This window comes from Populus alba, chromosome 15, assembly GCF_005239225.2.
Source record: "Populus alba chromosome 15, ASM523922v2, whole genome shotgun sequence".
NCBI classification, from domain to species: Eukaryota; Viridiplantae; Streptophyta; class Magnoliopsida; order Malpighiales; family Salicaceae; genus Populus; species Populus alba.
In genome coordinates, this window is record NC_133298.1 from 4,590,498 (window position 1) to 4,864,271 (window position 273,774).

The 273,774-nt window shown below is 35.2% G+C and overlaps 42 protein-coding genes, 3 non-coding genes and 1 pseudogene across 83 annotated transcripts; 22 read left to right on the forward strand and 24 right to left on the reverse strand.

Annotated features, from left to right (window-relative positions):
- Positions 1-2,571: 2,571 nt before the first annotated feature.
- LOC118056243 (DNA mismatch repair protein MSH3) lies at positions 2,572-9,271 on the reverse strand. 2 transcript variants are annotated; one of them, XM_035068396.2, is made up of 12 exons: positions 7,805-9,271; positions 7,325-7,516; positions 7,063-7,227; positions 6,401-6,499; positions 6,066-6,317; positions 5,542-5,796; positions 5,299-5,430; positions 4,714-4,974; positions 4,566-4,637; positions 4,262-4,411; positions 3,461-3,934; positions 2,572-3,244 (listed from the first exon to the last, which is right to left on the reverse strand). In XM_035068396.2, exons 1-12 carry the CDS (start codon positions 8,717-8,719, stop codon positions 2,948-2,950), a joined length of 3,264 nt encoding a protein of 1,087 aa, XP_034924287.1. In that variant the 5' UTR covers positions 8,720-9,271; the 3' UTR covers positions 2,572-2,947. The 2 variants fall into 2 exon arrangements, with proteins under 2 accessions (XP_034924287.1, XP_034924286.1); XM_035068395.2 differs by having other exon boundaries at positions 6,401-6,541.
- A 147-nt stretch (positions 9,272-9,418) lies between these two features.
- LOC118056245 (snRNA-activating protein complex subunit) lies at positions 9,419-16,363 on the reverse strand. Of its 5 annotated transcripts, none has more exons than XM_073404784.1 (12): positions 16,215-16,363; positions 13,620-14,000; positions 13,456-13,514; positions 13,269-13,335; positions 13,093-13,148; positions 12,094-12,286; positions 11,489-11,577; positions 11,286-11,370; positions 11,052-11,147; positions 10,710-10,835; positions 10,366-10,626; positions 9,419-10,110 (listed from the first exon to the last, which is right to left on the reverse strand). In XM_073404784.1, the coding sequence occupies exons 2-12, from the start codon at positions 13,743-13,745 to the stop codon at positions 9,826-9,828; spliced, it is 1,443 nt and encodes a 480-aa protein (XP_073260885.1). In that variant the 5' UTR covers positions 13,746-14,000; positions 16,215-16,363; the 3' UTR covers positions 9,419-9,825. The 5 variants fall into 5 exon arrangements, with proteins under 5 accessions (XP_073260885.1, XP_034924289.1, XP_073260886.1 ...); XM_035068398.2 differs by having other exon boundaries at positions 13,620-13,977; positions 14,307-16,359; XM_073404785.1 differs by having other exon boundaries at positions 13,620-13,783; positions 16,215-16,351.
- A 3,566-nt stretch (positions 16,364-19,929) lies between these two features.
- LOC118056246 (WD repeat-containing protein RUP2) lies at positions 19,930-21,956 on the forward strand. 3 transcript variants are annotated; one of them, XM_035068400.2, is made up of 2 exons: positions 19,930-21,307; positions 21,678-21,956. In XM_035068400.2, the coding sequence occupies exon 1, from the start codon at positions 20,021-20,023 to the stop codon at positions 21,284-21,286; it is 1,266 nt and encodes a 421-aa protein (XP_034924291.1). In that variant the 5' UTR covers positions 19,930-20,020; the 3' UTR covers positions 21,287-21,307; positions 21,678-21,956. The 3 variants fall into 3 exon arrangements, with proteins under 3 accessions (XP_034924291.1, XP_034924290.1, XP_034924293.1); XM_035068399.2 differs by having other exon boundaries at positions 21,684-21,956; XM_035068402.2 differs by lacking the exon at positions 21,678-21,956 and adding an exon at positions 21,439-21,640.
- A 1,113-nt stretch (positions 21,957-23,069) lies between these two features.
- On the forward strand, positions 23,070-26,138 carry LOC118056248 (pre-mRNA cleavage factor Im 25 kDa subunit 2). The gene is made up of 7 exons (XM_035068403.2): positions 23,070-23,397; positions 23,557-23,602; positions 24,212-24,305; positions 24,445-24,518; positions 24,874-24,960; positions 25,073-25,183; positions 25,650-26,138. Exons 1-7 carry the CDS (start codon positions 23,273-23,275, stop codon positions 25,722-25,724), a joined length of 612 nt encoding a protein of 203 aa, XP_034924294.1. The 5' UTR covers positions 23,070-23,272; the 3' UTR covers positions 25,725-26,138.
- A 13,584-nt stretch (positions 26,139-39,722) lies between these two features.
- LOC118056250 (transcription factor LAF1) lies at positions 39,723-42,444 on the forward strand. Its single transcript, XM_035068405.2, has 3 exons — positions 39,723-40,068; positions 40,812-40,941; positions 41,572-42,444. The coding sequence occupies exons 1-3, from the start codon at positions 39,921-39,923 to the stop codon at positions 42,179-42,181; spliced, it is 888 nt and encodes a 295-aa protein (XP_034924296.1). The 5' UTR covers positions 39,723-39,920; the 3' UTR covers positions 42,182-42,444.
- Positions 42,445-45,781: 3,337 nt separating this feature from the next.
- Positions 45,782-48,633, forward strand: LOC118056249 (transcription factor MYB17). The gene is made up of 3 exons (XM_035068404.2): positions 45,782-46,200; positions 46,892-47,021; positions 47,562-48,633. The coding sequence occupies exons 1-3, from the start codon at positions 46,068-46,070 to the stop codon at positions 48,184-48,186; spliced, it is 888 nt and encodes a 295-aa protein (XP_034924295.1). The 5' UTR covers positions 45,782-46,067; the 3' UTR covers positions 48,187-48,633.
- A 593-nt stretch (positions 48,634-49,226) lies between these two features.
- Positions 49,227-51,137, reverse strand: LOC118056251 (remorin). Its single transcript, XM_035068406.2, has 5 exons — positions 50,696-51,137; positions 50,402-50,446; positions 50,231-50,318; positions 49,854-49,935; positions 49,227-49,638 (listed from the first exon to the last, which is right to left on the reverse strand). Exons 1-5 carry the CDS (start codon positions 50,886-50,888, stop codon positions 49,444-49,446), a joined length of 603 nt encoding a protein of 200 aa, XP_034924297.1. The 5' UTR covers positions 50,889-51,137; the 3' UTR covers positions 49,227-49,443.
- Positions 51,138-57,170: 6,033 nt separating this feature from the next.
- Positions 57,171-61,037, reverse strand: LOC118056252 (transmembrane ascorbate ferrireductase 1). Its single transcript, XM_035068407.2, has 4 exons — positions 60,645-61,037; positions 58,039-58,087; positions 57,714-57,913; positions 57,171-57,626 (listed from the first exon to the last, which is right to left on the reverse strand). Exons 1-4 carry the CDS (start codon positions 60,786-60,788, stop codon positions 57,327-57,329), a joined length of 693 nt encoding a protein of 230 aa, XP_034924298.1. The 5' UTR covers positions 60,789-61,037; the 3' UTR covers positions 57,171-57,326.
- A 4,778-nt stretch (positions 61,038-65,815) lies between these two features.
- LOC118056253 (uncharacterized) lies at positions 65,816-70,298 on the forward strand. Its single transcript, XM_035068408.2, has 7 exons — positions 65,816-66,234; positions 66,420-66,620; positions 66,721-66,843; positions 67,018-67,055; positions 67,182-67,284; positions 67,433-69,504; positions 69,693-70,298. The coding sequence occupies exons 1-7, from the start codon at positions 66,163-66,165 to the stop codon at positions 69,937-69,939; spliced, it is 2,856 nt and encodes a 951-aa protein (XP_034924299.1). The 5' UTR covers positions 65,816-66,162; the 3' UTR covers positions 69,940-70,298.
- A 1,448-nt stretch (positions 70,299-71,746) lies between these two features.
- Positions 71,747-71,818, forward strand: TRNAD-GUC (transfer RNA aspartic acid (anticodon GUC)). Its single transcript has one exon. It is a non-coding gene; the product is annotated as a tRNA-Asp (tRNA).
- Positions 71,819-71,946: 128 nt separating this feature from the next.
- On the forward strand, positions 71,947-75,555 carry LOC118056255 (low-temperature-induced 65 kDa protein). Of its 5 annotated transcripts, XR_012168043.1 has the most exons (7): positions 71,947-72,266; positions 72,410-72,479; positions 72,572-72,785; positions 72,931-73,347; positions 73,448-74,374; positions 74,465-75,075; positions 75,257-75,553. XR_012168043.1 is itself a non-coding variant. In XM_073404844.1 (6 exons), the coding sequence occupies exons 1-6, from the start codon at positions 72,196-72,198 to the stop codon at positions 74,510-74,512; spliced, it is 1,713 nt and encodes a 570-aa protein (XP_073260945.1). In that variant the 5' UTR covers positions 71,947-72,195; the 3' UTR covers positions 74,513-75,555. The 5 variants fall into 5 exon arrangements, 4 of the variants coding, with proteins under 4 accessions (XP_073260945.1, XP_073260944.1, XP_073260943.1 ...); XM_073404844.1 differs by having other exon boundaries at positions 74,499-75,555; XM_073404843.1 differs by having other exon boundaries at positions 71,948-72,266; positions 72,570-72,785; positions 74,465-75,554.
- Positions 75,556-76,671: 1,116 nt separating this feature from the next.
- On the forward strand, positions 76,672-82,397 carry LOC118056256 (pentatricopeptide repeat-containing protein At1g55630). 3 transcript variants are annotated; one of them, XM_035068411.2, is made up of 2 exons: positions 76,672-78,586; positions 80,184-82,397. In XM_035068411.2, the coding sequence occupies exon 1, from the start codon at positions 77,137-77,139 to the stop codon at positions 78,577-78,579; it is 1,443 nt and encodes a 480-aa protein (XP_034924302.1). In that variant the 5' UTR covers positions 76,672-77,136; the 3' UTR covers positions 78,580-78,586; positions 80,184-82,397. The 3 variants fall into 3 exon arrangements, 1 of the variants encoding a protein (XP_034924302.1); XR_004688784.2 differs by having other exon boundaries at positions 76,673-79,931; XR_004688785.2 differs by having other exon boundaries at positions 76,673-78,704.
- LOC118056257 (heavy metal-associated isoprenylated plant protein 39) lies at positions 81,923-82,822 on the reverse strand. Of its 2 annotated transcripts, none has more exons than XM_035068413.2 (3): positions 82,694-82,822; positions 82,519-82,600; positions 81,923-82,396 (listed from the first exon to the last, which is right to left on the reverse strand). In XM_035068413.2, exons 1-3 carry the CDS (start codon positions 82,700-82,702, stop codon positions 82,152-82,154), a joined length of 336 nt encoding a protein of 111 aa, XP_034924304.1. In that variant the 5' UTR covers positions 82,703-82,822; the 3' UTR covers positions 81,923-82,151. The 2 variants fall into 2 exon arrangements, with proteins under 2 accessions (XP_034924304.1, XP_034924305.1); XM_035068414.2 differs by having other exon boundaries at positions 82,519-82,597; positions 82,694-82,806.
- A 2,695-nt stretch (positions 82,823-85,517) lies between these two features.
- LOC118056258 (heavy metal-associated isoprenylated plant protein 31) lies at positions 85,518-86,762 on the reverse strand. Its single transcript, XM_035068415.2, has 3 exons — positions 86,609-86,762; positions 86,426-86,507; positions 85,518-86,038 (listed from the first exon to the last, which is right to left on the reverse strand). The coding sequence occupies exons 1-3, from the start codon at positions 86,612-86,614 to the stop codon at positions 85,707-85,709; spliced, it is 420 nt and encodes a 139-aa protein (XP_034924306.1). The 5' UTR covers positions 86,615-86,762; the 3' UTR covers positions 85,518-85,706.
- A 2,216-nt stretch (positions 86,763-88,978) lies between these two features.
- LOC118056259 (uncharacterized) lies at positions 88,979-93,504 on the forward strand. Its single transcript, XM_035068416.2, has 6 exons — positions 88,979-90,205; positions 91,460-92,013; positions 92,112-92,304; positions 92,506-92,570; positions 92,677-92,887; positions 92,980-93,504. The coding sequence occupies exons 1-6, from the start codon at positions 90,071-90,073 to the stop codon at positions 93,340-93,342; spliced, it is 1,521 nt and encodes a 506-aa protein (XP_034924307.1). The 5' UTR covers positions 88,979-90,070; the 3' UTR covers positions 93,343-93,504.
- A 3,315-nt stretch (positions 93,505-96,819) lies between these two features.
- LOC140954629 (actin-depolymerizing factor 7) lies at positions 96,820-98,934 on the reverse strand. Its single transcript, XM_073404892.1, has 3 exons — positions 98,477-98,934; positions 97,618-97,877; positions 96,820-97,426 (listed from the first exon to the last, which is right to left on the reverse strand). Exons 1-3 carry the CDS (start codon positions 98,477-98,479, stop codon positions 97,276-97,278), a joined length of 414 nt encoding a protein of 137 aa, XP_073260993.1. The 5' UTR covers positions 98,480-98,934; the 3' UTR covers positions 96,820-97,275.
- A 139-nt stretch (positions 98,935-99,073) lies between these two features.
- On the reverse strand, positions 99,074-102,277 carry LOC118056309 (uncharacterized). Its single transcript, XM_035068483.2, has 5 exons — positions 101,828-102,277; positions 101,301-101,442; positions 100,567-100,658; positions 100,288-100,381; positions 99,074-99,490 (listed from the first exon to the last, which is right to left on the reverse strand). Exons 1-5 carry the CDS (start codon positions 102,125-102,127, stop codon positions 99,285-99,287), a joined length of 834 nt encoding a protein of 277 aa, XP_034924374.2. The 5' UTR covers positions 102,128-102,277; the 3' UTR covers positions 99,074-99,284.
- A 1,005-nt stretch (positions 102,278-103,282) lies between these two features.
- LOC118056260 (oxalate--CoA ligase) lies at positions 103,283-106,267 on the reverse strand. The gene is made up of 4 exons (XM_035068417.2): positions 105,866-106,267; positions 104,647-105,697; positions 104,192-104,295; positions 103,283-103,783 (listed from the first exon to the last, which is right to left on the reverse strand). The coding sequence occupies exons 1-4, from the start codon at positions 106,064-106,066 to the stop codon at positions 103,565-103,567; spliced, it is 1,575 nt and encodes a 524-aa protein (XP_034924308.1). The 5' UTR covers positions 106,067-106,267; the 3' UTR covers positions 103,283-103,564.
- Positions 106,268-109,172: 2,905 nt separating this feature from the next.
- Positions 109,173-110,489, reverse strand: LOC118056261 (uncharacterized). The gene is made up of 3 exons (XM_035068418.2): positions 110,297-110,489; positions 109,846-110,172; positions 109,173-109,734 (listed from the first exon to the last, which is right to left on the reverse strand). Exons 1-3 carry the CDS (start codon positions 110,364-110,366, stop codon positions 109,550-109,552), a joined length of 582 nt encoding a protein of 193 aa, XP_034924309.1. The 5' UTR covers positions 110,367-110,489; the 3' UTR covers positions 109,173-109,549.
- An 8,856-nt stretch (positions 110,490-119,345) lies between these two features.
- LOC118056262 (uncharacterized) lies at positions 119,346-125,212 on the forward strand. The gene is given in 15 exon segments (XM_073404934.1): positions 119,346-119,504; positions 119,603-119,750; positions 119,822-119,940; positions 120,020-120,108; positions 120,210-120,363; positions 120,835-120,984; positions 121,057-121,119; positions 121,121-121,165; positions 121,791-121,902; positions 122,618-122,764; positions 122,878-122,915; positions 123,004-123,096; positions 124,039-124,122; positions 124,635-124,775; positions 124,922-125,212. Coding segments are annotated over 15 exon segments (1,578 nt in total). The 5' UTR covers positions 119,346-119,435; the 3' UTR covers positions 125,048-125,212.
- Positions 125,213-125,348: 136 nt separating this feature from the next.
- LOC118056264 (uncharacterized) lies at positions 125,349-127,338 on the reverse strand. 5 transcript variants are annotated; one of them, XM_073404935.1, is made up of 5 exons: positions 127,104-127,327; positions 126,683-126,897; positions 126,350-126,421; positions 126,153-126,207; positions 125,349-126,020 (listed from the first exon to the last, which is right to left on the reverse strand). In XM_073404935.1, the coding sequence occupies exons 3-5, from the start codon at positions 126,353-126,355 to the stop codon at positions 125,698-125,700; spliced, it is 384 nt and encodes a 127-aa protein (XP_073261036.1). In that variant the 5' UTR covers positions 126,356-126,421; positions 126,683-126,897; positions 127,104-127,327; the 3' UTR covers positions 125,349-125,697. The 5 variants fall into 5 exon arrangements, 2 of the variants coding, with proteins under 2 accessions (XP_073261036.1, XP_073261037.1); XR_012168074.1 differs by lacking the exon at positions 126,350-126,421 and having other exon boundaries at positions 127,104-127,338; XR_012168073.1 differs by having other exon boundaries at positions 126,305-126,897; positions 127,104-127,338.
- An 8,831-nt stretch (positions 127,339-136,169) lies between these two features.
- Positions 136,170-140,910, forward strand: LOC118056265 (cytokinin hydroxylase). The gene is made up of 4 exons (XM_035068421.2): positions 136,170-136,571; positions 136,788-137,017; positions 137,680-138,288; positions 139,740-140,910. The coding sequence occupies exons 1-4, from the start codon at positions 136,259-136,261 to the stop codon at positions 140,163-140,165; spliced, it is 1,578 nt and encodes a 525-aa protein (XP_034924312.1). The 5' UTR covers positions 136,170-136,258; the 3' UTR covers positions 140,166-140,910.
- A 2,429-nt stretch (positions 140,911-143,339) lies between these two features.
- On the reverse strand, positions 143,340-155,420 carry LOC118056266 (tripeptidyl-peptidase 2). 2 transcript variants are annotated; one of them, XM_035068423.2, is made up of 34 exons: positions 155,084-155,419; positions 154,813-154,891; positions 154,620-154,693; positions 154,344-154,453; positions 154,163-154,243; positions 153,735-153,821; positions 153,507-153,649; positions 152,796-152,946; positions 152,586-152,708; positions 152,171-152,254; positions 151,874-152,061; positions 151,586-151,760; positions 151,352-151,473; positions 151,195-151,274; positions 150,751-150,809; positions 149,815-149,969; positions 149,198-149,376; positions 148,934-149,046; positions 148,694-148,864; positions 148,258-148,386; positions 148,020-148,120; positions 147,820-147,937; positions 147,430-147,509; positions 147,125-147,197; positions 146,706-146,791; positions 146,559-146,610; positions 146,343-146,477; positions 146,142-146,210; positions 145,737-145,829; positions 145,120-145,215; positions 144,907-145,005; positions 144,505-144,597; positions 143,834-143,983; positions 143,340-143,652 (listed from the first exon to the last, which is right to left on the reverse strand). In XM_035068423.2, exons 1-34 carry the CDS (start codon positions 155,274-155,276, stop codon positions 143,494-143,496), a joined length of 3,900 nt encoding a protein of 1,299 aa, XP_034924314.1. In that variant the 5' UTR covers positions 155,277-155,419; the 3' UTR covers positions 143,340-143,493. The 2 variants fall into 2 exon arrangements, with proteins under 2 accessions (XP_034924314.1, XP_073260941.1); XM_073404840.1 differs by lacking the exon at positions 145,120-145,215 and having other exon boundaries at positions 155,084-155,420.
- An 868-nt stretch (positions 155,421-156,288) lies between these two features.
- On the reverse strand, positions 156,289-161,834 carry LOC118056267 (pectin acetylesterase 9). 3 transcript variants are annotated; one of them, XR_012168042.1, is made up of 13 exons: positions 161,098-161,834; positions 160,878-160,960; positions 159,418-159,547; positions 158,673-158,752; positions 158,363-158,449; positions 158,087-158,211; positions 157,935-157,995; positions 157,797-157,853; positions 157,631-157,708; positions 157,420-157,525; positions 157,074-157,336; positions 156,855-156,971; positions 156,289-156,766 (listed from the first exon to the last, which is right to left on the reverse strand). XR_012168042.1 is itself a non-coding variant. In XM_035068426.2 (13 exons), exons 1-12 carry the CDS (start codon positions 161,216-161,218, stop codon positions 156,867-156,869), a joined length of 1,182 nt encoding a protein of 393 aa, XP_034924317.1. In that variant the 5' UTR covers positions 161,219-161,831; the 3' UTR covers positions 156,289-156,766; positions 156,855-156,866. The 3 variants fall into 3 exon arrangements, 2 of the variants coding, with proteins under 2 accessions (XP_034924317.1, XP_073260942.1); XM_035068426.2 differs by having other exon boundaries at positions 157,188-157,336; positions 161,098-161,831; XM_073404841.1 differs by lacking the exon at positions 158,363-158,449 and having other exon boundaries at positions 157,188-157,336; positions 161,098-161,832.
- Positions 161,835-163,414: 1,580 nt separating this feature from the next.
- LOC118056268 (signal peptide peptidase-like 1) lies at positions 163,415-167,018 on the forward strand. Of its 3 annotated transcripts, none has more exons than XM_035068427.2 (5): positions 163,415-163,513; positions 163,610-163,698; positions 164,293-165,238; positions 166,238-166,438; positions 166,716-167,018. In XM_035068427.2, exons 3-5 carry the CDS (start codon positions 164,441-164,443, stop codon positions 166,830-166,832), a joined length of 1,116 nt encoding a protein of 371 aa, XP_034924318.1. In that variant the 5' UTR covers positions 163,415-163,513; positions 163,610-163,698; positions 164,293-164,440; the 3' UTR covers positions 166,833-167,018. The 3 variants fall into 3 exon arrangements, with proteins under 3 accessions (XP_034924318.1, XP_034924320.1, XP_073260836.1); XM_035068429.2 differs by having other exon boundaries at positions 164,311-165,238; XM_073404735.1 differs by having other exon boundaries at positions 163,462-163,491; positions 163,614-163,698.
- Positions 167,019-172,426: 5,408 nt separating this feature from the next.
- LOC118056269 (uncharacterized) lies at positions 172,427-177,923 on the forward strand. 2 transcript variants are annotated; one of them, XM_035068430.2, is made up of 10 exons: positions 172,427-172,870; positions 173,519-173,605; positions 173,932-174,911; positions 175,056-175,144; positions 175,272-175,375; positions 175,469-175,568; positions 175,989-176,064; positions 176,172-176,286; positions 176,388-176,919; positions 177,125-177,923. In XM_035068430.2, the coding sequence occupies exons 1-10, from the start codon at positions 172,579-172,581 to the stop codon at positions 177,684-177,686; spliced, it is 2,937 nt and encodes a 978-aa protein (XP_034924321.1). In that variant the 5' UTR covers positions 172,427-172,578; the 3' UTR covers positions 177,687-177,923. The 2 variants fall into 2 exon arrangements, with proteins under 2 accessions (XP_034924321.1, XP_034924322.1); XM_035068431.2 differs by having other exon boundaries at positions 172,852-172,870; positions 173,508-173,605.
- Positions 177,924-178,664: 741 nt separating this feature from the next.
- On the reverse strand, positions 178,665-179,978 carry LOC118056270 (large ribosomal subunit protein eL36y). The gene is made up of 4 exons (XM_035068432.2): positions 179,922-179,978; positions 179,404-179,507; positions 178,996-179,195; positions 178,665-178,865 (listed from the first exon to the last, which is right to left on the reverse strand). The coding sequence occupies exons 2-4, from the start codon at positions 179,503-179,505 to the stop codon at positions 178,835-178,837; spliced, it is 333 nt and encodes a 110-aa protein (XP_034924323.1). The 5' UTR covers positions 179,506-179,507; positions 179,922-179,978; the 3' UTR covers positions 178,665-178,834.
- Positions 179,979-181,424: 1,446 nt separating this feature from the next.
- Positions 181,425-185,871, forward strand: LOC118056274 (uncharacterized). 3 transcript variants are annotated; one of them, XM_035068442.2, is made up of 6 exons: positions 181,425-181,904; positions 182,459-183,281; positions 183,810-183,868; positions 184,238-184,366; positions 184,469-184,604; positions 185,263-185,871. In XM_035068442.2, exons 2-6 carry the CDS (start codon positions 182,577-182,579, stop codon positions 185,575-185,577), a joined length of 1,344 nt encoding a protein of 447 aa, XP_034924333.1. In that variant the 5' UTR covers positions 181,425-181,904; positions 182,459-182,576; the 3' UTR covers positions 185,578-185,871. The 3 variants fall into 3 exon arrangements, with proteins under 3 accessions (XP_034924333.1, XP_034924335.1, XP_034924334.1); XM_035068444.2 differs by having other exon boundaries at positions 181,425-181,859; XM_035068443.2 differs by having other exon boundaries at positions 181,425-181,783.
- An 860-nt stretch (positions 185,872-186,731) lies between these two features.
- LOC118056272 (kinesin-like protein KIN-10C) lies at positions 186,732-192,107 on the forward strand. 7 transcript variants are annotated; one of them, XM_035068433.2, is made up of 21 exons: positions 186,732-187,322; positions 187,465-187,645; positions 187,741-187,944; positions 188,063-188,252; positions 188,358-188,566; positions 188,654-188,898; positions 188,985-189,024; positions 189,540-189,602; positions 189,697-189,744; positions 189,838-189,885; positions 189,971-190,027; positions 190,143-190,199; positions 190,314-190,370; positions 190,457-190,510; positions 190,655-190,715; positions 190,795-191,078; positions 191,164-191,210; positions 191,507-191,528; positions 191,616-191,684; positions 191,783-191,821; positions 191,946-192,107. In XM_035068433.2, exons 1-21 carry the CDS (start codon positions 187,135-187,137, stop codon positions 191,988-191,990), a joined length of 2,208 nt encoding a protein of 735 aa, XP_034924324.1. In that variant the 5' UTR covers positions 186,732-187,134; the 3' UTR covers positions 191,991-192,107. The 7 variants fall into 7 exon arrangements, with proteins under 7 accessions (XP_034924324.1, XP_034924326.1, XP_034924327.1 ...); XM_035068435.2 differs by having other exon boundaries at positions 189,697-189,741; XM_035068436.2 differs by having other exon boundaries at positions 189,552-189,602.
- Positions 192,108-192,196: 89 nt separating this feature from the next.
- Positions 192,197-194,967, reverse strand: LOC118056273 (uncharacterized protein At3g49055). Its single transcript, XM_035068440.2, has 5 exons — positions 193,863-194,967; positions 193,568-193,644; positions 193,213-193,324; positions 192,996-193,112; positions 192,197-192,809 (listed from the first exon to the last, which is right to left on the reverse strand). Exons 1-5 carry the CDS (start codon positions 194,862-194,864, stop codon positions 192,453-192,455), a joined length of 1,665 nt encoding a protein of 554 aa, XP_034924331.1. The 5' UTR covers positions 194,865-194,967; the 3' UTR covers positions 192,197-192,452.
- Positions 194,968-197,828: 2,861 nt separating this feature from the next.
- LOC118056276 (uncharacterized) lies at positions 197,829-203,247 on the forward strand. 3 transcript variants are annotated; one of them, XM_073405052.1, is made up of 10 exons: positions 197,829-198,008; positions 198,482-198,728; positions 198,872-199,008; positions 199,243-199,287; positions 199,370-199,423; positions 200,012-200,116; positions 200,224-200,427; positions 200,610-200,695; positions 201,512-202,546; positions 202,687-202,857. In XM_073405052.1, the coding sequence occupies exons 2-10, from the start codon at positions 198,548-198,550 to the stop codon at positions 202,709-202,711; spliced, it is 1,872 nt and encodes a 623-aa protein (XP_073261153.1). In that variant the 5' UTR covers positions 197,829-198,008; positions 198,482-198,547; the 3' UTR covers positions 202,712-202,857. The 3 variants fall into 3 exon arrangements, with proteins under 3 accessions (XP_073261153.1, XP_034924337.1, XP_034924339.1); XM_035068446.2 differs by having other exon boundaries at positions 197,838-198,008; positions 201,512-202,518; positions 202,687-203,247; XM_035068448.2 differs by having other exon boundaries at positions 197,838-198,008; positions 198,574-198,728; positions 201,512-202,518; positions 202,687-203,247.
- Positions 203,248-203,762: 515 nt separating this feature from the next.
- LOC118056278 (uncharacterized) lies at positions 203,763-204,993 on the forward strand. Its single transcript, XM_035068452.2, has one exon. The coding sequence runs from the start codon at positions 204,094-204,096 to the stop codon at positions 204,838-204,840; it is 747 nt and encodes a 248-aa protein (XP_034924343.1). The 5' UTR covers positions 203,763-204,093; the 3' UTR covers positions 204,841-204,993.
- Positions 204,994-205,244: 251 nt separating this feature from the next.
- On the reverse strand, positions 205,245-209,657 carry LOC118056277 (SKP1-like protein 21). Of its 3 annotated transcripts, XM_035068450.2 has the most exons (11): positions 209,344-209,657; positions 208,605-208,705; positions 208,456-208,501; positions 207,817-208,038; positions 207,360-207,551; positions 207,171-207,281; positions 206,893-206,971; positions 206,557-206,660; positions 206,243-206,391; positions 205,898-206,025; positions 205,245-205,657 (listed from the first exon to the last, which is right to left on the reverse strand). In XM_035068450.2, exons 3-11 carry the CDS (start codon positions 208,489-208,491, stop codon positions 205,641-205,643), a joined length of 1,038 nt encoding a protein of 345 aa, XP_034924341.1. In that variant the 5' UTR covers positions 208,492-208,501; positions 208,605-208,705; positions 209,344-209,657; the 3' UTR covers positions 205,245-205,640. The 3 variants fall into 3 exon arrangements, with proteins under 3 accessions (XP_034924341.1, XP_034924342.1, XP_034924340.1); XM_035068451.2 differs by lacking the exon at positions 208,605-208,705; XM_035068449.2 differs by having other exon boundaries at positions 208,456-208,705.
- A 722-nt stretch (positions 209,658-210,379) lies between these two features.
- Positions 210,380-214,022, forward strand: LOC118056279 (short-chain dehydrogenase TIC 32, chloroplastic). The gene is made up of 8 exons (XM_035068453.2): positions 210,380-210,798; positions 211,602-211,833; positions 211,972-212,051; positions 212,151-212,304; positions 213,033-213,111; positions 213,365-213,467; positions 213,575-213,621; positions 213,770-214,022. Exons 1-8 carry the CDS (start codon positions 210,693-210,695, stop codon positions 213,929-213,931), a joined length of 963 nt encoding a protein of 320 aa, XP_034924344.1. The 5' UTR covers positions 210,380-210,692; the 3' UTR covers positions 213,932-214,022.
- Positions 214,023-216,298: 2,276 nt separating this feature from the next.
- On the reverse strand, positions 216,299-223,868 carry LOC118056280 (mitogen-activated protein kinase kinase kinase YODA). The gene is made up of 12 exons (XM_035068454.2): positions 223,587-223,868; positions 222,063-222,879; positions 221,231-221,968; positions 220,844-220,931; positions 220,640-220,702; positions 220,162-220,322; positions 219,950-220,025; positions 219,591-219,650; positions 219,394-219,501; positions 218,964-219,203; positions 217,531-217,622; positions 216,299-217,450 (listed from the first exon to the last, which is right to left on the reverse strand). Exons 2-12 carry the CDS (start codon positions 222,614-222,616, stop codon positions 216,934-216,936), a joined length of 2,697 nt encoding a protein of 898 aa, XP_034924345.1. The 5' UTR covers positions 222,617-222,879; positions 223,587-223,868; the 3' UTR covers positions 216,299-216,933.
- A 4,757-nt stretch (positions 223,869-228,625) lies between these two features.
- On the reverse strand, positions 228,626-231,353 carry LOC118056283 (silicon efflux transporter LSI3-like; annotated as a pseudogene).
- A 153-nt stretch (positions 231,354-231,506) lies between these two features.
- LOC118056281 (silicon efflux transporter LSI2) lies at positions 231,507-234,943 on the reverse strand. The gene is made up of 5 exons (XM_035068456.2): positions 234,842-234,943; positions 234,649-234,705; positions 232,951-234,301; positions 232,652-232,841; positions 231,507-231,892 (listed from the first exon to the last, which is right to left on the reverse strand). Exons 3-5 carry the CDS (start codon positions 234,133-234,135, stop codon positions 231,630-231,632), a joined length of 1,638 nt encoding a protein of 545 aa, XP_034924347.1. The 5' UTR covers positions 234,136-234,301; positions 234,649-234,705; positions 234,842-234,943; the 3' UTR covers positions 231,507-231,629.
- A 2,090-nt stretch (positions 234,944-237,033) lies between these two features.
- LOC118056282 (serine acetyltransferase 5) lies at positions 237,034-238,345 on the reverse strand. Its single transcript, XM_073404876.1, has 2 exons — positions 237,778-238,345; positions 237,034-237,692 (listed from the first exon to the last, which is right to left on the reverse strand). The coding sequence occupies exons 1-2, from the start codon at positions 238,165-238,167 to the stop codon at positions 237,201-237,203; spliced, it is 882 nt and encodes a 293-aa protein (XP_073260977.1). The 5' UTR covers positions 238,168-238,345; the 3' UTR covers positions 237,034-237,200.
- Positions 238,346-239,113: 768 nt separating this feature from the next.
- LOC118056285 (sec-independent protein translocase protein TATB, chloroplastic) lies at positions 239,114-242,112 on the forward strand. Its single transcript, XM_035068460.2, has 6 exons — positions 239,114-239,515; positions 239,637-239,758; positions 240,238-240,297; positions 240,392-240,551; positions 241,489-241,641; positions 241,738-242,112. The coding sequence occupies exons 1-6, from the start codon at positions 239,290-239,292 to the stop codon at positions 241,794-241,796; spliced, it is 780 nt and encodes a 259-aa protein (XP_034924351.1). The 5' UTR covers positions 239,114-239,289; the 3' UTR covers positions 241,797-242,112.
- LOC118056284 (N6-adenosine-methyltransferase non-catalytic subunit MTB) lies at positions 241,995-248,028 on the reverse strand. Of its 2 annotated transcripts, none has more exons than XM_035068459.2 (7): positions 247,801-248,028; positions 244,746-247,447; positions 244,377-244,460; positions 244,064-244,168; positions 243,840-243,948; positions 243,348-243,499; positions 241,995-243,119 (listed from the first exon to the last, which is right to left on the reverse strand). In XM_035068459.2, exons 2-7 carry the CDS (start codon positions 247,428-247,430, stop codon positions 242,676-242,678), a joined length of 3,579 nt encoding a protein of 1,192 aa, XP_034924350.1. In that variant the 5' UTR covers positions 247,431-247,447; positions 247,801-248,028; the 3' UTR covers positions 241,995-242,675. The 2 variants fall into 2 exon arrangements, with proteins under 2 accessions (XP_034924350.1, XP_034924349.1); XM_035068458.2 differs by having other exon boundaries at positions 244,746-247,450.
- Positions 248,029-255,612: 7,584 nt separating this feature from the next.
- On the reverse strand, positions 255,613-257,929 carry LOC118056286 (BAHD acyltransferase DCR-like). Its single transcript, XM_035068461.2, has 2 exons — positions 257,365-257,929; positions 255,613-256,877 (listed from the first exon to the last, which is right to left on the reverse strand). The coding sequence occupies exons 1-2, from the start codon at positions 257,809-257,811 to the stop codon at positions 255,990-255,992; spliced, it is 1,335 nt and encodes a 444-aa protein (XP_034924352.1). The 5' UTR covers positions 257,812-257,929; the 3' UTR covers positions 255,613-255,989.
- Positions 257,930-260,984: 3,055 nt separating this feature from the next.
- Positions 260,985-262,940, reverse strand: LOC118056289 (UPF0496 protein At3g49070). Of its 2 annotated transcripts, none has more exons than XM_035068462.2 (3): positions 262,811-262,940; positions 262,598-262,689; positions 260,985-262,139 (listed from the first exon to the last, which is right to left on the reverse strand). In XM_035068462.2, the coding sequence occupies exons 2-3, from the start codon at positions 262,644-262,646 to the stop codon at positions 261,061-261,063; spliced, it is 1,128 nt and encodes a 375-aa protein (XP_034924353.1). In that variant the 5' UTR covers positions 262,647-262,689; positions 262,811-262,940; the 3' UTR covers positions 260,985-261,060. The 2 variants fall into 2 exon arrangements, with proteins under 2 accessions (XP_034924353.1, XP_034924354.1); XM_035068463.2 differs by having other exon boundaries at positions 262,841-262,875.
- Positions 262,941-264,842: 1,902 nt separating this feature from the next.
- On the forward strand, positions 264,843-267,915 carry LOC118056292 (rRNA 2'-O-methyltransferase fibrillarin 1). Its single transcript, XM_035068468.2, has 7 exons — positions 264,843-265,001; positions 265,283-265,593; positions 265,773-265,868; positions 265,973-266,050; positions 266,136-266,312; positions 267,425-267,493; positions 267,582-267,915. The coding sequence occupies exons 1-7, from the start codon at positions 264,986-264,988 to the stop codon at positions 267,756-267,758; spliced, it is 924 nt and encodes a 307-aa protein (XP_034924359.1). The 5' UTR covers positions 264,843-264,985; the 3' UTR covers positions 267,759-267,915.
- On the forward strand, positions 266,689-266,760 carry LOC118056453 (small nucleolar RNA snoR60). Its single transcript, XR_004688807.1, has one exon. It is a non-coding gene; the product is annotated as a small nucleolar RNA snoR60 (small nucleolar RNA).
- Positions 266,872-266,942, forward strand: LOC118056454 (small nucleolar RNA snoR60). Its single transcript, XR_004688808.1, has one exon. It is a non-coding gene; the product is annotated as a small nucleolar RNA snoR60 (small nucleolar RNA).
- Positions 267,916-268,605: 690 nt separating the features above from the next.
- LOC118056290 (protein DETOXIFICATION 35) lies at positions 268,606-272,764 on the reverse strand. Its single transcript, XM_035068465.2, has 6 exons — positions 271,728-272,764; positions 271,550-271,606; positions 271,210-271,448; positions 270,987-271,105; positions 269,141-269,227; positions 268,606-269,061 (listed from the first exon to the last, which is right to left on the reverse strand). The coding sequence occupies exons 1-6, from the start codon at positions 272,651-272,653 to the stop codon at positions 268,969-268,971; spliced, it is 1,521 nt and encodes a 506-aa protein (XP_034924356.1). The 5' UTR covers positions 272,654-272,764; the 3' UTR covers positions 268,606-268,968.
- Positions 272,765-273,774: the final 1,010 nt, after the last annotated feature.

Genomic DNA, 273,774 nt, shown 5'->3' on the forward strand with positions numbered 1-273,774 from the left:
AATTTCCAAAATATCAATTTTTGCAATGGTCTTGACAATTAATTTAACAAAAATGTAGTAGAAAATGTTGAAGTGGGCAAATAATTATTGAGTTTATATCATTAATCCAGCTCTCAGAATTGTATGCCATAAGCTTCTGTGATCAGTGTTCCATACGTGTTAGCCATCTCTTTTCCATATTTTGTCCCAAGCTGGGATGATGATGAAGCAGCCTTGAGTGCAACTGAACTACATATGTGATTGACTGCTTTGTATATAATAATAACCTATTGATCACACTTTATTAAAGTTGCTATGAAAAATAAAAAAATAAAAATCAGAAGAAAAAATTAGAAAACGTTGCCTCTTTATCAAAGTTGATATGGAAAGAAGATAAACAAATAAACTAGCTCTTAATGTAAATGAAGGTTTAACAGGGCTAGCCGCCTAGCTCTCACCTTGCAAGACCGTCAAGAGAGACAAAATTTTGAAATATTGAGATTCTATCGTTAATCATCTCTCAAAACCATGGCCAAAAGCTTCACTTTAAGGTTTTTCGAGATGAAGAATACACCGAGAAGTGGTTCTTACCGCAGTCTAAAGTGTACATAGATGATGATACAAAGCATACATCAAATTTCAATACATGAAGCTTTTTCCACCCATGTGCTGTGGTGATCACTCTAATCTTTTGCTGGCTGGGGAAGTTCGGATATTTAGAGATCAACCATTTCAGCCACAAACATCCTTTGAGGTTCCGAAGAGACTTCAGTTTCATCTGTGATGGATGCTCCGGAGTTTGGGATCATAATCTTATGTATGACGTACGAGTGTGATTACAAGTCATGCGACTTCAAGCTGCGTCTATTTTGCAGAGTTGCTGTGAACGTTTCAAAATCCCTACCATCCACACCCTGTCATCTTAAGAGCAAGTCCTAGTGGTGAAGAGGAACACTTTGTAAGCATTTCCTATGGTTTAGAGCTTGGATAGGAGTTTCGCTACCACTGTGATCAATGCAATCTAAACTTTGAATATATGATGTGCTGTTCTGAAGGCCAGAGCAGAAGAAGGTTATGACTTGCTTCACCATTTTATCCACTTACATCCGTTGGTACCTTTGAAGAAGCTTCCTGGTAAGAGGGACTGTTTAATTATGTCTTATAATTAAGACAATCTGAGATGCCATGCTTTTTTTCTTTGATTGATGAGCGGACATGCCATTGTATGCATAAATCAAAAGAATAAAAGTAATAGTTAAAGACCTCAAGGGATTTTAATCTTACAGGCTATTCATCCCTTCTTCTTGTCATTCATTTCGCCTGGGTACAAGGCTTACAAGTTTTGATTCTCTTAGACGATGAGGAATTCTAACAAGTTCATACTTTCCCCTCTTCTGATCATACCATGTAAGTTTGTCCAAGAGATCCTTGTCAGTTGTCATGATCATCTTTATCCTTTGTGAACATGTTGCTAAGGACATCGGATTTATATTTATGTAGCCTTCTCAAGAAAAATACCACATGAGTGAAAACATTTTGACCCATGAATCCTCCATTCCATATGTCAAAGTTACTTTGACGAGAAGAAGCCAAGCAAAGGCATTGTCTCAAGACACCTACTCTCCAATAGGAATGACCAGGATCCCCTAAGTTCGGCCATGGCGTTGTGCAAAACTCTTCCCTTTGAATATCAAATGCTACCGTTTTTTATTCATGCTTCATGATGAACAACCAAGGAAAAGCTTCATAAACAGCACATATCTTCGGGGATTCTGGATAGGTGGAACAATTGCTCTCCATGAATTAGTCTTCAAGCTATAAACTACTTCAATGCTACAACCATGAAACATTTTAGGCAACCGTGCAATTCTCAAAACCTTGTATTCATCGTTGATTGAATCATGTCCAAATGCATGTTCACTTCAAGGATGTCATTGGATTCCCTGCAACCTTAATAGGCGCAACCCTTGGGGGTTTTTTCTCCATTTATTGACGGGTTCCTCACGGTGAAGTACCTGCCTCTGCTGCGGCCGTCAGATTTTAGAATGCAAATCAAGCCATTGCAAGAGCCCAAGATTGCGGTGCTGCGACCAGCTTCAAACGGGCCGGCGTCAAATTCTTTGGGTTGCCACTGGGAATAAGCAAAGGTACTGTTAGGAAGGACTTCCATTCCATTATGAAGAATGTGACTTCCTTTGGTATTCTTTTCATCTCTATGAAGAACAAATGGAGGAACAGAAAATGAAGGATTGGATGTTCACTCAATTTGACAAGAGTTGATAATGGAAACCTAATGAAAGGTCCTTTCAATTCTTCATTTGTAATCTTCAATCCATCTAATTTGAATAGAAAACTCTTATCATATCCCTCCTTCGTAACTTTTCATTACTCTCAAATTTGAATGAATTAACAGTCATCCGTCTCTCTTCTTTGTTAGCCATTACTTAACCCATCCATCCTTCTCCCTATTCATTCCTCTTAGCAAACACTACTTGAGAGTTAAAGCTTGTGTATTAACCAAAACCTCCGTGGTTTTCAAAATATGAGATGGACAAGACGTAGGAGATATGATCAATGTGGTTACACTTTCAATTTTCGTAAGAAAAACGTAGACTATCAAAATATACAAAATTCTTTTTACACAACGCAAGAAATTCAGTTTCAACTCTGCTGCCATCACTACATAATTGCCGCATCACATACTGTACATGCTATCTGGCTCTCAGAATCTACCATTTATCAAAAAAACCACAAGCCAAAGCTGATTGCAGCATCACGTGTACATGCATTATCTGGTTACCAATGCAACTGAACTTAACCAAAGTGAAAATTTCAAGAACAATGCTATTGCCAGCAACAGGGTACAGGGAGGAATCCCGGAATCTGGTACAAACTGGCAAATGAGGTTGTGTTCTCAAGAATGGAGAAAGGGCGAGGAAAAAAATACTGAGGTTAGCTAATTCCATCTTTACTTCGCTAAGAATTCCTTTGCGATGCTCCTTGCTTTCTCCAAAAACTGGGAGCTTCTTGCAACATCATCATCAAACATTGCAGACTTCAAGTTTGAAAAGAATTCCCTATAAGCAGCAGTTGAGTCTTCTGACTTCTCGATTCTTCCATCAGATCTCAACATGTTCTCCTGTGCCTCTTCTTGTTGCTGAACTGGCAGAGTTTCCAGCAACTGTTCATTTCCCAATCTGCTGCTTAACACAGCTTCCAGCCTTGCAGCCATGATAGTGGCCCTTCTGATACATGATGGAGGTAGCTGCATTGGAGAGAAGAGTACCCAAGTCACATTAACATCAGAATCATAAAAAGTGACTAACTGAAAAAACAAAAATCTCAAATTTCAAAGAAACTACCCTTTTTTTCATCATAGAACTTGCAGTTTATAAGTTCAACTAGAACTGCCAAGAAATTTTCCTTTCAGTTTACACCAGATTCCATGTGTGTGTGGGCATGAGTTAGAGAGAGAGAATACCTCAGCAAGTTGAGCAACCTTAAATCCAAAACTCTTCTCTGAAACACCGGGCACCAGCTTGTAAAGGTAAGTGACATCTTCAGTATCACATGTTGACTCAATGGCAACCTTGCTTTTTTCTGAGGTCAAATATGAAACATGGTATGCCCCCACAGAGCCTGGAAATTCAGTTTTAATCTCAGCAATTTTAGGGTAGTGGGTTACAAATAAGACCATGCATCTTTTCTGATCCAGTAGATGGTATAATGTAGCATAAGCAATAGCTTCACCATCATATGTGCTTGTGCCTCTACCAAGCTCATCTATGATTACCAGTGACTGTGCTGTGCATTTGCGGAGTATATGAGAAGCCTCACTCAGCTCTTCCAGAAAGGTACTTCTCCCTTGTTGAATACTGTCAGAAGCCCCCATTCGGGTGTAGATGCCATCTAACACATGCAGTTTTGCTGACAATGCTGGTACAAAGGAACCAACCTAGGGGGATCAGAGGGCACCTTTGAATGAATGGTCATGCGACTTTCATTTTGTCCAACAAAAGCAAGAAAGAGGAAAAGGTGGCTTCAACAATTTAACAATCAGAAACTTCAGGGTTTCATGAAAGATAAAGCTAGGAGACAAGGATGCATATTAATTAATTATGAAGTTCTAAAATGATGGAGTTAACTGAGGTATCCAGAAAATATGAAAGTACTAGCAAGAGTTCAGCAAAGAATACAACTGAATGTGCATAGCAATCAGGAAGCATCCAGCCACCCTAACAACTTACAGATAAGAAAAGAACGTAGGAGAGTGCAATTCTACCTGAGCCATCAAGGCAATAAGAGCAACCTGGCGAATGTAGCAACTTTTTCCTCCCATATTGGGTCCAGTAACAATCTGGCAATACTCTTTATCTGCACACAAATTTGTGTCATTCGGGACAAAATTGTCTTGTAAAATTGTCTCCAAGACCTGGTTAAGATAGGTAAGTAATCAGCAAGTAGCTCCCAATAACTTTAAAGCTATCATATAATACACACAACAGATTAAGTTCAACAAGCAAAATATTGGACCTCATAAATTCAAGACATAGAATATTAAATAGATTTTGCATGAAAATACATACAGGATGGCGACCAGAGCAAATGTTTATCTGAAGAGGTTCACTGTCATCCACAAACATGGGCCGGACATAATTCTGCCAAAAAAAACAATCACACAACTTCAAACTAATCAGAAATTGAAGCAAACTCTTTGATTCTTCAAGGATGTACCTTATTTTTCAAAAGAGTAGCAAACGAGAACAAACAATCCAAAGTGGCAAGAGCTTGAACAGCACCTCGGAACTCAGCATAATATATACCAAAACCCCTTAGAAAGCTATCCCAGGCAGCTCGAGAGACAATCATGAGCTCCTCGTTAGCGAGTAATAGCTGGTCTAAGGCAGTCAAAACTTCAGGCGGGTGATACCGAATCATTTTCTTGGTACTGTTTACCTTGACCCAATTTAATGGCACCTTGAAATCCAAGGGCAACTGCAGTTAAAACTAGATCAAATTAGCCAGCTAACAAATAATATTGTAGATAAGATAACATAAGCAGTCAAGTTGTTGACTTCTGAAAAATGCAATTCTGCAACTGGAAAAAGGGCCAGGGGTGCATGCCAAACATACAGCCCAAAACAATTATGCTCGATTTTACATAATAAGAGGTCAATTTAAGAACAGGAAGTTACTGCCAATAAAATCCAAGAGCTCCATACTAAAAGAAATCTAATTTGGCATAGATATGTAAATATTGCGTTTCTTTAACAAAATAAAATACATTTCTTTATTCCCAGAATGTATTGGCTGGGCTACCTCTATCAGATGTGTGGTTCCAGACACACTCATGAATTCCAAGTTGCGCATCTGAAGTTGTTTGCGATACAAACCAATTAAAGAATCCAATTTCTCCTTTGCAAATTGAACAGCTTCCCGAGCTCTTGCAACCTGTGGATGAAGAGTTGGATTCAGAAAGAATTTTAAATTTTATATCAGCCTAAATAAATCCCAATAGTGATGAAATTCAGAAGGTGAAGAACTTCGGAAAAAAGTACAAACCTCTGGAAATTGGTCATCAGAAATAATGATCAAGTTTGTCAGGTCACCTTGTTCAGCTGCTTCTTTGTTTAGAGTAGACAATAGTTTTGCAGCATTACCAACTACACTTGAGGATGAAGCAGCCAAAATCAGTCTTTTCAAAAGAACTGACTTCACAGTCATTGATCCCACCCCGTCATAATTATGCTCCTCTTGAATGCAAAGTCGCTTAAGTCGTTTTCCAGCAGCTAATATAGCTTGAAAAACTGCAATAAACTGTCATTCAGTCATTTAAATCTGTTAGCAGCAAAGCAGTAAGCATGAAAAATTGGTACAAACAATTGTTAGATCAAAAACTAAACTCGCATGAATATCTGAGATGCAGCTAGTGCTACTCAGTCACCCATAGCCACACAAGCACAGCAAATGGGAGATGAGAATGAAGAAAGATAAGTAAGGTACATAATTAAGAACATAAGCAGAAACTAGTCACAAATTATTGTATAAATAAGAGCATATATGACAAGTGATGTGTCAATAGTTACTTCAGATGCAGTTGCAGTCCGATGGAAAATTCTTGTTATTCCACGTTCAATATCAGGTGATCTTCCCAAAGCAGTCAAAACAACAGAAAGCAGATAATACAAGTCAGGTTGTACAATTGCTACTTCCAAATCATCCTCGTCAAGTTCGCTTACACACTGAGAATCTTTATACGATCCCATGCATTCTGCAATCTCAGAAACAGCATCAAGACGAGCGGATATCATGTTTCTATCACATAAAGGGTGAGTCACCTGCATCATGAATCAAACTCAAAAATTGCATAGTGACTATAACCATAGTTGAAATTATATATCAAGTTAAAAACAGCCCATACCCAATGTCTGAGTAGCCTTGAACCATATATTGTAAGAGTATGATTCATGATATGCAGCAAGGAACCAGACTCAGACCCATCTGAGTTATTTCTCAAAACCTGAACATGGTGATACCTCCATCTTTTTAGCACAAACAAAGTCTAAACAGAGAATAAGAAAGACTTGAATGAGCAAAAAATGAACTTAAAAAATGATCAAGGTTCCATTTATTATGATAGATTGTTTATGCATTAGTTTTACAAAAAACTGCAAACTGAATTTACAAGAATGTAGTCAAGTTCCTAAAAACTATAAGTTAGTTCCACAAATTCTTCAATTAGCTATGACTAGTCAAAAATCATTTCTCTATTTTCCACAACATTGTCCTTTTCAGACACTAAAAAGGATGGAATCGTGGAAGAAAATCACATGATAAAAATCGATCCCCAATACACTCTTTTTCAGGATCTTGATCGTGTTTCAACCTTAAGAGCACAATAGATAAAATTATTCGAAGGAGGGAGCTAGTTTTATTTCACAAACCCTCCCTGCCATATGCCATGAGTTGATAACAAAATCCTGGAAGGAGGGTTACTAGTAAGAGTGTGCCGTGGACCTTCATTGACAACCACTTGCAGTTAAGCAAACCAATACTTTCTTAGTTTCTCAGCATATCAATTACCTCTAATTGCTGGAGTGTATTGGCTGAAAGATTCATCTCCATGTTGCTTGAGAAGGGCCGAAAAGATGCTCCAAGGCATAACATTCTATCAAATCCAAATTGTTTCAGGTGGCGAACAGTTAAGGCCAATGCTTCCACAGCCAAATCAGGCATTTTTATTACTCCCTTCATGACCCAAAAAAGAAGTTCAAGAAGATAACAATGGCTAAGTATAGACAAATATATTCTTACTCCGCATTTAAAAAATTAAGAAATATCAAACCTGAATTGCTAGGTGACAAGACCCCTGTTCTTTGGCCTCTGTCATTTGCTTTTCATTATCTCCTAGATTATCTTCAATCATATTCTCATATAAAGACATCACATCAGCAAGTGCACCACCATCACTGAAACAATCTCGCGAGACACGCTCCACACGAACATTTGAGGAAGGTCCAGAATATGCCAGTAGCAACTGATAATAAACAGGCCCATGCTATCAGACTGCTTTATTTTTATTGCAATTGCTTTATGAAATTTTGATATATGGAAAAAATCTTTTCCATGTTCATTTTTAACAAACAGTTGGCCTGCGTCCTCATTATATGCAGCTAAAGCAACAGACCATGCATCACATTTAACAGCAAATTCAAGAATTGCATAATCATCTCACATTTCAAAATTGAAAGAAAACATCTTTTCTTATACTTTTCTCCAGTTGTTGCATACAACACGTTCTAATTCTAACATAACTAGAAACTACCTTCTCTGTTTGTTTCGAAAGTGGATCACCAAGAAGCAATTCAGCAGGAGCCAGGCTCAAAACAAAAGCTTCCAGCCCACTCCTCATAAACCCATCATTAAACTCTCCATAAACAACATCCCCTGTGGAAATCTCAACCGCAACAACACCAACTCTCACATCAAAAACCCCACCCTCAACCCCACAGTCCAAACCCTTCTCCACTACACAACACAAATAATTACTCTCACCACCACACCCCTCCTCTCCCCCTCCCACATTCTCCGCAGCCTCCAAGGTAGCTTTCGTATACAATGCCGATAAGCCTCTACAAAATGGCCCACTTTTATTCTCTCCATGTGCCTTAATAGCCGCAGTCTCAGTCTGTTTAACAACCCCAACTTTATAACCTTCACTGACTAACCTTCTCACATGGACATTTAATCGGAAAGTTGGAACGCTAGCGGTCATAAAGTTATGATCTTTATGTGCATAAATACCTAAAACTCTAGCAGCAATCTCGGCGTCTTCACCGAAAAATCGAAACTTGTAACCAACTTCAATCATTAAAAGAACATCGGGGTACCTTTGTTTCAAGTCAACTACTTGTTGTTCTAGAGGAGTGAACTTTTGAGTGTTTTGAGGTTGTGGGGTTTGTGGGCTTTGAGGTTCTAAGAGTTTGTCGACGAATTTTTTGTGTAAAGAGGGAAGCGGGTTTTGTGTGTGAGGTGAAAGTTTAGGTCTTTTTGGTGTGGAAGTTAAGCGAGTAGAAAGAAGATTGCGTTTTGATGGAGAGAAGGCGACTGTTGTTGTGATTTTTGGAGAGGAGGATGACGAAGGGGCTGTTTGTGGTGGTGATGGTGGTGGACTAGTGGTGGTGGGTTTTGATTTGGGAGCGAAAAAACGGGAAATTATTTGTTGTTTTTGTTTGCCCATGGTGGTGGAGGTTTGTGGTGGAGGAGGAGGAGAAGGTGAAGGTGAAGGGGTTTTTTCGTTGAATTGGCGCGCTTTTTGTTGTATCCTTTCCTAGATAATCGACGGCTAGAAACAATGAAGTTTCTCTTTATGTTTCAGACATTCTGATCTGATGGCAAAACGAAAACAGAGTTTCTCTTTGTATTGAACTTGGGCCTGCCAAGGATCACAACTGGGAAATTATCATTTGCGTTGGGTAAGAACCGGAAAACAGTTGCTTTCAGTATAACTGGACTTAATTTTCTATTTTATGACTAGATGTTGAAAAATCCGATCCAATTTTCCATTTTCCGACCACTGTTACACATAACAGTTCACGAAACAGAAAAAGGATGGACTGACCATTACTGAATCCAGTTGGATACAATGCCATACATACATGCTCATGATTGAACTACAAATCAAGATACTCCAAGTCTCCCTTTTACCCAAATCACTGTATTCATAAAAAAAAAAACAAAATTTCCTGTAATTTACTCTTAGATATGAACCTTGAATATGAGGTTGCATCAAGAATGGTATAAAATATAATATATAATTTTCTAAAGAAATGGTTTTGAAAAGCTTTCCTTCACACCTCATGTGTTAATATATGTTATAGTAATGACGGTTGAAAATATTTTTTTGCTTACAAATAAAATTATTTTTAATATCAAAACAAAAACATAAAATAATTTTTTATTTTAAGCTAAAAATAAGAAATTCAAAATTTAAATAACACCACACCCTTCATGTTTTACAAAATTTACAGTTGTGGTTTAATCTGCACAGTCTTGCTTTCTTACTTAAAGCTGAGGTTGCTACCTCCAGCAAGCTTGGGCTGCAAAAAGGCATGGAAACTTTGGAAGAGTAATGCACCCAACGCGGATATCAAGCAGCCAGCAAAACGTTCAGTTTTGTTAACGCTTTCAGTATAGAGAGCATTCCATCTTCCAAGTTAATAATGATGAACTTCAGCTTTATAAGATCATGCACTTGTCATTGCAGTTGCATGCTATCGGTGTCGCTGCCACAACTCTGCAACTTAAGGCATTCAGAAGCATAGACCTCACCTCGACCTTGAGTAATTAATCATGGACATAATCATATGCTGAGAACCCACTGTACAGTAGAGAGCCATTCTCAGAGTGGTGAAGAAGGTAATAGCAATCATTGCAGAAATAGCAGGGGTTATCTGGGGCCCACTTGTCATCAACGGTCACCTTCACAGCTCTATAAACCTTGCATACCATGCATTTCTGGGTACGAAATTTTATTTGAAAACTGACTATAGGATACGCTACACGATTTTGTAGATCATCAGGATGAATCAACCTCATGTCTCTGAATATAATTGTATGCTTGCAATCCCCCTGTCCAAGACAGACAAAAAGTTGAATATCATGATGATGTCTGCATGAAACTCTTAACATATACATGCAGTACCACCCATCAGCTCAAGCAAAATATGTAATGGAAATCACACAACCCCTAATGGAACTTGAGAATTTTAGCAAAGAGAATGATAGGTGCAAATGTTAGCATACAAAGGTAAATATACGGCATAAAAAGATAAAACTTGCATGTTCATGAACCCAGCAGAGCAACATATTGAGAAAAAAATGCACCTGGTGACAGTAAAGATATCCTGCACCAAGACGGAATCTCAAGTCACAAAACCGTGTGTTCTGCATGTCGCGACGTCTGAATTGAGGCAAACAAGGAGTGGTTGATTCGCCTAAAACTGCTTTCTGCTTTTGTTGCAAGTCACCACTTATGATACACTCCCACTTTCTAAAAGCATCAGCTTTTTTGTTTCTAAGCCAATCAATTATAGGTTCACTATAATCTATAGCAGATGTATCTCTCAAATCATTGCAAAATACATCCTACATAAATGCAGTGTATCATTAGATATAGTGAAAAACTTTCTTTGTAATAAAATCAAACTAGAATACGTAGAGGTTCATACTTCTACAAGAAAATATCCTGAAGGATCATGCTGCCCTGCCTTCTGCATCATCTGGTCTGTCAAGCAATAAATCTTGTCCCTCATTTCAGTCAAGGTTTGTCCTCCTAGAACCAAGAACTCTTGAGTCTGCAACAAAACATGACATCAACGAAGGAAATGGAAAAGGGAAGAATAAAGGCCTAGCAGAACATGAATTACGAGAATAAAAGAAGTTGTATCAAAACCAAATAAATCTAACAAAACCAGTTCATCATGCAGAACAAGAAATATATAAATGAAAATGTTAAAAGCAAATGTCAACTATGTTAGAATTTGAGGGAAAAACAAGTGCCAAAGTTATACCTTAAACCATTTACGAATGCAGTGGTAAATCTCAACGCAAATAACAACCTCTGGAAGCATCACAGCTATGTGTTCTTGAAGGTCTGAGGACTTCGGCTGTTGTGTAATTGAACGAAGTCAACTTTACCATATTGTACAATATTAAATCAAGCAGAATAGTGGCATGCACTATGAGCTGTGCATATTTAGAGAGGAAATGCAATAAAAATCAAAATAGGCGCTTCTAAAGAGAACCTTTTTTCCAAAATTTGTAGACCTGAGAGATTGCATTGTGTTGGTTCTATTTAAAGAAGTAATGCCACTGTAATTGATCTTGCAACTACAGGAGACAAAAATAAAGGTAATAAGAAGTGCAAGTTAAGAAAAGCATGATAATAATTGCAAAATCAGAAAAGCATCAATTGTTGCGGAAATAAAAAATATATCCAAAAACATACTTGAAGGAATGCAGACGAGTCATTGCTTTGTCTTGATCCTGTTTTTGTTTTATTTTAACCAGATCATCCACCTTCATCAGGTAACTCTCCTGGCCATGAAGAAAAATAAAATAAAATAATAGAATAAGAATGCATGACTAGTTCCTGTAAGATGAGGGAAATTCAAAAAATATTAAACCAAAAATTAATCTTTGTTCATACAGTTATCGAGTAAATAATTTTGTGCTTCTTTCATTAATCTAACTAAATTCACCTAATTAATTCCAAACAAGAGAGCATGTGAAAATTACTAGCATATTTTTAACATGTTTCTTTCAATCTTATGTGTGATTTTACTAAGAAAGTGTAATCTCAAAGCAACTAACAAGTATTAGAGAAACAAGATTATATATTTTTAGTAGCAGACAGAAGCATTAATAAGAACAAGTATTTAAGACGAGGAAAAGCAAAAGATTTGATTTGTCAGGGCCTGATGTATAGTTTTTTTCAAATTTCAAGGTGATATTGTGCGCCAACCTAGGTATTGTCTAAACAAATAAAAAACACATTAGCTGCAAGCGGGGATGTAAAACATAGATATGATAGAACAGGAGAGTGTGACATACATTAACATCATGCTTATTGGACTTTCTTCTCTTTCCATTCTTTGAATTGTTGCTATTAATAGTAGCTCTATTACAACTGGTGCTAGAATGAGATCCATTTGACAATTCCAGAGGAGCTGAAGTGTCCCTTCTGCTTCTAGAGCTTTGTGAGCATGAATCTTTATTGCTGCACATTCTAAGGTCGTCTTCTCTTCTGAAAACAAAAACTCAACTGATTTAATAATAAAGAAAAAAAAATCAAAGATGTTTGCTTAACAAATGGCAGGTCAATATTTCCTAACATTCCTATGATTCATACATGGAGAAGAGGAAAACAGAAGGATGCAGACAAAGAAGTTGATTAAACTCGATCAATCTTAACCCAATCCCAAACTAGAAGAGGTTGGCCATTGACAACAATCATGTTCCAACATTGCCCTAATGCAACTACTTTTGTTTGCAGCAGTGTGACTTGTCTATCACCAATAAGCACAGCAGCAATTCATCAAATACAAAGATAACATCCCATGATGTTGTGACAATATCAACTTTTCTAACATTCATCCAAGGTAAAACATGAAATATAACCAATTGCTTTTGATAGACATGTTCTTGTAAATGGACAGCAAGATTTTTTTAGCCTGGTCACACTAAATGAAAGATCACTTTTACCTTGAGAGTCCCAATTCCATATATTTTCATGAGAATTAACTCCTCATTAGCACATGGGAAAAAAACACAGCCAACCCAGATTTTTCATCCATTTCCTGTTTCCTCCCTCTTTCTCTTTGAGAGATGCGTGAAAGCAAGTACTAATTTAAGCAGTAAATGAATATAGATACATGCATGCATAACATGCGACTTAAGGGTATTTGATCTCAACAGTACCATAATAAACCTGAAAGGACATAAACATGGATAATAGGAACCTAAAGCAATGAAATTTTATATTGCACACATGTGAAAAAGGGATGTTTGATTAAGGAAACAAGAAGCAGAAGAACAAATGCCTACACTAACCTTGCATTTGAGTGTTCTACAAATGGCTCTGGGGAACTTCCAGTATTCTCACCATCCTGTTGCATTGCTCATTTTCAAATTATCAAACCAAATTAGTAGTAAATATAAGTTTGATTTTCTCATAAATTAATAGATTGATATTAGAAGGGGGGAGAAAGAGATAAAAAGCAGCATACCTTAAAAGCTTCTTTCAAGGCCATATCTACCAACTCTTCCTCACTAAAAATTTTAAGCTCATCAACCCTGCATACACCAATTCAATTTGTGCAAACAAAGTTTAGTGAAGAAAAACCAACAAAACATTAAGAAAAAAGAACATCATCAAGTTTTAATCAATAAAGTAGATGATAGAGGATAACATACGAAAGATCAATGTCATCGCAGAGTTCTGAAGAATCCAAAGACAGTTCAGACTGCAAATTCTGCAATAATTGGATGTTACAAATAACTTATTTAATTAAACAGGGAGTTGTCAATGATCCATAATGGTGCATAAAAGGAAGTGTGAAAAAATAAATAATATAAACCTGAAGCTCACTGAGAAGAGCAGCTTGGAAGTCAGGAACTGTAGTGAGAGGACCCACCAAATTGGGAACGTATATGGGTCCACCATGAGCAATTGATTCATTCTCCCCTTCGCTTGACTCTTTCATCTATTGCTTTTTTGCTCTTTGTTTTTGGTTCCTGAGTCCTAAATCAATAGGGGGGTTTTCCCACAATTGGAAGCTAGGATTTGTAATAATTTAAGTAGGATAGAGAGAAATTATGACAATTTCTTATTCAAGCTGGATAATTCATAAATCTAATGTGCCATGAACAAAGCATGGCATGCCACAATCAAGGTACACTAGCCTTTTTCGCCTGAGATTGTTGGGTGACCATCTCCTGCAAGTTGGGATTTAACAAGGCTGAATAAGTTGGGCATAAAATGGAAGAAAAGGAATCTAGGTTAGTCCAGGCAAGACAAAATCACTGCCTCCACAGAAATCCAACTCACCATCCCATTACTCAAACCACAACTTAATATAGGCAAAAATTAAATAAAAGTAAACCCAACAAACAGATTCAAACAAGTAGGAGACTTGATTAAGCTGCTGAATTTCTGTATTTTGTGTGAACCTACACAATATCTATCATGTCATTATAGCACCTCAAAGAATTTGTATCAGATTAAAACAGAATCGTTTCATAAAGAAACAAAGCCAAACCGCCACCTTTTGTCCTTATGAACCCTCTCTAGTCGATCGCCCACAATCCCATCTCTGTACAAACTCAACAATCAACAAACATATCACCGAAGAACTCATGAGTTTGCCACACTGTTCAAGTCTGCATTATTCATGCTCCAAACCCAATTTACATCTCCTGATTCCAGAAGTCAATGTTGATGAGATGTCAAGCAAATAGCTCAAATGAGAGTTAACTACAGCCTGGGACTGCCCATGCCCTTGGAAAAAAATTCTGGAACTGAAGGATGATTAAGCTTAAACCTCCAGCCACCCATATTAAGCACCCAACCTTGGTGGCCACAATCTAAGTAGCTCTCTAGGGCCAGGCCTAACCAAATTTTTCAATACTAAATGTTCTCAACCCCCACAGTAATAATAATAATTAAAAAAAAAGGGGATTACACAATATAATAAAAAATTCACACTTCACCAACCAGATTTGAGTGCAATGTTTTTGTGATCTGTTGGGCATCCAAAACAAAGAACATGACTCTATAAAAGCACTAGCAAAAGAACACACACTAACAACAGCAACAACAAAAATAAAAACTTTCAGTTAACACAAATCAAAAAACATAGTCATCTCTCAAAAAACAAAACCTTAATTTTCAGCCAATTTTAGTTGCAATCAAAATACTAACTAAGACCCAAAAAAAGACCCGAAACTTAATTAAATTACCTTTAATTTCAATTAAAAATAATCTAATTTCCTAATTTTCCACCAAAAAAAAAAAGCTAGCTTTAGCTACAACAGTAATACCAACTGACTAAAACCCAAAAGACCTAAAGTTTATCAACATGAAAACCCCTAAAATCACTAATTATGTATTATTAACAACCAATTAAGCTTAAACACAGCTTAATTACTCAAATTCAAAATCAAGAACTTACCAACTGGAACCACCTACAGCTTCTAATCACTAAAGATCAATCGTCAAAACACATGGAATACCAACAGTTTATTTTTCAGTTTCTAGCAGCCTAGTAAACAGATCAAAGGAGCCAAATAAAATGGCACCAGATTGGATGCAAGGGAAGCAGCTCAAATCAGAACACAGCCAACCTATCGAACAAATATGTGAGCCGATAAAGGTAGAACAAAACCGCATGCCAAAAAATATCATCAAGTTGTTGATGAACAGGGTGAATTTGAATCTCCAAACATTCTAAATATGATTAAAAGAATCTTATGCAACCAATAAAATGATAAAATCGCACTGTAGTAACCTTTTACTAATTAAAGAAAGGAAACACGCCAATAAAAGTCGTAAGGAAAAACAGGGTGTTTTGCCTACATTCCCAGACACCGAAGCACTTTCGTGCATTGAAAGATAGTCAGGTCTCCCACTCGACTCCATTTTTTCGTCCATTTCTCCTCCAATTACAGCTGCCAGTTTAGGCCAGGTTTACAAAGCTCACCTTACGCATTCCGGGCAGATTGTTGATGCCGAGGTGCAGCAGCGCCTTGGTACCAAAGGCATTCCTGACAGATTGTTGATATCGAGGTGCAACGCCTTGGTACCAAAGAAGCTATTGGACTTGACTTTTACCGGATTTTTCATCAACAAATATGTCGACTTTATTGCCAGTAATGTTGTTGCTCTTATTGACGAATTTTCAAGCAGAGTTTATCAAGAGCTCAACTATGTGCAGGTTGTTTCTTTCATCATTCGTGCTATTAGTATAATTGCCTTGCATCACCACTTCAGGAATTAATGCATGCATCTACAAATTATAATCTTGAATGGACTTTACTTGATGTTATTGTGACAGATGCAAGCGTGCATAAACAAACAAATCAAGGCAGTTCAAGGCAAGGAAAACTAGATCAATAAAGTGCAAAGCAACAAAAAACAAAAACAAGAGCCATGGCCATGGCCATGACTAACTTGCCTGAAATTGAGTGTAGTCTAAGCTTGGATTGAATGTCAGTCCTCTTCTGCGCGTGGATTAGGAAGAAGAAGCTTGAATAGAAGGGAGGAGGGGAAGCCGGGAATAGGAGATTTCTTTTGTCCTCCCCGTGTGGCTGCTGTTTTGTAAAATAAGGGATTTTTATACCTCATTCAAAACGGCAACGGTTTTTTAATTTTTTTTAAAAAAATCAGGGCTTACCCAGGTTTCGTTGGGTTATTCAGGTCCGGTTTGACCCATCATGTTGCACTGGTTTTTCTAGGCGAATTTATGCGGGGATAGTTGGTAGTTTGGTTGGGAGTTGAGATTGTTTTTTAAAATATTTTTTATTTTAAAAATATATTAAAATAATATAATTTTATGTTTTTAAATTATTTTTAATATCAAAATATTAAAATAATCTGAAAATATAAAATAAATTAATTTTTTAAAATATATTTTTAAAATACAAAAACAAACAATGAATTTATTCTCGTAACCAAAACACAATGAGATTTCTACTTTTCAATTGTCTCTATTTTTATTTTCCGAACAAATAACTATAAGCTATCCCAGTCAACGTAGCAAAGGGATGAATGGAGCATCGTTTTAAAAGATGTATTTTTAAATTTTAAGAAAAATATAAAACTAATGTTTTTATATTTTTATATTATTTTATTTATTAATGTTAAAAATAATTTTAAAAAAATAAATATATATATATATATATATTATTTTAATAATTTTTTAAATAAAAAATACTTTTAAAATAATTATTTATTCTTCTACTCACAAAATATATATGAGAGAGTGGGGTAGGGTAAAAATTAGATTGCAAGGGCATGCACCCTTTCCTTCTTGGCCCAGCTTCCAAGGACTTCCACTGTCATAGGCTGAAAAAATTTTAGCAATAAACATCTTGTTTTTGTATTTTTAAAAATTTTAAGAAAAAAATATTTTTTCTTTAAATTAATATTTTTTTAACATTATTAGATCATTTGAATGTCAATATTAAAATAATTTTTAAAAAATAAAAAAATATTATTTTAATATATTTCTAAATAAAAAAATATTTTAAAAAATAACATCAATTATACTTTTCAAACATATTTTTATAATCCAGTTTTAAATAACAAAAGTTATACAAAAGAGATAGAGGCAGCCCATGTTTTTTCTTTTTCCAGACATAATAATTCCTTACCAACAAACAGATTCTTTATATGATTCTTTTTCCCTTCGCATGCTCAAAGTGTGCGTTTTTGTATTTTAATAGTTTTTACCAATACAATATAAAAAAATATTTTTAATTGTGGTTATAAAAAATATGTATTTGATTAAAATAATTAAAAGATAAATTTTTGTATATAAAATAAGATTAAAAAAAATAAGAACTAATTTTTTTAAAATTTACAAAATTAAATTTAAAAAAAATTATTTATAAAGCCAGTTAAAAATACTTATTTAACCAAATATTGTTTTTCCTTACAGTTACATTAAGAACTAAAAAAAAAACTATCACAGTTGAACTTGAGGTCTTGACCTAGTGGTTGAAGGGACTCGTTCCCTTCCTCTGCATCCTAGGTTCAAACCTTACTGTGCACGCCTATCACCCCGCGGTGTCTTACATGTTCACTTTTGCAGGATGTTTAGTAAGTCGTGGGATTAGTCGTGGTACATGCAAGCTGACCCGAACACCTACATAAAAAAAAAAAAAAAAACTATCACAGTTTCAAAGTGTTGTAATGATCAACTTGAATCCTTACAGTGGATTTTGCTGTAATGGGCCACATCACTTGGGCTTATCACTCTTGGAGCCTCCTCATTAATTAGGCCTAATATTTTTAGGCCACGTCAATATATATATATATATATATATATATATATATATATATTATTTATTTGATATAGTAAAGAAAAATAATATCGTAAATTAATATCTCAAGGTAGTGGCCTGTGTAATAAATTGGCTTCTGGATTTAATAAAAAAACATGAGAAAGAATTTCCTGTAAATAAATTGGTATACCTAAAATCTGATTATAAATTTAGCCAAAAAAAAACCCTACCAAATTTAGAATTCAGTCTTTAACGTCCAAATGCATGTGAAGGCTTTAATTATAATACAAGGCAGAAAGGAGTAATTGGCAGAATTGACAAGACTGCACTGCTTATATCACCATTAATTTATATATATATGTGTGTGCTGCAGAAGCTATGAACCAGAAACATCTTTACTTTAACACGAGAGGAAATATCCGTGTGTATTTGTACTTTGTATCACTTGTCGTCTGCTCTAGCTACTTTTTTTTTTTTTTTTCATTTTTAACACTATCGATAAATAGATCCAAATTTCAATATTATTTTGTGGCGTAAATTGATTCTTAAAAGATTCGAGAACGAATTGGAGCCCTGCAAGCCATCTTCATCTTCCCTGGACCACAAAGAATCATTATTGCATCAAATATCTGATGTTAAAACAAATCAAAGACAAAAGGATAAGAACTTGCTTTTATAGGCATCGCTGGCCAAACCAGCAACCTGTTTTTCGCCATCAATTCCACAAATTGGATCTGGACCACCATTGTTCAACCTTCGTGTCAATGGTAGTTAACTATATATATACATATATATACGAGTGGTCCAATATGTATCATGCAATGCAACTCAATGCCTCTTTACTATTTATATCTCCAGGACTCCGAAAACAAAAGAAGAAGAAGAAGAAGAAGAAGAAGATGCTGCAAATGGTGTCGAGTAATCCTTTCAGTAGCATAAATTTTGTGAAAAAGCAAGCTTGACGTGTATGTTGTCGTTTCGTACCTGAGTCCCCACTTGAGGTTTTTTCAAGTCATTTTTATCAATTGGATCTCATTGATTAGTTAAAGTTAACAAGGACCATGCCGTGAGATATTTGCTATGTGGCTGAAAAAGGAAAGGAGTTGGGAGAGACAAAAGGTTTGCATGGAACCACGTAGTTGAGGGGACAGGGGAACCAGCCTGTGTCCACACACCAATTCTTCCTTAAATCTGAGGCACAGAGGCAACCACCAGTTCTCTGCTTCCCTATCTACTTGAATGACGACTAGAAAATAGGGTCTCTGTCCCCATAGAATAATGTATGGATAGAGGAGGACCTGGAAAATCCAAATTCAATTGTATTAATCTTTCCATTTTGATCTTTTCCCTTCTTCTGATACACTCTTTTCATCTGGAAATTTACACTAAAACATTTACGTGCGATGTTTGGATTAAAGGAAGAGGGGGGAGAAAATGAGGCTATTAACATCTTTAGTAGCTTTAAAAAAAAATTGCTGGGCTTAGAAATGCAAGATTTTAAAAAAGTCAGTGAGCCAGCAGGTAAGATAGCTAAGTGGTAAGGAGTTAATTAAAGAAAAAGATATTTTTAATTTGAATTCTACTATTTGTATAATTCAAAACTCAAATATAAATATACTGTCATTAAAACTTAAGTTAGACAAAGAATTAAATTATAAGATTTTAAAATTAATCTATTAAATCAAATTTGATAACACAGTTAAAAAACTATTCACGTTCTTAATATCTTTTTATATTTTAAAAACTTTACCCAACATGTTTGTTGGAACGTGAATCAATGAACTAGTAATAAACAAGACACGTAGTTCCCTAAGTGGCATTGCTTGTAGTTAATTTGTGGCGACAGTGAGCATCTTATATGAGGAAAGAGCCAAGAATTTTATAATGATAAATAAAAGAGAGGAGAGAAATGAAAAAAGCCAAATAACAACGTCTCTAGTTATCCATATACAACTATAGATCTTAGGTTGCGATCATGGAGCTAGCCTTTTATTGTTCCAAAAGCCAAAGACAAAACCTCCAAATATACATCTCCACTAGATATCCTGAATGGAAAATGAAAAACTTCTCCAGTAAATACCATCCTTATAGTCATCACCACACACAAGAATCTCAAAACCAAGACACAAGAAAACAAAAGGAAACGGCCATAGAGGAGGAGGAGGAAGAAAGAGCGAGGTGTGAATGGGATTTCAGTCTCTCCACAATAGTTTCATCAAGCAACGATAACAACAGTACTGCATCCATATCAGATGCTTTAGGGGTGATCGAATTCGACGAGACGAATAGCATCATTGCCACAGGTGGAATAGCAAGAAAGATAAGGATTTATAGTCTCGAGTCTTTGTTACCACATGAAAGTACTAGCCAAGACGTGCATGATACTATTTTTTTAGACCATGCCAGGGCTCGTGACTATTATATTTGTACCCCAGCTAAGCTTAGTAGTTTCCGATGGAAACCCAGGTCAGACGGTCGGGTTCTGGGGTCCGGAGACTACGACGGGGTGGTGATGGAATATAATCTTGAGAGGAGAATACCAATCTTTGAACGCGATGAACATGGCGGGCGAAGGGTTTGGAGTGTGGACTATTCACATTGCGATCCGACTATGGGTGCATCCGGGTCGGATGATGGAACCATGCAAATGTGGGACACGCGCAGTGAGAGTGGGGAATGTGTGGCTACGGTTCAACCTAGCGTGAGACGCAGTGCCGTCTGTTGCGTGGAGTTTAATCCATTTGGTGGACCAATAGTAGCCATCGGATGTGCTGACAGCAAGGTATACGGGTATGATCATCGAATGATGGCTGACCCAGTATTTGTTCTTGATGGGCATAGGAAGACCGTGACATACATCAAATTTCTTGATAATGCTACTTTAGTATCTGCTAGCATTGATGGGTGCTTGAAGCTATGGAATTCGGACAATTCGAACGTAATTCGGACCTACCACGGGCACGTCAACAATCGGAACTTTGTTGGATTATCAGTGTGGAGGAATGGAGGCTTGTTAGGGTGTGGATCAGAAAACAATAAGGTTTTTGTGTATGACAAGAGATGGAGTGAACCAGTATGGGTTCACGAGTCTAGCCCAATGGGCAAGGATGGGTGTGGCAGTGGCTTTGTTAGTAGTGTGTGCTGGAGGCAAGTGGGGGAAGACCAATGCACACTTGTAACAGGAGGATCCGATGGGGTCTTGCAAGTTTTTCGAGGCAAAAGGAAGACACGGGCTGGATAGCAAGGAAGTTTTTTTCCTAAGGTATATTATCATAATATTGTCTACTTATTTGTTTTTACATATGGTCAGAGAATTGTATGTTTGTGTGTGTATACATGACTAGTCACGTTTTAAACTGCGGTTGGCTGAAAAAACAACCGCAACTTGCATAGGATGGATGAGGAAACGGAGGAACAACAAGGCACATTTTGTTTTAGCTAACAGGTTATTATGAATGCAGCTGATATCTGACACATCTCAGATACATTTTCTCAAATTCTAGTGCTTTTTTTTCAAGTTTTTCAGTAATTGTTTTCTACCTGCAGAGAACTCTGTGTTTAACCTCTAATTAGGGTTTTTTTCTTCTTCTTTTGATCCATGTCTGGCCACGTCACATGATATATGAATTGAGTTTCAGGAGTCATGTGACCAAAAGAATTGAGTTGTACAATGTATCTGTCTGTCGTGTACTTCACGGATAGTTTCATCTCTCATAGCCCAAATGGTCGCCGATCGATCAATCCATATATATTGGTGAAGAGATCTAGCAAGCTTTCCTGTCGTGTGGTTGCTCTTGCTCCAGTATCCATTGTTCACGCACCAAATCACCAGAACTGATGATTGCTTAGAAAAATAACAAGCAATGAAAAGATTTTCAATGTCATCTTCTTCCGCTTCTCTTGTGCAAGCATGGCATATATATATAAACACGCTCGTTGACAAGAAGTTTGTAATTCTAGTGCTATAATGAGGAGGCGAAAAACTCCATTGGACAATTTACGAAAAGATAGTATTAAGTATTAACCCAAAGCGGTGGTGATTTTGAAAATCATTAGATCCTTTTTCTTAAAAAAAAAAAAAAAAAAAAAAAAAAAAAACCTTTTTAACGAGATTCTGGTAAACAATATCAAGTAGTTAATTATTTATTTTAATTTCTATGAAACTATATAAAAACAGGTGTCAAAGCACTAGTAATTACCAGATTAACTTGAAAAAATATACATCAAAACTTGTCCTGTTAGCTGAAAACAAAATTATAGTTTGGTGCATTAGCTTGACCAGAAACAGCAAGGTTGACTTGGCAATCCACGAGATCATCCAGCCTGCGCACATAACACCTGAAATATTTCTCAAAACTCTTATCATAACACTATCTCACTCGTCAAAATATTCATGCCGGATTAATTCGAGTTATGATCTCAATATAATTTTCTAAGTATATATAAAAATATAAAGAAGTATGCTTTTCACTATATTAACATTTACTAAAGGGTTTTGTCATTTACTGCAGTAATGAACAATAAGATATCAAGATTCTTTTCACTTTGATCCTTATAGAAATTAAGGTTTTTTCTTTTAGTTTCAAACTTACTATTTTTTTATCTCTTTTTTCAATTTTTTCTATACAAATTTATCTAAATCTTATAACTTGATTCGTTAAATTTTACATGTTAATTATACTGAATTTATATTATTTTTTTAATCTTTTATTTTTAATTAATTTATTTTTATTAACTTTATCTTTTAATATTTGAAAAATAATAATATAGTATCATGCTATTTCTTCATCCATTTCATGTTAAAAAAAGAATCAGGCTGCTAGAATTTTAGGAAAATCAGACAAATAATTGCCATTTCCTTTTCTTGGGTTGTGATTTTCATTTTTCCATTCCATCACATTGGGGGCCTAACCGGGCTGAGGTCGGAGTTATAACCTTAATCATTTGGAGTTATAATCACAGGCCCAAATCAAAGCCCGTTAGCAGAAATTAGCAAACTATTATACTAACAAACCCCAAAATTAATTTTGGTTAATTTTAAATCGCACTCTCTAATCTCAAACTACTTACTCCCCTCCCTCTGCTCTCTCTTTTTTGTTTTGCTAAGCTGAACGATCTACAAAGAGGGAAACGCAGCTTCAACTCACAGAGAAACACCAAAGCTAGAAGCTTTTGGCAATATAAAGGGAGAAGAAGTTGGGTTATAAACAGAGAGAAAGAGGTAGAGATGGTAGGGGCAGGGTCAGCGGTGGTGAACACGTACCCTTTATCGAGCTACACATTCGGTACTAAAGAACCCAAGATGGAGAAAGACACTTCTGTGGCGGATCGCCTTGCTCGCATGAAAGTCAAGTAAAAAGATAACAACCCTTTTGTTTTTTTTTTGCTTCTTTTGGAGTTTTGGTGGTTGAATTTTTGGAATTCCTTAAGAAAATCCTAGATAAACCCTAGATTTATTGGTTTAGTAAAACCCAACATGGAAAGTTTGATTCTTTGTTTTGTTATTGACAGTTATATGAAAGAGGGGATGAGGACCAGTGTTGAAGCTATTTTGCTGGTAATGTTTTTGTTTTATCTTCATTCCTTTTTAACTAGTTTTTGTGTTTGAAATGTGTTATAATTGTTAAATTTTGTAAAATGAAGCTGTTTATGATTGTGTTTTGCAATTCTACTAGCTTTGTTGTGTTTGTAGTTTGTTAGTTTGAAAGGTTTGATTGTATTTCTAGTGTTAGTGTGAGAACATAATCTTTGGTTCACTTGAAATAAAGACAAGAATTGTCCAGCCATTTTCTGTTAATGGTACTTATTCACAATGACCTCTCTATCTCTCTGATTACTGAACAATATATTTTCCCTTGTTTTCTTTGACAATTCGAGGGCCTTTAGAAGATAATTTTTGGGAATATTTCTATAGATAAATGTTAGATTCATACCATGTGGAGCAAGTCATGCTGTTATAATTTGCCTCTAGGATAGCTCAATGTCTTCATTTTAGGTGGTTGAAATATGTCTTCTATCTAATATCGATAAGAATTTCTTTGATGTAGATGCTTATGTTGTGTCATGTCTTCTTTTAAGTCTTTTATATCTGTTCTGTTTGCGATAGCAACTTGTTGTTGCCATGTCTTCTATATAACTCAATTTCTTCTCTGTGATCATCTTGCAGGTACAGGAACACAATCATCCTCACATACTTCTTCTGCAAATTGGAAACACATTCTGCAAACTTCCAGGTGGGCGTTTGAAGCCTGGAGAGAATGGTATATTTTTCCTTTTCTCTTTGTATTATCTTTCAATTTCGTAAGATATATCCCTTCATTACGTTTGTAGTGGAATGAGCTCTTTCTGTATCACTGTTTGGGATATTTCTGTTTTATTCTGCCCGGGCTTATGTAACAGAAATTGAGGGTTTGAAAAGAAAGCTGACGAGTAAGCTTGGAGCTAATTCACCTGCTCTTGTGCCAGACTGGCAGGTAACTTTTTTGGCCTATCTTCAGTTGTAAGTGGTAACTCATGAAGACAACTTTAAGGAACTGATACCTGTAGCCTGTAGGTGTAAACTTAAGGAGAATATGATTGGATTCATGGAAATTTTTTTAAAAAAATGCACTACAAAAAACAAAAACAAAATGCATCTGTGGTGCATGTTTTTGATAAGTTGCATTTTCTTCCCTGCATTTCATTGTGATAGAACTTCTGCTAGGAACTTATCCTGCAAAAAAATTGTTAATGCCTTGGAGGGCATCGTCCCCGTGATTCTGTGTGCCCATAGATGCTTCTTGAGTTTATTTTCTGATGCATATTTTGCCACATGTCATTTGCTTGCAGATTGGTGAATGTGTGGCTACCTGGTGGAGGCCAAACTTTGAAACCATTATGTATCCATATTGCCCTCCCCACATAACAAAGCCCAAGGTAACCAAGCTATGAATATTCTTAGCTTATGTGGATCATTCTTTTTTCTTTTTTCTCCATATTTTGTATATGCAATGCTCATCCATTTCTTTCTCCGGTCTTGGTAATGCAGGAGTGCAAGAAACTTTATCTTGTTCACTTATCTGAAAGGGAGTACTTTGCAGTGCCAAAAAATTTGAAACTGCTTGCTGTGCCATTGTTTGAACTCTATGATAATGTGCAGGTATGATCACATGGATTGTTCATCGACTGAGTTTAGAGTTTGATCTGATTTTGCAATTGTCTGAGATGTTTTTATGGTTTTGAATGCTATATTTTCTTTGCTTTAACTAGTTTATGTGTAAAAAATGAATTTTTTTGAATCAAGGGGTAATGGTCCAACTAATTCAGAAACTGAGGCTTCAGCTTTGATGAGTTGTATGCATATAAAGAGTAATGTACTAGTCTGGTGTATGCATCGTGAAGATTTACCTAGGCAAACTTTATCCTGTGATTATTTTTTTGTCCACCCTCCCCTTCCTCCACTTAGTAACCTCTATTCTCCTGCTTGTAAGATGGTGAAAACTGATTTCTTCATTGCATTTCCTTAGTCAGGTTTCTGAAAAAACAGTCATGATTTTCTAGTATGCCTTTTTAAATCAATGATTTTCTAGTATTTCTTCTTACAATACGCTGCTTACATGATGCAGAGATATGGACCAGTTATATCAACCATTCCTCAACAGCTCTCAAGATTCCAGTTCAACATGATTACTACTGCTTGAACTTTGCGAGGATTTGAGAACTTTACACCTTTGTGATAGTACTTGATTCGAGGAGGCTATTGGCAACATATAGCATGAGTATCAACATTAATTTAGAAGAGACTTTTAATTTGGTTTAGACTGGATGTCCAGAAGTTGTGCTGTGTGGATCTCATAACCGTTGAAGTTAAGATTTATATTGGACCCTTATTTCATGGGTTTAGGTTATTTGCTAATTAGATCTCTGTCTTATGATTTAAAAGTTAAATAGTCACGATCCAGAATGATAGGGTGCTATGTGGCTGGATGTGCTCAGCAGAATTTTCCCAGCAGCATTGAGTATACAGCCATTGTATGGGGTAGTAAGATGGGAAACGATGGTCCTACTTTGTCTTTGAAACCTTCATTTTGGTGTAACGGTTGTGATTTCTTGTACGTGGTTGTAACTTGTAAGCCCAAGATTTTTTTATTGAATCAAGAAGGGTCTTGCATTTCTCAAACCCTAAATCACCTAAATTAGAACATTGCTGACAAAACGGAAACAAAATTATAGCCATCTGGGGCCGCAACTTCTGGTTGCATTTAGACAAAAAGATCCAAACTTTCTACAAATTTCCACATTCCTCTGTGGAATGCATCTGAGGCCGCACCTTCTGGTTGCATTTAGAAGGGTCTTGAAATCATCGAATCCTGCGAATCCACATTCCCCTGTGACGGTGTCTCAAAAAACCTCCTAGCTGTTTCAAGATCATCCGTATCAGCATATGCTCCCATCATCGAAGTCAATGAAATAGCCTTCATCTCTGGCGTTCGTGACTTCTCCAAACTTGGCATAGCCTGAAATCATAGAATTGCAGGAAACAATCTCTCTTTCGGGCATTAATATCAAACAACACTCTCGCCGACTTGACATCACCTATATTTACTTAATTAATCTACCATTTGATTCTATAATTCTCCGGACATACACACAAATCATAAAAGAATCTTGCAAGCATCATCTAACTTGCAAGTATTAGCTAAAACCACATCAGAAGAAGCCGGCATTTTCAAGCACATGTTAAAAAGCGATTTAGCAACCACATAGATTGACTCAAATCTATACTTTAAAATCTAAATTAATCAATTCAAATTTCAAACATAACAATATAAAATATATAAATATAATTTAAATATTTAAATATTTTTATTTAATAACTGCTAAATTATTAGTCTGCGTTATGCCATGGGTCAGATTAATTTTTTTTTAACGTAAGTCTACATGAGGTAATTCACAAAATTCTTATTTCTAGTCTTGAGACTATGAGAATTTCATAGAAAACAAAATGAAATAGATGATAAAGTTTAATTCATAAATCAAATTTTGAAAATGTTGAATATATGAAATTGAAAAAAATAATAATTTAAAAAATAGATTAAAAAAAACTTGAGTTAAATGGATTAATTATCAAATATGTGACATGAATCATGAGATCAAAATAACTATATTAAAAAAAAAGGTAAACCATAACAAATTATAAAGTTTAATTTTCAATAAATCAAATATTTGAGGAATGAAACAAGAGAAAAAAGAACATATAATTTTTTTAAAATATAAAAAAAGAAAACACTATTCATAGAACAAAATAATAGATGAAATAGAACCGAAATGTCTTGACAAGCATTTGATCCAAAAAAATCCAGAATATCTCAATATCACGAGAGATATAAAATTTATTATGGCTTAATATATAATGGCGATTCTAGACGGATCCAAATAGAATTAACAACCTTTGTTTAAATTTAGCGGTGTGGTGGAATACTAGCCAGCCATCGAAGTCTGTTACTAATAATTGGATGATGTATTATTGCAAGTCTTTATTAATTAATTATTGTCCTTCAAGACGTGGGATTATTATTTTCTTTCCCATCACTTCATTGGCCATAATTAATGAATATTATACTATATATCTACTTAACGTCTGCCTTTAAGGATTAGAAACCAAATAAAAAATAGAAGAAGAAGAAGAAAGAGAGAAAATAATTTAAAAGGACCAAGTAGCAATGTGAATCAATTTATATTTTTTAAGTAAATTTAATCATGCAAATATGTTAGTTTTCATGTTTAAATAAGCAAGCTAACAAGATAGGAATAATAAGATACATGTGGATTAATTGAACTTGAATCATCAATCTCTACTTAACACTATGATTACGATAATTTGTAGTGATTATAACTAGTATCTAAACTAATTATAGTTTTATAACTCAAATTGCTCGAGGATCTATCAAATTTCATCCTCCAACTTGGATAACAAAATGTAATTACCATGCTAATTGTTATAATTGTGAAGTCTATATTTGCTAACTTGGTATCCACATCATGATAATTGTGTGGCTTTGGCTTATCTCATGCTATCAACCTCTCAATAGATCATTATTGATGGATGAATATATTTTTTATATTTAATTTTTAGTAATGTTAAAATCTAATTTTTAGCCTAAGTTTTTTCTAGAAAGATTAAAGATAAGGTGATAATCTAATAATAGATATGTGGGGCTTTAAATATCCTTAGATTTGACAAAATGTCCTATCCCGATGATATGGATCTAGCTCATTTCTAGGCTCAATATCCTAGGACGTGGTTAAGAGCAAAGCCAAGTGGTCATGGATCTAGCAAGCTCTCAAACCTAACATTCTTAGTTTAGTTATTTGTTGGGTTTAAATAGACATGGATTCGGTAAGCTGTCACACCCACTGTATATGGCTTTGACATCGTGTAAAGCTAAAATGGGTATGGGTTTAACAATCATTACATGGCCAATGGGCCATAAAACATTGTTTGTTTGTTTTTATGAGTTTTAACATAAAATATCAATATCAATGATATTCATCTCCACACACCCATATATATATATAAAAAGTCTATTAGAGATTTATCATATTTCCATCACCATTAATATTGTGTAAGAGATATTTACTCTTTATTAATATTTGATAAGAGATATTTGTTTCTCATTTAATGTTGTGTAAAATATATTTAAACTTTATCAATGCTATTGAGGGAAATAACTTTTCAACCCCTCTACTTCTGCAAAATGACAAGTTTCAGGGGCTATAAATACCTTCTAAACCACCTAGGATAAAGGGTTAACAACTTTTATTCTTTAAGTATTAATACTTTTAAATCCATGAGCATTTATCATATCAAAATAATAATAAACACTTTTGTTTTTAGAACTTAAATCTCATTATCTCATTATGTTAAACCTTCTACCACTAATCATTTACTTTATGAGCTCTGCTCTGGAAAATGAATATATGATTACCCACAATCCAAACACTAAAAAACCTTATTTATAAGCATATTAGATTTTAAAACGTCTATCACATGTATATTAAAGTTTAGAGGGATATCTTTGTCAATGCTATTGAATATAAATACAGGATTTTGTAAGTAAATCGTTGTGAATGAAAATGTATTTTATTTTAAAATATTATGATTGAGTAAATATATAAGGATTTGTATATAAATTTGTCTACAAATAAAATTAAAATATTAATTTTTTTAATCTATGTAATGTGTATGTATACATGAGTGTATAAATATTTGTAGTGTAAATGTGCATGTGGTAATGTGGTGTATGATATTTTCAATAGAAAATATATTAAAATAATTTTTTTTATTTTTTACATCAGTATATTAAAATCATAAAAAAAACTTATAAAAAATTTATTTAATATTTTTTTAAATAAAAAATACTTTAAAAAAGGAGTATCACATAGCAGTGGGAAAAGAAAAGGATGGTTTGCCGGTACTGTAGCTTTAGAGTATGACAATTTAAAAATGAAATATTAATTAGTGGTAGTTGATGATGTAAAGTCTTAATTAATTAATTAATTTAGATTAATTTTTTTTGTTTTGTTTTGTTGAATGGGATCAAGATTTCAGCCATTCATAGAAAGGCTACGTAAGACTAAGAAGTATTGAATTTGATCATCGAGATTGCTTCCATCTCACTTAAAAGATTTAATAATTTCTGTAATGAGAGGTTAATTGAATATCTCTTCTATTATTTTATATTTTTATATTTAACTGATAAGTAATATATTCACTAACAAAAACCAAAACATCAAATTCGAAAGAAGTTTAATTATAATAAATGATTATTATATTTCTCCACTTGAAGTGTGTGTGTGTGTATAATGATTGTTGGTTTATAATTTTATAAATGTTATAGAAGTTGACATTTTAGATTTATTCACTTAATTAAAGTACTGTATGACTCAGCTCGTACGGGCTTGCATAGTCTTAACAACATATACAATGATTTTTTTTAATGAAAATAATGTTAATTTTACCAAAAATTAGTTCCTGAAAATGTCATGGAGATGCATTGAATTATGAAAATAACATTTTTTTTTTATTTTGATCATGGTCAACAATCAATCTTACTCATGATCCAGGTTTTGCCTCGGGTTAATCATTAAATTAGATTTTAAAACTATGATAATAATTATTTTTATTTTTATGTTGACTCGAGTCAACTCGATTCTTGACCTAGATCATGACCCTGATCTAAGTTTTACCCTGAATCGACCTTAAAGTTGGATTTAAATTAATAATAATTATTATTTTTATCTTACATGTTTTAATTGAATAATTTTGGAATTAAGATTTTTTTACAAGAATAAATTCACTCTAAAATTGTTTGTGGAAACATATTCCTTCTCTATAATCTATTTTGGAAGTAGATAAATTCACTCTAAAATTTTTCCAGTGACAGATTTATTTTTATATTTGTCGATGTCTCTTTAATCAAACTCATTTCTGTCTTTAATGTTTTCGTCCCTTTTATATGAGAATAGTAACCAAATGTTACCTAAAAGACTAATTTGTATGTGGTAACTTCTTTTTTTTGCCCAGTGATCAAGAAAAGAATTATGTTTCAAATCTTGGTTTTGTAGAAGTTAAAATAACCTATTTTTTATTCATAGAGACCTAGTTTCTATTTATTTTTACATGCAAAAATCCATCTCACAATAATTTTAACAAAGCCCGTATTTTTAAAATCTATTTTTTAATAAACTGTAATTAAAAATATTTTTATTGAATCTATTTTTAAAAAAAATCACAATCATAAAAACTACCACAATACTAAATAAACATCAAGTCAACTAACCATGTGAAATCAAATTAACAGAGTTCCTTCACAAAGATGAAAGAAAGGATTGGTATATCTAAAAGTTAAAGTAAAAGAATTAATATAGACCATAGTTTTTAAACCTGACATGGTGGTCGATGCGCTATAACAACCAGGTCATAGGTCACCCAGGTCAATCCAAAAAAAAAAAAAGAATTCTAATGCAACACTTATAGAAAACACTTAACTAATTACAATGCAACACTTATATAAACCAAATTTAAATTTTAAACCAACAACATAAATTTAATTTAATATCTAAAACACTTTGTATCTTGTATGATCATTATTAATAGAGCATATTGAAAAACTCTTAGTTTCTTCGGTTGTCAAAATTGATGGTCATCTTCTACTATCTAATTTTCAATGTTACATATTATTTTAAAATTAATTTAATTATAATTTAGTCCTTTCCAATAATTTTTAAATATTAAAAATAAAGGTAAATATAACATTGCTACTAAATAAGATAAAATAATACGCTAAATCAAAACAAGGAAAAAAAAACTGATATGGCCTTGAAGTCTTTTACATGTGACTTTTATTCCTTTTGCTCTTCTTCGCAACTGATATGGTTTCTTTGCAATTGGTATGGCTGAAAAGGTACTGGGGTAGGAAGGACTATGGAGAGATTAGATTTTTTGTTTTCCTATTGCTTCGTTTGGCAGTAGGTGGATTTAATTCACTACCCTAAAACGATGATATTTTACTTCTATATATATATAAACCATGGTCTCACCCAAATCTCTCAGATCCCGATTAGACTAAGTTTTGCTAGGTTAAATACCTGACTAATTTTTTTTAACCCGACTCAGTCCCGGCTAGGATTTTAGATCGACTCGCCTAGTTAAGATAGATTTTAGAATTATAGTATAGACAAGAATTGGATTGAAGGGTTGATATAATTTTCTATCTACAAACATAATTTATTATGTGTTTAATGCTGAAAAATAATAAAAGAACAAAAAACCAAAAAAGAGGAACATAAAGGGGCAGCCGGGAAAGATTCTCACCGGCGGCAGCCTAGGAAACCCGAGATAAGCTAAGGTTAACAGGGGTACAAGGTGAGAGAGAGAGCAGTCAGGGGGGGCTTGAATTTGATAAACAATACTACAAGGGTGTGTTTGGTATTGTGGTAGCTGTTGTGGTTGTGATTTTTAAAAAAATTGTTTTATAAAAAATACCTTTAGTTGAGGTTGGTTTAGAAAAATATATGTTTGGTTAAAACTGTGGTTGAAATTGAGGTTGAACAAAAAATAGTTTAATGTGTTTGGTTAAAAAAATACTTTTCAAATTAAGGTTATAAAATAATTTAAAAATATTTTTAATTTAAATATTGTAGATTTAACTACTATTATTACATCATGAAATAAATAATATTGATATCAAATATTTTTTATTATTCAATTGAACTATATGCAATGTTATCACATACGAAATCTATCCAACAATAACTATATTTTTCATGGTTTCTTAAGGATGCAACAACAAAAACTGAATTTTTTGTAACATCATTAAGCGACATCCTTCTAATTTTTTGAATAAAACACAATTAAAAAAAATAAAAACTGAATTTTTTTTAATTGGGTCAGACCCGGCAAGAACATAATTGGAATTGCAATCAAATCCCACAAATGCTACATTATTATGCGATATCCTTCTAATTTATGTAGTGTTGTTAAATAATATTAAATACTAGTTTTTCGAGTAAAACTCCAATTTTTTTTTTTAAATTACAATTTCACTACGTACAAAATTCATTCGACAAAAATTATAGTTTTCATTATTTTTTGAGCATGTAATAAAATTAGGTAAAATATTATCAGGAATAAAATTGAGATTACAGTACGAATAAATTTAATTCATCTTAAACTATTTTTTTAACAAACAAACAAAATATTGTTTACGTTCACGTGAATAGTGCAAGTGAAATCAATTAATTGCACTGATTTTTCAAAAAAAAAAAAAAACCTAAACTTTTCATACAAACAGTGTAGCACACTGGTTTTTCGAAATTATATATAACAAAAAAAAACCTAAACTAAACTGTTCACTTTGGTGAATAGCTCCACTGTTAATTTAAATGGATAAACAGTGGAGCATGCTCGAATGTTCATTCATTTTCCCGTTACAAGAAGCAGCCAAGAGCTGCTTCTTGTAAACTGTGGTTGCACCACAGTTAATGGTGGGACTCACCATTAAAAAATTGTGGTAGCAACGTTACCAAACATTAAAAATTATAGCTGCAGGTGCAGCATAATACCAAACACCATCAGAGACAACTAAACTTGCCTCATAAACTTACTTAATTATTATGCTTTCGAATAGATTTTTAACACGTGCCCCTTTTATGAGTCAAATTTCTTAACGGTATTGCCTCATCACTTCATTACTTTTTTGTCAGTTTTTTCTTTTTAATATTTCTTAAGGGTCATTTACTAATTAATACGACTAATGACATGATTTAGTGTTAATTAAGGCCTTGTTTGTTTCCCGGAAAGTAGTTTCCGGGAAACCATTTTCCAAACTTTCCTGTGTTTGTTTGTCATTAGAAAAGTTGGTCAGCGGAAAACACTTTCTAGTCAACGGAAAACACTTTCCGGTCAACGGAAAACACTTTCCCGTCAATTTTAGTCAAAAAAAAATTTGACTTGGTTTTCAGGAAAGTGTTTTCCTTTTAGCTGTGTTTGTTTTCCGAAAAGTGGTTTCCAGGAAATCACTTTCCAAACTTTCTTGTGTTTGTTTGCCAGTAGGAAAGTTGGTCAATGGAAAACACTTTCCAGTAAAAGGAAAATTTGGCTTGGTTTTCAGGAAAGTGTTTTCCTGAAAAATTTGAGGGGAAAACACTTTCCGGAAGTTGTGAAAAATTTAGAAATGTCATTATTTGCTGATTATATCAAATTTGATCCTCAAACTTTTGATTGCTATATATATTTTGTTTTGAATATTTATTTTTCAATTTCATCTCTTAAAATTTTATTTTTATATTAACTTTGGTCCTTATTTTTATAATTGCTAGTTACTTTTTCCTTATCATTTTTTTATTGAAATTTTTTATTTATCAAATTTGATCCTCATTCTTTTGATTGTTACTTATTTTATTTGAAATAATTTATGAAATGTTGATTATTATTATTTTAATTTCTTCATTTTTTTTTTTTTTTTTTTAGATTTGATCCCTATTATTTTGATTATTATTTGTTTTATTTGAGATAATTTATGAAATTATATTTTTTTTTTCAATTTTATTCTCATTCAACTTTTTAATTTGTAAGATTTGTTCCTCATTATTTTAATAAACTTGAGAAAAATAAAATATTAATAAGTTATTTTCCAACTTATTTTCCATGACATAACTAAACACTAGAAAGTGTTTTCCAGTTCATTTTCCATAACACTACCAAACATTGAAAAATATTTTTCCGAATTCACTTTCCCCGAAATTCACTTTCCAAAAGGAATTTACTTTCCTGCAAACAAACGGAGCCTAAGATCGCTTGAGAATTAATCAAATCACATTCCACCACATTGCATCTCTCCAATGAGCAGGCGGCTTTTCATGTAATATATTTTAATAATTGATTAATCCCAGTTTGTATACGACTATCATTTTATGATTATACTTTATTCATCATTATGTCGAGTCATTAATTTGGGATTAAAAAAATTGAAAAGAAAAATACAATATCATTTGAAGGATATATACGATTAAGAAGGGCCACCAAAGAGAATATTACTCTTGTTGCTATTCATTATGAATAGCAGAGGACATGAAAGTGTATACGCATATATGTGCAAAATGTTTTTATTGGTGGCTTTGAGAGCTCTCTGATTTTTAAATAAATATTTTTTTAAAGAGAAAATTTAATGTTTTTTATAGAAAAAAAACTTTGAGATATGTATGATAAAAAATATTGAGAATGTAAAAAATTATGGACTAAACATCTAAAAGATTTGTGAAGTACTGTTTGATGAAAGAATGAGCTAAAATATCATTTTACCCTAATAGCATTTAACGAGGGATAAATATGTTTTAAATGTTATTAATGAGAGATAAATATTTTTTACACATCATTAATGACAAATAAATATATTTTATATATTATTAATATTGATAAAAATATAACAGTGTCTTAAAAATTTTTTATACATCTATGAGTGTTGAAAGATAACATTATTGATCTTAACATTTTATGTTAAGGATAATAAGAATAAATAAATAAAGTTTTGAAGCTTAGTAAAAGATATAGAAAAATTGTCAATTTTATATATATTTAGACTTGGCATGTAACTAAGTTATAATTTTGTTTATTATATATATATATATATATATAACACATTCTTCCATCAATGTTATCTTTATAAAGAGTAGTTCGTCAAAATCATGCTAGCTTCTCTTTCTCTTATTTTTTCCATTTTTCCGACAATACTATTTTCTTTTTCAAAAACTCACAAATGCTATTTTATTAGCAAGCCAATTAGGCTACAACTTACTAGCAAACAAACCATATTAATTAATTGTTAAAATGGTCAAAGCATAGGAGTCTATTAACCAATCAAATCTTTTTTTTTAAATAGTCGTAGCATTTTTGGACTATTTCTTATAGGACATCTGCATTTGCGCATTTATAAGGATTTTTTCCCTCATAATTTAATAAACTTTATATATGAGTGGAAAATCCCACATTCATCGGGAATAAAAAAAATCTAAATTATGCATATATAAAGATAAATTTATAACTCAACAATTTAGTTTTCTGAACTGAAAATATACAAAGATATATCCATTAATATGTGTTAGATTCTCGTATGCATATTGCATCTCTCACACACAGACACGGTATGTATACAAGGATTTAGTATATTTTGATGGACTTGCTCCATCTACCCTGAAAAGGGGTCAAGAGAGTACGTAGTTGTTGGATTAAAGTATTAGCATCTTGTTTTTACCAACTTTTTATGATATTTTAATTTACCAAATCATCAATTGACAAGTGATAGTAACAAAAAATTAATCGCATCTCCCTCTTTGTTTTTGTATTTTCTAAATGTTTTTGAAAAAAATTATTATTTTTTATTTTTATCTTTACTTTAAATTATTAATTCCAGAGCTTACAAAATTATGGTAATGAGTAACATTGGTAAATGACCCTTGATTTCGTTCTCTCTCTTGTAGAAGAGAAACCAATCTCTCTTAAAAATGCAAACCAATTAAATAATTAATTAACAGATGATTTCACTATTTGTTTATTAAAAAAAAATACAGGCTTGGGTGGCATATAAACCACCTTGTATTATTTGGCAATAATTCAACCACAAATATCATTATTAATTAATCTTATACTAATTCTACCCGTCTTCTCCCATGTAATAATAAAGTCAATTAACTATTCATATTTGGGCACGTGTTACAAAAAAATATTGTAGAACGTATCATATTCTTGTGGAGATCTGTTAAATAGGAGATTCCTCATGATAAAAAAAATAAAACAAAAGGATAATTGGAAGAAGAAGAGAAAAAAAAAAAAGAGATTCCTCACGATATGAAAATATAATAGGAGAACATCATCGATTTGCTGGCAAGAAGTTTTGTTTTGAGAAAAACTCCTCGGAGACCAATAAAATCTTGGCCCGACATAATTATTATATATATATCGGCTTGATCAACCAATTTATTTTATTTTCGAGACTACTATTCCGTCCGTTTTTTATGTGTAAATACAATATCTGTCTACTCATCAAATTAATAAACACATTCTCTTTTTTCTTAGAGAACCGGAGGGGGAGAATATCTATTAATTAACAAATGATTAACGAGTGATTAGCGAATGATTGTCCTTGGCAATCTCAACAAGCTATTGATTTTCCATGATTAAGAGATTTTCCATGATTTTTTCCAAATTAATTAGGTATCATGTCATGAGGCACGCTACAGTTTGTTTATAGCTGTCCACTGTCAAGCCAATTACGAAGAGAGTTTTCGGACCATGATTACGACGTAATTGCCTAGTTAGAGTCGATGCCAACCTTGTCGGTGCGGTTATGTTTTTGAAAATATTAAGAGTACTTTATATTTTCACGGGATTAGTTGGGACAAAGAAACCGAGTTACTTGGTTAAGGAATCATGACTAGGTAGTTGTAATTTAACTCTTTTTTTTATCTTAAAAAAATCTAATTCCCTGGCTTATAGTGAGAATTTAGTCAGTGTGTAAGAAAAGTTATTCCTTTCACTTAATGGAAAGCTGTCTTCTTGCTCGGTCGTTTATTGACTAGGCCAGTTGCCTTGGTGCCAGGTCACACGTAATAATGCGAGCGTCATTGTTTTTGCAGTAGAGATTCTGATCCTATTGTAGACTACAGCCACAAAGTCCATGCTTTGTGTGCGGCTACTATGTCTATAATTTAGCCCTAAAAGAATTACCATAGATTATTAGTAAACATAGTTTGTTCCCTCCTTGGAACAACTTTTATTGTTTTTGGTTAGGGTGGGAAGATAAAATAAAATAAAAACATGTTTGATTGGAGAGATTAAGAATAAAAAAGCTGTTGATTTTTTTCGTTGTTTAGGTGTTTTGATTTTTTTAAAAGATTTAACCCTTCTAATTTAGGACTTGTATTGTATTTGTCGTTGAGTTAAACTTTAATAACTTTGTTTTTTTAAGATATAAATTAAAGAAATGTAGAAAAATAATAATATTATCCACAGATACGTACTTAACCTCCTCGTACAGTCATTTTCTATAAAATTAAAAGAAAAGAAAAGAAAAGGGGGAAGCATAGTTTGTTTCACTTTTCCACCACATGTAAGTGGATACGGCGGCTTCGAAGTCATTGTTAATTGATGACTTTAATCTTACTCACGGATGTCAATTTGAGTGTTGTCTTGTGCAAGACAACTTTAGACCTTTTATATAAATAAATGCAAAGCGATTACTCCTTTCCTTTAGCATACTTTGCGTGAGCTGCGATATAAATTGACTCCAGACTTCTTCTTCTTCTTTTTCTAACTACGAATTAGGCCACCGCTTCAATTTTCACAGAGAAACTACCCAATTTAGCCCCTTTTTTTTTATTTTTAATTCAGCAAGCAAACCTTCGTTGATCTTTGTTTATATCTAATTACTCTACAAGTGGCTTATTTTGCCAACTCACTTCTATTGAAATGGTACGCAAGCTCATGTATCGAATCCATCCCATGTTAAATCGGTAAGGTAACTCAAGATTCAAACTTTAAAAGAAATAAAAAGAAAAACATGATTGATTATGTTAAAATTCGAGTTAACTTTATTGACCGATTAAAATCTAGTTTTCAATTTGTTGATATTGTTTTTTTTGAAAAATAATATTATGTTGATATATTTTTTATTAAAAAAAATAAATAAGTGCGGCAACCCTGGGCGTTCCACCTTAATTCAAATCTATTCTTACAACTATAATCCTACAATAATACCAATAAAACAATGTTAACACAAGTTAATGAATCACTTGGAATCATAAGTTATTAATGGGCCTTACTGCTCCTGGTGAGCCCAAAACAGTAGCAGCCGCAGCAGATGGTTTTAAAAAGCTGAACACACATAGAATACGAGGATGCATAAAATATAGACAACCACCTGATTTAGACTGGCTTAACCTAATATCAATCGCAGCGGATGGTAGCTTTTATAATCGTAATTTAAAAAAATTATTTTAGTTAAAATTAATTTAATATTTATATATATTTGGTTAAAATTATAATTAAAATTGAGGTTAAACAAAAAATAGTTTAATATATTTAGTTAAAAAAATACTTTTCAAATTGAGGTTATATATATATATATGTTTTTTAATTTAAATATTGTAAATTTAACTACTGCTATTATATCATGAAATAAATAATACTTATATCAAATATTTTTTATTGTTCCATTAAACTATTTACAATTTCATTACTTACGAAATCCATCCGACAATAACTATAGTTTTCTTGGTTTTTTAAGCGTGCAACAATATCAGGTAAAATATCATCAGGAACAAAATTTGTATTGCGATCAAATTCTGCAAATGTTACGTTATCAAGCAATCTCCTTCTATTTTTTTTTTCGAATGAAACCAATTAAAAATAAAAATAAAAATTGAATTTTTTTTTAATTAGATCAGACCCGATTCAATGCATTTAACTTTAGACCAGGTCGCCGAAACAATGAAGTTTAATTTTACTGGTCATTTAAGTGAACAATGAAGAGTGAAAACTCTAATAATAAAGAAAAAGTAACATGCGGTTTTAGCAAAATTTACATGGTCCCAAGTGAAGAATAAATTATATTTTATTATTATCAAAAAACCTAAATATATAGTTTGTTTTAAAGGCTACCCTAACCGCGTAAACGAACATATATAAATTTTTTAATTAGGTGGTCCAAGGATTGAAAATAGGGCTCCACTGTACCATAAATATTTACTTGACCGAGTAATAAACATGACTTCTTAATTAAAATTAGGTATTTAAAAAGTCAATCACACAACAATAATTTAATTGCACTCTTCAATTTTATTTATTGTTATTTAACAGGAGCAGTGCTCATAATTCAAGACATTTACCCTATCTTACCAAAAACGATTTAAGCATTTTTGTACAGGTTTTTATCCATCCGGCTAAATTTATTTTTCTCATATGACATCTACGCGTCGATAATAAAACTAGAAAGTTCATAAAAAAAAAAAGAAGCTATTTTTCATGTTTTATATAAAATTCAGATATTGATGATAAAAAGATTCTACCGCTTTAACCATTTTGCTAGCGAGAATTTATAATATTAGCCACCAAGAACAAAATAAATATTTAAGAATTCCAGGCAGACGATTCATGCGTAAATTTTATAATATGGTAGGCTAGAACTACTATTTTTGCTTTATATACCAAAGCATTAATGGTCAGCTGTTCATAGCGCACCCATCACAAAGTCTCTTGCTCTCTCTCTCTCTCTCTCTCTCTCTCGCACAAGTCATCGACTGATACTTCTGATCAGTCTTCCTTCCCGTCCCGTGGCAAAATGGGGTGCAAGTCCTCTGACAAGCCAAAGCCAAAGCCAAAGCCAAAGCACAGGAAAGGCTTGTGGTCACCTGAAGAAGATCAAAGGCTCAGAAACTATGTCCTTAAACATGGCCATGGATGTTGGAGCTCTGTCCCCATTAATGCTGGTATGTATTTACTGCAAGCTTATAATTATTCACCAGTCAGTGCATTGCCATCTTGCTAATGCACTTGAATTTGAATAAGAAATTAAAAAAAAAAAAAACAAATCATTGTATGTTGATTACAGGCACATATTAACATAGTTCTATTAGTTTTCAGGACTTTACTGTATCGGATAGCATTGTTTAGCAGGGATGAATCTGCTCTTATATTCCCAGAACATTGATTTTTTCTTGAGCATGAGTGATTCAACTCAGAAGCATTTATTATTGCCATGAACGTTTCTATGGTTGGACACAAGGTTTCATGTTGATGGGATTGGTTTGATTTATTAATGTTGAGTGTGTGTTATATAGTTTTGATTAATCAATATTTTAAGATGATTGTTTACAATATCTTTTTAAATACTCTTATACAAATAATTTGTCAATAAAATAATGGCCAAGTATCATGTAAACAGCCATCAAAATTACTGGAAAGTCTTCATGACTCTTGGGTTAAGCCAAGCTTAAGACTTACCAACCTCTCATCATCAATTGGCTAATTTTAGTTGGCTCATTCTTTGGTTAACTTAGTTAGGAATTTAGATGGCAGCTTGCATCATCTAGACAGCATTTGTAGTAGAATCTCTAAATTTCAAGAGAAAAGGATTGATGGTGGCTTCCTCTTGAAATAACTGGAAAGCCCTTACGAGTTGACTTTTTAAGGTCTTCATGATCATGGAACCCTAAATATTGTGCTAATGCAGGCTTGCAGAGGAACGGGAAGAGCTGCAGACTAAGATGGATTAATTACTTGAGACCAGGATTAAAAAGAGGGATGTTTTCTGCACAAGAAGAGGAGACAATCCTGGCCCTTCATCACATGTTAGGCAACAAGTGAGCAGACTTAATCCCAAATAATTATAATTACTGTACTAAAAAGTATCACTCTTAAAGAATTAAGGACCGCCCTTAACACCTTTCTGCTACTAGGTGGGTGACCCCTTCAAAGAAAATTAATTAATAGGAGTTAGGACTTGGATGATCATGATCATTTAGGTCAAATAATATAAATTTACAAGAAAATTATGATAATATAGATTATTACTAGGTGCTAGCCTAGCATGCATCTTCTGAACTGTCTAGCAAGGCAACTGCCTCCACCAAATCAAGCCACATTATGCTATGAGGGCACCCAGTGGACTTTTTTTATAAACAGATAACAGACCATTGCAGGCCAACTTGAATTTTGTAACCTAAACAATGATACAAGGAAATAATTGAATATGATTAGATTTAAAATCCCTGAATTCTTTTCTCCGAATTCACAGAAACATTATAGGATTAGCATGTTTCTGCATTAATTAACTGGTCGTGGCGTACCGGTATTTAATTCAGCAGGAGGTTTCGTCCCCGCTGGGCATTATTTCCTTAATTAACTGATTATTCCTGATCAAAGCAGAAATTTTATGTCTTTTGTGTCAATAAAGCGGAACTAATGGAGACAACCTGTTCTGAACTGACTAGGTGGTCTCAGATAGCACAGCATTTGCCTGGAAGAACAGATAATGAGATAAAGAATCATTGGCATTCCTATTTGAAGAAAAAGTTGCTCAAAGACGAAGGGATGGAGTCTTTGAAAAGAACTCAATCTGACAGCTCAAACTCAGACATTATGGAACTTTCACCGTCTCCCAAGAGACTCAAAATGCAAGCTTCAAGTTTTGAGTCATCAACGAGTGCAGAAAAACCATCAGCTGATATCAACCGGTCAGTTCCGCAGATGTTTGAGTCTCCTAACGAACCTAAAGGAAGCTCCTTATTACCAAAGGTTATGTTTGCAGAGTGGCTTTCACTTGACAGCTTCGCAAGTTTAGGTGAGCCTATGGATTCAAAGGGTACATTTGATCATAATACAATCTTCCAAGACAATTTCTTGCATGATTACTTACTGGATGAAAGAGCATTTGGTGGTGAGTATCATAATTCACTAAGCGATGGTTCGAGCGGCGACATTTTTAGTTCAGAATTCAAGTTTGAGAGCCAGAGTCCAGGGAATGAGTTTGATTTGAGGTCTGGAGAGGATTTATGTAGTGACTTCAACTTGAGCAACATTAGTGATGTGATGTACATATGAGGGCTTGGTTTCCAAAAACAACTACGAGGAAGAATAATTTCCGATCACACAACAACAGGGAAAAAAAAAAAAAGATTGACTCTCAAATAAAAGGGCCTGCAGATAAAAAATATTCGTAGCTGACTAGGCCCCTTTCAGCTCTTTTCACAAAACCAGGTGTATAGATGATGAAATAGGCTTTAGTAATCAGTTGAGTTTGTGGTTATTCTTCCGTGTAGTTGCTTTCGGAGACATGAGAATAAAGAATCTGTCAATTTCTAGTCTCTTGGTGATGATTAATGCTTATAATTTCCATGTTTTCAACACCAAACTTTCTGTTTGATCATTGCTTGCTCCTTTCCACAAGGATCATCCTCTTTGATCATGCAAATATTGAGAGGGTTCTTAACTCAATTCATCTCCAAAGTACTGGGAAGTGAGAACCTCTTTTTTAAGCATTTGATAAAGGAGAATCACAACAGAGTTTAGTGCTGCTTCATCTGATAAATTAAGAAAAAATCATTCCATGTTATTCAAAGGTTTTAGATCCATTAACTTTTCGATAACCTCACAGCGAAAACTCAGTACCGACACTTTGAGCAGGCATTAGGTTGTGCAAGGAGGCATAAAAAACTCCTGCCAATCCTGGGATTTATCAATGTACATTTAAAATTAAGATATTTATATTATTCCTAAGTAGGTACTGAATCACATTGAATAGTGTTCAAGTTCACATAGGAGATGATGTTTTCTAACATTACTTAATCAAGGGCAAGGGCTTACACGGTTTCTTCTGCATAAAAAAAAAATCTTCACAGACATTGATGGAACATTATATAATTAATTTGGTTGTAAGATATTCAGCACGGCAATGCATGCTTCACTGTCGTCTAAGGTTTCTGATTATGATGTTTTTTTTTCTCTTCAAATAATATTTTGAACTCTTTCATGAATTCTAAACGATGAAATCATCTGTGAGAATTAGGATGGCCCATAACAGGATAGTAGCAACTGCAGCAATGATTGTACTTGGTGTCCATTTCAGTGCAATCACCAGTTGGGGCAAAAAACATTAAAATTCTGATGATAAGAGAAGGTAATTAACCTTGTGTTTTGTACAGGGCTAGAGAAAATGAAAATTCTGATATGCATTGCCTTCTTTTTCCCCCCATGGACAACTCTTTCTTAGAAAAAGGTGGCATATCAAAACTAAAAGTACAAGATACACACAAAATAATGCTAAAGGAGCTCTAAAAGTCAGCGATAGAACTCAAACTTGAGAATTATTGAAACGTTAAAACTGAACGATTCTTCTCTGACCTGGAATTGCGAATGGGGCACTGGAAGAGAGTGGAAATAAATGCATCTGACCTGTCTTGGGCGTCCAATTCGAAAGCCTGTGGATAGAGTGTGCTTTACTGGGTCCAGTTACCAGATGGCCCCATGAGAGGGCATGCTCTGCACTTTCATGCAAACTGTAGCATTCCAGAAAGCAAACTCATTAATGGGCTCTCTCTCTCTCTCTCTCTATATATATATATAGAGATATATATGGGGGCGAGCGAGCTTGCTCTTCCATCAACCACAAAAACCAATTAGCTCGGCTGATCAATCAAAGAGCCGACGACAGGTCAGGCCCAACTCCCATCAGCAATGAAGAGTAATAAATTGTTTGGTTACATGGCTGGGCCACGACCCAACCACTAGAACGGCCAGCGTAGCTGACTAGTCAATAGTGAGGACCAAACTTTGGGCCTTGCCTTAAGCAGTACTATATGGGCCTGACTCAGTGTCGTGCAAATTTCCAATAGCCCAGCGCTGAGAGAGTGACGACTTTCTCTATCTGGTGCTCGAACTTCCAATACTTCTCTCCCCAACTTGTCTTCTTCATCCCTTACGGTGGAGTTCCATAGTCTCAATATTTTTCCTTTTTATTCTTTTATATTTTCTCCTCTACTTCTGTTACCATGTTACCTTATTTTTTCTTCTTTCTTCTCCAATACTTCTTTCTTATTTGATCCCTTAATTTTTATATAAATTAAATTAGTTGTTTTTTTATTATCATTGTTTATAAGATATTTAAAAATATGATAATATGTATTTAAAAGTGTGATAATAATTGTTTTTGAAGGTTTTTTTTAATATATTAAAATTACATAATTTTTTTATTTTTAAAAAAATATTTTTAATATTAATACATTAAAACTATCTAAAAGACATAAACAATAATAATTTTAATCAATTAAATAAGTTACACCGCATATTTTTAATCGATTAAACTTACGACAAAAATAAAAATTGAGAGACAAAATAGACTATAAAAAAAGAAGGAAAGATTTATTTGGTAGATGAGTTCACGTGTCAAGTTGCGCATGCAACTTTAGTCAATGAACGACAGAGTGAGTGACCGTACAAGATCAAGTCTAATTAAGCACGAGCCTTGAGCTCCAAGACTCAATAGTCATTACCCACTTTATTTATGTTGTAGTCAAGGATATTTTTATTTAAAAATATATTAAATATTTTTATTTAAAAATATATTAAATATTTTTTTATTTTTTTATTTATTATTAATATTAACATATCAAAATAATTTGAAAATATTAAAAAAATAATAATTTAATTTTTTTTAAAAGTTATTTACGTCCCGCAAAAACAAATTGTGTCTCAAGTCTCAACACAGGGGCAACTTTTTTCATTGACTTTTGATTGTCATGTGTGTTCATAAAAAATGTTTTTTTAAAATTGATTTTTATTTAAGAATATATTAAAATAAAATAATTTTTATTTTTTTAAAAGCTATTTTTAATATAAAAATATAAAAATAATTAAAAAAAAATATAAAAAATTAATTTAAAACTAAAAATAACAGCACCTTTTTTTTTTTTTTCATGTTTTATTGATTGAATGTATCAAACACTATCATGGAAATAACTGATTCCCTCCTTATCAAGTGATACTAACCGGATAAAGATTTAAAAATTCTGAGTCAAATCACTCTTTACAAGAAAGTTGATTTTATACCCGTGATTGTGACCGAGATTAACTTAATTATAATAATATCAAATCTATAAGAAGTGAATTTTAAAAAAGTATAATTTAATTAATTAGATTTTAAATTTTTTTTTAGAGATTAATAATTTGAGTTACATAAATTTTAGGATCATTAATAATTTATATAATTATTAATTTTAAAATTAATAAAATTAATTAAAATATACACAGACTAACTAAATACCCATATTAATAATAAAAAAAATACCTACAAGTAGCTAACCGTCGACCAATGTTTTGTTTATAATCGAGAAATTCATAGCATAGAAGACATCTATCATCTTCTATCAGAGTCCAACCAGATCTTCTTTATGAGCACTTGTCGCACCATAAAAAAAAACCATCAAAAAGAGGATGAGAAGCCACTCCAACACCGTGGTGGAAGCAGGATTTTTTCCACTACACAATTCCTCGTGCCCCACTTTAAGATGGTGATGAGTAATTTTTTTTACCATCAGGCTAAATCAGTTTTTTTAATAAGGACAAAATTGTATTTTATAATCTTCCAATCCTTTTTTTTTTTTTTTTTTTTTAATATAGAGCCACAGATTAGTTTTTTTTTATATATATAATAATAATCGATACCTCACTCGATCCTCTGGCAATATTCTGATGATGGCATCTTTCTAGGTTACTTAACTTGCCTGGCACTTGACAGTCTGGTTAAAAAGTAAAAGCTGACCCTATGAAATATGAAAAAAAATAATGCCTTGCTTGTTTCAAGCATCAAAACCCCGGATGTCAAATCCCATCAAATGACTTTTTTTTATCTCATTGAGAGGTGAAACCTTTTAGTAGTACCGTCATATAACTGCGAGAGCTTGATGGGTTTTGTTGTCTGATAAGAAAGAAGATGGGAAGGGGACCTTGTTGTGATCAAGATGGAGTGAAGAAAGGACCCTGGACTCCTGAAGAAGACCATCTCTTGGTTCAGTACATTCAAAAAAATGGTTTTGGTAGCTGGCATAGCCTCCCTAAGAAAGCAGGTTTTACTTTCGTTTTTGTTTCCCATCTTTTGGTATATTCTGCTTCAAAGTTCAAGATTTATTGAACCTACTACATTGAAATTTGAAGAAAGGAAAATGTGTAATGGCTTTGGCTTGGATTTCGGAAGGCAAGTGACCTTTGATGCTATATGATTGCAAAGGCCATGTTGTTTATTTCTTATTTCCTGGTTGATTGGAATCTGTGCTTGGTGTTTCTGCTATTTTAACTTGTTAAAAAGAGAATTTGAGACCACCCTTTACATGATTTCGGGTTTGCCATCTTTTATAGTGGTTCTTGTTCTTCTTCCTTTTCTTTTCATGCCCAATGTGTTGCTCTCTAATTTTCTAACCCTTGCTGTTTTTCTGAGCACTTGTGTAGTTGTTTAGCTGCATCTGCTCGAGAACTTTCAAGTATGTTGACTAGAGAAACACAATTGTACAAAATCCAATAGCTAGCCTTCAACACAATACAATTTTGATTAATTAAAGTTGAATATTTGAGGAGACACTTCCCCAACTTGGATAAGTTAATATTTGAACCTTAATTAGGTGAAAACTAAATCTAATGACAATCAAATTCCAGTTGGCTTTGCTGCCAGGAGTTCCTTATTAAACTCTGATCTTGAGTTCCTAGAAGTTTCTGAACAGTGATGTCCTGAAATGTTAAACATGAACAAAATATCATGATCAGGCCTCCTTCGATGTGGGAAAAGCTGTAGGCTTCGGTGGACAAACTATCTTCGCCCTGACATTAAACGGGGTCGCTTCTCTCCTGCAGAAGAGGCCACTATTATTCATCTTCATGGCATCCTCGGTAACAGGTAAGGTGCTGCCTACTCTCATGTTTTCTGTGCATTATCTTTTGTTTGGAGTTTGAAGGAGGATATGAACATGAGTATTTTTGAATTCCTGCTATATTTCTAAAACACTTCTATCCAGGGCTAATATCCGCATGATATTCAACTGAACTTCTTTATGGATTTTGTGTCACGGAGAGGAACTTTTGTATCCCATGTCAATTTCTTCATTAGGATGAAGAAATTACTCTTTGCATTGTTGTTGGTTTTTGGTTTATGGTGCTTCTAAAGGAGAACTTTATTGAACAAAAGCTCTCTATATGGGGGATAGGCCAGATTTAGGATGCACAGATTTCTGCTCATTCATCCGGATATTCATGAATTGCTTCAAGATGAGTTACTGATTTATGGATTTTGAATGAATGTTCCAAATGGTTAGAATTTTGCTGTTTTTGCCTATAAGCATGCTTCCATTTTTTGCTAGTATCATATAATTATATAAAGCATGCCACATCTTTTGATCTTTCTACATTTATATTTTGTACTCCATGCACTACTTCTCAGGTGGGCACACATTGCATCTCAATTACCTGGAAGAACAGATAATGAGATAAAAAACTTCTGGAACTCCCACCTGAAGAAGCGTCTCGCTTCCATTGGTCCGAAGTTGCAGATCAATCAGTCCTCTTCTAATCCTATCAATATCATGTGTGAATCTCGTTCTTGCCACATGGTACAGTGGGAGAGTGCTAGGGTTGAAGCAGAGGCTCGCTTGTCAATGCAGTCATTGCTCGTAAAACATACATCAACAGTCAAGGGCCATCCTGATATCTTTATCCAGTTATGGAACTCTGAAGTTGGGGAAGCATTTCGCAACATCAAAGGAAAAGATGTCGAAACATGTGAAAGTCTGGTATCTGATGCACATCCATGTGTAAAAATTGAACCTGTTTTGCTTGAAGACACAGCTCCAGCAACGCCTAACAAAACAAGTACCTCCATTGACACCACTCAGGGACAAGAAGATACTTGCAAACCAAGTGCAGATGCTATGTCTGTTTCAGACTCCATCGGTTCCAATGAATTTGCAGATTCTTCAGATACAGAACTGAAACTATTGCTGGATTTCCCAGGAGGCAATGGTATGGAATTCATAAGAGAAAACTTGCTTGGTTTTAGGTGCGACTGAAACAGCCTCTTGCCTTTTGCACGATATGGTGGCACTCCAGGAAGGAGCTGATGGTGATTTTTTGGGTACCCTCCCTGTTTTGCCTTTTGATTTCTAGTATTTAGGCCTTCTAGTTTCCTATTTTGGTTGACAACTCTCTGCTTGAAATCGAAGAAGTTAGAGGCAGCAGAGTTTAAAATTGGAATTCAGCAACAGGTTGCTGTGTTTCTAGTTTTCATTCCATGCCTTCTTTGCTAAACTGAAATGGGGTCCAATGGAAAACATTGCCGGATAGAAGAAACCTTTTTAAGGTCTACAGTTCAAAGGAGTACCAGAGATGTTTTTGTCTACTCTGTTACAATAGTACCAAGTGATCCTGATAGTCCATAGTTGAGTATGAAGTCATGAAGGGTGCCTTTTGTGTATAAAACACCATATTAGCTTAAATACAAGTTTCTTTCTGGTTTTCATCTACATATATCTGATCCTTCATTCGTTAAAAACACTGAATTTTGCGCCCATCGAAGTGGAACACGTTGTAAAGCCCGCAAAGAAACCTGGATGCATGAGTTTTTATTTATATAGTAACAGTTGGTGTATTATTTTTTTTCTTCAGATTATTGAATAACATAATTTTTAGAAAATATTATAGTTTTCTCTATCTATTTCTTGAGCCGTAATCACAAGGGTTGATAGCCTTAATTTTTATTCACGCCATAAATTGCGTCACATATAGTAAAAGTTTGTATAAACTGATTTATTGCATAAAGTGATGTTTTTTAGAGGCTGCAAATAAAACCTGAAACATGGTGTTCTTCTGTCTGGACGAGCTATGAATAACAGGGCCCACTCCTTGTCTGGTCTGAAATTATCAAGAAAACTAGACTTTCTATTCAATTGGGTCCATTAATTGGAGAGAGACAATGCTAGAGAGTTTCGTAATCTTTAATGTTCTGATAAATTGAGGGCTGTCTCCTCCATAAACACAGGCACACAGCAGAACCACACATCTTTTGTCTCTCTGAATTGCTCTTGTACTTCAGTTTCCGTTTACTTCATGATTCATAAAAGCTTCTTACAAACTCATTAAGTTAATTTTCCAAACAACATCTTGAAATGTTCTATACACACAAATACATCAACATGGACGCACAGAATAAATGAGCTCTTCTCAATTCTCCCGTTTTGAAACAGCATATAAACAAACAAACACTAACAAATACAGGCTTAAAAATAAACAAATAATACCATTTTCAATCAAATCTGAGAAATTATAGCCTAAAAAATTCCAAGAAGCTTCTTCGGAGAACTTCCAGTGGCACGATATTTCTCAGCCATCTCTTCAGCCTTGAGAAGATCTTCCCCAAGTTTAGCTTCGACAATAGCCTTCTTTTCTTCTGCTTCCTTGTGAATCATTGCGATTTTGTTCTTCATTTTCTCCATACATTCTGCCTTTTTCTTCTCAAGTTGTTCCTGCTCATATGCAAGTATAATCAATGATGTCAAACCAAAAACTTTACCAACTACAACCATTAAACAGCCTGAATAATTTGGTTGGCATCCAAAATATGGTTAATTGCTTCATATCAACAAAAATACAACAACTAAACATTCAGGGGACCATATGGATAATCAAGACAAAAGTTTCACAACTCTCTCTTGAAACATAAACTAAGGCTTGTTGCTACCTCAATCTTCATCAACTCAGCCTCCACAGATGCTTTCTTGCTGTTCTCCCATGATGTAATGGAAGAAAGTTTTTTGTGAGCTCTGCACAGTAGATTTACCAAATTCAATTACGTAGAAAAATCATCACTAAAAAACAGAAAAGTACTACAAGTACAATAAGAACATCACTGTATCAGAAAATATAATTTTTAGAGCAGAAGAATATCATCATCATAGTTTTCATTTGAAGTCTGGAGATTTAAGGATCATAGCTCAGTAGTATTTTAAAATCATTCTGAGATATCAAAGAGAAAATTAAGAACTTGGCTATGTAGAAATAAGCTGGAAATTACTCGAAAGAAAGAAAAAGACATTTGCTACTAGAGAAAGCTCGTACTTGTTTTCTGCTTTGGACTTCTCACTCTCTTCCCATGCTTTGACAAGTGATATCTTCTTCTCTGTTGCAACCCTTGCAAGAACAGCATCTATACCAAAAAAATAAAAAAGTTGATTGCTTAAACTGCTATAAATTGATCAAAGAACAACCTAGAGATCTAACAATAGGTACCTCTATTGACAGAGCCCTCTTTTTTCTCCTCAGCAGATGCAGAAGCTATTGCCCCAAGAAAAAAAAAATCAAATTCAAGGTGACATATATCAGATAACAAAGCACACAGAGTTTTTTTTTTTTTTTTTTAATGTCTTCAAGATTCTAAAAGATTCTTTAAATCATGGTCTAAGCAGAATAAAAAAGATACTAAAAAAAAAAAAAAGACAAGCATAAGGTTACAAAATTACCAAATACCAGAAAATTTAAAATCTATAGTGGATAAAGAGAAGAAGAAAGAAAGGAACATATTACTCTCAATAACAGCAACTGCTTCTGACTCCTCCACCTTCTCTTCAGCAACAGAAGGAGGGATCACAGTTTTCTCCTCAGCCACATCTTTTGGAGCCTCAGCTACAGGTTCAGGTTCAGGTTCAGCTGGTGGTGGAGGAGGTGTCTCTGATGGGGTTTCAGTAGTTTCCACCTTCTTTGGCTCCTCCTCTGCCATATCCCTTAACACAAGCTAGAAAGAGAATTATGGAGCCGACAAAAAACTACAAGAAGATAGCTATAAAGATAATAGAGGCGGCTAGTAACGGTGAGAGAGAGATACGAGGGAGAGAAATAAGAGGGAGGGCTAGGTGGTTGTGGTTGAGATCTTATAGTTGGAAGAGGGTAACTGTATCTTGAAAACCTGAGCTGGCTGGTAGGTCTTCTCTTTGTTTCTTGGCACTTCGCGCGCGCGTTGTCTATGTTATATGCGTTGGCAGAGAGTGACACTGACTCTCCTACTTGAATCTTTTTTGTGTGTGCCTTGAAGCAACAACTTGTCCATTCCTGTATTCCTAGTGTTCTTGGTTGGTCAGGATGCTTTCTGAATTTGTATCCATGATTCTTAAATTAACTTTCGTTTATGGAGATTGCTTTTTTTCTTTTTTGATCTTGTAAACATTCATGTATATGGGAGTTACAAGCATAAATTCATATGACTTAAACTCTAGAATTTAGATATACTTTAAGTTTGAGATTTCTGGCTCATAACGTAAGGGGATTTACGTTTTATGTTATTATTTTGGTTCAAATCTTAAAAAGAAAATGATAAGAAAGAAATTTTTATTCCGTTACTAATCCCGGTGTATATTTATAGTGTTTTAAATGAAAATATATTAATTTTTTTTTAAAAAAATCGACATCAACAGAAAACAAAAACGTGATATTCATATTCTTCTTTCTTTTTTTGTTGGATAATGAAGAATATTTTGAAAAGTATTTTACTTGTCCATCCAGCTTTTTGTTTGGATGATCTTAAAACGTATTATCTATGTCGATTTAAAGATGTTATTTCCAGGATTTGAACAAATAAAAGCAGCAAACCTCATTAACTTCACCTACCCTCTTCACATAAAAAGGTATTCAAGACTTAATATTAGATACTCAGCTATAAATTAAGAAAAAAGAAAGAAAATACCCACCTACAATAATTTGGGAAAAAATAAAATTATTGTTTAGGCAGAGGTTGGCGATTCAAGAGACAACGATTGAAGATATTGATTCTTTCGGGCAAAAAACATGGCAACAAGCAAAAGAATTCCATATAAAACGACTAGTCGTTATCGAAAATCCCGAAGCAACCTTGTCTCGGTTATGAAACGGCGCCGCTTCGTAGCCTTCAAGAGATTCACCGTACAAGGTCATGAGATTCTTTTTGTTTCGTGTTAGCCAAGGAACACCTGTGGACCAGGTTGTAAAGTGACCAGATTAAGAATAACCCATAAAGAAATTATATAATTCTTAATCAAACCAATTGAGATCCCATTTGCATCTCTGTTTTCTTCCTAGCAATCAATGGCCTTGAAGATAAGATTACAGGGAGATGGGATTAGGTTTAGTTGTGAGATCATGAACTTGACTGAGTAAAATGCTTTATCCAATCCTTGATCAGATATTGTCGGTTGGACCAGCAAGTGGATTTGTATCAAACTTTGCATGCATTTAATTAGAGCATTTTCAAGGCCAAATGACTCGTTTATGAGAGCAACGATCGATATATCAACACGGTTTTATGACCATATCTCTAAGAAAAATTAAAATATAAAAAAGATTTGGCGAAAATGTATTTTAATTGGTAGCTCGATCAAGACTTTGTAAGAGTGGTACGTACCATGCTTTTGGTCCCCAGGGCACACACAACAACCTAGGAAGTACATATTCTTGTTTGCATGTACAAATATTCAAGCAATTAACCACATCTCTAGCGGTAGTTTCAAGCACGATTTGATGAAGAGGTGCACTAATTAAGATCAATTGGGTTTTGAACCCTTTAAATTACTTATAATTAAGAAATAATTAGCACCGAATTAATTTTAAGCGATTGTTTTATATATATATATATAGAAAAAAGGTGGGATCATACGTACATCGTATATAAAGCTGCTACTTGTGTCAACAACTATATATCTTGTCATGTAATAATGAGTATATACTACTATAAATAGTAAAATAACTTAAATGAGTGTTTCCTTAAAAAGACAAAGGTCGATGAAGTCATTGCGGTGCTGTTCAAGTGTCATGTGGAAGCAGGCAAGAAGCAAATATCTATTCTTTCTCAGGCTCTATAATTAATTCCTTTGAAGAAAACGAAATCCTAACCACAGAGAGCACCGGATCTGATTAATAGCTACATGAAGGTGCTGAAAGAAGTTGTTGGCGGCTTTGGTTGAAGGGCTCGATCCATATACACACATCAATTATTATTTATTATTATTATTATTATTATTATTATTATTATTAATATGGATATCCAGTGAGCATGCGTGTATTTTAATTAATTTTATAGATTTTAAAGTTAACGATTATATAAATCTTTAGTGATCATTATATAAGTTCGAACATGAGATTATATAAAACAAACATATATATATATATATATATATATATATATATATATATATATATATATTATTAATATGAATATCCAGGTGAGCATGCGTGTATTTTAATTAATTTTATAGATTTTAAAGTTAATGATCTAGTGATCATTATATAAGTTCGAACATGAGATTATATAAAACAAACATATATATATATATATATATATATATATATATATATATATATATATATATATATATATCAGTTATTAATATTATGGGATGATCATGTTAAATATGTCTATGGTTGGGGCGATGGGGGAAGTCGATCCAGACGCTCTTTGATGAGCTAGCCCTTTCCACTCCCTTAATTTTGTCTCTTTTGTCCAGACAAAAAACATTACCAAATCTTTGAGTACTCTCGGTAAAAAAATATGTTGTCGTCAGTCGTGTGTTTTCTTGTTTTGATCGGACAAAAATCCAATCAAGAAGTATCTTTAGAAACAAATTTATTTAATAGTTAAACATGTTTTTATCTCTTTGACTAAGCCTAAGGGTGCTGTATTTTTATTTTGACTTGACGGCAATTGGCCTAAACAAATCTGGATTGAATTATATTATATGATGCAAAGTGGATCAATGCCAAGTGTCCATCTAGCTTGAGAGTTACTCAATCCAGATCGCTGTCTCTCTTTGATTAAAGAATCGTGAACAAGTCATTGAATATCAAGATTAACATACTGATCACCAGCTGTCATGAAAACACCACTCAAATTACATCACAAGCAGAGATTAGTGCTGTGCTCTGATCAATATAATAAGAAGGAATACGGGGGCCTTCTTTTCCCCAGGCAAATCTGATGGCAGCTATCTATTTGGCAGTGTATTTTTGTTAAGTTTATCAATTTTAAAATTAATAATCATGTAAATATATTATTATTTTTTAAAAAATTCAAATTTATAATTATTAAAAAATAAATTTGATATCTGATGAATTGAATTATTTTCAAAGTTGTCTTGTCATCTTCTTTCTCCGTGAAGAAGCGGTAAATGTCGAATATTGAAAATCTCTCATGTATAGAAATGCAGGCTAAAACATTAGCATCATATTGAAAACTTGGTTTGCCATCTAATAGGAGTTGCGAGATTGGACCGTCGATGATCAGAGCAAGCTCCACAGCCATAAACACAAAAGTTGTTGGAGGGCAGAGACGTCCCCGAGATAACTTCTTTTTATGCTAATTAGATTATTGATATATAGCTCAATAATAATTTTTAGATAATTCATATTAAAGAGTGGTGTAAAATTATTTTTACTATTTTACTTAAAATTTTAGATTGAGATAGTGTTTTAATATGGTATTAAAATTTTATTAATAAAGTAATTATGAATTTAAATTTTACTATTCCATACAAAATTATTTTTAAAATCTAAGATAAAAACTTAAAAAAAAAGTTGGGTTAAGATAGTTATTAATTTAGTTTGTAAATACTTAAAAGATGCTGCAGGAATATGTGTAACGGTGTTATGTTTTTTAAAAAAGATGAGAGTACAGAACTTGCCCTAAAATCCTTACCTCATAAAAAACCCGAACTTGGTGAGGAAGCATTTTGCTCGAAAATGAGACAACGTTTAACTAATGATGAAAAGGACAAGATATTGTGTTCTTTTAATAACGTAATGTCTTGAAATAATTAAGATAATTATTATAATCATAATTGAACTGGACAGATAAAAAAGAAAAAAAAGAGAGGTGTATGCTTGCTTGATTAATAAAGTTGCTTCGCTGGCAAGTGCTAAACGTTGGACGACTTTGCCTGCAATCAGACTTTATTGTAGATTATGCTAAACAGAAAAATTAATATTTTGTCCTAGTCCATTCGGACGCTCTACCTGGCTCATATTGAATATATGTTCCCTATCAGCTCTAGGTGAGGCCCCCCAACATGCCTTTCTTTATCATTCTCCCTTGTTTTAAATATTTTATATAATTTATATATCGATCTATGAAATATTTATATAAAATTTAAAAAAAATTAGAAAAACTTTACAATATTTATTTTAAGTAATTCTATCTAAATAAATCTCTAAAGAGCACAAAACTCAACACAATTCTAACATAACATGCTAATAAAAGATTTAATAAACATTCAAGTCTGGACAATATAATTTATTCTCTCTACACACAAATACAACTCACTCTTCTCATCAAACACACACACACACACAAATACACACACACACACTATACTAATTTAAGCAAATAAATGTTTTTCTTAGATATTATTGGATCAATCAAGAATCAACTCGCATTCTTTCTTCTGATGATTTTTTTCAGCGTCATCATTGGCATAACCCCCGCTGTGTTGGGGTTTAGCCGGTTATGAAAGAGCCAATGACGAGGCTGAATCGATCATTGAGGGTGCCCAGATGTTATTGCATGATATATCATTTGTAGGCTATTTATTGAATTACATTAATTATTTCATTCATAGCACTTCGCTGGAAGTGTTTGGTTGATCGATGTTTGTCACCCTTCTCAGTTATCGCAAGTGTCTTTTTCTGGCACTGATGAGCATCAATGGATGCCTTCTGCTTGTTGTACATGAACTTCTATAGTCTTGAGTTTCTCATGTTCATGTTGTCTTATCCTGTCAACTTTGCTTGAATATTGATGAACCTCGTATAATATTTGTATTGGTAGGAAACAAATGTCAAAATAACGCTCATGATGGGCTGTAAGAGTATTGTAAATGTAATATTTGTATTATGTTTCTCACATTCATGCTGTCTTCCATACCAAAAAAACGCTCAACATGAAGATAGAAAGGAGCAGCAAAGCATAATGTAAATGTAACATCAAATTTACCTTCACCCTTTTTAACCCCGTTTAAGATAATTAATGCTGCTCAACCTTGATGATCTTTCTCCAACCTCATCCATCTATTTATTGGGATAGATTTCGGGTTGTAAGAGTCCACCCGGTATTTTTCCGCCATATAATACGGTGTATCCTAGGGCGTGGCTTCCAATGATTTAGAAATTTTCATAGAACGAAAGGTTGCACGAATTTTAAGCTTATCGTTGGGGATGGGCATTCGGATTTGTGGCTTGTTCCATTTTGAGATCAGGCGGTTTAACTTTCTTGTCTTGGTTCTGGAGAAGAGACTTGAGGGTAGCTTGCGATCCAAAGAGCTAGTAGAACCTCTTGACTTTGAGTTAGAGCTGCTTTAGTGGGAACAGAACGTCTTGACGTTCTTCTTATTGCTTTCCTTGAAGGACTGTCTCCCATCTCTGAATCGGTTACTCCAGACGGGATATGAGCCTGTGCTAGTCGGAGAAGACGCTTGAGTTTCTATTCGGGCATTTGCTGTTCGAGTAAAGAAGGAAAGAATGGCCCCGAGTCAGCTGGAGGGGGATCCTAAGTGAAACCCGAAAATCCCCTGGGTCTCCAAGCTCATCCACCTCTAATGCTACATAGATCTTGAACAAGCATGTCAAATTAAATGTTGCACAAGTCCAGTACCCTTCGAGATGAATCACAGTTTGAGCTAAACATTGATTTTCTATAGCCTGTTTGCGATGATGAATCACAGTTTGCAACGCGGTTAGGCGCTGTCATATGGTATATATAGTTCTAATTTTTCTGTTAATAGTGGATTGAAATAAGCTTTAGCCCTATAATTTGACACTAGTCAACATAGATGTCCTTTGCTTTCGAATAATAAAAAAAAAAAACTGATTTCATCTGTTAATTTTCCACAAGACCTGTAGAAATGTGTGCTCTGTTGCTGAAAATTGGAAGTTGGATCAGAGCCAGCCCATTCTGGTTGGTACAGAGAAACCTAAGCTGCTAAAACCAATATACCCTAAGGAAGTCTATCTATGTTCATGAGCCCAAGTGATAACAATGGTAATATTGTACAGGAAGGCAGAAACTCCATAATTATTTAAGGATGATAATAATTCTACATGTAGAAATACAAATAATAGATACACTAGCCTTCATAAAAATTCAGCCAATGGAAAATATGTTCACTTGATAGCCGATAATATATATATAAATATATAGGCCTTATATGGCAGAATAGCTATCGTCATCTTCTACAGGCGCCTGGCCAAGAACTGATAATATAACAAAGGCACCATATAATACGGTAACCACAGCAGTGAAGTTGACAAGCAAGGCCTCAGGACCATACTTAGCAATTCCAGAGCTTTCAAGGAATGTAAGCTTCTCCAAGAACCCTAAGGCAGCATTGCCAACAGCCAGAATATACACCAAGATGCCAAATAGCACATGCCAAGGGAGGCACTCACTCCTTAGTGTTGGTGACCCTTTAGGGTAAAAGAACACGAGGAACCCATAAATCCACTGCAAATTAAACTACCATTTTTAAGACAGTTTTAAAATAAAATCAAAAGAAAGTCACTATAAAATAGGTTAAGATGAATGATTTACCTGAATACCATAAAGGGAAATGATGGTTATGCCAAGCCATGAATGCAAGCTGTAGAGGTTGGCAATGTTGCTCTCGTTATGATTCTTGAATGCAGCCGCAATGCCAACACAACCAAGAATTATTGCAATTGCATGGAGAACAAGATGGACCACTTTCTTCACTTCTTTCTTCAAAGGAAGAGATTTGTAACTCATGATGGCTGTTTTTTTTTTTTTTTTGTTTTTGGGATAAGGGAGTCAAAAGGAAAAATATCAGTAAGAAAAAACAAGCAAGCAAATCTCTACCATTTAGCTGTGATGAAAGCTCAAAATGGTGTCCAATTACCTTCACCTCCTATGATAATTAAGCCAACTAGCATCAGAAAAGGATGCAGCTGTTGCAAGAAAACAGATACGAGATTCACATTACTAGAAACATGTATAAATATATAAATTGCTGTAGTATAACCAGTAATCATACTAGCTGCCTTTGGAAACGACAAGCTTCAACGTTGGAAGTGAAATTCAAAGCCTCAAACCATAAGAGCTTTACCCTTATGCCTTGTTTTTGCCACCCATCGATGAAGAATGTGGTGGCCCTTTAATCCGAGACCCAAGAGCATGCTAATAACAGTTTCATATGTAATCGTTGACGATAACTCTTTCTTGCTTACAGATCAATGGTACTTCTTTCAAATGACTAAATTAACACACGGGAAAAAGGTTAAAAACTCGAAAAAGATTGCCGCTACTTAGTTTTTCTCTTGATTTCTTTTACAACACTTGTTCTTCCTGTTTGGAAGTAAATGGTTTGTTTTCTAGCCAAGGAAAGAAAGCTCCAAGCTTGCACGAAGATAAAATATTTTCGAAAGATGGGACCAAGAAAACATTGGACAAATCAATTGCTGTTCGGAGCATGGCCTACATGGATAGGTGTGTGCAAATGACCATAATATTGGACAAGGTCTTGGAATATTGTTCATGGATAAAGTACAATTTTTAGTGGGCCTAAAACACGTGAATGCTTAGACAGGTCCACGTATGATGTCCTGATCCACTAATTTTCCAAAACAAAACAAGAGACACACACACTACTTGATAGAGTTGCACAAGTCACGGTGACCAGCGCATTTCACATGCTAGTATCTAATGGTTATACATCCCGGGCTGATCCGCCAAGGGTTAGGTATTTTAATTTTCTATAAATAAATTATATATATACATTTTTTTAATGCATTGTGGTTCAAAAGATTTTAGTACAAATAAAAAAAATACTATATGTGCTAATAAATAAATAAAAAATCATTAAAAATACCTAAATTAAAACTTGAAAAATTAATAAACATATCAAGAAAGGGACATTTACTAAATTATGTTTGCTAAATTTTGTTTATTACATTTTTTTTATTCAATCAAACGATAATAGAAATAGATAAATACATTAAATTGATTGATTAAAATAAAACATATTTCATTTATACAAAAGATTAAAAAACAATTATAGATGAATACAAAAACTCCTCGAAAATTAAAGTATAACAAAAAAACAACCATCATTTAAAAGAGGCTCTCTAAACAAAATAAAACAGAGAAGGGCTATTAATGTAAATATAAATAAGTTTTTTTTTTAAAAAAAATAAAGCATTAATGAAAATAAAAAAATAAATTTTTGTACCTAAATGAAATTGAAAAAATATTGAGGGACTGAGATTGTTTAATTTGCATGATTGTTTAAGTTGAAGGATTAAAGTGCATCTTTTTCAAAACTTACGACACACCACTCATGTTTTCCATGTTTTTCATTTTAGTCCTTCTTCTTCCAATCTCATCCTTTCATAAGAATTTAAAATCACCCAAATAAAAAGTTTGAGGGACAAATTAAAAAAAGATAAAATTTTACATAGTCTATCAACAGTAGATTATAAGAAAATAAACAGCAGATGCAATGCACAGTAATAAAAACACCGTGACATTGAGATTATAGGTAATTAATTAGGTTATTTTATTGCGCTTCACGTGGGAAGGACAGGTAAGGGGGCATGGCCGTGGGCGCTGATCAGAAGGTTAGGCAGGGTAGGTGCGTGCACAAAGGCCGAGATGGTTCTGATATGCAATGTGAATGTATTTCTTCTTTCTTGTTTTTGCCTTGAAGGTTTATAAATAAACTCCCCCAGATTAAGATAAATTATATCAAGGATTACTCTTGAATCCAGTAATTAGTGGTGAGATATTGCTAGCTAGCTCGCTTAATTATCTCTGGTCTCAGTTAAGCTCTGTGCGCTCTACTGCTTTTCTAGTTGATTAAACTGAATATTTACTGTTTCTCTCTTCTAATTGATTAAACAGAATTAATTAAGTTACTAAAAATACATCAAAAGAGCATCCATTCCGGTCCCCAATTTAATGATCTCGAAGCATCTCTTAACACTTTTTTAATAACCTAAAATGCCAAGAATCATGGAAGACTGCAGGCATCAGACGGCAATCCCTTTTGAAATGTTCCAATGCCTGACAAAAAGCCAAGATTCTCTTTCCATTGGCCAGCTAGAGCCTGTTGCTTAAATCTTTACTGTTGTTTAGACTTTAGAGCCGTAGAGTATTAAAACTCAATGTGTTCAACTAACTTGTTTGTTGGCTAATAGCTAACAGTGCCATCTTAAGTGACTCGAACCAACAAGTCTTCGCTAAGAAAAAGGGTTCCCAAATTCCAAACCAACAGCCCTTGACACGAGCCTTTCAGCAATGACAAAAAAATCCTGATGATAAACACGAACCTAGATAAGATCAAGAACCAAAAGGTTGCTGTTGAAAACTAAGGGCAAGACAGGAGACAAGCACAGACACACAGACAAACAAGAATCAACCAGGGATCCATAGAACCAGGAAAGCAAAACACAAAGACAGAAACACACACAGACATTTGTTTAATAAAGATGAGGGCTAGAGGCTTACATTGAAGATGAGATTCTTGTTGGCAGCTTCCCATGCCATGCCACCTCTATAGTATAAAACCCATACCAATACCATAACAGCACCCGCAATTGCAAGCGCGTGTGCTAAAAACGTTAGTGGCAGTGCTCTGAACCCCATAGCCATGGCTGGGTCTTCTTCTTCTTCTTCTTGTTCAAAGCTAAGCAGGGGAGAGAATAAGGGAAGAGAGCCTTTCCTCTTGTCGTGGGGATACGTCTTTTATTGTATTGTTTCGACCAGATACTTGATGCGATTATGACCGTTGGATGGAGATATGATTGTGCCACGTGGGTCTGACTGACTCGGTGACTGCCTTTTTTTATCGTGACTCGTGTTACCCAGAGTCTCAGCCTCGTGTCTCCTCTGGATCCCTGTATTTGTAGTCGCTTTATTTGAATTCTCTGCTCCCATTTAAAATGTCTAACATTGAATTTCTATAGTTTATCAAACATCAATTACCACGCATTTTCTTAAAAATATATTTTTTTTTAAAGTGTAAGAGTCTATATGTAAAAAAATAGTTGGAATCCAATGTGATGTTATTAAAGAATAAGAAAAAATATATAAAAAATTCATCTAGTATCATTATGTATTAGCTTTTGTAGAAAAGAGTCAAACAGATTGCAATTCTATAATATATCGGGGCCTCCCGATACAGGAATTCGAATTAGTGTGAGACTTCAAGCTCTGATTGCTCCGTTTTCCTTTTCTCCCATGATCTATACAGTCCCATTTGGTTGTATATTTAACTAAAACTATTTTTTTTATAGTAATTTAAAAAAATATATCATAAAACCATCTCAATCTAATAATTTAAGTTATTATATGAGATTTCAAGATATAATTTATTTTATTTTTAAAATACCTTTTAATTGAAAGTTTTTTTATCTTAAAATTTACCCATATAAATACTACCTTGCATTTAAATTTTTATAAAATAAATAAAAATAATAAGATTCAAATTTATAATCATTTAGTCATTAAAGCTCTAATACTATGATAAAGAAATCATTTTAATTTCAATAACTTAAATTATTTTGATGAGAACACAAGATATAATTTATATTATTCTAAAAAAAATAATTTTATAATTCACAATACATATGTATTGTAACAGTAAGAATCTAATGAGTTTCTTTAATTCCAACTTTTTACTGGACAGGAGAAGAGAGGTTGATTTTTCATCTTGGTGCACAAGTTGTCCAAGCATATCACCACATGATATTATGGTTTAGTGGTTGAAGGAACTTGTTTTTTTTTTTTACATCAGGTTTAAGTCCCACTTGTGTACGCCTGTCATCCCCGCGATGACATGTTCACTGGGTTTGTAGGATATTCAGTGAGCCCGGGGATTAGTTGTGGTGCGCGCAAGCTGGCCCGAACACCCGGATTAAAAAAAAAAAAGTATAAAGAAACAATAAATGAAAAGACAAGCAACGTTGAGGCTAGAAACACGAAAAACTTGTCTAACTAGCGTTCAAGAAAATGGGGTGATGCAGGCTTTTCCACGAGCACTTTTCCATGGAGAACGAGGGGAAAGTTTGATGTTGACGAGGACAGAATGTCCAGGGGGGTCCTGTTAGCTGTGAGATCTCGACGGGTCTCGATGAAATGGGTGCAGGAAGATATTGAAACGACACCGTAATAGGTCGCTGTCGCGGGGTATTGTCAGCTGAAGTCATGTGTGACATCAATTGAAGCGTAGGACCGTCAAATATCAAATGATATAGTTGGAGGAGGATCCATCTTTTTATCAAGGTGCAAGGGCTATAGCTTAATTACTTTTTATTTTATTTTAATTCATTGGATGCTCCCTCTCGTCAATGCAATGATCATTGTGTCATTCTTGGATCATGCTAGGTAATCTAGTACTTTCTTGGATTTTTTTGAATACACTGTATTAATAAAAAAATATATACATTTTTTAAATCATCTGACAATAATAATAATCTTAGCTGACTTCAGTATCTATGCTGTTGAATAAACAAGACTTATAAAACATTTTGTCAAGTGATGTTGTTTCCGTTAAATAATAAAAAAAAAAAAAACCCTAAAAGTGATAAGTGAATTAATGTGTGTGCGTCGTCATTGATTGCAATGCTGATTCCAGGAGCGAATTCCAGTAGCCAAAGCCGGCCCACCCTGGCACGGTTGAAATGATCTCCGCGTACCCCCTCTTTCTTTTGGTGTCGTCATGCATCATTTCACGGTGATCTTAAAACTGTCATAATGATCTACTTTCGAAGGTGGGCAATGGTGAGTTATATTTTTTTTTCTTCCGAGTATAATATTAATAATTTATTTTTTATAATTAATTGTCGTAATTTTTTTTATTTATCTCTTACTTTTTTTATCATATTATTAAATTAATCAAATTTATTAAATTCAATTAAATCAATAACACAAATTTTAATTTTTTTATTAAAAAATATTACATCATCTAAGTATTTTTTTATATATTAAAAAACACTTGATCCAATCCATATAACTTAATGCAAGCCACCAATCTAATCCACTCCAAAATCAAAACATATTTGTTTGCGGTAATAGTATCCTAGCATTATTAATCAACTATTGGCCTGTGTGATGAGATTTTTAGTTTGTTCGAAGAGCGTGTTTGATGTTATTTTTCAAAGTATTTTTTGCTTGAAAATATATTAAAATTATATATTTTATATTTTTAAAATTTATTTTTAATATTAAAACATCAAAAAAATGCAAAAACACAAATAAAAAAATTAATTTGAAGTGAAAAAAATAAAATTTAATGAAAAATCAGTTCAACTACACCTTCAAATTGAGCCTAGGGGCTAAAGCTAGCCCATCTAGCCAGAGATGAGACTTAGATCAGCAGTTAAAAGCCCATATGAAAGGGCATGGAGAGAAGGCCCAGCCAGAAAATCCTACAGCTTCAAAATTCAAATAATCAAGCATAAACACTCTCAACCTTGCATAGACTGCGACCAAGATTAGTTTATACAGAACAGTGCCTTCATTAGATTAAATCTCGAAAGAAAATCTTAATCTAAGTCTCTAAGATCCAGATTTCTGTTCTCCTCTTAGGTCAACACATATTTTAATTTCTTACAGCTAATTAACAAGCTCCCTAACAAAAGATGTGCTTGTGCCTTCCAAGACATAAACAGTAAGTTAATAAAGAAATATTATATCATAAATATGGGCAAGTTTGACTTTTACTTTTTCTTTTTTCTTATCATAATACGTACATGAAGTATATTTCAAACCTTTCGGCAAACACACTACCCGCACGCTGATCATCCCATATTTGCATCGAAAGTGAAGTGATCGAAGCAAATCTTACAATCTAGCTTACGTTACGTGTGAGAAAATATTCTCACTTTCAATATTGGCACTTAGCAGGACTTCCATCGTTCTCAATGAAAAGAAAAAGAAAAAAGAGTTAGCATGCAAACATCATACATGCATGGTTCTATCTCTCTATGCATACACACACACACACACCATGTCTATATTCTATATATTTATGATGTTGAAGGGTTGTTTTCTCTGGGGAGCATGGTAGGAAAGGTCTCCTTTGCTTGCTTAATTATAACAACATGAAAAGAAAAAGGAAAAGGAAAAGGAGATGGAATCAATATCCTTCTCAATTGAATTCTTTGTGTTTTGCATACTTTCAATCATTGTATATGAGACGTTAACCCATAATTTAATCATTTTAATTATATGAGCACTAGTACAGGAAAATTTGCAGAAGAAAGAGAGCACATGTAGCCACATGCTAGCACTCATTCACAGATCAGCAACTTAGCCGGGGGGTTTTGACCACAAACAAGGCACCAAAAAATGAATGGGGCAGCAGCTTTGCTGGTCTTCGCAGATACGGGAGACGATAAGGATGCATCAACCCTTCTGCGACAGCTTTGTGGCAGCTAATAAATTTCAGGGCCCTCTCTTTTGCCCCACCATTGTCTAAGAGCACGTACCCAACCCTTATTTTCCCTCTCAACTGCCACTCCAATAATCGTGCTCTATGATATCCGTGATCCTCTTTATAGTTTCATTTCAGCAATCTCGATAATGCAAGTATGATTGCAGTTTCAATATTCTTAATGCACGGTCTGACATATCCGGTCTATGTAATAGGACCCGATCCGGGTTTATCGAGTCAATCCATAGTCACCAAGGCAGCTTTTTTATTAAAATAATATTGTTTTTATTTTATTTTTTTTTAATATTGATTTGGATTTGTGCCAACTAAACTACTAAAAACATAACTTGATCAATTTAATTCAATTCTTAGACCTTAAAATCAATTCGAAAATTGAAAATAAACCTTATTTGATTGTAAATTCTCACCAACCTCTCCGAGAATCAATCATTTAATTGATTGGCTAAAACTTTCCATGAGCAAATGAGAAATCTCAACTACAAAATACAAATATTCATTTTCAATGAATGATGATATGCAAAGTTGCAGAAACAGTCATAAAAGGATAGTAATCATAAGCCTACCCAAAAAAACTTCATCATATGCCAATCCCACTTCCATACCTAATAGATTCCTTTTAATTGTGATGTGACCACGAAATAGGAAAAACTAATTTAAACTAATACTAAAAATACAAGCACCGACAACATCACACCAAAGTAGAGTTCAGTAGTGACAAAATTCAGAGATGTGTATTGATGGCATCGCACGAAAATTAGCTGCTTCTACTAAATAAGGTAGATGCAGAAATTCTTCCATCGTTACCTATCATCGCCACCTTATGTGGGTGGGGCAACCTCTTCTTAAAATCCTTGGCCTCCTACAGTTTAATGATCCTGTTATAAAATAGATGCTCGGGGCGGCACTGAATCAGTGGTCCAAAACCAGACAGTACATAGAAGACAAAAACATGTAATGTCAGAGAGACGAAAAAAGTAAAAATAAATCTTAATAAGATTTTAGAATGATATAAAGCATTTCGTTCGTGTTTTAACTATCTTTTATCTCTTTGATGTCGGGAAAGCGATGAAAAGCTACTCCCAAAGACTTTTTAGAAGACATAACATAAAAAAAGTGGAGGCCATCAATGTCATTTAAAGCATTCTGAACGACAGCACCTCATGCCTTCCTGCATTAAAAAGAAAACTTTTGCTACGGTACAGCTATGTTTTGTTCTTTACAATAATACCACATGGTCTGATCAAACTATTTGCAGATAAGCCTCTAATTTTTTTACTCTGTGACTGTTCCATTTTCTATTCAGATTAGACGCCTCTTCAGCTCTAATTCCCAAGCTTTCTGCTGCATCTTAATCTTACTTAAAGATAACAATAAAAAAATACCACTAGCCACTGCAGCCCTCTTTGTTGCTTTCTGGTTGTTTTTGGGTTCAACAGTTGAGAATAGATTGTTTTGTCCTGGCCATAACAAAGCCAAACTTGTTTCAGAGAAGATCCAAGTTAGAAGTACTGAAAACTGAGTGAGTCTTTTGATGAAGATTCTCTGAAGAATATACAGTAAGGTCATAACATGTTCAAGTCATGGAGGAACGACAAGAAAAAGATCAAAGCTACATTCAAACTTCAATTTCGGGCAACTCAGGTACTAATCTAGCAGATAATAAGTATTTCCTGTCACTGATTTGAAATGGGTTTTGTTTATCTGGAATCAATTATTGAATCATGGGTGTGTGGTAATGGTAAGCTGTATAATGTAGGTAGTGTGATGGAACAATTCAGATAAATACTAACAAGAAGCTCTTACCTAATTTTTCGTCTCCATTTCAGGTGCCACATCTAAAGAAACCTGCCTTGACAATATCCTTGGTGCCAGAGGATGTCGGAAAGACAACATTCAAACTGGAGAAAGCTGCAGTTCAGGATGGAATCTGTTCATGGGACAATCCGGTTTATGTAACCGTGAAGCTCATCAAGGAGCCAAAATCAGTAGTGCTGCATGAGAAAATATACCATTTCATTGTTGCAAGTGTACGTTAGAGTCACATTTCAAATCTGTGATGATTTTCTAAGGTATAGTGATTTGTGAGCGAATGTGCACGCGCACGCTAATTACTATGAATTCTTGCAGGGGTCATCCAAGTCAGGTTATCTGGGAGAAGCTTCAATTGACTTTGCAGATTTTGCTGATGAACCCGAGCCATTGACTGTCTCCCTGCCCCTTAAATTTGCCAACTCTGGTGCAGTTCTACATGTTAGTTCCCTCCCCCCCCTCTCTCTCACACACGCTCTTGTAATTCTCTTGATTTGACTCTATCCCTATGTTTGATTCACTCCTAGAGCAATGTCTGTTTTTTCAAAATGTAAATAGACCATGCCATTTCGATATGATCACTGTTTCCTCATATATCAAGTAATTTTGAAACAGGTGACTATTCAGAAGATGCAGGGAGATGTTGATCCAAGGTGAACACAAGCATTAACAATTCACAATTTGCATTTATTTATCTTTTTTCCTTACGTTTTAGCTTCTAATTTAAGTTTTTCCCATCCCCTCTCTACTAATTTACGAAACGGACTTTGTAATCTCAGAAAAATTGGAGACAATGGAGATCCTGTACTTTCTCAAGACCGAAGCTTGAAAAGCCAGCAGAGCAATGACTATACAGATGAAAATGATGAAAGTTTTACTGAAGTAAGGCCTAAAATTATCTATGTTGATATTCTGTTTCAATACAGTCCAGGAAGGGCTGAACTGAACAAGTTCCTTTTTGGCAAATCTTGGAAATGGATGGGCTGTTATTCAAGGTTATAACTGAACTATTCCTTGATAAATGTCACAGGACAGGGACTTGAACATTCTTTTATCACAGAATTCTGAACAAGAAAGCAGCTTCAGATCATCTGTTGGGGGCAATTCTAGCTTCAAATCAGTTCTCAGACAAGACTCAATGCCTCCAAAGGGTGCAGTTGATGGCATCACAACAAAAAACCGCTTGCATCGTAGAACAAGCACAGATTGGTCAATGGGTTCAAGGTCAGATGGAAGTTTAGTTGGCTCAACAAACAGCCCTGAACAGAGCCTTCCAAGAGAGTTTCAAGAAGCTTCAGATGAAACCATTGAAAGACTGAAAAGTGAATTATCTAGTCTAATGAGGCAGTCAGAATTATCAGAACTGGAATTACAGACTCTTCGGAAACAGATTACCAAAGAGAGTAGAAGGGGGCAGGATTTGTCAAGACAGGTTAAGGAACTTGAAGAGGAAAGAGATGAACTCAAAACAGAATGTGAGCAGCTCAAGTCTTCAAGAAAATCTGTTGAAGGAGAATCCCTGAATCGATTGCGAGCCGAGTACGAGGATTCTTTGGTTCAGCTAGAAGAAGTCAGGCGAGAGCTTAGTCATCAAAAGGATTTGAACACCAATCTTAAGTTGCAACTCCAGAAAACACAAGATTCAAATTCTGAGTTGATTCTTGCTGTGGGAGACCTTGATGAAATGCTGGAGAAAAAAAAAGGGGAAATATCTTGTCTGTCCAGCAAGCTAGATGAGGTTCAGGAGAAAAATTGCAAATGCAGCATGAAAGAGGACACAGATCAACATGCAGTGCTGGCACCGGAAGAAAAGGCTAGGGAAGATGATGAATTATGTCTGCTGAAGCAAAGGGTCATAGACCTATCTGATGAAATTGAGGTCCACAGAGAAAATAGAGAAAAACTGGAGAATTATATCGAACAACTCACACAGGACTATGAGAATCTAAAGCAGGAAAACTATGATGTATCTTCCAAGTTAGAGCAGAGCAAGATACAAGAACACAAATCGTCAGAATCTTTGGCTACCATTAAAGAACTTGAATCACAGGTACAAAGATTAGAGGAAAGATTGAAGACGCAAACACAAGAATTCTCAGAATCTTTGGTTTCCATCAATGAACTGGAAATTCAGGTCAAAGGGTTGGGGAAAGAACTGGAAAAACAGGCACAAGGATTTGAAAATGACCTTGATGCCATGACACATGACAGAATTGAGCAGGAACAGAGAGCTATCCGTGCAGAAGAGGCCTTGAGGAAGACAAGGTGGAAAAATGCTGTTACTGCAGAGCGGATACAGGAGGAATTCAGAAAACTTTCTGTGGAAATGGCAGGCAAGTTTGATGAGAATGAGAAGCTGACAAAGAAATCAATATCAGAAGCTGATGAACTCCGAGCACAGAACAGAATTCTGGAAGAGAATCTTCAGAAAGCCAACGAAGAGCTTGCACTGGTGATGGACCAGAAGGGAGTAAAAATGGAAGAACTATCAATGCAACTAGATTTGAAGACAAAACATGTAGAGCAGATGTCAGTGGAATTAGAAGATGCTTCCAACCAACTGAAGCAAGGAGGAGAAATGCAAGAGGCTTTCCAAGTTGAAATTCAAATGCTGAAAAAGGAGATAGAGACACTCAGAAAAGAGAAGAATGACATCTCTGAGCAGGAAAAGGTGAACTTAAGAGATGAAACAGAGAAATTGAAGACATCTTGTGAAGAAACAAATATAGCAACAGAAAGATGGAAAAGAGAAAGAGAGGAAATAGAGGAAAAATTTGCATCGACAAAGAAGGAAGCAGAAAACACGAGGCAAGAATTGCTCAATGTGAGGTCGTTAAAGGATGAAAAAGAGGCAATGATCAAGAACCTTTCATCGCAGCTTCAAAGCCTCAGAGATCAGCAGATTGCGTTAAAACATAGCCTGTCCGAAGAAGAATGGGAGAAAGAAAAACTGCAGCAACAAGTAATCAAATTAAAGGGAGAACTGCAAAATAAGGAACATGGAAATACTAGTGTCATGGAGAAGCTCTCTTTTTCAGATGAAACGAACTCGATTCCAATGGACGATGAAATGCAGATGAACGGAAGAAAGGGTATTGAAAGGTAAAATTTCAAGTTCTTGTTTACATCCTGATTATTGTGCCTTTTCATATACCCACCACCTTTTTCTTGTGTAATTAATTTCCAACACTGATAAATCTAAGCGCCTCATTGTGCATCCAGATATGTCTTAGTTTATGATCATAATCATCACTGAAATTGGTTTCACTCTTCGATATTTGTTTTGACAGAAAAGCAAGAACTTGCTCAAAGGAAGAACTAGTAGTGGGCACTTTCCACCCAATGGATGAGGGTAACCTAACTGAACTGTTGACAGAAATGGCTCAGCTAAAAGAAAAGAACAAATGTATGGAAATTGAGCTAAAAGAAATGCAAGAGAGATACTCAGAGATCAGCCTCAAATTTGCAGAAGTAGAAGGTGAAAGGCAACAGCTTGTCATGACTGTACGAAACCTCAAGAATGGTAAGAAAAGCTAGCATTCTTACTTTTTCAGATATGGGTGTCAGACAAAGAAATGAAGCGTGAGTGAAGCATCTGCTAAAGTGAGCCTCTGACGAGCAAGACTACTGGTCTTCTAAACATTATGCACATTGTAATGGGAGTTGAGCTAGAGGTGCTCTAGAAGCAGGACAAAAGTTCAGAAAGGAGTAGATCTTTCACTAAAAACATAGTAATTACATACTCCTTTGCTTTATGTGGATTTTGTGTGCTCCTTATTTGTGATGTTCATGTAGGCTATATAGTTGATATTAGTGCCTAAGCTGAAACGTGGTTATATTGAGAAACTACAAGACTGAAAGTGAGATATATAAAAAGTGATTCCAAATTTCAGACATCACTGTCTAGAATTTTAAGTTAAACAATGGCAGCATATTTATGTTCATTGATACCTTTTCACATTATAGTGCTTGCTGCACAGCACCGAATGTGTTCAAGCAATCCAATTATACACCAAGACTCTTGGCTTTGTAAATTTGCTGAACCTTGGTGTTTGATACAACCATGGGTGTGATAATAATATCTAAGTTGACTGTGTTAAAAGAAGTTTACCTATCATAGCTATGTTCATCAAGAAAATAATGGCATTTTTGCAGAATGTAGAGGTTAAGATATTGCAATATCATATCATGCGCAGGAAAAAATGGCATTGTTACAAGATTTAGAAGAAAAGTATAGCATTGGTACAGATGTTTAAGAGCCAAACTATAGCTTTATCAACATAACCCCAGATATCTATAACTTTCAGAACAATTCTTTCCCCTCAATTTCCCCTGAAATTTTTGCTCAGATGGTGGTGGGCACTTCCATCAGTCCAGACCAGCCTAGTCTGGCTTCCACTATCATCCATTGCAAAATATAAACCTTGTAGTTGATGAAGTATCTTACTATGATGACAATTTAACACAGCAAAATTTCTCATACATGAGGGTTCCCATAGCATACCTGTGTTGATCTTTTATCACTGTAAGTCCATGTTGGAATTAGAAAGACTAGAGTGCTTTCCTACCGGGATGAACTTAACAAATTTATAGCTTCTTTTTGCTGCTTCTACTCATGTACTTTTCTTGGAGTGCTCCCACCATGGTACTTGAGAAATTCAAGAATAGACGGACTTCTTCTATCAGTAGCCTTTGATATATTTCCTGAACACCAAAAATGTGGAGCAGATGTATCATGTGCAAGGGGTGGAAGGAATTGCTGCAGCAACCTTCTCTTTTCCCTTACCCCGTTAAGAAACACTACAGTCCAGGGAAAACGTGGTTGTGGAATGGCAGAATGGATTGCCTTAGAAAGGGGCGTTCCACTTCCACTGCAATGTGAAATCTCTTTTTTTTTTTTGGTAACCCGGGGTCTTGCGCGCACCACAATTAATCCCCGAGCTCACTAAACATCCTGCAAATCCAGTGAGCATGTAAGGCACCGCGGGGTGACATGCATACATAAATTTAGCTTGAACCCTGATATAAAAAAAAGGAACAATTCCTTTCAAACACTAGAATGTGATATCTCTTCTTTAAATGGAAACCTGGTGGAATTTCCCGCAGCTGTGTAGAAGCCTCCTTCTAGGAGGGTTTTTAGTATAATGTCTAATCTCTGCCAGTCTTTTTAGAGATCCGACTCGTCATCAACTCAAGAAATATTATGTGATTTCTCTATAAGAATAACAATATTTGATCACTTATAATTAATATTTATTCTTCACTGTCGAAGCAAGTTTTGAACAATTTAAAAAGAAAACTTAACATAGTTAAATTATAAAGGAATTATTCTTATTTCAACAAGGTCGTTGTAGTATAGTGGTAAGTATTCCCGCCTGTCACGCGGGTGACCCGGGTTCGATCCCCGGCAACGGCGTCATTATTTTTGGTTGATCACGAATTATTTTGTCTTACGTCCTTCTCTCTTCAAATTTCAACAAGGGTCTGTGTTTCTTGCCAAACCAAAAGCCGACAACACATCACTGGAGTACACTACAGAATACAGATACAATGAACCATTGGACCTTATTAAAACTTGACACCATTTTTCTTTGATATTCTGGAGAGAAAAACTTGATGTCATCCACTGGTGAAATCAACTTTGGTCCTCTCCCTGTAAGTCCATACAATTTGATGATATTCAATAGACCCTTGTGATTTTTTTGATAAAGATCACCCGCTCGGGCCACTCCCATCACTCTCTCTCCGGCATTGCCACCGCGTGTACAAGCAGCTCTGGTTACGTGTCAGGAAATGGAGATATCATGCTGGTTTTACACGTGTCGAATGCCCTTCAAACCCACCTCCATGCAAATGTGGCAACTGTAAGATGTTCTTGTCCTGGTCCCTCTATAAGGTTATTCCATTTTTTTTTCTGGCTGGTTATCGTTTTCTGTCAAGCAAGTAACTGACTAATAGAAACTTGTTTTCGGTCTAATCCCTGGCAATTTCTGTTTTCGCTATGGAGTCACAAATGGCACGCCCACATGGTGTTCATGACCATGAACATGGTCCCAACAATGTTGGACTGCATCCTGGTAAGAACCTTATTTACTTAATTTCCTATGTTATTGAAGCGTGGTTTATGTTTTTGTTAAGTTTTATGTACTGTGAAATGTTGGTGCTAGAGGGTGAAGATGAGCATCGCCATGAGAAGAAGTCAGTGTTGAAGAAAGTGAAGGATAAAGCCAAGAAATTGAAGGAAAAAGTCAAATTACATGGTCATGGTCATGGCCAGGACGAACATCCTGAAGTTCATGTGCCTGATGATCATGACTTGTATGAGGAAGATGATGACGAGGATGAAGAAATGGTTGGGGACCCAGAAGTTCATGGAGCCTCAGGTATGTTAATGTTGCTACTTGCTTCAATGTCTGTATTAATTAACTACTGGTAAATGACCTTGCTAGAGAAAAAAGGAGCTTAGATTTGTGTGCGATGAATTTGTTTTTTGGATTTTTATGGTTTCGATTGTGAATTGAACTGCAGCCTATAGTTCTGCTTCTCTTAGAAGCTCAGCCCATGGACACGGGGGAAGGTTAGGTGACCCTAGGACATATTATGGAGGTCCAACAACAATGCAAGAAGAACATACAGACACTAATCCTATAAAGAGCTCTGTTTTTGGACAAGAGGAAGATGAGTCAGCACCACCAAAGGTTCATCTCGAAAGGACAACTGCTTTTAAAGAAGTACCTCATGCCCCAGTTAATTCTCCTGCATCTATTTCTCCTGCTGATCCCGTTAAAGGTTTTGTTCATGAACAAGAGAGGATTCGAGGGCAACCTGAAGTAAATTTGGAAGTACCAGTAGGGTTGGAGGAGGATCCTCACGCCCCAAAGGATAGACTTGTGGATCATGCTCCTTCCAATTATCAGACTAAAGTCACCGATCCAACTGGTTCTGGTAAGTTCTGTTCAATGTTTGCATGCCAACAAGGCCTTTTTGGTTGATGTTTGGGAAATTTTTTTGTCTTTCAGAGGGGGCTAATTATTGCATCTTGCAGGAGGGAAAGAGGCTGGAATAACTCCAATGCTTCAGTCTTTCGACAAAATGAATATCTATGATGGATCAAAACAAGGAGAAAAAAAGAAGTCATCTGTCAGACCGCGTGATGCTCAGCCCTCTATGTTTCCCCCTGGGAGCCATGACCAATTTTCTGCAGAACCAACTCCCCCAATTTCCAATAACCCCAAAGAGAACCCAGAATCAGGTTCAGAGTCTATTGATTCATTGAAAATCAAGGAGCAACCAGGAGGTGACATTGCTGAGAAACCATCATACCAGAGCAGCAACACTGGAAAAACCTCCTCTGCCACTTCTGCAATTGCTGATACAGAAAAAGCTGCCACAAATGTCATAGCTTCCAAGCTTGGATATATACAGAGAGACGATAATATTCAAGAACATGAAGTGGCACATGAAGGACAAAATGCTGCGAAGCCAGCATCATCAGTGGAATATGGAAAGAAAGTTGCTGCAACTGTGACAGAGAAACTCACTCCAGTGTATGAAAAAGTTGCTGGTTTAGGCAGTACTGTGATGTCAAAAGTCTATGGCAATACTAACACTAGCACCAACACCAGCAATGAAGCAGACAACATGATTAAAGGGAAAGATAAAGGGGTGTCAGTGAAAGACTATTTCGTGGAGAAGTTGAGTCCTGGAGAAGAAGACAGGGCGCTTTCTGAAGTTATTTCGGAGACTTTGAACAAGGGGAAGGCTGAGGCAGTGACAGAGTCGGAGGAGGTGAAGAGGAGGTTAGAGAGTAGTAGTACAGAAGAGTGTTCAGGTGAAAGGGTGGATTCAGGCTCTGTGCATATTCCTGATAAAACTGTGGTTGATAAGCTTAAAGGTGCTGTTGGTTCTTTGTTTGTCAAAGGTGAAGGGTCCAGGGCATCTCAGCAGCATCCACTTAGTTCCTCCAATGCAGGTAGAGATTAAACATGGTCTTGATTTGAATTTGAAAATTGAGTTTTTAGGAAAGAATCAGAAAACTGAGTTCAATTGATTGTTTTGTTAGCAGTTACTCAATCGCTTTCTTCTACTTATGCTAGTGGAGAAGAAATAGGGGACAGGAGACTTCAGGAGTCAGGAAACTGAGGAGCAAGCAATGTCTACTAAGATAGACTGTGTGTTTTTAACATAGCTGGTTTTTCTACTAATTATGAAAAGTATGTTTTCCTTGGTGTTGTGTGGATGGAACTGTAATGAAATTGTAATGGCACTGCATGGATGTATAAATTGTTGTGGACACTATGGAAAACCATTTTATCTAACTCTCAATATCTGCTATGGTCCATCATGTTATATATTTTCTTAAATATTTATTATAAATTTTTTAATCTTTTGAGAAAAAAGGGGAAAAAATTCAACCTTTTAAGTGTAATTCTATATTAACCATTCAAAGTAACACAGATTACTCAAATTGCGAGGAGGAAGAAAATGGGATTTGAGTCTAAATTTTGGATTTTCTTCAATGGACAAAGTGATGGGATAGGAGGAAGTCCAGTAAAGAAGTTCATATAAAAAAAAGAGGCAATCCTTCTGGTGAAAGGGTGGATTCTGATTCTGTGACTAATTTACAAGGCTATGATTGATGAGCTAAAAGGTGCTATTGATTCTTTGTTAAAGGTAAAGAGTCCAGTTCATCTCAGCAGAAGCCATCTGGTTCCTCCAATTCAGGCAATCCTTCCTGTCTTGAATTGAATTTGGAACCTAATCTTTTTAAGTAAATTCTGAAAATTCATTTCATCACTCACATAGTCTTTCTGATTGGCTATGCTGGTATGTCTTTTGCTGTTTTATCAAGCAGGAACCAGAGGGTTTTCTCCTTGTGCCAGTGGAGGGAGAAGAGACTCGAGGAATCAGTAACTTGAGCCTGTTGAATTTTCAGAGTGATTCTGTTTGTTTTAATAGTGATTATCACTATCATCATCACCTCCAATTGTATTCAAGCAAGAAAGTGCAGATGCAGTTCCTCTGTGGTATTAATATTATGTTCAAATTTGAGCATCCAAACTGTGAAAGTTTGGTGTGATGGTGATAGTTGTGTTTTACTTGGAATAAATCAGAAAGATTAGGAAGGAAATAAATGGATGGATCAAGTAATATTCTTGATAAGAAATTTTGAAAAATTATGCATTTCTTTGATGCTGTGAGGTCCATGTTCCTAAAAGCATAAAATTGAAGCTGCTTTGAGTGCGCTGCAAGTTCCTAATGATTTAACTCTTTGACACATTAGACTTATTCTGAGTGCATCTATTATGTGGGTTCGAGGAAATGTGATGATTAAGGATTCACAAAAAATAATCCCCCGTACCATCCACTATTGGATATGGTAAAGTTTGAATTTTTTATTTGAAAAAATAATATTTTCAGATAGAAAGTTTTAAGTTCAAACCTTCTTGGTAATTCAATTTTTTTTTTTCTGGTCAAATAAAATTGTTATTATATTTATTAACCAATAAATTAATCTAAAACCTGGTTAACTTATGATTTAAATTAATTTGAGTTGAAAAAAAAAAAGTTAATTAATGACTTTATAGTTATAAATTTAACTTATTAAAACTTGAATGGTAACCTATTAATCTTTTTTTTTTTTTAAAAAAAATAGTAAATTATTTTGATCTTTTTAATAAAAATATTTTTTAAAATTAATTTGGTTGACTTTCCTAATCCATATTTTAAGCTTTACTATAAATTAATACGTAAGGTGTTAGAGAATGTGATTGTGATTGCTTTTTTAAAATATTTTTTATTTGAAAATATATTAAAAAATATTTTTTTAAAAAATTATTTTTGACATCAACACATCAAAATGATCTGAAAACACTAAAAAAAATAGTAATTTGAAATAAATAAAAAAATAAAATAAAATTTATTTTTTAAAAAAACATTTTTAAAATAAAAAAACAAACAGTCTATTAAATCAGTTTTTATAAATATAATGACGAGAAATGAGACAGGGATCGCCTAGGCTCTGCTTATACAATATTAGGGCTCTCTCTAGCTTCAATTATACCAGTACTTTTGGATATATATATATATATATATATATATATATATATATATATATATATATATATATATATTGTAAATTTGGACCATTGGGCCCTAACAGTGAGTTCCTCCTTTCTATAGTGCTATGCCTCTCTTGGGCCTTGTCCTTACACTCAAACGCCAACCAGTCTAAACCCGTCCACTTCCCTGGCCTTCTATGGTTAGTTTCCTGAAGAGACATGTTTTTCTACGAAAAACTTTTGATTGCAGTGCTTAATGCCCTCGCATTTGGGGTTTTTGTTTTGTTCACTGCAGTCCTTTCCCTTCCCTTTACAAAAATATAAACACCTTGCTGAAGGACTATAAGCACCTTAAAAGACTTATGCTTAATCTTTTCAACAAATAGGTTTGAACCAGGTGAGTCCCCAGCTTTTTCTCATTCTCTTATGTCTTTTTTGGGGCCATCTCGATTGAATTTGCCTTGCAGTTCCTCTGTTCAATGAGCATTTGCTGTAAATGTAAAACCCTTATTTCGTTCAATTGAGTTGTTTCTGTTTGATGGGTATTTCTCAATTTTATTGTGGAAAAAGTTTCAAACTCAATCAGGTGGAAAGTTTCAATCTTTTGGTTGGTTTCTTGGATTTGTTGAGTGTTGTAAAGCTGGTGAGATAATGGGTCTAATAAGGTCAAACAATGAACTCGGTAGCTTTATTTGGTATGAGGGTAGTTCATAAATTCTTGTGCTTTCCTTCCATTTCGAGGAGGTTATGTGATTATAGTTTTGATGGTGGTGATAATAATGATAATGGGTTTCAATATGTTGAAGAACCCTTGAAGAGAATGTATAAAAGTTCAGGTTCTGATTCTTTTCAGAGTGAAAGTTGTGTTGAGGAGGAACATTTCTCAGTTAGGCGTAGTTATGTTGAGTGCACAAGGATTGATGCTGACAGAGTTCTTGATATTCTACGACGAGATGGGCCTGGATTTGATGCGAAAAGGGCTTTAAGTGAGTTAGAGATAAAGGTTTCGTGGCTTCTTGTGAGGGAAGTTTTTACTGGAATTTTGAGGAACATAAATGAGGAGAACAAAACCAGGTGTGCGAAATTGGGTTTTAAGTTTTTCATGTGGTCTGATCAGCAGGGAAATTACAAGCACACGGGGAATTCATACCATTTGTTAATGAAGATATTTGCAGAGTGCGAGGAGTTTAGGGCGATGTGGAAACTAGCTGATGAGATGGTTGAGAAGGGGTTTCACACTACAGCACAGACGTTCAATATACTAATTTGTACTTGCGGTGAGGCTGGTTTGGCTATGAATGTTGTGGAAAGGTTCATTAGGTCAAAAACATTCAATTTTAGGCCTTACAAGAACTCCTACAATGCGATTCTGCATTCACTACTGGTTCTGCATCAGTACAAGTTGATTGAGTGGGTATATCAGCATATGTTGGAGGAGCGTCATTCCCCGGATGTTCTCACTTATAATGTTATTTTGTATGCAAAATGTAGGTTGGGGAAGGCACCTGAGTTTCATAGATTACTTGATGAAATGCTTAGTTGTGGAATTTTTCCAGATTTTCACACCTATAACATCCTTCTACATGTTTATGGAAAGACAAACAATCCAGTTGCTGCACTTGATCTCTTGAATGCTATGAAGGAAGCGAGTATTGATCCTACTGTTCTTCATTACACTACATTGATAGATGGACTGGGTCGGGCTGGAAATTTACTTGGCTGCCAGTATTTTTTTGATGAAATGATAAAAGCTGGATGCATACCAGATGTTGTCTGTTACACAGTAATGATCACAGGATATATAATGAATGGTGAGCTTGAAAAGGCACGAGAAATGTTTGAAGACATGATAGTCAACGGCCAATTACCAAATGTATTTACGTATAATTCTATGATTCGTGGGCTTTGTATGGCTGGGAAGTTTGAGGAAGCATGTTCCATGCTCAAAGAAATGGAATCCAGAGGCTGCAATCCTAATTTTCATGTGTACAGAACCTTGGTAAGAAATTTGCGGAATGCTGGAAAGCTTTCGGAAGCTCACGAAGTGATAAAGCAGATGATAGAGAAAAGCCAATACAGCCATCTAGTGACCAAGATCAAAAGATATAAGAGATGATGCAATGGTACATGCTGTACCTTATTTAATTTTCAATTGTAACTTCATGGGAAGATTCTCAATGATTCAGCTCAATTGATGCCTTGTACCTGATTCCAGTATTATTTTTCATGGAAATTAGTAGGGTAAAGTATGCATATCTTTTCTCCCTGGTCGCATTTACTCTTGAGATAGAATAGAAGGCTTGGTTTTCCTTTATATTTCTTATGTGAAGTTAGTTTTGAAAAACTTCTCTGGATCATCAGCTTCTTGTGATGCTTCTGCCTATCTGAAATTTGCTGTGTTCTAGTAGTATTGATATAATGATTTCTAAGTTTTCAATTCATTTATGTGCATCTTACCATTATGATGATGCTACATGATTTTTTTGTTAACCCTCATTTCTACCAGGAGCTGGTGATGATAATTTCTTTTGGCACTCAAGCTATCTTTTGAAACTGATATCATTATCTCAATCATTGATCATTTTGTAAATGGCCTTTTTGATAAGGAAACACCATAAGAATATGGATCTTGGAAGTTTTAAAGAATAAGATTGGATGCTAATCAGACCGGCTAGCAGGTTGACCTTGAACCTGGTTAACTCAGGATTTAAACCGGTTTGAGTTGAAAAAAAAAAAAAAAAAAAACCTGGGTTGATTAGTGACTTCCAAGATCTATGGGTTTAGTGTTCTGTAAACTACCGTGACCTTCCAGTATTGTATTAAATTACTTTACCCTTTATTTACTTGTATGTTTGAAAGTTTATATTTTGATTCCCCTTCTACCTTCATCTCAGAAGTTATATTGTTTATGGATCGATGTGTAATTCTTCCCCGCATTTAGTTTGTGATCAGTATTTGAAAATTCCAAGTGTTAGCATTTTGGCTATTTTGAGGTTAAGATTTCAGGAGTTTGGTGTTTCAAGGGAGGATTCTGAGTAGGTGTCGTGGAATAGGGTTCGATGAGGGTAAAAGTGAAGGCTGTGGCCGTGCCATTGAAGTTGGTGATGCAGGTGTGCCACTGGTTACGCAGGTGGGGCTAATGGATTGGTAGAGGAAAATAATGTAATTGTGGCAGCAGTTGTTTCAATGTCAGTGCCGCTAATAACGGTGCGGTATTAAGGTGCCAATGGACCAGTTGCTCATATCTAGTGATGGCGCTCACAACAGTGGCACATCAGAAGCAATGTAAATCCTTGTCAATGTTTACTGGAATTAAGATCTTTTTGTGAAAAGAACAGTGACTTTCGGACTTGGAGAATGGAACTGCAAAAATACTGAACTTTAAACTTCAATACGGTCTATGGGAAGAAAGTTGATTCAAGAAAGAAAAGTGTGGCTGGTGCATTTGACGAGAATTGAGGTTTCTTGGTAAGAGCAATTTCTTAAATTATCAAAAGATGGTGACAATTCCATGTATGAAAATTCCGTTAGCCACTGTTTTCCACCGACTTGAGTTGGTTATAGACAACTGTGCTTGATTTAATAACCATGTTACTGGTTTACTTGCATTTCTTTGCTAATTTTGCTGTTTATTTTTTCTGGATGGTTCATTGCTTCATTTATATCTATTTTCTTCAAATAACTCTTATCAGTTTTCTAACCTTATTTTCTTTTATGCAGAACCGCTCCTTGTTTGAACCACCTCTGAAGGTATTAAACTAAGAAGAAGAATTCGAGCTTATGCAGAATTTGCAAATAGCTTCATGTTGGTCGTCATGGTTGAGCTCAGAAGCTTTTCCCTTTTGTCATTCTTCTCTCCTAACCTCAAGAATTTTCCTTTGAAGGCCAAATACCTTTTATAGACTGTTATTCTTGGGACTTCTATTCTGCTACTTATTCACTGTGCCTCTGTGCTATCCACTATCCCATGATAACCTTCTGCCATGTTCCAGTTGTCTGAGCGTGACATCTGATCGGGAACTTCATATTTGTGAGCTACACTGAAAGATGGAGACATCAGGAAAACTTGCCGCAACTTTCCTGCATTGGATTGATTTTGGAACACGACACTAATTATTTCTTTTGAGATTTTTGTCACCACTGTCCACAAGTTGCAACAGACCAGCTGCGCTTCACGAATCTGTTCTTCCTTGTAAAGCTAGTCCATCTGCTGGGCCAATTTGGCAGACTATCGGAGTTTTACCCTTGTACTGATCATTAACCATGTTCCAGCCACGCTGACGTGTAAGAGTTTTGGCAGCCGCCCAAATGACAATTATGTTTCTTGGCTGCTCGTATTATCATCTTTTCTCAAAGAGCATGCCGTAGCCAATTGAGAAGGTGAAAATGATTTGCATAGCAAGACAAAACAGGCCAAATCATGGTGCTAAATAATTGTGGAGGATGAGTTTGATTCCTTTATCCCCGGTTAGTATTATATCTAGGTAGCTTTTGGTATCTTTGACATCATTGAAATTAAACGGGGCAGAACAGGCCTCTCAAAACTCTTACGAGGTTTCGACTTGTATATCCTAGCAATTCTATACGGGTATCATTGCCTTCCTTCACGTAGTTGCTGTTGTGATGTTATAAGATGAGATGAGGAATCTGGAATTCGCAGGTACTTTTGTGTGTTGAGGCATTCAAAATCTAGCTGGCCAAGGCTTTCTGTGCCTACCTAATTTTAAAGGCCTAAGCATTGTTTCCTGTCAACTAGCGTGCTGAATGACGAAGCAGCCCACTAAACATTATAATTAGGAGCCTAGCAAGACAAAAACAGATTCTGTTCTTGCTTTTTTAATTTGATAATGAAAATGGCTCTAGATTGGTGCCATAAATCCCATTTCATGAATCCAGCAAATGGTCTCTCGGTGCATCAACTGTTTCATGCTTTCTTTATCTAATCTTCTTTTTTCAGATCTTCGAACCCATCCACGAATTGTTCATGGTAAAGTGACCTCATTGATGTCACCCTCTTGCATTCTCCCTCGTAATCTTTGAAAGAAAGAATGGTGAATACTCTACCTCTTTTTTGACCTTCGAAGAAATGATGCAATTTGCCTGTCCTTTTGTTAACTTTTTTTTCCGGCGAAGGAATCTTAATGGCACATGCAGTGCAGAAGGTATTTTGGATGGACAATGACACTTCAACTCATAGGAAGAGGAAGCTCGTTTGACCGAACTTTGTCCTCCATTACACAGAACCAGCGAGATTTCCTCAATTACATGTAGAAAGAAGATCCCAAATTACATTAGCTTAATCAACACTGCTAATATCGAAGGAAGGTTGTTAAAATGATGCATAGGATTAGCATCCAAAAGGGCTAAAATAATAGGATAATGTAAAGAGAGAAAAACCCTTCTGCTTGGCTCTAGCCAGTAATTAAGTGCTACACAATTCAGCAAGTGAAGACATGGTATGAAAAACAAGCAAGCAAACTATTTCCTTGTGCAATTCAAAGCTCCACTTTTGTACATGGGTTCTTGAGATATATGGATTCTAGAAGGGTTCTTTTTCCTGGGCAAAGCTTCTCTCTCAAAAACTTATTACAATATGTATTTAGGTCTGTTTAGAATAATTAAGCTTATAACTCAAGGCAAGAAGGAGGAGGAAGAGAGGAAGGGGTGAATAATTCTTGGTTTAATTGATTACTTCTTCTCCTCCTCTTTCTTTTCTTCCTTATTTTCTTCCTTCTTTTCTTCCGTCTTCTCCTCTTTCTTCTCCTCTTTTTTCTCTTCTTTCTTCTCTTCCTTCTTCTCTTCTTTAGCAGGCCCAACTGAAACTATGTCCACTTTCCCTACTTTCTTCAGCTTTTTCACCACTGCCACTGGATCCATCAGACCTATCACCGTTAGCTTCTGATCTTTGAGATCCACTGCTATGGAATCAACTCCTGTTTATGTACAAGAATGGAGCACAAAGTGACCAACAAAAACTTGCCAAGTACATCTTTCATTTATCTCAGCAGCTCCAAAGAACAACTACACGAAGAAAAGAAAAAAAAAAAAAAAATACCAAAAATATCAGCAGTGGCTTCTATTGCTTTCTTCTTTGTCTTATCATCAGTCATGGTCAAGACCCTTAACACCACCTTCTTCTGCGGAGAAATTAACAAGAGTACTTGTGAAGAAATAAAAAGGAAGAAATCAATGCCAATAGAACATGGAAATAAAGAAGAGCAGGAGGGTACCTGAGCCATTAGAAGAGAGGGTAGAGGAAGGGAAGAGAAGTCCAAGTGCTTGATAAATTTGTGGTGGGCTTTATATATCTATACACAAAGGGGTTTGAAGATGTGAGGTGGTGGCGGTGGTGGATTTCATGCAAATAGATGTATGTGTTGTGGATCCATGTCACTTTTTTGACAAAAATGAAATGAAATTTAGCAAGTTGGAGACAATTGATTGATTGGACTGTCACTATTTCTTCTTTTTTATCCATTCTTCATAGAAATATTCTCTCTTGTTTGGTAATTGATAAAGATGTAATTTAGAACTTTGATACAAACAGTGTTTACAAATGTTAAAAATTATATTAGTATATTAAAATCATAAAAATAATAATTAAATAAAACATATTTTTGACAATTAGAACTCCAAAAGACACCGGGAGGGCATGTCGGCGTCGGCGGGGGTAAAAAGGAAGGACGGAGGCTTTTCCTTCCCAATGTATAGACAACTTGAAGGTTGTGACCAAATTGCTCTCTCTGTCATAATTAATTTACCCTTTCGGTCTTGAAGATTCCCTTCCTTGCAAAAAGTTGAAAAGAAAGATTGTCGACCCCTCCCTCCATTGAAGGCTAGAAAAGGAGCAGCCCTTTTTTCTTCTTTTGAACCTGGAAAAGTCTCACCTTTTCGGGTAACAATTGAAGTACTTTAGTATCATTAATTATATTGAAGACGATAAAGTTTTGAATTTCACGGAAACTTTTACGGTTACTAGAGAATATCTTTTTTTTTTTTTAAAAAAAATAATAATAAATAAAGAAGAAAAAATATAAAATACATTACAGTGATAAGAATATTTTTATTAACGTTTAGATTGATATTTTGTTTTTTTAATTGAAATGATATATTTTAATTTCAGAGCATTTTAGTATATTGTTTTGCATATGCTAAATAGGTGGCATTTGCTATGTTACGGGCTGAGTTAGATTTTTTTTAACATAAAAAATATTAAACCAATGATAGCTCAAGTTAATTTGGGTTAACTTAACTAATACGTGACCTAGTAAATGAGATCAGGAATAAATCCGTAAAAAAAAACAAAAAAAAACTTAAGGCCCAATGCCTAATGTCAAATAATAAAACAAAAAACAAATCAACTTTTAAAAATTAGCATTAAAGAAAAAAACTAGGGTCAACTCGAGTTAATTTGACTAACCAATCACCTACAATATGAGATCGGAGTAAAAAAGTCAGACTTTTAAAAGAAGGACCTATAAAAAAATTTGAAATTTAATAAAAAAATTCATTAAAAAAAACTCAAGTTAACTTGAGTTAACTCAATGAATTCGTAAAGCTCAAGAGCTAATAATCTAATGCCTAATGATAAAACTGAAGAAAAAAGCAATTTTTTAAAAAAAGATCGAGAGAAATAAACTTAAGTCAACCCATATTAACTCGACTAACCACTACCAACTATGTGAGATGGTGATAAAAATAATTTGACTTTTAAAAGAAGAAATTAGCAAAAAAGACTAGAGCTAACTTATATTCAGGATAACCCCATAAAAAAAAAAAACAAAAAAATTACAAAGTTCAAGGGTCAATAATATGATGCCAAAGGAAGAAATTGTAAAAATAGCATCAAAAAAAAAAAATCTAAGTCAACACGAATTAACCTAACATATCCATTAAACTAATGAAGTTCAAGGTCCAAAAACTAAAATATCAAATGATGAATTTGAAAAAAAAAATCAATTTATAATAAAAGACAAAAAAATGAACTTAGATCGAATGCGAGTCATGAGATCAAACAATAAGGACCAAATATGATATAATAACCAAATGAGAGAAAATAATTAGGAAATAAATTGAAAAACAAAATAAATTAAGAAAAGAATAAAAAATAATAATCAAAAGAATAAGTACCCAAATCAAATTAAAAAAATAAAATAAAATAAGATATTAAGGGACAAAATTCAAAGAAGATAAATAAAAAAAGGACAAGAAAATAGCAATGAAAAAAGAGGACCAAAACTAGATAGAAAAAAATAAATGCAATAAAATGATCATGGATGAAATTAAAAAACTAATAATATTAATAAAAAAAAGATAAAACAATCAAAAGAATGATAAACAGATAACAACATATAATTTAACTCCTATAATAATATTGATGGAAATACAAACTTGAGCAGATAATTTTTTTTAGATGGGTTATCTTTAATTTATAGGTCAGGAGAGAGAGAAAAAAAACAATGAAAAAAAGCATGTCAAAGGTCAATTGTGCTTTTGCCACAAGCTGGTGTTATATCGTTGAAAAGAGAGCGATGCATCAATCCTAACACCACCTGGTAATTAGATAAACTCACACACGTCACCTTAATAGTGCATGAACCGTCACAAGTTGACGTTTATGTTGCATGCGTCAATAATTTTTTCTTAATAATATTTAATCTTTTAAAATGACTAAATAGTCTAGAGATCAACTAAAAAGTAACGAAAAAAAAGTAAAAACCAAAAATACCCTTGAAATCATGCATATATTGTTTTTTCAAGGGCAATCTTTGAAAATTTAATGGTTATAATTTGCTATAATGATATAATCATATTTTTATTGTGCAAATAATGATATAAAAAAACAAAAACAAAAACAAAAAAGCCTTTAAACCAAAGAGCTCTTGAATGTTTGTTGCTTTAATAATCCATATGAGTTTGATGCCTTAATAATAATCAATGTGAATAGTATAGTCACCTAATTGAATTGAATTAGAAATAAATCTCCACAATACTAAATTTATTTCACTTGTTATAATATATAAAAGCACACGAACTTATTGCTAGGGATAAGGATGATGGCATCTCAATTCCTTAATTTTAAGAGCAAACTTTCACAAGGGAACATTATGTGAATAGACAGCAGTCCTCTTCTTTAAATTCAAGTACTTAAACAAAACTCAAATGAAATCAATACAACAATCCTCTTAAAAAACAAGGAAAGAAATACATGAAAAGGAAAAAAAAATAATAATTAAATCAGCATCACATGATGGTGCAAGCATGAGGATTGTCATCGCTGAAAAGGGAAGCCACAGCCTCATCAGATGCAACAGCGAGTGAATAGACAGCAGGGGTGTGGAAAAAGGTGTGGACACCATTAGTGCTAGCAACATTCTTGTATGTGTCATAGTAATGGTTGGCAATGTAGGTTGGATACTTGTAAAAAGAGGCAAAATGAGAGTATCCGGGGAATGGCCATGGCTCTGCTGCTTTCCCTGCTCGTTTAATTGCTTTGATCACCTTCTTCTCCTCCAATGCATAGCCTCTAACAGTAATCTTTTGCACTTCCATCTCTACTTCTACCTCTTCTGCTCCTGATACGTACACATGAGAAAGATCAGATAGAGAGCTACCAATCAGCATACACCAAGCATTCTGAATCTCATACAGACTTTCATTTGGCCGAAACAACTATATCCAACATGTTCTCGTTTATTTAGGATCTGAGAAATTGGGCTGTGAGATGAGACTAAACTATTTGTTTTCCCGTTTCCAGTCTCGTGTAAAAAAATCAAACACTATCTCAATTCTGTACTCCAAAGTTTGCCCCTGCAAAACATATATACGAGGGCGCCCTCGACCACCTTTGAAGTGAAATACTCAAGAAAGGGAAGGCATAGAATCGACAATGGCAACATGACATAGCCTGGACCATTGGCAATATAATCGTCACCTTTTGTACAAAATGCAGGCCTACCTACCTTTTAGCTTGAGGAGAGCTTTCTTTAGCTTCGAAGCACAGCCCTGACAATCTAAGTTTGGAACTCTTACCTCCACCATCAGCTGCAATACCAACATGTAAGAATATCAATGTACATACTTATGAAACAAATCAATGTATGCATGTACATGTGCTTGCGAGAGAGAGAGAGAGAGAGACTTACAGACATGGTTGATGAAGTTAAGAATTTGGTGACTTCGACGCAGGAGTGTGGAAGCTAGGGCTAGTTAAGGAGAAGGATGGGAAGCAGCAGCTTCTTGGCTTTTGAAATTTGAAAGCATGCAATCAGATTGTTCACGCGTGGATTAGGAAAGCGTGAGAGCCCCTTTTATGCTCTTTTCTTGAGGGCACGCTAGCTCGCTGTGAAATGATCACATGCTCAAATCTAGGACAAGAAAACATTTGCCAGTTCTATGTAGGACCTTTCACATGACTTTTGCTCTAGTTCTTGATGATTCATATTGATTTTGTTATGGATTCTTTAAATATTAGCGGTGCCCACTTTATAAAAGGCCATCATCTATAATTGGCCAGCTATCTATTTTCTCTTACCTTGTTAAAAATAAAAACTATATATATTTTCTCTTTAATTTCCATCAATTCTTTTTCGTTTAATTGTTTTTTTAAGCTCACCATCTTCTCAACTTAGGTGTTCATAATACATGCCTTAATTTGCGATGTACCTCAAATTAATGTTTATACTGTTTTTAAAGTAATAGGATTTGGTACTCTCATAATATATATAACTGGATTAAAAAAAAAGGTGTAGATTATAGACAATGTTTTTTTTTTTTTTTCAAAAAAGACTTTTTCAAATTAAGGGTAAATTTAAGATTGATGCCAAATAAAATCAAAGCATAACAAACATTTTGTTATCAAGATAATTGTATTTTGATCGAAGTTATTAATATTTATATAAAAATAAATATAAATTGATATAAAATAGAGTCCACATATATAGAGACCAAGAAAGAAAAAGGAGTAAGCACTAAGCATTACAAAATCAGCTTTGGCACTGCAAAAAAATTTCAGAAGGAAGTGCTGAAACCCTTTTTATCTTTTTACTTCTACTAGGAAAGGGCAGGAAAGGAAAAGGAAGAAGCTGAATCTCTTCTTTATTTATGATGTAAAGAAATTTTAACGTTAAAAGACGTGTTTGATGGTACAGTAATGATTATTTTTTAAATAATTTTTCTTACCAAAATATATGTTAATAATTTTTTTTATTTTTTTAAAAATTATTTTTAATATCAGTATATTAAAATAATTCAAAATATATAAACGGTATTAAATTTTAATAAAAAAAAATAAATTTTATAAAATCACGATTTTCATTATATTTTCAAACGCTATCTAAACCTGCAGAGTAGAACACACATTCAAACAATACCCAGTTGGGAAAGCGCATCAAATACTCTAACACACACACACACACACACACGTATGATAATATTCTCTTATAAAGCAGCAAAAAAAAAGAAAAAAAAGAAAAAAGAAAAAAAGGAGATGGGGTGAAAACTATATCATTCACCTGTCCCTTCAAAATATCATAATTTGGAAGGCTTCCTTGGGGGCAAAATGATAATGGGTTTTACATAATTTGATGGGCTGGGATTTAACTCTAGCTAAAAAAAAACTGTTTACTTTCTAGGCTGGGTGAAGCTGTCTTAGCTTAGCTCTAGCTTCTAGGGCGGTCCACGCTATATAAACTCCGGCTTTAGGCTTACTTCTCAAGAGTACGCAACGCCCAAGTATCGTTTTGATTCCGCTGAAGCTGGTCCATTTAAGCCCAGTAAGATCTTTTTTCTTCAGAAATTGTGCAAACAAACATCACATCGAAGGTTGAGATTATTGTCGAGCAAGATGGGGCTTGAAAAGAAAAGAGTGAAGTTATATGCTGATAGCAATGTGTTTTACCTTATACTTTCTCCTTTTTTTATATATATATAATTAATAGTGACCTTGAAGAATTTGATTTCTACAAGTAAGTTGTAGTTTCTATAATTATTGGTTTTTTACTTCATATTATGTCTTCATTTTTCACCATATTATAATTTTAGCTATTTCTTGCGGCAAATTGCTTGAAAAGCCATGCTCGGAATCGATTCTAAAGGAAAGGAGGACAGCGTTGCTCATTGCACTGCTTCTACTACAGGTGACTATGAAAAATCAACTATTCCACCCTATCCCTCATCTTATTTTCTAGACTTGCTGAAGGTGTCTTAATTTGCTTAGATTTGTTAACATCCCATCACTCTCTCTTGGCTGCTTGAAGATGAAAATAATGATAGAGTTCATATTATTTTCTTTCGTTTCAGTTTTAAATATATTTTTTGTAGAGTGCTCTTTCCTCGAGCTTTGAGCACTCCAGATACTTCTTTTTCTTAGATCTGATTTGCAATTATGTGTATGTGCGCGCATAATAATGTGTTTATTTTTTGAAGGAAAAGTACACTATACTCACCCTACCACCCACCATGTATCTACCATCGTATGTTTCCCTTTCTATACGGACATAATTGTGAGAGGCAACTGGTCTAGTAGAGTGTTTCTTTTGTCAACTCTCCATGATTCCACCCCTTCACCAAGCACAGCTACCCTTGAAAATCCAAATCTCCATAACCCCCAATCATATTTTTCTTCCTTCCACTTAATTTTCTTGCTCAACGGAGACAATCAGGATGCAATTTCCTCGAGCTTTGAGCACTCCAGATACTTCTTTTCGACCCTAAGTCAATTACCTAGAAAGCAATAACTTGTTTGACAATCAACTCTTTACTAGATCCAAGAACGTAATTATCCTTCGATATCTAGCTGGACACCACTAACCCTAATTAAGATCTACCTCCACTAGTTAAAATGGCCGAAATGTGAGCCAGGTTTTCAAATCCAAAGTCCGTAGCTGAAATCTTGTGTGTATGAGCGATATGGGTGGTGAAACATGAACCCCCAGGAACAAGGCACTTTCGAGTACACCACATAACCTCATAAGGAGAAAAAGGTCATCCTCTCATCTGTTATGTAGTAGAGCAATTATGATCTGGAAGTCGATCCAGTCCTATGTTTGAGCTTTGTCAGTAGCTAGCGCCCCCATCTTCGGTTTCTTTAGGCAATAAAGCAAGGCACCTATGTCCCATTACTACTCTCTTCCTTTATTGCTGTAAGAAGAAGTACTGAAACATACAGCAAACAGCCGCCTTATCACGAGATTCTACCTCTCTAAACCGCCTTACTTTGGATCTCCTCACCAGTCGCCTGACATCTCCTCTTTCTCTGTCTCTCCTTCCCTTCTGCTCAGCTGTACTTGAAAAATCTCTCCTTTCTCTCTTTTACTTAGCTATAAAGCCCCCCAAGTCAAAACTCACTGTGGAAACTCGCTTGTAAGTAACATAGATCATATATGTAGGACTTCTGTCCCTGTTTCTTGGAAACTCAAAAGAAGAAAGAACAGAAACTCCCTCAACCCCACGTGTGGTTTAAGGGAAAAAAAGGCTCATAATCATGTGTTTCAGAGCTCAAATCAGCCAAAACTGAAGCGCCCATCTGAGGATATCATCCAAGTAACATGATTGTCAGATCTCCAAGTCATCAAAAGGTATAAAAAACGAGAGAGATCAGTAATAGCATGAAGCAGAGGTTTTCAGAAGGTATGATCTGGCGGCCATTCATGAAGTTACCAGCTAGATCGTCTGCTGTCATCTTCCTCCTCCTTTTCCTCTTCGTCGGCGCGTTGGTCTGCACGCGTCTCCTCGACTCCACTGTGAGTATTGATCAAGATTATTTTACGAAATATATATATATATATCTCCTCCGTCACACAAGTGTTATTCGAAAATCATCATAAGCATGTGTTCTTAACATTTTTTTTTTATGTTAATCCGACCAGTAGTCAGGTTAGCCAGTTTACCAAAACCGAACCAAGTTAATGCATTATTCGATTCACTTCAAATCAATCATATCATTCAAGGTCATGCTTAATTTAGCAGCTATGATTGCAGACGACACCGATTTATTGACAAGTGATCTTCTCATTAATTTTTATTAAAAGAGATAAATAATAAAATTGTAATGGTATATAATTTTCATTTTTTTATGGGAAAAAAATAAATGGAAACCGGCGAAGTTTCGAATGGGAGAGTGTCGGTTCACCAAAATTCGGATGAATAATTGGTGGTACGCAGGTTGTCTTTGACCTGTTGATGCTGTTTCTTTCATGTCAGAGGTCCCCCCACTTCCATGATAATTTCGAGTCTGCTTTATATACTTTTCTAGCACAATACCTGGAGCCCTTTTACTGGCCGGTATTTGACTTTTTCGGTTCCCAAACATCGAGTTCCATGCTCTCATGAATTTTTATTTATTATTTTTTTTTTTTGGGGGGGGGGTCCAGATAATTTTATGTTTCTTCATTTGCTTGCATGAGAATATAATTCAAAAAATATTGTAATGCATTTTATTAGTGAATGCTAGCTAGCTAACTCAGTTGATAAAGGTGTATGGTGTTGTTCCACATAATTTTAGGAATGATCTCATGCCTTTACACTTAGAAAAAGGAGGATTTAGGGGTGCAATTAAAAGCTAGTTAGTTTTAGTAGTACTAGAGATAAAAAAGGGTTTAATTTAAAAAGGTTTTCTTTTGTAAAATATATAACAGGTCCCATAAAAATTAACTTGACATGCATGTGTTTTATTAATAACCTTGAGTGCTTTTGCATTCAAAATTGCAAAGTTGAGCAATATTTTTTTTTAAAAAAAAAAAACCTTAAATATTTAATAAAAAATACAAGAAAAATAACAAAATTATTTATAATATAATTTATTATTAATTACTCAATTAAAAGAAATAGTTGAGCATTTCTAAAATCATTTATATGTATTTATGTAATATTTTTATGCATTTAATTAATCAATTTAAAAACTTTTAAATTAAAATTAAAATATTATCTTTCTAAACCCCAATTCATATATTAAGATATTTCAATTCTTTTTTTCTTCTCTTTTGACGTGTTTGCAGGTTACTGGTGGCAGCGCGGTCGTGAAAGCATTTTTGACTGACAAAATCCCTAAAATACCCCGAAACAAAACCGAGTACCCGGTCAATTGCACCGCATTCAACCCCAGACGAAAATGCCCCACGAATTACCCGACGAGCACTCAAGAAGGTCCAGACCGTCCATCAGTCTCCACGTGTCCCGAGCACTTCCGTTGGATCCACGAAGACTTACGTCCATGGGCCCACACGGGAATCTCAAGAGACATGGTAGAAAGGGCTAAAAGGACAGCGAATTTTAGACTGGTGATTGTGAATGGCAAAGCATACATGGAAAGATATAGAAAGTCTTTTCAGACAAGAGATACTTTTACAGTGTGGGGAATCATACAGTTACTGAGGAAGTACCCCGGGAAATTGCCTGATTTGGATATGATGTTTGATTGTGTTGACTGGCCTGTTGTTCGATCAAGCGATTATAGTGGGCCCAATGCCACGTCCCCGCCTGCTTTGTTTCGGTATTGTGGTGATGACGCCTCCCTCGACGTTGTTTTTCCTGATTGGTCCTTCTGGGGATGGTAAGACCCTCGAAGCCATTTTTCCCAATAGAGTGGTATGTTCTGCTGTTTTTCTTCTAGTTTTATTATTCTAGCTAATACCGCGGTCGGTGGCTCAGGCCAGAGGTTAATATAAAGCCATGGGAGTCTTTGTCGAATGACTTGAAAGAAGGAAACAAGATCACCAAATGGATGGAAAGGGAACCTTACGCTTTTTGGAAAGGAAATCCATCTGTGGCTGCAACGAGGCAAGACCTTATGAAATGCCATGCATCTGAAACCCAAGACTGGAATGCTCGTGTCTATGCTCAGGTAACAACAAGCCAGTGGATCCCATCTGGACCATTCCTGCCTCACACGAGCCGGCGGATCTCGTTGGTGCGTGTGCCATGCACGGTCGATCCAGATGGGGCAGCCGCAACGAGCGTGGCTGCTCCTAGCTAGCAGTCCTCCACGATGATCTGAGTTGTGATCATACAACAGCTTTATGATGCCTCAAAATCTTTCTTGCAGGACTGGATTAAAGAATCACAGCAAGGATACCAGCAATCAAACTTGGCAAACCAATGCGTTCACAAGTAAAAAATAAAAATAAAATCAATCTTTAGTTTCTATCTGGTTAAATTTGTTTACTTCATGCGATGAATGCTCACTGTTTGTGCTCGTGTAATGCAATTGATGCAGGTATAAAATCTACATTGAAGGGTCTGCGTGGTCAGTCAGTGAAAAATACATTCTTGCCTGTGACTCTGTTACCTTACTGGTGAAACCCCATTATTATGATTTCTTCACAAGAAGTCTGGTGCCCAACCGGCACTACTGGCCTATTAAGGAGGATGACAAGTGCAGATCCATTAAGTTCGCTGTTGAATGGGGCAACAACCATAGTGAAGAGGTAAAAACATTTATGGCATTCTACTGCTCCATTAACATTAGAGGATAGAAGATTTCTCATTGGCACACAACATTCTTTCTCTGGATTGCCAGGCACAGGCAATGGGAAAAGCGGCAAGTGAATTCATTCAAGAGGACTTGAAGATGGATTATGTCTACGACTACATGTTTCATCTCTTGAATGAGTATGCTAAACTCTTAACCTTCAAGCCTACTAAACCTGGAAGAGCTATTGAACTATGTGCAGAAGCAATGGCTTGCCCAGCAAATGGTCTAGAGAAGAAGTTTATGATGGACTCCATGGTGATGAGTCCTGCAGACACAAGTCCATGCACCATGCCTCCTCCCTATGATCCTCCATCGCTCCATTCTGTTTTTCAAAGAAATGGCAATTCGATAAAACAAGTCGAGGCTTGGGAGAAGGAATACTGGGATAATCAAATTAAGCAGTCTTAGCTACAACTATATAGTCTTGGTATTTATCTTTCAATGCACATAAATAAATATATAGTCTTGAATAACTTTTCTTTCCATTTTTGTCGCTATGAGACGGATAAACATCTTTTGATGATAATGTTAGCCGAGAACGAATTCTATAAAATAAACATCTTTTATCAAGACAGTACCGTAGGCTGCTTATATATATGTTTGTTCTGATGATCTGTAATAGAATATGTTACGTTGATTTATGTTTTAATATCTAGTTGTCCGTTAAATTTCTGATTATACAGCTAGTAACGTGACAGAAATGATCGTTAAACTTTAGTTCTGCCGCTGGCGCTCGTCGTTCATCTGTTGCATCAACTGATCCAAGAACAATAGATGCAGGAATCACATTTGGAACCTCTTCACTAGGACAGTCATGGCAATTCTCATCTGTTGTAAAATCAGAAACAAAGACAGCGGAGTGACACTCTTGATCAGTAGGCAGACTGCAGACCTGAATGCCATTGTTCTACGTTTCTTCTGGGTTCCCAAAGCTTGTTTTCGGACATGGATGGCCCAGTATGGATATTCGCAACATACTTCTTCATCTTTCTTTATCCCTTGATTTCCACCTGTAAATAAACTATTCTGAAAGCATCAGATAGTCAAAATGCATGGTAATTACTGTGTAAGTAGCAATGCCCCAAAACAAACCTGCCACTGCATTGTAGTCGTAGCCTGTTAACAAGAGCTTTTTGTTGCCATCCATGTCCATTAATTATAAATGGCAAGCTTGTGAATTCCGTTTCGATAGGTGTTTTGTTTTTTCAATTAGAATGAAATGTTTCAGTTTCAGAATGTTTCGGCGTGCCGTTTCGGGGTTGTACTATATATATATATATATATATATATATATATATATATATATATATATATAATTCATATTCAAGATAAATTAATTATAAATTATGCAATACAAACACAATGCTAAATAAATATAATTTTAAATTTTAAAATATTTCTAAATAGTCATGGTTAAATAGATCTTTAACTTAAAGTAATTCAACTTAAATAAAATATCAAAATATTATTAAAGTAAAATATTTTAACAAAAATATTTTAAATGTAAAGTTAGGTCAATGTTATCAAGTGGCTAATAAAATCTAAAACATCCCTTGTTTTGCTCAAATTCCTATAAAATATAAACATGAAAAAAAAACATGAATATAAACTATATATATTAGTGATAAATCTAATTTTAAAAAATTAATATTATTAATAATATTATTAATATCATTGTTATTGAAAATAGTAATGAAAAAGAGTTTTTTAATAATCGGGTGGTTTAATTAATGAAATTGAGTAAGGTTCAATTTAATTCAATGGCTTTTTAAGAGCGGAACGGAACATGTGGAATGAAACCGAAATACTTCGGGTGGAATTTAACTGAAAAATCCGGAACAGATCGAGATTTAAAATGAGATGAATTTTATTTTATTTTGTTTTATTTTTTAAATTAATATAAAATGTTTCGATTATTTTAGGCGGAACGGAAAAAAATTGAAGGTGTGAATGTTAATGCCATGATTTGACTGCCTCGGAATTTCAGTGGCAGGCATGGGTAGCTGGAACTTTGTATGCAAATGATGTTCAATGTCGCAACTTGTCAAGTATTTTAAACAGGACAAATGGAGCCTTTTCCTTGTAGTAATAGCTAGGGATAAATCAGTTGGCATCCTCGGAGTGGAAGAGGCAGCCAAGGATAAAAAAAAAACCTGCATAGAAGTTTGAGAAAGCCATAAAATAGCAGAAAACTGTAGCATATTTTTTAATTATATTTTAAAAAACTTGAAAGTACATTCATGATTAGCATATTTTCAATAAAAAAAAAAAATGATGGTTTAACAAAACCAACAAGCAAGCATTTTCTTAATAAAACAAGGGTAAATCTAATCATAAGGGTAAAATTGATAGAGATGCTATGAGAATTGGTTATTTGTGAGTATAAACAAAGCAATGCTTTCCAAATGGATATTAAAAATAATTAGTATAATTGAACTTTATGGAGATGCATCATATTAGTAGTTAAATGAGAGGAAACGATATCCAGATTCAATTATAAATTGTGTTAGTTTTAAAATATAAAATGATAAGACTGTATTTTTTTAGAAGAATTTTTAAGTGAGAGATAAACCTTTAAAATTATAGTTTTTAGGTCTGTATAATTTATCTAATAAAGAAAGGATAAATAAGCAACATGAGCTTGTGGTTAAATAAATTATGGACATGAAAGTTTTATTAGTATGAACACGTATAAAGTTTATATGATATTTTAGAAGAAGTATATCTTTCACAAAATAAATCAAATTGAAAGATTTGAAACTTAGATAAGAATGATAACTATTTGGTCAAATCGTGCAGTTTTTTATTGACATGATTGTATTTTTTTAGGATTTCATTATTTCAAATCTAATGTATAATTTAAAATGACTCCATCCAAAATACAAATATTTATATGGTTGACAATTCAAAATCAACTTTGTACATGTGATTTTCTTCTCAAACATGGATTACTTTTAATAGAGCAATCCATATGTCTATTTTGTGCAATAAGCAAGAAACTTTGGATCATTTGTTATTATGTTGTTCTTAATACTTGGCAATTATGGACAAAAGTTTTACAAAAATAAGGAGTATTATTGTGCATCCCTTTCTTTAATTAAAGGTACATTTCATACTCGAGTTTTGAATCTCCTTTCTTTTGACATAGCATGGAGTGTTTGACTCATAAAAAATAAACTGGTTTTTAATAAAATGCATCCATATTAGAATGTTAATTTCTCTTTAATCTTAAATAGATTATCGGTTTGGCTAAAGTGTAGTAAATCTATTTTCAATTATATTGATAACAATCTTATTTGAAGTGCAAATAGTATTCAAATATGGACAAATACAAATTACTAATTTAACTGTTTTTTCTTTTTATTCCCTCTTTTATATATATATATATATATATATATATATATATATTCATTTTAGTTTGCTATAAACAATACTTCAACTTTTCAAGGGTAATCTTCTAAATAATTTTTTTTTATTAATACACTCAATTATTATATATATATATAAAAAAAACATTTGATTATAGCATGAAAGCAAGGATTGAGATGATGTCCGGCAAAAGTTATGTACAACACAGTCATATTTGTACCCCAAGTTCTCCAAAAACAGAGAGTACATATATTCTGTTTTCATCTTCTCCAAAAACGTCAGCCTTGACATGCTTAAGGGATTTCACCTGCAAGTTGGTTCATAGAAAAATCAAGAGATTCTAGTGATCCCCCTTGCAGCACTGAAATTGATGTAACACCTAAAATTCAAGGTGGTGGAGAAGGACAAGGGCACAAGGAAGTGAATAGGTTTTATGTGAGCATGGCATTTGGATTTGTGGTGAGTTTTTGGCTCCTTGATTATCAACAGGAGATGGAGGCACATAGACTTTCAGTTTTTGGATCGCATGGGGTAGAAATCCAGGATGTTGTCCGCAAGTTCTGCTAGATGTGATCTGCTTCCTTGAAGTGTCTTGTTGTAGATTAGTTTATGCTTCTTCTTTTCCAAATATTAGAAGTTCATCACTTGTCATAAGATCAATCCTCATTTCAGTAACAGAATGCTAATTCATTTCATCAAAGGCATCATATCAGTGATCTCTCGATCGATGAGAAGCAGGAATAGTTCCGAGTATTTAGACACTAACGTAGTGCAAATATCTCAACAAGTATTGAACATGACAAAATAATGCATAATATTACATCAAACAAGAAGGTTTAACATAAAATTCATATAACGAGAATTAGAACAAGTTAGAAGAATAAACATATAAAACAAACAAACAAATAAATAAACACCGGCAAAATGTAATTTGTCAAGAATGATTGCTGAAAGAAGAAACAAGAACAGTGTCTAAAGAGCTCGGGACTTTATAATGTCGAAGCTCATCTCGCTAGGATCGGTTGCTTGCAACTCCACTTGAATGCCATCTAGTTCCCTCTTGAATCTGTCTTTGGAGCTTGCATAAACCATCTTACTTCTCACCCTTGATGTATCAGGTGACCTACAAAGAAAAAGCAATCTAGTTATGCTGTGTCTAGCTAGCATTTTACATATCTTGTTCAAAATGGAGACCCAACAAGGAGGACAGCCTATAGCCAGAATCACATGCATAGTTTGCTCTTGATTATTGGTTTTTGAGCTAGGCATTATACGAAAGAAAATGTAAAGAAATTTGAGGAACTGTTAAATTACCATGCAATGAAGAAGATTTTACTTTTCTGGCAATTCTCATTGGTAATGAAATCATAGTCAAAGACAGCATAGCGACACTCATCAGCAGGGAGGGAAGCAGCGAATTCCTCGTAGGTTTCTTCAGGGCTCCCGAGTTTCTCTACCACCACTTGCTGAGATTCAATCTTGAAAATGATGAATCGATAGTTTCTCTTTGTCTTCAGTTCCAAAAACTTCAGCTTACATTCATCATCAACAGCCATTCCAGACGCTGCATTCGCCTAATTATTCCAAATGTGAAGAGAACAGAATAAAAATACACGAATCACAGAATTTCCTAGAAAATATATTAACAATCCTGGCCAGAAATTTTCATTAGTTGGCCTTTTTTTTCCTTCCCTTTTCCTTCAAATCTTTCTCAATTCTCCGACGTGGTTACAAGATTCAAACTAGATGCAGTAACCATATTGATTTAGTGGCAGGTTTCCAAACATTCAACCATCAAAGATAAATAATAGTAATCAGAGTAGTTCTCAAAGCCTAGAACAAACGAAACTGGTCATATTTAATGATAGACATGGTGATTGAAATTATAGGGCATGAATCATTTAAGCAGCTAAATTCAATGAGTGAACAGAAACGACCTTGATGCTCAAATAAAAAACAAAGAAAAAAAGAAAAGGCCCCAACGAAAAATTTGATGAAACAGCAATGCTTATTGAATATCCACGCATTTGATCCAACAGCACATCATGCTAGGTTCTGTATAAATTATGCAAATCAATGTAGAAGATTAATGGCAGATGCTTTCTTTTTCTTAGCCATCGTATCGTAACTATCAGAATATATACAACAAAAAGGTTAGAGAGAAGGAGCATACCATGTTGCCTTCCAAAGAGAGCAAAAGCCTTGTTAGAACCCGGCTGGAAGAAGAGAAAGGAAAATGGAATGGAAAGATGGGAAAATAGAAGAGAAGGGGATAGAGATCCTTAACTTGGGGTATACACTGAGAGCTTAGACAAATACAGGGAAGGAGAGAGATTTGAGGGGCAAAACATGGGTTGAGAATTGCCTAACATTTCAAGGCTTATCATGTCCACAACGAAGGTTTCGTGTATCAAAGACAGCAAAAATAGTAAACACCAACTGTTTAATGTTGCCACGTTGTGCCTGCCCTCTGGCCGCTCACCCCCTTTATCAAGTATCAACCTTGATGGCTTGTATTATTTTGGGAAAAAGGGTGCTCTATTACAAGGGTTGCATGTAATTATAATAATCTTATGAAGGTATTGGTCAATGATCTTCAAGGGCTTTTATTTTTATTTTTATTTTTTACAGAAAATGGCTAGGTAGGCTTCTGTAAAGCTGTGGAAAATCGAACTGTGATTAAAGAACATGTGCAAATTGATCACAAAAATTTAACTAGTCAAGTATGAAAAATTCTGATAAAAGAGTAATTAAACAGATCATCCTCAAAGAAAAAGGAAAGGAAAATCTACAATTCAAGTGGCAAGAACAAAAACTTAATCAATTTTTTAAGTGCAAGCTATTGAGCACCGCAGAAAGTGACACCTATTCAACACAAAAATGATTTGCCTCTTTGTAGGTAACACAGGAACATCAGAAAAAGGTAAAACTGGAAAAGATGTTACAGATAAAGCTTTGTCATATTCATCACAAGACTGTTTCTATCCTACAAAGTTCACTATTTTGGGACCTTGTTTCTTCTTTGATTTTACATGACCATCCTTTGAATCGGGAGGAACAACTTTTGAATCAGTTGACTTGTCTTTTGGAATGCTAAACATGTTTTCTGTCATAAAATCATCATCAAGCTCATCTCCACTTACAAACTTAGTCACTCGCCCAGTAGGCCTTACTTCCCATCCAATGGCTGAAAGTCAGAGATAAGTAACGGGTAAGTAAAATATTACACATTATATAAAAAAAAAATGAAGAAGAAGAAAGAAAGAACAGATATGATCTTTAAGGGATATAAATGTTGACAAGAATCATTAGCAAAAATCATATAATGACAGTACTGGTTTGCAACCCAAATACCATATCTTTTACAATTCCCATATCAAGTCACATTCCCATGCAGCTCATATTTCATTTTGTGACCCAAGTAGTGAGTTAGCACATTATATCAGGATTATATATGACTTATCATGTCATTTCAGCCTCGATCCTATTACTGTGAGACTACAAAATTAATGCTTCAACTGACAGAACAAAGCATTCAAGACAAAATACTGTTATCTACCATTCCAATGGATCATCGTGATTTTTGCCAGCTCAAGTAGTCAGTATCAGATCATACAGTCAAAATTGCTAACTTTCTTGATCAAGCACTACCAATTTCCTGTTTTCTTTCTGTTGTCTAATAATGTTTTAGAAAGAGAATGACATCCAGAGCCTTCAAATTATAGTCAAGAGTTCTAACTACACTTGTCTTTGAACTATTTCATAAAGAACTGAACTGTAGACGTGCACAAACAACATCCAAATACTACAGAACTTAAAACAACATCAACAATTTGCAATATACATAAGAAGGGGGGCAGGCTCAATGCAGGAAAAAAAGAAGCAATTGTCTTCTCTGCATAAAATCTCAAGTAACCAACTCAAGATATGTATAAGCAGAAAATTTAAAAAATAGCAGTTAAAAGCTTGCATGTTTATGCTTACCTCCTCTGCCAAAGGCCGTGTCACCTCTCTTGCCCTTATCGGGACAATCTCTAGCCAAATGTGTTACACCACCACATATTTTACAGCAACCACCCTGTTAAAAGCAATATATTTCTAAGATGTAAAAAATAATGGATGGGTGGGGTGCCTAGATGGCTTGAGATGGAAGTCGATTGAGCATCTATCTAGATACCAAGTATGTTGCCCCCACCATCAAAGAAAGGAACATAGTGTGCACTATGACAATAGCAACCAAGAAAATAGTTAAGTTCCACATACTTTTGGGTATATGCCACGAGTATTTTTAGGACAGTCCTTGCTCAAATGTCCACGTTCATTACAGATAAAGCAATTGGCAAACTTTGTCCCCCCTGCATTATCAAAGAGAGAGGTTACTTTTCATAACAACAATAGCATTGTCGAAGTATCAAAAAGGTCCAGTTCTCTTAACAAAACCAGAGGTTACTGAGCTCACTACTGAATTCACTCCCACTTAATAACTTCTACAAGGAAAGTTGAATTCCTTTTAATGAGTCATGCTTTATGTTTAATAGGATTGCAATTTGCATCTTTTTTACACCATGTATAATGCCATACATATGGAACTAAATCTTGAAGTCCTTATCTAGTCAATTTCACCTCTCCTCAAGAATACTCCTGGTGACCAATTTCCAAGTCCTACCACTGGTAACTGAAAAAGTTTTTACATAAACAATCTATAACATAGCTGATTCCAAAATTCTAATTCAGTCATTTTTGTTTATCAGAAAAAAAATACATGGACAATGCCACTTTTCCATAGACGATTAAAAGAATGATTCTGATTTACCAGTATTCAAGTTGCATTCACCAATAAACAATCAATCAAAACAATTGAAGGAAATAAAGAAACTAATCACACAATATTTTATACCCAGAGATGTTTTATTTCCTTTGAAACTAATTGCATAAGAAAATCATATGAAAAGTCACCCTAGCTAGAGCTATCTAAACTCAATTGAAAGATGAATTACCATCTTCTCGAGGCTGAGGACACTGAGAAAGAGAGTGCCCTGTTTCCCCACAATTGTAACACAATTTCTGATCCATAGTCTCATCGTTCTTCTTAGGACAACGCTTCAGACTATGCCCACGATGCCGACAAAGCAAACATATCTGCAGCCATAACCATTAAAACACAAAAACACCACCATCAATTTCTTCATTTAACTAAACAATGTCTCACATCCAGCCATAAAATCAACGTTTCAATGAGCAAGAAAACTTCAATTATAAACATAGTCTGCACATAATATCCAATTCCCTAACTACTTTTCTTTAAATTTCATAGCTGCAACACTATCAAGAGCACAAACTCATATCAAACTAAAAAAAAAAAGACTTTTCTCTAACCAATTCAATACCTACCAGGCAACAAAGACTCAAACTTTATGAGAATCACCTATCAAACTAAGTAAAACAAAAATAGTTTTTCTCTAAAAATTCACAAGGACTCAAATTTTCAAAGAACTATAAACCAAAAACAATAAAAGGAACAAACCTTATTCTTCTCCCATTCATCTTTTTGAGGGCAAAGTTTGGCAATATGGTCTTGAGCTTTGCAAATAAAACAACTATCACCGGGCTTCATACCAGGAACTCTAAGAGGGTGTTTTCTAAACCCTTTTTTATTTGCTTTATTTGGGTCTTTTGGGTCAGAATTTTTTCTCTTGAACAAGCTCTTCTTCTTCTTCTTCTTCTTCTTGGGGTCGTTAGGTGGTGTTGGTTCTGGTTTTGGAAACAACTCTGGATGTTCTTCTTTGTATATCTTTCGTGCTAGTTTCTGCCTTTTGCTCACCATCTTGTCTTCAAAGTATAGAGCTAAAGAAGAACGACAGAGGTTGTTTTCAGAGGAGCTTGGACTAAGAGGAAGCTGTGTATTTGTGTAGGGTTTTACAGTGGCAATGTATTTTCTCTCTTCGCTTCTCTTTTATTTTTTAATTTTTTTTGCTGTAGACTGGAAGGAGGGATTTGCAACAGGCTTCTGTTTATTTTCTGCCCAGTTCTAAGTCCAGTTTCGTAATTATAATTGCTAGGCCCAGCTCAGCTCACCAAGATTGAATCAGAATTTTGCCCAGTCTTATCCCTTTGTCAGGGAAAATGGCCCAGAATTAAGTTGGGCCAAGGTAATAAAAATGGAGATGGTTTCCACTTGGTTACAACTCCTAACGCTGTTCAATCTGACCTGGTTATAATACACCAAAGTTTAGTCACATCCATGACCTAAAAGGTTCCAAAAACCCAGATTTCCTGTGAGCAACCATACTGTAACTAAATACTTCCCTTTATAGTTCCATATCGATCCATCTCCATACGTTATCGGCAAAAATAGTTACAAAAGGCCCTCCATGACCTAATTGGCATCCATTTAGTAACAAACGGGCCAATAACTTTAGCCAGTACTTGTCAGAAAAGACAAACAAAAACAGGAGGAAGAATTTTTTTTTTGCTAAATTGCTACTTTCAGGTATATGTTTCAATCACAGTGCGGCCAAATGACTGGACAGTGTGCCCATATTACGTCGGCATCCAAAGTTTTTCCTTTTCTTTTTCTTGATGTTCGCAATTACATGTAGCTGCTAGTGGGATCAAGAGTTGATGAGCTGTTAACTACACAGGATGGCGCCTGAGGAAATTAATCGTGTTACCTCTTTTCCCCGTATTTGTCACCGGGGACGCCGAAAGCAACTGCTTCAGCAATGTCTGGATTAGGTAGAAGCACTGCTTCCACTTCAATGCTCTTTATTTTTGTAACAATGTAACAAGCCTCTGCACTTAATGTAAAATTTTTGTAACTATACAGTCCTAAGTTAATTGCAGGAATTCAAATGTTTGTTTGTCCAATATTTTTGAATTAATCTCTAATTAATAGCAATATCTTCAGGAATAACTTTTAAAATCTTCAATTTGTTTTAAATTTATTTTTTTTTATGCTGTATCGCAATAACTAGGACAATTTACGTTACCAAATATATATACATGTATTCATCAAGAAAACAACTCGTTAATTAAGGTGTGCATCATCATGTATGCTAACGTAATAGGTAGATTTGCGCGTTGAAGCAACAGATCAACTGTCACCAAAAAAATAATTAGGAGAGTTATTACTTTCCGAAAACGAAAATAACGTACGTGTTTATTCCCCACTACGTAAATCTCATTTGCAAAAGATGAATTGCTTCAATCTATCTGTCGACCTCGTAACTTATTTTGGAGTAGAGCAAATAAATGACAGTATTTAGGCACCAAACTTGGGGACACTAGCAGTTGAAATTTGAGCGAGGAAGTGTTCTGATACAATCCTTCGTTGGATTTTCCCACTGGCCGTCTGTGGAAGGGAGTCTGTAAGGAAGACCTTCTTTGGGACCTTGAAAGCTGCTAGGTTCTTCTTGCAAAACCTCAGCACCTCCTCCTCGTCAATGTCTGTTCCATCTCTACGAATTATGGCGCAATTTATCTATCGATGAAACAAAACTAGGTGTTAGAAAACCTCCAACTTCTCTTGAAATTAAGAGTTTGAGATCAAGAATTGTAGCTGGTATTTCATTGCCATCGCTCGTCAAATCACATGCCGAAATAAGACATAGAAGCCAACAGTTGGTTAAATAAAAGTAGTAACATATGACCGATAACTTTTGTCCGTGCTTGTCAGGAAAACAATAGAAAAATAAAAGTAAATGCTACTTCCTATGACTGGACTCTGCCTATATTACTACGTCGGCAACAAAAGCAGCTTCTTCTTCTTTCCCCCCCCTTTTTAATAATGCTAACAATTAATGTGGCTCCTAGTGGGATCAAGAATTAATGAGGTGTTAACTAGACAGGATGGTTGATGCTTGATAGTGGAGGAAATAAATTGTGTTACCTCTTCGCCGTATTTGTCATCGGGAACTCCGAAAGCAACTGCTTGAGCAACGTCAGGATGAGATAGAAGCACTGCATCCACTTCAACTGGTGATATTTTCTCCCCTGAAAACAAGATCATTCACCAAAAAAAACAAAAAAGGAGCGAAGGTCAGCTACCTCGATGAGGATATGATGTCGCATTCATATACACAAGTGCTGGCAATTTGTGTTTATTGTAATGAACTAGCTAGGGTGACAAACGCCAAGCAACAATTCACAAGATGTAAGAATCATCATAGCTTCCTAGATGGCCACGCAAATGTCTTCATCAAACCTTTTGTTGCAACTTGACAAAGAGGTCAAAATCAACAGAGTAATTTGAAGAGGGCAGAACCCAGAATGGAACACTTCACTCTCCGACCAATCTATAATTTTGTACCATGATACTTTGAATTAAATCATAATTAACATTACCTCCACGATTAATAAGCTCCTTAATCCTCCCCACAAGATGCAAATAACCATCCAAGTCGAAATAACCAAGATCACCCGTATGAAACCACCCGAACTGAAAGGCAACCTTATTAGCCTCCGGATTGTGTTTATAGCCCTTTGTCACATTTGGACCTCTAAGGCACACCTCGCCACTAACATCAGCATCTTGAATCACCCCGTTCTCGTTCAATATAGCCATTTCTTGACCGACCGGTTTACCAACCGACCCCGCCTTATGAGGCCCGTCTTCCGGTAATGGATTCGAACACATCAAATGGGTCGCCTCCGTCATCGCGTAGGCCTCCAAGACCGGTGTATTGAATGCCTCCTCGAGTCTAGCTAATATGGCCGGGGCAAGCGAGGCGCTACAACTCCTAATGAACCGAAGCTTTGGGTAAACCGATTCTGGGTTACTAAAATGCCGGTCCAAAATTATTTGGTGTATAGTAGGGACAGCGGTATACCATGTGGCGTTGTATGTGGCCATGTCTTTCCAAAATGTTGAAGCCGAAAATCGGCCCGCAGATGGTAAAGCCACAGCTGCTCCGGCCGCGAGCGAGCTCAATAACCCGGCTAACAACCCGTGAACATGGAACAACGGCAAGACTATCACCGTCGAGTCTGACTCGGTGAGTTTGTACACCGATTTTATGTTATTAACCGAAGAAGCCAAATTGAGCTGAGTCAGTGGCACCCCTTTGGGCCGGCTTGTGGTGCCTGACGTGTGCAAAAACAGAGCCATATCAGATGGGTCGTTAATGAGCTGGCTGATCAAATTGGGGTCGTCTGACTCAGTTGGACTGGGGGAAAGATTGAGTTCAGAATCTGCTCCGCTGAATGTGGCGGTGGCGTGAGGGATTTTAAGCTTGGAAGCTGCGGCTTGAGCAGAACTGTGTCCTTCCTGTTGGGTTAATAATAGCTTGGACTCTGAGTCTGATAAATAAAACTCAAACTCCTCCGTAGTGTAGGCTGCATTTAACGGCGCTGCCGTGGCGCGGGCCCGTATCACGGCCAAAAACATTATCACAAACTGTAATCATCAAAACAAAAACAACTAGGAATTAAGGTTGCGATACTAAATTTAACGTAAACAAAAAACCTGGTTTAAAATCCAAATACTACTGAAAAAAGCATTGATATTTAGATATACACAAAACATAACAAAACTGATTTTACGAGAAAAAACGAAACTAAAAACCTCAACAGTGTTTGGAAACGTAAGTGCAACAACATCTCCAGGTTTAATTCCAGAGGCAACAAGGCGAGAAGCGGCACGCTCGATGATTTCATGGAGACGAGCGTGAGTTAAATCTAATTTGCCAGAAACAGAGACGGCTCGACGGTTAGGGAATTCTCCAGCGACCCGTTTTAACAACCCGGTGAGTGTTGGAGTGGCCATTTTTTGTGAGAGGAGAAGAGATAAGGAGGAGAGAGGAGGAACGTTGCGATGAAGAAAATCTGAAACTGATCACGTTAATATATATACAGAGAGGGTCAGAGGGGGGGAGATAGAGCTGGCGAAATCTTCGGTGGAGGCTTCACTTGGTGGAGGTTGACACGTGGCGTGATGGGAAAATCTTGAGGTCAGTGGTGATCGGTGCAGTGCCCATCACTGTGATATTTCATGGCCTGTATTTTGTGAATATTAAATTAAATTAAATATATGTTTAGGATGGGGGTGAAGTTTATTAAAATTAAAGTTACAACTCAAAGGAAGCATTAATGTTTTTTGGATCGGTTATTTCAAGGCACATTAAATCCTTGTTCAAGTAGGACTAATTACTAATTACTACTAGTCTCTATGGTGTAGAGATTCATTAAATATCACTTAACTACCCTTCTCCGTCCTTAATTCAATAGTTTTTTTTTTTTACACAGACGCGTTATTTCCAAGTCAAAGCTCCCTACCTAATATATTATTTTTTTTATTTATATTTATAAGGATTTGAAAACAAAATAAATAGAAAAGGAATAGAAACGGGAGCTGGAGAGAACTAGATCATAAAACGGATTAAAAAAACATAAGAATTATATAGGTGGATTGAAACAGCAAGCAACAATTAGTTCATTACAGGATTGAGTTAAACTTAAGTCATCATAAACAGGAAGAGATGTCGGGGATCGATTTGCCTGGAGAATATCAATATTTATCTGTACAGGTGGACGGTGAGAACACGCGCGGGGAAGCCTAGTGCCTGAGTTCTTCTTCTTGATTCTTGGAAAGGCTGACGTTTGCTGCTTGGGGACAAGTAGACATTGCAGCATGTATACGTGGGGGTTGTTTATTGGATACTGAGCAAGGCTGTCCAACAATGTAAACACTCAAATCTTGATTTTTTTAATTACTAGAGGTGATCAAACAATGTAAAAACAAACGACTTGTCCTTCTTTAAAATAAAAATAATATAGCAAACAATGCGACATTGCTCCTTTCTTTTCTTTTTTTTTTTAAAGAAAAAGGCTAGGTGTGTGTTGGCCCATTTGCACCTAGGCTTTTCCTTACATGCCAATTGCCAAGCCTAATAAAAAGGACACGTAATTTCAACGAATAGTATCGCGTGAAGGAGTACAAAAAAAAGTTCTCCTCCTCCTTCCCATAGTCTTTTTTATTATTATTTATTAATATTATTATTTAACGAGGGAGAGGAATGTTTGTTTATGGACTCATGACTACACGAAGGGGCAGATGACCCTTGAACATACACTGCCATGTATATATATCTTTACATAAAACAAACTGACATTATCACTCAGAAAACAGGAAACACGAAAAATCTCAAAGATCCACGTTAGGATGCCTCTGCTTTCTCAAGAGTTAAATGCACTCAGCTCCTCTCCCCCTCTCCCTCTCCACACACACACGTGCATGTACGGAACACAATCAAAGCTTAGCTTAATTTATGGAAACATGTATCATAACTTGTGCATTAATTAATCCCTGACAGTGCACAGCTGTTGAATGCTCCGAAGAATCTTCATGTATCTTCTGTTCTGTTCTTCAACAGTGTACGGACATTTGTTCTGATGACTATTAAATTGATCCCAGGAAGGATAATTTTAGGACTTAAAGAACCGGTCCATGCAAGGCTGGCTCTCTTCTAGCTGGCTTTCCGGGCGAGGCAAGAGAAGGCCAGAAAAACAGGAACTTACTCGATCAAGGAATTGAAGATGGGCTATACTCATAAAACAATCGAAAAGGTTGCTGGGCTATACTCTCAAGCCGGACTTAGGAAGTTGGGCTACACGTTTCTCTCAGTGGTCAAACATGTGTTTTTCTCCAATTTATGGATTCATTCTAATTTGGTTCCTGACGTGGTTTGAAGAGCCATGACATTCTGATAGCAACCACGACCACCGCTGCTCAGGAGCCATGGCCGCATAATTTTATTAAGCGCCCCTTCAATATACGCAGTGACTTGGCAAATGCAAAAGACTCAGCTGACATAGGCTGTTAATGGCATTGTTTTTGGTGGGTAGAAATTATCCAAAAAAAATAATCCCCCTTTGTCCAGGTGCGATTGATGTTCCAAAATGATCTCCAGCTAGGCATGTGCAATCCTTTTCTTTAATTCTCTCTCTTCTTCAATCTGTTATTTTTTTAATTAACGATTCTACTCCATTATTTTTTTCTATAGAATTTTCATGATATTTTATTTAGTTTGCTTTTATGAATCGTTGCTCTGATAGCTCTTTTGATGTTATTATAGATCTTTTTGTAATGATATTTAAAATATCTCAATAAGCTCTTTTTTGATGATTGAGCGGTATTCAATTAATCTTAAAGGGTGTTTTCTTCTTCTCCTTATGAGTATAATACAAGCAAAGTTTTTTTTTTTTTTTTATGGTTAATTAATGTATTGTTTTGCATTATTTATATGATTTTTTAAAAAATATATATATTATTAAATTAACCAAGTTTATTGATGGTTAAGTGAATAGTTCAAATCTCTTTTTTTTTTTTTTTTTTTTACTTCTTTAAAAATACTAACATTACCTTAACTTTTTTTCTATTTTTTTTAAATTAGAGAAAAATTGACGAATATCTACTAACCTTTACAATGTAGGTTCTTAAGGGAATCAGAACAATAACCCCGTTGAAAAGCCCAATTATGCCGTTACCCTTTCATACATAACGAGAGCTTGCCTTCCAAAATTCAAGAAAACAATAACAAAACACACGGGCCTACTCTTTCTTTCTTTCTTTCTTTTTCACTTAAAACCAACTTTCGTATTTGACAAAAAGCGGTATTATTACTGTGTTATTGTTCAAGCCTTGAATATGATGAGGATTTCGGGGGGGAATTGTCGTGAATATATCGATTTAAGTGCGAGGGACTTAATCTCGATAAACGAAACTTGGTTGATTTCAGGATAATTTTACTACTAAAAAAAGTCAATGCTATGTACTCTTGCTCTGGATATGTAACGCTCTCTTCAACCAGCTGGCTTTCCTGGTGAGGCAAAAGAAGGCGTAAGCAGAAACTTATTCGATCAAGGCCATAAAATAAACAAAGTAGGGCTGTATTTATAAAACAATCGAAAAGAAAAGGTTGCCAATGACTTACAACTGAATGGATTGCTCTTAGGCAAAAACACGACACTAGCTATATATCTATAGGAGGATGAACCAAGAACATAAAGTAAGTAATACAAACATTCCTCACAAAATCTACCTTTAATTAAGACATTTGGGTGACACCTTATTGATTCAAATGACCAACACAGCACATGATAGTATGCACACATCATGCTAATGGCGGACTACTCAAGGCCGGCCGGCTGTTGAAATCCTGGTTGGTGCCACTACTCCTTATTGTCACTTGCTAATATCTGCATGCATACTTTTGTTTCCTTTGCTTTCGATCCCTTGCATAAGGGTTAATTAATAAGGTGGCGTTGCTGGGGAACCAGCTGTGTATGTTACTGCTTCTACTGGTGCTGGGGCATATGTGTATTTCACTGCCTTCACTGGTCCTGGTGCAACAAAACCAGCACTTTTGATATCGGCCATCAGTCCTCTTCTGACATTTCCCTCTTGTGCCTCACATAATCCGGGGAGGAACACACCTGCGGAAACAAAGAAATGAAAATCATTGTAAGTGGCCTGCGATAATTTACCTGAGTTCCATTGCCGGTTATTATTGAATGATGGGCATGTTTATTGATTAAATTAATTACCTTCAGCAGCGGCAAGGTTGAAGTAAAGATCGACAACGTTAGGGCAGCTATCGTAGCACTGAGGGGAGCAAAGTTGCTGTGCGAAGCGAGACTCAAGGAGAGAATCCGATGAGATTCCAAGTGACTTTCTGTCAAGTCCACATGCTTTGATGCATTGGTCTGTTTCAATCCAGTTCCTTAATCTATCAGCCTCAATTTCAGATGTGCGGCAAGTGTATGCTTCTTCTCCGGTCCTTTTTACACTTTTTTCGAGCACGCAACGCTTGCCGGACGATGAGATTGCGTAGGCACATGTGTCTTGGTCAAGATGTTCACATGTTATTTCTCCTGAAACAATAATACCATATATTAGGATCTTGTTAAAGAAAATTCAAGAACTTTCAAGAAGGGCTGCTAGCTAGCTTCTTGCACTGGCAAAGAAATAAAGAAATCGAGAGAAGTCTCTGCTTACCTAGAGTACCTTGCACACAGATGGTGAGGGCAAGAGCCAGGACTGACAAGATTTTGAAGCTAGAAGTCATGATTAAGCACAGCTGATCTGATTAGAATTATTAACAGATACTTGGTGCCCAAGATTTGCTAAGCTTCAAAAGGTTGGTAACAGCCTTTGTACTTGTCCGAGGAGGAGCTTGTTGTGAGGAATGAAGGGCAGTGTGTGGGGGGTATTTATACGCGTTTAAGGGCACTGTAGAATATTGGAAAACAGTGATGGGAATATTACTGTGACTATTGTCAACGTTAAAACGTGTGTTCATGAAGGTCTTTGGTTAGTGGTACAAAAACGGGTCATAGTGCCCCCCTAATCAAGGTCACCAATCAACGTTTCGAAAGGAATTGTATTTACCAGTCAAAGACGTCCGAAATCAATGTGGCGGGTGGGTGACTTTTTACCATGCCCGTGGCCCATGCCTGTGGAAATAGTGAAGGTCTTCATTTGGCTCTACCACAGGAAGCTGCCGGTTTGAAGACCACTGATCACGCCGCTAACGGTCAAGCTTGCTGTTTGGAGCCTTTAATTAATGAGTCGTGCAAATCAAGTCTTAATTAGGGGCTGGTAGGGCTGCTCGATCTGGTTGCTTGCAAATGTTCTTGGACTGAGAAATGTTATGGACAATGTCCATGACCAAATGCCAATTAATGCAATTGTCCAAAATGTTCTTCATGAAGGGTGGAGCAACAATATTCTTTCCTCGGAGAACAATGTCATTGCCGCATGCAGCCAGAAAGAAAATTCTTCTCGCAGCCAATTTCTTCTTCTTCTTGAGGTGTGCTATTAACACTGCTAATTAGCTATATATGCTTCTATGTATATATATATAAACAAGCTTGATATTGCCCTATTTCCTCAATAAAATTTGGGGGCAATGCTAGTCCAAGAATCATTGCATAAGCACACACAAGTGTCGTGACGACTTGGAAACGTGTGAAAGTGCATGGCAAATGCCATAGCTAGAATCATGACCTGCATTAAATAGTTTTGAAACTTTCTTGACAACCCATAAAGAATGCATGCACCTTCGTGGCTGATGAATTATAATGCTGGTCGGTCACGCACAGTGATTGATTTTTTTCCCATTCGAATTTCAAAGACCGGAGCAAGTATTTCTCATTTTCTCCCCTATTTCGAAGGCTTCGAATTAATGGAGGTCGTCCTTGCGAATGATTTGACTATAGATCCATTTCAAATAATTACTTTTCTCTCCATGATTTTACACCTGAGAATTGCAGGAGCAAACTCTTGGAGGGTAAAGAGAGGAAAACTGAAATAAGAAATCTGGCACAGAGGTAAATCTCATGTTCAATGGATATCGCTGCAGTTTGTAACGTCTCTTATAATGAAAGTAGCCTCTTCTGGTCGGTGTAAGAACAATTAATGAGTTGCCGTCTCCATTGATCATGGGCCAAATCAACTCTAATTTTTGCGAAAAATAACTCAATTTCTATTTTATTGTGAGTTAATTTGACGGAAGCTGAGACAGTTAAAACCTACTTATGAAAAGTGAGGGTTCGATTACTTACAAATAGTCAAAACTTAAGATATCTCTGTCAATGAATTTAATTGGACATAGATATGCCATTTTCTTGAGGGAAAAAAAAAAGAGACTTGTCCTATTCTGCTCCGTGACTCGCGGAGCAAAATGGGAAACGTGGATTTGTTAAGGTGGCCCTGGTAGGAGTTCGTTATTGGTCGAGTTCCGACCAACCATCTTCTGTTTCAACTTTAAACTCTCAAGTTAGGCAATGATTACGGAGTGAATCCTTCGTTTTATTGAATTTAATAATCCGATTTTCTTATGCCTAACTCTTTTGAGATGACGTGGTTAACTTCAACTCGTTGATCTACTAGCTTTCGACCTCAGTGACTGCAGCAAGTTTGCTTTCTTGATTTTAAAAAACAAACAAAATAAACATTAAACCCAAGAATGATTAGTCGTTAGTGCTTGATTTATGCTGTCGATTCCATTGAATATTTACCTTTAATGAGCTGAGATCATTGAAAGAGATGCAAAAGGAAGAGTTGAAAGAGGCGCAAGCCTTTTTTTTCTTTTCTTTTAGTTTACAAGAAGGTTTAATGGCTTTTGGACTAACATGTGTTTTGCCCGTAGTTTAATATATAGTCGTACGCTGCCTAAGATTTTCAAACCATAGATATTTGTAATAGTATGGGAATTAAAGAGCGCTCCTAAGGAAATCTTTGGGTTTTGTTTTTGTTTTTTACTGAAGATTCTTGGAGGTATTCATTTAAGATTTAAGAGCAGGTGAGCCCATAAGAAGCCTGTAAGAGGGCAATAAATAGAAAACAAGGTTTGAGGATTTGTTATCGCTGGATCGAGTTCTTCTTGGCACTTGGAAACATGGTTAGAGCTTTAATACACTGCTCATATTACAATTTTGGGCCAGATGGGCCACTTCTGTCAAAAGGGAATTACTACATCTCTGGCTCCGCACTCTTTATATATATATATATATATATATATATAATATATATATTTTATATATATATATATATATATATATATATATATATAATTTTGACGTTTAACTTTGAAAAATCTAGCTCGCACGAAGAACATATCTCATTAACAATACAAGCGTCATCGTATTTTCATTTTATTTCCATATAAGCACTCCGTGTCAATATGCATATAATCTCTCTTATAACAAACTCAAAACTAGTCCAACAATTTTTGGTTGGAGTGATATCATTTGTTATTAATTCAAAGAAACTACAGTGAAGCAAGGTAACATGAATATACATTGTTTTCATGATTCGAAAAAAAATAATAATAATCACAATAATCGTTCCTTATTTAATCTATAAATATTTCGATACATAAGATGTTATCAAGCAAGTCTGCAGAAATCAATCCTATGTTAGGGGATCATGGTTTTACGTGCATCAAGGTTTTTTTTATTTTTTTTTTAAAATGATCATCGCATTTAAACAAGATCCTAGCTTGGATCCACCTAGTGGGATCAAGTCATTTATAATTTTAGTTTGCCATTTGGGATCTTGGGGCTGCCTTCGTTGTTCAAAATCTGAAGCTAACTAAAGGATTTCAAAAGAGGCGAAACTAGTTGTGAGGGGATCCCGGACAGAAGAAATATTCCAAATATCTATCTATCTATCTATCTCAGTGGACACACACACATATATATAGGTTCAGTGAAATTGTTAACAAGAGTCCAAAATCACAGGAAGAGTTATATTTCTGTAAAAAAACAAAGATACAAACTTAACATGGAGCACTTGACATCCATTTATTTCCCTTGAGGAATAAAGCAAAGCAAGTAGGTTCAATATTGATAGCTAGCCGATCACGAGGACCATCTGTTGTTTCCATTTTTCTCAGATTAACACAAGATGGGAAGCAAACTGATCCTTTCATTCATAAGTCTGTATAGCGAGGAATGGCGTTGATCGTCGGCATAACCTCTTATATTATATTCCACATAGAAACTATGCAATGCTGTCCATGAGCACGTAATATCATGAAGAAATTAACTATATCTTCATCATCATCACTTAAGGAACAGACATTTATACCAAGTATATATATATATTATGTAAAAAATATGAAAACAAGGACGGTTTATTTCCCTGGTACGGATTGTATTAAGCTAAATTCTATAATGACAGATTCCCTCCGAGTCAATCGATGCGCGTTGGCTAGTTGCCACTTTCAATGCTAGCTAGCTCGTACGAGTATCAATAAAGACAGAAGCAGCAACAAATCAAATGCACCATCTTAGGCCCATAGGAAAGGAGGATCCGACATGGGAGGCAGTTGTTTGTCTACGAGGACATTCATGTTGGTTCTTGTCTCATGGGGTGGAAGAAAATCTCACTACAAGATTTTCCTTGCAGCAGATGAGTACAAAATGTTTGAACCAAAACCAAAACTGAGATTTAATCCAGTACTTTAATATATTTTTAGTAACTTCTAACTGAATTAATGATGAGCCCTGAACTAGTAGAATTTTAATGAAATATGTATAATCCAGTTGAGGAAAGAGCGAAAATTAAGAGGAGAATTAATCAAGTGTTAACTCTCTCTTAATTACTGTAATATTCTACTAATTTTATTAATTTATCTAATCTGTCCTAGCTAGCTCGATGTGGTTTACACCATATATGGTTAAACAAAAAGGATCATAACTCATAACCCCATCTTTTATTTGATCAGGGGATGCAACCTGACCTAATTAACAAGTGATAATAGCTATGATCATGAAACTTCAAGTACAGTAGCCAAGAAATCATAGACAAACACGTTTACCATTCAACAAACAAGACATGGATCATAGAGAGAGGGGGCCGGGGATCTCTATTCTACTATTTCCTTCAAAGGGTCAAGCTATTACTACTGCCCTTTAAGAGATCATGACCTACTCACTGTGGAACAGTTAACTGAGTTTCGCTACTATATATATTGATAAAGACTTAACACTGAATTCAAAAAACATTAAAAGAAATCAAAACCACTATACTGTAAAAACATATATAGAAGGGAAAACATGTCCATACAAAGCTTTTGTTGGCTTACCTTGAAAACATGGTGGAAATTTAGAGCTGTATGCTGGAAAATTCCTAAGAGATCGCATGATCCAACGAAATAACTAAACATATTAATATGATTTAGACATCGAGAGTCATTAGATCAATGCGATCCCTTTGGAACACTCCAGCTGCACTAATATTAAGGATGATTTCGAAACGGTTGAAGAGCTCAGGATTTTGTTGTAGATTCTAAATGATAAAAGAGCTCTTCGTTGCAGCTAGCGCTTGGAAATACAAAAACCTGGATAGGGTTAGTTCTTGTTTTATAGAAGAGATCGAGGAGACATATTGGACTTTTCTGGTAGGTAGCTCACACAATTGGTGTGGTGAGGGATTAGGTCTCGTGAAATTAATATGACTCTTCCAATGAGAAGAAAAATACTAAAATAGCCCTGTACAATTAATTAGGCTTTTTAATTAATTTGAACTGGATTTCTCATTTTAACCTCGCTAGAAAAGGTGAAATATATATAAATTAGGGTTACAAGTGTACACGCTTGTATCCATCCAGTTCTCCTGCTATTTCTAAACGGGCACTAAACCAAAACACTGAGAGATTACTTTCAAATATTCTAATTTTTTTTTTTAAAAAAAAAAACATAAAAACTCTTTCTTGTCATGTTCTTAATTCGGTCATCTGATCATCTCCTCTAATAATTGAGGCATGCAGTACTGACCAGATCATGTGTTGAATATATACAAACCTGTTCAGCTTAAATATCAATATGATCGAAAGGGCATACAGGTAATAAAGAGGGTAGACAAGATAACGAGAATCTTACATGGTTTCAAGGCAAGTAAGAGTTGCAATCGAACAGCTCATGCTGTTAGGAAGAAACTAAACACTCAGTCCGTTCAAGAAAAGGACACGATCCCTCTTTCTTTCTTTTTTCCAATCTTTATCTAAATATGTCTCGTCCATGAATATGCAAATAAAGAAAATATCCATGGCCACACGAGTGCTGGCCGGTGCTGCTGGATTGCTTCCACTTAATTTCTTGCTGCAAGCTTGATTGTTATATGATAGATACCTGGGGCATATTTGTACGCTAACGTGATAGATAGATGCTTCTCTCCACACATTTTATTAGCAAATAAGGTATATATACATAATAACTAGTAAATCTTTATTTTAGTGATGATAATATTTAAGTTTCTTATAATTGTATAGGGACCTAGCTTGGGTATACTGGCAACGTACTACTATATATACACTTCTATTTATTTGGAGCGATATGAAAATGGGTTAAAAATTGAAGGACTAAGATGGAAGTATATTGCCCCACTTCTTCATCACCTAGCTTTATAATGACCTCTAGCTGACTCGTTAACTCCTCACTGTCTAACCAGTAACTACTGGGATGGAGTGCGTGTTCTGTATTGTTGATACTTTTTAGCGGTTCTAGTTTGAAATATCCGATTTAATATAAGTAGTTGAAATTTTAAAAGAAAATTTAAGATAAAATTATGGTATGATAATTAATCAAACAATTTCAGATCCATTATTAAAATAAAACACTCATTGTATGATAATTAATTGTGTGAGACCCATGTCATTTGGGTCTGACATTCTACTACGTATAAATTATGTATATATACACACGAGCCATTTTCTCATGTGAGATGATGGGTTAAGGTCAAGAAACTATGGAGGAACTTATTTGAAGGCACATCATGTTCACACCCCACGTACCAAATGCCATGCCCTATATATATCATGACCTTGTTGAGAAGCACTTCCTTTCAACTATACATGTCCCGTCGATTTGCTACTCATAGGGTCTTATGTTCTGTTCTTTTGCAGGCAAAATGGCAAAAGCCCCAAATCATTTTATCACTTTCTTTCTCAACTTTACTAGGCTGTCCACTTTAATTACCCTTCTACTTCTCTCTTTCATGTTTTTTATGCCTTCATTCGTGTTAAAAAGCTGTGGGGGGGGGGGGGTTGGAAAATCTTGCTTGTGAGAAAAGAGAATCTTCTACATGACTCAATGTTTGGACCACAAGTAAAGAGCAATTTGCATTTTGTTTTATATGTATTTACAAACCATAGGGTACTTTCGAGCACATAATTATGTTTACCACGACTAATCTTCCATGCTTGATTAAGACTTACCATGCCAAGACACCTGTAAGTACTGTTACTGGCCTAATTTGAATCCCATGAACCCTAACCGGGTATCGGCTTTGAACCAGCAGGGTCCATTGACCATACCCTCTACTTGCCACTAAACCACACCCTTCAATTAGTAGTTTATTGCATGTAAGTACAGTTAGAAATGGACCGTAGCTTTCATCAAATTATACAATTAGAGTTGGGCTTATACGATGATGAAAACTCTCCGGTCGGATATGGAAAAAGAATCCCTTTAATTTTCATTCGATATGTATCAGCATCCTACACACAAGCTAGCCACAATAATCATTTTCAACAAATAGATGCAAGCAAACTTCAGTTGCGATTAGTTGGGAATTGTCTTAGTATCATAATGACGTCCATCACATGTTTCCTTTGAAATGAAGGTTGTCTTTAGGGTCTAGTTAGCTCTTATAATTAGGACCCAACATTTACATGTAATCGCAGTAATCCATTATTGAAATCTAATAAGCAAAGCAAATCTAGTCTTGTTATGTATCAGCATATTGATATTAACACGCTCACACTTCAAACATTTGATGCCCTCAATGCAATCCTTCACTGATTTTATTAATTAGTTTTATTTGAAGAATATGAATATGGACATACAAAACTATTTTATTAAGTTTTATGATAGTACATACTATGTTTTTTTTTTTAAATAATAATTATGGATGATTAAGTCATGAAAAGATTTCACAAAGAAATTGAGTTTTTTTTTCATAAATTGTGATACTTGACTAACATATATGGGCTTCATTTGAGCTTTGTGTTTGATATTGATTAAGATATTAATTATTATGAAAAAAATAAATCTTTTATCAAGCGAGGAACTCTCAAATACTTAAATTGATAGGAATATAAGAGAAATAATATATATATATATATATATATATATATATATATATATATATAAGTATTGAGTTGAAGAAAATTATGAATGATTTAAGGTATTTATAGATTTTAGTTATGTTATCTGATCTTGAGACATGAAAAGTTGTACAATAATAAATTATAAAAATATTAGCTCATCATCAGTGTTAGTATTTAGTTTTTTTTTATTAAAGAAGAGGTTAGAGACTGTCAGTGGTATTTTCACTCGAAAAGGGATATATAATTTGCATAAAATTTAATATGTATGTTACTATTAGTTAGAAGATGTGATATCAGTCCTATATAAAAAAGCTTGTATTTATAGAGAATTTATCAGTAAAAAATAAAAATAGATATAAAAAAATTTATTTACATGAAAGAAACGAAACGTGATGTTGCATTTTTACTTCTTGCAACTCCAAAAATATTTATGCGTGGGTATCGGACATCGATGAGAGAAAGAAAAGCATGCAAGGGAAAGAAAAAAGAGGCATGGATGGGGTATACTTGTCTGGGCCACGACCCGAACTTCATTGTGTTCCTGTCTGGGGCCTCTGGGCCACTGCTCAAACAACAACAAGGCGACAAGTGTTTAACATTATATTCATACATAACACACTATTTTTGAATAAAATAACGCTTCTAAAAATAATAATTAAATAATCACAATTTTCAATATGTTTTATTCTTTTTAACATACCTCATCTCAAATTTTTATATTAAAATTACTGATTACGTGTATGGATATGGATATGTATGAATTTTTATTTACATTATATATTTTAAGGTGTTTAAATATTTATATTATTTATTTTTTTTTATTTTAAGTATGTTATATTATTATTTACTACTTGACTGGATCTTGCAATTTAGTTAAATGTTTTATTTATAATTTTATGATTTTTAGTTAAAATATTTTACTTTTAATTTTATTACTTCAAGTTTATAATTTAAATTTACATTATATGTTTCATGTCGTGTCAAAAAAATATTTTTAAGAACCTTAATTATGTGCGTTATAAATAATTTTTTTTAATAAAAAATATCGTTCTAGTCAATTAAAAAATAAAAATAATATTTATTGATGTTTAGAATAATATATTATTATAACATAAAAAACAAAGATTTGTTTTTTTTTTTAATGTATAAAAAATAGCTAATAAAATTCTCACAGTGCTTTTATATTTCACTCATCATATACTTGAAAAATAATATAATTGAAGCGGGTTTTTTTTTTTATTTTTATTAAAAAAATTTCATAAAAATCTTAATATTTTTACCATATTATGATTGATTTACCTTTATAATAAATACTTTCTATACATATAATTTTAGAGTAAATATTCAAATTAGGCATGTTTAATTTTTCAACAAAATTTTTTTTTTTTTTTAAAAAAAGGGCCCAACCGTGACCTCTTGATCTGAGCTATGGCTCAATTATACGTACCCAAAAAATCCTACTAAACCCTTCTCCATCTCCACAGCCAGAAGCCGAAGAAGCAAACCGAAACGACAACAATGGTGTCTCAATACGGCATCAAGTACGCCGTTCACATCATCACCAATCACTTTGGTCCTCTCGTCGCCGTAAGCAAAAACTCTCTCACTCACACTCTCTATCTCGCAATCTCTCTGAATCGATTTATAATATAAAATTGCGTTTGTTTTTGGGCAAACTCAAACAGAAAGTATGCGACTGCCTTCTCAAGAAAGGACCGTTACCGCTCCGTGAAATAGTCCGTTACACTGAGCTGTCTGAGACTCTCGTCAGAAACTGCTTGCTCGTCTTGATCCAGCATAACTGCCTTCAACCTTTCCTTCTTGAAGAAGAAGGTAATTAACTACCAAAACGGGTCGTTTCTGTTAACATCGATTGTTATTTATTTATTTTTTAAAATAATTAGGTGGATTTGGAGAAGTAAATAAAGTGAGTTCGCTGTACATGGTGCTATTCGATAATGTATTGCATCGCGTTAGGTTTTCCAAGTTTATGGCTATTGTTTCGCAGGAATTCGATAAGCTGGTTAGTTTTTTTTTTTTTTTTAAAAAAGTTTTGATTTGTGATTTTTTTGGAAGTTAGGTTAAATTATGGATTTGTGTAGTGTGTAGATTTGATTGAAACATTGCTTCAACACGGGAGGCTTTCGTCAGAGCAAATTTTTGATGGATTTAGGGACACTACAGAAGGCAAGTCTCGAATAACTTAGCTAACTGTGGTTCTTAATGGTTTTCAGAGTTGAGTTTTGGCTCTGGTGTTTTTAATGCTTAGTTTTTGTTTGAGACTTTAGGGAGTAGTAGTGGAGGTATGGAGGCTTTACAAGAAAATATGCATAATCTTGTGATGGCGCGATATGTTGAAAGGTGTCCTATCACAGAACCATTTCTTGCATTACCGAGTGAAGAAGAAGCTGCTCCTGTGAGGAGGCGAGGTGCTAAATCTGCAAAGGTTATAGCTTTTTTTTTTGGTGTGAAATTTATAGGCGGCTTCTTATTTGTTACATAGAGTTGGCAATTGCAGCCTATGTCTAAGAATGTGGCCAGCAAAGAGACCGTCCTATAAGCTGTGGAGTGGAAAGCTTTACATACTTTCACGTGGGAAAATCAAAACAGATGAAAAGCTAACAGAGGGAAATTCCGGATTTTCTTTGATTTGCTCTGGATTATAAGTTATGCCATTGCTTTATTTATCTCTTCACGAGAAATAATGAGAAGGACAAGAACTATGCAATTATTGATTTAACAATCAGTCACCTTAGAGGTTTCAATGAATGCCACTTTTGGATAATGAATGACTAGAGAACTTGATGTTTCATTATTCTGACTTATCCTTCTTGAATAGACTTGTGCAATGCAAAATTTGAATTCTGCTTTTTAAACCCGATTCTCATACATTAACAAATTTCGTTGATACTTACAGGCATTTTTAGAGCCAGAAACCCTAGAACAACGTGTTCTTGTGGCAGCAGTGCCTCCAGAAGGACTGAGATTTTCATTTGAATTAAATCCTGAGATAGGTGCTGACAGAGAGAAAGTTGAGAATAACTCCTCTAGCAATATTGGAGATAAGGTAGTTATATGAATTGTTATATTGAGTTAAGAGGTTCATTAATGTGCTAATCTTTTATTGTTGCATGCATAGCGCAAGCTTGATGCTTTGGAGTCCGATATTGATGGCGGGGTTGCGGACAAACAAGTAGTTCTTTTGGCGTGTCAATTTTGAGGAATTTATTCGCCGGCTTAGGCATAAGGTTTGCTTTGACTTACAATCCTCATCTTAACCGTGCCAATACATGTATACAAATATGTTTCTCTTAGATTAACATTGAAATTTAATTTCCAAATTGTCTTTGTACTTGCTCTGTGCTTGTGTATTCTGATCAAGAGAAAACTTATGGTCCCAAAGTGTAAAATTGAAAAAAAAAACTTAGATCTCTTTCTTATTGAATTAACTCTCCCACAACATTCCTTGAGGAAGGTTGGTGGAATGTGATATAAACACATGTTCAAACGGTCAGACAAAATCTGTCACATCATGCATGCATGGCTATTTTCCATTTCTTTTCTGAGGGGCAGGTTGACTGTGGGGTGCCACATGTTCACTATTTGAAATTTAGGATGTTTCTTGCACAGAAAGAGAAAATCCAAGGTGCTCAAGTAAAAACTGTTAAACTGTTGTTTGTTTTACTTCATCCTCTATGATGTCCTTTTCATTCCATATCTGTATCGACTTTTATGACACTGTGATGGGCTTCTGTTTGATACCAATTACAATCATCATGCAAATGATAGCTATTAGGATCATTCCTCTGATTTTCTTATATGCTCCCTGCATATTTTGGTTCAAATGATGCTACTGTTCTATTTTTCTTCTAGATTTGTATTGAGACTGTGAGAACACGGCTGGATGATGAAGCTGCCACTGTCTTCACTGCAATGCTGGATGCATCAAGGAGTGAGGAAAAGAAAATAAAAACAGCAAGCTCAGGTGATGAGATTCTAAGATGATTGTGTAAATTGGTTTTAACTCATTGCATCATCAGATATTTCTCAATATGTATGATCCCAAAAAAATAAGAAGAAGATTTAACACAGCATCCGTGGAGGAATTGATGACTGCCATCCCCAGCCTCTCTCTCTACATATATGTTTGTGTGTGTTGATGAATGGAAAATTACAAACCGATGGTTTGGCTTTCTAAGTGTGTTAAGTGGTAGAGAGGAAACATTATGTGTGTTGCCGAAATGATGTGGACAGAGGCTGAGGTCCATCGACTGCAGCTCAGTGTTTTTCATGTAGCACAAGCATCTTGACAGAGCCAGCCAAAATAGAATATTAGATCCTTGTGGCTTAACTTTCTGTCCCGGAAAAATAAAAAGAATATAAAGAAGGTGTAGGGAAAGAAATCATCCAACTAGTGGGGTAGCTTTCTGACTGGATTTTCAATGGGATATATAAGTGAAGGCATTCATGTCATGAATGGAATTAAAAGTGTAATTTCTTCATTTTTATCCTACATCATATGCTTCTTATGCCCTTTGCTTTCTTTATTGTGATGAGAAACATTTCAACTAATGAAAATAGACACAATGCAGTGAATGGATTGTCAGGAAAAAAGACACAGGAAATTAATCCCTTTCCTCAAACCATTTTTCATGCAACTCTCTTACCTATTTGCTTTTATGATGTATTGTGTCTTGCAGTTCCTTTATCAGAAAATTCCATCTATGCAGAGGTGATTAAGAGTGAAAAGGGCCGTAATATGACCTTAGATTATGTTATATCTGTCCTTGTCGGGTTGAGTTCTTCTCCACCATTTGTAAGGGTGGTTGACAATTCATACAGTATAGGTATAATTTCTCTCTTTTTCAACTATTTCATTTTGAAACATAAAACTAGTTTCTTTTTGGATGAATTTCTATCCTTCATTTTGTTTTTTAGTGACTTATTTGTACTTGTACAGATTTCAAACATACCATTGAAGTAGCTCAAACTGACGAGGTCTGTTCACCTGTGATCCTTTTGAAATATTAGAATTCAATGCTTCCTTTGTTGAATTAGGTGTCTAATTACATTTTCTACTCTGCAGGTGGAGTCAATTGTGTATAAAAAATATGGCAAGGATGCTTATAGAATGTTCAGGTTACTGTCAAAGGCTGGTCGCTTACTTGAGACTGATAAGGTGATAAGTTTGAATTAATGGATATGTTCTCAGTTCCATTGCAATAGTCATATGATGGAAACCATGGCTTTCTTTCTTGGTTTACAGTGTAGATGAATAATCTTGAAATTGAGAATTATCTATATGTTATTTCTTTCCTGTGAATTTATTAATTAGGTGTACTACGGTCATGTATTGAGGAGAAGCAGATCTCTCTGTAAATTTGAGGCAATGGGTTATCTCTACAGAAGGTTTAGCGAGTGCTCTTCCTGCATTGCTCGATGCTTAGGTTTCAGTCACACACCACACTCTTGTTGGGGCTGGGTTGACAACCTTAGCACTTTAGGACCTGCAAACATAGGGGTCTGGAAATCCATTCTGCAGCAATTGGCCTCTGGAGCTACATGAAAACCATCCCATTTGTGTTCTGCTGTCAGCATGGCCAAGCACACTCTCTTCATCTTTCAATCTCAACTATAGAGTGTTGAGGCCCATATGTCTCTGCTTAGCATTATTTGTTTTTAGGATTTGCACAAAGGTTAATAGGCTAATTTCTTTTGCTTCTTCTAGAGCTACTTTTAGAGATCGCATTCTAATTAAGAATATCAGCATGCTGTTAGTAGAAAACTTCAACTAAATGAGCCCTATTTCTTTTCCTTTTATTTGTATATAACCATATATTTGAAATGAGGTTAAATGTCTCTGTAGGCTGAAGTTTGCAATACTATAGTACAAAAATCTTGCAACAGGAATATTTTGAGCTTCACTTTTTCCCACGCTTCAAACAATTTAATGTCTCTGTAGGTTGAAGTTTGCAAGAATCTAGTCCAAAATCACTGCTTTTAATCTACAAAACAACAATATTTTTCTCTTTTTCTTTTTTTTTCTTTTTCATTAGTTTGAATTTTTTTGGATGATGTGTTCGGTTTATCATTTACTCCAATTTTGCTATCATTTCTCTAGATTTCAGATTCAATATTCCTTGAAAAGAAGGAAACAGCCAACATCCTTTCTAAGATGTGGCAGGGCGACTACTTGCAGATGGAGGTAAATGAATTATACATGTTTCTCCTTTTGCTAAGCAAATGAAGATATCATATTTTGTTGGAACTGAAATTTTATTTTGCCTGTTCTTTGACGAGTGTATTCTCTTTGCTAAACTGTCTACTTAAAAAGGTTTAAATTACAAAAAAACCTGAAGTATCACAAAGTTATGATGACACCCAAAAGCTTGAAGATATTAGAAAACCACCCCCAAGTTTAATTGAATATTACAAAAACTCCCTTCTGTATACAAAATACCTGTAAATAGTTTTGAATTATTCCCCTTAACATTAAAGGTGTTTGGGGAGCAAAAGGTGGCTTTTGTAATTTTTTGAAAAATTTGGGTGGTCACTGTAATCTCATGATATCTTAGGGGGGTTATTGTAATTTATGCTGAAAAAAGGGGTTCAAAAGATTTGAAATTTGAGCTTGTAACTAGTTTATGATGATGATCATTATGGTATTTATAATGATGATCATTTGGGTTTGAATGTTGATGATCATTTATAATGCAGAAATTATTTGCCGGACCAACACAATTCTTGTTGTGGAAAGTAAATATGATAAACCTAAGGGAACGCGTCTTGGATGATATGTTCCATGCGGCCTTAAACTTGAGTCTTCGAGTGGCATACGAGCTAGAACAACAAAAGGAGGTGAGAACTACCTTTTCCTCTTTGACTGAAAAGCACTTGTAGACGTGTTGACTAACAATGCCTCTCTTTTCCCCTTCCTTTTCAATTAAAGCCGCAACCTTTTTTCTCATTCGTATTAATCACGTTGATCCGGCGAATTCTTTCAGATTTTACATCTCGGAGTTGATGGGCCAATGAAAGAGAAGTATGAGAAACTTAAAAAAGTCAGATTTCTCCTGGAATCCTCAAGGATGAAGCTTGACGATGCTATAATGATTTTCCATGATTTCTAAATGCATCTTATGAGTGTGAAAATATGTCTTCATCTCTTAAGATAAATTATTTTGTTCTCTCTCCTTGGCAATGTCAAGATCATTGAATTCCATCTCTTTTGCCCACACTAATTGCAGACAACGAAAAGAGTTGTTGAATGTATAAAGTGGTAGTTGCTTTCGAAATTTACCATCTTTTATCTTTTGACCTTTTCAAGCTGTTCGAACCCTGTGATACTCCCCCAGCAGAAGTAAAAATCAACAAGAAGATCCTCAGTATTGTTCATGGATCCCCAAAGAAGGCTCACAAGGGATTGCCAAATGCTGAATAATGGAAAACTGAGGTGCATATCTTGGCATTAAAACAAAGCCAGGCTTTACAGTGATTCGCAAAAGAAGCCTAAATATAAAATTGTTAAAGAATCTATCGCTCCCCTATTTCTGCAGGAGCATGAAACTCAGCAAGTCTCAGTAAAAATGTCTTCAAAATATGAAGGGTAAAGACCGGTTTCTACCCATCTCAATTAGCAAAATAAACTGGCCTGCTCTGTGTACATGTTGTACTAGCATCATTAATGGTGGCTTCTCTCATCAAAATTTTCTTTTCTACTGTGCAAAATGGCTACAATCATCTCTTAAGATAAATGGCTTCGCTATGTTACTTGTGTGCCCTAGTTGCAATGGGAACCACCAGCTGCTGGCTTCTTGAGGGTATCTCTGTGCGATTCCTTTGTCACCCCGTAATAATTTGGTCCACTACCTGCCCATGTAATGAATTTCCAACCACAAACTGACCCACCGACAACATAGCTTCCTCGGATCTTCAGGCCATCATCAAACTTCATCCGCGAGGTGAATGTTTCTGCAGATATATGCGAGGGCTGATGTATTCCCCCATCCCGGTGTCTATCTGGTAATTGTCTCCCTCCCACATTCTTCCCAAGCCCCGCCGCTGTGGTCATCTGGTTGTATAAATCCATCATGAGCTTCGATTCTGAAAGTTGAATATCAAATCAATTACCAAGTATATGCTTCAAAAACTTACAGGTATGAGAAAAAGTATCTGGCTATTATATATCAGATAAAGAAGGAACAGCCCCAATCAAGACAAGCAGAAAGGACTCACGTGATCGAAGTTCATGAGCTGCTTTGCAACCCCGAAAATCAGGTGTCTGGAGAGCCTAAGGTAGAGAACCACAAAAAGATAGAAAACAAGGAAAATGTTAAAAAAAAGAAAAGAAAAAAGAAGGCTGATAGCTTTTTTGTGCGCATCTTTACATGATTCGACCATTTGGCAATATCTCACAGCCTACTGTATCATACCAGCATTTTGCATCAAAGAGTTGGAAACAACCTCAAGAGCCTGTAGTAAAATTGCTTAGACATTGATTACCCCTACATGTATAAACCATGAAGAAACGAAGCTGTATTATTTTCTCAATTTGAACCGCTAATGCATCGATACCATTAACGTTTTCCTAAAATACTTGGCATCAATTTGAGACAATAATGTGAGAATTTATCAGACCAAGTCAGTGCAGTCAGACAATAAACAGGCAGTCACAAATGATGAGGGTGTCCTGACTATAAAATTCATGATCAGCTCGACGAGCTCGAACCAGTAAAACCAACAACATAAAACACATTGACACCTACCTCAAACCGGAACCCCAGCAACACGAATCCTAATATCCGTTTTTGGTATAACTTCCGGCCTCTGGAACCCCTTCACAACTAGAAACAACCCACTTTTAACGAGTCTGCCCTAAAATCCCTGATTAATATGCCACTAATAATTGCACTTTAATTCTTTCCTTCAATGGACCAGGATTTACACAAAAATCCAACGCAAAACACCCATGATGCACACCCTAATTAAAAAAAAAAAAAAAAAAAGCAACACATTATGTTTCCTGGATTGTTTTCTCACCAAGAAAACAACAAAAAGTCAAAGCTTGCACAGAACATCAACTAAAAAACAAGACCCACAAAAGCTATAAGGAAAACAAAACAAACCCACTAAAAAATCCACCAAAATCTTGTAAAACAAACGGCCAAGACACATGAAGGACAGTACCTGAAAGACTTTGGGGCGAAGTTGTTGAACAGCAGCTCTTATCTTGAAGTAAGAGGAGTTAGTGAGGTCCACATGGCTTAGCTTCCTCTTGCTGGAGTGAGTCTGAGGAGGTGGTGGTGGGTCTTGTTTAGGTACTGTGTCACTTGCGTTGCTCTTTGCCTCTTCCACTGATAATACATAGAGAGAGACCGTCCACTTTTGAACACCCACGTTAAAAAAAAAAAAAAAAAAAAAAAAAACCGACCAAAGCCAAAAAATGAAAAAATGCCATTCTTTTTAACCACTTTTGCCACTCAATTAGCTTGGGCCACTCTTGGGTCAGTTATCTTGGAGATTGAAATCAATTTTATTATGCCCCATCCAAATTACGATGAAGCGAGGTGGATGAAGCTTAGCTTTTGTTTGACGTAATAGTTATTTTTTAAATAATTTTTTATACTGAAATATATGTAAATAATATTTTTTTATTTTTAAAAAAAATTATTTTTGACATCAGTACATCAAAACGATCTAAAAAGTACAAATCACACTTAATTTTAACAAAAAAAAAAATTAAAATTTGATGAAAACACCGTTTGGAACGCAATGCCAAACTGTAAAAGCTGCAACTAGCGTGTGCGTGTATAATTAAAAAATAAGAGAGAGAATTAAGAAAATAATTTTCAGCTGAAGTCAACCCAACTCAAGATCTAAATTACAAGTCAGGTGAATTAATTTCAGATTATCATGTTAATTTGTTATGCCGAGTGAGTCCTACACCCAGGGACAGGGATAAACCTACTAAATTATTTTTATTGTTAAAGTTGATAAAATTAATTACCCATTTCAATAGATACCCCCCCCGGCCCACATATATTCGTAACAAAACTATTATTTATTTTCATTATTTATATTTATGGTAAAATTCAACATTTATATGAATTTGATATTTGTTATTTATTGGATATTAAATACCAAATGTTAATTGTAAATATAATAAAATCTATTTTGTATTAGTGTGGGATCCCGGAACTTGATGATGAAAGATTTCTCTTCATATCTTCCCGAAACGATTAAAAGGGGGCCGAGACGAGATGTGCATCAAACTTTGGTCGGTTTGATTATTTTTTTTTTTATAAAATTGTTTGAAATACTGTTTAAAATTATCAGATTTACTTCTTATATTATTATCTAAAGTTTATTTCAAATATATGAAAAGATTGTGGGAAAAAAAATCTTCTAAAAATACTGGTATTGATTTGAATGTATAGCCTAAGATGTATTAGGAATTTTTTTTTAACTCAAAGCTAAAAGGAGGAAGAAAAGAAAGAGAGATTGGCCGCCAGGAGAACACATTTTCAAGGGTCAATAAAGATGCAAACACAATTAAAAGAGGCTCAAGTAATTAATTAGATTTGGGTTTGGATATTTAGGCTATGTTTGACATGATTTTTGTAAATTGATTTAAGTTATTTTTATTCAAAGAAATATTATAAGTATATTTGGATAAAATCAAATATTCATTACAAATTAAACTGAGTCAAAGTTTTAATTTAAGATCATTTAAAATCTTTAACTTTTAACTTTGAATTATAGCTTATATAAACTTAAAGAAATATAACTTGAAGTTATTTTCACCAAACATATATACTTCTGTAAGTTACTTAGAAAAACAACTTCTAAAACATGATTTTTAAAATTAAAAGATCATAATATATACTACGTACTAAAGGGAGCTTGGTTAATTATAATGAGGACGTGAGGTAATTAACAGGAGTATATATTAATTAATAGAAAATCTTGGTGCATGGTTAAATGCTGTAGTAGTGTCATGTCACATTGATCACATGTAGGCACATTAATACCATGTGCATGCATGATCTATGCCAAATTTTACCGTACTGAAAGTGAAGTTTTGAATAAGGAATTAAGCCACTTGTTTCTTGACTTTTATGTGGCCGGCCCGCCACGAGTGTGTTTGAATTCTTTCTTTCTTTCTTTCTTTTTTTTTTTAACTTTTTTGACGATAAGTTTGCGTTTGGGTTTAGCTTATGAAAATCATGGTTTGGCTCTCAAGTTTTATGAAAACTAACCACGACGAATTGAAGGAAGGATAGCTAGGAAATTGCATTGAACTTATTAAATATTTGAAGGGAAAAGAAGAGAGTACGTACGTAGAATGGTGACTAGCTCAACAAATCAAAAACAAATGAAAATGGAAGCAGTTGAATTGCCTTTGTAATTTGTTGTTAATAAGCAAAGTCTTGGTATGTTCTTCCTTTCCCGCTCCTAATAAAAAAGCTAGTAAACTTTTGCGGCTATCAGAGCGGCTACATTTGATCACATGGTGAACAAACCCTAAATTAATTGAGAACACATGCATATATTGTAATAATGCCACAACAGTACTTACTTCAATTAACAATATTAACCTTGTTCATTCATACGCAACTATATATGATGAGAAGATTTTATTTACTATACATGTTTCTAGCTAGTGTTATTTTATTCCTTATTTTCAAGAGTTAATTTTGAATTAAAAAAAAACACAAGTTAGAACCATGAAAATAAAATTTACAAAATATATTCGCGTGTAATTTTTCTCACTTTGTGTGTGTATTACAAAGCGATTTGAACGTGTTGTGAAAACTAACCAGCAACATGTCATTCTGTATGATACGAGCTGTGTTGACCACTGGTTCTTATTGATGCATGTGAGTGACTCGTCATTACCAATGTTGTGTGATATCAAACACGACAACGTCAAACAACGAATGATGTCATTGATGAGGATGCATGCAACATTGCAGGGAGGAGAAAGATCACGCTGGAGATCATGTGTCGTCACCGTCCATCTATATCTGGAAAAAAAAAAGGCCACAATTTTCACGACTCCTGCCATGGATATACGCTGTGGAGCAAACGAGGATGAAAAAGCAGAATTGATTGTGTGCGAAAGTGCTCGAGCTTGAATCGATGCAGGCAAGTTTCGTAGGTGAATTAGGCCTAACTTTTTGTTAGGTCCATTTGAATAGACGACACGACACGGTTCGAATTGTACACACGGCTGCATGCTGCTTCTAAGGGCCTTCTTCCTGCATCTCTACATTTTATCTTTTAATTTAATTACCATGTCATAATACTCACACATATTGTGTCCAATCTAAATTAACGAAAGTACTAGATTAATTTGATAGTTTGCTTATAACCCGAAACCTAAGTACATCACTTCTTGCTTGCTAGCCTCGAGCTTAAGTACAGAGAGCTGACCGATCGATTGAGGATATATACTATGATTATTGAATTTAATAATTTGTTTAATTAATTTTGATGTAAAAAAGAGATGGGAAAGTCAACAAGAACGAGAATCCTTGAATTATATATATATATATATATATATATAATATATATATATATATATATATAATATATATATATATATATATGCGCTACAGTAGCAGGTGGACTGAGATTAGGTGTGATCAGTTAAAGCCGTTAAACTGGGAGTTGCTGCTTTGATCTGATATTATTATTATAGATTTTGTCAATGAAGTGCCCGCCGACCATCGTTGCTAGCTACGACCTTAGGACAGCGGGATTGGAATCTCCGCTTAATTTCCTTATTAAAATATATCTTACAGTATTAATTGATTATTAATCACAAACAGACACGGTTTTTATTCTTAATGTCAAATGTCGAGTACTGAAGCAAGTTCACCTAACGCCCCCAGAGAATGGGGTTTTTATATTATTTATTAACTAATTACAAAATAGTTATTTAAGAGATAATTCTTGAATGGTTCTTTATTGAGAAATAAAATAATTGTCTTACAAATGAGATTAGAGAAAATAGAAAGAAACATGATACACAGGAAAGAACAACTAAATTAGTAATGTTATTTATCCATATTTGAATACCATATATACTATGAATGAGGACGTAGTTACCGATTTTATATATATATATACACACACACACACACACACACACACACACACACACTAATTTCTAAATTAATGCATTTATTTATGATATTTTGATGCATGCTTAAAGCAAGTTTAATATGTTAACAAATAAAAAATAATTGTGATCATAACCCAATTGTTTTTATATCCAGAACAAGTTTTGTATGCGTTTTAAAAAATATATTTAACTTTTAAAAAATATTATTTTTTTAGTGTCTTTTAACATGATGGTATTAAAAATATAAAAATATAAAAAGTTATTTTAATATATTTTTAAGTAAAAAATCACTTCTCAAATATATTCAGCATGACAATAGTAATTATGTATTGAACAGTAAGTATTTGAATGTGTTTTTTTTTTTTAATTTTATAATAATAATTAAAGTAATTCCTTGATCATCTTTTCAAAATAAAAAAATAAATAAGAGATAATGTTAGTTACAAGAACACCATGGACACACGTTATGAATCAAAGTCTACATTTCATTTCAAAAACACTTTTAAGATTCACGTTTGCAATGTGAATCTCAACATAAGGAGGAGAAGAAGAAGAAGAAGAAGAAGCCTCTGGTTTCTTATCTTAAATTTGAGCATGCACCGTCCGCCTCTTGATATTACACTTTGGTGGTAAATATATCATGCCAGCCCTAAATGTTTTTTTTTTTTAATATATATATATATATATATATATATATATATATTATCCAATAAGCAATGTAACGTCCTAAACTAAAAACTAGTTAGAGTTCTATATCAAGCAAGAAAAGGTGGCATTTTTTGTTTTGTCCCCTTGTATGTATATTTGTCTGTTTTAGACTATTGTAGCTTTTGTTGGCCCTATGATTCCACCAAGGAACAACAAATTAGGATTTGTGGATGTCAATTATTATGGCTCGTAATCTCGTTTTAAATTAAATTAAAATAAAATAAATAACAACACACAAACAAATAAGCCGCTATTCTTTTTTCATGTTTGGAAACAGCAACATGAGGAGGAACTGTACTCCATATATATATATATACATATATGGAGTACAGTTCCTCCTCATGTTGCTGTTTCCAAACATGAAAAAGAAATATATATATATATATATATATATAAGTACCAAGATTAGAAGAATTTCAACTTTGGGTTGCTATTTCTCCCCCAACTCATTAATCAGTTATAGCTAATTTGACATAGAAAGTTTATCATTGGACTGGTATTTGAATTCTAAAACTAAGTGATCGGTAGCTTTTAATTTTTAAAATGTTTTTTAAATATGTTTTCTTCTCAAGGAAGTATTAAATTAATATTTTTTTATATAATTTGAATACAAAGAATTATTTTTAATTAAAAAACCATATTGTAGCACCATATTATCAAATAGTCTTTGCAACTGGAATATGTATACAACTACGTACCATGATGTCTGTACTAATTGTTCAAATTAATATTGGGCTCTAACACAAAAGTCCTATATATGTAATCACTACCTCCTAAATTATGATCATCGTATAAGCGAGAAGAAGACAGATTTGACAAGATGAACATGAAATTAACAAAATGTTTTAAATGTAGCTAGCTAGACATGCTCGGTGGCTACACCACTAAAATTATTGCCATGGAAAGAAATTAATCAATGGCTGCCTCTTTTTTCTTTTTTCTTTTTTTCCATTAGATTGCTTAATTATTATTATTGTTACCCAAAGTGATTACGAGCCTACGGCATATTTATTGAGCCCCCACCAATGCTTCCCTCCTATTGGTATCCTTTCCCATCAAAGTTGAAATTAAAATCACACTCGTTTGCCCCGTGAAGAAATGGAAGATGTCGATGGTCTAAGCACCAATTTCTTTGTCCCCTAATAATTATAGTAGAAATTACGCAACCTGATGGTTATTTGTTGTCCAATTAACTCAATTATTAATAAGTAAAAAGTAGCAAACCTCCCCCAGTCGTCTTAACTAATCCCTCTAATTTATTCTTGATGCAAGCAGGATCTCTTCGCCCATCGTTTGAAACTAAAGCTTCTCCTGCGTATGCATGCCAGTCCTTGCACCCCCCCTCCCCCCTTTTTTTTTCTTCTTTTTTTAATGATCACTTTACCATCTTAAACAGCTAGCACACTACTGAAGTTATAAATTGTTCTTTCTTTTCTATGGCAGTCGATGAAACCTTGCATCAGAATTACTTGAGAGCCAAAAAGATAGAGACTTTCAAGAGACAAACAATACAGAAGAAGGAAATTTGGTTAAAACCAAGCCAAGAGCTCCCCGTGCCTACAGTCGATTGATACTCTGCTTAGCAACATCACTCGTGGCCGAATCATTATTATTATTTTTTTGTTAGAAAAAGCATGCAAGTATGAGGACATAAAGTGATATAAAAGACTGGGAAATATTGGACATCTATCCATCACAATGCTTAAATCTTGAGAGACCGCGCGCACCTTAAGCAACTGAGGTGGCGTGGCAAGAATGTGGAGGCTTTTGAGCTGCGAAAGCCATGTCGACTTGGTTTTGGCTCGTTGGTGGAGAATTAATTAAAGATATTCTGACTCGAGGATTTTCAGCTTCAAAAACTGAGAGTCTGTTCTATTGACTTGCTATTTTTATGTTTTTAAAATTTGTAATTGGTTGACAAATGTATGGCCAGCTGCTGGGGATGCATGACATCGGTATTTATGTTCACATGGAGCGAGCTACTCCAAATTAATCATACATAATAAAGATCCCCAGTTAATCAAATTATGAAAGACGAGATCTTATAAACATGATCCATATATATATGCATCTCAAGTCAAGAACATGAGATCAGGACCACGTCTCTGAAATACTACCTTTCAAATCTCCTGCAGCTAAAAATACTTCAACCTAACGAATCTCAATACAAATTGATCATTACTCAAATGCAATTTATGTATTTGCAACATTTTCGTATCCACTTGGTCGTAAAGGTCGATTCTTATGATTTCATGAATTGAAGTTTTCAAAGTTTACAATTTGACATTAATTAACCTTTACTTTCGTCAAGATTTGGGAATTAGTTTAAGTTTAAATAAGAATCTAACTTGACTTTATTAACCATAGGGGATGAATTCTAAATCAAATTCTCTAGTAAAATCTACTTTACTTTTATCATTTGAAATGTTTTAAATGATTTGCACTTAATTAACACCATTTGGGATGAATACTTGCTTGATTTAACTAAAAGTTTCAGTACAAAATTAAATAAATGACAAATCAAAAGAAGAAGAAAAATATTTTTAAAAAATCTAGTTGTAGTACTTCAACATTGATAACAATATCCGGGTGTTAATTCAGCGTAAATTTTCTCGGGTTTTCACATTGTTACTCCTAAAAACTTCATTTGACTTAGTAATTAAAAGTGTCTCATCTTAAATTAGAATAATTAAGACAATACTTGCTTGATATCATGGTTAATGAGAAACCTAAATTTAACTAACTCAAAAAACTATCTTTTATGGGCTTAGCCAAGGGAAGGATCCACTTTCATTAAGTACAATTATATTTTGAATCCTACTCTTTCTATATTCTTAGGTGTATAAAAATTATTTAAGGACCCATCATATTTCTATCAATATTAATGTTGTGTAAGAGATAGTGTGTACAAATCTTATAAGAGCCCATCATATTTCCATCAATATTAATATATATTAGAGATATTTTTTTCTAATTAAAACTGTCATAATGATATTACACTTTAGCTCTTTCTTTTTATAAACTCATGTGCTATAAATAGATTATGAATCCTTTAAACAAAAAAGGTTTGAAATCTCCATTATACAGTGTATATTTATTTTTTCAGAGTATCTTTTTGTAATATTATTGCATTTTTATCTCAAAAAATCATTGATTTAATCATCGAAGAGTCCTCTAGTTCACCAAATAAGACCTTTTGAATGTATTAAACACCCACCTCCAGTAGAAAGAATGAATCAAATTGTCAGAACCAAGAAATTAACCAATTATCCAAGATATAAGTCTTTCCTCTAAATTACTTAGATTTTTTAGATCATCATCAATTAATAATTAATATATAACATTAAATACAAGTTAGTATCATGCGCTATTAATTATCCCATTATATAATTAAGAAAATAAGCCTGAATAATTATCTAGCTACCCTTTGGATGGTATGCTAGAGTATTAGAAAACCTTAAAAAATAAATAAATAAATAAATTATAAAAAGAGGATATTGTCCTTTTCTCTCTTTCTTTCTATGGCTGGAGGTATTTTTATGAGTTGTTTTTGTATGTCAAGATTAAATTTATGTTTTCAATATAGTTAAAGATATATAGATCATTTACATTAATCAAATTTTCTAATTAATTAGCTCTCCTGTTACATGATTTCGATGAGTTTAAATTTTTAAACTAATATCTAGAAGTTATATATTTAAATGCATCAAATTAATAAAAAGATATTTTTGAAAATCATAAAAAGATAAATTGAATGATGATCGGTATAAAGGGTAGTCTTGAATTAAAAAAAAAAAAAAATATATATATATATATAAAAAAAAAAAAAAAAACATTGGCTAATATCTGAGCTGTATGTGGCTAAACGGCAATCATATCTTTTTGTCCTAAAAAGTAAATATATGGATTGGGAGCCTCTGGTCTGGGACCCACAAAGAAACTTTGATAATTATCAAGCACGCACACGGCTGTTATTCAGTCCAAGAGGACGTGTGCTGAGGCCATGGTCAGTCAATAATTCAACAGGTGGAAAACACCCGGAGGAGGAGTTGGTCTGAATTGTATTATTTTTAATTTTAATTCCATACTTAACATTAAAAATCGAAACTAGAAATCTTGATAGCCCTCAAAATCAATAACAACGCAGGCTGGCAAAAACACAGAAAATCAATATGGCCAGCCAAAGAAAGTTAAAAAGAAGAAAGTAATAGCTAATTAATAGTCCATACAAGACAAAAGGAGTTGAATAACAAGGAAAAAAGACGATGTTCAAACTTATACTATTTAAAAGGTGACTGCAGGTTTTTTAGTCAAATCTCCGACAATCTTGAAGCCCCTCATCTCCATCTATAAATACCCATCTTTCTCACCATTCCCAAAGCAATAAGAAAGAGCTAGCCAGCAAGCAAGCAAACAGTAGGAGTATACTGCTGTTTCTACTTCTTTGAAAGATATTAGTGTCGCTACCTTTCGATTGTTTTTGTGTTTGAAAGATAAGAGAGAGATGGGAGTGTTATTTCAAGTGCTTGTTGTTTCCATTCTTGCTGCTTCTCTTTACATGATCTGGAGAATATTGTTTTCTTGCTGGATCTCGCCTGCTAGGGCGTATCTTAAGTTAAAGAAAAATGGGTTCGGAGGTCCAACTCCAAATTTCCCTCTAGGAAATCATAAGGAAATCAAAAATATTAGTAGGAAAGCCGCAGCAGCAGCTTCTTCTACTGATATCAGTACCTTTTCTTCTCCTGGGACCTCAGAAATCTCTAACGATATTCATTCTTCAGTTTTTCCCTACTTCTCTCAATGGCAAAAGTCTCATGGTAAGACTCATGACCTTCTTCTTCTGAATCTTCCTGTCTCTACGTATGCACATTTGTTACAGATTCAAGGTTTCTTTTTAAGATAAGTATGTATACACGTGTATCGGTATACGTACTTGTCGGTTAAATGCATACTGTTCGATACTATCTATCGATCTATCTATCGATCTAGGACGAGTAATAATTATATATACGTGTGCATTTGTTGTCTTGCAGGGAAGGTATTCATTTACTGGTTAGGTACAGAGCCATTTCTGTACATAGCAGACCCAGAGTTCCTAAAAAAAATGAGTTCAGGGGTGATGGGAAAGAGTTGGGGAAAGCCTGAAGTGTTTAAACATGATAGAGAGCCCATGTTTGGTAACGGTTTGGTCATGGTTGAAGGTGATGAATGGGTTCGCCACCGCCATGTTATCACCCCTGCATTCTCTCCAGCCAACTTGAAGGTCCACAACATCTCTCTCTTCTTACTCCTTTTCTATTGTTAAAGAGTATATACTACTATATATTCTACGTGTGTAATCTTCAGGGTTTTTAATTTGTTTGCCCAAGTGGTTGAAAAATCTCAGTTCATTTTAATCACAAAGTTTTGATAATTTTCAACCAAGTTGCACTATAACTTTTTGAATTATACTTACACTAGTTTACCATCAGCACAATCATCATCATGAATTCCATGAAATATTGGGTGGTGTAAATATGGTAGTTCCAATTGTGAATTTTGACGAAAGAACGCACTCAAAACATTGACATTTCCATCACTAATTACCATATATGTGTTAATACATCATCTTATATATACCCAAAATGGAAAAGGATATGTTTGCTTTTCCAAGATTAATTATATAGATTTAATTACCCAATGAATGACTCTCTATGTATATGCTATAGGGCTGGACGTGTAAACTTCAAAGAGTGAGTGGATGTGTAGAATTTCACTTTGCCATAAAAATTACTAATTAAATGTCACTCCTTATCTCGTTATGTTTTAATTAGGCTCAATATTAAAGACTTTGAATAGCAAAATACTTCCTTTTCATTAATTCTTAATAGATGGTCTCCGGGGATTTGTTTTTATTCTAAATCAGTTTTGTTGCTTGTCATATAGGCCATGCCAAGCTTGATGGTGGAGTCCACCACAAAGATGCTAGACAAGTGGGCTGCCCTCATAAATTCCGGCAGCCAAGAAATCGACGTCGAGAGAGAAATCACCGCGACGGCTGGAGAGATCATAGCCAAGACAAGCTTTGGCATAAGCTATGAAAATGGGAGCAAAGTGCTTGAAAAACTAAGGGCAATGCAAATCACTCTATTTAAATCAAACCGTTATGTAGGAGTACCCTTTAGCAAGCTCATGTTCCCCGGGAAAACCATGGAGGCCAAAAAACTTGGAAAAGAAATCGATGCTCTCCTCTTAACTATCGTAACAGCTCGTAAGAATTCTAATGAGGGGTGCGGTCAGAAAGACTTGCTAGGGTTGCTGATCCAGGAGAACGGTGTAGACGGGCGGTTAGGGAAGAAGTTAACAACAAGGGAATTGGTCGACGAGTGCAAGACTTTCTTCTTCGGTGGCCACGAGACCACAGCATTGGCTCTTTCATGGACATTGCTGCTCTTGGCGATGCATCCAGAGTGGCAAAACCAGCTGAGAGAGGAGATTAGAGAAGTTACAGGAGATAAGGAAATCGATTTCACAAAGCTTGCTGGACTTAAGAAGGTAAGATGCTAGCTAGCTAGCTAGATGATCATGCATGCATGTTGATTTTGTTTGTTTGTCTGTCTGTCTATTGCTTAAAACGTGACCTGAAATTCTTAGGCTAAAAGTTGGAGTCCATAATACCATATATAAACGAGGATGAATAATTGAAGGTGCATTTATAGATCAGGCAGGGGCCATGCACCAATGAAAGATCGATGTTAATTTGCTTCATAAACACGTAAAATTCACATGCATTTTAATCTGTTTATTAATTTACAGGGACCCCAAACCAACCATGTTCTAAGACAGGCCGTGTAGCCAAATAATTTCTATGATACATTTTTCTTTTGTCTAGCTCGTAGCATATATAAAATTCACGTGGTTAACTATAAGTCATAATTAATTATAATAATTTCTTCCAAAAGATTTTGAGAAATCTAGCTAGTATTGCAAGAAAATTATTTTCTTGACCTGTTTTTCTTAAGAGAATTCTTCTTGATGAAGATTGACAAGTATTAGAGAGGAGAATGGTCCAAATATAAAATTGAATTTGAACACTACATATATATATATATATATATATATATATATATATATATGAGTTGGTGTTAGGAAACGAAAATTTAATTCGATATGACCATGGTCAAGCACAGCTTGGCCTTAGTCCACACCTTTAGGGTACCTAAGATGTCATTCTGTGTCACACGCATAGTAACGGATTGACCTTTGTTCCCACCTGACACATGGCAAAACCCCAATGGCTTTGACTGGCCAAAAGGAACACGGCCTATTTGTCAACATTCCTCCACCGTCCAATATTACACCACAAAATGACGGAACCAAGCTTACATATGCATTTAGATCAGCATCTTGGTAACTCCCAATAAAGTGCTCGTTATTTTTGTTTTTTAATTTTTTTTTATTTTTTTTATTTTAAATTAATATTTTTTTGATATATTTATATTTTTTTGATGTATTTTCTAATAAAAAATACTTTAAAAAACAACCGCTATTATACTATTAAACACCCATTGAACTCGTACTAGTATGACATGTCGGTTTAGTTCAACATGTTAACTTGGTAATTTATTATCTTGAATTTTATATGAATTGAATGTTAAATTAAATGGAGTGAGGTGAATTAGTGATTTAAATTTTTTTATAAATAAAATCATATTATTTAATATTTGTTTAAATATTAAAACATGATCATTTTAAATGGACTTGAATTAAATGAGTTAAGTTGTACTTGCCAGATGCCATCGAAGGAATAGATATCTTAGAAATCTAGTCTAATGTATTCTTGTATCTTTTCAATATATTTTGATTTTTACAAGTATGGCAGAATTTAACCATCATTTGGCACATATAAACCTGCATTTCTTATGATGTTCGATGACATAAAGTACCTTTTAAATCAAGGAGTCTTAATTTACTAATATTTTGTAAATGTTATCTCGATATTGCAGATGGGATGGGTGATGAACGAGGTGTTGAGACTGTACTCACCAGCCCCTAATGTACAAAGGCAAGCTAGAGAAGATATTCAAGTAAATGACCTGATAATACCTAAAGGAACCAACATGTGGATCGATGTTGTAGCCATGAACCATGACCCTAAACTATGGGGAGAAGATGTGAATGAGTTTAAGCCAGAGAGGTTCAAGGATGACTTGTATGGCGGATGCAACCACAAGATGGGGTTCTTGCCTTTTGGGTTTGGAGGAAGAATGTGCATTGGTAGGAACTTGACAATGATGGAGTATAAGATTGTGCTAACCCTAGTTCTCACTAGGTTTTCATTCTCCATCTCCCCGAGTTACACTCACTCTCCGGCGATTGTTCTCTCCTTGAGGCCTAGCAATGGCTTGCCACTCATTGTCACACCCCTGTAGGTCAGCTATATTCCATGCCATTAATAGCTAGCTAGGTCAAGCGTAGCTTTCGGGCCACGAGATATATATATAGATACCTAATTAAACAGCTTTTTCTCGGAGCTTATCCACGTGTAAGAGATATGAATAATGTAGACGATAGGTTCCTGATCATTTTAGTAGCCATAATTAACCATTTAAATGTTCTTTGTCATCAATTCAATTTCATAGTTTGGAATGTTATAAAATTAATGGGGTTGTAATGTTGTTTCGAGTGGAAGAAATAGTTGAACAAAATGGATAGTTCAATGTCCACTAATGCCACAAACTCAGGACAATCTCCAATGGGCAAGACGGGCCAAGAACAGAAAAGAAATCGCCGCCACCATCAACGGACTGATACCTGGTTAGTAAAGTACGGAAAGTTTGGAAATAACTTGCTGCCTCAAAGTATACATTGTTGTGGTTTCATGACTTCCTCTTCCACTTGACAAAAACGGAGCAACAGCTATTCTATTTTCCGACCACCCGCAACAGGAAATGCAAGACTTATGGAAGTAGGGGAAGAGAATGTTGCAGCACTCTCCCACTTCATAGGTCTTTGTAAGGGACAAAAGTCACCTGGCAGAAATGAGATCGATCCTAGAAAACGAGACAACCGGAGGCTGATTCTTCACTACTGTCTTAGGCTATATTAAATGGTACCTGGGATCCTGAAAATGGGACCACGCCATGCTGCTTTGCTAATAATGCAGATTATCCTGCACTTGAGGTCTCGACCCAGCGGTTGAAGGAACTTGTTCCCTTTCTCTGCATCCTGGATTCAAACCTCACCGTGCACGTCTGTCACCCCCGCAGTGCCTTACATGCTCACTGGGTTTGCAAGATATTCAATGAGCCGTGGGATTAATTATAGTGCACGAAAACTGGTCCAGACACCTATGTAAATAAATAAAAAAAAAAAAATGCAGATCATCTCTTAGCTTGGTGGGATCAACCAATATCTATGCTGAAAAGAAAGATAAATAAACACACATTGGTAAAATGAAGTACCTCTCAACTTCTGAAATAAGATCCTGCTAGCTAGTGAGAACGAAAGCAACAGATGCTTCGAAGCCACAATGCTGAAACTCCCAAGTTAGACTAATAACATAAGAAGCTTGGCAAAACAACATATATTTATCTCTTTGCAAGTTGTGCAAGAACAAGTATCTGTTTGCCTGCAGTTGTAAGAATTCTCATGACGTCTGTCTCATGATATAATCCAGCATACAAATTAAAGAGCAGAACCAATTCATGGTAGTTTCAGAGTGTATAGAGACTCAACAAGCATCCAAAAGTGTTGAAGGATAAAGAAGGAATCAAATGGTTAGAAAGTCAAAATCAGGCAAAACAGAATGTAAATAACATCAAAAATCTGATAACATTCTAGAATTCTTAAAAGGAGAAGATGGAGCAGAGTGATCTTAACTTACTTGGAGCTGCGCCCATTGTCTGTGAGAAGGGGATACTCAGGAGCCCTCACAACAGGCCTTTCAGTAGAGTGTACGTAGCTCAATACATTCCCCCAATTTCAAATTAGTAGCACCTTCATTAAACTTTCGTTGGACCTCAGTTGTCTTCATACCTCCAGTCTCTGACATTAAGATACAGAGAACACACATCAGTTTCCAGTGTAACCTATTTCAAGTTTCAACCATTGTCATGTCCCCCAATCTTCTTCTTGTTTGAAAAATCCTTCCAGCCATTTCATGGGGCTCCTTCTCAGACCAGCTTCACCTTCTAAGCCTCGTTCTTGACTTCTGGCTTTATAACCTCTTTACATTCACGATATTGTCTGAGCTCCAATTCTTGTGCACTACCTCATTCATTCTTGTCCGAATCTTTCAGACAGACCCTTCTAGTTCTTGCTTCGAATCAGCTTTCTTCCATTCTCTTTCACTGCAATTAACCACTCCCAGTACGTAGATGTGGATTGATCAAGTCCGGCCTTTGTAACAGAGAACCCTCTATTCCCACTATCATCTTCTTTCTTGAAAGCATCAACATCACACGCTTCACTGTCATCTTCAATCTCATTAGATATGTACCCAGAGACGGGAAGTTTTGCTTAAACAAAACACCCTCTTCCTTAACTTCCCTTTTTTCGTTGATGTGTCGAGATTTTTAAATAAAAAGAACGGGAAAATTTAAGACAAAAGGAATTAAAAAGAAATTAATCAGGAAATATTCATGGAAAGAACTGAAAAAGAAGTCAAAATTTTTAAGAAAAGAAGTAGTAAATAAAATTTGAAGAAACTTCAATCACCTAATTTAATTCCTTCCTCTTCTACGTACAAAGCCATGAGAGAGTGTAATGCTTAAACTTCTGCTCACAATCGTGGCCCTGACTCTTAACCTTATGAATCTTGAAGTGCTCTTTCATTAATTTGTTTCGCTCTCACTATACTTTTGCTCTTGGTACATTGATTTGCACGATGAGCTTCTTCTACTACTGGCAGTGGCACTTAGTCGTCTTCATTATGATCACCAACTTGGTTATCATCTTCAACAAAGTTTTCATTCTCATCTATCTGGTTTTCCAGCTTTGATTGAAGGACCGGGGGAAAAAAAGAATGCAAAAGAAATTGAGTTTTAATGGCTCGCCATGTGCTTTTTTATCCATGATATAATGGTTAATTTCATTTTACCTTCAGGTAATTTCTTCTTAAGAAATTATTCTTTATCAGTCACACCCTCTAATATTTTATTATTTATCAATAAAGAATTTCAATCTACTTCTGTTAAGAAAGTCATTGGAATATGTTCTTACATTTTGTTAACTTCAATCCTCCTCTAAAAAAAACTACATCTTGTTATTCAATTAATTCTCGAAAAACCTTTTTCACATTATTTATTTTAAAACACACTAAAAAATTTGATTTGAAAGTTTAATAATATTTAATTAAAAAGATTAAAAAAAAAAATTCAAGTTCAAATTCATTTTAAAGTGAGTTAATAACCAAAGAAAACATACATATAGTTCATATAAATTTTATTCTAGAAAAATAAAAATAAATTTGGCCATGCTTTTTTAACAACTCAAGCAAATCGATATTACAAGCTATTAGATACTTTTTGAGTAAATCCACAGTACTCGAGACCCGGCTCGTTTAATCTTCTACCCGGTTTAATAACTATGCTGGAAACAGAGAATCAAGCAAAAGATAAGGCTATCTACCCATTTGATATATTTTATTGAAAAATATTATACAACAACCTCCTGCCAAAGTTTGAGCGGGATAAATTTGGTTGCTAACAGCATCCTATTAATTTATCATCCAATCCAATCTTGTAAACATAAATGAAGTTAAAAAAGAGGCAAGCTTGGTGGGAACCGCACGAGCATCCACTCTTTCTCGTATGTTGATAAATGTTTCCATCCAATCTCATCAAGCAATGAGAGCTTCAGTTCATACAGCTTCTTCTTGGGTGGATCTCCATTATCTTGCATCATTTCATTCAATGCCTGGAGGCAACGGATGATCATTGATCGGGTCCAAGTAAAATGACCGACATAAAAACCAAACCCTAATATGTCTTCTCAACATTCTTTCTTGACAAATTGCAAATGCTATCTTGTGATCAGAATAACCTACGACGGGAGACGAAGTTAACGAGAAAACATGACACAGGGAAGAAAAGTTTACCTTGAGTGCTGCTCCTAGCCTCCCACGTCGTCTTTCACGTAGCACTACGAGGGTGCCATATTTAGAGGACTTTGCATCAACCCATTTTTGCAGCCCTTTGAAATTGTCCTCGAACAAATCTTTTGTGCCTTCTGTTTCAGCTTTCTTACCCTGCCATGATAATAGTTGTAAAATACATGAAGCACAAACACCACTGAAACAAGGAAACTAAATTCATGTTGGTGTCAATAATAGATATACGCCCGTCATTATCTGCGTGTGTATCCATGCTTAGGAATTTGGCAAATCAACACCTGTAGAGATACCGTGTACGTAGAATCCCTTACCAAAAATCAGAAAAAGAAAACCAACAGAAAGTTTCCAGGACAAAAAATAACGGACCACAGGTTGCAGGGGTCCTCGACTCTCTCTGTCTCTAACCAGCGAGGTTCTCCAACCCTCCTTGAAAACATTTTTTATTTGAAATAACCAAGCGGAAGCACACATGTTTCAGAAAACATAAAAAATTTTGCCTATCCAATCCGGATTTTGATACCAGCACCCTTGTCCTGTCAATTGGACACTGGTACTATAGGTAAAATCAGTTACTCCATGTTACAAATTTGATAGAATTACAGAAAACCACTTCAAGGGGCATAAACCTACAACCAAACAGAGATGATCTTCAGTACCTTTAGTGATTCAATCTCCACTAATGCCAACCCTTTTTGGTACAGTGCCTCGGCCAATTCATCCCTGGTCGTCTCCATTGCCCTTTTCTTTTTCTACAATAAAAGCATAACAAGTGCAGCTTCATAACTGCTATTCAAGTAAATGAATGCAAATGCATGCTACAATTGAAAAAAAAAAAAAGAGGAGAAAGATAAAACAGTAGGAGGGAGCAGAGCTCACATCATCTTTAGCACGCACAAGAAACTAAAACCACAAAACTATAGCAACCATGTTATATAATTGTGTTAATTTTGTTAAAACTAATATACCAATAGGTCATTTATGAACTTTGAAAACTCTCAGAAATTTTGTCCAAAAGGGAACCACAAAGAAGGTGGAAAATTAGCAACACGGATACACACCTCTGTCTCCTCATCTTCTGGATCACTCTTGAGCGAAAAGAACTTTGCCAACTCATCTTTGTCAATACTATCAATTACCTCATCTGCTGCATCCATAACCTGCAGAATGCATGCACAACAGAAATCCCATTTCCATAGCACGTCTCTCAACAGAGGATGTGAAAAAACTTGCACTACAACATGTACTATTACTACTCCTTTTATAGAGCTTACATCTTCATGATGATGAATTTTATCTTCCACCTTACTCTGTGAAAGCAAGCCTTCCAAAATCTTAGCAAGTAGTGGAGTGTAGTTTGGGTAATCAGACTGCCAAAGACATGATGATTATTAGGTGACAATGTATTGGAAAAATTCTATAACCTTTAAATGCAATTGGCTGCCTACTGCTTAGGAGGCTGAGTTTAAAAGGCCTGAAATGCATATGATCTACGCACATGTTGAGGTTTCAAAGCCCGCAAGAATTTCTCATGGTGGAATTGTCCTCGAGTCAATGCATAACAAATAGGGAAAAAAAAAAAAAAAAGCAAGATTCTTCAATATAGGAAACCTCTACCAGCTTTACAAAAATTAGCCAAGTTAAATGCATTTAAATCCAACATGACAATGAAATTCCATCATATGGGAAAAAAATTAACCACTTATTCTCAGAAATTTACTCGATTTTGAAATATTCATTCACAAGATGATTTGACCTGAACATTTGAGTTTGAAAAGAACAAAAAAAATATGAACTCTTTGAAATCATGAAATGCTCTTTCTTCACAATGTCAAGAAATAGCTTAAAAAGGACAGTAGTATATTAGTCTTTAAATTTAGCAATATCCAACCTTAAGAGAAGTGGATAGCTTTTTCCATTCCGAGCGTTCTTCATCAGTGTCTTGTTTTAGGCTTGAAAGAACTCTTATCTTTGCATCTCGAACCTGAGGTATACAAGTAGTTGAAGCCTCTAAACTCAAATATGATAATCAAAACCTCAGTATTCAACAGTACAGGATGGACAGATCATCAAGAATTAAAAGGTAACAGAAAAATCTAAGGATTCAAGCAAATGTTCCCAGAGGCCCGTGCCTGTTTGATAATGCAAAGAAATTCAATAAATGCCACTTCACAGCACCCAGGTAAGGTGATAAGACTATAGTCTTTTATAGCTAATGCAAGAATCGACTGCCTCACAGTTATCAAATTACTTGAAAATGTACTTCAAACATCTTGCTACAAAATGGCACAAGTACCTCTTCTTCTAAACGCTCAGACACAGTTTTCAGGCTAGTTGAAGAACTTTTTCCCTTGTCCTCACCAACCTGTCAAAGCAAAAATAGATAAAAGATAAACACGGCCTTGGATTTAGCTTACTATTAGAACAATGGAGGCATCTTCTTTAGATCCTCATAAAATGACTTATAAGGGCCAAAAAACAAGGACATGTATGCAACCTTATTTGGTGGCACTACATAAGAGATTTGGTAAGATACAGGGTTCTTTTGTGAACTTTCCTCCCCTTCCTGGCCAGCAAGTGATAGCTTTCCATATGAGATTTCTCCAAGCAGTACAGATCCTTGTGGAGCATTCTGCAGAATTTCAAGGGTATCATTGGGCAATTTCAGTTTATATTGTTCTTTTACCACAGGAGTTGGGAATCAGGATAATACCTTCGGGAGCTTGTCTTTCACTGGTGGGCCCAAGTAAATTGCTTCTTTCTTCCTACAAAATAACTTTGAAGTTATAAATGCACACTGAAATAGATAATAACACAGGGTTAGTAAACCATAGAAATAATCATTCAGGACAGGACATGCCCTGGAACTAAAACTGAGGACTTAAAAGCACCATCTCCCATCACAGGACCATCAGGTTCAGAGAAAAAGTTCAATCGAATGACATCCTGGATTAAAAAGAAAAGAGTCAATTATTTGATTAGCACCATCATTTGCAATACATCAAGTTCCTAAATAAAAAGAATGCTCAATCGAGAGAAACCAATATCCTATCGAGCAAAAGGAAAGCCAAAGTCAAATTTATTGATGGTAAAACTTTGAGCTAATAAAAACTTGACTCGGGCACAAAATGTTTCACACAAAAACAAAAACAAAAATGCACAAATTGGATAATGCCAAAGCATATTCAAATATCAGAGAACCAACTTCAATAGTTTGGCACCTGTTTACTTCATCTAAAAGCTCAAGAATTCAATATGCTAAAATAAAAGATACACTACCTTGTCATCCAAATTCCTCTCAATAAACAATAGCAACTGCTTCATCTTTTCCAAATATTGCATATTGTCATGCCTGCACATAATCAGTATCATAACAGAGATTAATCTGGATTTTAAGCATTTGCTACAAAATAAAGTATAAAATTATTAAATGTTCTAGTCTTAAGAAAAAAAAAAAGAGGTTTTCCTACTTTCCTGACTTTATAGAATCTGTTACAAACAAGTACACATAAAATCATTAAGAAAATTGGTTGTTATATGTGAATTTGAATACATTTTGGGCTGCCTCGGAAATTGGGCCATACCTTAGATATAGGCGTAAATTGTATTCACCCTTGGGAAGTTTTGTAGCACAAGGATAGACATCACCCATGGCATATACACGCTGTAAAGGGAACAAATAAAATAAGAAAACAGGAACCAGCTCTGCCCATTCAAAGCAAAAGGGAATGGTAAGCATCATCTGTTACTATATAGAGAAAGCATTTAACTTGCTGGTACATCGAATGATATGAAGCAGTACACAATAGCATGTGATTAGAGCAACATTTTTCAGTGTACAGATAAGAACTGAAATGCTAAATTGACTTCCAAGAAATCCAAGTTTTATACTGCTCGTTAACTATTCCAGTCCTCGGGCAATGGTCAATGCTATAAAATTTTATATGCTAAGACAATATAAATTGTTTAAGTACCTTGTTAGTGTCAGAAACCATATAAAATTGTGATTCAAATTTTGTGTCATATATGCGATTGTTAAGCAATGGAACTTGAGGCTTCACTTCAGCTCCATCTTCCAATTTAAACTTGTAACTGCAGAACAACAAAGAAAAAAGATTGGATGTTAATAAGAGTTGAAATTCCATGAATATGCGGAAGTAGAACCGTAACCGACGTTAATGTCAGTGCCAGTGTCTGTTTTCCAGAGGGTAGTTTGTCGCGATTCTCTGTAAGAGTACCAAGTTTAGCATCGACGGGTCGATATGGAACTCTTATCTGTAAGATGAAAATGAAGAAATGCAGCATTAGAAAGCAAACAACCACACCAAAAGAAAAGTATTACATTTATTTAAAGGGAAACAAAAGAAACAATTACAACCCACGTCATCTAGGAAACAGAAGCTATATTTCACCTTATTAAGAATAGCAACAGGGACGAGATTCTCAGATGACAATAGAGCTTCAGCATCAATTCTTATAGGTGCTTCACTTCCATCAAGAATGATTTCCTCTTTATTGATGGCAATCCCATGAAACAAAATCTAGGCATTATAATATACAAATAAGCAACTTAGAAGGTGCATGATAACAAAATATGAACTTACAATTTACTTTTCTGATGGTTAACCAAAACAATGGACTAGCAAAACATATTAGCTTTATCTTTTATATCACAAGATGGAATATCCCAATCTATAAATTTCTAAATTACCCCAATTAATCAAATGCTTACACTAAATGGCGGTCTAAAGTCCAAACACTATTCAGAGCTATAACCCCAAAAAAAAAAAAATCTCCCAATAGACAATCAGTTAAAAAAGTGCAGAAAGCTTAGAAATGGCTTATTACCTCAAAGTCTACAATGGTTGTTTCATGACTTCCTATCCCACTTGACCAAAACTGAGCAACAGCTAATTCCATTGTCTGACCACCCACAACAGGAAATGCAAAACTTTTTACAGTAGGAGAAGAAAATGTTACAACACTCTCCCACTTCATAGGTCTTTGTAAGGGACAAATCTGCACATCACAACCACATTAAAATGATGTTTGCGGAACGTAATATAACATTCTCAATGCATGTTGTACCTGAACAGTGTCGATAAAAAATCGTCGAGTAGTATCAAAACCTGATGTTTGCATAGTTGCCTCAACCCAAGTAGCACCAAATGGCACTTCAATATATCTCCTTTCTATGTGCCCTGTTCGAGCAATTTGTCCATGATAAGAAGAGAAATTAGTTAAGTTTTGCTATAAAAGCTTGCTTAGACATCAAGGTAGCGTAACCTAAAATCCCTCAAAGCCCAAAATTATAATTTCATATCATCATATATAGGATAAGACAAAAGTGACCTGGTACAAATGACATGCTAGAAAATGAAATGAATGGAGGGTGCTTCTTCACTGTCATAGGCTTTGTTATGGTGACTGGGATCCTGAAAATGGGACCACGCCATGGTGCTTTGCAATCAACCCCGTATACTTCATAATAATGTAGACCTTCACTTAGCTTGGTGGGATTAACCACTATGCTGAAAAGAAAAGAAAAGAAACACACATTACTAAATGAAATACCTCTCAACATCTAAATAAGATCCTGCTAGTGAGAACATAAACAACAGATAATTCAAAACCATAATGTTGAAACTTATAAATTAGACTAATAACAGATAGTGAGAGAAAACCTCAAAATAGTTCCACGTCAGAAGTTTGGGAAAAAACTGATGGCTATCTTAGCATGATGTGCATAAACAAATATCTATTTGCATGCAGTTCTGAGGATTCTCATGATAATCTGGCATACAAGTTAAAGAGTAGAACCAGTTTATGGTATTTTCATATCATTTCAGCTTCAACAATCAGCCAAAAGAGTTGAAAAACGAAGATAAAGGAGTGAAATGATCAGAAAGTCAAAATAGGCTCAAGAATTCATCAAGAGGAGAAGACGGAGCTAAGTGATGCTAACTAACTTGAAGCTACGCCCATTGTTAGTGAGAAGGAGATACTCAGGAGTCCTCACAACAACTTTTTCAGTAGAGTGTAACTCAATGCATTCCTCGAAAGGAACCAATTCTTCCAAGTTACTTGCACCTTCATGAAACTTTGGTTGGACTTGCACCGTCCACTGTCAAAAATATTGCTTTTGTTATAAAAATGACAGATACAATTGAACAAAAAAAACTTGTTGCTAGAAGACATACCCTTTCCTATCAATGTGATGCATAAGATAGATAAAAATGGAGGGAATTCTTGTACGACTTAAATAATCAAATATTATAATGTTTCATACAACTCATCATGTGTATATTTATATAGCATTTATAAGCTATAAACCAGCAGTAAGGACACCAATTGCTACAGCTATTAACAACGCCTGATGACACGGCATGATAAAAATGAAAATGCTTGCAACTCCGTTGTGATAAAAAAAAATAGTAAGATGAGAAAACATTAAGGAATATAGGCACCTACCAACAAAAATCTACAAAATAAACTAGTGCTGGCAAATGACTGCATATAATACACAAATCAAGCTAGATAGTAAATAAAAAAAGGAACCACCTCCTTGTTTCAATTGAATAAACTGATTTCCAATCAACATTTCCCAACAAAATATGGTTTTCAGGCAGAGGAAACAAGAGCAGAACTTGGGTTGCAATAATCATAGCGATCAACACTAGGTGCAACGTCATGCTCTTTCTCAGCCATGGCATGTCCCATGAAGCATTAACATGATTTATGCTAATGATAACTATATGATTGTTTTAAACTGATAAAAACCAGAACGTTAACAAACGCATACAAAGAGAATTCCAGGAATTCAATGAGCTCAAACAGAATTATCACATGTATGCATGCATATTTTTCACAATAATAATCAGCATCAAGTTTAATAATGCCTGCACCTCTGTAGGTTGTTGGCAAGCACTAGCCTCCCTCAGGTAGATGCCTCGTGAAGTAGGAGCTGCAGCAAAAATGCATCATAAATAGAGTTATGATTTCTTTGCACTGATAATCCAGAATCTACTAGAATTCTTCAATCCTGACACGGGCAGAAGAAACTTGATCGCTAGTGAGCAATAGCTCAAGCTTCCTTGAAAAAATTAAAAAGCCTCTAAAAATTCATGAAATCAGTTGTAGGCGAGGCAGGATTATCTCCGAATATCAGGCAAAATCCCCCAATAGTTAACGAATTATCATGAGGGGCATAGCAGTTACATTAAAATAACTATACAATAGTAAGCAAATATCACTTTTTTTCAAAATTTCAAAGTAGCATAATGATCAGACTGAAAAAGTATAGTGTTTGCATGTTATGTGTGGAGCTGGAAGACATCACCTATACTTACTTGATTTCCCAGATTGATTGACCATTATTTCATAGCAAATACATGGAATATTCCGGGACTGCCTTATATATTCATGGGCTCTGTCATGCAAAAAAAAGTTAAGACAGGCTACAGATGACAATTGTAAAGGAACAGATGCCTAGGAAGAAAATCTAACCTGTCAACTTGCATAAGTCCCTGTCCAGTGGATAGTTTATCTGCTGGCAATTCACCTACAGGACCAGATGTATTCTCAAGGGCCTTCCTTACACTGTATGGACTTACAGGAATACCCTCAGCCTGCGCAAATGATGTTCCCACAAGAAGCTTTAATTTAACACTGACAGAGTAGAGCCAACCGTGCAACAAGGGCAAAAGGAGGATAAAAAGGAATAGAATGGTAAACGAGAACCTTCATCGCACTAATAAGTAATGCAACTCCACCACAAGCAGATGGAGATGCCATTGATGTTCCATTCATAAGCATGCGTTTTTGAAGAGTCCAGGTAGGGACAGGAGCAACAGCCCCTCCAGGAGCACTAATACTGACCCCAAGATCTCCATCAGAAGTTGGTCCTCGGCTTGACCTGCATCCCATTTCAACAAATTACAAAGTATTCATGTTCAAACAATAACAATGGCCTAATGTTGAGTTTGCAGAAACCTAAATATAGAGTCAGGCAAAAGGAAATTAGTATACCATGTGTATTCAAGTCCTTCAGAAGGAGGCTCAACCACAGAATGAGCACCTGCAGCCATGGAAGGAGAGACATATGCACCAACACCTATAATGCTTGAAGTTGTGCCACCAGGAGCACCAACAGTACTTAATGCTGGACCACTATTGCCAGCACTACTTACAAATATAAGACGGTGCTTGTTCACCACCTAATTAAAAGCAATGGTAACCCATAGCATATAAGATTGTGAAAGAATAAATACAGAAAAGAAGATAAACACTTATCAAAGCTGAAATTGCAAGGTTTGGATTGGATACTTCATTAACAAGGTCAACGAAGCGGCCATAATCTGGCAGTAACGTTGGTTCCCCATAACTCATGTTGATGAGATCACATTTATGCTGCAAAAACAAAAGTGTCATTAGTTAAGAAACTACTTAAAAAAAACACAAATTGCCTTGTACAATACACACATCACCAATAATACAATATGTTAAAGTAAACAAACCTTTGAATGACAGATTGGACAATACAATGACAGTGCAGCAATCCTCAAGAATGGACAAAAAGAATTCAAAATACTATTTATCACAGCATTACTCCCCCTGCCCCGCATTTTGTTTGTTCCGGGGAAAGGGAATTTGAACTCACAATGTCCTCTTGCAAGGAGAGATTTAGCTAGTATTTCGGTAACTACAACTGATTTGAGAAAAAGAAATAAATTATACATACCTCCACAGCAGCTATTAGGGCCCGGATCAAGCCAGTGCCTGTCTCCATTGAACCTAAACGTGTGTCGCCAATTTTGCAAGATATCAACTGGGCCCCGGGTGCAATTCCATTCAGTAACGGCTCCTGACATAGTTAAAAATGACAGAAATCAAGTCATTTCTAAAAGAAAGAAAGAAAAACGAAAAACTAAAGTAAATTAAATAGCAGTACCTTCGGGTGGAAGGCTGTAGCAATACCAGCAACATGAGTTCCATGAGGCGAGCAATCCGTTACAATACTTAAGATGTTTCCATCACTATAAACATTAAGAACAAATGTACAGGCATCTAACTTGCTGAACACTCCATGCTTCCTTTCAATCCTGAAAGAGCATTTTCCATGGAATTAGTTAGGTATCCAGATCGTGTAAAAGATCTACTAACTCATTTAGTTCACTAGTCTTTCCAACGTTAACAATAGCTAAAATACAAAACTAACAAGGATTTCAAGATCAGAGCATAAGTGTTTGATTAAAATTCCTCAAAAGCTTGAGAATGCAGCCAAAAACAGGACACGTGCCAAGTTTTTCATCCAAACAGAGAGAAGGGCTGCATGTAGGGGTATTGATTGTCCATTACAATGTGCATCATTTGCAAATGTGGAAGGAGTAAGGCTCGCATTCTCTAAGCTTATCAAAACATACAGTGGATAAACTTATACAGACCAACCCTGCTGTGTATACCTAAACTCCTATTAGCTTTTAGTTCAACAAGGATGCCTTTCCTTCTACACTACACCTGATGAACAAATTTATGAAAAAATTAATTGTAAATGAATGAACTATAATCAGCAGAAATTAATCTTCAAAAGATATAGTGAGTCTGAAAAGATGAAAGGCATCTTCTGGGATATAAATATAAAGAAATTTTAACTATGGCATACCTATAATTTGTAAGCGGTACGAAGTTAGCTAGCTGTCCACAATCTGAGTCGTCCTCAACACTCTGTGTGTCAAGAGCAGCCCTCCACAAATCTCCATCATGCCATACAACAGCGTCTATGACAGGCCCCTTGTCATCATAGCTCTAAAATATAGAAAAGAGATTTGCATTTTCAGGAAAACAACAATAGTTTGGGAAGAGGAATGGATTAAAAGAACCTGGCACTCACATCAGCCTGTTTCCGTAGCAAATCAATTCTGGCTTGAAGATCTTCACGAACCCTTTTCAAGTCTGCTTCCTCTGGATTGGAGTGTTTCTGGAAACAAGCATATCTTAAAGAATTATGCAGGAATACAGAGAAATGTGCAGAATATGGGAGCATCAAGAACATCAATGCCTCGGCAATCACTGGTTCACCAAAGTTGGCAAAATGTTATGAATACATCCCGTGTGCTGATTTTAGTTTCAGCTTAATTCATTGAATGCAACAAATGCGATCTTCTAGGTTTTTTTTATTTGAGGAGAAGTTTGTATGTGGAAACCAGAAACTTGACTGCCCAATACACATGTCTGAAATTTGAATGAAATAGCATTTACACTTTTTAATGACTGATACACATGTAACAGATAAATGCAGAAGCAATATGTTCATACAACCTCGTTGAATTTGTCCAGATGCTTTACAGCCTTGGCGATTTCTTCTTGGTCTTTCTCGTCCCACTTCTTTTTCCTCTCTTTCTGTCAGCAAATGGAAAAAAGGAGAGTTTTTTTTCTTATCATTGAAATTAACAAATGCTTAAGATCTTTTTTTCTTATGTTCCAAATCATATTGCTTTACCTTCAAACGAGAAGTCAGTGTGTCAGTGAGTAGCTCATACAAAAATTTGTAACCCACATGCCATTCACCAGAAGGATTCTTCCATGAAGAATTGACAACCAAAGAAGCACCTTGTTTTAAGGGAAAGGGAAAGGAAAAGTGAAGAACTGATTAAAAACCAAAGTACAGATTTAAAAAAACTACTGCAAATCGTAGAACACTCAGTGATACTGACGTCAAAAGGTTAACACACACAAAGAAAATAAGCAATCGTTCGTGATTCTAGCCAAACCAGACCTGAAGCTCCTTGAATGCAACCATCTGCATCAGCCTTCACCACTTTTGAAGTATCAATATCTCCGCTCCCAGTACTTCATAAAACACACACAAAACTTCAAACTTTAAAATTACTACTAACAATAAGATTGCCAGTAATAAAAAAAATAAAAAAGACAAAATCCCGCCAAATATTTAAAAAATTTAAACTTACCAATCAATAACATCAAGCACTTTAGGCTTCCCATCTGATGTCACTTGTAATCCAGAGGCAGCCGGATCAACTCCAGAATCTAAACCATAAATCCAATCAATCCTTAATAACTACAAAGTCATGATCTTTATATCCCACAATCACAGAGAGAAGGAGAGAAAAGGGGTTCCTTTTTTATCAATCAATTCCTTATAACAACGACACAAAAGCAATGGTTTTTTTAATATCATAGGCAAAAAGAAAAGATGGGTTCTTTTTATATAAACTATACCAAAGATAGCAATGATGACACCACGGCCATCATATTGAGGGTGAGCTTCAACGAAGTGATCAGCACCAATCTCTTTCTTAGGCATCAAGGAAGCCAAAAAAGTTGATTCATTCAGCTTGAAATTCCTGAGAGGCCGGTTCTCATCTCCACCACCATAACCACCAGATGTTTCAGTAATTGAATCCCCAGGCATCACTTTGAACAATACACCACTTCTACTGCTTTAACTTTTGCTAGTGTTAAAGTGCTGTCTCCTTATGTTTTGAAAGAGCTTTATGTTGCGTTTGTTTGCAAGTATAAAAGAAGATGGAGACTGAAAATAGAATGGGCTTGTCAAAGAACCATCAACCCAAAAGTTTAAGCTGTTAGGTAAGGTACTAGGATATGATTTATATTATTCTCTAATACACCTTCTCAAGTGAAAACCCTTTAGGCTTGAAACTTGCATAGCCCACATTACTTTATGCTTAATTTTTATCAAATAAATAGGGATGGTGAGATTTGAACTCGTGACCACTAGGTCATCAAGGCTCTGATACCATGTCAAAGAACCATCTCAACCCAAAAGCTTAAACTGTTAGGTAAGGTTCTAGGATATGATTTATATTATTCTCTAACAGGGTTTCGGTGGTCCAATTATTGGGTTTATTATACAATGGCTAATTTGCATGGTTAGTAATGAATATAGGGGTATTTTTTTTTTTTATCTTTTTTGTTAGTGGGTTTTGTAAGTGTGTTTTGGGAATTTTGGCGGGACGGCTGCAACGATGGTGATGGAATGAGGGGATGTGGTGGCGTGGTGATCGAGTGCCGCCTGGTAAAGTTGCTATGGTGGTGGATTTTTGTTTGGGTTAGGATAAGGATGTGGTGGCAGAATGTTTGGAAGTGGTGGAAAATACTATGTCTGTCCTATAATGTAATTGTAATGACTTGTAAGTTTCCCTAGTCACGACCGTGGTCCAGTGGAGGACTTTATTCCGATCATGACTTTCATTTTACTTTGGACGTTGGATTCCCTGCGTAGGGAAGTGATATCCAATCAAGGACATGGAGAGTTATTGAAGCTATAGCATTGTGCTCGCTACCTGGTACGCTACAGAATTATTCCCAGCTAAACGAATGCGTGATTAATCCTCTCCTCTTTTCATTGAGCAAAAGCTTAACCCTTGATTATATATTATACCTCCGCCTTCACACCACATCACTTCAAGCATAGAATTGGATTCCTGGTATTTTCGTCCCCAGCGGCAAATATTATTATAAAAAAGAAGTGTGATTATAGGCAGCCACGGTAGAGAACATTTTGAATCAATCACCCCTGTAAATACTAAACATCCTTACCATAAATTCTATCTCAACAAGTTTTTGAGACCTCTCTCTATCACTCTCCTCCTTATTATCATCATCATCCTATTTAAAGTCTTCAATTTTTTCACTGCCTAACTTGAAAAAATCTGTGAACCTTCTCTGTGTTGATATTGATTTTACTATATTTCTCACCAGCCTATGATTTCCTCTAGAGTAAAAAAAAAAATGTTCTGAACTCCATCAATCGTTTCCTGCACTTCCTTCAGCATCCCTTCTTTATACTCTTCTTTTTCTTTCATGGTATCTCCAGGATTCTAGCAACGAAGCTAGTAAAAATCTCTGTTTTCCCATCTATGTCTTTCCCGGTAAGGAAACCTGCAACATTTGCACTTCATCAACAAGAACACTAGGTGATCTGCCAATGATAATAAATATATCTGAGGTCGCGAGGAAACTGACATACCTATGCAGTGAACTATGCTACAATGTTATGGCAGCAGGTGCCGCAAGGATATGCACAGTCAATTAACAAGCTTGTATTTCTACTAAAATACCAGTCGCCAACGGCTTCTGCAATAGTCTGAAAAAGGACGTCGAGATTTTACTCACAATGCCAAACAATTTAAGTTTTGCTAGTTTAAACTAAGAAGAAAGGGAAAGATAAGAGATGGTATGTCTTAACTATTGCAGTAACCTTTACATAGAACAATGTTGGCTTCAGGATTTTCAATGATTTTATGAGTGATTCGGCCATGATCTTGAGCTGATAAAACATGGCATAATGTTAGCAATGTACCTTACTGTGTATTTGCGGGGAGTCTCGCGCAAACCATGTGTCCTGGGACTCACTTTGGCAATGAGCAAAGCATGAATTTATAAACATTCCCCCTCTTCTAGAATATATGCGAGATGATAGCAACGCCACCAGCATGTCTTGCCTGAAATCTGGACACGAGATGTTCAGTTTATTCAAATTGCAAAACTTTGAGCTCATATACAGGATGGCTAGTGCCCCTGCAGAGACCAACCTTGCAATATGTCAAGCTGCCGTGTGTCACATGATGCTATGCTCAGCTTGCAACGGTTCCAGTGTCCGCTCGTGTCAGCGGAAGGTGGAACCAATGCATGATGGAACTGTTAGATTTGGCAGTTTTAATCACTCTTTATTGTCTAATGAACATAAAAATACAAAGCGATGCTACGCGATTTCAGACAAATGAAGGCCGAGACAGAAATTACTTGGTAAACATCATAGGCTGTGTTCAGGATGAAGAGTGGTGTTGTGATGTATTTCAAGAAATACTGCGGAAACATGCACTGCACCAATACAAGATAAATTCCATGACCACCCGAGTTAGCAAAAACCAGACTAAAAGGTTGGACAGGAGGCTTCAGTAAAAGGTACCAGTTTTGGGTTGTTGAGGAAACTAGTGCAATTCTTGTTGAGATTCTCTTCAATCCCCTGCCGCGGAAAGTTAAAAATATCAACACAAGATTCATGGTTTAGCACACGCAATGGAACACAGATTTCAGTAAGCTGTACCTGTAGAGAAACAAGGTTTTCAAAGAAGTTCCTCATAGTGTGGTTCAAAGTGACGTCTCTTCTGTAAGAACAAGCACAAAAATATGAAAACATAAATAAAAAGACAGAAAACAAATTATACAGCACATTCATATAAGAAAGAGAAAACTGACTCGTCCATGAAAAAACCAGCATCACTCAAGCATTTCACACTGGTATTCCTCGGTAATATCCTGGCAAAGTTTTCGCAATGGAGAAAGGATGACAAACCCCCAGCAGAGCAACCTGAAAGCAAAGCCTAGAGAAGAGATGGAATGATTGTTCAAAACTACAATCAAATTTATGACCACAAAGATCACATTTCCACTTCTGGGATGATTTTAAGCAGAAGACAATAGTCTATTCAAAACGAAGAGGCACGTTCAATAATTCCATCGAGAGATTTTTACCTTGCGTGCATGCATCAAGCCTTTGGGGAGAAGATCAAGAATGATTGCTTCCCAAATCTTTTTCCCTCTAAAGTAAAGGACTGATGTCTGTTTCAATCACATGCACACCAAACGGATCAAGTTAACTAAGCTTTAATCTGATGTTTGGTGCAAGAAAATTTGTGCAACAAACAAAATTTTCTTACTTTACTAAACAGAGATGAATGTATATATTTAAGTTCACTAGATTTTAGCAAGATTATGATTAAGCTTTGAACTCCAAAACCAACATGACAACAAAAGGAATGAAAATTTTAGGCGAGCGGACTACCCCATTGTCGAACTTGGCATCTCCAGAAAACGAGCCTCCATCACAATATCTAAGCTTCACACGGTTCCAATTGTAAAAATCTGATAAGGAAAACAGAATTTAATGGTTAATTAACTTGAATAAACAACAACAACAACAACAAGACCAATTCTACACACGGGGATGTTAAAATCATGCCATTTTGTGCCATTAAATTTGTAGCCTGTGAATGAATGTTAGTATTCTGCTTCAAACACACTGAGAAATCACCACCATTTTTTGCAATTGCACTGAGAGCTTTTTCTTTGTATATGTAAACAAGCTATTAAAAAAGTACATAAATCCATTCAAGATTTAGGTGGTAATTAATGTTTTGTATCTAGAACATGAGACAGGACCAAAAGTCAACCATGTGAACATGTTATTAAGATTTCTCATCTGTGTTTATCTCTTTCTGTACTATTTTTTTTGGTCTGAAACTCACTAACACATTCTCGGGAGTATTATTGACCCCTGAAGACAATAAAATAGGGCTTTGGTTTTTTTTTTTTTTTTTTCAGAGACAAGAAAAGCAGGAAAGGCTGGAAAAGGACTAAAGGAGAGAAGCTAGCTGGAAGCCTAGAAGCAGTAGCTGTCTGTCGACTGTATTATATATATCACGTGAAACAATACATGAAGAACATGGACATGTCATGTATGTATATGCTAGATTTCTGTGAACTAAATAATGGGCAATTAGATTTTGGATAACAAGGTGATTAATTACCTGGATTAAGAGAGGCATTGTTGCTTAGGATTCCATTGAAATCCTCCAACCTGTTCATGTAAAGGGTAGATCCCCGCCGCGTTTGGGCTCTCTCCAAGCATGATTGGATATCATTGCACCATCCACCTCCCTATCAAACATCATAATCATCTTTTACTTCCTGTTAACTTTCAGCTTCCTAATTTCACAGTTCTGGATCCCACCAACTATTTTCTTTTCCCTAAAAGCCAATCCCCTTCCTTGGTGTGGGTGTGTTATCTCATGTCAAAAAAACCTAAACATTAACTTTTTCGGAGAATCTTCTTTTTGAAGCTTTTTAAGATTTTCAAGCTTTTATAGTTTTTTTTTCCTCGTATTATTTGCAACTTCTATACCAACTGGTCACCACTGCCACCATGGTCAAGTTAATGCCTAAGCTGTAAGCCAAAACCAAAACCAAAACTGATGGGCAATAATAGGGACTGTTAGTTATTACATCAAAGGCTTTGCTTAGGTTGAAAGTTTGGAATCTAGACCAATGATTTTCCCATTTGGACGAGCAATTCTTTTGAGACCATATCGTGAGACGTACTCTTTGGTGCATCTTTTGCAGCTCTTTAACTGCTTTCGGCATGTTCCCTTTCGTAGGGCCATTGAGGTCACGACATGAGCAAAATTTCTCAATAAACGTGGCTGGAGTAATAGATGTGACAACTGGGTTATTGTAGCGATCAAATTTGCTGTATTCCTATGAAATGACTTCACAAATTGAGAGTTGGTATGTTACTTTCACACGTTCTGCCTTCCAGTTTTCAGCAAGCCCATCAATAGTTTTAACCTGCTATACCAGTAATGAATTTCTACCCTCTTTAGCAGAAGACCAGACGAATCCAGGCCACAGATCTGCACAGTCTCTGAAATGGTGAAGCGAGCTGCAAGTTGCCCTGGCAACATGATGCACGAGACCCTAGGCAAACTAAACCCACTTTGTCGTATTGGTTTCCTAAATCTTCCAACCATACAAAACTTAACGAAGGTCAACACATCTTCCCCAAGGTCACTGTACATTCACCATACTGCCTACATGGCAAGTTCTCATTGGATACCTTTTGTTGTGTGGTCCTGACCCTCTTATAATAAACCAATGACCTTTTATCATGATAGCTTCTAACCATAGTTTTTTCGTTCAACTATTTTCAGATGAATTTATGCATTGGTTTTTATAATATATTTATGTATCAACTACGACTAAATTATTTTTTCAATTATTTAAAAAAGCATGTTTTTATATTGATATGGTATATTTATTATTTAGAAGAATAAAACCTTTTGAATATCCAGTTCTAAAATTTGAAGAGAGACTGAAACTGATTTAATTCCGGATCGCTTAACATGCCATGACCGTGTTAATGACTTTATTATCAACTAAACTAACTAATGAATACTTAATTTATCCCTTTTAACATAAGGATTTTAATTACCTCAAATTGCAGAAGCCAGTTGCGTGCACCAGCACCGAATCCTCTGTGCAAGTGATACGCTGGCAAACTTCCATCCAAGCAAACTACGAATAACATTCACCAACAAGGAAGAAGAAAACAAGGGTTAATGATAAAATAATATATAGTAATTAATTAATGCTTCATGAATAAAGAATTGATGATTATCAATAAGACAGTAAGAGATATAGTACGAACTTACATCCACCAATTCTGGAAGCACTGGGGACCAGGGTCATCTTAACAAGAAGCCGGCTATCTGAGCAAGTGCACCATGACGCCAAATTCAACAATACCAGTAATATGGCTACTGCTAAATCCATCTTGGATGGGAGATGGGGAGTTAGCTTTATAGAATTAAGATGAATCTTGAATGACAGCAATGCGTTTTGTACGCTGAAAGGAACTGAAATCAGACGTTTATGACATGAAAGAGAAGGGACACTAAGGGAATCTACAACCGGAGTGGTGTCAGCTCTAACTCATGCATTGCTCATGCTCTTAACCAGACATGGACAATCCAGTCCATGTGACGAGAGCTGGGACTTGGGATCCTATACAAGGAAACAAAAAAGAGATAAAGAAGAGACTGAAAAGGGAAAGGTTAAATTTTGGCAAGGTGTGTCAGCTGTATTTAAGGAGAGGAAGGGAATTTAGCTTTGAAAGATGCTGGCAATATCCAAGAAGCACTGTGACTTGAAGGTGCCAAGGTGGCTTTTCTATCTTGGAAAGATCAGATGGCGGAGAGAAGTGCGAGAGGGGAAGGGAAAGCAATGGACCGAACTTGGTAAATGGGACCCGTCAAGAAATAGATTAGTTACCGTGTTATGATAAGAGTCTTGAAAGGGAAGACAAGCACCAGTCTTGGGTGTGGAAATTGGTGGTGGATGGATTATATATTGGGTTGGTGAAGATAACGTTTTACAAGTCATTGTTTCCTAGCGAGAAAGTTTGCCTGTGTAGGTATATGTAGGGAAGATGAAGAGGGATTCGCTGTTGAGAATTCTAGCCAACTTGCGACTTGTGGCGGTCCCCTTTTGGCTACTTGTCCACATGAAGCCGCAGCCATGTGCGTCTCTCTCCCCCCCTTCCCTCCTTGTCATGGATGCATCAACGAATCCTGTATTCCTGCTATCCAACTATTTGATCCAAAACATAAACTATAACTATAACTTGGTCCCTGATCTTTAACAAATCAATTAACTGGTCTTTTATAAGAACCGTTATTAATATATATGGAGTAAACACGTTAATTAACCATACGCATTAATAATGTAGATGTTGGTTTTTTTTTTAAGAGAAAAATTGAAAAAAAAAGAAGAAAAAAACAGTTGTGTGATCATAATCTAAAGAATAAACCTTTGGCATCTCAATGATATTGGAGCCTATGAACTAACCTTGTGCGTGCATAGATGCTGATCACAGAGAGGATTTAATAAGTGAAATTAGATATGTCTGGAGTGCTGTTTTGTTGTGGTTATTTTTTAAAGTATATTTTATTTTGAAATATATTAAAAAAAATTATTATTTATTTTTTAATAATTATTTTTGAAATTAATGTATCAAAATAATTTAAAAATACTAAAAAAATATTAATTTAAAGAAAAAAATAAAAATATTTTTAAAATATAAAAGCAAAAAAGCCGAAGATATGAATCCTTAACCGTATTTATTTAACACCTGTTTTGATGTTTATTTATCATTTATTTATTACCATTAAGAGTTGGTAGGTACATCTAAAACAAAGCTTAAACAGATGCAACTCTGGTCACTTTGTTTTGGTCGTGTTCCCCCTCCCCCACTATTAATCTTAAGCAGCCAACTCATTCACGGTTGTTAGATCTGAATCTTATCTTAAACAAGCTTCACCTAGTTTCTTTAATTCAGCCCCCTCATGATTGCAACATGTTGGGCTTTGGCAGTTAAACTCAGCGACACATTGACTCACCACACAAGTTTCATGTTGGGCTGGACGGGGAGTTGATATAATTAAATCTGATAGATCAAATTAAAATTTGAGTGAAATCCAGTTTGAGTTTAGAAAAAAAATCAAATTAATATCATTTTAATTATTTTTAAAAAACATCAGCATGGATTAACCCGTGCAGTACATCGCTTAGGCCATGAGCTGGCTGGGTTTTATAAGGATGGTGAGGTTTTTGGGAATGTAGAACGACTTGCAGGGTAGGCTTATCGGCAGTGGGCTAGTGCTTGGGTCAGGCTTATCAATGGTGGTCTTATGGGCCACTGGAGCATAAAATGGAGGTCTAAAGAGTTTAAGAGCCCGTTTGGCATTGCTGCCAAACCGGCGTTTTGACAAAATTTAAATTTTTTTTTTTTTTTTTTTAAAATTGAGTTACGGTTGTACTTTTTGGATCGTTTTGATGTGCTGATATCAAAAATGATTTTTAAAAAATGAAAAAACATCATTTACATGTATTTCGGCACGAAAAGCTATTTGAAAAGCAACCGCTACCACACTGTCAAACACGCTCTAAGTTGTCTTCAACTATAAACCTTGGAGTTTGGTCCTTAACATAACAAACAGAAACGGGTGAACCAGCCTAGGCAGACCACAGCACAGGCACGTAGGCACGTAGCTAGCAATGAGAAAACTGGTTAGCCAGTAGCAACACACGCTTCCCTGTATACAAAAACGGGGGCTAGTTTGCAAATCATCGTAATTTTGTTTCTCTTTTGTTGTCCGTTTTCAGGCAGCTCCCAGAGCCAGACAGAAAATGGGCTGATGATAGACTGAGAGAGCGCGTGTGTGTGTGTTTTCGGCCTCTTCAAAAAGTCCCAGGTCAGTCCTTTCTCTCAGACCCTGATTTCCCATTTTGAAATCTCTTTTCTTTTGGTTTCAGATCTTTAGTTGTTAGTTTTTCTTACCTTTTTCATTTCATTTTCTTTGTTTTTGTTCTTTGCTTGTAAGCTCTACATGTTAGTTTGTGGATTTGAGTCAATAGCCTGTAGGTTGGTTACCGGGAAAGTTTTGTGTTTTGAATTTGTTCATTTTTTGAGATAATAAAGAAATTTTGAGTCTTTTTGTATGGTTTCAGAAGGGTTTTTATAAGAAAAAAAAAATGAAAATTTGAACTTAAATTGGCAGCATAATTGTCACTGGTTCAGTAAAGCTGAGGCTGTTGTTGTCTTGGTTGTTTTGAGAAATGAAATGTGCTTGCTTGATTTTAATTTGGATGGGAATTGTTTCATGTTGGTTGACATTCTAAGCCAGGGAAAACAAAGAAAGTGGGAATTATTCATTACTTAGGTCGTTACGCGTGTTGTATTTAAGCTGTGTTCTTTACTTCTATCCGGGAATGGAAAATATTGAATTTGTTGATATATGCAACAGAAGCTTGAAGTGTTCTGTGTTCACTTATGTTTCTTTTTACAGGACCGCACTGTTTTGCAGGTTCCGGGAATATCTTTATTCAAGTGTTCATGGGACAAAGGATGCAACTTTGACTGCAAAATTGGTGGCCAGACTGTCTTGGTTTTTTATTAGTAAGAAAGACTGGTTTGAAATAGTTTGGTTCTCTGTCATGGAGACCTTGTGGAAACTTTTGTATTTGCTGGAACCTGCACCTGTTACCCTTATAGTGACAGCAGTGGCTGTAACATTTGGGTCTGCTTTTCGAGCTTTAAATTATGGCAAAGAAATGGAGAGGAACCGTGACTGGTCAGAAGCATCCATTACATTGGATAGGTCACAAGCACTAATGATCCCGATAATGAGTTCTTGCAGTTTGCTGTTGATGTTTTACCTGTTTTCGTCTGTCTCACAGCTCCTTACTGCATTTACAGCCATTGCCTCTGTTTCATCCCTCTTCTTCTCCCTCTCTCCTTTTGCTGCCTATATGAAGTCACGTTGTGGTTTGGCAGACCCGCATGTGTCTCGTTGCTGTTCAAGGTCATTTACACGAATCCAAGGGTTGTTGTTGGTGTCATGCTTCCTAACCGTTTCTGCTTGGCTTGTTTCTGGGCATTGGGTACTGAACAATCTGTTGGGTATTTCAATTTGCATTGCATTTGTGAGTCATGTAAGGCTTCCGAACATCAAAATATGTGCAATTCTCCTTGCATGCTTGTTCGTATATGACATTTTCTGGGTATTCTTCTCGGAGAGATTTTTTGGTGCCAATGTCATGGTATCAGTGGCAACGCAACAAGCATCAAATCCTGTTCATACGGTGGCCAATAGTTTGAGTCTTCCAGGTTTGCAATTGATTACAAAGAAGCTTGAGTTGCCAGTGAAAATAGTCTTTCCCAGAAATTTGTTGGGTAGTACAGCTTCGGGAGGAAATGCTACAGATTTCATGATGCTTGGTCTTGGCGACATGGTATGTTAGCATGTTTTTTTTTTTTTTTTTGTTAGTGGTCCTGCGTAGTGTTTATCGAGTCTATAAGACATGATGTCCTCCATCCAAAATAGTGATGGTTTGACATCAAAGTTTCTGCTTAAAGTTTTCTCAAACAGACTTACGTAATTTTTTGGGGCAACACCAGGGGCATCTGTGTAGTGTTAGCCCCAAAAACCTGTCCCCCTCCCCCTTCTTTGTTAGGCTATTGTTTTTTAAAGATGCTGAATAAGCTGTTCATTGAGCATTCATGCTAAATATCAGGTGCATCTGTATAGTATTAACTCGAAACCTCTATTGAGGTGATCTCTGCTACATAAGCTTTTATAAAAGATGGTGAGTGAGCAGTTCTTTGTGCGATCATTCTAAATACCAGTTCTCTGTAAATTTCCTTTTGCATCATGCTCTTGGATTTCTCGATCGTTGATCTATAGCTTCTAATCCCTTTATTGGATTCACATACAGTCTTTAGTCCAGTCATGATAGGTAGACTTTTTGCAGTCTGAGGTCAGATTGTATCCATGGGAGCCCATGGTTCCATATCTTATTACCATGCATGTAGATATAGAATGATGAAGATACAAGATCCTTAGGACCTATTGGTTAAAAATCTTCATAATCATTTCGCCCCTGGCTATACTGTGTTTCTTCTACCTTTCTGATTCAGAGGCCTGCCAAGAACTGATTTTAATGTTGCTCTTGCTCCAAGCTATTCTTTCTGCTAGTAAAAGCCAAGCTGTTATGAATAATGATTTTACTGCCCGCATGCTTGGAACATGAAGTTATCCTATGATACAAGACGATATGCTTTCTTTGCAACTTAATTTTGGTAAAGATATTTGTTAAATTTATTTGCATGCATGCTTGCGCACCAAAATTTCACTGGATGTTTTTGTACATGGATGATTTTGGCACCTTGTGCTGTTCCAGGGAAAATATTGAAAGATGTCACATTTTATTTCGATAATGTTGTTCTTGCAGGCTATACCTGCCATGCTTCTAGCATTAGTCCTTTGTTTTGACTACCGAAAGAGCAGAGATCCCATGAATCTCTTAGATTTACATTCTTCCAAGGGACAGAGATACATATGGTATGCACTTCCTGGATATGCCATAGGATTAGTAACTGCTTTAGCTGCTGGTGTTCTGACTCACTCACCGCAACCCGCTCTTCTCTATCTGGTACTTCTATTGGCAATGTATTTATTTGTTGAATACTATAGTTGGAATATACATGCCTTTTGCATGCCGGATTGTGTTGCTTTTTTTTCATGTCACAAGGGATTAAATACCGTGCAAAGAACTTCCTAATCTTCTATACTTGCAACATTCCATTAGTTTCCTTTTTTGCTTGCCCCGTTTCGATATGTATTTTTTACGTGCCAGATTTCTATATATTTCTTGTGGTTTAAAAACATTTGTATTTATCTGAGTTTTCCTTGCTTGATGGTGAATGTAGGTGCCTTCTACACTCGGACCTGTTATCTTTGTCTCTTGGATTAGGAAGGAACTGCCTGAGTTGTGGGAAGGAAGCATGTGTAATGGCAATGACAAAGCACGTCAAATAGAAGTTTGAGCTTTGTGGGCTTGACACCACAGAGTTTGCAGGGCCAGTTGGAAATTGTAAATTATCCTGGAAGTTGAATCCATTTGAAACTTAAACAAGATAATCAGCAATCTGATGTTTATTTAGTTGTATTCGACTTTTCGGCCAGCCGATTCAGTTGTTAGATATGAAAGAAGGAAGGAAATTTATTATTTTGATGTTCTTTTCACAGCAATAGAAAGAAAAAAAGGAAAAGTTTTCAAATGGATTTTGGTTGACTTAATATATTTGTCTATTTATTTTATAAAAATTTATGTTCCTATCTATGTTTCTTTAACCATTTAACCAGACAAGCATGTTTCTATCCCCATCAAAACTTTATGTTCTTTGTTCGTTAATTTTGTTTATATATATATATATAAAAGCACGATCATTAAGATTTATCATGATCTTTAAAGCAATTATATAAAGAAAATGTTATTATTTTCATGTGATTATAGTTAATTAATGAAAATAATATAAAAAATGATAACAACAAAATATTAAATCAAAGGTGGCCTGATTCTTTTCCAACGAGCACCTCTTATCTTGGATGAGTTCTTATGCTTTTGATGGAGTGTTTTTCTTGTTAGACAATAAGAGATACTTCCAAGTAATTATACCTTTTACGTGATCAAGGTGAGTTTAACAAATCTCTAGATGCTGTGCTATCTTTGTTAAAGAAATTTATCTGCTCAATGAAAAAGAATTGGTAGAAATACTTGGTTTTTTCACTAAAGTTGCGTCATGTAGTTAAAAGTTTTATCAATCACTCAATCTTATAATTATAATTGTCAAGACTTCACAAAATAAATTCATTACCCCAACATTACCAAAACATTTCTTAAATCATTGTCGAATAATGGGATCTAAAAAAAATATAAGAAAAAAATCAATATAAACCCGTGACCCGGGCTATTTAATTAGAATAATCAAATCTAGAAACACCCTGAGCATAAATTTTAATAAATCAAATTTTAATAGTTGAAACCATAAAATAAAAAAAAATCAATCACAAAAAATAATTCAAAAGAAAACATAACAGTTAAAAAAATAATGATCAAATTTGAAGAAAAAAAAATTGGAGGATAGTTAATTTTTTATAAAGGGATAAATTAAAAAGAAAAATTAATTCCACAAAAAAATTAAAGAAGAAACCACCAAGAGAATAGCTGAAAATATTTTGAATTATAATTTATAAGATTGAGCTGAAAATTAAAGAAGAAACCATATGACGAGTTTGAATTTTTAATATTTTTAAATTATTGTAAAGATCAATTTACCCCTTTACCCATTCAATTATAACAAAAAAATATAGCTGAAAATACAAAAATATCCCCATAAAAAAGTAAATTAATTCTCAAACCAAGGGTAATTTAGTAAATCTAATGTGCTTTGAATTTTAAATATTTTTAAATTATTGTAAAGACCAATTTACCTCTCTATCCATTTTATTATAACAAAAACCCGGTACAAACATACAAAAATTCTCCAAAAAAACTTAATTAATTTTGAAACTAAGGGCAATTTTGTAAATTTATTGTGCATTAAAATGTGAAATTTCAAAAAAGTCCCTAGAAGCTAACTATCAATTATTTTTTCTTTCAAGGACAATGAGGGTATTTAAAAGGAAAAGACCTTTGCACCCTTAATAAAAACAAAAATGACTATTGGTTTTAAATATTTTTTCTACAAGAATAAAAACAGTAATGTCTAGATATTTTTTCATGTTATTTTTTTTATTCAATCCATAACATAGCATGGGCAATGAATACTACTTATTGAAATAGTATTTTGATGAAATTTCCCCTAGCTAAAAAAACATTGAGCTAGGATTTGAAGGCATAATAATTTTTTTACCATGACTCAATTAAATTTTTATTTTTCTTAAAAAAAAATTGACTTAGATATCCCAGTAAAAAAAGGTTGGCCTAAGCATAGGGGCTTTTATGTCCCTTTTAAATTTTTTTTATTAAAGTTAATTTACTTAATTACCATTGGGTTCAAAATAAACAAAACTATCATTCGAGAGTGTTTTGGTCTTGTCATCCTTATTCATTTTATTAATTTCAGGTTAACTTGGGATTTTTATATTTTAATAAATATTTGATATTAAAAAAAATGGATAGCGTGTGTGAGGTCATCTGGTCACCAAACATTGCTTTCCGTAGTGATGTTTTGAAGGTCTCAGCACTCCTTTTATGATAGGATGACAAGTGCGCAAGATGCATCGTTAGTTTAGCATTAGCCACTATTGTTTTTCCTCATCTTCTCTCTTTCTTCCTTAAATTCCACAACAACCCCTACAAAATTTCAAACTAACACCTTAAATTTTTTTTTTTCTTATCATTTGATCAATGTTCTTTTGGGCCTTGTTTGTTTCCAGGAATTCACTTTCCTGGAAACCATTTTCCTCACTTTCCCATGTTTGGCAATACATGGAAAGTGAGTCAAAGGAAATGTAATTCCAGTCAAAGGAAAATGTTAAGTTTAACATAAGGAAAGTGTTTTCTGTTTTTAATTCTCGGAAAACACTTTCCTGGCGTGGGCCAATGCTGCGTTGTCATGTTTTTATGTAACTGTTCATGTTAATTGCACTGTTCATTGAATAGTGCAATTAACATGAACAGTGTATTGTATACACTGTTCACTAAAAAATAGTGAACAGTGCAGTTTTAGTGCACTGTTCGCTTGCCTGCGGGGACTTTTTTTTTTTTTTTTTTAACATTAAAAAAAAAATAGTTTAGAGTGAATTTTATACCTTAATATTTTATCCAATTTTATTACATGCTAAAATATTATTAAAACTATAGTTTTTGTCGGATGTATTTCATACGTAATGAAATTATAAATGGTTTCATAGAATAGTAAAAAATATTTCATAAGCTTATTTCTTTATAATATGATATGATATGATATATATAGTTATATTTTATAAAATAAGCTATGTATGAATATAGAATATAATAAAAAAAATCATCATTATACATTTTAGATTTTATTTTTTTTATTGTAAGTGATTAAATATTATATATATATATATATTAGATAAATTTTAAAAAAAAAATTAATTTATTAATAAATTATTTTCCAATTCATTTTCCATAACACAACCAAACACTGGAAAATGTTTTCCATAACACTACCAAACATCGGAAAATACTTTCCCGGAATTCACTTTCTAGGAATTCACTTTCCCCGGAATTCATTTTCCAAAATGAATTCACTTTCCTGCAAACAAACGGGGCCTTGATTACCATTTATTTTATTTTGAATAATCTATAAAATTATAATTTTATTTTCAATTTTACCCCCTTTAATTTTTTAATCAGGTCTGTATTTTATTTATTACTATTTATTTTGTTTGAGGTCATTTTTATTTTACAATTTCATCCTTATTGAGTTTTATTTTCATATCAAATTTGATTATCGTTTTTTTTATTTTTATTTATTTTATTATAGAAATTTTTTTCAGTCAATATTTTTTTCACGATTTCATCTTTCAACATTAAATTTTATAAGAATTAAACTTCTTAATTGAATCTTGTCCAAGATTTCACGATTGTGAGTTCAGAGATTAAATCAGTTTTAGGAGGTTTGCGCTAGGTTTGCTTGATTTTTTTATTTCCCCTGATTTAAGCTTTTTTTTTTTAAAAAAAAAAAAACATCTTTTAACATTTATTCAATTGGAGTTTGGGTTCCGTTCTTTTTATATATTTCATTTTTATAGAATTCATTGTTGGTCTTGAACATGACCCAAATTATCTCAAATATTTTTATTTGTTTTTTGTTGGTTTCTTTCGCTAACGTTTTGAATTGATTTTTTTTTTTTCAGATACCATCCATTGATATTTTGAAAAAAAAATTAAAACAATTTATAAAATTAAAATTCATTTTCATTTTCAATGTCACCCCCCCTTTATTTTTAAAATTTTTCAATTTTAGTCCTCATTATTTTATTTTGCTATTTGTTTTATTTTAGGTAAATTTTTTATTTTTCTTAAAATTTCATCCTCTTCAAGTTTTCTTCTTTGTCAAATTTGATCATTTTTTTCTTATTACTATTTTTTTCCCTTAGCAGATATTGTAAATTTATATATTTTTTTATTTTATAATTCGACATTATATTAATGAAAAATTGGGCTTCTTAACTAAATCTAGATCCATGATTTCACATGCTTTGTGTTTTTGAGATTAACTCAGGTTAGGGAGGTTTTCTCGAGTTTGTTTAGTTTTATTTTTTCTTTCTTCAAGCTCTTGTTTTAAACATTTGGCTCTGTTATTTTTATTTGTTTGTTTTTTGTGTGATTTTTTATTTATTTTAAAAATAACACAGGTTTTCTTATTTGTTATCTAATGGATATACTTTGGTTAATTAATATCAAACTAGTTGGAATTGAATTTCTTAATTCAACTTAAATATATAATTTTAATGAGTTGTGAGTTTGAGACCTTGGCCTAGGTCTAGAAGGTTTGCTTGTTTTTTTTTTTTAAGCTGATTTTTTTTTTATTTTATCATTCAATGTTTATAATAATTAGCGATCAAGCTCTAGTTTCTCTTTATATGCCTTCTAGGTGATGTTTTGTGAACTTAAAATGATCTGGGTTGTTCTAGGTCCTTTTCTTTTTTGTTCTTCGTTTATTTTTACAATTTCTTAAATTGATATATTTTTTTAAGTTTATCTGTCAACATTATATTGGTTGATAATTATGTTTTTTTTTGTCCTTTAAGGTTGAGGGTTTTTGTTAGACTTTGTGACTTTTTGAATTTCTTTCTATTTGTCTTTCGCAATCATAACACTCAGACCACAAGTTTCTCAAGTTGACTCAATTTTTTGTTGGGTTGCTCTTTTTAAATTTAATATTTTTTGTGTTCTATCTTTCAATATTAAGTTATTTGGAATTGAGTTATATCATGTTTACTGGTTTGCTTTTTATTATATTGTTTCATTAACGTGATCCAAATAGCAGAGTTTGGTTTACTTGGTTTTTTCCTGTTATTTTTTTTATTTAACTTTTTTTTAATTTTATCATTTAATACTAGATTTGTTTGGAATTCTACATATAATATTTTATTTATTTATTTAAATTCAATTTCAATATCTAACTTATATAACTAACTTGCTTGGTAGATTGATCTAAATCATTTTTTTTCTTTTATTCATCCATATGTAATTGACTGAAAATTTTATTTTATTTTTAAATCATTTTTTTACAGGTTTTCTATTTATTTTTCTTGCATGGATTTATGCCTCGAATTTCATTTTTTAAAAGCTTTTTAAAAATCTATTGCATTGCATGAGTGTTTTTTGTAATTAATAAAAATGTTTTATGATCCACGACAAAGACCCACAAATTTAAAAATGTATTAAAAATATGGTATAAATTATATCTTTTAAATTTTTATTTTTTATTTAAAATAAATTTATATATTTTTAATGTATTGATATTAAAATTAATTTTTAAAAAATAAAAAAATTTATTTTAATATATTTTCTAATAAAAAACACTTTCAAACCGTACAACAATCTCAAACACAAAATAAAATATAAAAAACAGGTAAAAAAAAAAGGAAACCAAACACTCTTCACTGTCCTCGAAATAGATAGATAGATAATAAAACAAAAAAAAAAAGCTTTCTTTTGGCCTCTCCTTCAAAATAAACAATCAAAACCTCTCCTTTATCCCCAATCTCAATTTCGGACTACATAAATCTAAAATCAAACAAAAACCCACCATGGTATCATCCATGGCTGCCACCTGTTCTCCAACCTCTCTACAGCTTCGGTTAGCCATGAATTGCCATAACCGTCGAATATCGCCTCCAACACAAACACGGCCTTGGATGAGGAACAAGGAGGTAGGTAGTGGTAGCTTTCGCTTGCTCTTCCTGCCTCAAAATGAACGGCGTTTTGATGGAGGTTCGTGGACTGGGTCGAGTTCTGCTGCGGATAATTTTGCTGGATGGTCTGATTCGGATCATGATAGTGATCAGTCTATTGAGAATCAGAGAAAGAAATGGCTTAGAGGTAATGAATTTAAAAGTTTTGATTTTTTCCTTTTTTTTTTTGAAAAAAAAAGTTAATTTTGAGAAATGGATTATGGGTTTTAATTTTGTTAGCTTGTAATGCAAAATGTAGCTCTCTCAAGTGGTTAAAGTTAGCCTACTTGGCAAAATTTGTGCTCTTCTGATTTTTTACCTTTCTTATTTAGAATCTGTAATTGTCCATGTTTAATTGCGATTGAGAAAAGTTGGCATAAAGGGAGGCTAAATGTTTAGTTTTTGATGTTGTTTTTGTGGTAGTTCTGGGAAATGAATCATGGATATGCTTTTTTTCTTTCTTTAAGATTAAAATGTGAAATTTAGTAGCTCTTTCAAGGGGGTTGGTTTTGGTGTATTAGGCAAAGTTTGTATTGGGGTTTTATTTTAATTTGTTGGTCTTAGGATCCGTGCTTGCTGCTTTTTAACTATAATCATATTAGTGAATGATACTGAGTATAGCTGAACAAAGCTATTATCTTTGTTGCTGTTGATTCGGTTGATACTTTCTTTGCATATGAACTCTTTTGTTGGATGATTATTACTGCATTTCCGTGTGAAAGTGAGAATGGTTATAAAGGTTTCATTTATGTGTTTTTAATGGACTGATAACACTTTGGAAGTAGTTTGCTTTCAGGGATTGTGGGAGCTGGAGTAGCCGGGGTCATTCTATTTGCAGGGCTTACCTTTGCAGCATTGTCTTTAAGCAAGTGGAGCACTTCCAGTAAGTTGCTGCTTCTATTCTTAGAAGAATTAATTGGCCAGTACTGATATAAAAATATCAAAACTATAGACCATATGATGTTGTTTTTTCTGCTCAACAAAAAAATAAAAAAATAAAAATAATAACAGTAAACAATGAAATGAAATAAACAACAAATGCTCAATTGTATGCTAACACAGTCTTCTGGCTACTGTTTCCTAAGCTTCTGGTTTGAATGTCCTGTGTATAACAAACAGATAGGCTTTGCAAAAATGTATGGATTTTTTGAATTTCTCTTCTCCTTGGTGTTCAACTGTACCAATGCTTAATTATAATGCTCAATACAGGGCCAAAACAACAGATGGAACCATTCACAACTCAGCAGGAAGTTTCATTGGCCTCTGACATGGAGGATGATAAAGTTGAGGAGAGTAAAAGTGAGGACAGAAATGATAGTGATCTGGAAAGCAAGACAGATATACAAACAGATCTTTCTTCATTTCCAGAACTTAATGAAGCACCCAGTGAAAATGTACTTGGTGACAGCACTGAGACCCTGACTGTAGACGATGTTGATTATGCTACTAGGGTCAGTGGTACCGGTAATAATGATTCTTTTCAAGAAGATTTACAATATGAATCAAGTTTTGATGACAAGTCTATTGCTCCTGAAATGACTCCCAGCTCAGAGAATTTGCCCAGTTCTGAAATTAATGCAATTTCCCCTGTATCAACTTTTGAAGTAGATAAAAATCCTGTTAATGTCGAACTTAGCAACGTGCCAGATATAACAAATCTTAACACGGACCACCAAAGTGAATTGCATGTCTCGAAGATAAATGAGAATTCCGATCCTTCATCAGATTCTTTTACTTCCACTGTTCTTGAACCCAATGAGCCTATGGGTGTGAATATTTCAGACAGTTCACCCATGGATTCAAGTTCAGAACCTCAACTTGTTCCTGAAGATGATACAGAAGCTGTAGCCTTGCTTTTAACCAAAGAAAATCTTGATCTGAGCAATACAACACAGAACTCAGCCGAGAGAAATAGTTCTTCCCGGGAAGTGAATTACTTAGATGAAAGTGATTTCTCAGGAACAGTGTCTGAGTTTGCAAACCAAAAAGCCATAATTGCTAATAATGAGATGAAGGAAAGCAAACCATTTTTTGAACTTCCAACTCCTGAAATTTCTTTCTCCTCTGCTGGTATACCTGCTCCATCTGCAGTTTCTGCAGCCTTGCAGGTGCTTCCTGGAAAGGTTCTAGTTCCTGCAGTTGTTGATCAGCTTCAGGGACAGACATTTGCTGCATTGCAAGTTTTGAAGGTTCTTCTTTGCTAATGTCTTTGCTTATCAATATCTTAGAGTGATGGTGGGGCGACCAGTGTGTATAAACTGTATTGAAAAATTTGGACTACCAATTTAAAATTGTTCTTGTTCTTTTGTTCTTTTTTTATAAATTTATTCCAGGTTATTGAGGCTGATGTTCAACCTAGTGATCTATGTACACGCCGTGAATATGCTCGCTGGTTAGTTGCTGCTAGCAGTGTTCTTTCAAGGTATGCATCTTTCTTAATAGGATGACTTGTCTAGCATTGAGCTTGAGGATTAGCATCCAACGAGCAATGCAAAATTTTCTTCAGAAGCTTAAAATATGTGTTTTGACTGCCTTCTGATTGCTTGAAGGAGCACAGTGTCAAAAGTATATCCTGCAATGTACATAGAGAATGTTACTGAACTTGCGTTTGATGATATCACACCTGATGACCCTGATTTTTCATCCATTCAAGGTTTGAATTGCAGCTAAGATCTTCAATTATAATTTTAGTGGAAAAGCTTTGTTTCACAGCATTGTATTTGTTAACCGAGTTGTATCTTTTTAGGCTTAGCTGAAGCAGGATTTATCTCAAGCAAGCTTTCAAATCATGATTTGTTTTCTTCTTCAGTTGAAAACCAAGGTCCATTTTACTTTGCTGCTGAAAGGTGATAGCAGTTTTACCCTGCAATATTAAATGTGCTGATTTTGATACCCTGTTTAATCCTTGATGAATTTATAGTCCCATGCTCACAATTAGGCTGGTCTTTGTCCTTTCTAGAATTCAGAGCCGCTATGTTAACTTCCAGTTGTTCTCTAATTAGTATTTATAGTATTTATGCATCATATATGACGATGCTACCTAGCCTTGGCATTATGGTGTCATGCAAGAGACTGCGGTGCAAAATTTCTCCTCTGGCTAAGCTCAACATCATCATGCATTAAGTGTTGTATCATTTGGAATCCACCATGAAAGAATCTACCAGGACTTTTCTGTCTTTTGTTTCAAATATGTGCAGCAATATTATTGTTTACAATTTTATGATTCATCTCTTTGTTATTGTACTCATCAAGTTTTGCCACTGCAGCCCTTTATCACGCCAGGACCTTGTAAGTTGGAAGATGGCCCTAGATAAAAGACAACTTCCAGAAGCAGATAAAAAGGTCACGGCTTTTTCTTTCTTAATCCATCTCGTTTGCTACTGTGTTATATTTAGTCAAAATGTTTTGAGTGAGTGTTGCATTTATCTTTCTTTTGCAATTGCTTACAGATGCTATACAAGCTTTCTGGGTTTAGAGATATTGACAAGATAAACCCAGATGCATGGCCTGCACTTGTAGCTGACTTGTCTGCAGGAGATCAAGGAATTATATCACTTGCATTCGGTGAGTCATGTTAGCCTGCAGTCATATTTTCTTAATTTTGTGTTGAGTTGGATAATTGAGATGCCTAACCCACCAACCCCCTCCTATGTGTCTCCCTAAAGGTTGCACGAGATTGTTCCAGCCTGATAAACCTGTCACAAAGGCCCAAGCTGCTGTTGCTCTTGCAACTGGTGAGGCTTCTGACACAGTTAGTGAAGAGCTTGCACGCATTGAAGCAGAATCTGTGGCAGAAAATGCTGTTTCTGCCCACAGTGCTTTAGTAGCTCAAGTTGAACAGGATATAAATGAAAGTTTTGAGAAGGAGCTTTCCATGGAGAGGGAAAAGATTAATGCTGTAGAGAGAATGGCTGAAGAGGCAAGGTGTGAATTAGAAAGGTTAAGAGCTGAGAGGGAGAAGGATGGTGTTGCCTTGATGAAGGAACGCATTGCTATTGAATCTGAAATGGAAGTTCTTTCAAAGTTAAGGCGTGAAGTGGAGGAGCAGTTGCAAAGCCTTTTGAGCAACAAGGTGGAGATATCATATGAAAAAGAAAGGATTAGCAAGCTTCAAAAGGAAGCTGAGAGTGAAAAGCAGGAGATCTCTAGATTACAGTATGACCTAGAGGTTGAGCGGAAAGCCTTATCTATGGCCAGGTAAGAAAATAATAACTGCCTGTGGCATGACCGGCCAATATAAACCTGAAATGGAGTTCTCATGCTGTCCTCGACTTTAGTTCTTTTGCCTGATTGCTAAAAACATCACCATAACTAATTACATCTTTCATTTTTTACATTATCATTCAGAGCTCGTGGCCTTAACTAATTACAACCGTCTTTCATTTTTTATGTTATCATTCAGGGCTTGGGCTGAAGATGAGGCAAAAAGAGCAAGAGAGCAGGCAAAAGCCCTTGAAGAGGCTAGATATCGGTGGGAGAAGCATGGCATCAAGGTGGTTGTTGACAGCAGTCTAGATGAAGAGAGTTCTACTGGAGTTACATGGCTGACTGCTGGAAAACAAGTCTCTTCTGCTGAAGGAACTGTTAACAGGGCTGAGAACTTGGTGGACAAGCTCAAGCTAATGGCAGATAACGTTAAAGGGAAGTCTCGAGAAGTAATTGATAAAATCATACAGAAGGTTCAGGTCTTAATCTCAATTCTGAGAGAGTGGGTTGCCAAGGCATATGCACAGACCAAAGAACTTAAAGAAGCCACCATCTCAAAGACACGGGGATCAATACAAGAGTTGCAGCAGAACACAACTGAATTTAGTTTTGCCATCAAGGAGAAGGCAAGAGGATCAGTGCAAGAGTTGCGGCAAAATACTGCAGATTTTAGTTTGGCTGTCAAGGAAAGCACAAAGCGGGTGGCAGAAGATTGCAGGGAGGGAGTGGAGAAACTCACACAGAAGTTCAAATCGTGAATACTGCCCTGTCCTGACCTCCAGTTTCTTCTCACTGTACCAGTAATAAATTTTGCAGGCAACTATTACCGAGAAATTAGAGATGTAATATTCGTTTATCAACTTTCATAATCTTCACCCTCTTTTGAAAATGTTAGTTGGGTGTTGCCACAAATTACCATCTCAAATAAAATGTAGCTCTGTATTTTAATTACTGTGAAATGAAAATGATATCCGCGCTCGTGAGATTTGTGAGTATATATGGATCGTTTAAATGAGAATTGCACGGGCATCAACATGCTCATTTCCTTCTGCTACGATTCCTTACCTGTTCAAGTCCGACCATGAAGATCCCACTTCTACTAATAAATTCCACTAAGATTTACGCTATAATTATATGATTCCATATTCTCGTGCTCTGAAATGCAAGATTAGTAGCTTAAGCGCATGTATCTCTCGACAATTTGCACCGCGGCCAACATGCCTGCCAAGCTTATAGAACAGGGTCGAGGATGAATCTATTGGGGAGTGCAATGGAGTTGAGCGGTAGTGTTTAAAGTTTCCAAATGATTTTTGATGAGAATTATATTAATATAATATATATTTTTGATATTAATACATTAAAACACAATACAAAAACACAAAATAAATAAATAAATTTTCAAATTTTTGGTAAGGAGTGTTCTAGCCAAGCTGCCAAACACCCCCGATAAAAGAAAAGCACGAGACTACGTGGAAGGGTGCATTCATGCCTCTAAAAAGTTTGTCAGGAAGGCAAAAGCCGATCTGCACTAGCAGAATCCATATATAGGTAAAGACTCGAGAGCATTAGGCATTAGCTCCTAATGTGAGCATTAACCTTTTTCTTAGAAGTGATGAGCAATGAACCACAAACCAAATCAATGATGCATGCTTTTGTAATCTTATCTCTCATAGTCCTAATAATATATGTTTCAAAAAGGAACCAAGTTAATTTCCAAAATCACCCATGCAAATAGCTGCAGTTAATTTGAACATATTCTGATCATCAAGGAGGCACACAACATTTAGTTCTGGATAAAAAAACAACAGAATTTGCTGAAAATTAAAATAAACAAGTTACTGAGCATTGCTACTAAACAAATCCGTTCCTCTAACTAGCATCTAATAGCAAGAGACTTCAAATCAAATCACTTCTTCTTCTCACCACCCCCAGCAGACCTGCAAGAAACATTACCACAGAAGGCAATAAGAAATCATTACATAGCATAAAAGCACGTTTTTTTTTGCAAATCAATCAAACACATCAGGTAAAACAAGGAAAGGAAAACAGGATATCCTAGAAATATACCTCATCTTGCGGAGAACATTGGACATCTCCTCACGCTTCTTCTTAGCTCTTTTGTGTGTCCCAAGCTTTCTTTTAGCCACCTTCAAAGCACGTTTGTCCTTGCCAACCTTGAGAAGCTCAGTGATCCTCTTCTCATATGGTGCAAAGCCAGCAACTTCCCTGATCAAACTCCTGACAAAGAGAACCCTTTTGCTAGATTTCTGCACTCAACTCATACATGGGAAAGAGACCACATCATATCCATAATTTATTATACAAAAAAAAAAAGTCTTATTGAACAAATTGTTTATCTAAAGTGGCCTAAAATGTCCAAAGATAAATCTAGGGAAGAATAGCAATGTAGTCCCTAAAGCGAAAAGAAGTTCAGAGTTAGTAACCATGAAACTTGCTTGATAAGAAGTTACATACCCCTTTGCGATCAGAAGGACGTGGAGCTAAATCCTTCTTAGTAACTACGTGCCCCTTGTTCAAACCCACAAAGAGACCGGTATTCGGCTGTTTTGGAGCCATTGCTGAAACAGAAAAGATCGATCATTTCAGCACACAATCAAACCAACATCCCAAAGTTGAATGAATCAGGTTCAAGCCATTCCAAATCCAAGTATTGAATCACACTAAAGTTTAGCGCATTTTACTCTAGCTACATTCTAACCTATCCAGCACAAAACAAAGGACATCAAAGCCTCAATACCACAAATCATAAGAATGCATAAAAGGGAAAACCAAGGTCAAGTATATTTACAATCGAATCAGCAAACTAATAAATAATAAAGAAAAAGGCATATTAGCTTCATGTGAAAAAAAGCACGGGAAATCACAGCACAGACGGATTAAGCGATCTAAATTTTCCATTTTTTTATTTCCTGACAACCTAAAACAAGAGAAAGAAATGAAATTACAACCCTAGTTTGGATTTGTGATAGTACCTGTCAGATTAGTAGCAGCGGCAAGTATGAGAAGCAGCAGAAAAATTAGGGTTTTATATACAATTATAGTTTATAGAGAGAGCTGAGGGGTAATTTAGTATTTCAATTTATTAGTAAAAGGGCTTTCGTTTCCTTTATAAACGGGCTCTTCTGAAGCAAAATTCTTAACCCAGCCCATTTAGAAGCTAACAGTAACCGCCGATTTTTATTTTTTTAAAATAAAAAAAATACTTAAATTGAGAATTTTCGAAAACGCAGTGAAGCTGGGCTATAGTTTTAGATTTTGATATTATGATAGCTATTATAGTTATAATTTTAAAAAATTTATTTTATAAAATGTAATTTTTATTAAGGTTGATTTAATATTTATATATATTTAGTTAAAATTATGGTTGAAATTAAAGTTGAATATAAAATAATTTAATGTGTTTGTTTAATAATACTTTTGAAATTGAGGTTATAAAATAATTTTAAAAAATATATATTAATATTGATGGTTTTTAATTTAAATATTGTAGATTTAACTATTGTTATTATATTATAAAATAAATAATACTTTATACAAAATATTTTTCATTGTTTCATTAAACCATCTATAATTCCATTACGAACAAAATTCATCCGATAAAAAGTACAGTTTTTATAATTTTTTGAGCATGCAATAAAATTAGATAAAATATTATCATGAATAAAATTGATATTACAGTGCAAATGAATTTAATTCACTTTACACTAGTTTTTCAAAAAATAAATATTATTCACATGACAGTGTGAATGAATTTAATTCACTCTAAGTTTTTTTTTAAAAAAAAAACTATATAAAAATTAAATATACTAGAAAAAAAATTGTTTATTCTAAATTTCACTTACACTATTCATTGTTTTAAATGATCATTACAATTCATTCACATTGTTCACTTATATTGTTCACGTGAATGTGAACAATGCAAGTGAATTGCAGTGATCATTAAAACACTAAACATTAAAAAAAAAAAAAAATAGTTTGGAGCTGCTTTGACAAATTTTATATTTTTGAACGTGATTTGTACCAAGTACCACTGAAAATAAATTGTGTTTCTAATATAATTAAATATTTATTTTGTTGTGATTGTTTCACACGGAAACAAATGTATTCTTAACTTTTAAGGTAATGGACACGTTTGAGGTTAGTCCGTTAACCCTTCTTTACCGTCCAATGAGATTATAATTCTTTCATTCTTCTAAGGGTTAAACTTTCGTATATACACACACCCCTTTACATTACGAGTTTATTTGAAATTATTTTTTAAAGTATTTTTTTATAAAATAATATATGTTTTTATATTTTCTTAACAACAAAATAAAAGAATATTAAAAAGGTATTAATTTAAATTTTTTTTCAAAAATATAATTTAAATATTTTTAAAAATATAATCCAACCTCACTCCTAAACTGTTCTCATAGGATATTTATACTTGTTAGCTTTTAAATATTAATTTGTAAAAAGAGTACGTATCTTTGTAGATGAAGAATCATTGGCTTCTAACTCCACTCAAACTCCAATGACAATGAGAACAGAACTCCATTCTCCCCCTCATCTGCTTGTTGATGTCCATGTCCTGTCCTCCCATTCCTATATATATATGAAGGAGTAGAAATTATTAAGCCTGTTGCAGTTTGAACAACTCTAATCTCCCTTTGACTTGCAGTTGCAACTGGGCTGTAACACTTATGTCTTTTCTGTTTCTTTTTTCTTTTCAATTCCAATTAATACAACTCAGCAATACCATTACCACCAACAAGTCTACAGAATTATACATTTCAATCTCTCTCACCAAGAAGGAGGAGGAGGAGGAGGAGAAAGCTGTCCTCTTCTTAGCAGTGTAAGAAAGCGCATGCTTCAAATTATTTGGATGGATGGAATGGAATCTTTTCTGTGTTTTCCATGGATGTTGCCCTGTAAAGTTTTCATCTTTCACCTGCTCAACTAAACTCTGCTCAAGGGTATCTCTTACTTTTGTCGTGTTTTCTCTTCATTTTAATTTTACGAGTATCAAAAGCTTTGACCTCGAACCTTAGTAGTGGAGAGTCTGGAGACCCAGATCAATTTTTTTTTTTTTTCAAATAGTCATCTTCTGGGTTCTCCATTAAATTGTAAAGTTTCAAGCTTTGGCGAGTGGTGTTTCCACTCCTGTACATATTCTTTACTGATCAAGTTTCTCTCGTTATTTGTATTGCGTTCTAGAATTTCCATTGCTGCCACTCTATTCTTATTTGATTTGACAATTGAAATCCTGTGCCATTTTGTTATTGGAAGGAAGCTTCTGGTGTGTGATTCTGTTTCTACTGCTCATAATATTTTGTATGTGATGTGAACTTGGTCTTTCTGCCACTCATCTTACTTTGTTTATAGCCGTAGCACATTTTCTAGGAATGGAAAATTCAGCATTTTCAATTCTCTTTGAAATCTCTCCTCACGTTTTGAATCGATTTCTAATATCTAATACGTGTCTTAAAGCACTCAAACTGGTGCTCAATTGAATTCTCTCATCTTGCAGTGAGGCACATTTCGAATCATCCATCTACCTGATATTATTTCCCGAGGTTCTTTTTGGCAATATCCTGCTAAATCCACGCCTCTTGATCTATGTTAGTGTGATTAGACTCTAGGCACCAATGTCAATCTTATGTGGCGGACCTCTGCTTGAGGGTGTGTGTTGTCTAGCTTGTGCTCGCTGGGCGTGGAAACGATGTCTCCACACTGCAGGTCATGACAGTGAAACTTGGGGTCTTGCAACTGCTGAAGAATTTGAGCCGGTTCCTCGCCTTTGCCGCTATATACTAGCTGTTTATGAAGATGATCCTCAACACCCTCTCTGGGAACCTCCTGGAGGGTACGGAATAAACCCAGATTGGTTAATCCTAAGAAGAACGTATGAAGATAATCATGGAAGGGCGCCACCATATATACTGTATCTTGATCATGACCATGCTGATATAGTTCTAGCCATTAAGGGCCTTAAGTTTTCAAAGGAGAGTGACTATGCTGTACTTTTGGATAATAAGCTAGGGAAAAGGAAAATTGATGGTGGGTACGTCCACAATGGGCTATTGAAGGCTGCTGGTTGGTTTTTGGATGTGGAGTGTGACATTTTGAAGGAATTAGTGGAGAAGTATCCAAATTACACACTGACTTTTACAGGTCATTCTCTAGGGTCTGGTGTAGCAGCAATGCTGACACTATTGGTAGTGCTACATCGTGATAAATTGGGAAACATTGACAGAAGGAGGATCAGATGCTACGCGGTTGCACCTGCAAGATGTATGTCACTTAATTTGGCTGTCAGATATGCAGATGTTATCAATTCTGTAGTGCTTCAGGCAAGTTTTTATCCATTTCATATACATGGAAAACAATCTGAAGATAGGCATCTAAAGAAACCTTAACAAAACTTTGCCCTCCTTTTGCATTGCCAAAACCCTTCATTATCAATCTGTGATATTACTGTGCACCTTTCTTTCTATGAAAATATTCTCTTTGCTGTAGCTTCTTATTATTTCATATTTGATCAATATGAAAAATGTTATTCACAGGGAAACCCCAGTATTGGTGCCCCTTGATTTGAAGCTTTTATTTCCTTGTTTTTGGTAAGAGAATAAAATATTTAATAGGTGGCAAGGCCATGAACTGCTGCTGCAAAATGACTTGAGTTTTATTGCAATGAAGGGGTTGAAATATTTCATTCACATAACATTTTTTTTTGCGTTAAAACTTTAAGTCTATCCATGAGTTACTGTTTGGAGAGCATTGGTACTCATGGATATACTTGCCTCTGCTTGTCAAGGGTATTTTATCTGAAGAACCACTGATGAAGTTGCTAAATGTCGTGAATTATTTCACTGAACCAGGATGATTTCTTACCACGGATAGCCACGCCTTTGGAAGACATTTTCAAGTATCTTTTCTGGTACAGATCATGTTTTTCAATTACATTTTGTTTCATTAAAGTTTTTGCTAATCTTGTTGAAAAGCTAGACCATATCTGCACCAAACACTTGCAATGCTCTCTATTTCCTCTGTAATGTTTGATTGTGGTTCCACAGGACTGAATTAACTAATGGAAGGTTAACAAAAGGGAGGCTTGTAGAACTAAGTGCTTGAACTTATATTAGCAAAAGGCAATTGTTAACTAAGAATGTAGTTAGGTGATGGCATTGATTATTTGATAGTCTAAAGACTATGAAACTTCCCCTTTCCTTTTTTCTTATTTTTAATCGTGTAATATCCAATATTATTCCAACTCACTGATTCTGCTAGTTTTCTTTTTCTTCAACAGTTTGCCCTGCCTACTATGTTTGAGGTGCATGAGGGATACATGTATACTGGATGAGAAAGTGATCAAAGACCCAAGGAGACTGTATGCACCTGGTCGCCTCTATCACATTGTCGAAAGAAAGACTAACAGGTATTACTTACATCGTGTGCACTGTTCATGTGCTTTGTTGCATTGACCCGTTTTTAGATCCAGTAGATATTGACATCTTTGAGTTTTTGACAATGGTTGCAGATCGGGAAGATTCCCCCCAGTTGTGAGGACAGCAGTGCCAGTAGATGGGCGTTTTGAGCATATAGTTCTTTCTTGTAATGCTACTTCTGATCATTCAATCATTTGGATAGAAAGAGAAGCCCAGAGGGCTATGGATGTAAGTTTTCAATTTCTTGGTATTAAACTTATCCTTTTCTGGTTCATGCCAAGTTTCAAGGCAATAGTTGTTGTTGTTGTTGTTGTTTTGCTTGCATGTTGGTTGTTGAGAGGATCCGTTTGCTGGTCTGAAAGTGGCAAACTTTTGTTAGTCAGAAACAAGATGCCAAAATCCTGGACTATCTAGTTCACACTTTTCTCCTCTGCAAGTTTGTTGTGAGGGTGAGGGGATGAATGCTTGGACTTCAATAGCCTATCTTCCGTAACTTGATCTTCATGTCCGTATGTTGCAAGTTCAGTGATATGTAAATCTACAGCAATCAAACTGAAATGAACGAGGTTCAATCATTTGAAGTTGCACAACGGGTTTTTTTAATGATCTACTGAATTCACTCAAGTGCTGACAAAAACTATATGGGTTTTTAATGCACTTTAGCTGGTTTGGCTAGAACTTAGAAGGCACGATATCTTGGTCATGTCATTTTCCTGAGTGCAAATCATTGATAGCTTGAGATAAGGGATGCGAGTTGGTATGGGTATTTTCTTGTTGCTATTTATACGAGTTGCAGCCGCACCATGTGCTCAAGTTTCCTTCAAGTTTGGTTTAAAGAAATTGCTTTCATCTTGACTTTGGCATCCTGCTCTCCTTGGTCACTCAGGTAATGTTAGAGAAAGATGATATCATGGAGATCCCAGCAAAGCAAAGGATGGAACGACAGGAGACTCTGGCCCGAGAACATAAAGAGGAGCACAGGGCTGCGCTACAAAGAGCTGTTACACTCGAAGTTCCCCATGCCTATTCATCTTCCAAGTATGGAACTTTCAATGAGGTGGCGGATTCGCACAGATGGAGTGGGGAATCTTCTCTTGGCTCTTCGAAGACAAGAGAGAACTGGGATGAATTGATTGAACGCCTTTTTGAAAAAGATGAATCTGGTCACATGGTTCTCAAGAAATCACAAAGGGATGATTGATCATTATTTTCAACTTGAAAAAAAAAATGAAAAAGAGAGAGGAGGGGTTATGTTTGCGGAAAGAGACACTAGTCCATTATTCAAAGGATTATAGGTGAAAAATATAAATAGTTAATGCTAAGATGATGTTATTGGCGGCAACCACGGATGCACTTCTGATGAGGTATTAATTATTGTAAGACATTAATGGTTTTCCGAAGACTAAAATTGTGTAAATAGTAATGAATCTGATTTCATTTGTACTAAAAAAATTCTATTGTTTAAGAGATTTGTAGCTACTGTTACACCAGAAAAGGGGCAAAGATTTTTTAAGGCAGCAACCACCGATGAAAATTGTTCGAGCTGAGCTGCTCTCATAGAATGCCAAAAGAACCCTGTATATATGGTTGGTTCCCCTGATTACTACGGGACATGCAGGAAGAGTTGTAATGCATGCTGAAAGGCAAGCTCGAACCTTTCTTGTTCATTAACTTGGAGCTAATATTTTGTAGTTTCTGCTGATAAACCTTCAGCAGTTTTGAAAAGGATTTTTTTAAAAAAGAATATAGTAGAATCATTGATTTATTCAAATCAAGAAACTCTTCATAGATATTGTCTCTACAGTGAAGAGTTCTTCAGTCTCCAAAACTCAATGGAGCTCGTATCGTCTTGTGGACCTCGTAAGTTATGACCTATCTGACTCTGCAATGAATTGTATAACTCTGCTGTGGATGGGAAGTGGCTGTTTAAAATTTAAATGGCCTGCATGAGATGCCGGTTGTTATATTCATCATTGCACAGACTGATAGACAGCAAAGAAATTCCAGGATTTTAGAAGATTGGCCCAAAATGCATTTAAAAGAAAATGGAGGCGTGGAGCAAGAGGGTCACCGTGAAAATCCAAGAAGAAGCTTCTCCTTTTAAACCAGAAAGATCCGAAATTGCTCAAGCTGACATTGTTTGGGATTCCGGAGATGAGGTAGGAGGAGGAGGATTGTTGAGAGAAGAAGAAGACTTGAAGGCCTCAATCTGTGAGTGACACTCGAGTCAACCCCCTTTCCTTTGTTCAACGCCTCCACATCACACGGCGATATCACCTCCTTCACACGGCAATAAACTTCTTCCTTCCAATCCTTTATCGGTTTCTCCCTCTCTCTCTGTTCTTTTCCTTGGAAAAAGAACAGAGAGAGAGGGAATAACACGTGGCATCTAACATCTTTAGAAAAGAAGTTCAATATAGGGATACAAAACGCAGCGTTTAATCAAATTGAATTGTGCACTACGTACGGCTCTTTCTTTCTAGGGGAGGGGAGGGGAGGAGCGGCAGTGAAAGAAAAATCAAAATTTGAAAACAGAAAAACAGAAAAGAAACAGCAGAGCCCTTCCTTCTTTCAACGTCTCTCTTTCCTTCTTTCCTTTTTTATTATCATCAAATTAATCACTACAAAATATCTACCATTTCAATCTCCCTCTCTATATCTCTATCTACCAATTCAAACACACACTCTCTCTCTCTCTCTCTCTCAATCAACCAGGTAAGGAAGAAGAAGAAAAGGCAGAAGAAGAAGAAGAGTAAAGATGAGTGGCGTAGCAAGAAAGCAAAACCTCAACCTCAACCCCAAGGTTCGCGTCATTGCCAAAATCAGAGGTTCCTCACATCTTGACGGTCTTTCAACTTCTTGGTTTTCCGTTCACAATAACATACGTGACGGCATTTTTTCTCACTCTCTCACTTTTTCTCTTGGAGACCGACCAGTTGCTGCCAGGTTATTAATTATTTTATCTTTTTTCTAATTAATTTTTTTGTTAGGTTAGTAGCATTTGTGCCCTGTTTGGCTTTTTAGGTTGGATGGAAAACTCTAGATTAGGTATTCATTTTTTTTTGTTGATTTTCTGTTGTTGTTGTAGTGGTGGTGGTGGTGGTAGGAAGGAGGCTTATGTGGTGGATTATTGCTACGACCAAAACGAGAAAAATGATTTGGTTTTTGAAAGAGAAGTTAAGCCTTTTATTAATGAAGTTTTTGATGGCCGTAATGCCACGATTATTGCTTGTGGAGCAAGGGGCACTGGAAAATCCTACCTCTTTCAGGTCTTTTTCCTCGTTTTTTGTTATTATCATCAATTTTTTATTTATTTGCTGACATGTGAGAGTGAGAGTGAGAGGTGTTGTTTGATTTTCTCAAGGGTAAGGATGATGAACCGGGTCTGACAGTGTTGGCTGTGGATGAAATGCTTCGATTGGCTGCGGATAACGGGAAGTCCATTGCCGTTTCCTTTTATGAGGTTGATCAAGATCATCATGTCAACGACTTGTTGGATCCCAATCGACAACAAGTTTTTGTATTGAAGGATGCTCATGGAAAAACACAATTAAAAGGACTGTCTCAGGTGTGATAATGTTTATAAAGTAGCTATGGTTTGATTTTGGTCTGAGATGCTATTGATGATGGTCTCTGTGTTGCAATTGAATTGTTGTTTTATTTGTTTTCGATGTCTTTTGTTTCAGGTTCCGGTGACATCCATGTCTCAATTTCACAATTTCTATGGTGGTGGGACTAATCCACGTAAATCGATTCAGAAAGCAGTGACTGAACTTCCCAAGAGAAGTCATAAAGGGTTGATAGTATATGTATCGTCTCATGGTGGAGAAAAGTTGGACGTTTCTGTCAGCAAATTGAATTTTGTTGACTTGGCAGGTTAAAACCAAACTCTTTTTGTATGCATTTTCATTTTTTTATTTGGTTTTTTTGTTAAGAGTCTAAATCCTTGGTTGTCATCCTTGTCATTGTTGTTGTGTTTAGGTTATCAGGATGCTAGAAGGAAGAGTATTGATGGACAAAATTTGGTTGAGAGTACAAGGAATATTAATAAGTCCATTCATGCCATTCATAATGTTGTTTACTCTTTGAAAGCAAATGAAACTCATGTGCCATACCGGGAAAGTAAGATCACTACCATGTTGCAAGATTCACTTGGAGGGGCTGGCAGAATTTTGATGGTCACTTGCTTAGTGAGTTTTGGCTTGTTCAATTTCATGATAGTTTTTTAAGTCATAGTTTTTGTTTTCAGTTGTTCTATTTCTCACCCCTGAATGCAGAACCCATCTTTTTGCCAAGAATCTATTTACATGGTGAAATTAGCATCTCGTTCTTGTCAAGGAACTACTTGGGCTATCACAGACTCCACAAAGAAAGCCAGCAGCTCAGCAAGACCAATGGTGCCTTCTTCACATAATAGCCGGATGCTTGGTAGTGTTTCCACTTCTTTGAAGAAACAAACTGTGTCTCGAGGGCACATTTCTGGAAAAAAAGCACACTCTTCAACTTCCACACTGAAAGCTAGGTATTTTCTATCATACCTTGTCAAATGAAATTACAAGGCATTTTGTTCTCCAACCGTTTCCAATTGATTTTTTTTTCTACTTGAAGGAAACTGTTTGATGAGTCAAGTGATTTGATATCTCAGAAGGTACTTGGTTTCTTACTACTTTGTTCCTAGTATCCACTAAACAGTTTTCTTACTGCGTCAAGAAAAAGAAGAAGAAACAATGATAAAGGAAACAAAAGAAAATCATACATACAAGTAAAATCTTTAGGTAATTGAAAGAAAACACCTAGGCTAATCTATTTAGTTCATGTATTGCGTCGTGGGAGTTTGTTTTTGAAAAGTGTTTATGCCATGGGAAGAAGACATACATTTCCTTGTACTGTTGTTGTAAAGCTAAAATGAATGGCTATGTTATATAAGAAATAAACAATGTTTCAATAGTCAGTGCAGGACTCTGAAGGGTATTTCTAGCTTTACCTAGAATAGAATAATCTTCTGAGTTCATGTATTAGGATGTGAGACTTTGTTTGGAAAAGTTTTTGTATGAGGGGAAGTAAATTTACATCCCTGGAGCACTTGTTGTATAGCTAAAATGAATGAATGATCTGTTATACAAGAAATTAAATACAGTTCTGACTTTTGATAAGCCTCTCTAGATTACTGTGCAGCTAAGTTCCTCAAACAATGTTCCAACAGTTGAATCTGTAATGCATGAAGAGGTATGGTTTATCTAGATTTTCCCTGTTATTATCTATCAAAGGAATGCATTTGGTATTTTCATGACAGTTGCTGATAAAGCTTCATTTTGTACAGGAGCAGCTCACTTCAAATGTTGCCAAAGAAGCATCATCTTTGGAAGTAGTAATGTTTTCCCTCAACTGCTTTTAGTTATCTTCACGTCTTTTTTAGATTATAATATCTTGCAAATGTCTGAGCGATTAATATCTGATACAGGAAGCTGTATCATTGTTCGCTCATGAGGATTCAAACTCTGTTTCTGTGGTGGGTACAGGCAATGAACATCAAAATTTTACAGTTAATGTTGTTTATAAAAAATACAGATCTAAAAGTTTCATTACCTTCTCAGGATGTTTCTCCTGTAGCAGCAGTTTCTAGTACTTGTGAAACTACAATACTTGATAAGGTAAATAGCTACTTACTTGATGAACCTTAATCTTTGCTGTAAAATTAAATGTTAATTTTACAGTTAATGTTGTTTATAAAAAAATACAAATCTAAAAGTTTCAATACCTTCTCAGGAAGTTTCTCCTGTAGCAGCAGTTTCTAGTACTTGTGAAACTACAATACTTGATAAGGTAATTAGCTACTTATTTGATGAGCCCTAATCTTTGCTGTAAAATTAACTGTTAGTCTTACAGTTAATGTTGTTTAGAAAAAATACAAATCTAAAAGGTTCAATACCTTCTCAGGAAGTTTCTCCTGTAGCAGCAGTTTCTATTACTTGTGAAGCTACAATACTTGATAAGGTAATTATCTACTTACTTGATGAGCCCTAATCTTTGTTGTTTATAATGTTTAGAAAAATACAAGTATAATTCCAATTCTTTCTCAGGAAGCTTCTCCACCAGCTATTTCTAGTACTTGTGAAATTACAGTACTTGATAAGGTAATTAGCTACTTACTTAATGAGCCTTAGACATGGAAAAAACCACAATTGTTTATGGTTCCTTGTTTGTGATCTAGATGCTTTTTAAAACTCCTAGTTAATAGTATTAGATCTTTCATGGTATGTTATGATCTACTCATGCAGACTGACAAGGACCAAAACAAAACTGCGCTTTACACTGGAGAGTTATCTATGTTCGATGAAGGTATAAAATAAAATACACGATACTAATGATTCAATAGACAATAATGCCGTTCTCTTGTGTAATCTTCTTATTTTACCAGGTACAAAAATAGACAAGGAAAACAACAGTTCAATTGTCAATCTAGGTGGATCGCCACCCATTAGCGCACAATTGCAAGAATTATCAAATAGTTTGAAGTTACTATGTTCCTCAACCCCATCGTGCATAGATATAACTCCAAAAAATGATGCATTTCATAATCAAACTTCAACTGATATTGGGGAACCAGCAACTCCCAGCTCAAGTATGAGAGTAACTAATAGGGAAATTACAAGCTTTTGTAGTCCATGGGAAAAATTCAATGCCCGCAGCACTGGGATGAAGGTTAAATCTACTTTCTCTTTCCTTTATCTCCTCTTTTCAAATGCTTATCTGCAATTGCTAACATCAACCTTTTGTTCTGTTGTAGAACTCACTTGTTCAAGATTATCTTAGATTGTTGAACACAGCTGACAAGTAAGTACACTCTGTCAATTTTGATTATGCTTCCTGTACTACTTTTAATTCTTGTTTGCTTCTGTTTAGGTACTTAAACTATAATCTGACTTCTATTTTGATAGAAATTTCACGATATATACATATTGTGAAAGCTGCCAAGCTGTTTCTTTATTGTGACATAACACTCGCAGCTACCATAACTGAGATTTTATAGTAATTATTCATAGTTGATTATGCAACATTAATACCTGTGTATTACTGTTTTCTATCTTCACCTAACAAACTAAACCTGGTACTCTCTTCTTTGTTAACAGGGAAGAATTGAGGAAATTGAAGGTGATTAGCGTTTCTAATTTTGTAAATATCAATGTGTGCTGTCTTATTGCTGGCATGTGATATGAATTAGAGTGATGCTTCATGCAGGGTATTGGAGAAAAGAGAGCTACTTACATCCTTGAACTTCGAGAAGATTGTCCAGAGCCTTTTAAGAATGTAAGCATTTTTGGAAAAGCTTTTCACATGGTGTTATTGTCTTTTTATTTCATTTGTAGTTTAGTTAATGATTGTTAAGAATCATTATCGGTCAACAGCTTGATGATTTGAAAGACATCGGACTCTCAGCCAAGCAGGTTCTCTCTTTAATTCCTATAGAACTGTCTTCATATCGACTTTTCAAAATCTGTCTGTCAAATACGTTCACTAAAAAACCAAATGCAATTTATGTTTATTATTAATATTTTGTTTGAAGTGCAGGTAACAAGATGGCTTAAAAAGGAAGTTGGGGGACTCTTTGATTAGCATGGCAGCTATGATTAATATGTTGGTTTGGAAGATAATTTACTTTGGGAGACCGGAAGTTGCTTTGAAACTTAATTAGAATTGATTGTAAAGTGGTTACTAAATATATATATAAATTTAGCATGCATTATTATTCATCGTTTTGAATTTTAATCTGCTACTGTATTGTTTTTTCAAATTTAATGTAAAAAGCGACACAATTGAAATGAGATAAAAATTTGAAGAACAGGTTTATTTACTCGAGAGGTACAAGATAGATTGTGTTTCTGTTTAAAAAATGGAGGGACATGACAATTAGGGATGACAAGTAACAGAGAGGCCTTGAAGGAAAGAGGAAAAAATGAAAAATTCTTTGAATACAAGAAATCATGAGAAGGAGAGTGGAGGGATGTAAACAAAACACAATTTCCTAGCGTCACCATGCAGGTGGTATAACACTTATCAGGCTCACGAGAATGCTTGTCAGACATTGTGATGAAGCAAGGCTTGCATTTCTGGCAGCATTCGTCGTCTCGCATTCTGAACTCTATTATTTGCAGTGCTAGCTGTGGCCGCTTTGATGGCCCGCCATGGCCAACATATATGCCTGACCTTATTGCATCTCCGCTCTTTGCTCTCTGCTTCTTCTACTTGCCTTGTTAGCTCCTCAATTCGCTGACGAAGTCCTGAAGCCCTGCTATCAGCTAGCTGCAGAGACCTCTCTGCTGCTGCCTGGGCAGCCATTGCAGCAACTGCTAGTTCATCTTTCAGCTTTAACTTGCCATTTGATATCTCTAAATTAGCCTTTGTTTTCTCCAGTTCTTGTTTCAAGATAACAACCTGATAACACTAACAATTTTAGCATTTGCCTTGAAAACAAAATGGAATTCAGCATCGGAAAACACTAACAACCTGATAACACTGACATTGGCCCCCTCAATCCCATCCCCCCCCCCCTCCCCCATCCCTTTTTTTTTAAAAAATAATTCTCTTAAAACCAGGCAATGTGGAAGTGATTTTGTTTACCAATTTTTCGCGTTCTTCGATTGCTTTTTTTGCAGCTTCCACTTCCAGCTCGCAAGCTTCTCTCCATCTCACAACTTCTGCCTCACTTTCTTTTATTTCTGTCAGGAGTTCCTCAACCTTTGCCGTGGAAGTAAAAAAGGAAACATAAGAATTGAAGTCAGCAAGGAAAGGAGCTTGCTTTATGAATGCATGCAATCTCAATCAAACCAATGATTACATTTTGAGCTTGCACCCTCTCTCTATTTTCCAACTCCTTTATGTACAGTGTGTTCTCTGCAATTTCTTTATCTTGTTTTTGCACAAGGCTTTGTAATCGCTCAGCATCTGACCTGACATGTAAAAACCAATTAGTAATCACAAGCAAGCAAGCAAAACCAAGCATCTTTTTTTTCATAGGAAGCATTCGGTGGTCTAAGAAAGATGCAGTCCCGTGGCTTCTCTTGTCTCCACCCAAGTTTCACACCATTTAGATCTTCCTCTCCTTTTCTTACTCTATTCTGAATAAAACCTAATGTGCAGTCACATTTATATGCAAAGAAATACGCGGGCATAGCAGTTAGAAACTAAAATACCTAGATTCTTCCAGAGATCTCCTTAGTTGACTGTTTTCGAGCCGTAAATTCTTCATTATTCTCTCCATAGTTGAGGCCTGTAAACGACATGTGCAGTGTCAGACCGTGTAAGGGTGTTTCCTTCTACGTATGTTAATGGACACAGCACAGGATATCTAGCATTCCCACTACCAGAAAACTGGACACAATTTTTTGCTAAAAGCTGCCATATTTTCCATTACAAATGAGATGGATCCATGTGAACATACAAGACTAATCTAAAATTTATCTTTGCAAATAATGGGATCAGACATACCAGACTGACAACCTCCTCTTCAAATTCACTGCTATCTGATTTAGAACTTGCAGCAGCAGAAGCATTAGTGGTATTGCTACCAGCTCCTGAACTTTCCATGGATTGTTCATTACTCCCACTTCCCATCATGAAACCAAATCCTACTCTCTGCAACCCGCGTTCTGCAAACTGCAACAAAGCCACCCTCTTCTGCTCGTTGTTCCCTTTCAGCTTATTCAAACTCCTCTCCACAGCCTCCTTCTCCACCAAAGCAACCCTTAACAAGCTATTGATGTCTCGGTTCTCCTCTGTCAAACTCACCACACTACTCTCCAATTCCCTTATTTCCTTCTTCTTCATCTCGTTGAACTCATTTACTTTTGATTCCGCCTCACCTGCCAGCCTTGCAATTGCCTTGAATTCCTCCCAGACCGACCTCAATTCATCATCTAGATCCAATTCTTCCCTGTTCTCTTCAGTATCAGATCTCTCAATTAAATATTCATCATGTACACACTCTGTTACTTTCACCAAAGATTCCTTCACAGGCCTTACTAAATCCATATTGATCTTCAACAAGAACCCATTCTTGTCCCTAGCCTCTTTTATCTCAAGCTCCAACTTATCATTCCTCTCTCTAAGAAATTCCATTTCTTTTTCTAGTTTTTCCATTGTCAGATATGCCTCATCAATCCTTTTAACAAGCCCATCTTCTTTTTCCTTGAAAGAGGCCTCGAGTTCTCTAACTTGGTCACGAAGAGAGTCTCTCTCGTGGGAAACTTCTTGGATAGCTAATTTGAGCTGGGTGTTGTTATCGAGCGCATCATCTCTTTGTTGCTGGAAAAGGAGGAGGTTTTCCTCCATCAAGGAGGATTTTCCTTGAATGGTATCAAAAGAGTGTTGGAGAGATTGAAGCTGAGAGAGGAGATCATGGTGGTCAGAGATAATAAAGTTGGCATTGGTTGGGGAATCAGCAAGGTCATTGATGTAGGGCTGAGGAGGGTTTTGTGAGGTGGTTTCCATGGTCCATTGATTGGATATATCTGTGTGTTGTGAGGAAGAAGAAAAGAAAGTTTGGTTAGAGGAAACTTGAAAACCTAACAGTCAAAGGAAGGCAAGAAGGTCAGGTGGTGGCAGTAGTCGTAGTATGACAGTTTGAGTATGGTGGGTTTTGGCGGGCAAGATGAAACTACCAAATACCAATACCATCCTTGCTTCGGCTGGTTGGGCTGAGCCTTTAAAATCTTAATGGTCACCGGAGATGAGATGAGACTACTAAACCCAGTTCATCATTTCGGTTTTGGATTCTGAATCAATTAAAAACTAAAGTTGGAATTTTTATTTGAATCATAATTCAAGATTTATTTTTATAAATAACTTTGGATTATAATAAATTAAAGTGACTTTTAAGCTAGAGTTATGTTTAATAAAAATAACTCAAAACAACATTTTTTAGAAAAGAAAATAGCAATATAAGTTAAACTTCAAAAATATTTATAATTTCTTTTCGGGTAAAAAATCCCAAAATAACTTAATTCAATTTATAAAAAAATATAATGCTAAAGACTTGTTTGTTTAGGTTACTAATGGTATATATTGAAAGGATACAACGTAATTGCAATATGTTACAAAATTACACAATCTAAGTTTATCTAAATTTAGTTAAAGTTATATATATATAAAAAAAAGATCATCAGTTTTTATTCGTAGCTTTCCAAAGATATCCATTTTCTTAGTATAAAATTATTGAATCTATTTTTAGAGGTTTAGTCCTTCTAAACTTATATTGTAGAATTAAATCTTAGAAAAAACTACCGTAATTTTTTGTTGTTTCTTTTGTATGGACTAATTCCATTTTAAATGTTTGTTAAAAGTCTAATAGCTTGATACTTTTATAGATGACATTATTTTGTTATTGTATCAATCATTATATTACATTATGGATTATAGAGTGATGATTTTGTCATTTTAAAAGAATTTTGACTATTCAAGAGCAATTTTATCATTTTAAAAACACTAATTGGTCATTAAGTATTGCCTAGGTTACTTTTATCTTTTTAATTTTCTTAAAATAATATAATTATTTTTTTGCCTCCATGCTAAAAAAAAATTGAATTGCTGGGGCAAAGGTGTTTATGCATTTTATATTTTTATAAGATTATGAAATGATATTTAAACCATTACATTGGGAGGGGGGTTTATCTTTTTATGTTGGTTTTTTTTGTGCATAGAATGTGTTCGTGACCTTATAGTGGTGCATGCAGTGTATCTCATTGGCCAAAAATATTATTTTATCATGTTATTAGAAGCGTCGCCTCGTTTTTTTTCTCATGGTGTGACATGTCGTGGTGATTGATAAATGATTTTTTACTGGTGGTTGTTTTTTTTTTTTTTCCTTCTTGATTTTCACTTTTTCCCGGCAAAAGCACACACCTATATTCTTTTCATTTGGTTTTTTAATCTTAGTCTTTAGGTTTTTTATTGTTTATTTTAGTCCTTAGCCTTTTAGGAAAGTTTTTTATGTTTTTAATTTCATAATTAAAACACAATTTGGCATTCATTATTGTTTTTGATTTTGGTCCCTTTTCATTTAATTTCTATTCTTTTCCCAACTTTTTTAAAAAAGTTTTGTTGTTTTTGATTTCATTATTCAATCAAAGTTGTTATTTTATTTTTTAAAAAATTTAGACCTCATCATTTTGATTTCTTTTTCCTTCTGTTAAAGATTTTTTCTTTTTAATCTATCACTCTAATGTTAATATTTTTGACGCATTTTAAATTATTTTTTTATTTTAATTATCAGATTTTTTATGCCCTCATTATTTTAATTATATTTTTTGTGGTATATATATTTTTCCTAGTTTTATCATATGATGTTTGACTTGTTGGGGATCGAGCTTTGTAGTTTTTATTTTTATTTTTCATCATTCTAATCTAGTGACATGGGTCATTAGTTTTAAGAGTTGGTATAATTAGAGATTCCTTTTTTTTTTTTTTTAAATAAAGGTTTATTTTTTATTTAATTCTTGAATGCTTTATTTTTATTTTATGTTGATGAGCTTTATTTTATAAAAAAATAATTATTTTTAAATAATATTTTTGATATGTTCGACCTTATATAATTTTTTTTATTCACCTAGTTTCGTGTGTGTTTATATTTTATTTATTTTCATAAATAAATTTGGTTGGGACAAATAGATAAATATCTTATTTTGCGATAATAAATATCTTGATCTATATTTATCATTCATTTTTTTCGATCTCTTTTAGTCATTGTTAATAATTTTTTTATCTATTTATATTGATGATTATCTATTTATTATTTTGATTATATTTTTTATTATTAAATGATGTTATTTTATTTTATTTTTAAATAAAAATAAATCTTGAAGCACTAATAATCTGTCTAATCCATGATGGGCTTGGACCGGGTTTTTATAACCTTGCCAAAATCCAATGTTAAACCCCATCATCATCAAGGCCCAATGTTTTACATAATTGAAGGGTCCATTGGGCTCCTGCATCACGTGGATGATCTCATTCAATTCTCATTTTCTCTAGACCCCACGTGAGTTCGAAAGTTTCCCATGTCACGGTGCTCGTTAATGGGTAAACTTCATTTTCATCCTTATAATCTAACAATACTCTATTTATACTCTCAAATTTTCAGTAATTGCCGCAATCCCCGTATGAACTAATTTCATTCGTGAAAATACCTTAAACTTTGACTCGACACAAGTGTGGCTAGAATATTTATAAACCTAAATTATGTACCTTAAAACATACGATTGAGACTTGTAGAAACTACAAGGATGAAATTGAAAGAAGTTAGATTATTGGAGCATAGATGAAACAGTAATAAACATATAGGACCTAAAATATACATTATCAATCTTATATGAATTCTTTAATGAATTTAAAGGTGTTTTGCTGGAGTGCTTACTTGGAAAGAAAAGGGTTCCATTTTTGCCTCACATATATATATATATATACACGTATAAGAGTTGGGTTTTCTCACTTACAATTCTCTCCCTTGAAACTCTCTCACTTTTTTGTCCTCTTTGATTTTTTTGTGTTATTGGTCGATCATCATCTCCATCAACTTTCCTGTTCTCTATCCCGGCGAATCCAAATCTCTCTGATCTCTATCCGTCTCTCTTTTACTGGGTACGTCACCATCAACAACCTATCTCAGATCACATAAAGCATGCAGTTTTTTTTAAGGGAAAAGGCCTTTTTTTGTGTTTAATTTCTGTTATACCGTTTAGCTGTCAAAAACCTGAATTCTGAATGGTGGGTTCTCGTCAAAATGCAGATATAAGGCATCCTGTTTTGAATTTTCCATGCTGTCCTTTTGTTTTTATCATTTTTATGGTGATCTGGTACTGAATATATGTTGATCTTGCTTGTTTTGGAGCAATCCTTTCTGTATTTCTGTTCCAGAGTTGAATAGTCTCTTGCAGTTTAAAAAAGTTTTAATCTTTATCTGTTTCTTTGGAAAGTTTGTTGTTAATGTTATTGAAATGGAAATATGATTATAGTTTTTCCTTCCTTTTTTTTCTCTCCTGATTTTGAGATGACTTTCCTTTTCAGTTTGGTAAATTGAGAATTTCGAATCAGTTTTTTTTTTTTTTGTGCAGTGGCATACAGTGGACTGTTAGGTGGTTTGGTTTTAGCCTTTTTAGCTTAGCTGTGTGCACATATAAATGCCAGTTGTGACTCCTGTGAACAGTATTACTGATGTGATGAGACCAGAGGAGGGGAATGATTCTTCTCTGGATACATTCATCAGGGATGCCATTGGGAGACAGCCTCTTCTTTCTTTTTCGAGGCCAAATGATAAACCTGTTCAGTGGATCCAATTACTCAATGCTCTTGATCAGCCAGGTACTAAATTATGACTAAATGAATTGTAAGTGAAAAAAGAATGCCTCTTCATTCAGTTGCTGGGTTTTTAGGTTGAGGTTGGCATATGACCTTATGTGACATTGAAGCCATGCAATTGATTTCCTTGGCTTTCGTTTTTGCAGATTACCCAGGTTGGCCTTTGCTCACTCCTTTGAAGGTGCAGATGCAAAAATGCAGCAAGTGTTCCCGAGAATTTTGTTCTTCCATTAACTATAGAAGACACTTGCGTGTTCACCATAGGTTGAAAAGACTTGATAAGGTTTAATTCATTTCTCTGGCAGAAATGCTCATTCTTTTGTTTGTGGATGGCTGCTTTAACTTTTTTTCACATTTTGGAACTTGAGAATCTGGTGTTCCTTGTAGTTATATGTCTGCTTGATGTTCAGCACTGACTCTGTTGATTTTTCACACTGAATAGTTTCTTTTATAACTATTCTCTTCTTAATTTACATGCTATAAATTCCTCTGAAATATGTTGTACTTCACCTTGTAGGATTCTGCCAAAAACAGGGACATGTTAGGAGCATTTTGGGATAAGGTGAAGTATCTCCCCTCTCCTTAGGGAGTTTTGGCTGAACCCATCTCTTTTTACAGAATTTTAAATCTTCTAATTTTTTCAGCTTTCTGAGGATGAGGCAAAGGAAATATTATCATTCAAGGATGTGACCTTGGAGGTATTCTATTGGTTCCTCATCTGTCTGTTTAAATGGATATGTTTTACAGCTTTATAAATAATTAAACATGAATTGTCTATGAAGTTCCTCATCTGTGTTTTCAATAACAGGTTTAACTTGTGTATCTGATGTTGGCAGCATGCTATATTCTGTTTGAAACATGCACTGTACATTTGTCTGTTTGATATGCTCAGTGTGATTGATACTGCAAAGAGGGTGTCTAGTTCCCAATTTTAGTTATTTGATGTTGCAAAATGCTCAGATGTCATTCAAAAATGTTTCTGTGAAAATTTCTTATGCTGCCAATAACAAATTTAAAAACCTTTCTCCCCTTTTACTTTGTCAAGATTAGTTTCTTCAGTTTTGTTGGATGTTTTAATGTAGCTAGCAGAAATGATAGTGAATTTGGATTCCAGTTGAATTATTGATATTAGCTGCTGACTGTCTTTATTTGTCCCATATTTTTATATGTTGACTAATAAGCATCTGGAGTAGGAATCTTTACCTTTTCCTTACAATAAAATGTTCATTGTCAATCTATAATCATTTTGTAAGCATTTTCTCCACTTTTCCTTAATTACTTACTAGGAAGTTCCAGGGTCTTCGATTATAAAGTCATTGACGACAGTTATTCGGAAACCAGTGATTTCTTCGCTTACTCAATCTTGTTGGAGAGCTGGTTCTGCCCTTTTGGTAAGGGAGCATCCTTTCCTTGTCATTGTTTTTCCTCTGGATTTTGTTTGGTTTTCATCTGTCATGTTATTTATCCTAAAAATGTAATGTATCCTTATTCTTGATAGGATCTTGTCCAAGGGAGGCCCTCCAGGTTTCCTTTGTCTTCTGGACAGCTATTCAGTATTCTTGATGATGCAAGTGAAAAAACGTTTTTGTGTGGAACAGCTGTATTAATACAAAAATATATTTTTGATGGTGGGGCTGGGAAGATTGGGCTTGAAACAAAGAATATAGTTGCTTGCACAAGCTTTGTGGTGGAACAGAAATTGGTATCTTTCTTTCCTTTCCTTTCCTTTCATTTGTTTGGGCTCAATTACTTCCAAAGTTCCAATTATCATTAAGCATACCAGTGCTCTGGTGTTGCATTCACCAAAGCTGTTCCTTAAACACTGTTGCACTGAGTAATGTGCTGGTCTGTCTTGTTCTTGCCATTTGTGTTCTCTGTATTCAGATTAAAGCATGGCTTGCAGACAAGGATGCGGAAGCTTTGAGGTGCCAAAAGTTGCTCGTGGAGGAGGAGGAAGCCGCCCAAAGAAGGTGCACCTTATGTTCACACTTCTACATTGAATGTGTGATGCTTCTTTGTATCTTACTTATATTGCAAGTTTAGTTTGCTCTTGAACTTGTCTACCTTTCATTGTCATTGAAATCCATCATATCAAAGTAGGAGCCATTGATGATATCAGGAAGGAAAAAATTAAGAAGGCAAGAATTAAAATAATCAGAGAAAAGCTCATGAGGAGATGTATCTTTCATGCTTTCTTGTTAGATCTTTTTTATCATTTGAATCAATGAATCTTTCCTAATGATCATTCTATAGTTTTGATTATTTGAGAGTTTACCGGCCTATTCTCAATTAAACTGGCATTTATGGTTGGAGCTACTCATCGTTTATTCTTCATGGAAATTACATGGACTCTATGCATTGGCATAACATTGGAAACATGATTAATTATTACAAGTAAAAGAATATTGAACTGCACCAGTGTAAAAAATACAGCACATAAAGTAGAATCAGATATGATAAGAGCTCATGTTTCATAAAGATTTTTCTTTGCATGGATCCGCTGCTCTATTAAGCTCTCAAACTTATATTCTGAAAACTGGACTTTTCATTGAACTGTTAAGGGACAAGTTTAAGATTCAGATATTCAACCATCATAGCTCAGACATTACCTCACCTAATTTCTTCATCGTTACTTCTTGACACCTTCAGAAAGGCCACCTCAATATATTAGAATTATAAATTTCCCATTTAGCCAAAAAGTTGACTTTTTCTGTGTGTTGTTCCGTGGGGGTTCAAAAACTTGACTCTTGAATTGCATGGACATATTTTAATTCCTAAATTTGTAGGCTGGCTGAACTCTTGGAAAGGAAGAGGCAGAAAAAACTGAGGCACAAAGAACAGAAAGCAAAGGAGCAAAGGCAAGACGAGAAGGTCGATGTTAAGTGTATTGATGACACTTTGGAGGCTGTGCCTCAAGCTGAACAATCTTGCCCCTTGGCTATATCTGATTCTGATACGCTTGGTTCAGAGACCCTGCCAGATGATGTTCCCTCATCTCTTGAACCCTTACTGCTACCAAGAACAGATGAAGATGTTGATTTGGAAAATCAGATAGTGCATGGTGGCGAACGGTCAAAGTTACTAGGAAATAGTCATAGGCATATGGTTGTTACTCGATGGCATGCTCCTTCAAGATCACAACGGAATAGTCTGTCAAATGTCTTCCATGCAAGTCAAAATTCTCAATCTCCAAAACCTGGCGCCATGGAGAAGCATGGAATTCAAAGGGATTTTAAGCCTGGGCCCATGGTCAATGGCAATAGAAAGTGGAGCCAAAAACCTAAACCAGGACATAATGGGGAGAGTCTTAAAGCTAGAGTAAAAAAGGAAGTAATAACTGAACCAGAGCATGAGAAGAAGGGGGAGGTTCTGATTGGCTCTATATCTGTCACTCTTGGAAATTGTAGCCATGATGAAAGTAACAACTTGGATGGAGCCCAGGATGATTGCCTTATAGAGCATGAAATTTCAAAGAAGAAAAATGTGCAGGAGAAGCACAACAGACCTGATTCTGTTCAATGTGGCATGAATCGGCCAACAGTAAAGCTTTGGAGGCCTGTTAGTCGAAATGGAACAAAAGGTCTAATACTAGTTGAGAATGGCAATAGAAAATGCCAACCCGATGGCATTGATGGTAAGGTTGAGGATCAGATCTTGTTCAATAACAGCTCTCTAAGATCATGTGCCATGGATGATAGCTTTGGTGGGATGGAGAATGGTTCTCCACTGGGGGATCTTCACCGAGGAGGCTTGCAGTTCTCAAGCCATGAAGCAAAGGCTTTTCTTGCAGAGAGTAAGTTCAACTTTGTTTCTTGCAGAGAGTAAGTTCAACTTTGTTTGCAGCTGCACGTGTTAAAGTCCTTTTCCGACCATAACATGTTATCACTCTGCTCTTATATGTTCATAGTTTAAGTTGCGTGGCTCTTCTCACACTTGTCTGATTGACTATATTATCATGTAGGGTGGAAGCGGGCCATTGCTGCTGAACATGTGAAATTGGCTCTATCCCCAGACTATCGAGTTGCTGCAAATCATTCATTGGATATTAGAAAGCAAGACGTCAATGGCAGTGCAGAAAATCAGTTGGTTGATGTGGAGGCACAGGAGTCATCAACTGCTGGAGCTGGTAAAGCCAAGTGTAAAACAAAGCCTGATAAGGGTGTCAAGATAAAGTATATACCACCTAAACGAAGAGCCATCACTTAATATAAGATTGACAAGAGAGAGGGTTTTTTTATTTTATTTTACAGAGGTGCACAGTTTAATCATCGCTGTATTCTTAGCAGAGGTTGCAGTTTTACTGGTGGTTCTGTCAGAAATTTGAAGACAGGTTTTGCCGGAAAGTCCTTTCCCCCCTTTGTCGTAGGATATTCGACTTAGGTATTTTTGGAGAAATAGTCCAAATTTTTGTGTAATAAATTTGGTTTTCTTGGCATTGCAAAGTTCGGGGTTCTTATTTTCATTGATTCAGCAGAAAATGGAACCTGAATGAATGTAGACTAGCGAACATAGCTTTTATTCATTTTTGGGCATTGGTCATTAGCTGGTATGGAGGCCTGTTCAGGTGATTTTTGATACATCACTTCACTTTTGGTTAATCTCACGTTAATCCTTCTGGTTTGGTTAAAAACAAGTTCGTTTCAATTAGAAAATTTTATAAAATACATTACGATTCAAAATCTGATTTAAGAATTGAACATTTGACAAGGTAGAGAGTGCCTGCTCACGAAGTTATCACTCCGTTAAATCTTTTTTTTTTTTTTTTTCAAAAAAGATGAACTTTGTGGGTGTGCAGGGCCTCGTGCCCCCCCTGATCTCGTATCATTCTCTATTAAAATCAATGTTGTCATGGCTTCAAACCCTTTATTTTGATTTTAGTAGTAAAGGTATCTGTGGATCCATGAAAGAAATTACTGTCGTATTCATTCTTGATGAGTTTCTATATATCATGCGCAGCTGAGCTACAGCTCTTGTATTTATTTTTTGGGGTTTTCTCGTCGGCTGCACCAGCGGCATCACCACGACAGAAAAGAAAAACACTGCCAAGCACTGAAACTTCGGTTTTTGCATGGGTAAGAACCAAGAACTGAAACAGTGACAATCCCAAATCTGAAGCCTTAAGAGCTGCTACCACGTTGACCAAGAAGATACAACACCCCCAATTCCCACACCAACACAAGACACGTTTTCTACTTATCCTCCTTAAGCTCCTCACAAACTGCCACTTGTACACTCTCCTTGCCTCATACCTATTTACTAGATCGAATATCCTCTCCTCTTATATTTCACTCCTCTGATTCATCTCTCCATTTCTTTTCCTCTCTCAATACTGTACACAAAATTGCAAATTAGCCAAAACTAGAACAAAATGTCAGGTGGTGTTGGTCCAACATGTAATGACATAAGCCTTCCAAACGAAAGAGAACAAGAACAGAAGCTCCAAGAAGACCTTGCTTCCATGAAAAACCCTAAAAGCACTACCACTTCAAAGAAAGCTGGTTTCTTGAGCTTTCGTCAACTAAATGTTCTTGCTGTTATGACTGTCTTTGCTGCGAGTGGGATGGTAAGCCCTGAAGACTTCGCTTTTGTTGTCTTCTCCATCATTTACCTGTACTTTTTCTCCAAAGTTGCATTCCCTACCACCAACCCTCCCAGAGACTCTGTAGTTTTCGATCCGAAAAACAAGATTCTTCGCCTATACGTGTTTGTGGCTGCTATTATTGGACTCTTTCTCCCCATAGCATACATCTTTGAAGGCATTTTCGAGGGAGATAAAGAAGGGATCAAGGCAGCAGCGCCGCATGTTTTTCTCCTAGCAGCTCAGGTTTTCATGGAAGGAGTGGCATGTTCTGACAGGTTTTCGATCCCAATTCGTGTTTTCGTGCCTGTGTTTTACAATTCAAGGAGGATTTTCACACTTGTGGATTGGTTGAGGGATGAGATCTCAAAGGCGGAACAGGATTATGGAGGATCTACTTGGAGGCTCCATATTGGTAGAGCTCTTGCTGTGGCTAACCTGGCCTTTTGGTGCTTCAATCTTTTCGGCTTCTTGTTGCCTGTTTATATCCCTAGAGCCTTCAAGAAGTACTACTCTGGATTCAAGGTCAAGGATTAAATCTGCCATGGTTGTTGTTTCATAATCCATTAGGATGGAGTAGAAGAATAAAAATATCTTAGTTTCTACAGCTTCATATGCCGTAATTGTTTGCAATAATTAAGCAAGTGCTCCTGTATTTCTTACTTCTGGTATGCTAAATACTTGGCCTAATCCTAGACTGATTACTTTCTGGAAAATAAAATCTAAATGACATTTGATTTAATGATAAAAAAGGTGGCGTCCGTCGTGCGGTTTCAGGCATCCGTCGGACTGGTTACTCCCACTCGTGTCACCAGACAACATCTAGGAACGAGCGGAGTCAAGGATTTGTTACATAAGTAGCTATGTATCGTCAAATCTTTTTCTATAGGTCGGAGATCTTCATGAAGGCGGCGATAGGAAGCATTCTGACATTCTGTAAATGTTGAAAAAAATTTGAATGGCATTCAATAGAAAGAAAACAAAAAATTTGTGGAAGCAATATGTTTCGAAGGTACAAGAGCTAGCCGATGAAAACAGCTGAAAGTCACAAACAAAAGCCAACAGCAGAAAAAATACAGACAACTGAGCAAATTGTGCTCAAATTGTCCACTATGAGTTCTTTTCATTTCTAATTTCTAAACTTTTCGAACATACAAGGATGCCCAGGAAGAATTTTGCATTTTTGGTGGGTCAAACAAACAATATGCTCACATGCCATACACACCAAATAACAGCCTCAATTCTTCCAGCATCTGACAGCAGCGAACCCCGTGCAGTATCTTCTCCAAAACACTCATGCTGCTGAAGGTTTTTGAAAGGGCAAGAGTATCCTCACATTATCTCCGGTCCAAACCTGTTATACATATCAAATATTGCATTCATTACATTAGAAAATCTATCAATGGATCGAGCCCTATGGAAGTCCGCTATACCATCTAGACCAAAAGATTCATGTATGCTATGCCTTTCCGTGAGGACTTGGAAAAAATTTTCACCTAACAAACTTGAGCATCCCAGACAACTTCCACTGACCAGGCTGCCAAATTACACATGCGAATGCCCAAAAGAAACGAAAACGAGAAGAAAAAATGACCTGAATATCTACGTGAAGATCCATTGACATTCATAGATACAAGCCTTCTTTCTGGGCCCAAAGACAATATTTCCTGCATCCTTTCTGGCCAATCCGAATTTAACCTACGAGCAAAGTCCTCAACCTCCCTGTATTATAGAAAATTAAAAGAGAAGTTGTGAATCTGAATCAGAGAGCGCTAAGAATCCTCTCTCTCCTCCTAAGAAATATATAGTTTAACAAACTTTTGCAGTCTAAAATATACTGCTGTTTCAACAGTGTCAAAATTCCACATGAAATGCTGCTAGTAACAAGATACAAATTGAACTCATTGACTGAATCAGATAATCAAGCATTATAATTAACCTGTCAAGTTCCTCCATCTTTGCAGGATCTAAATCATCATCAATGCCAGCATCATCAAAGTCTTGAGAATTTGAAGTTCTACTAGGAGAGGCTGCCAAAATATCGCTAACCTCATCATCAGGGCAAGCAGAAGGGAGAGTGTCTGACTCCTAGGAAATCAACCAACAACAGCGAAGTAGCAATGAGAGAAAAGCACCCTTCACAGTGCCAATAAGATAATCATGACATGCAAAACTAAATATGACACAATTACTGCAAAGCAATTCCATGAAGCAATGAAATGTGCGAGAGAAGATCGAGAAAGAAATTGAAACCTTCTTTTGGTTTTCATTTGAATTGTTTGAGGAGGAATCTTTTGATTGATCTTTTTTTCTCCGGTTTTTCTTTTTATTCTTACTTGTTCTACACCCCTTTGAATCTGCAAATGGTAGCGCATTTGATAAGTTTCCAAAAACAGAAGATGCTTTAAAAGATAACTATTTAAGTACTGATTCACTCTAACATTTGTAGAAGCCATATACTGAGCACGAATATAATTAAAAAGTCTGAAGCGACTGAAGAAACCTGTTGTTATCAAGTGCTATCGATTTGGTAAGAAGATGGTGCTAGCCATCTTCAACAGGATAATGAAGAAACATCCACACACATACCTCCATCTGCACCATTTATAAATGATAGGAGATCCTCAACTGAGCGGTCATCTGCACGCTCCTCCTCAACCTCAACATCCTAGAACATGTGAAAAATCCATTTGCTATTATTACAAGATCCATTTGCAGGTATGAGGAATTGAATACTATAATGATTGTAGAGAAATTAAAACCACACAATTAAGAGATGCACCAACAGAAACAAAACAAAAATCAGCCAAATGATATGAATACATAAAATGTTGTCCTTGGGAAAGCTGGAAAAAAAAAGTAACAACCTTCAATTTTTCTCTCTCTTTTAATTCTTTCCGCTTTCTTGCATATAATCGATTTAGAAGCCGGATTCGTGGGTCATCAGTGATGTTTCTAAGAGGCTCCAATTTTTCTTCCTGGAGAAAACCAAATCTACATGAAAAAATACCCACACAGGCTAAAGAAATAAAGCATTGACTTATTATTGGCAGCACCTCTGTGAGATCATCGGGCAAATGAAATGTTTCACGTATCTCCTCGGGAGTTTTCCCTTCAATAATTCGAGCAAGCGCACGGCTTGTAAGATCAACCAAAGGTTTCAACTGGAGGCTGTCTGCAGCAGATGTCAACTCACATAATCTTTTTGTATCCATCCGAATGAACTTTTCATCAAAAGTTTTTCGCTCCTAGAAAAAGAATGAGCAAGTAAAAATAACATTACTACCCAACTTGGCCATCCACAAGCTATGCTGTCCATCTCCCCACCCCATCCTCCAACACACACACACACACACACACACACCCACTCCAAAAGAAAAAATCTAATATGAGATGATGGCATTTCTCTAATCCCTAAAATTCCAGAGTTCTGGGAAGTGATAGCATCTGAGAAAGCAGAAGAATTACAGGATCTGAAAAAGTAGAGAAGAAAATGAAAAAAACAAGTCAGACCTTATTAGAGCGACCCGGTACTTGATGAAACCGGCAGTAATCAAGTATTAAGCCCAAAATGGCAGGATTCACTCGTTGAGGAAGTGATATAGCATAATTCTTGGACGATCCCATGCCCGTTTGCATAATTTCTCGGCATATCATGGGGCAAAACATGGCTACCTCTTCTTCTACTTGTTGGATAGAACCATCAGCAGTTTGGAGCCAAATGTAAGACTTCATCTTCACACAGAAAACCCCAACAAAATTTAAGAAAGAACGCAATAAAAAGGCAAATTAAAGCTACAAATGAACAAATAAAAGAAAGGGGAAAAAAAGAAAAGCTTGATGCCAGTACTGCATATCCAGAAATTAAAATTCCAGCAGTTCCTTTTTCACCCAATTTTAAACAAACCTCAACTACTGAACAACCTTTATACAATCATATTTCTCAACCCTAAAAGTTTTCCAATTTCAACCTACTGCGTAACTATTCATCAAACAAACAAATTGCCAATAAAGATGCATATGTTACCAACAACAAGCCAATTAAAGAAGGAGAAATATGATCTACATCTATACAAATCAATTTAAAAGGAACACAAAATAAAGCTAATTAAAACAGAAAAAAAACTATTTACACAACTATGTAAGACATACCTGGGGTTTCACTACAGCCATTCCAGCTTCTGACATCTGGTAAAAACTGTAAAAAACTTATTAATACTAATTGAGAGCTTGCACCTATGGTTTTAAAAACAAGAAAGAAGCGAAGGAAATAAAAGTTGTGTCCTCGTCAGAATGTTAACTTCTTCAGATGCACATAGGCTCTGTATCAATGCTTCCCAAAATGACCCTTTGTTGAATCCCAACGACATGAATATCAGCATATTCTTATCAACAAAACTTCCTTGAATCATGAAAAAAAAAAAAAAAGAGAAGCAAGCATCATGTGATGTTATCTTAATTGAACAAATGGCAGTAACCAGTGAAAAGATTTACTATAAATCAAATTTCTCTCCAATTTCTTAATCTCCAGATCTTTATTAAAAAGATAACCAAGAATTCACCACAAAAAAAAAAAGTTGCCTAAGCTCGTCTAGAACAGGAGCTTATAAAATGAAAACTATACATTCAGTAATAAAGAAAAAAACCCGTCCATTCGTCCATTTTTGTTAACGAAGGAAGCATACAAGCTTTGCCGCAATAAAAATGTAGAGAGGAAAAGGAACAGGAGAATGTCCAACACCTAAGCTAGTGATAAATTCAATTTCATATTTTTAACAATTGCATGAAGAATCATTAAAAACAAACAGAGAGTTGCATCTCTTCCTTTCAAGAAAACTTCACTGTCTGTTAAAAACAACCTCAAGAAAAGACCGAGTTCGAACTGGTGAATACAAATTCAATTTCCAACACTAAAAATCGGATAAAAATAAGAAAAAAAAATTCAAAATTCAATCAAAATAAGCTTCAATACAAATGGAAAGCAATAACATTCATCAATGGATTAAATTCAAGAGATGGAGAATGGAGTTTCTAGCTTACCTTGAGTGGGAGAATTCAAGAGATTATGGAAAAATGTTTAGACATTTAGGGTTTTGGGTTGCATTCTTTTTCTTTTTAAAAAAGATTTTAGCTTAGGGTTTATTTTTGGTATTTAAAGTTTTTTGTTTTTTTAATTTCTGGTGTTCATTTCTCTTTTGTTGTTCTTTCTTTCTCTTTTGTTTATGGTGAGCTGCGTGTTGGGTGGTGCACGTGACTTCTATCAAGAAGATGGTCTGCCTCTCACGTGACTCCCTCTCGTTCTCTCAGTTAGTTTTAGTTAGGGTTTCAACATTGTGCTTTTTTTAGTTTTAACTGCAGCTGTCTGGTTTCTTACCTTGACTGGGCTTACAATTTATATGACAGCCTTGGTTCCTTCCGTTGGCCGTTGGGTTCACTTCTAACGACCGGTCCATCAGCATGTTTCCATTATTACCCCTCCCAGATTTCTTATTTACGTTCTCTCTTGTTTTGTACGGTCGATTTGTATTTTCCTCATCAGCTCTCAAATATCAAAATAATATTTATTTATTCTTACCTAATTTCACATGCCTTGCCCATAAATGTTAAGATTGGTATTAGAATTAGAAGAATTCATCAGCATGTTGACATTAATGTCTATGCCAAATTACACCTATTTTCATATTAGTTTAAAATCGAATTCTTTTTATGATTTAAATTGACATACCACGTGTGTTAAGGTTTGAGTTTTTTTTTAACGAGAAGCTTTAATGAATTAAAATTAAATATATTTTTGGATGTCTTTTATAAACAAGCCAGCCTATTCATCATTGATGCGTGCGTGTTCAAATATGCAATATATTTTTCCAATAATATTTGATTAATTTCGAGGAAAATTTAATCTTTCGACGGATCATGCAGAATGTAGCTTTCTCTTTGCTTTTCCTGCTGTAGATTACATCGTATGTGCCTTTTTTTTTTTATTCAGTGGGGTTGGAAGGCTAAGACTTTTTAATGGATTGGTTTTGAGCTTGATGGGTTCTAGAGTACATTATTTACATATTTGGAAATACAAATGGGCATAGAGATGGATGCATGCTTGTAACTCGTAACTCCCAGCCAAAAATGGTGCCCCAATAACATCCTAATTACCTTGACAGATTAATTAAATTGCCAATTTAAGTAGAAACGACAGCGTACGGAAGTGGCGGTTTTCGTGGTGCCAAATAAAGGATGGTGGCTGGCTTGGCGGCTGGCAGTTGGCAGCAGCGTGGCCATGGACTTTTTATCTCTTTGCTCCACCACAGCACTAGTCATTAGTCAAGAAAGATTGATGCTGTCCTGTTATTGTATACTCTGCCACTTAGCTGAGTTTAGGTCATCTAACCATCATGTGGTTGTTTAACAGGAAAGGATCATCTGGGTTCTCTTCGTCTTCCACGGCTGAGGAAGTCACTCATGGGGTCGATGCCTCTGGCCTCACTGCCATTGTTACAGGTCTTAGATGCTCTTTTCTGTTTGAATTATGATTGTCTTGTCTTGTACTTATTGGATGCAAAAAGTATAAGGGATAGATTGGTTCTTATCTGAATTTATTAGGTTTAGTACGTCCAGAGTCCATTTTGATAGATGAAAGAGACGGTAATTTAATAAACTAACAAATGTCTCCATGTTCGACAGGCCTTTCCATCTTTCTATGGTTATACATAGGATCTCTTAGTGATACATTGCCATCTTAATTATAGCTCTCAAGTTTTACTTCTCTTCTATGCTGTCCCGTTTGTGATTAATGATGTTAATTCATGTAGCACTTGGTGCAAATTTGGGGTGATTTTTGAAAATTTCAATAAGATTTATTAGGATGAAATTGCGGTAAAGGTTTGTGTTTCTGTAGATATTCAGGAATCATGATTCTATCTTACAGAATTCAGATTCCATCTTGTGCCCTTTAGTTGTGGTATTTGTATGGTGAGACAATACCCAAAAAGCCTTAGTTATTTGCAAGTTCATTTCATTTGCTAGTATATAATGCTAGAACTGATAGCATCTGAGGGATAACTGACAGGGTTTTAGGATCTATTTCTTCACAATTCTATGAAATGAATACACTTGCACGTCTTTGGAAAGATTACAAAACCTTTATTGCGGAGAATGTAAATCTATCTACATGCTTTATGATTAATGGGTATATTCTATAGCTTCTTATTGTTGACTGCAAGTATTGCACAGATTTTCTTGTGTTCAGGACATTCAATAATTTGTATTTGCACTATGAACTGACAAGCATCCTCTGATTTTAGGAGCATCTAGTGGTATTGGCATTGAGACTGCACGAGTTCTTGCATTGCGTGGTGTCCATGTTATTATGGGTGTCAGGAATATGGCTGCTGGAAGAGATGTCAAAGAAGCAATAGTTAAGGAAATACCCTCGGCCAAAGTTGATGCCATGGAATTGGACCTAAGTTCTCTGGTATCTGTGAGGAATTTTGCATCGGATTTCAATTCCTCTGGTCATCCATTGAACCTCTTAATGTAAGGAAAAATAAAGAATCCTAATGATTGAACGATATGGCCTGTGTTCATGCATCAATAGCTTTCATAGTGTAGCCTGAGCCTTCTCAATCTACTGAATTATAGAAAAATGAATGATTTTATCTTCTCTATTGTAAGTAACAATGCAGGAATCATGGCGCCACCATTCATGCTCTCCAAGGACAACTTGGAGCTACAGTTTGCAACAAATTACCTGGGTACTAGTATTATTATTTTTTATAGAAAAATCCCAATTTAATTATTTCTTATCCAAAAAACGAGTTGACTAAGTCATTTTCTCTTAATACTTTCCACAGGACATTTTCTTTTGGCAAATCTTTTGTTGGATACCATGAAGAAAACAGCACGTGAAAGTAACAGAGAAGGAAGAATTATAAATGTTTCCTCAGAGTTTCACCGTTACCCATATCCTGAAGGGATTCGTTTTGATAAAATCAATGATCAGTCAGGGTAACACTATAATTACTCAGAATTGCATTAATTTCTAATCTTGGAAGCATACTAGTCAGCAAACAGGATTACAGTGTCCATAATTTGATATACTTATTTTTAAACATGCCTACTCCCAGGATATTGGCAGGTGCATTTTAGGTCTTTCAATTTTCTGAAGACCAACGTTTTTTTATATTTATTCTGCTTAAATGATGAAATAAATCTTATGTCCTTAAAGTGAAATCTGAACCTGCAGAACAAAGTTGATGAAGTAAAGATAATTCTCTTAGTGCTATGCATGGAGAATATATGCATGTGATACTTCGAGCTGTCTTTAGTTTTTTAAACTATTGTGCATGCTTCATATGATTTAGCTGAAGGCCTTTCAGATCCCCATGATTTGTGATTGAACATTTTATCAGAAAACATGAATACTTAATAGCTAATAGCTTATCATATGTCAGTTTTTAGGCAGTTTTGTGTGTTTGTATGATGTGATTCACAAGACATAATTGTTAAATGTAGTATGACTTTTTTTTATTGAAATAACCTTCATAAAACATCTCAGTTTCTTCCAGTATCATGTGTAAGCTCTTAAATCATGAAACTCTAACGGCATTCTCAACATGCATTGAATTTGATGCATGCTATTCAGTACGTTTGATTTGTTACTTGATATAATCTTGCTATTTCATATCGATCTCGAATGGAGGATTTTAATTGTGTCTATGATTGCTCTTGTAAAGGTATAAAAAATTCCAGGCATATGGCCAATCCAAGCTTGCTAATGTGCTGCATGCTAACGAACTCATGAGACGATTCAAGGTATCTGGTCTTCTTTTTGATAACAGGGTCACAGGAAGTACTTGATGGTGAAAAGAGAGAGTCGATATATTCTCTTATGGATACGGACAAACATTTATTTTTAGCCACAATAAGATTCGAACCATTCTTTTCTGGAAAAAAAAAAAAAAAAAACCTCTAACTGCTTGTAGATGATAACCTACACTATATCTGTGCATGGATAGATATGATGTTAAGGGTAATCAGTTACAATGTTGGTTGTTTTGATAATCAGGAGGATGGAGTAAACATTACTGCAAATTCACTGCATCCTGGAGTAATCGCCACCAATCTTTTCCGTCATAATACAAGTCTTGCTGATGACAATCCCATAAGAGGTTTCACATTTTGACCATGTTATCTTTTGGGTCCTGCTTCTCTGGACCGAGTCCTAAATTCAAGAGCAAAATAGTTTCTTAACTCTAGTTCTTTTGATTTAATTCAGTCTTCCTTGAGTCGGCTGCCAGGCTTGTTCTAAAAAATGTCCAGCAGGTGAGCTAGCTGCCTTCCATAATAAAACTCCTAAAGCACTTAGTTTGTTTACAAAGTTCCCTAAACTAAATACCTTTATTGCATAAAAGCCTACTAATTCTTTGTTTCCTTTCACATTTCATTTTTTTTTTCTTGAATTTGATTGCAGGGTGCTGCAACAACGTGCTATGTGGCATTGAATCCACAAGTAAAGGGCGTAAGTGGTGAATATTTTTCAGGTTGTAATTTGGCCAAAGCATCCTCAATGGCTAAAGATGCTGAGTTAGCAAAGAAACTTTGGGATTTCAGCATGAATTTGGTTAATAAATGATGCATACAAGTTTCTATATTTCCAAAATAATGTATTATATTTGAGAGGGATTCTTGTATCTGAAAAAGATGAGGGTCTGTTTTATTTGCCATATGGTCTTTGATATCAATGTTTTATTATGACCATGCACTTGAGGAATACTACTTTCTCAAGAAGAAGAATTTTACGGAATGCCATTTGTGTTTCATTTTGGAAAAGGAATCAGTCAAGAGATGCCCTCCCCTTTCCTTCCCTAAACTCTTAACTGTACAAAGCTGAAAATTATCAGACATGATCTCAGCAACTAACCTTAATGAGCTTGCATGCATCGAGATCATTGGTTGAACTAAATTGGCTTCATGGGCAGACCTAGTTTCCATGGACAGGACTGGGCCCCTCGCTTTAGCTCGTAACAGAAATGAAATGGATAAACCACCACTGTCCACTGACCTTTGGGGAGTGCAACCACAAAGAAAGGGCTTCTGCAGAAGGTGTGGGAATGACAAGAGAGAAAAATTGAGCAAAAAAGGAGCACCTGGGTTCTCAGCTTCTTCCACAGCTGCAAAAGTTGCACAATGGATTGATGGCTCTGGTCTTACTGTGTTAAGAACTCTGTAGTTTGAGAAGAAAGTAACAGAAGAAGTAAAGAGAATTTCAGTGTAATGCAAAAACTGGACTTTCTTATTTCTTCACCATCAGAATTACTTTATTTATACAATCCTTTCTCAAATTTCCAACCATTAACTAACTTCTAATTGAATTCTAACTGCTGCCTAACTCCTTGCCAACTAACTCATTGCCATGTGTGCAGTGTGCAGTGGGGGGCAAAAAAATTTAAATGAGTAGGCAAATTGGTAATAAATGCTTGATATTATATATTATATAGATATGTGTTATATATAGAGAAATCAATTTGAAATACATGTTCTAACTCATGTCAAACAAAATTAATTTAAGAATATTTTTAAAATAAAAAAAATATATTATAATTATTCTTTTCGAGTTTTTATATTTTGAAATTACTTTATAATGATTTTATTCTTAATTTCATTAAAGATGTTTTTTCTCAATATATACAATTAAACTTTCATTCATCTATTTCTAAATCTTTCAAGGAGTAGTGAAATATTGGCAACAATTTTTTTGGATTTGTTATTTTATACAAGTGGGTTAAATATAAATATTAATATATTATTTTTTATTGTATCCCTAATTTTTTAAGTTATTCAGTATTTTATTTTTAATCACTAGTAAGTTGATCACATTATTTTTCATATGAAATTCATAACAAATTACATATTAATTCATTAAAACTTATTTCAATTCATATTCATATGCATCTAATATTATCCAAACACATATTAATTTAACAAATCTATAAAATTATCATAAAATCTAATATTTTTAATAACTAATTAGTAAGAAATAAAAATAAAATTAGACAATGAAATAAATAGAAAAAATAAAGGAAACTCATCTAAAACATCAAATATAAAGTATAAAAGATTACTTAACTAATTAATAATTTAGGACTTGAAGAGAAATTTTATAGAAGAAAGAGAGGTATGAATAATAATTTTTTTTTATCAATTAGTAGTTAATAAAAAAAACGTCTTAAGTTATTATATTAAAATTCTAATATAAAAAATATTTATAAAAAAAAAAAAAAGATTAAGGGGACTCCGCCACTGCTCGTGTGATTCCCTTCTAACTGCTAACTGCTAACTGCTGCTTCCTGTTACTGGTACTGCTGGCTGCTGTTTTTGTAAACAAGGTTGCTTGCTTCTTTCAATCTTTGCTCCTGACAATCAATCCAAGTCTTGGAACACACTGCCATTATCACTGGTCAAGTTTTTTTCTCCTCCCAAAAATAAGTGATCTTTTGAAAGCAAAGGCATTGGTGAAAAGTTCTTTTAACTGATGACCATTGATGTTATTCTGCTGCAAGAGCATCAAGTGGGATTGGAGCAGAAACAGAACGTTTATGTAGTCATGGGGAGGTGCAGGAAGCAATGGACCAAGGGAAATCCTACTGCCATGGAATTGTTTTTAAGCACAATGGCATCAGTTGAGAAATTTGCAGCAGACTTTCAAGTCCATGAATCTTCCCTTACACCTTCTCATGTAAGTTAATTGGATAACAGGAAAAATGACTTTCATTTTGACTAATATTTTCATTTTGCTTACGTTGAGCAGCTTTTATTGTTTTTACTTGGTGAAAAATCTTTACCGAATGCAGATATTCATTTGTTAGTAACAACGCAGGAATCAGAGCAACACCATTCATGCTTTCTAAAGACAAACAAAAACTTCAATTCGCTACATCATTTGAATGGCTTCGTAACTCATGATACCTTATTATTCAGTAAATTGATGGGAACTAGAAAATACAGAAATCGCTGGATTAGATTCTTTTCAGTTACTCGTGGTAATGTACGTACAAGTAAATCAGTTTGAACGACAACAGTTAATCTGCCCCAGCATAAACCATTGCACGAAACAGATATGCACAGGCTCGTCAAATCCACATCTGCCTGGTAAACAAATTTCTGATCCCAGTTCATTTCATCTTCTGTACAGCCGTTTCAGACCAAGAAAAATAATAATTGTACTTGCTACCTTAATCTTTGTTTTTCTTCTATACCATGATCTAAAAGAATATACAGTTCTCAATGCCATGAATAATTTCCTTACTCAAGGAACTGCCATACAATGGATCATCAGAGGCCACACCGTGCAAGGGGGGGAATGTATCCCTTATCTTAATTCAGTCAAGTGCTAGAAAGATTTGCGCTGCTTGTCATGCATGGATCCAAATGCACAAGGTTGGAACTACACTGACCAGTCTGCCCCCAGCCACTTCATCACCTTAAACCTTATTCCACATTTCCTACCCCTTATTGAACATGCTAGTTTTCCTCAGCTGTTAATGTCATGAATAAAAAATCATATAGAACCAAAATGACCATCTCAAAACCTTGAAAGCTTGCTTTGATCCGTCAGTCCACAACCAATTTATTAGATTATATACCTCCAGTTCGACTGGGTAAAGGAGAGTTGGGACTTAGATCCAGGGATGGTTTCATTTTCACATGATCCCTCAAAAGCTGCCGAGACACTCGATCAGCCAACACTGACTGTCCATCATAAGGTTCCCCTTGAGTAGGCCTCCCAAGCTGCTTTCCTATGAGATCATTTTCACATGGAAACAGCTCTGAGAAGATGGGAGAACCTGGCTGCATTCCTCGAAAAAGATCAGGACTGGAATCATGATAAGCCAAGCCATTGGCATATATACCATTTGAGTGATTTGGCATGTTCCCAAAACCCTCTTGGAAGTGAACTGAATGCTTCAAGTGATTAAAAGGTATAGCACCAGTGCCACCTGTCAGAGGTGTGGATGAGCCAGAAGTGGTCCGTGGGCTAGCTATGGGTGAAGGAGACATTCTTCCATTCAGATGTTGTGGCGACCTTGAATGCAAAAGAGGGCTTCCAATGGGAGAAACCGGGCACGATATGTTCCTTGGAATGTGTAAATCACTACAGATTTTGGGAATTGAAATCAGACAATAAGATGATGATTCCAGTAATGGCAGTGATATTGTGAGAGAGATAGATACCTGGTATGTAGACCAGTTTTTGAAACTCTAGATGAATGAACTGCAAGCCTCTCTGAATCCAAGGTGGGAAAAGTTCTTGCATGATTAATGCCCTGAAAAATGATCAATAGAACGCAGCAACACTTAACATAGCTGGTATCCAAGAGAGAAATGATGCAATAGACATGAAAAACTGCTTGTTTGAGATCTCAAGAGTAGCAGCATGAAAATATGTTAACCAACAAACCAGTCAAAAGTTGCTAAATCTTTTTAGCCCAGGAACATTACTACCTACGCAGGATTTCATGCAAACCTAAATCAAGGCACTTACAAAGAGACTAGCACTACATGAAAACACGCAAACATCGAGACTGTTACTACACTCTACAAGCAAGATGTATTGCCACTACATGTACCTCAGCCTTTCATCACAGATTTTAGGAGAGCCTGACTAATCCTTTTCTCATAAATGGAACTGTTTCTACATTCTTTCAAGCAGTCATTTGCTCCTTCCAGGTCTTGCTATCTTACAACATTAAGAGCACTTTAGTCGCTGTCACGAAGCATTAGTGAACTTCCTATACATTCACCAATTTGTTCCAAAGTTGCTGATTGGTTCAGAAATCCAAATTTAAATGGAAAAATACAATTATCAAAAACTCCACCCAGATATTCTTCTAGAAGTGATGTTCTGGGACACTTAACCTTTACATGCACGTCCAGGTCATCAAATAACCAATTCATCTCCATGAACTCTTTCAACAAATCTACTGCACATAACAAGGCAATCTAACTTATTACAAAAACATCTTATGGTTTTCGTCCTGCCCCTGCCTTTGATGACAGATCTAAAGGTGTCTCCCATGTCATACTTCTAACAAAAGCAGAGGAATATGGGTTGTGTAACCTTCAACCCCAGACACATATTGGCTTATCAACTTCTCTAACAGGAGAGAAATCCAATGGTGTCTCTCACATACATAATAACAAAACAGAAAAATATAGGTTATTGTTTATACAGCCTCCCATTCAGTGCATGCATCCTCTTTGCTACACATTCTGCTTGTATCCTTACCAGTGCAAACTTCTCTCCACAAATTCAGAGAAAGCACTCTATACCAGACTGTAAAACTATTATGACACAAAAAAAAAGATGACAAATTCCACAAATAACCAAACTTCTTTCTTTCAAAAGATGACAATTTCCACAAATAACCAAACTTCTTTCTTTCCCTAATTTTTGTTAGGCATCATTACAAATTCATACATTTATCATGGCATCAAAGGACTACAAAAAATGCATTTCAGCATCATATCAGAGATAAACTTAGCATGATGCATTTCCTCATTAAAACAAACAGAAAATACTAAAGGAAAGAAATAAAGTTCAAAATCATGGCATGTGAAACTTTACCTCAGTAGAAATGAAAGGAAAACATGAAAAAAGGAAATACCAGAGTTTTAACTCCATTTGAAACCCCAGGGGGTGGATCTGTAGAATCAAGGCACAGAATAGGTCTTTCCAAAGGCGCAGGTAATTTTACAAAAGGATGCTCTAAAAGCTGGGAAGCTGTAGGACGATCTAGTGGATTGCGTTGCAAACATTGCCTTATAAAGTCCTTCCCTTCATCCGAGAGGTCCTCTGGAATTTCTGGGAGATCCTTGCTATTTCCAATTTTAAACATGGCAGCAACCTTAAGCCCTCAAAACAAAGACATCAGACAATGAGAAGAAAAAACAGAATCAGATACCTGTGAAATCTTTATAAATGAGAACCGTGTGTCAAGATACATCAGAATAATTGACATAGGTATCCTTGGATCAACTAAAATATTTAGCTTTTAGACAGCATAACATTTAAATATCATCATATATAGGAATTACCCCTTCAAACTGGCTCCAAGGTGGTTTTGTAGTAGCCATCTCCAAAACAGTGCATCCAAGACTCCATATATCCACAGCAAGATTACAGCCATTTGAGTTCCTTATAACCTGTGCAAACAATGAAAAAGAGGGTTTAATATAATATGGCAAACACCACATGATAAGGAAAGAAAGATCCAGCAAGAAAAGACTCTGACCTCAGGGGCCATCCAATAAGGGCTTCCCTTGAATGATAGTGGACATGACTGCCCAGTGATCTGCAAAACAGAGATTAGGTCAGTTGGGCAAGCAGGATATGACCATACGAGGGCAGGGAGTAAAACCAGTCAGCAGCACGTAAAACTTTTTTTCACCTAGTGCATGCACCCAAATGATATAAACTTAATAAATCAGTCTTCACAAGGTAGTTTTTCTAGCTGGTAAAGGATTACAAGAGCTGCCAAGTTGTCATATGCACCATTCAACTAACTCCATATCCCTAGATATACATAAATCAGCTCCTGTTCGAACTGAAATTCATCTCATTTTGGAGCAAAAACTAAATGCCCACACTTACATGTTTTGCCATGCCAAAATCAGCTAATTTAACACGACCATTCGGATCTGCAAGTATGTTTGCTCCTTTGATATCTCTGAAGAAACAAGATATTCAACAAAATAATAAATGAATAAATAAAGAAGGAAAGGCAAGAGAATATTAAACAATGTTTAAGTTGAGAAAACAAATTGTTATAATTTAGAAGATCAAACAAAGGCGAGTCCACTCACCTATGGACAGTGCTTTTAGAATGCAAAAATGCAAGTCCTGACAAGATTTGCTGGGTATAACTGCGAATAACTTGCTCGCCCAACTGCCCATACTCCTGGAGAAGTTTATATATGGACCCGCCAGATACATACTCCAAGTATATATAAACTCGGTCACCAACCTGTTCAAAAAATCATATAGTAATTTCAATTGTTGATTCAAATTGCAAATTGCACACAATGCAGTAACACTACATGCCGACTTATTGCACTATGGAGTTAAATAAGTCCAAACTCAAAGTGACCAGAAATTTAGTTTCTAGAGCACCACTATCAGGCTTTATGATCACTGACTATCATTCTAATCCTTACATAAAAGGACTGATTCTAATAGCCAAAGATTATGGTATAATAACGCAAGATTCGATATAAATATCAAGGGATTAAATTCAATAGCTCCTGCATGCAAAAGATAAAGAACGGCGTGCATGAGACATACCGTCTCAGAACCATAGTACTGCACAATGTTTGGGTGCTGAAAGCGGCTTAAAAGAGAAATTTCCTGTCAAAAGACTGAAAGTAAGAACTTCTTCCAAAGTTATTTAAAGGTTAAATAATAATAACAGTAAAAAAACTGTAGGCAAGCAACAAACTTTATTTTGTTGTCACAGGAAACTTCAATGTTAATGCGTAATCAACTTACCTGCATCAACTGCTTAGCACTTTCTTTTGACTTGGCATCATCTGAAAACAATGTCACCTCCTTCATTGCACACATTTCACCACTTTCACTGAGCGATTGTAAAGGAAAAAATCAGAAATAATTTCACAAACATTAGGAAACTAAAGAATAGTTTAAAATGGCATTCAATCAAAAAGTGGATCCAGTCATGTAAGTTTTCATGAGAAAGAAGCCACAAAAAAATTATTAACTCAACTGATTGAAGTCATCTTTCCAAGTTAAAATTGAGGTCAGGATAGCAATTAGATAATTGTAGATCATTGACAGTTGAGTATTATGCATCAAAGGCATTTACATGCAAAATTGCTAAATCAAACAAATTCAAGCATCTGCTTTTGGGGCTTATACCTGTTAAATCCAAGATAGACGTGTCCAAATGTGCCTCTACCTAGCAGCTTTCCTTTTTTCCAGCGAGATCCAGGGCTTGTTGGGTTCTCTGCCCTTCCTGGACTTCGTGGCACAGAAGGAGATGCTGCTGCCGAGTTTGAATGAGAAAAGGGAGAGGGGCTGGAAACTGTTACAGGAGGGAGGGGTAGCCTGTGCCTTTGTTGTTTCCCATCATCTGGCCAGCTTGTCTGGGACTCGATTGTCCCTCCTGCTCTAGGATGAATTGGAGTAACAGCACCGCTCTGGACTCTGGAGCTGGGGCCAGGACTGATCACTCTTGGACTAGGTATTGGAGAACATTCAGGGCTACCCCTGCTTTGTTGCCAGAATAATTGTCCTGACATATCCCCTCCCATTGAATTATGTCCAGAATTGTAACCTGAACCAGGGCTGGAGCAGTGGCCAGATCCTAGTAAATTGACGTCTGGGTATGGCTTCCCAGCCCAGAAAGCGGAGTTTATGACTTGCTCAGCGCCAAATGCTCTCATAGGACTTCTGGAAGGACTTGACATGTAGCTGTCTGGAGCACTGCAGAAAGAACCATGTTTTGGAACCTGTAGATTTGGCACATGACTGCTTATAGGTCTCCGTTTAGGTGATGTTGGGGAGGTATGATTACCAAAAGAAAGGTTAGCTGGTTTCTTTGCCACTCTTGAGTTCACTTGGCTGACGGTAGCACAGTGATCCTTGACCATTGCACTTCAGTGGAAAATGCAGTTCATTTGCATGAGTTAAATGAGGTAGCAGATAACCCACAAATAATGAACATTTAACAAAAATTACAGAGTCTTACCTGGAAGGGCTGATAGCAATAGTTCTGGTCCCAAGGTCATAGTCAGTTGCCAGAGGACTACGATGACTTGAGTCCGCAGGATCTTCACTATCAGTGGAGCTCTCACTGAAAACTGAAGTAGTGGCCAGATCCCCATCTAAATGATTTGACTTATCGCGAAGGCATCCAGGTCTTGGGAGAGGAAAAAACAATGATGACTTTGCACCGTTTTCCAATCTTGGTTTTGTTGATATACCAATTCCAGAGTCTGTACGCCCCACACTTGCAGGGTGCACGCCAGGAAGGGGAAGTGGTTGGGCATGGGGCCTCTCAGCAAAACTTTGACACCTAGAAACATGTTTTGATGAAGGTGATGGTGATCTTGATTCTGCTCGAGATTGAGATCCCCTCTCTGAGATAGTGTCACTGCAGCGTCTTCGAGAACCTCCAGGTCTACCATTTAGCTTACCATCAGATGGACTCTTAAATCTTCTGTGTAATGTATCAATAAAACTTTCCTTGTTTGCTTTCTTCTTCACTTCTTTAGATGATGACTTTCCCCACCATGAAGGCATCTTTTTCTCAATTTTTCTTTTTGGTTTTGAAGAATCACTATGCAAATTTTTCCTAAGCTATTCCATACTGATATCAAACATTCAACATAGCATCTCTGTATGAAGTTTCGAACCACATGAACACCCTCGAATGCTTGATGTCTTAGAAAGTTCGAGTCCTTCGTTCAACAACGAAGTTCACTACAGGAGTTGCATGAAAATTGCAGCTAACATTCCAGGAAGGAAGTTTTGAGTGATATCGTAAACTTTCAGAGATTATAAACCTGCAGACATAAATTGAAAGGCCCATCTTCAATACTATCAAGAAACTGAACATCTTCAAAAATAACAGAAATTAACCAAAAGTATAAAATTTACAAGAGCTAAACCACTAACACTGTCTCAGAAACTTAATTGCAATAACACATTTGCATGAAGAAGAATAAATATGATTTCATCCTTTTAATTCTAATAACGCATTTGTATGAGCCAGCGAGTGTTAGTAAGAAGTCCAAAAACCCATTATTGACAGGTTTTTAGGTTTAACAAACAGCTTCAAGTCTAATTCCAGGAATATCCATTTGACTTCAATAATGGAAAGAAACATCAAATGTAATTTTCCAAGAAAAAGAAACAGTCCATTCTAATACTTACAAATCTAAATACAGGAACTGAAAAAACCCAAATTCCTTTAATATCTCTAACACAATTATTAATCTCAGATTTTACTCTCTTTTTTTACAACTATAAAAAGAGCGAGCACAAAGTGGATTCCTTCACTCAGTTTCTTTCACATTCTATTCATTCACGCCTATTTTCTCAGGAACCAAACAGACTCTAAAGACCTCAAATTGCTAAAGAGAAGAAAACTTTACCAAGCAGATCTAAACTTTTGAAAAACAAACATGACGCGAACAACAAACACCGAAACCAAATTCATTTCCTTCAAAATATCAGTAAGAAAAAAATGGGGCATAAGAAAAACCCTTACTTTTCCATATGCTCGATGAATCATCGAAGCTGAAGTAGAGGTAGATGAAGTGATTGATTAAAACAACAAATCTTCCAAGTTTGAACTTTGAAGAGTGAAAGAAGCAAAATTAAAAGAGACCCAATAAAAATCTGAATCTAAGAAATGAGAAAATGAGAGTAAGATTTCGAATTTGAGAGGTAGTGACGAGAACAAAAGAGATCGCGTTAGATAGAGAGAGATTTTGATAGAAGTGTAGAGAGAGAACAGAAAGACTGTCTGAAGTCTGAACTGTGACATGAACTTTGTATTCGCGTTGATATTTACCATATTAATAATTTAATAAAATATAATATAATACAACAGTGCTGCTGCTGCGGTTATTATTAATTTACTCCTATTATAGTATTATTATTATTATTATTTTGAATTGTTGATTTTTTATTAATTTTGTAGCAGGGAAATTCTATGATGAGCTTGGAAACTCACTTCCTTCTGGTGTTCTTTTATGCTTGATTTTGTCTTGACATCATAGATTAGCAAAGATTATAGAACATAATTAAATTGTGATTTATTGTTTATTAATCATGGAATTTTATGTTTGAGATTCGGTTCAAATGATAGTTGTTCTTATTAATTATTATTTTTAAATTTGAATTGAAGAAAAACAACTTGTGAGACAAACCCTTTATTATGGTTGTTATTGATATACCACCTTGAATATAAATTACATATATAAAGCTCAATTATGAAGGTTTAATATATTAAAGAGCAATATAAACTATATATTTAAATATTATCTAAGAATTTAAATTTTTTTGTTGAGATAATTATTTAATATAGTATTAAAGATAAATTATACAAGCTTCAAGTCTTAAATAATTTTTACATGAAAGTTATGTTAAAGGATAATATAAATCATATATTAGAATTTTATTTTATAATTTAAATTCTTTGTTAAATAATGTTTTGACATGATATTAGAATTTTAATGACCAAACGGTCACGAGTTTAAATCTTATTATTTTTATTTTTTTATTATTTAATTAATTACAAGGTAATGTAAGAATTTTATTTGAAAAAATATTTTAAATAATAATATAAATTATATTTTGATGGTAGGTCTTACATGCTAAATAAAGTTAATTTTTGAGGTTGGAATTGCAAAGGAGGTTGGGGGGAAATCTCATGAATGAATTATTAAGGAAATTAACAGGAGAATGATGTAACAATGATAGATGAAAATAGATGATTCTGAGAATATAACATGAAGGATAGAAGAATATAAAGATGCATTCCAGGTGTGTGGTTTCTTTTTCTTTTTGGACGGTTTGAGATATCATGGGAGCTGTTAGTAGCCCGCAATTAATAAGCACCTTGCAATGACTGATCCAAATTGAAATCAGTTGTTGACTGCATTAATGGAATAAGATTGAAGGAACTGCAGCGGCGGCATCGTCGTCGTCGTCGTCATCTACAAACAACACATCAATCTCTACATGATTATTTGTCAAGAATGCAGCATGTAACAAGCTTAGATAGAACCTAGTATACTTAACAATGGAGACATAAGTTATCACGGCAAAGGCTCGACATTAAGGAAAAAAGAACCCATCTAGACAACCAACTGTTAAATTAAAAATCAGGTAACCTAATTCGGATATAATAATAATAAAATTAAAATAATGTTGTATGAATGTGAACCCTTGAAAATTTCTAAACTTTCGGTCAAAGCATCATCTCCACTGGGTGAGCAGCACTGAAGGGTTTTTGTCAAGAATATATTTCCATGGAATCACCTTTTTACTGTTTTGTTAGAAGTCGAGACCTTGCTAGGTTGGCATATATAATTAGATAATATGGTTTTCTGGCAAATGGGAGGGAGGGATTCATGCAATTTGCTTTTATGGGGTTATATATATATATATATATAATGTGTCATGGACGGTGGATCAATCCACTTTTAATTTTACAACAATAATTAATGTGCTAGGTAATAATAGCTTACAGCGAACACAGATAAAGAGATAACGTATAACTATATATGGATGCCTCATATGGTTAGCCAATCGGCTTGCCTCAAAGTCGCTTAATTAGAGGAAGGGAAGCTTTCATGTTAAGGTTCCGGGCTAGTTTGTATATACTTGATTAATTTCATGAATTTTAAATTAATAATTAGATAAATATCAAGGTTGCATGGAGAGGGGGTGTGGCTAGCTTAGTATAATTAGCTAGCTAGGAAATTAAGAGAAACGAAAGATGGAGATGGAGAGAGGACGGCATGGAATTAAGGGGAGGGAGATTATGTACGTGCCTGCCTAATTAACCCGAGGCATCAGCCTTGCAAGGGCCTAATTAACCCGAGGCATCAGCCTTGCAAGGGCCTAATTAAGTGACAAAAACACATGCATTTGTGCCTAATCAAGTGCTAATTAACATTGCATGTGTTTTCTTTTCTTGCCAAAACACAAGCATGAGGTAATTAAGGAGGAGGAATTAATTCATCTCTTTCTCTTACAACATGTTGTCAGATAAAAAGTCAAGCCATGGGGGCTTATGCCTCGGGTTTAATTTCTTGCCAAGAATGTCAAACATCTCACTCTTTTGACAATCTTTCTCATTAATAATTAAATATCCATTTGACTTCTCTATTGTAAGCCTAAGAGCTCACCTGGGCTTCGAATAATACTAAAAAAAAAAAAAAGTCAAAAGATATGTAATTGATATCAGCCCATGCAAAAATCCATATTTCTCGCGAAAAAAATATATACGTCTCCAAGTCAAAAGGTTAGGGAAAAAAAAAAAACCTTGCGATGCATTCAAAAATCTACAAAATATTATCTTTTCAGAAATTAAAATATTATATATGTGTACAATCTGTTGTATATGATAGCTATTTGACACACTTGTCATCACGGCTGTAAATTCTTCTTAAAAAAACTGCAGGCTATTTTTCAAAAACAAGTCAGAATATAAATTAAAAAATTTATGGAAGTATCTAATCAATTAAACTGATAATTATTGATATAAATAAAAAAATTATTAATAATAATCAAAAGATAAACTGAAAAAATTAAAAAAATTAATATAGGTTAAAATATTTAAGATCACAATACAGGTCATTTACCTGATTGTGTTTAATGAATTTATTTATAAAAATTAATAAATAAAAAATATCAACACACATATAAAGCTATTGAATAAAATAAAAAGGAACAAAAAAAATGCAAGATTGCATATATTAAAAATTTTATAAAAAAGTAAAATTTCAATGACCAAATTAAAATTTTTCAAAAATCTCACCATTACAGTTTACAATGAAATGTGAGAGGGGTAATAGTAAATGTGTCTGCATACCTTTTTAAAAAAATCAAAAAAGAAAAAATAATTTTACATATAAAATTAAATTTGAAATTAACACCGATAATAATTAAAACATGCAAACAATAAACTTGATTGTCTAACAATAGCTCTAATACCATTGTTGATTTCTTAATATCATACACGTAGTGGAAGCAATAAAAAAATTATTCGGGAATCTCTAGGATCTCATTAGACAGATATAGAGTTGTTTAAGAATTTATTACTTGAAGATTTAATCTTCTTTAACTTTAAATAATTCTTTAAAGGCTGAGTTGTTGTAAACGACAAATCATCTAATTATCAAGTCTCCAACGATAATCTATATGAACCACTAGTAAAAATCTTTCAAATTCTTGTTTATGATTAGAGAGACTGTTATGTTTAGAGTGTTAGCATTCTATTTCGTGACTTACGTAGTTTTTATGTATAACATACAATCATACAAAAATAAGAGATATAACTTACTATTTATATAAAAAAAAATTAAAAAACCATATAAATTAGCAAAACATCAACTTGCTCCCTGAATAATATCCATATATTAATTCATGATAATTTTAGAAATTAATTCAATCAAGTCCTTACTTTATTTTTCTAAGTCTAGAAATATAATTCATGTATTAATTATATTTTAGCCTTTAATTTCTAAAATATATTTTAATTAAGTCATACTTAATTAAATCATCTCAATTTAATTTTCGACTAATGGTTCTTCATGTGAGTAACCCATTAGGTTTTTAATATGTTGGTTTAAATATAAATTATAATTCAATAAATTAAATTAAAATTAAACAATTTAATTTATTATCAATTCAATAATTAATTAATTTTTATTTGAAAATCATGTGCATCATTTAGTAACATGTCATGATCCTTAAAACATTAAAAAAGTCTTTGTGGTTTGACTTAACATTTTAGTGATCGATTTCTCGGTGATCAATATCCTTTTATCAATAAACATTGAGTATGTCTGCTAGTTAAATCATGTTTATTCTTTGCATAATAGTCATTGATCGTTTGAATAAGATTTGAAATCCTTTTCAGATCTAATTCCATTTTGGCTAATGATTTCTTGGTCAATACAATTTGAAAACATATGAAATATTTTTTTTTAATTCACATAAGGTGATGAATCATCTTTTGATCATTCAAGTACCTTCATATAGTTCACGTTGTATTCAATGTCTATCATTACATTACCTCGATTAAGATAACATGCAACATGATCAAATCATAACATTTTTTATACAAGATAACTTAGTGATATTAAGTCTAAAAATCACCTGTATAACAGTTATTTGAGCCTTTTCATAAACATAAGTGATATCTTCATATGAAGTTCTTTATGCGAGCCAGTTCAGTATACATGTCTTATAACAAACACTTACATATTAGTTCTACGTATCCTTCATACCTTAACTTATGAAAACAACTATTATATTTCATAAAAAAAAACATAATATATACCAATCTCCACAGTCTTAATAAATGTCTAATATTTAAGAGAGCATTAACTATTAATATATTTAGAAACAATGCTTTGATGTAGTATAAATCTAATAGTTATAACAACTTTATAATTTTTTTTGCAGAGTATTTTTATTACATGAATTTTATCTTCACTCTAAATTTATTAATCTAACTTTATATGAATATTAAAAATAAATTAATTATTCATTAGTAATAAATATATATTTCCATGAGCATAATAATGCCACCACATATTGACTAAATAACATAATATAAAATTTAATACACACACTTTGTAAATCACTTGGCACACCGACATTTGTTTGGTTGCTTTTTAGGTTTTTAGTCTTTACAACTACAATAGTACTGTATATAATTTTTTTCTGCATAGGATTTAACAAGTGCTGTGCAAAACAGAGCTTCTACTTTTACATTTATTTCTATTTGTTTGTGTTTTTTTAACTCACAGAGACATCATGAGTTCGTCGTGATACCCAGCATCCAAATACCAACTCCGAAAGTCCTCGAAATCTCCACTGGATCACCCTCTTGAAATCTCCATTGGATCGCCCTCGCCCAGCACAACTCCGAAAGTCCTTGAAATCTCCATTGGATCACCCTCACAACTCCGAAAGTCCTTGAAATCTCCACTGGATCGCCCTCGCCCAGCATCCAAATACCAACTCCGAAAGTCCTTGAAATCTCCACTGGATCGCCCTCGGCTCTCTTGAGAGGCTGAACCCTCAATTCTCCTCCTCCGACGTATTCCTCCCTCCCTCCCTCTCCATTTGTATCCCTCAAATTCTTTGATCACGTGTCCTAAAAATGGTTAGCGTTGGTCTATACTGGCTAGCCCACTAACAGAATAATGCCTAATTTTCATGCCCTGACAAGAAGAATGAATCAGCAACTGTAGCATGACACCTTCTCAGCTTAACAACAACATTAAAAGGAAGAACTATCTAATGTTTGTCAAACCAATAGCAATGACTATAAAAGTGGAAGGGACTCCAGATTTGAGATGGCGCTAGAAAGATAGATTGTAACCAAGATGGGGGGCACGGCCAGCCTGTTCACACACTATCATGTTGGCAGCTGAATCCAGTGGCAGGAGGTTACTAGCCACAGTGGGGGACAAGATTCCAGTAGTTACGTTACTAGGTATACACAAGATTTCCACAATATGATTTTCGATTTTGAGCATGCACTTAAGATTCCCTGCATACTCTAACATAACACTGGGGACCCTGAACATGTCACTCTCACTAGCACCAGATCAGTGTCTCAACATGTCAAAAAAAGCCGAATTCCCTTGAATGAAAGGCAAGTCTTGCATATCCAACCTGGAGCTTCTTTCTTGAAAGCTTGAGCACGTGAAATGTGACATTGTGCCAGGCGAGAACCTGTAGAAACTCATGTCATCATCAGCAACAATTTCCCCATCTGCATATTCTTCATCCCTATAATGTGAAGATAGTTTTTTCCAGTACATACATAGGGTAAGTATAGCAATGACTAAAACTCCTACGAGAGCTGCAGGGGAAGTTTCAATGAGGAAAGTCCAGGAAGAAATCTGTCCATTTACAGCAACAACCAGGTTTTGAGGGTTGCCGATTGGAGAAGCTGATGACCCAAAATTTGAACTTGAGGCAAGAGCAACCAACAAAGGTTGAGGTAGGAGATTTTTTTTCTTTTTTTTTTTGAAATTTTGAGTACAAATTCAGTCAAGACCATGCAAGAAGTGTCATTAGTGAAGAATGCACTTGAAATGGCAGATAATAAGCGGACTCTACAAATTAAATCCTTTGCTGCCTCTTCCATGATTGCAATTTGCCCAAGTACATAAATGCATCTGCTCTTTCAAGATAAAACACTCGCAACCATAGTTCCAAAGAGAAGACCAAGAATTGAAAGATCAATGGAAGCATATGTTTGAAAAGGAGACAGGACTTGGAAAATAACCATGAGTATAGCCCCTAGAACAGACCCTGCAGTCCTCCCAATTGACAGCAATGGTACTGCAGGGAAAACTGCCAGCACCCAGAATATTGCTAAGGCAAATGTGCCTCCAACCAGTTTCACTAAAGGAGTCATTGCCATCTACTTTGCAACTGAGAAACCTTGATATTCACATTCAAAATAGAAGAAGACCAGCCAATCAACAGTAGTTCACATAACAAGAACTATTAGAAGATGACAGAAAATTATTTCCTGTTGAAGTAATAAGAACAACCATCCTCTAATAATAAGAACTTGATGACATTCTGAATTGCTCAGTGCCTCGATCAAACAATACCCATCAAGGAATACATAGCATTTCCAATCAACAAATAAAAAATTTGTACTCATAAAATGAAAGATGACACCTTAACATATCAAAACATGAGTCAGCTGCTTTTCTGAAAAAAGCCACTACTCCCAGTGACATTTTGGTGAAGTCTTCTGTATTTTGATAGGAAAGCAGGGGACCTAAAATCTAAATAGCACTTTTGAGTCAAACAGAACTGTAGCCAGCATAACATGCAAGTCCAAGTGAATAAAACATTCACTAGTTATTACACAAAGTTGTGTCTAATAAATGGATGGATAATAGCTTTACTTGTAGTGTAGCCAGTAGGCTTGAGCCTAATCATTTAGGTCACAAATATAACTATCTGTCAAAGCAGGAGAAGCACCGGTAATTACAAGTTATTTTCCATCCAACAGTAGATATGATATTTGTGAGATTATTAGGTTCCTGAGACTGGGATAGGATCAATGAAAACAAGTGGACCGCACAGCAAAAAAATGAAGAGCTATATGTGTACTCTACCAGCCAGATTGTCATTTTCAGTGCAAACTAGAGTTTATAAAATGCAAAATGATTTTCATATTGTTAAAATGTCCGTTCAGTATGCCAGGGTCACTCGAAATGGATGGTCAGGTATGCTGATGCGTCCGCAGACAACTGTTCAAGAAGCAGCAAAGTTAGGGACATAGAGGGCTGTCAAATCCAAATCCCAAATCTGAGGATTTCTTCTTCTCTATGTCCTGTCTGAACTGGACCGTGATTAAAAAATCCCCCCCCCCCAGAAGGGAAAAAAAATTATGGCTTTGAGCTGACACATGTTGAATGAAAGAAATACGGATCCACATTTCTCAAGAACACCCAATTTGATACACCCGGGGTCTCTTATTGAGCCAAAAAACTATACATGGAATATGGACTTTTCTAGCTTAAGAACACAAGTATCATCTAATAAGTGTTACACCAATGGCAATAATAATAATAGTAGATGGAACTCCGAATTTAAGGTGCTTCCAAAAAGATAAGGTGTAACCAAAGTGTGGGGCGCGATGAGCTTGCTCACAGACTATCAAGTTGGCAGCTGATCCCAATAGTGAAAGGTTCCCAGCTACTGTGCTCACCCAAGCTAAGATGAGCCAGGCCTTCTTCTCATCAGCAGCTGAAAATGCAGCTGCTGAGGCCGCTACCCGTCCTCCAAGCAAGAGAACTAACAATATAAACAGGTTCAATGATAAGCAACTATAAAGCTACTCCAAATTTGTTTGTTAAAATGCTGCAACTAAAAAAATTATTTTAGCAAATTTTCAAAACTTGCCAAAAGAAATTTTGCTTTAGCCTTGTGAGGGACCATCTTGCTAATCACTACAATTGCAGATATGCATTATGCATGAAGTAGAACCGGTCAATATACAGAAAAGCCTACAATGTTGCAAATACAGACTTAAGCATTGGCAAATCTCACAAGTATCAAAGGAAATGAAATGCAGTTTCAGAGGGTCATTATTGACCATTTCGTGTCCTTAAACAATTCCAATGTTCCACCACATCTTGAGGCCTTATTCTTTCCAATTTACTAATAGAGATTCCATAGGAACTTTTGTTAGACGAGCTAATCTCATAAGAAGCATTTAGCTGCTTATTGGAGGTCTCTCCAATGGTATTTGGCACCACTATGCTAGATTGAGGGCCGCTCAGCATTGAAATAATTAGTATCGCAGTTTAAGGTTTGTTTTTCTATTTGTTATAGAACCTAGCTACCATAATGCGTCATACAAAAGTCAGTTCACTATTAAATGCACAAAAATGTTGAACAAGATCCTCTTCGTTGTAAGGAATTGCAGCTAAGTATATTACCCATCCAACAAAAGAGCTACCAAATAAAGTTTCAAACAGCTAACCAAGAAGCAGAATTCTTTGGTTCAAATTAAAAAAACCAGAGTTTCAAGGGGCAGGAACATCAACATACCAGTTGGTACATTTGAAGCAAAATTTGACAGCACAAGTATGACAAGGGCAAGAATTACTATTCCAGCGGCATGATCTATGCGTGCATAAGGCTCCATGAAGTCCCACAGAGCACTTGGAATTCCAGTTTTGTTAAAGCCATCAACCGTGATAAACATTCCACAAAAGAAAATTAAAAGGGAATACGAGACCTGGTCATAGACGAACCAACTTGGATTACTACAGGCTCTTCAAGACATCAACGTGAACAACTGCATTAATAACATGGTGAAAAAAGAGCACATTGATAGTAGAATTTACCTTCTCAAGGCATGGTTGAGCATCCTTGAAATCAAGAACCACAAGAGCAAGAGCAGCAGTAAGTGCAGTCCATGACATATTCAGACCCAAAAAAAATGCAATCAACATGCCTATGGTAACAAGGTAAACACATGATTTCCACAGCATCCTTTTCCATTTTGTGGCAAAGTCTCCTGATGAAAACTGCATTGATGATAAATCTCTCAATCTATCCATTGACTCTATCCTCGAAGAGACAGTTTCGTCTCTTTTCTGGGAAGAAGCATCATTTGTTATCTCTTTTGAAGCACTCGAATTTCTTGCAGACTCGTATACACCAGAAGTGTCACTGTGGATTTCGTTCTCAGTTGAATTTATTCGGTTTCTAAGAGTCTCAACATGGTTTACTTGACCATTCATATTGGGAGAACTTTGCATGTTCACTGATTCTAGTCTAGAATTCCATTCTAGAGAATTTAAAGATGTAAGATGTGACATGGTGGCAGGTGAAAAACGATGAGAAATGACATCGCCATCTGCAACAACCTCTGTAGTTGCATCTTCTTCATCCTTCTGAGCAGAGGATAACAACTTCCAGTACATGCACATAAGGACCAGAATATTCACAGCTACTCCCACGAGCATAGCCGGTAGAATTCCGAAAACAAAACTCCCAAAAGCAATCTTACTCTGAACAGCTATAACCAGGTTTTGAGGATTGCCAATGGGAGTAGCTGAAGACCCAATATTTGCACTTGAGGCAAGGGCAAGTAGGAATGGATGAGGTGGGAGATTATGTTGCCTTGTAATTTTCAATATAAATTCAGTCAAAACCACACAAGAGGTGTCGTTAGTGAAAAGAGCACTTGAAATGGCAGAAATCATAGAAATTCGACAAAGCAGGTCTTTGGGTCCGTTGCTTTTCCAGGAGAGCAACTTACCTAAGTATTCGAACATATCTGCTCTCTCAAGATAAACACTGACAACCATTGTCCCAAAGAGAAGACCAAGGATTGGCAGATCAATTGCAGCAAATGCTTGATCTGGGGTTAGGACTCGAAACACAACCATCAGCATAGCTCCCAGGAGGGAACCTGCAGTTCTTCCAACTGGCAGAAAAGGGACAGAAGGGAAAACTGCCAGTACCCAGAAAATTGCAAAAGCAATTGAGCCTAGAACTACTTTCACTGTAGGAGCCATAGCCATGTTTGCAGTTTTGATGAGATTCAATTCCTAATCTTTTCTCATTCTCCAAAGGCTTAAAATGTTATAATTCAAGAAAATCCATTTGATAGCACACCATTTTCTTGCCAAAAACGAAGCGCCAGAAGTCAAAACCAAGAGGATTCTATTAAAGCTTGAAGATCCAGCGCTGAAAGCAAAGTTACAGAACTCAAAAAGGGTCTAAAGAAATATCCAATTAAAGTCTATGTCATTGAAGATTGATCGAAGTTGGATCTCAAACAACATAGTACGCAATAGAACAAGAGTCTGAGTGCACATAGGAATTGAATAACAAAAATGTAAAGCAAAACAGAATCATTCTTCATGTTTAGAACACACGATAATGTCAGTGTACTGGTACATGACCCAGCAACCTTGGACAGTTGCTCAAAGCATTCCAATTAACAAAGCTGAATCCAGAAACATTTTATATAAAAAATGAAACAGAAAACAAACATCATGATGTTAAAAGCAAGGAAAGAAACATGATCTCACCTGAACAAAAAGGTAGTGCTAATAATCTGCAGTGAATGGAGTTCAGAGATTCTGTCACTGCCAAACATAAAGAAAAAGAACCTTAAAAAGTCACCAAAAAACTACTTTCTGGTAATGGGGTGGACAGGGTTTGTTTTATGGAAGGCTTTTTATCAGTTAACGAAGAGACGTGAAAGGAATCAGTGAATCACACCTTAGCTCGCTGTCTGGCAAGAGAATTGGTTTCCTGAGAGAGACACCCGATAACACATCATGGCAACGTGTCAAGAGGACAATCATAGAATCTAGATATTGAGAAAAGTCCAAACAATCCTCACCCGGTACCACGTCATGGAAACGTTTCCTGTCCATTCTCATTTCTTTCTGAACCAGTTAAAAAATATTTTCCGTCATCTGTCATCTGTCATCTGTCATCTGTCATTGTTTAATGTTTATCTCATCTTGGCTTTTTAGCGATACATGTTTTTTTATATATATATGATTATTGTCAAGTGATCATGTGATGAAGTTTCTATGCTAATGACTCGGGACCTTTATATGTATTGAATTGCCACGATACGTAATTAGAGCCACCGTTATTGACTCTTTGTTTATTAGAGTTACAACTACATGATCAGGGGAGTTGAGTCGGGGGAAGGTCCATGCGAGGGGGTGCCAGCTGAGTGTCGAGTTTGCTTCGCCTTCTATTTTCAAAGGAAAGGAGGCAAAAAACTTCTTAAGAGAGTTAATTTAATGAATTCGACAATTTTGAGAAATAGTTTATTAGTATCAGTCAAACTAATGCTGGGAACGAAAGCTCATTTGCAATAATAATAGACAAGGTGCAAGCACGCGTGACAATGACAACCATGTAGAGAAACAGCCCCGCAGAAGATTTCAACTTTCGTACACAGGAAATGCCAAGCAGCAAGGCCCCTGCACAAGGAAGAAAGCAGAGCCTTGCAATAAGCCTCGTTGCAAGTCCTGCTATCTTGCAGCTCATGTTTGACTGCTAATCACAGACTGCATCACAAACACTATCAGTGATTCAATTCTGGAGTAAGTGGGGGCAATGATCCGATTTCTATATAATGTTTCTTCAATTAATGCTGGGACTGCCTCTTTTTGGCCCACGGATTTCTATTTGAGTCAATTCCACCAAGTCGAATGTTCTTCTTCTTTCTTTACAACATTCACATCTCTGTAATATCACAAGTCTTTCTGAATTGCAATTTGCGAACACCATGCTAATATACGGGATGTCTTGCTCAATTGCAAAGACTATGCCCTTAATTCAAGACATTTTGAATTCAGATATGGCATATCAATTAAAAAAGGGCTCGGCGAGGATTAGTAATCTTCATTAAACCTGCAAAAGAAAAACATGTTCTTTTCAAGAGCACATGGAAAGAAATTAATTATATTCTCCCTTTCTTTTCTCTTCTTCTCTGTTTTTGTAAATTTTTTTGGGGAATAGCTTGAGAAATAAAGCAGATAATTGATAGCCGATAATTGATAGCCTGTTTGATCACTCCATATGCCATTACCATACCCCTTTGCTGTCAACTTCCTCACAATCTTGATAGCCTGTTTCCCAAATATTGGTTGAAGCTTGATCAAATTCCATGTCACTAAACACAGACACCCTCTTGATCGTTAGATACACCCTCGATTTTCCTTTGACAGCAGCTTGCAGAATAATATCAGACACGGTTTTGAAATTAGTGTTCATGCCCAAGTCCATACTTTTTACAAAGTACATCTCCTTCAACCATTTGAAGTTTATTTCTCAAGGTAATAAGCTTACCCTACCATGGCTCTTCACTCAACTCTGATACCAACACACCAAGTGCCACATAAACCTCCGTTGGAGTCCCAAACATGCTACCAGACACATCACAAACAGCCACACAGTTTTTCAACCTCACTCTCTGCAATAAATCATCAACCATCCTCGTCCACCACAGCTCTGCCACTTCTCCACCATCATAATCATTCAAAGAATGAATGATCTCATGTGGAAGCAATACACCTGCCACAGTCTTAGCTTTCCCGGCTCTCGCATCTTCCAAATACTGTCAGAAACGCTTTCCGTCTTACCTCAAAAACTTCTCCTTGTAAATCTTCATGGTCACCGAAGGAATGGAATGCCATCTGTTGGCACCAACATACACCTCATGCAACTCAATAACCTTACAAAGCAGCACCGAAACCTCTTTCCTCATCAATCGCGAACTCTATAAGAATAGAGTGCCTCTTCAATCCCTTTGACTAGTTCGTACTGCAGTTCTATAGTTACTTAAGAATAAAATGGTTACAAAATGAGCCCCGCAACTAGTTGTTACTGAATCTGGATATATCATAGATAATCTAAAACCACGCAAAATGATGGAAGAGCTCAAAAGATTAAAAAAAATAAAATGACAAGGTTCTTCATTAGTACAAACACGCACAACTACAGACAAGGAGGCATATCATGCTGAACATCAACATATCAAAACCAACCGGATAGGGGGCATTATTTATAAAGTAGCAAATGTCATAAACAAGAGACAAGTATAGAACAAAACCAATCAAATAATATAATCTGACCAGTCAGAGATAAATGAAGTATGATCCATGGATTCTCCAGGGCATTCCTCATGCTTAGCTGGTTTTTCCTTTCCTCCCACTAACCTTGCAGGATTTCCAACTGCAGTGGTTCGAGGGGGCACATCAATTAGCACTACTGAACCTGCTCCGATCTTTGCTCCTGCCCCAATCTTTACATTCCCCAAAATGGTGGCACCAGCTCCAATCAACACTCCGTCACCGATTTTGGGGTGGCGATCCCCAGAGGCTTTCCCTGTTCCTCCAAGCGTAACATGATGCAAAATGGAGACATTATTCCCAACCACTGCTGTTTCACCAATGACCACCCCAGTTGCATGATCAAAAAGTATACCTTTGCCAATCTTTGCTGCTGGGTGTATATCAACGGCAAAAACATCAGAGACTCGAGAGTGTAAAGCCAACGCCAGTGGCCTACGAGACTGAGTCCACAACTTGTGAGCAACTCGATGAGCCTGACAAAATAATAAAACGAGAAAATCAATTAAAAATAAATGTAAAACAGTATGATTATGAAGAATAGTCAGGATAATTTTTTACCTGGCAAGCCAAGAAACCTTTGTAATTGAGGAGGCAGTGAGAGAAAGAAACGCAAGCAGGGTCACGAACACGTGCTGCGCGAAGATCAGCAACAGCAGCGGCGCGAAGACAAGGGTCTGAAGTGAAAGTGTTGAGGAAGAGATCGTATAAGAGAGTTGAGAGAAGCGTTGAAGAGCAGAGCTTGTTCCCTAAATGAAAGGCGAGCGACCTCTCCAAAGACGAGTGAGACAGGATTGTCGAATACAGGTAGCTGGCCAAAGCTGGCTCTGACTCCGCGTCGCGCCTCGCTTCTGCTTTTATCTGGGCCCACACCAAGCCCGCCTCGACGTCCACCGTGGTGGTGGAATTTACTGGTGGCGGCGATGGATAGCGGAGCTCTCCAGTTGGCATCTTGGTTGTTGATGGCGGAGGAGGAGCTGTCGTTTTAGGAAAAATCAGTTCTGAAATCGACTGTGTGAAGAAAAGAAAAAAAGCGTGTACAAATAATAATAGAAAACTTTGCCTTGCGCCTGCTTTAAAAAATCACAAATACCATTCATAAGTAGCAAGAGGTACGGGATGATGTTATTTTTTAAAATATTGTTTTAATTAAAAGTAAAATATTTTTTATATTATTATATAAAAAAAATTAATTTAAAACTAAAAATAAGGGTAAGAACATCTCCAATACAAAATGCTATTTTAAAAAATTAAATTGATAAAATAATATTTTAAATAGTGTAAATATAATTTTTTTTAACATATCTATTCTGATGGAAAAAAAGCTATTTGAAGAGTCATTTATATTGAAGTGAAAGAAACAAGTGTTTTATTATTTTTTAATAAGTTTGATGTTATTTTCTTTTTCACATGGCTATATTTAATTGGTTTATTTTTTTAGTGGCCTCACTTTATTGGTTTTGACTCTTTGAATAAATATATAGGAATAATATTTGTAAAAGAGAAAAGGCATTTTAGTATTTTGTTTGGCTTCTCTCATAGAGTGCAAAACAAGTAAAGAAAGCAAAGCAAAGAAAAACTAAAATATTAGTTTTTTATTTTTGGTTTTCATTTAGCTTTTTCATTAGAGATGTTCTGATAGACCAGTTCCAATACACGCTTTCGATTTTGGGTCGCGACCCAAAACATTTCCAAAGAACTGCATCGCTGATTTGCCCAGGTGAAGCCCAGGATCTGGATAATGAAATCATGGGCTTTTTGGGCTAGCTCTAGATTCCCAATGGCGGGCCCATACTGAGGGGACGAAAACCAGCCCACAAAATTAGATTTGATTCCTTTTGTTTTTAATATCAGCATTAAAAAGAGTATTATTAATATTGTTTTTTTTTTTACTCGATGCACTTTTTAAAATCCAGACAAAAACGCAATTCCTAACAGCAAATGTCTAAAGGAAAACATGGTGATTGCGGAACATAAGAAGAATCTATCTACAGTCATAGTTTCCTTCCATTCAGGATAGATAATGCACATATGACTAAAACCCTCTTTAAAAGAATCCCATAAAAACTCCCCATGGTAATGGCATCCCTAATTTCGACCTCAGCACCCTTATGTTCGACTTCAACAAGCACAAAATCAGCTCTTTACCCTCTCCCCTCCTCTTCCTTCATTCCTTACCATAAAGCACCTCAATTTGGTCTCTCTGCATCGATTGCTCTACCGGGTCTTGGTCCTTTCTCTCAATGGAGTGGTTTAAAGCATCTGGATATTTCAACTCCTCCAAGATTTCTTCGTAAAGGTATTGTCCTATTTTTTTTTTTTTATCTGGGTCTGGTTCATTTAGGTTTCAAATGGGTTCATTTGGTCTTGCTTACTTGTTTTCTTGTTTTGATTCTTGATGAAATGTGGTGGTGATACAGAGAGGAAACGAAGGTGTAAGGGCAAGGTGATTCATGCATCATTGTTTGGTGTTGGAGCTCCTGAGGCTCTGGTTATTGGTGTGGTGGCTTTGCTAGTTTTTGGCCCCAAAGGTCTTGCTGAGGTTTGTTGAATCACTTAAGTGGTGCTTTGCCCTTTCTAAATATTTTCTGTAGCAAATAGTCTGGTAATGCTAAAAGGGTTAGTGCAACACGAGATGCGCATCATTTTGTTTCTTTTGTTAATTCATTTTTGCATATGAATAAATTGTGCTTACCATACTGTTTTAACAATTCTAGGAGACTAGGGTTGTTAGATTATTAGTTACCTACGTTTTTGAGCTCTATGCAATTTGCATATAAAGGCAATAAAATTAGGAAAACCTACGCTTTTTTATTTGCTATAAATTTGTAGATTGTTTAGTGCAACATTAAGAACTGAATTTAGAACCCTTTCCGGGCATCTTGACGACTCTCTATTGCCTTTTGTGTCTCTGTAGCAATTAAATACTAAGTATCAGAGTGCACGTTTTATTAATTTTCCTGTTGTCTGAAAAAAAAAGAGAGAGACTTGTGATGTCTCCATTGAATTGTCTAAATGCAGGTTGCACGCAATCTAGGGAAAACTTTGCGTGCATTTCAACCCACAATTAAAGAACTCCAGGTTGGTCCTTAAAACCTTATGTCCAATGGAATTGTTTCAGCCAATTATTTGTGTAATTCTATATAATTGATTCAACCATTTATATTTAATGTAGGAGGTGTCAAGGGAATTCAAGAGCACCCTTGAGCGAGAGATTGGGCTTGACGAAATTTCAAATCAAACACAAAACACATATAACTCCAAGATAACAAACACTGCCTCAACCCCTTCATCAGCTGGCAGCACCAATATTTCTACATCTGTGGCCGACCCCAGTGAGTGATCTTCTTTCAGTAACAGTTTCTATTTTCCTGCAATAGCATTAATGGTATCAGATGGTGATATTTGATTTCTTGTGATTCATAGTTGTCTGTTAATTAGTAAATTGACATTTACTGGAAGCTTATTCATCACTGAACTTTTGGATCTCTTAGCTAGAGTCTTTAGAGCATGAGTTGTTGGTGGTAGTTAGCTGTTACAGATGCTATTATTTTAGCATATGTAAACTCTTATGAAAGTCGGTATGTTCACTGACAGTTGCTAATTGCTATAAACTAAAAATGAAGGATTTTTCAAAATAGAAAGTTATAAAATAGATCAATATTTTCAATCAAACTAACAAATGACACGCCTCCATAACAGTTTTCATGGGATTTGACAGTTTTCTTCTTAGAGTTTATCATCATATCTGAACATTTCAATCTTTTTTTGAAGAGTAGAAGCAAACATATTTCCTTGAACCAGCAGCTGAAACCTTGTAATTACCCGAGGTTTAAGAATCCATGTCTCGGGTAAAAATAAGTGATCATATAAAACTTTCCTTCAATGCATAATTGTAAAAACTGTCTCGGCCCTGTGGGTTGACCTGAAAATCCCGGGACTAGAGCCTAACCCGAGCTAGGTTGCTAGTTGAATCGGCCAATACTTTTGACCCAGCAAAACTTATTTGATTCAACTAGGTTTTTAGTGATCTGGGTAACTCGGCCAAACCTATTTCAAATCTGGCTGGTTGAACTATAAGCCAAAACAAATTTCACTCTGGTCTGAATAGCTTTAGATGTTGCTTTTAATCAACTCAAGCTGTGGTTATTTTCATGATTGAATAAATTTAAATTCACTACAAGATATCGTGGGTTCTGTTTTCCTATAGCAAGTAACGGTGGCTTCACTTAACAATTGATGAAACATTGTTTTTTGTTGATAAAAAATTAGATGGTGCTCCATCCCCAAACAAGTCGTATACCAGTGAAGAGTACTTGAAAATGACAGAAGAGCAGCTAAAAGCATCCGCTGCCAAACAACAGGAACAGCCACCCCCTCCAGCAGAAAGTCAGTTGGAACCTCAAGCTCAGCCTCAGCCACAAGGTTAGACATTCTTCCCAATAAATCTGTTCTCGTCTCCTCTGTCTATGTTTCCCATTCTCTAAATGTCTTAACATCTCGTGTATGAACTGGCATCAGAGACTACCAAAGCAATGCCTCCTCCAGAAAAGCTGGAAAATGAAGCACAAAACTCATAGGAAACACAATGGAGAAGAACTGCTACAGCTGTCCATTAGTTGAAGTCGGACAGGAGACTACCAAAGCACAAATATGAATCAGGTGTCCGCGAAAGAGGGCAATGGAACTCGATACCTTTTCTTTTGTGGGTGGCAGAGTGAAACCGCAAGAGAGTAGTAGCCTTCAGAAATTCTATATAAAGAGGACCTTTATGACAAGTCTAGGATTTCTGGTATCTGTTGTAAAATATGTTTTTTTTTTTTTTTGGGTGTTACTCAAAGCTTTGGGAAAGAATCAGGTCACGTTGTTCTGCAACGATGTGATGTTTCTTTTAAAGAGAGAGACTCCGTAGGCCATTGACAATCTCGAGTGATGGAGGGGCACTCGGCCTCTTGAAAGGTAGATTCCCTTTGATTTGATGCTCCACAAGTTGATCCGCGTTATGCCTTTCTCAAAAATGCGGTCCCACTTCTGTAGTAGCATGGAATGCAATTGCAAATCAGAACCTGCGGCAAATCGATTCAAGAACATTCGCTCCTATATTATGCTGCTCAACTCTGCACAAGAGAATAAATTGGTGGAAAAGTATTAAATTATTGCGGCAACCTCACAGAAGCTCTTCTATCTGCAACAACATCCGTTTAACCTATTTTTGGCCAAAATACTAAGAAATATTACACTGTTGTACGACTTCTTGTGAAGTTTATAAGACTTGAAAGCTCAATTTATTATGAACTATTCCAATTACTTGACATCCATTCCTGTCCCCTTTATTGTTGCAGATATAGATATTTTTTTAAAAAAAACCCGGATACTTTCTTTTCCATTTATATTTAGCGAATTAGCTGGGGGGAAAATACAGGCGCAAGACGGGGGCAAATTTATGCCCAGGTGTTTCTTTACAACATAGGCCTGTGAGATTCAAAATCTAGATAATCTGCATTTGCCTGCCCATTGTAACCATACATATCAAAAGCCTTGTCCTCTGAAGGCATATTCCCACCTTCTCGTCCTCTATAGCCTTCCATTGGTGATGATGCCCAAGGGGCTGGAGTTGAAGGGGTGGAGCCAGTGGCCTCTTGGTTTAAACCGAAAGTGCTTGGATTCTGGGGAGAAAAATTTCCTGCGGGCCTTCTGTTGGAGGAATTGGCTGTTGTCAGAGAAATAGATACTGATTGCTGCTGCTGCTGCTGCTGCTGCTGGTTCTTCATTGGTGACTTGGGACGCAGAGCCTCTATATCAGGAGTAGTCACAACAAGATGAGGTGCCTCGGCAGGAGGATTTCTTCCACCCCCACCTTGCCAAACTTTGCCATCCTTGTCAGAAAAATTCTTGATGTATGCCTGAAAGTTACCAAATCTAGGTTAGCAAACCAAGGGGACTAGAATGACAAGCATGAACAAAGTCCTCGTGTTTATTAAACAAGTATCAGATAAGTCATAATATTCAAAATTGCTATTCCACTGCACAAGTGAAATCTTAGGTTGTTAGTCAGCTTCACTAAGATGGTCCACGTGAAGAGCAAATGAGTGTTGCATTAGAAGTAATCATTTTTTTTAAAGATATTGTACCTCAGAATTAAAATTTGATGAAGATAATCCTTTACCAACAGTCAGCCACCCAGACCGAATATTGTGATCTTCACCAAAGAGCTCAAGCCTTCTGCGGCCTAGAGAGAAATGCTCAATTATCCGATACATGTCTTCAGGCTTTTGAGTTGAACCTGCAATTCCAATGGAATAAAAAACACTAATAAGGCTCACAGTGTCCACCTGTTCAAGGTGATGATTTACAACAGTCCTGTAAAGTTCCAATTGAAGGAAGTATAGTAAATGTCATTTATGTCCAATTGAAGGAAGTATAGTAAATGTCATTTATGTCAGGTATTATTACAAATGAAATAAGAACAAAAAATGAGGAATGAATGTGTGCATTACTAAAGCCTTTACTATAATGTGATAACAGAGACAAATAGCAGTAAACCAGAAAGTGACGTGTGTAAATGAGTTTAAATAGACTAAGACAAACCAGAGCCAAGAATTTCAACAAGGAATTACACTGACCGTATGGAGGTTCCTCAGCAATAATTACATCAGTATCGATGTTAGCATGGATTATGTGACCATCTGTGCTGCGGCGAACTGTCCCTCTTATGCCCATCAAGCAGTGTTCCTTCATTTCAAGGACAAGGCAATAAACAGTCAAGGATAAAAACAAATGCACTTGTGTGTCGAACTCGGGGAAAGCTGCCCACTTTTACAAAGCAGAAGAAAAATCAAATACCAACCTTTGAATGCTGAAACAAAGTATGAGAATCATGTCGCAGCCCTGGAGTTGCATTGCTTTTGTTGGTCTTCACCCAACAAATATCCTCACATCTCCGAAATCCCCACTGCGGTATTGAAAAACTGACTTAAATAGCTAAAATATGAATGACTTTACAGCAGATGATATGGGCGAAGCCAAAAAAGAAAAGGCCAAGTTATTGTAAAATCATAAATCTGAAGTTACAACTGATTGTACAGAGCATATATGAGGGGCGGAAGAAAATAAAAGGGTAAGATATTGTCAGATTCTAAATCTAATGGCTTAATTAATACCTTCTTTAAACATTGTCGGCCTTGCTCAAGACCAACACCATCACCCACCCAGAGGAAGATAAAAGAAGGTGTATCAGCTATTGCCTGTAACCACATGGAGGAAAAAAAAAAAAAGCTTTAGATAAGTCAAGAGAAACAGGAAATATATCATCTATTACAAATGAACATGTAGCTCATATCTACACTTTGTACATTAGCAACTGATGGCCCTGGATGCTAATATGAATAACCTTTGCACTCCAACTGTGCTTTAATGGCATGTGATTACTCTTTAGCAAGTAGAACAATTCATACTTAATCGAGGATATGAAAATACAACTCATTTTCTATGGAAAGGCAACTGCAATGAAAAAAGTGGAAACAGAATACCTCTATCTTAAGATTTAGTATTTCTTCATACGTCCAATACTCCATATGGTCAGCAACACCGGGAGCTCGGTGAACATATTCCTCCCATGGAGGGTCCACCAAAATAACATCAAACTTGGTTCCAAAGAACTCTGGAGACAGCTCAAACTCATGCAGGTCGCATTTCATGTACATGGGAGGAGAAGCAGATTTAGCCACAATCTCATCCTTTTTCTGTATAAGCTCCCTAAGCTTGGGGTAATCCTCTACAACACTGGTCAGCTCCAGCTCTCTGATAAAATTCTGGGGTCGCATACCAGTATCAACAAAATTTTGCGAGTAATCATTCTGTTCTCCTCTTGAAGGGGCTTTGCCTGGAGGACCATTATTTCTAGGAGGAACCCAACCCCCAGCACTTTTATCTGGTGGTGTTCCTCGTCCTACTGGTCCAGAAGCATTAAAACCAGGACCAGATATGCTCGGAGGCACTCCCCTTCCAGGTCCTGCTTGATTAAAAAAGATAGCAGGGTTTGATGGAGGAGTTCCCATGTTAGGGGAAAATCTTGGGGCTGCTGGCCCAGGAGGAACAGCAGAGAGAACAGGGGGGACACCTAGCATATTCATCTCTACACCTCGGGCACCAGCCCAAACAACTGGTGGAGAAAATGGTGGAATGAAGACACCTGGACTAATTGGAGGACCTGGAGCAGGTGACATACTAGGAGCAAGTGGCTGAAGTGCTCCCGGATGTGGCATTCCAAGATGCCCAAAAGGTGATCCCATTAAAGGCAATGGGAGTCCAACTTGTTGATTATCTCTCCCAGCAGGCCTCACCCTTCCTCCTCTCCCTACTCTGCTCCCTTTTAATCCCTGTAGAGGACCTCTGCCAAAGGAGCCTGAATCCTGGTTTCCATATGGAGGCTGTGAACCACTGCTCGAACTTTGACCGCCACCACCGTGACTGGGCATGGCCCCTTTCTGGCCTCTTCCTTTCCCTCCATGGTACTCAATGTCATCCCTCCAAGAACTCGGATCTCGCATAGGTGCATCATCATCCATATACTTTTCCTTTGAGTCTCCAACAAAAGGTGAGTCATTCCTTCTTGCCCTTTCATCTTGCATATATGCCCACTCTTCAGTGTTTGGTGCTGATCTTCCATCAGATTGCTGATTGGCCTCAATCCTCCTAGCAAAGTTGGATCTAGACTCTGGTCGTCCATGATCAAGAGGGACCTCTATCACATCGTAATTATCATTTGAAATGCCAAAATTTGATGAGGTTTTCACAGCTTCACCCCTGCTTCGACCATGAGGTCTTTCATTGTCATTCCTTTCACGACCATGTCTTGGCTCCCAGTCTTTGCTACGATCATAAGCAATGTCCCCGTCTTTAGGCTCTCTATCATTACCAGAGGATTGCCTTCTTTTCCAGTTCTCTTTGGAACTTTCCCTGTCCCTATTCCTGTCATTCCAGCTATCATCCCTACCTTTTGATCTATCATCCCTGTAGCCATCCTTTTCTTGATCCTTCCGTCTCATGTCAACATTTCTTTCATACTCTATTTCAGATTGTTGCAAATCTTGATGACGCCTAATGCCTCTCTCGGGAGTCTTGGACCTGTTAGAGCACCCTACCTCTCTTGCACCTTTATCTCTAGTCCAAGTGTTTCCATCTTCTTCTGCATTGGAGGACCTTTCATGGCTTTCAGCAACATCTCTTCTGGTGGGAGTTCTCTGCTCTCGGTGCTTCTCAATTGTCTCCCGACCTGATCTATCTTCACGGGTAAGAGGACTAGCCCTATTATCCTCTTCAGCAGTTTCTGACCTGCTTTTACTCTTATACTTCTCCCTCTCTGCCTCGACTCGCCTGTCATCTCTGTTGCTAGTTTTGACACCCTTTTCACTGTTTGAATCCAAACCTCTGCTTTTGCTCTCGCTGGGTTCGTTTCTGGCACTTCTTTCTTTAGACTCATACTTGGAATCAGACACCTTTCCACTTCTGGGACCAGGCTTCTCAGAAAGCGTTTCTTCAGCTTTCCTGTTGGAGTCAGATTCATCACCCCTTCTCCTCGAGTTTTTCCCTGCCTCAGCAGAACTGTGACCTTTCTCTCGGCTGCTATCCTTCCTTTCTGAATATCTAGTATCTCTATCTAGTGCCTTCTCATTCTCTCCATCATAGGATCTTTCTTCTTTACTTTTAATTGCAGTACGGGAACCCTCATGCTTTGAGATCTTCGATGTCAATTTTCTTCTCTCGCTGTCATCAGGCTGAACATGGCCTTTACTCACAGACTTGTCTCCTCCACTCTGCTTGTTGTCTAATTCTCCATCCTGATACCAACTGCTCAACTTTTCCAAACTACTTTCATCTTGCTTTTTCTTCAATTGCTTGGAGCGTGTGTCTTTTCTTGTCTCGTAATCATCTTCATCACTGCCCGCTTTGATAGACACAGCGCTGCTGCAGCCACCGCCCCTCTTACGAGAATCACTCCTGTCCCCGGTAGAACTTCTCCTTCTCCCACTGCCATCAAATCCTTCAGCATCATCCCCAGTGGTGGACTTCCTAGACTTGGTTGACCTGTGTTTCCTCTTATCACTTCCATCCCACTCGTCATCATCCCCACCCCTATCACTCTTGACATCTGAGCTATCTTCTGCATCCCGTTTCGCATAACTACGACTAGAACGTTCAGGCGGCGACTCCATGGAAATAAAAAAAAAAGCTACTGAAGAATAAACCATAAAAAATAACAGGGAAATTAAAGGATTGAACTTCGAGATTCAAGTCAACAGTAGCAATGTGAATAGTTCACTCAACAGAAACAAACAATCTCTAGTAGTAACGAATGGCAAAAAGAGGCCAAGCCAAGTCAAGGAGGTTCAATAATAATAATAAAATCAGGGTTTAACCTATTATAAAAAAGAAAAGATTTTTCTAAATAAGAATAAATAATGTTTATTCAAATCGAAACAGAGCTTAAAAATACAAAAAAAAAAAAAATAGAAGCAATGCAATGAATGGATGAAGAAGAAAATTCGACAATTAAGAGTTAATTTGGGTTAAAGAAGTAAGTACCTGATGAATTGAATGAAGGTTTAGTGATTTTGTTGAAGTAATTGATTCATTGGTGTAATAGACATAGAAACCACCCTAAACCCTATCCTACCTTCTCTCTCTTTCTCTGAGATTGAGATTTCAACAGAAAAAAGAAAGGAGAAAGAAATAGGGTTTTTCCTCCTTCAGCTGGAGCTGGAGGTGGCGATGGAGAACAGAAGATGGATAGGCCACGACTCCCAGCTTTGTTTGACGTCGGTATCTATGGACCGGGCAATTTTTAAAGAGGCTTCATACGAGTTTAAATGGGCCTCCCTTTGTTTTACTAAAGCCCATAGTGCATACAGCTTGCTTGTTTCAGAATTAATTGATTAATGATTTCTGGTATTGTGTATAGTCAACGAAATCACTATGATAATATTGATGGGCAATCAATTAATTGCATTTTGCCTGTTTCAGTAGAAGAAGAATATTCATATCCACCCCCCGATTGCGCATACAACTCTCTGCATGCTTTCCCTGTTGTCACCCCCAAAACACACACAAACACACATCCACATTCTGAAACAATTCAAAAAAATAAAAAGAAATACAAAAAAAAAAAAAGCTATGGTTTTATTAATATGCATAATCACAATAATCTAAAAAAATAAGTTGAACTTAAATACAAAAGGATTGTATGTAGGATAAACTAAAAAGAAAATAAAAATATTATTCTACTCTTATCGCATCCGACATCGCGGCGGTCCTAAAAAAAATCATTGAAAAGAACACATTTTAGAATCTTGTTCTTTGATATAGAAAAGTCTTGTTTAAGGAGTTGTCACCTTGTATTATGATCATTAGAAACCCTAACTAGTCAACAGAGATTTTATGATACAAGATTGATTATGTAAAAGAGAAGATATTATCACCCTTTAAATATCATGTCTGAGGCAGGCTGCATTTCTGGTTATTGTCTTAAATTGCTAAAAATTTGTTAGTTTATGCTATGATGGTTTGATTGTAATATTCCTGACTCTGACGTCAGTGAATATTCAATTAGGGATACTTTCAACTCTAGCGTTGGTAAATACTAAATATTACATAGAAAAAAAAAACAAAATGTATGATATTCTTTATCTAGCCTGTAAATGAAGTCGTTGATAGTCATGCTCTTGCAGGACTCTTTATTGATCTGGAAAACGAGATCATGGGCAGGAGACATTGTCTGATTTTGGTGTCATTTCTTCTTATTGAATCGGTCTTCAGGGTGAGGACATGATGAATAATGTGCATTAAAAACGACATCGTTTTCACCCGAAATGACTATTTTGATTTTGGCCTCTGAATTTCTTACATTTAACAATTGGATCTTTGATTTCACTAATTAAACAATTTCAAGTTCAATTAAGTCGCCAAACTTCCAATTCTTTTAATTTTTGACCAAATTGACTCCCAAATTATAATTCAATCCTCTAACTTCAAATTTGTGTTGTCTTAACCCAATTCTCAAATATTTGTTATTCATTCATTTTTTATCTTATTATTTATTTAATTTTAAATTCAAAAATTAGGTTATGACAACCCTTGATAAATAAAACAAAATAACCTTATATTTCTTAGTATCTCCCCTCAAACTTACGATGTAGCAGCTACAAGCATCAAAAGTTTGCTTACTAGAAAACAAAAGTAAGAAATAAAATGTGACTTAGTAAAGAAATCTGCAATATACAAAGAATAATAAACAAAAGGCAAAGTAATGGTGTTATGCTTGAGATGATGGTGAGTAAGACGAGAATCGATCTTAATATGCTTAGTTCAATCATGAAAAAATGAGTTGTAAGCAATCTAAATAAAACTCTGGTTTGTCATAATACATGGGAGTGAGATGAGAAAATGAAACTCTTATATCTACAACTAACTAACATAACTAAACAATCTCTTTGATAATAGATGTCATAGCACGATATTTTGTTTTGGTTAAAGATTGAGAAATAATAAATTGTTTCTTGCTCTTTCAAGAAATAAGAGAATTACCTAAAAGATACAAAAACCAATAAAAGACTTGCAATATGTGGAATCACTATCATAATCAGTATCAGAGTATACATGCAGATACAAGAAAGAGGTAGATGAAAGTAAAAAACTCTAAGAGACTGTACCTAAAAGATATTGCAAAATACAAAGAACAGTTGCCCAATGGTAGTAGAAGAAGCAAGAAATTGACTAACAATATGAACAACATATACATTATCTAAACGAGTAATAGTGAGATATACCAAGCTCACAATAATAGTGCGGTATAAAGTAAAATCTCAGATGGAGCTTGAGGGACTATAGAAGAAAAGAGAGCTTCAGATGTAGTTGAGAGTAAAGTGTTGGTACCTATAGAATGATTAATACGAACTAGTCAAACATGAGAAAAGGTATATGAAGTATGAGGAACCAAAGTTGATAAACTATTAGAATCCTCATAAAAAAATACTATATGAATAAGATCAGATCTAGTCAAGCTATGAGTAGTGGATGGAATAAAAAGAAAATGTATGTGATTGAGAAAGACATTATGATGAGACAATAAAGTTTCTGAGTTATTGGATCAAAACAATGATACCCTTTTCTACCTTCATCCTAACCAGGAAAGACACAAATAACAGATCGATAGGAAAATTTATTGTGTTTTACAAGAGGACAAAACAAAACAAATACAACCAAAAACTCCAAAGAATGAATAGTTAAAGGCATACCTATATAACTTTTTAAAATGAGAAAAAATATGAAATATGAGAAGATGAAATTGTATTAATCAAACATGTAATAATAAAGATAACTTCTTCCCAAAACACATTAGGAGCAGATTTAGAGAACAAGAAAGAATAAGCAGTTTCAACAATATGCCTATGTTTTCTTTTAGCAAAGCTATTTTGCTCAAAAGTATATATACATGAAGTTTAGTGAATGGTTCCATCTTAGGCAAACAACTCACGAAATTTATTAGAGGCATGATCCTCACCCAAATCACACATAAAACATTTGATAACAACATAATATTAAGTTTTGATAAAAGTTCAAAAGGTTGTACATATCTCAAAAAATTCAGATTGATGTTTCATTAAACAAACCTAACAATAACAAATATGATCATGAATAAAAGAAACATAATATTGAGACCTTTTTTTATGGCAATAGGAAAAGGTCCTTATATATCATAATGAATAAAATCAAATCGAGAAGAAGGAATATAAATACTGTAATTAAAAGGTAAAGTGAAAAATTTTGCTAGTTTACAACCACTACAATAAAAAATATCACAAGTTTGCAAATTTTCTAAAACTCATGTGGATTACAAAAATCTCAAATAAGAAGACAAAACATGACTTAAACAAGAATACCATAAAAAAAACTAAAAGAATGACTCAAACAAAAAAAGAACAAATCAACACTAGTAGCAGCAGCAGTAGTCACTGACACTTTTAACTCATCTATAATATATAGTTTTTTCTTCCTAAAGTCTATCACAATAAGCTTTTGAGACTGCAAATCTTATACACGACAAAAAAGAGAGGAAAAAATGATAAAATAATCACTAAAATCACATAACTGATCAATAAAAGTAATATTCAATGTGAGTTCTAAAATAAAATAAATATTAGGGAAAGACAAGTGAGGTGTGACAATAACACCAACATTTTCTAAAAGCATAAAGTGTCATCAGCAGTCATAATAGGAATAGAAAGTGAAAAGGACACAAAAGCAAAAGATGAAGAATATAAAGACATATGATGTGAAGTATCAGAATCCAAGAACCATTCAGAATGTGACATACTTGAAGAACTATGAAGCAACTAACTTATAGAAGAAAAAACAGACATAACTTGTGGTTGTAAAGAGAAAAACTTTTGAAATTGCTCAGCCGAAGTGCTAGGATTAGTGAAAAGACCTGATAAAACTATTGTTGCAGTATTGTGGTGTGATAGTTTATAGCCTTAAGGTGGTCTATGAGCATTAGATTGTGACTGGTTTCCAAACTTGATTATGTTATCTCAACTTAGGACACTAAGCTTTTCAATGACTGATTAGTACTTAAAAGTGCATTTTTATTAAGGTTTTATATCATCATTTTGCACTTGAAGTATCAATAATTCCTTAACTAAAGCATGTTTTATAATAACATACCTAATAATATAAGATACCTTTAATTTATGGTAATTGTTCATCTTAAATGCAGGCCTATCACATAAATAAAAGGATTGATTGATGAGTTTAAGTATTAAAATTGAAAGGACAAAGAGAGGGCTAAACTTAGAAAAGAGATGTTGGTGCAGTCCAAACTAGAATTCTGTTCGGTAATTAGGTCATACCTCGAGTTCTAGATGTCCAAATGACCTCAATTTTTTGGACAGATTCAGTAAGACATAGGCTTACAACTTTCATGTGGAGTCCAAGATTTAAAAAGGCCATTTTCAATTCCAAATTATAGCAACAATGAAGAAGTCCGAATTTATTCTGCAGCCCAGACACTGTTCAGTGTTTAGCCCATAGCTCGAGTTTTAGAAGTCCAAATGACCTTAATTTTTTTTCCTGGAAAGATAAGACAATTTCCTATAACTTTCATGGTACAAGTGGTTCCATTTCTGATGATAGCAATGACGTTTTATTCAGTCAAGAAGATAAAGATTTTCATCAATTCAAGAGTTGGCCACCCATTCAACAATTAGTCATCAAATCAATAGTTCCAAATTTTGGCCTATAAAAAGAGGCATTTGTCATGCATTTAGGCATCTTGGTTGTTCAGATCAGGATCATGCTCTTTATTTCTTTCTTTATATTTTTTGTAATTCTTAAGTTTTGCTTTCAATAATATCTTGTTTATGCTTTTCATTTCATTTCCTTTACTTAGTTAACTTGTATCTTATTTATGTTCTTATTTTATTTATTTATGTTTCTCTTCTTCATTATGTTTAGCTAAGTTTATTATATCAAGGTGAAAATGTTATACTAATGGTGTAAGAATAAGTATAGTGCAAACTCAACATGGACCTCAATGTTTAATATTAACATGTCTTATCTTTTTATCTTACTAATTCTTAATACCTTACTTGTTAAATGGTTAATCTAGATTTGTGTTGTATAATACTTGGTACAACAAATGCTTAGCACTCTCATAGCTCAACCGTATGATATAACATATACATGTGTTATGAGAGGAACTTGATTTGTTGTTAACATAAGTTAGCATCATGAATTCCTGACAATATTTAAAAGTTTGGTGTTACTTAAATAAGATAATTAATATGATCATTTTAACAATTTATAATTAGCTATTAATGACAAATCATTCGATTGGAACCATCTTTTTATGTGGTTTCCAGTTGAATAATAAGAGTTTATACTATACTTGTTTGAAATACCATTAGTGAATCATCTAACCTTGACATTTGTTTTTATCATTGTTTAATCCTTACATTAATCTTCCATCTCAAAGTTCTCATTAACTTCTTGTTCTTATTATTCTTTATTATTGTTGTTGTTGTTGTCGTCTATAATTTATACAATTAACCTCCCTGTGGTTCGACCCCGGTCTTGCCGGGTTATTTATTACTTCGACACTCCTGCACTTGGGAGAAGACATCAATCTTTTGGTTGAAGGCAACCCCTGTGTAAGGCTTATTCCAATTATTAGAGAATGACTTTAAATGTACTGTTAGCATAAAAGGATTAGAAGTGGAAAGAATTTTATTTTCAAAATAAAATTAATGATGTATTTTTTCAGCCAATAACTTATTGACAACTGAGTTAATAGAAGGCAGCGGAGAATGGTGCAAAATTGAGCATTTAAATCCTTTAAAATTACTGTGAAATGCTATTAAAAATTGTATCAATCATTGATGCTCTCTACGAGCAATATAGGCACCACATTGTTAATTCAAGAAATAATCTTTGCATTGTTTGCTTCCCAGACCTCTATCAAAGCAACATAACCCTTATAGTATTTCTAAGTATCACAAAAGTTCCACTAACATATCATCGCATCTTTTTACGCTTAAGAAAATTTCTCATCGCATAACTCCAGTATGAATAATTCTTTTCATTCATCCTCACACTTATAAACTGAAGTGAATCATCTCTTTCAATAACTATAATCAATAAACAAAGAAAACATAAACGCAAAAGAAAGGAAAAACAAAATACCAGATTGTTGAAACTGAACAAATATCTTCTCAAAATGAATTTTTGAAAGCTATGTTTGAGATTAAGTCCCATTCTATAAAACCATGCTCTGATACCATGTTAAACAATATAAAGAAATAAAGAAGAATAAGAATAAAAGAGGAGGTTAGAGTTTCATTGATACTGCATAATCATAATAATCTAAAGGAATATATTTAACCTAAATACAAAAAATATTATATATAGGTAAACTATAATGAAAATAAAAATATTATTCTACATTTAAAAAAAAAATAAAATAATCCTATATTTTTTAATAGTAAACACTTCCCACGTGGTTGCTCTGACCTGTCTTCCTTCTAGAGTGACAATTGCATTTATATTTACGTGTGTGGCCACTGCATCATCAAGCTACCTCCTCCATTCGAATTATTATATTATATTATATATATTGAGCAACATCGGAATCCCTTTCCATTAACTACTGAAAAAGCATGGGATTGGTAAATGTAACACTACAATCATAGTTTTGAAACCCGACCTGGTCATCGACCTGAGTAAGTGATCGGGTCACGTGTTAGATGGGTTGACCCGGGTTAACCCGGGTCAACCAAAAAAAAACAGCTTTTGTGTTCTTGATGCACGACAGCTTACTACACACAAAATTTGTTGTTAAAAGGAAAAATTACAATATATATATATCATCCACTACCTCTCAAAATGGATGAAGATTCCTTCCCACCCCATTAACATTAGACAGAAACTCCACTAAATCCGACCTGCAAGGCAAATAGGAGCAGCGTTTATCACCTTGTTTACTCCTTATGTAATAATGTTCTTGAAATTGAAATAAACCTCCTCCAACTCCTTTCACTTCCTTTCTTTTCTCTGTGCCTAATCTCTGATGATGGAGGCCACTCTTCTTGTTATTAGGCATCAAGAACACAAAAGTATCCTTACCATCACTATTACTCCGATGAATAAAATCTTTGAACTTCCTTCTCTTTGAATTAGACCCTGTAGAGCTGCTCTTCTTGCAGCTCCCTGGAGACCCCTCCTCCTTCTTTGGCGTCCACACATGGTAAGTTCCAGGCTCTAGGCTGTCAATATCATCAGCTTCCGATGAAGAACACAAAAAGGTTTCACGATCCTCGTAGAAGAGCTTCCTAAGAGGTAATCTATTTGATGAACACAAATTAACTTCCTTTCTTATATTTTTTTCAAAATTACTGGACGTCTTGAGTCTCTTGACTATTGATTGCAAAGAAACAACAACGATCAATAGTCCAGACGTCCTCAACTTCTCTGCTTCTTAGCTGGGTTTTAAAGAGTTGAGTTAATTAGGTTTGCAAATTGCAATTGTTTCCAATATTGCTTCGTTCTTTTTCTGTTCTTCACTCTTAACTCTTTAGCGTTTTGGACTTTTAAAAGGCCAAAACGACGTCGTTTAATGATTGTCAATATAAAAAAAAATTGACCGGGTTTCACCCGGGTGGACCGGTCCCGAGTTGACCCTCCGGGTTGACTGGGTTTCGCCAAGCCAATTTTCAAGCGGGTTTTTGCCTCCACCCGAACCAGTCCCAGACCCAGGTCGGTCGGGTCCCGGGTCGGTCCGGGTTTTAAAACTCTGACTGCAATTCAATGCCATCTAACCACTCCAGTCTCCAGGTACGCATTGAGTAGTTAATTAGTGGTCCGAAGCCCACGGGAACTCGACACAAGCTTTCATTCCATGCCGCGAGGCAATGTTTTGCCAACAGAATACATGATTAGAAATCACAAATCTATAGAATATTTATTATTAAGAGCATAAGCACTCCTCTCATACACTAGCTAGTACTTAATTACTTTGACAACACTGACACAAATTAACCAGCTTCAAGGTCTCCACTCCAAACAACAGCTTCAGGCAACAGCAGAGAGGTTTTGATCGGTTCTTGGACAACACTAACAACGTTATTGGGGCAGGCTAATCTGTAATTAAAATGTCTAATTACGATTAATGTTATCCGACTACTAGCAAAACCTCTTGCATCCATCCATTACTATCATTTCATTCAATTAACCTCCAAAACAAACTCCTTATCCTTCTCCAGCCTCTCCATGGCTCCCGCTTCCAAGCTAATCTCCACATCAATGCTCCTTCCACCACTCTTACCTGGGTACAAGTACACCATCCCGTCGAACTTGTTATTGATTCCACTCCTCACTGTCTCTGGCTTTCCCCACCCAAAATCCACCTCATAAACTGGAAACCTCGGTGAGCTTCCAACAGCTACACAGTTAACACCAGCATCTTTGAACTGATATACCTTCGGTGCACTCTCAAACTGTTTGTTCCGTTCTTCAATGGCTTTAGCATCATGCGTTTCAATGGCTTTTTGTATCATGGAGGCTCCAAATTCAGGTGGGTTCATCGACAGCAACCCGGCAGCAGTCACCGTGAATATGGCCTGAATAAGGTTGCCAAAGTAACTTTCCGGCATGGGGGGGTCGACCCTTTTGCGGCAGTCAGCAAAGAAAGTGAAAACTGTGTAGTCTTCAGGTTTGAGTTGACGTGCCTGGGTCACATGGCGCCAAATGTGGACAGCAAGTGATTGAAAAGTGGAGAAGGGTTTAGAGCCGCCAGATGGTATGTTTGAGTTGATTTCTGACTTGATCTTGTCAATTCCTGATTCAGAGAATTTGAAGACTCGCTCTCTGAGTGGCTGGTAAACAGGCTTGGCATCATCAGTGGACGATCCATTTTGATCTGGTGGAGAGAGTTGGAACTTTACTTTAGTGTTTCGCACCTTGGTGCGGTCCAGGAAGGGTAGGAGAGAGATTGAAGGCAACCCACTGCAGATCTGGGCCCATGAACTCATAAAGTGCCACGTGGAGGTCCCATCGATGATGGCATGGTTGAAGGCCAATCCCATTGCTAGCCCATCTTTTAGCTTGGTTAGCTGCAAGCAATTAGCCCCACCACAGAATGAATTTATATATGGTCCAGATCATCCAGGGAAAAAAAAAAAAAAAAGCTAAATATCAGTCGTCCTGCATAGGAAGATGTATACAGGGCTGTGCTGGGAAGTTATTGAACATTAATTATGGAACGGGACCTTCATTGAAGCCGATGTTAAAGCCAGTGAGAACCATTGCAATTTACTTCATCCCTTCCACTCTCAGGCCTCAGCAATGTAATACCATCCTCCCTAGTTATTTTATTTTTCAGCAGAGTATTTATAATTCTTCCTCCGTAGTTTGCAGAAAAAGATAACATGTTGGAACTTGTTTAGAGGGAAAAAAGAGAGGCATGTTTGCATAACCAAGGGTACGTTAATTAGTAGCAGAAATGAATTAAAGCCATCTATCTACGCACTAGCATGCGTGATTTTGATAAAATGGCTAGCTATATGCATGCATGTATAAGAAAAAGCTAGGAAATGCTACCTGCACTGACAACAATGGTCTGTGGTGGCCCTCAGAGTTCAAGATCCCGTTGGAAGGTATGAGCTCCTTCAAGGTGGAGGTGCCCTCCTCAACAGTTAGATCCTCCACACCGATCCACTCAGCTTTGGCCTCCAACACCTCCACTCCCTCCATATCGTCATCATATTCTACCCTGAACACCCAGTCTTCATCCTTTGCTAGCTTCCCTGCCAGCTGATAGAAATCTTCCAGGACAACTCCTAGCCCATCTTTCAACTTCCCTACCCTATCCTCATACTCATCTCCCTTGTAAACCATCAGCTTTTGGTTGTACTGAAATGCTATGTATGGAAGATCAAAAGTGACCAACTGACATTCTCTTCTTCCCAGTTTCTTGTTGGGCTTCACACGGCATTTGCCAGTTATTTTCACCCTCATGATCTCCTCCTCCTCCTTTTCAGGGGCCATTGCTGACTGTTGAAGGTATCCTGGGATGTAATAATTAAAGCTGAGAAAGAAGCTGTGCTTTTACTTTAAGACCTACACAAGACTTGATATTTGTGGTGATGGAAAGCTAAGGAGGGAATGGAGGGATACTTATAGAAGAGATGGGCTTTAGGTGTATAGTCGTTGGGATTGCATTTATGGGGTTCATGGAAACAGTTGTGACCCTTTAATATTTCTGATCCAGACCGTTGGGTTAGATCAAGACTTGATGATGAGATTATTAAAAGGTTCTCTCTCTTTTGCACATATTAATTCCCTGTTGTAAGTTTTTCAATGTCAACGTAAATCAGTTCAAGATTTGTGTTCTCGCCTGCTTGTACATCCACCAAATTAACCATGGTGTTGCTAGAACTTGGACCCTGTGCATGCTTCAAGTGTTTGCACCATGCATGGATCTTAATGCTTAATTTCCATAGTTTGGAACAAATGGGCAGTCCAATTTCAATTTATTAGGCGGGACCCTACAAGGTGTTGATCAAAGCAGCCAGCAGAACCCCTTCTTTGGTCAACAACTGATAAGTGACAACAAAAAGAAAAGAAATTGTTGTTTTCCCATCACATGGTCTTCGGTCAATTTCAGTTTATAGAGGCGATTATAGTTTTTTCATGTATTATTAGAGCCTCCCAAGATCTTATAAACAAATATATTTAGAAGAGTTCACCTACCAAGGAGGTGGAAGAAAATACTTACAATAATGTTACCTTTCGGTGTGTACAAACCGCCATAAAGATATATAAAAAATAATTATTTAGGATACTTCAAGGTAGTTCAAAAGTTTTTTTAATAAAAAATATATAAAAATAATTAATTAACATTTTTGTTTAGGATACTTCAAGGTTGTTAAAATATAATTTTTTATAAAAAAAAATTGAAAAACTTTATAAAAACATATAGGGAGTAAGGGTAGTTTTAATGTTTTCTTATAAAAACATATTATAAAAATAATAATTAACATTTATCTTTGTAATATTTCATGGGTAGTTTTAATGTTTTCTACCAAGGAGGTGGAAGAAAAATACTTACAATAATGTTGCCTTTTGGTGTGTACAAACCGCTATAAAGATATATAAAAAATAATTATTTAGGATACTTCAAGGTAGTTCAAAAGTTTTTTTAATAAAAAATATATAAAAATAATTAATTAACATTTTTGTTTAGGATACTTCAAGGTTGTTAAAATATAATTTTTTATAAAAAAAAATTGAAAAACTTTATAAAAACATATAGGGAGTAAGGGTAGTTTTAATGTTTTCTTATAAAAACATATTATAAAAATAATAATTAACATTTATCTTTGTAATATTTCATGGGTAGTTTTAATGTTTTCTTATGGAAAAAATAAAAAATATTAATTATCATTTATGTTTGTGATGCTTTAAAGGTATTTTAAATATTTTTTTTTATATAAAAAATAGAAAACATTTATAAAAAAATTACTTGGGATACTTTAAGGGTAATTTTAAAATTTTTTTATAGAAGAAATAAAAAATAATAATTAATATTTCTGTTAGAAATACTTAAAGGATAGTTCAAATATTTTTTTTATAAATCATTATTAAAAAAATTAATTAGCATTTTTGTTTATGATAATTCAATAGAAGTTTTAAATTTTTTTATATAAAAACTTTGAAAAAAAAATTCTTTTGAATACTTTAAGTGTAGTTTTAATATATTTTTATAGAAAAAAAAATTAAAAACACTTCAAAGCTTTTGAGTCTAACTTGAACCCCAAACCCAATGCTATCCGGTCTGACTTGGCCTCCAGACCTAATAACCTAATGCTATTAGGTTCTGGCTTGACTACTAGACTCAAAGCTACAATTGAATTTGACTCGGCAGCCAGACTCAATGATATAGAATCTAAAATTGCTATGAGATCCAATGTTATTGGGTGTAGCTTGATTATCAGACCCAAAACAATTAAAATACTCTTTTTACTTTTTATATTTTTTTGACAATTAAAAAAAAATATTTATTGATTTATCATGGAATGCGGATTAATATACTAGCATCAAGAAGTTGATGTGCCAAAGCATTTAACTTTTTATATATATATATATATATATATATATATATATATATATATATATATATATATTAAATTGACTAGCACACCCTTATTTTTTCTAAAAACAACACAGATACTATGAATAATTAATTTGTATGTATTTGTTAGGGAATGAGTTTCAACACTTTATAATTGAATCCATCTCATCACAAATGGCATTAAGTCTCGACCCCTAATTCTATGTATCAAAACAAAAGGAAGGAATGCATATATGATAATATTAAAAATTAAATATACTATATATATACAAATTCAGCACTTCATATCTCAAGGATAAAACAGTAAATTTACCCAGTCGTCCAATGATAATCTAAACACAATAATAATCGCACATCAGTAAGAAATTTCGTTTTCAATGAAATACTAATTTTCAGCAATTAATTAAATCTCAACTAAACATGTCAGAATCCACATAAAAAGCACTCCTTGAATTAATGTCATGGAACGAGATCTTGTCCGGCGAAGAACCTGTTTGGCATTGAAGTTGAACTTGTTTTTTAAAAAAAATTAATTTTTTTTTTAAATTAAGTACGATTTATACTTTTTGAATCGTTTTGATGTGCTGATATCAAAAATGATTTTTAAAAAATAAAAAAACATCATTGACATGCTTTTCGGCACGAAAAGCTATTTAAAAAACAACCGTTACCACACTTCAAAACACCCTTGAAAAGGACAAAGAACTTGTGGGGGCGTGTTATGGTAGATTACTCTCAATCATTATCAGAATTGAAAGTAAATTACAGCTCAAACAGTTGATTGGTGGCAGTTATTAATTTGGTGGATGCCAAAAACCAACAGTATTGTCGGCGACGAGATTAATTATTCGAGGCTGCGTATAATCAAACAGTACTCCTCTAAGAAGGGAGTTGTTGTTCTCTTTCGAAATCATCAACCTATATATATAATTGCCTAGGCACTTACGGATGATCATGTATATATCTAGCAGTATTCCTCTAAGAAGGGAGTTTTTGTTCTCTTTCGAAATTTAAAAAAAAAAACACCATGAATCATGTATATAGGTAGCTAGGATGGAATATAATATAGAGTTGGGGAGAAAAGTGGTGGTGAAAAATTAAGACATATATATAGCATAGTATTTTTGAATTTTGATAGAATGTCGGGAGCCGGTCGAGGTGGATTATTGACCTGGATCCAGAATCTCTTTCAGTACAAGGTTTCTAGCTCTATTGATGGTCAAAAAACACAGATACAAATGCTCCTCAAGATCATCAACTTGGTTGCTGAAGCTGCAACATTCATTAATCTTGCTGAATTGCCTCACCACCAGTTCACCATTAATGCCATGCAACCAATTGCCCTCGTCGTTTCCTCTCCCAACCAAGTACTTTACCGTTGAATGCATGTGCTCCATCTCATCCTTTACTCGATTCACAAGCCTGCTAATGGTCTCCAAGTCCCTACTCAGTGTATAAGTCCCTTTTGCAGCTGCATCCAGCTGTGCTGCAACCCTGGCCAGCCTCCTTGTCGAAGAGCCTGGCCCCAGTGATGTTGCTGTTATGAGACCTGGAGCGGCAACTAGCAATGCTAGAGCGTGGGTCGCTATGATTATTGTTAGTGAAGCTGTCAAGGCCACAAGAAATACAGCTGAGCTATGTTTTAGTTTGTTTTTTAGATTTAGCTTCGCTTTAGCCTTGTCACGCTTTGACTCTAGCTGCTTGAGCAATTTGAAGCAATCGGCTTGCATGACTTGGACCCGGCTTGGTGTTGAGCCAGACCGGTCAAATGGGTTCCGAGCGTTGACGAATTCCGTAATTCTTGCTAAAATCTCTGGGTTAGGCAACTGGGTTTTGGGTATTTGATCAAGGGTGGCTTTAAGAGATCGGTATTTGACCCGTATATGGTCCATGTCTTTCAATAGCAAGCCACATAGGAGAGAAGCATTCGCTGTTTGAGTGAAGTATTTGGATAGGAGAGAGTGGGTTGAGGGTCGGGTGTGGATCAAGGAAAGGGTCCGAATAACCGTGGGCTGATCCGGATCCAAGAGGTTTTCGACGAAGAGTCGATAGGATGGTAGCCGAGCTGCGCTGGTGGTGGACTCAGCTGCCAGAACAGTACACGTGGTGGGATCTCTATTGGATACTGCTTGAAGACGTGCCCAGAAGAGATTGTATGATTCTGTCCTGAAGGCATTGGCATATTCTTCACGAACGTCAATCTCCATCGGAAGTTTGGGGCTGTTCGCACCCAGCCTTGTATCTGCACTCACAAAATCAACCACGGAAAGAAAGATCATCACCTCTTTCTAGTGAAAATCTGTTTTAATTGAACATGGATTGATCCAGGTAATCAATTACCCAGGCAGGAACTTGGATTAATCCTACGGTTCGAGAAACATGATCCTTGTAGTGTTTACAAGTTAGCCCGAGCCATTCTAGGTTGGATTTATATGTAAATATGGATAAATGTAAGCTCTCCTCCATCAGCCTTCCTTCTTACCAGGAAATAAGAAGGCAGTGAAGTGGCGATGGCTTTCAAACGACACGCCGTTTCCGTCTAGGAATTTCAAACGACATGTCACCCCCAGTTCCCAAGTTGGAGTTTTTCCATCAGAGACCATTCTATTTCTATAGATAGCGGGTAACATGGCATTTACTACTTACAAGTAGGGGGAGGGCTGTGTGTATTGAATTACAAGGGAAAGAGGGCATCCATACCAGAGCATGAAATAATTTCTTTGATGCGTGCGCCAATTCTTTTCTTCATTTCAGTTCGTCAAATGCTAATTTCAAGACTGCGAATCTCTTACCTTCCAAAGAAAAAAAAAGAAGAAAGAAAAGTTTATGTCCGTTAATCAATGTCATCGAATAATAAAGGATAAAAAAAAAAAAAAAAGGAATGAAATGGCTAGAATGAATGAAAGCACATACCAGCTTAATTATTTGGGGAGCCTTGCTTACAGATTTTGAGCCTCCAAATTTCTCATGGGTGTCGGGAGGGATTAGATCATGGAAAACCGAACATTTTATTTATAGAGAGAGAGAGAGAGAGAGAGAGAGAGAGATAGCCCAGGTGCAGCTGTTGCTTAGGGTGTACATGCTGTTTTTCCAAAATTTGAAGAAAAAAGTTTTTCATTTAAAATTATAGTTTTAGTGGTTTTAAATTATTTTGATGTTAAGAATAAATTTTAAAAAATAAAAAGATTATTTTAATTTATTTCTAAATAAAAAAAACACTTTTGAAAATAATGCTTAACAATAAAAACTCTTATTTCTGGTCCTAAATAAAAGAAAAAGAAATACATAATCAGCTAGCAATGGCAATTCATTTCAACCTTGTAGTACGTGCATTTGAAGGCAAGTCTGACGCCTGTTTAAGGACATGCTTCAAAGGAAATAAAGACATTTCTTGAAGTCATGTGAGATAAGATTTGGTCGGCGTACATGGGTACAGTGTGTGCGCATTATATTTTTTTTTATTTTTTATTTTAATTAACGTGGATACCCGGATTAGTTTGCACGCAACTCGACTAAAAACTCTTATTTCTTGTGTGCATTATTCATCCTGGCTAGGCATGGTTAGGGTTGCTTTCCTGTTTCCCGGAGGCCGAAGCTTTTTTTAGTATGGACTTGGGACGGTGAAGTTTTAAACTAATTGCTCTGTCCATGCCTGTGTGATTTTGGGCATGGACTCTAATCTCGACCAACCCGATTGATGAATATTACTTATAACTTCTATCCTAGGTTAAATTTATATTCCTTCTTCGTAAAGTTTAAGTTTTTGTTCGTAGAGTTGAACAATTAAGGCTATAAAAATTCACTTCCAAGAACACCCTACTCGATATCACTCAAGGCATTGGGTTGGATGACATTTTTTACTATTTGTTTTACCCTCAATTTTGTTGAAGGACTAAATTAAAAAAGCTTTTGTAAAAGAGCTAATGATGCAATAAAACACATAAAAACTGAAATTAATAAAACAAAACATAAAACAACACATGTGTATTTTCTTTGGAAAAGAAAAGAAAAGAAGAAAGAAATAACTACCAACAACAAACTGTCTATTATCCGTTGCGACATACCACATCAAAAGAAAAAAAACAAGATAACACTTTCAAGAACATAACAAAAAGGTGGGTTTGGCCGTCAGATAGGGTTTCATATATCACTTAAAAAGTTAGGACGCTGCTTATTTGCTAGCACATAACAAATACGCACCAATAATTTTTTTGAATAAAAAAATATTTTTCAAACCTAAGAAAATACCAACATGCCTTTCATGAGCTTGTATATTACAAAAAAATGCCTTTAAATGTATGCTTTGTTTTTTTTTTCTTTTTTGTCTTTTTCAATGGTTAAAATGTATTTTTATTGTATTCTAAGAAGGAAAAAACAAAAAAGCTTTTGGTCAACAACAATAACCTTTTGACCTTAGAGGTATATAGGTAATTATATATTTAAAAGTCATTGAAAAGACAAAATAATTCCTACTCAACGGTTCTAAATTTTATTAAATTTGAGGATAAATATGTTATTTAAATGTGCAAAAGTTATGGAAAAGATTAATATACCACCAAACAATCTTTTAATAACCAATAAATCATTGTAAAAAATCAAATTACCCCCACAATCAAGGTTTATATTTTTTCTATCTAAAAATAAAATGATAATTTTGCTATAGCAATTCATAGTAAACCATGTATAAACCCGCACCCTATATATTTTATGTTAATTTAAACTCAACTAATGGACAGCCAACAAGTGGGAAAATGAAGAGTATTACAATTTTTTTTGAAAATTCCCATAATGTCGGGGACCAATTTACAAATTGACTAAAGTAAGGGTCGATCGAAAGCAATCACAGTGATCGACAGCAGTTGTGGTTGGGCTTATCATCATGGCCTGTTACTAGTGGGCTTTGATAATTCCAAAGTAAGAGCAAACAAAGCCATGTCACCAAGGAAAAACCCTAAACCCTAATATCAGACATTATAAAAGGAGCTCTTCAGTCGAGCTTTTGAAACTCAGTCATCGCCTCCTTCCTCTCTGTTTGCAGCAGAGCCTTTCTTTTCTCCCTTCAACTAATCGCAGCAGCCAGAAGCAGAGATGGCACCCCCTAGAGGTAGAGAAAGTTTTTCACGTTTTCTTGTTTCAGGGCTTATAGGTTGTGTGGCTTGTTTCACGAAATCTGATTTCTTTTATATAGTTGAAGCAGCTCTTGTATTTCATTACATCCCTACAGTATTAAGCTTTATATTAAACTTTTAGCACTAACTCCACTGACATAACTACAAAACATTATTTACTTCCAAGCAGCTCTTGTTTTGCTCCCCCCCCCTGATCTGGGTTGTTATTAATGTTTAGAGCATGACTGATTTTTTCTTTTAAAAAAACTATGATCAGGTCGAGGTGGTAGTGGTGGTGGGTTTAGGGGAGGCAGAGGTGATGGAGGAGGAAGAGGTAGAGGCAGAGGTTTTTCAGGTGGAAGAGGAGGAAGTGGTGGAAGGGGCAGTGCAATGAGAGGCGGTGGAAGAGGCCGCGGTGGTGGTGGAAGAGGACGAGGTGGTGGAGGAATGAGAGGTGGGAGCAAGGTTGTGGTTGAGCCCCATAGACATGAAGGAGTGTTCATTGCAAAGGGTAAAGAAGATGCTCTTGTTACTAAGAATATGGTTCCTGGTGAAACTGTATACAATGAGAAGAAAGTCTCTGTTCAGGTGTATATTACTTTTCTTCAATTTATTCCATTGTTGTCTCCATTCATGAAATTAAATGTTTTTTGAAACCTGAACAATGTTGTTTTTCTGTTGCATGAAGTTTCTCTTTTATTGTTGGTGAATTTGATGCTGTTATTTATATTGTTTTTTTTTAAACTAAATCATACATCTCTTTTCAGAATGAAGATGGAACTAAAGTGGAGTACAGGGTTTGGAACCCCTTCCGATCAAAATTGGCTGCTGCCATTCTTGGTGGTGTTGATGATGTCTGGATTGTAAGTTTTATTCATGAGCTCATCTATTAATATTGTTCTATGAGGTGGTAGATTTTGTTTTATGCAACCTGGTTGTTGATTGTTTTCTTGTTGGTTGTACCAAGAAACCTGGCGCTAAAGTTCTTTACCTAGGAGCTGCTTCTGGTACTACTGTTTCTCACGTGTCTGATATTGTTGGCCCTGTAAGTATCATTCATCTATAAATTATAGTTTCCTGCTTCGTCTGCTGATAAGGATGTTGCTTAAAAAGTGTTTTTTGATTTGTAGACTGGAGTGGTATATGCGGTAGAATTTTCTCACAGAAGTGGGAGAGACTTGGTTAACATGGCAAAGAAACGGACCAATGTTATTCCCATAATTGAAGATGCCAGACATCCTGCCAAGTACCGTATGCTAGTTGGAATGGTGGATGTGATCTTTTCTGATGTTGCTCAGCCTGATCAGGTTTGCTCCTTCCTATTTCTGTTCTGAGTGTACGCATGTATAGTTTATAGCCCCGCAGCGGAACAACTAGCCTTATTTTAAAAAAAAAGGCTGGAAATTTTTTTTTGTACCTTTCGAATGATTTATTACTGTTTAATTTGTTTTTGAATGAACATGGTTTTTGTCTTTTGTTTTTTCTTCCAAGTACTAACACCAACTCCTGAAAATAATATATTTGACCTATTTTTGCGATGATTAACTTTAGTTGCTCTTGTTTTTTCACCCAGGTAACTGGCTTCATTTTTTTGAAAGAAATTGAACTTTTTTATTTTATTTATACATTTTAGTTTATTTCTTATGATACTTCGTTGTTGCTTGAAATGAAGCATATAAGCTCATGCATATGATGAATTAACTCGGATTCCCCTTCAAGACATATTGGGTGATGTAAAATCGAGTTTCTGATGCGTATTTTGCAACATCAAGCTACTTTCTCCCATATTAGTGACACCAAACCATTTTGAGACATTTGTTATCTTCTTTTTTATCAGTTTTTTTTTTGTTTATACTTTTTAAGATCTGGCATATGATGAGGTACTCGGATTCCCCTACAAGACAATATGGGTGATGTAAAACCGAGCTTCCGATGCTTGGTATCAATCAATTTATTCTCTTTACAGTATTTTTGTTTGTTCGGGTGGTGTTAATCTTAGCGATTTTGATTTAAATTCAACTTTTTGTTAGTCTGCAGTTTTTACTTTTTACAGCTAGCATTGTTGAAAAACTCTTATGATTTATACATTTGGGATTCAGTTAAAGACTTTTTGCAAGCATGTTTGCAACTATCAATTTTTTACCATTTGTCTTGGTCAATCGGGTTGACTGAATAATCAATCGGTTTTCAGCTTTCAATTAAATATCTATACCCTTGTGTCAATCTTATGATTATCTGTCCGTGGTTGTAAAATGTGTCAAGCCCCTTTTCATGCATTTTCAGCTCCTTCCTTGATGAGAACGATAGAAAATATTAGAAGCAGTGGGCGATGCTGCATGGTCCACTGTAAAATAAATGTGTTCATTATTTTGACTCTTTTTAACCGAGGTATGCAAGTTAATGCAAGTTACTTCTGCAGGCAAGGATTTTAGCACTCAATGCTTCCTATTTTCTGAAAACTGGTGGTCATTTTGTCATTTCAATAAAGGTTAGCCTTCTATTTGACTACTACCAATTTCACTCAAAGCAATGGCTCCTTCCCGTTCTTGTATTTGATGTAATTATTTTGTGGCCAGGCAAATTGCATCGACTCCACTGTTCCTGCAGAGGCTGTGTTCGAAAGTGAAGTGAAGAAGATGGTGCAGGAGCAGTTGAAACCTAGTGAGCAAGTCACCCTTGAGCCATTTGAGCGAGACCATGCTTGTGTGGTAGGGGGCTACCGTATGCCAAAGAAACAGAAAATTGCTGCTTAGGGAGCTGGGCTGTTGTTGTTTCACATTGCTTTTCGGGAATTAGAGGTCATAAAGCAATGTGAATTTCTTGACTCTTTTTTTATGCACTTCGCTTTATTTATGTTTGTTTAGATTTGAACTTGAATTGGATGGTAGAGTAATGGAATGAGTTTTGGCATCTCTCTTTATCCGAGCCTGAGCGCCGTCGTGTGGCCACACTTTTGAGATTAAAAAATGTACTCAGTTTTCATCCTTAAATCTACAAATAGAACGAGGGGTTAAGTTTAATAAAACCTTTCCCTTCTCAAAGATGATTTATTCTTCTTATCATGCATGAGCTCTGGGCTTTAAACTGTGCGGTATGGTTCACAATCCCAGGTTATGCCAAGCTTGTTTCGTCAGAGCAGAACATCTCCCATTCCCTTTTCATTTCAACTATTCCCTTGTCTAAAAAGTAAACATCCGACACCCCTCCCAATCACGGCAATGAACAAGGTTAATATTTCTTGCCATCCTGTCCCGTCAACATCCCAGAAAGTCTTTTTAAACTCTTGTAGCTGTAGCCATACGGGCACACCGCAACCTTGTAACTTGCTATATACATGTTTAAAAGGCTACTAACTACGGCGCTCTATATTACTCAATTCATGACATGTTGTCTCTAAAGCTAAAGGTGATTTGTTTGGAGACAATAAGGGTTGCATTGAATAATTACTGATGGCTCTGCAACTACTACTTAACACAGTACGTTGTGCTCTTAATGTTCATCTCAGCTTCTTTTTTTCTTATTTAATTACTCATGTAATTGACTGCTTTCATTTTCATTGAATGATTCAAGGAGGAAAACAACAATTAGAAAAGCCAACGATTGAAGTATAAATTTCGTCCCCTAGCACAGAGCATTGCATACAGCAGCACTGCTGCTGACACAACAACAGAAAATCAGCTCGTGCATGGTGGAACTAGCTAGACATTAACATTGAAAATGCAAATCGAGTAATTCTTCCCGTTCAGTGATGTCTAATTTAAATTGATTAAGACAACAAATGTACCAATTAAAGATGAAATTATTAAGACGAGACGAAAATAGAATGATCAAGGCTCTCTTGTCTATCGTCCGTCCAAAACTTAAATTGATTTCCCACGTCGTCAATCCTCATTGTACCACCGCAGGAAGACTCCATGAGGCCATCAAACGAGAGGGAGCAACCTTCGTTGTTGTTTTTCCTTCTTAGGAGTAATTAATCTCCTTCTTCTGATCAGCGTCGATATCCTGGCCGCCGCCGCCGCCCCACCTCTTCATGCGTTCTGCTGTTTGTGCAACCTGCATTGTATTTCAATTAATTCCTTGGACTATCTTTCACCGCCTAGCTTGCTATTTATTTATGGAAAAAAAAACTTACCTCCTTATTCCAGTTGGTTTTGTAAAGTATAATCAAAAGAAGCAAGGTCTGCAGAGCGGTTCCACCCAGCATGCCACCCCATACTCCCTGGATGATATAGCATACAAAATTATATACAATTGATGATCTTAACAGTAATTGAATATTTAGCTTAATTAATATTATACTGATCAGTTAAGAATGTTTGGAAGATGGAATTGGTGGAACCCCATATATATATATATATAACAAAAATATTACGACTGAATACATTATTATATTTCACTGTACCATTTTACCATACACATTTCCTATTCATTTAAATATTGTAGTTATCATTTTATTCTCCCCAAATAAATCATTGGCTTGGGTGCTGGGAGTATTTTTGTCTCTTCGTAAAAGTCATTGGTCATTACTAGATTCGTTAGGAGCAGAATTGTTTTTTAATTTTTGAAACATAATATAATGATTCAATTAGCAAAATTTTTAAAATTGGTATCTATGGATTTTTTTCATCTCTTTATTATGGATGAGGACAACTAAATCTTTTAATAAATATAAAATATTATTTAAATGAAAAGCTAGCTAACACGTGCAACGTAAATACCAGCGTGTGAGAGGCGTTTACAGTATTTTGACGATGAAAAATTCCCATCCAAAATTTATGCTATCCATTTAAAATTTTAAAGTCGTCCTTTTAGTTATTGATATTTCAATTTTGATATTATTTTTTTTATTTCTAATTTTTTCTTTAGGTCTTTTTGTTAATTTTACCATTTAATCCCAAATTGTTATGAATTGTTTTCTTTCAATTTGACCCTCATAATTTTGATTTTTTTTTTTGTCGATTCTATAGTTAAATTAATTTTCTTTTCAATTTCACCATTCAATTAAAAAATTATATACAGTTGTCCTCAAATTTATTTTTTATTTCAATTTTATCCTCATTCTTTTAATTACTATTTTTTTGGGTCTTTTTGTATAATTAAATTTTATTTTTTTCAATTTAATCTTTTAACATCTAATTGGTTTGAGAATGGGCTTTATTATTTTCTAGATATGATGATTCTAGCCTAATGATCCGAGTCACGAGTTTGAAAAGTTAACGGGTTTTCACATTTTTTTTTTACTTATTTTCTTTTTTAATTTTATCAAATGACATTTTTTTTGAAATGAGCTTTGTGCTTTTCTTTTTTTATCAAGTTATTATGATCTTGGGTTGTAGGTTTAGTAAAATAACCCTAGTTAGCTAGCCTCTTATTACCTAGGTTATGAGTTTATTATTCTGCTCGGATTGAATTGGGCTCTTTTATTTATTTATTCATGTTTTTTTATCCAATTTCATTATTCTTTATTTAGTTAACTAAGAATTGAGCTGCATTTATGTTTTTTTCTTTACATTGCCGTGATTTGTTTTTGAATTTTATAAATTTACTATTATTATCTAATTAAAATAAAATCAATTTATTTAATCTAATTAATTCTATAACCCACCCGAGTTGTAAATTTGTTTTCTTTAAAATAGATTTGCATTGCCCAAACATAATTTTTCTTAAAAAAAAAAAGAATGAATGGGCCTTGCCTTAGTGGCGGGCAGGCACATATCGAGAATATACATATATTGTAGTGTTTGACATTGCATTTTAAGAGTATTTTTAAAAAAATTTGAATATTTATTTATTTATTTATTTTAATTTAAATTAATATATTTTTGATGTTTTTAGATTATTTTGACATATTGATATTAAAAATAATTTTTTAAAAATAAAACAATATTATTTTAATATATTTTAAAATAAAAAAAAACACTTTGAAACAAATTAGCTTTGAAACACAACAGCTCTAAACACTCTAATAAAAGACGTACCTCGACTCCCAAATTAGCTTTATATCCGAGCAGGAAACCAAGTGGGAGGCCAAAAACATAATAACAACCAATGTTGATATAGGCCACTAATGCTTGCCATCCCCCACCGATAGCAACACCTGCGCGCATGCGTGTGTCATGGTGATGATGCATGATTAAATTGATGATTGATTGATTAAAAGGGGAGCGATATATATATATAGGTACGTGCTTGTAAACCGACCTGATACCACTGGCTGGACGCTGTTAAGAACCATGGTGATGGCTAGAATGAAGGCTAGCTTGGAGGTAGCTACTTGCATCACTTTGCTGCTTGTGAAGATGTAGGCAAAATAGTCTTTCGCTATCAGCACAACTGCCATGCAAACCAGTCCTATCACAAGAGATTGGAATACTGTGACATAGACCGCGTATTTTGCAGCCCTTGGATGCCCTAATCCAAGCTCATTCGAGACACGGACGCTGGATTGTTTAATCATTGAATTCAAACATGATCCACGTCATATATACATACATATCAAGGAAATCAATCAACCAGTCAATTCAGTAATTATACTTCTTACCTTATAGCAGCGTTTATTCCAAGGAACAACATTAGCTCCAACCCATTGATATTCAAGCTGATCAAATACGTATAATTAATTAAAAGAAGAAGAAGCAATTGGTTATCAAAGTAGTTAAAATCAAGCTAATTTATTTCAAACGGATTCATGTCAACACTATCGCAGTGATGAGGCTGACCAGATGGTAAGGGAACCAACAGCAATGACTGCGTTGTCGAGATGTCCCGTGAGGATAACAATACTCATCATATACCAAACCTCCAGGCAAAGCATCACAGCTGAGGCAATGGAGAGGGTAACAAAGGACCAAATATCCTTAAACGCCGACCAACTAAATCCACGCCATCCTTCCTTACACCAACCCATCACGTACACAGCTTGGGCCAAAGCAATTAGCCATCCGGTGAGGTCAAAAGCGATTGCTGCACCAGTGATACCCCAGCCAAACTCATAGATGAAGAGATACAGCCACAAAGCGTGTAGAATGAGAGCCACAACGGCAATCCAGGTAATTACACCAACCTTGCGTTGGGCTTGAAGGAACTTTTGGGTCGGGAAATAGATAGCCCATGAGAACAAGTTAGGTATGGCTAGGAGAGTGAATTTTCCAGCAAGTTCAGCAAGAGCAGCTTCTTGGCCAAGGACTTTCAGGAGGGGAGCGGCGAAAATGAAAATGGGCAAGAGGATGACACAGGTGACGAGTAAGATGATGCATGATCTTTGCAAGTAAACACCAAGCATATGAACTTGACCAGCACCAAAAGCTTGACCACAGAGGGTCTCGAGTGCGCTCCCCATCCCAAGAAGGAAGCCGAAACAGAAGGTGATGATGACAGAGAGGGAAACGGAAACGGCAGAGAGCTCCAAGTTTCCGAGATGGCCAACGAAGATAGAGGTTAAGATGTTGGTACCACTCTGGCAGACTAGACTGAGGGCAATAGGGCCAGCAATCCTCCATAACTTGACAGTCTCTTTCCAAAAGACGGTCTTGATAAAGTCTTTGAACGTCTGGAAACCTGCAGGCAAGTAGTCTTCCTCTGGCACTACAGGTAGTGATAAGGATGACGATGATTCATTGTTAAGCAGTAGTGGGGTGGTCTCCATGTATAATTAAGAAGGAAAGGTCAATGGAGAAGTAAATGAAATTAATAATTTTGTTTGTTGATATAGTAGTGCTACTTAAGAATATGAAGGAGGAGGGACGCATGCATATCAAGTAGAGTGGACTGTTAGATAGAATAGACTGTATGCTGTCTGTGAGTTTTTGAGTGTTATCTTCTAGTGATTTATTAAATTAATATTTCTTTTATTCTTTCTTTAATCGGAACGCATCGAGAAAAGTCAAAGACACTAAAAACCTTAGATTTTTTACGAACAGCATTAATTTAGCTAAGAGACACACAGCTATGGAGGATACATCCACCGGCAGAGATGAGTGATGATAGGCTGGGCAGCAAGCAGAGCATGCTGACGTAATAATTAATTCGAGGGACGCATGTACTTACGTGTTTTATTGATGCCTACTCTTCTGAGAATGAAATGGGAACTACTGGCCGTATCAGTCTTTGGCCAAGGCAGTGAACGACCAGTCAAACCAGCTGGACAACTGTTTACTTTTCAAAAAAGTAACGTGGCCGAACGTGGAAAAGATGCGCGGGCCATGGACGACTCGGCTCTTGTCGTATCCAACATTTCTTTCCACTCTACATGGATTATTTCCAATTAATTACTGTAATTAATCACGGCTTTTATCGTACCTGCCAACTGATCAACTCAACAGTCAACACACCGCACAATTCCCGCTACTGTTTACTGATACATTCTTTAGCTAATTATTTGGAGACATTTAATATTGTTTTATTTTTATAAAATATATTTATTACTAATAAGAGCTTTTTATGAATATAATATTTAATTAATAAATATAGAATAGAGATAAAGTTCATTAAATAAGAATGCTTTGCAAATAAAATTATAAAATTGTTATAATTATGAAATTCTTATTATATCAAAGTAGTGTTCTTAATCAATATTTTATTAAGATTAAACCTTAATTAAAGCTGTCGAAACTGATAAATATTATATTTATTCTTTTTATGAAAGAAAGCAGATGCTCTCACAAACTGATGTGTAAGGGATACCAGTAATTAATATGCAGGTGTTTGTCATATGATATGTACATTGAATTGACTTGTTAAAAAAATTTATATGAAGATATCATCTAT

Bases quoted from the DNA above. Each gene is read 5' to 3' on its own strand.
- LOC118056258 (XM_035068415.2), bottom strand. The intron at 86,039-86,425 runs GTAGGTAGGCCT...TGTACGTATCAG, and splicing joins AGCTCTCCTCAAGCTAAAAG to GAGCAGAAGAGGTAGAAGTA.
- LOC118056286 (XM_035068461.2), bottom strand. From the start codon at position 257,811: ATGGCCCCTGAAAAGGAGGAGGAGGAGATCATGAGGGTGAAAATAACT. The intron at 256,878-257,364 runs GTAGCATTTCCT...AATTGCTTGCAG, and splicing joins GACCATTGTTGTCAGTGCAG to CTAACCAAGCTAAAAGATGG.
- LOC118056264 (XM_073404936.1), bottom strand. The intron at 126,021-126,152 runs GTGAGTCCTTTC...TTCAACTTTCAG, and splicing joins AGCTCATGAACTTCGATCAC to AATCGAAGCTCATGATGGAT.
- LOC118056243 (XM_035068395.2), bottom strand. From the start codon at position 8,719: ATGGGCAAACAAAAACAACAAATAATTTCCCGTTTTTTCGCTCCCAAA. The intron at 6,318-6,400 runs GTATGGGCTGTT...TTCATGATGCAG, and splicing joins CAAGGCTACTCAGACATTGG to GTGACTCACCCTTTATGTGA. The intron at 4,412-4,565 runs GTATGTATTTTC...TATCTTAACCAG, and splicing joins TTTGCTCTGGTCGCCATCCT to GTCTTGGAGACAATTTTACA.
- LOC118056257 (XM_035068413.2), bottom strand. The intron at 82,397-82,518 runs GTATTTTTTTTT...GTACATAAACAG, and splicing joins AGCCACTGCTGATATTTTTG to GAGTTGATTCCATAGCAGTG.
- LOC118056245 (XM_073404784.1), bottom strand. From the start codon at position 13,745: ATGAAAGAGTCAAGCGAAGGGGAGAATGAATCAATTGCTCATGGTGGA. The intron at 11,371-11,488 runs GTATGTTTTTGG...TGTCTCCTGTAG, and splicing joins ACTCGTCTGCATTCCTTCAA to TTGCAAGATCAATTACAGTG. The intron at 11,148-11,285 runs GTTCTCTTTAGA...ATTACACAACAG, and splicing joins CTACAAATTTTGGAAAAAAG to CCGAAGTCCTCAGACCTTCA.
- LOC118056272 (XM_035068433.2), top strand. From the start codon at position 187,135: ATGAGTGGCGTAGCAAGAAAGCAAAACCTCAACCTCAACCCCAAGGTT. The intron at 188,899-188,984 runs GTATTTTCTATC...TTCTACTTGAAG, and splicing joins ACTTCCACACTGAAAGCTAG to GAAACTGTTTGATGAGTCAA. The intron at 190,371-190,456 runs GTAATTATCTAC...ATTCTTTCTCAG, and splicing joins AAGCTACAATACTTGATAAG to GAAGCTTCTCCACCAGCTAT.
- LOC118056273 (XM_035068440.2), bottom strand. From the start codon at position 194,864: ATGGAAACCACCTCACAAAACCCTCCTCAGCCCTACATCAATGACCTT. The intron at 193,325-193,567 runs GTATTTTAGTTT...TTTACATGTCAG, and splicing joins AGATCTCTGGAAGAATCTAG to GTCAGATGCTGAGCGATTAC. The intron at 193,113-193,212 runs GTAATCATTGGT...TCCACGGCAAAG, and splicing joins AGAGGGTGCAAGCTCAAAAT to GTTGAGGAACTCCTGACAGA.
- LOC118056290 (XM_035068465.2), bottom strand. From the start codon at position 272,653: ATGGAGACCACCCCACTACTGCTTAACAATGAATCATCGTCATCCTTA. The intron at 271,449-271,549 runs GTAAGAAGTATA...TAAACAATCCAG, and splicing joins GGAATAAACGCTGCTATAAG to CGTCCGTGTCTCGAATGAGC. The intron at 269,062-269,140 runs GTAAGTTTTTTT...AATACAATGCAG, and splicing joins AAACCAACTGGAATAAGGAG to GTTGCACAAACAGCAGAACG.
- LOC118056276 (XM_035068446.2), top strand. From the start codon at position 198,548: ATGCCAGTTGTGACTCCTGTGAACAGTATTACTGATGTGATGAGACCA. The intron at 199,424-200,011 runs GTATTCTATTGG...ATTACTTACTAG, and splicing joins TCAAGGATGTGACCTTGGAG to GAAGTTCCAGGGTCTTCGAT. The intron at 200,117-200,223 runs GTAAGGGAGCAT...TATTCTTGATAG, and splicing joins GAGCTGGTTCTGCCCTTTTG to GATCTTGTCCAAGGGAGGCC.
- LOC118056250 (XM_035068405.2), top strand. From the start codon at position 39,921: ATGGGGTGCAAGTCCTCTGACAAGCCAAAGCCAAAGCCAAAGCCAAAG. The intron at 40,069-40,811 runs GTATGTATTTAC...GTGCTAATGCAG, and splicing joins CTCTGTCCCCATTAATGCTG to GCTTGCAGAGGAACGGGAAG. The intron at 40,942-41,571 runs GTGAGCAGACTT...TGAACTGACTAG, and splicing joins CATCACATGTTAGGCAACAA to GTGGTCTCAGATAGCACAGC.
- LOC140954629 (XM_073404892.1), bottom strand. The intron at 97,427-97,617 runs GTAATTTAACAG...TTTTCTTTGTAG, and splicing joins AAAATCTTCTTCATTGCATG to GTCACCTGATACATCAAGGG.
- LOC118056279 (XM_035068453.2), top strand. From the start codon at position 210,693: ATGTGGTTGTTTAACAGGAAAGGATCATCTGGGTTCTCTTCGTCTTCC. The intron at 213,112-213,364 runs GTATCTGGTCTT...TTTGATAATCAG, and splicing joins AACTCATGAGACGATTCAAG to GAGGATGGAGTAAACATTAC. The intron at 213,468-213,574 runs GTTTCACATTTT...GATTTAATTCAG, and splicing joins TGATGACAATCCCATAAGAG to TCTTCCTTGAGTCGGCTGCC.
- LOC118056274 (XM_035068442.2), top strand. From the start codon at position 182,577: ATGTCAATCTTATGTGGCGGACCTCTGCTTGAGGGTGTGTGTTGTCTA. The intron at 183,282-183,809 runs GCAAGTTTTTAT...TCACTGAACCAG, and splicing joins TCAATTCTGTAGTGCTTCAG to GATGATTTCTTACCACGGAT. The intron at 183,869-184,237 runs GTACAGATCATG...TTTCTTCAACAG, and splicing joins ATTTTCAAGTATCTTTTCTG to TTTGCCCTGCCTACTATGTT.
- LOC118056261 (XM_035068418.2), bottom strand. From the start codon at position 110,366: ATGACTTCTAGCTTCAAAATCTTGTCAGTCCTGGCTCTTGCCCTCACC. The intron at 110,173-110,296 runs GTAAGCAGAGAC...TTATTGTTTCAG, and splicing joins CTGTGTGCAAGGTACTCTAG to GAGAAATAACATGTGAACAT. The intron at 109,735-109,845 runs GTAATTAATTTA...TTGTTTCCGCAG, and splicing joins CAACCTTGCCGCTGCTGAAG to GTGTGTTCCTCCCCGGATTA.
- LOC118056249 (XM_035068404.2), top strand. From the start codon at position 46,068: ATGGGAAGGGGACCTTGTTGTGATCAAGATGGAGTGAAGAAAGGACCC. The intron at 46,201-46,891 runs GTTTTACTTTCG...TATCATGATCAG, and splicing joins TAGCCTCCCTAAGAAAGCAG to GCCTCCTTCGATGTGGGAAA. The intron at 47,022-47,561 runs GTAAGGTGCTGC...ACTACTTCTCAG, and splicing joins CATGGCATCCTCGGTAACAG to GTGGGCACACATTGCATCTC.
- LOC118056277 (XM_035068451.2), bottom strand. From the start codon at position 208,491: ATGTCAGAAGCTGGAATGGCTGTAGTGAAACCCCAG. The intron at 207,282-207,359 runs GTGCTGCCAATA...GGTTTTCTCCAG, and splicing joins TGCCCGATGATCTCACAGAG to GAAGAAAAATTGGAGCCTCT. The intron at 206,661-206,892 runs GTATGTGTGTGG...TACCATTTGCAG, and splicing joins TATAAATGGTGCAGATGGAG to ATTCAAAGGGGTGTAGAACA.
- LOC118056269 (XM_035068430.2), top strand. From the start codon at position 172,579: ATGGTATCATCCATGGCTGCCACCTGTTCTCCAACCTCTCTACAGCTT. The intron at 176,287-176,387 runs GTGAGTCATGTT...GTCTCCCTAAAG, and splicing joins AATTATATCACTTGCATTCG to GTTGCACGAGATTGTTCCAG. The intron at 176,920-177,124 runs GTAAGAAAATAA...GTTATCATTCAG, and splicing joins AAAGCCTTATCTATGGCCAG to GGCTTGGGCTGAAGATGAGG.
- LOC118056284 (XM_035068459.2), bottom strand. From the start codon at position 247,430: ATGGAGTCGCCGCCTGAACGTTCTAGTCGTAGTTATGCGAAACGGGAT. The intron at 243,949-244,063 runs GTTGGTATTTGA...CTTGAAATGAAG, and splicing joins CTTTGTTTCAGCATTCAAAG to GAACACTGCTTGATGGGCAT. The intron at 243,500-243,839 runs GTCAGTGTAATT...TTGGAATTGCAG, and splicing joins TGCTGAGGAACCTCCATACG to GTTCAACTCAAAAGCCTGAA.
- LOC118056266 (XM_035068423.2), bottom strand. From the start codon at position 155,276: ATGCCTGGGGATTCAATTACTGAAACATCTGGTGGTTATGGTGGTGGA. The intron at 154,892-155,083 runs GTATAGTTTATA...TTTATGGTTTAG, and splicing joins TGTCATCATTGCTATCTTTG to ATTCTGGAGTTGATCCGGCT. The intron at 146,478-146,558 runs GTATTATCCTGA...GAAATTCTGCAG, and splicing joins TGAAAGACAAGCTCCCGAAG to AATGCTCCACAAGGATCTGT.
- LOC118056251 (XM_035068406.2), bottom strand. From the start codon at position 50,888: ATGGCAGAGGAGGAGCCAAAGAAGGTGGAAACTACTGAAACCCCATCA. The intron at 49,936-50,230 runs GTACGAGCTTTC...TCTACTGTGCAG, and splicing joins AAGTCCAAAGCAGAAAACAA to AGCTCACAAAAAACTTTCTT. The intron at 49,639-49,853 runs GTAGCAACAAGC...GCATATGAGCAG, and splicing joins CTGAGTTGATGAAGATTGAG to GAACAACTTGAGAAGAAAAA.
- LOC118056282 (XM_073404876.1), bottom strand. From the start codon at position 238,167: ATGCCAACTGGAGAGCTCCGCTATCCATCGCCGCCACCAGTAAATTCC. The intron at 237,693-237,777 runs GTAAAAAATTAT...TTATTTTGTCAG, and splicing joins AAGGTTTCTTGGCTTGCCAG to GCTCATCGAGTTGCTCACAA.
- LOC118056256 (XM_035068411.2), top strand. From the start codon at position 77,137: ATGAACTCGGTAGCTTTATTTGGTATGAGGGTAGTTCATAAATTCTTG.
- LOC118056253 (XM_035068408.2), top strand. From the start codon at position 66,163: ATGTTCAAGTCATGGAGGAACGACAAGAAAAAGATCAAAGCTACATTC. The intron at 66,621-66,720 runs GTACGTTAGAGT...GAATTCTTGCAG, and splicing joins ACCATTTCATTGTTGCAAGT to GGGTCATCCAAGTCAGGTTA. The intron at 67,056-67,181 runs GTGAACACAAGC...TTGTAATCTCAG, and splicing joins CAGGGAGATGTTGATCCAAG to AAAAATTGGAGACAATGGAG.
- LOC118056309 (XM_035068483.2), bottom strand. From the start codon at position 102,127: ATGGTGAGCAAAAGGCAGAAACTAGCACGAAAGATATACAAAGAAGAA. The intron at 101,443-101,827 runs GTTTGTTCCTTT...TTATGGCTGCAG, and splicing joins ATGAATGGGAGAAGAATAAG to ATATGTTTGCTTTGTCGGCA. The intron at 100,382-100,566 runs GTATGTGGAACT...TGCTTTTAACAG, and splicing joins CTCGTGGCATATACCCAAAA to GGTGGTTGCTGTAAAATATG.
- LOC118056292 (XM_035068468.2), top strand. The intron at 266,051-266,135 runs GTAAGTATCATT...TTTGATTTGTAG, and splicing joins TGTCTGATATTGTTGGCCCT to ACTGGAGTGGTATATGCGGT. The intron at 266,313-267,424 runs GTTTGCTCCTTC...TTACTTCTGCAG, and splicing joins ATGTTGCTCAGCCTGATCAG to GCAAGGATTTTAGCACTCAA.
- LOC118056280 (XM_035068454.2), bottom strand. From the start codon at position 222,616: ATGCCTTCATGGTGGGGAAAGTCATCATCTAAAGAAGTGAAGAAGAAA. The intron at 221,969-222,062 runs GTAAGACTCTGT...TTTCCACTGAAG, and splicing joins ATTGCTATCAGCCCTTCCAG to TGCAATGGTCAAGGATCACT. The intron at 217,623-218,963 runs GTATTTCCTTTT...ATCATTTTTCAG, and splicing joins CAAATGGAGTTAAAACTCTG to GGCATTAATCATGCAAGAAC.
- LOC118056270 (XM_035068432.2), bottom strand. From the start codon at position 179,505: ATGGCTCCAAAACAGCCGAATACCGGTCTCTTTGTGGGTTTGAACAAG. The intron at 179,196-179,403 runs GTATGTAACTTC...AGTTGAGTGCAG, and splicing joins GTCCTTCTGATCGCAAAGGG to AAATCTAGCAAAAGGGTTCT. The intron at 178,866-178,995 runs GTATATTTCTAG...TGTTTCTTGCAG, and splicing joins AATGTTCTCCGCAAGATGAG to GTCTGCTGGGGGTGGTGAGA.
- LOC118056285 (XM_035068460.2), top strand. From the start codon at position 239,290: ATGGTAATGGCATCCCTAATTTCGACCTCAGCACCCTTATGTTCGACT. The intron at 239,516-239,636 runs GTATTGTCCTAT...GTGGTGATACAG, and splicing joins TCCAAGATTTCTTCGTAAAG to AGAGGAAACGAAGGTGTAAG. The intron at 241,642-241,737 runs GTTAGACATTCT...AACTGGCATCAG, and splicing joins AGCTCAGCCTCAGCCACAAG to AGACTACCAAAGCAATGCCT.
- LOC118056260 (XM_035068417.2), bottom strand. From the start codon at position 106,066: ATGGCCACTCCAACACTCACCGGGTTGTTAAAACGGGTCGCTGGAGAA. The intron at 105,698-105,865 runs GTTTTTAGTTTC...TGATGATTACAG, and splicing joins CGTTTCCAAACACTGTTGAG to TTTGTGATAATGTTTTTGGC. The intron at 103,784-104,191 runs GTAACACAATTT...TTTCATCGATAG, and splicing joins ATGACAAATACGGCGAAGAG to ATAAATTGCGCCATAATTCG.
- LOC118056268 (XM_035068427.2), top strand. From the start codon at position 164,441: ATGGAGACCTTGTGGAAACTTTTGTATTTGCTGGAACCTGCACCTGTT. The intron at 165,239-166,237 runs GTATGTTAGCAT...TTGTTCTTGCAG, and splicing joins TGCTTGGTCTTGGCGACATG to GCTATACCTGCCATGCTTCT. The intron at 166,439-166,715 runs GTACTTCTATTG...TGGTGAATGTAG, and splicing joins AACCCGCTCTTCTCTATCTG to GTGCCTTCTACACTCGGACC.
- LOC118056259 (XM_035068416.2), top strand. From the start codon at position 90,071: ATGAAGCAGAGGTTTTCAGAAGGTATGATCTGGCGGCCATTCATGAAG. The intron at 92,014-92,111 runs GTAAGACCCTCG...TCGGTGGCTCAG, and splicing joins GATTGGTCCTTCTGGGGATG to GCCAGAGGTTAATATAAAGC. The intron at 92,888-92,979 runs GTAAAAACATTT...CTGGATTGCCAG, and splicing joins GCAACAACCATAGTGAAGAG to GCACAGGCAATGGGAAAAGC.
- LOC118056265 (XM_035068421.2), top strand. From the start codon at position 136,259: ATGGGAGTGTTATTTCAAGTGCTTGTTGTTTCCATTCTTGCTGCTTCT. The intron at 136,572-136,787 runs GTAAGACTCATG...GTTGTCTTGCAG, and splicing joins TCAATGGCAAAAGTCTCATG to GGAAGGTATTCATTTACTGG. The intron at 137,018-137,679 runs GTCCACAACATC...CTTGTCATATAG, and splicing joins TCTCTCCAGCCAACTTGAAG to GCCATGCCAAGCTTGATGGT.
- LOC118056248 (XM_035068403.2), top strand. From the start codon at position 23,273: ATGGTAGGGGCAGGGTCAGCGGTGGTGAACACGTACCCTTTATCGAGC. The intron at 23,398-23,556 runs GTAAAAAGATAA...TGTTATTGACAG, and splicing joins CTTGCTCGCATGAAAGTCAA to TTATATGAAAGAGGGGATGA. The intron at 25,184-25,649 runs GTATGATCACAT...TACATGATGCAG, and splicing joins AACTCTATGATAATGTGCAG to AGATATGGACCAGTTATATC.
- LOC118056278 (XM_035068452.2), top strand. From the start codon at position 204,094: ATGTCAGGTGGTGTTGGTCCAACATGTAATGACATAAGCCTTCCAAAC.
- LOC118056246 (XM_035068400.2), top strand. From the start codon at position 20,021: ATGGAGCTAGCCTTTTATTGTTCCAAAAGCCAAAGACAAAACCTCCAA.
- LOC118056267 (XM_035068426.2), bottom strand. From the start codon at position 161,218: ATGGATTTAGCAGTAGCCATATTACTGGTATTGTTGAATTTGGCGTCA. The intron at 158,753-159,417 runs GTAATTAATCAC...TTTCCTTATCAG, and splicing joins CAATGCCTCTCTTAATCCAG to ATTTTTACAATTGGAACCGT. The intron at 157,337-157,419 runs GTTGGTCTCTGC...TCTCGTGTCCAG, and splicing joins GCAGCTTGACATATTGCAAG to ATTTCAGGCAAGACATGCTG.
- LOC118056281 (XM_035068456.2), bottom strand. From the start codon at position 234,135: ATGGCTATGGCTCCTACAGTGAAAGTAGTTCTAGGCTCAATTGCTTTT. The intron at 232,842-232,950 runs GTAAATTCTACT...GTCTATGACCAG, and splicing joins CTCAACCATGCCTTGAGAAG to GTCTCGTATTCCCTTTTAAT. The intron at 231,893-232,651 runs GTATGTTGATGT...TTATATTGTTAG, and splicing joins TGCTTCAAATGTACCAACTG to TTCTCTTGCTTGGAGGACGG.
- LOC118056289 (XM_035068462.2), bottom strand. From the start codon at position 262,646: ATGAAGAAAAGAATTGGCGCACGCATCAAAGAAATTATTTCATGCTCT. The intron at 262,140-262,597 runs GTATGGATGCCC...TTGTGAGTGCAG, and splicing joins AGAAATTATTTCATGCTCTG to ATACAAGGCTGGGTGCGAAC.
- LOC118056252 (XM_035068407.2), bottom strand. From the start codon at position 60,788: ATGGCTATGGGGTTCAGAGCACTGCCACTAACGTTTTTAGCACACGCG. The intron at 58,088-60,644 runs GTAAGCCTCTAG...TTCTTGCAACAG, and splicing joins ACAAGAATCTCATCTTCAAT to CTGCATCCTTTTCTGATGCT. The intron at 57,627-57,713 runs GTAAATCATTCA...TTTAATTTGCAG, and splicing joins TTTCCCTTTATGGTATTCAG to TGGATTTATGGGTTCCTCGT.
- LOC118056255 (XM_073404842.1), top strand. From the start codon at position 72,196: ATGGAGATATCATGCTGGTTTTACACGTGTCGAATGCCCTTCAAACCC. The intron at 72,480-72,571 runs GTAAGAACCTTA...TTGGTGCTAGAG, and splicing joins CAATGTTGGACTGCATCCTG to GGTGAAGATGAGCATCGCCA. The intron at 72,786-72,930 runs GTATGTTAATGT...ATTGAACTGCAG, and splicing joins AGAAGTTCATGGAGCCTCAG to CCTATAGTTCTGCTTCTCTT.